The 288,358-nt window shown below is 40.9% G+C and overlaps 2 protein-coding genes across 4 annotated transcripts; one reads left to right on the top strand and one right to left on the bottom strand.

The window, feature by feature from the left end:
- Positions 1–123,856: 123,856 nt before the first annotated feature.
- Positions 123,857–276,575, bottom strand: ZNF462 (zinc finger protein 462). 3 transcript variants are annotated; one of them, XM_007968497.3, is made up of 13 exons: positions 275,714–276,575; positions 215,276–215,525; positions 209,105–214,737; positions 208,174–208,338; positions 206,310–206,413; positions 203,214–203,332; positions 199,534–199,725; positions 166,323–166,590; positions 164,002–164,138; positions 153,606–153,829; positions 134,050–134,182; positions 127,823–127,946; positions 123,857–126,666 (listed from the first exon to the last, which is right to left on the bottom strand). In XM_007968497.3, the coding sequence occupies exons 2-13, from the start codon at positions 215,493–215,495 to the stop codon at positions 126,459–126,461; spliced, it is 7,527 nt and encodes a 2,508-aa protein (XP_007966688.1). In that variant the 5' UTR covers positions 215,496–215,525; positions 275,714–276,575; the 3' UTR covers positions 123,857–126,458. The 3 variants fall into 3 exon arrangements, with proteins under 3 accessions (XP_007966688.1, XP_037839218.1, XP_072877923.1); XM_037983290.2 differs by having other exon boundaries at positions 211,700–214,737; XM_073021822.1 differs by lacking the exon at positions 275,714–276,575 and adding an exon at positions 272,911–274,874.
- A 743-nt stretch (positions 276,576–277,318) lies between these two features.
- On the top strand, positions 277,319–285,896 carry LOC119618794 (uncharacterized). Its single transcript, XM_037983294.2, is given in 4 exon segments — positions 277,319–278,572; positions 278,574–278,939; positions 278,941–279,045; positions 279,047–285,896. Coding segments are annotated over 4 exon segments (576 nt in total). The 5' UTR covers positions 277,319–278,527; the 3' UTR covers positions 279,107–285,896.
- The last annotated feature ends 2,462 nt before the right edge of the window (positions 285,897–288,358 follow it).

Here is a 288,358-nt window from a genome sequence, read left to right as displayed (position 1 = left end):
TCTTTATCCAGTGGGCACTGGAAGACAACCTAGGCAATACCATCCAGGACATAGGCACGGGCAAACTCCATGATGAAGATGCCAAAAGCAATTGCAACAAAAGCAAAAATGTGACAAATGGGATCTAATTAACCTGAAGAGCTTCTACACAGCAAAAGAAACTATCAACAGGGTAAACACACAACCTACAGAGTGAGAGAAACTATGGATCCTTTGATACCTTTAATTCCAGTCCACAGCCACCTGAGAAACAGAGGGGAGGCTGATGTAGCAGGCACACTGGATGCTATGGCCTTTGCTTCCCCTTCTCTGTTTCTCGGTTAAGTGGACAGTGGTTCTGGAGAACTCAGGCACGGGAAATACATGTGACAGAAGGTCATTTACAGAAACAAATGAAACCCTCACATTTCAAAGGTTCAGGAGTAAACTGGACAAGCAGACAAATCCGGCATGGTGGAGACGGGCCTTGCAGCCTCTGGGAGCTGTGCTTTGGCCACCGTGCAATAATGCACATCTCTTGTCTCGTCGTTGCCCAGTTGAGGTGGACTTTGACTTATGACATGGTTCTGCCACCCCATCCCACTTCGTGGGCAAGCTAGGGAATGTCCCTGATACCTTAGCCTCGTCAGATAGGAAAACTTTCCAGAATAGACTAAAGGTGGAGGGGGTAGTGTATCAGTTCCTTATTGCTGCTGTACCAAATTACCACAAGCTTTGTGGCTTAAAACAGCACAGATTTATTATCTCAGAGTTCTATAGGTCAGAAGTTCAACCCAGGTCTCACTGGGCTCAAAGTAGGGTGTCAGTAGGGCTGTGCTTCTTGGTGGAGGCTTTAGAGGAACATCCATCTCCCTGCCTTTTCCAGCTTCCACAGACCACCCATATTCTTCAACTCATGTGCCGCTTCTTCCGCCTTCTAGAAACATTGCATCTCCCTGACTCTGCCTCCACAGTGGCAGCTCCCTCTCTGACTCAGCTGGGAGAGGTTCTCTACTTTTAAGGACTCCATGTGATCAGATCCGGCACGCCCAGATAATCCAGGATAATCTCCCAATTTCAAGGTTTGTACCCTTAATCACATCTGCAAAGTCTCTTTTGCCCTGTAAGGATTTGGGGATTAGGGCATGGACATCTCTGGGGGCCCAATTTCCTTCATACCATAGAGGTTAAAGCAAACAACAGAACAACAGCTGAGAGAGCACTGGATGTTCAAACCAGGGAAGCTAACACTCACCCTCAAGGGACTAGGAGTGGGAGACAGACTTAAGAAATGTGTACATTGGGAAGACACAGGAGTAGATCAAAGAGCAAGGATGGAGCCAAGACCAGACAGAGAAGTTCTACGATAATTGGAGGACAAGCAGGGAATGGTGGGGTCTAATATGTATGTGTGTTGAGTACTGACTGGGGCCAGCCTTGACTCCATGGGTAATTGGAGAGAATATCTTACCATTTTTTTTAACCTAACAGTTTTAAATAGGGGTAAGACCTGACCTTTAAATAGGGGTAAGACCTGACCAAATCTGGATTGCAGAAAGAAAAGTCTGACAGCAAGGCTAGGGGGTAGATTGGAGGCACCAACCCTGAAAGCAGAGAGACCAGTTACAAGAAGAGAGGTGATGAGAGATTTACCCAGGACTGTAGCAAGAGAATGAAGACAGGAGACACTTCCTGGGAAGTCAGGTGATGGTGCAGAGAATGCAAAGCAGTTGGCCAAACTGGGGGCCTGTCTCTCTTGGGTCCTTCCTCTCTTCCCCTCTTGTCATCCCTTGTCGCTTGACCGTGTTTTTTACAGACTCCTTTTATTTTGACCTCCCAAAGAGATGGGCAGAGTGAGGATTAGATGTTCATTCCATACACGTTCACCCTTACCAGCATCCACCTCAAACACCTGACTCCAGCCTCTGCCGACTTAGCTCCATTGAGCCGGTATCTCTTTGCATTTCCAGACACTGTCTAGGGGAGGGAGGTAGGTTGAATCTTCAGTGAGGCTTCGCTGCACTCTCTGATCCTGGGTCTAGTGACTGGGCCCTCCCTGTTGGGACCCTTTAATGCTTCTCAATGATCTTTTGCTGCTCATGGGGGATGCCCTTGGAGCACCTTCCCAGGCATACATAATCTCTTTTCCTAACTATAGGACTGGTCTTCTGTCTTGGTTCCCACTTTCTGTGCATTTCCTGCCTTCAGCGGGTTGGGGTTCAGCAGCCCACACCTGGATTTCCCAATGGTCATCACATGTTCCTCACTCCAGGGCAGTAGTTCTTGAAGGGTTGTCTGTGCACCTCTGCAGGGTCACTGAGATCTTTTCAGGGAACCCCCAGAGTCAAAACTATTTTCACCAATAGTACTTAAATATCATTTGCCTTTTTCCATTCTCATTGTCTCATATAGTAAAGCCTTCCAGAGGCTATTATAATAAAATGTGTCAACACTTGGAGGATCTCTGTAAATCCTGGAGTCAGGACTTTCCAAATGACCAATGTGTGATATTACAAAACACACATGTGTAAGGCCAGGTGCGGCGGCTCACGCCTGTAATCCCAGCACTTTCAGAGGCCAAGGCGGGCAGATCGCTTGACTCCAGTTCAACACCAGCCTGGGCAACATGGACAAAAACCTGTCTCTACACAAAATACAAAAATTAGCCAGGCATGGTGGCACATGCCTGTAGTCCCAGCTACTAGGGAGGCTGAGGCAGGAGGATCACCTGAGCTCGGGAGGCAGAGGTTGCAGTGAGTCGAGATGGCACCACTGCATTCCAGCCTGGGTGACACAGTGAGACCCTGTCTCAAACAAAAACAAAAACAAAAACAAAACCAACCAGCCAAACCCAAAACATGCATTTGTAAAAGAAACATTCAAAACACAAGATAGACCAGAAAATTTTAATGTTACCGAGTATGAAAAGTTTATTGATAGGTATTCAGATGTCACATTGCAACTAATTTTTAGGAAGCTACCACACATTGAGTTTTGGTGTGAAGAATAACCACAATTATCTGCAAAAAGCTATTAAAAGATTTCTCCCTTTCCCAACTAGCTGTCTAAGCTGGATTTTCTTTACATACTTCAAATGAAACAATGCATTGCAATAGATTGACAGAAGACGCAGGAGATTGACAGAAGACGCAGGTGAGGAAATCCAACTCTGGATTTGCACAAATGTAAAACAATGCCTTTCTTCTAATTTTTTTTTTGCTTCAGAAAATATAGTTTGTTAAAATAAAAATACGTTATTTATATTAACAGATATTATTTTAAAATGCATTCACAAATATTTAAAACATTTTCATTTTTAATTCCTTACGCAGTGTTGATAGGGCAGTTGGGGTTCAGCTGCCTACACCTGGGCATTCACTACACAAAACTCTGAGGGTCTCAATAATTTTTGTTAGTTGTTAAAGGGGTCCTGAGACCAAAAAATTTGCCATCCACCACTCCAGAGTCTCAGCTGCTGACTGGATTCCCTGCTGTGGAAGTTGGCTGAACAGATCAGATTCTTCCATTTTGGGATTATAACTGGGTCATCTGTGTCTTCTGAGATACTGACAATCCCTAGTTCTATTGACTTTCAAAGCTGGCCTGGCTGCACAGACCTGACTGATTCCTAGCTCAAGGTGACTTTGGGCAAATGACTTTTTATTCTGAGCCTCAATTTCCCTGTTTAGAAAATGGGGGCTTAATACTTAGGAAGCTGCTCTCCTGCCCCAACTAGGAGGGGTGGGCCTGGTTCCATTTTCTAACCAGTAAGCTCATGCTGTCCAAGAAACCCATTATGTCTTGCAATCGGTTGCTGTTTTGCAATCATGGAAATGACATATTTGATACCCTACAGCAGTGGCCTGCTACATTTTTGGCACCAGGGACTGGTTTCACGGAAGACAATTTTTCAGTGGGGTTTGGGGGGTGATCTTGGGATGACACCCTTCCACCTCACATAATCGGGCATTAGTGAGATTTTCATAAGGAGCACACAACCCAGATCCCTCGCACGCGCAGTTCGCACTCCTACGAGAATCTACTGCTGCTGCTCATCTGACAGGAGGCGGAGCTCAGGCAATACTTGCTTGCTCGCCACTCACCTCCTGCTGTATAACCCAGTTCCTAACAGGCTATGGATGGGTACCGGTCTGCTGTCTGGGGCTCAGGGATCCCTGTCCTACAGAGCATCCAGAGTAACTTTCTATCCTTGTGGAAACTGAGAGCAAGAAGGAAGTCCAGCACTTTTATTGCTGCTGTGTTGGCCATCGGCACAGAGACACTGAGCACGCAGATGTTGAGTAGATGTCATATGAGCCTTGGTGCCCTTTAAACTATGCTTGGAGCCCTCTGGCACTTTATATGGAGGGCAGTTCTGCGGGAGAAAGCCTGGGAGCCAGGCAGTTGACCAGGGCCACTGAAATACACAGGAAGGCGCCCCTAGAATGTCGATCCCCTGAGGACAGGGACCTGCTGTTCTGGTTCACCTTTGAATCCCTAGTATCCAGAATGGTGCTTCGTACAAAACAGGCGCTCAATAAATGCATATTGAAGGAGTGCGTGTAAATATAAGTGCCTAGACAAAAAGCCAGGAGGTGAATAAAACATGCTTGTTTTGGCAGTGGCGCCTTTATTTTCTTTTTTTCTCTCTCTTTGGATTTTCCCAGTTTCTATAATAAGCAGGTATTACAGTCACAATGTGGACAAGTGAAATACGCTTCTAAAAAAGCTTCAGTTCAAATGTGACCTGGCCACTTGCTGGCTGTGTGACCTTGGGTAAGTCACTTCTGTCTGCTTCTGTTTCCCATCTGTAATAATACCTACCTGATTTGGTTGTTTTGAGGATTAAGGTGACACCAGTGCTAGGCACATAAAAAGGACTCAGTGTCGACTATTCTTTTGTTGTTTGCTGTCGACTCAGTGTCGACTATTCATTTTGTTAATCATGTTTTGATATTTTAGTGGATACCTCAAGACTCTACCTGAAGGTTTCAAGGAAAGTGACGCTTATGGGGTGGAGAAAAACTGGGGTTGGAACTAGTTGACCTGCCACTTACTGGCCAAATGACCTCACGCAGGGTCACAGTCTTTTCGGTGCCGCTGTCCTTTTTGCCCCACAGAGACTTTTCTGTGAATCTAAATGAGGGGATGATGCAAGGTGCCCTCCAGGTGTGGGTCATTATTTTTATTACCTAGAAGGTTAAAAAAAAAAAAAAGAATAGGACTCTTCAGGCCTTTCTCCTGTCCCTAATGGGGTTACTGCCCTCCTTTGGTTTGAACAGAGAGTTCCTTGTCCCCGAAAGTCCCCAGGGCCTGGTCATGGGGCAGTGGTCACAGCCAAGGGTGGCTTTTCTGCCAGGGCCTGTGAGGCTCCTGCCTGCCGATAACTCTGGGCCTCCCCGTCTCCTGCCCCAGTGCTTCCCACACAGCTGCGGCCTCATTATCCAGGGTGACAGTGAGCAGCTGAAAGGAGCTTAGCCAGGGGTAAGCTTTCAAGTGTTCATAATAAAGCTTCAAAGTTCACACCTTCATTAAGATGTGAAGAGGCAGGTCCTCCCCCACTTCTCCCGGGGCTATTGTTGCCTCCCCATCTGGCTGCAGATTCAAAAGACAAGTGGGATTGGTTTTCTTTGTCCAGACAGCTCTCCTAACCAGAAAGGCTAGACCTGTTGGTTAAGAAAGCTTCTATTCTGCAGCCCCTTCAGACCTGCTGTGAAGGTGTCACAGACGCTGGGGAATTGGGGCATTTCTCAGGGCTGGAAGGGCTGTCTCTGAGAGGCAAGACCGGGCTTGTTCAGTGGGGTCTCAAGGGAATAGACCTGGAGCGAAGGGAGTGGAAGGAAAGGCAGGTGAATTTTGGACTACCAGAAGGAAGAGCTCCCGAACAGGTGGGGATGTGCAAAGGCAGACCTTAGTGCTTGGGACTGTAATGTGCCCCCTGTCAGTGGGGCCTGTACGCTGCAGAAGACACCCAAGCTGTGGACGTGATGTTGGGCAGGCAGATATTTCGGGCCCCTTCCAGCCCTGTCACACTGGGGTCTCTTGATCCATGACCCCTGCTTCTGCATAATCATCTACAATTTAGTTTTCCTTTGAATTGCTTTTGACCCCCAGACAGTCTTCATGGGTGCACATTTGGCCCCCCTTGCCTTTTCTGTTTTTTTTTTTTTTTTTTTGAGACAAAGTGCAGCGGTGCAATCTCGGCTCACTGCAACTTCCACCTCTCAGGCTCAAGCGATTCTCCCAGCTTCATCCTTCCAAGTAGCTGGGACTACAGGCTTGCACCACCATGCCTGGCTAATTTTTGTATTTTTAGTAGAGACAGGGTTTCGCCATGTTGTTCAGGCCAGTCTCGACTCTTGGCCTCAAGTAATCAGTCTGCCTCTGCCTCCCAAAGTGCTGGGATTACAGGTGTGAGCCACCAAGCCCAGCCACCTTTTCTGTTTTCTTTATTTGAGAGTAAAGCTATCCAGGCATCTTGAAGCATCCTTTGATACTGAGAAATTGTTTGCTTGCATTGGCTAAATGTGCAGGTTCTAAGGGACCCCTTTCCTCTACACTCCCTGCTCCAGGACACGGCAGAACTCTCAGAAGTCCCAGTCACCAGCCGAAGCTGTGACAGTATCAATGTGTTCTCATAGGTAGGAGACAGCCTTGAAAAGAGACCTCTCTTCTGTCTCCTAAGAAAGGATACAGAGGGAATTTTCTGCGAGGGCACACACCCTTCCGATGGTCCTCTTGTTTTAATGATGCGCAGTGAAGCAGGAGGGTAGTTTTTAGGTGAGACAACAGGTGAATTGGAATGAGTAATTGCAGATGAGCAAGTTTCATGGGCAAAAAAAATTTTTTTTTTCTATTGAGCAGAAAGAGGAGGCTGAAAAGGAAAATCCATGGTGTACTGCAAAAATAGTGGGCTTTGCAAACAAGCCTGGGTTTGGGTCATGGCTCTGCTGCTTAATCGTTGGGGGCTTTGGGTGTGGCACCTTCATTCTCTGAGCCTCAGTTTCTTCCAGTTTCATAGGGCAACAACACCCACCCTGCTAAGTGCTTGTAAGGTTGGATGTGAAATAACCATGGAAAGCGTCAGAGGCCCTTATTAACTGTTAATTCCCTCTCCTCTATCATTATATTCAATAGTCGGTCTTGGGAAAATGGAGTTATTGATTGGTCTCTTGATAAAACATTATTGTATAGTGTAATTATTTCTATTTTTAACTATTCATGAATATGATTGAGACTGTTTGTCTTTTAGGTATCTTTCCTGCAGACATATTGATGTGTACTGCATTGTGTGAACAAGGAAGTTGGTCGTAGCAGTGTTTGTAGCAGCCAAAAATAAGATCTGGCCTATCTATTCCTTCCACACTGCGTTAAAGAAAGTTTGATTGCATCTCTACCAAGGAGTACCACGCAACCACTAAAAAGAATGTAGTTCTAGATGAACTAAGGCTCAAAGATCCATAAAATGTATTGCTAAGAGTAAGTTGCAGCACAAGACACAGTGCGACACCATTCTTTCAAAGGGAGATTTGTACATATCTGTCTACAAAGTACGTGTCAGTGCAGAGAAAATGTCTTCAAGGAAACATTAGATAGTAGTGTCTGGTGGGGATGTGGAGTGGGGTTGGCATGTGTGTAAAGCGGAAGGAATTTTGTTACTCTGTATACAACTGGGTTGGAATGTTTTACAATGAGAATGTATCCACATCTTACTAGAGTCATATTTTAAAAGATAAAGATTGCACCTTTTGCTGCCACTCAAAAGGTCCCACCCATACTGGTGAAAAGCAGTTCTTTTGATCAAATTAAGCAAACAGCTCTTTTCCTTCCCTTTTAAGGAGTCAAGATTGCCAGGATGAGGGGCTCAGAGGGAAGTCATCTACTGGTACAGGGAGCTGGGCTGTGTGGAGTGAGCTGGATGGAATTTAGGACACTGCCACGCTAGACAAATGTGGGAAGAACACTGGTTCATGCATTCTTTCGTGCAATAGATACTTATTCAGGGCCTGTGACCTATTAGGCACTCTTCTAGGTGCTGAGGATAACAAGACAGAAGCAAGTCCTTGTCGTAACAAAAGTTGCATTTGATTGGGGGAGTTAGATATGAAACTAACACACGCAAACATGACGTCAATGCTCTGCAAAGACAAATACTAAAGGATAACGGGATGAAGGGGGAAAGAGTTGAGGTGCGGATGGGGCTGGCATGCTGGGAAGCGGGGCTTTGAAATAACATAGTTGGGGAGACCTTTCTGAAGAGGCCGAGTGAAGACCTGCGTGATACAAAATAAAGAAGTGGCTCCCACATCAAAGCAGAAGCCTCGGAGTGAGACAAGCGTGGCGTCAGTGCAGAGAAAGGGTCATGGAACTGCAAGAAGCTTCTGAACAGTGGAAGGCAAGTCACGGGGCAGGGGCCTTTTAGGGCATGGCAGGGACTTGAGATTATTTTGCACACACAGTGAGAAGCCATTGGGGGGTTTTGAGGAAAGGATGCTGTGATGGCTACATTTTGGAAAAGGTCATTCTGGCTGCTTTGAGGGAAAAGAGGCTGTGGGAATACAGCATCTTAAGTCCCCAAACTAGCTGCATAGCTATTGCAATTTTCCAAGACAGCCATGATGATGGCTTGGGCTGCAGTGATTATGGGGGAGGTGGAGAGAAATGGTTGGAAGCCTGGTGTATGTAGAAGGTAGAGCTAACAGGATTTTTGATGCAGGCTTTGTGAGAAAGAGAGGGGTTGAAGATGCCATGTCTGGGAAGCTCTAGGCAAATGTGCACTTTCACAATCAGAAGAACATTGTTCATAACAAACCCTCCAGGGAAGCTTTACAATTTTCTATGACGTTTAACATCCATTTTCTGACTTTATCTATCCTCTAAGGTTAAAAAAACCCCTGTTGTCCCTATTTGACAGAAGAAGAAACTGAGGCTCCGACAGGAGATGTGACTTGCCAAAGGTCCAAACCTGCAGCCAAGAGGAACCATGTTTTTGATCCTCTGAAGTCCTGTGCTCAGGATGAGGAGTCCTGTCCATGGTTTTCACCAGGGATGGCTTCTATGTTAGCAAGTTGTGTGAAGTGGCCTCCAGGAGCTCTCTATGGAAGATATTTGTGAGCCAGGTGAGTGAAGGAGGAGGTGGCAGTGAAGGAGGAAGGCGCTTTGCAGCAAATGAGATTTCAGCACCCGTTGTTAGGTTCCTTTCAAACGATGGTGAGAAACAGCTCAGGCTACAGCAGCCTGGCAGGGCCATCAGAAACAGGTAGTGGCTGCTGAAATCTCCACAGGGTAAGGCAGAGAGTGACTCCCTGCGACCCCCAGCAACACAGTGCCAGCCACAGTGGGCTGCTCTTTAGAGAGCTGGCCCAAGTAACCTTAAGCCAGTCTTCCTGAAAGGTGAGCTCCTTCCACTGCTTCCTTTTCCTTATCTCCTCTTCATTCCTGAACCCACTGCCTCCTGGCTCCTGCCTCAGTTATTCCAATAAAAACAATTCTGACTCTCTCCTAGCCCAAACCACTGAGCTTTCTTCTTTCTCCTTGCCCACCTACCTCCCTGCAGTATTTGATGCTAGTCATCCTCCCTCCTTCTTGTCACCATCTCCTTCCTTGGGCTCTGTGCTGCTTCCTGCTTCCATTTCTCCTCCCACACCAACGTCTTTGTGTTCTTTCTCTGCCTTGGAGTCTCATCCTTCCACTCACAGTGCCTCCTCAAACACTAGTCTACCCAAGATTTCCCTCCCTCCCCCTTCCCTGACTTCCTCGAGGCTCCTCTTACCTTCTCTTCCCCACCTGCACTGACCACTGAGCTCACCAGCTCTACGCTTTCAGCTCTTCCTTTTATAGAGATATTCCCAATCTATGTCTCCAGCTCTGAGCTCCTGAGCTTCCTTATCTCCATTTGCTGCCTGGACCTCCGAACTCCCAGGCAGAGACAGAGTCTTGAAAGCAGCTGGGGTACCCAGGGAATGAATGAAGAAGAGGTCTGTTTGACCTGGACTGGGGGTAATAAGACTAGAAAAGGTAGGTTGAGACCCGATTGTTAGGGGTCCTGAAAGCTGTGGTAAAATAATTCCATGCATCTTGAATTCAGGATAACAGAAGTTTCTAGGCCCAGAGAAATGGCATGATTGTGTTTTGGGAGGATCGCTAAGCAGCCTTGTGGCAGGTGGACTAGACTGGATTTTACTGGTTCAAGAGAATAGGGGAAGAAGCCTGAGTAGTGACTAGTTTAGGAAGACGTAAACAAAGAAGCCAACTTCTGAGTATAGAGGATAGGATTTGAGTGAGAATGGAACAAAATGGTGAGAAGGGAGGAAGGTTTCAACCTTGTCTTATAGCAGACTTGGTCACAGCTGTGCTGTCTTTCTCCCCAAGGCAGGATGTATTTATATATCTTGCTTAGGTTTTTCTTCCTAAAGCCTAGCCCAGTGCTAATTTTTATGGTTCTGTGAACTAGACAAAACATTTTTCTGTGTGAGACCAAATAGACTCATTAATGCTTTGCTCTAACCAACTGGGCGAATCCGTGTGCTTTTCATGGCTTCTGACAGCGTCAGGTGATTGGTTTGTTTACAGGCCAGCCCAGGGCTTTATAGAGTCTACATCACACTCAAACTCACATAATTGTATTTGATTCTTACAGTCAGGCAGTCAAACAGATATTGCAATTGCCATTTTGCAGATGAAGAAAATGAAGGTCAGAGAGAAGTGACATGCCTGGTGTCACACAGTCATCAGTAGCAGAGCCTTTTGAACCCTGTCTTTTGACTCTTTGACCAAGGCTTCCATTAGGCCATGGTAACTGTCTGATTAAACCCATCAGGATGTCTGAAATCTTCAGCACTAAAGGCATAGAAGCTTTGTAGTAGACATGAGTTGTTTTGCCTATTCAGTTTACAGATGTCTTTTTTTTAATTGTTCCTTACTAGTGAAGATAATGTTAGCTGCTATAACAACTTCTCAATATGTGTAATGTTTTCAACATGATAGAATATCCACAATGGATGTTTGGTGGGCAGTTTTCCTCCATGTGGTAAAGATTTAGGGACCTAGACTTCTTTTTGATTTTGTGTTTCTGCTATCTTTTATTCACTGCTTCCAGTTTGATGGGCCTAGAGGCAATACATATTACTTTTCCTCACCTTCCACTGGTTGGACCCCAGTCACATGGTCACACCTGTCAAGAGGCTGGGAACTATCATTAGAATGTGTAGTTAGGAAGAAGAGAAACAGATGGAAACAGTGAGTCATTCATCACCATAGGTGAGCTGTTGCTCCTTGTAGCTCAGTCCATCAGCCCAGGTGGAGTTGCCTGACTCCTACCCTCCACCCCTCATCTAAGATGTGGGATGGCACAACCCTGGCCCATCAGCTTATTTCATGCCCTGCATGTGGTGATTGGTTCAGGTTCTGACACATGACCCAGGCTGGTTCAACGACACTCAATCCGAGGACTTCATTGAAACTTGTGGCAAAGAGACGCTCTCTTTCCACCAAGGTTCTGAGCTGTAGAGATATGAACCATTGAGCTGCCATTTTGTCAGTATGATAGGAGAGGCGGCTTGAGAATGAAGCTGACAAGTAAGAAAGCAGAGTTGAGAGACAGAAAGAGATACATTTCAATGATATCCTCTGAGTATCTACATTCAGGCATGTCTGATCAGTCCTACCTTTGAATTTTTCAGCTAAGATAATCAGTGGATCCTTTAAAAAGGATTGTTTTTCTTGAGCCTAGTTTGAATTGAGATTCTGTTACTTACAAAGAAGAAGCATAATACAGGCTCATAGAGGCCCATTTGTAAAACTTTTGGACAACCTTTCATCTCTTCCTTCCATCCTCAAACCCAAGGGCTCTCTCCTCACCCTGCTCTCCTCCATTATGACACTCTCTTTGCTGGTGAGTGAATGGGCTCCCTGAGATGGACCTGCCTTTGAATTATCCCATCTCCATATGGCTGGACTGCTCATTTTCTTACTTGTCTTTAAAACACCATGGGAAATGCCTTGAATCAAATACACCATTTGTTGCTTCTAAAGAGGTCAGAATTATTTAGAATCACATTGATTTTTTTTTTAATACCCTACAGAAATTATAGCAGAAAAACGCTTATAAAAGGATGCAAACTCAGTAGAGGGTGTTGGTTTTACATCGGTTGCCCATATGAATGTACCAGTTTTGAATCCTGTAAGGAAAAACTCATCTAAAAATCAATCACACAAGGGTGTTTTAAAGGTCAGTATATGGCAACCATTCATGAAGTTTTCATTGGTACAAAAACATGACAAAAAGCTGGTAGAGTTTAGTGGACATGTAGCATCACATTCATGCACACACACACTTTAAGATACTGAGAGAGACAGTAACATTACCATTATGGAAGTTAAAAAAAAAATGTATTGAAGCCCTAGGGCCATTGGAAGTTCTGTTGAAGAGGTGGCAGGAGCTAGGAGACTGCTCAGTTTTGGTTTTCACTGCTGGGGAGGGCTGTAGGAACCCAAAGAGACTTTGGAAACCAGTGCTTCACCCTCTTTCACAGTAGGCTGCAGCCACACTGCAGGTGGAACAGATCCTCACACATCTCACACTCTCAAGCTTCCTGAACCCTGCATATATAAGGTACTTCTCACACTTCTTCACTTAGAAAATGTTATTTGAGTTGTCTCAAACATGACCACTTCAGCGATACTTTCTAGAGAAGAGTTGATTGCCCTCTTCTCTGTGTTCCCTAGTGTTTGCACACACTTGCATGTTGGAATTGATAACATTGTATATTTTTGTTAATGGTTTCCTCATTTGTCTCCCTGGCTTAACTGTGAGTTTTTTGAAAGCAGAGACTATGGCTCAGCCATCTTTGTAGTTCCAGTAAATTTAGGCTAGAGCTTGGCATATACGCAATGTGTAAAAATGTAAAATAAATAAAAAAGATGCAACAAATCTCATAAAATTACACATGAAGATTTATGGCGAGAGAAAGAAGTTTGCTTAGTTCCTAGAAGAACACTAATAACAGAATGGTCATTCAAAGAGATGGTGCCAAAGGTTGTTCTAGACAGGTCAAATAAACTTTGTGCATACTGCAGTCTGTGTCTGACTTAATTATTTTTTCTCAATCACATGGGAATAACTGCGACAGCTCTAATGAGTACTTTGAAATGAAGTGACCTGATTTCCCCACTTGCTTTATGTAGACTGGTCCTTACTTGGTTCACACTAGGGTGGCCACTCTGCCTGGAGGAGGTCAAGTTCACACCTGTTGGGCCTGGTAACTATTTATAGTGCCCCAGTTACATCTCAAAAGTGTCTCAATGTGGATGTAAATTCTTTGGCCATCCTATTAATGGAGAACTCTGTTGGTCTGAGATATCAAAGATAGAATTGGACTAAGAGACAGCTGCTTCTTAGTTGGAGACCTTGACTCTAGCCATTCTCCATGTCTTAACCATCAAGGAGGAAAATTTCACTCCTGGTGCCCTTCTGTGGCTTTCTGCATGGAAAAATGGGAGTTTGTTTTCTTTCTCTATTAATGTATGGTAAAAATTTAGTTGATATTCTTTATTATTATTTTAATCTTTAGAACCACTCTGCAGTAGATATTAGTAAGTATTTTATAAAGAAGCTGGGGCCCAGAGAACTTGAGTAAATTGCTCAAGAGCACACAGCAAATAAGGATTAGGGTCAAACAATCTCATTTGTCTGACTCCAAGCTCATACTCCTGCTTTGCAGCATGGCTAATAATTTAGCAAACTGCTTTTATACCCAAATTCCCTTATTTTGGAGCTAATTTTCTCCTGTCTAAATTATTAAGTAATCATGTAATTCTCTCCTTATCAAAGAAGACCCTGCTTGACATCTGTTTGTTATAAAAGATCACTCTGGGCTGTGAAGTTCAGTCTGTAGATTTATGCGTAGTTTCTGATAGGAAATGAGGATTAGGTTTGTGCGAACAAGAGTCTCTGTTGTAATTAATCCCAGCAATGATCTTTTGACTTAGGAACCATTAATAAATAATTAGATAGGTATGACTGGAAAACATTTTAATTATTTATAACAGGGACAAACAGGAGAGTTAGAAGTGGGGACAGGAATTAGATAGCAGAGCTAATAAAACTTTGCCTTTTGATTATTTCAGCTTTGAAGATCACAGTATTGATTGCAATAGCAAAAATTTGGAAATCACCTACAGTCTAGGCTATGTCCACACAATGAAATACTACGCAGCTGTGTAATAAGTGATTATAGGTACTTATCTATACGGAATGACAGATCTAAAACATTGCTAAGGGGAAGAAGCAGGTTATAACGCCAAATACATAATGATACATTATGATACACACCTAGAAACATGTCTCGAAAGATATTCAAGTATCTCTGCTGTCAAAATTATGAGGTTTCTTCCCCCCCCCACTTATGATTTATATGTATTTTCTAAGTTTTTTAAATCACTAACATAAATTATATGCATAATTTTTAAGCTAAAAATGAAGTATTTAAAAGAATAGAAAACACAAATTTCTCTTTCATCACTATCAGAAGGCTGTATGTTATTCAGTATCAACAAAGAAGGAAATCATGTCACATGCTACAACATGGCTGAATCTTGAGAGCATTATGCTAAGTGAAATGGACCAGTCACAGAAGGACAAATACTGCCTAATTGCACTTATATGAGGGATCTAAAATAGTTAAACACATAGAAGCAGAGAGTCGAGTGATGGTCGCCAAAGACTGGAGCAGGGGAAGATGAGTTTTTGTTTAATGGGTATAAAATTTCAGTTATGCAACATGATTAAGTTCTAGAGATCTGCGGTATAGCACTGTGCCTATAGTTAACGTTGCTGTATTTAAAATTTGTTAAGAAGGTAGATCTTAAGTGCTCTTATTACATACAAAAAAAACTTCAAAGGCTGTAGGTGTCCTGCAAAGCAATTTCCTGGGACTGAGTCCTTCACCATTAACTGCAGGGAGTTTCCTGAGTTTCCCTTCTGAGGACGTGGCAACATACGGTTCAGTTACCGAATGCCTGTTGTGTGCTGGAAACTGTGCTACAGGTTTTCCCCTGCGAGATTTTTTTTTAATCCTTCTATCAACCCTGTAAAATAGAAATTATTATTCCCATTTTGCAGATGAGAAGCTGATTTTGAGGGTCCTGAAATTTGTGATGGGGAACTTGGAACGTGTGGCCTCCAAGTCACCACGGTAGGAAAGAGAAAACTGAGGAAGGCACTGCGGCCCCAAGCTGCCTCAGCTCAGACTGGGACATGTCACTTCTGTTCACAGTCCATTGGCCAGAACCAAATGCGCCTACCCAAGCCGTCACGAAAAAGGCTGAGAGATCAAGGGGAACCCACGGACAATCAGTGCCAAGGCGTGTTCCATGGATGAGTGTTTCCTTCTGTCCTACTTCTGAAGGTATTTTTGGGGAATTGAATTCATGCTCTTTGGTTCTAGGCAAGTAGAATCAGTACTTCACAGCTTTTATTTTACACTGCATACGAGGAGAAAATATAAGTGACTTATTCTGATCATTTTACACACTTACATTGCCAGTGGAAAAAATTCAGAATTAAATCAATACCAATATCACATTTTGGGAAACCAATTAAGTGGACTGAATGTCTCCTGAAAAAAAGAAGTATCTTAATCTGATGTGCAACATATATTTCATGTTTGTATCGTGTCATAGATAATTAGAACTGAAATTACCCTAGCAATTGTTTGCTTTTGTATTCTCATCTCAGCTTCTTCTATGAGGATTTCAAGTAGCACCTTAGAAAAAATTACAGAATGCTGCAACAATCAGTTCTTCCTGCTTCCTGTCTCCCACCTGCCAATCCATTCTCTACCCTGACACCAAAGAGATCTTTTAAATGCAAATCTGATCAAGCACCTTGTACTTAAAAATAAAACAGAAACTTTCTAAGACTTTAGTCTGTCCCCTCAAAATCCCTGTTTTGGCCGCACAGCCTAATCTACCATTCCAGCCTGTGATAGCTGTGTTTTGTGTCAACCCAGCCAAGCTGGATGTAGGCTTTCCAAACTTTCCTTCCCTGTATAAAACTGGGTCAAGGTTGACTGCAGATAAGTGTGCTGCAAGGGAAGACTAAGGTGGGACTCATAATATTAAAAGATTTCTAATGAAAAACTATAGGATGAGAGGACATGAGCATGTCAGACGTCCGCTGTTAACATGAACAGAGCATGAGCGATGTGCCAGGTGTCAGTCCAAAAACCCTTACATGTACTGCAGTGAGCCACTGAGTGAGGCCTTATTGTTATTCCCATTTTACAGATGCGGAAACTGAGATTTTGTCCCTTATCTGAAATCACCCACTGTATGAGAGAGTCAGCATTTGAACCCAGACTGTGGAACTCCACAGCCACGCTTTTTGTCTTAATTATGATTATATGCTACAGAAGGCCCAACAGTTTCTGTGAAATTTTAATTCTCTCTGAAAGAGACACAAAGAACCATCTCTTTTTATATGAATATGATAACTGGAATTTTCAGTCCTCTCTTTACTAGCCTGGGATAAAGACAAACTCCAAAGAGGACAGAGATGATAGAAACTCAAACAAATGAATTACAGTCTGATTGTGCTTGCACACGTGGGTGACCAAGTTTTCTATGTCACTCTCCAGTTAGCAAGAGCTGTCCTTGAGGTCAAAGGATCCCATTAGCTGTGCCACGGTACAGTCGGGATGGGAGAGGTTTTACTGTGGGAACAATGACCCCCTAACTCTTAAAACAAAAGAAGTTCACTCCTTGCTTATCTGCTAGGCCCCTTGTGAGCTGGCTGTGGCTCTGCTGCAAATTGTCTCTACTCCAAGATGATCTGGAGCTTTGCTGGTTCCTGCAGCAGAAGTAATGAGCAAGGCGGAATGTGTTCTGGCTCCTGAAGATCCTGCCTGGCAGTGACATGTCACTTCTACTTGCATCTCATTGGCCAAAGCAAGACTCATGGCTATATATGAATCCACAGCATGAGGAAGTGTAATCGTCTCTCTGGAAGGGCCACTAATATGGGTGTGTGGTCAACCAGTTTGCCGTGGAGATATTGATTCTTTAGCCACGGGGTCAATGAGCAGCGGCTGGGTGGTCAGAACTCTCTAGAGGTCATTTTTTGGCCACAAATAATCTTTTATGTTTACTCCCAATATTATCTTTTTCTGCACCATGAAAGAAAATCAACTGAGAATTGTGACTCTGATTGCCTCACTTACTTCTCATAAGAATTAGAGAACCATGACACCATTGGTTTGAGGCCAAATTTAGTCAGAAACACAAAGACAGAAGCAGAATTTGGGATTTTAGTCTTCATACCCAAGGTTCTGTGGCTTTAATAAGGGATGTCTGGAGTAGTTGGTGGAATCTGTGGCCTGGACAACTGAAGCTTCTGGCCCTTTAGCTCACCCATGCCCCCACACCTCTTCTTCTGGCTCAGGAAGAGCTAACTAGCTATTGACAGGTTAGTAGTGGCCACAGAGGCTCAGTGATAACCAGGGAGAGTGTTGAGCACATATACACTCCAGACTGTACTTTTTCTTCTTATTAAGGCTCTGAAGACAAGAACATGACAACATTTTGGCAGCTGGGACTGTAGCCATGTGTGAGGAGAAAGTGATTTGCATGAGCAATGCAAAACCACCTGGTTTATTGCAACTGATTCTGAACAAGTTAAATGAATCAAATTCCCAGTTGGATACCGGAGGAGCTAACTTACATACACACACAGCCCCTGCAAAAAGAAAAAGGAAAAAAAAAAAATCTCTAAGAAACAGCACTCCAATGTTATACAAATGCACTACTAAGGAACCTTTGGCCTCTTGCTCTTACCACCCCACATTCCACCCCTACCCACCTCCACCCACGCTCCCCTTGTCTCCTTCCTAGCGAGCTTGTGTGAATCCTCTTACCTTGACAGGTTTATGGTTGGGATTCGTCTCTCCAACTTCACCCCTCCACGGATACCCTCCAGAAGGATGACCTCAGTGGTACAAAAGAACTGGAGGAGTGGGATTGCTTGTTCACCCACCAGCAATCAGAACTCCCCACAAGCCTGCCTAACTGAGGATTCTTGGGTTCCAACCTGGACACATTACCAAACTCCCTGCTGAGCCTCCCACATGCTGTTTTCAAAACCACTGCCTTAGACTCTCAAATGCTGCTTATGGCATCTGTCAGGCCCTCACATCCCCTCTCAGGGTCCTGCTGTCTCCTCCAGGTACTAAAGCAAAGACATATTTCAGTAATGTGTGACGTACATACGTATGTATGTATGTATGTATGTATGTATGTATGTATTTTGCCAGATGGGCTATTATCAGGTTGTGTACAGGCTGGTACAGGCTGGGAAAGATAGGGTGGTGTGTCCGAGTATTGGAAAAGGGGGCACATGGTAGGAGAAGTCATAAAAAAGACCATGTGGTATAGGGAGAGAGCGCTAAGTAAGAGACTGAAGACCTGATTTCAAGGCTGACTCCAGCTACTAATCTGGTAATATCGAGTTGACTTGAGCGGTCTCCCTTCACTCCTTCATTGAGCCAACGTATATTAAGTGCCTACCATTTGCCAGCATGACACTGCCTGCTAAGGGAAAGAGTAGTTGTGGTAGCCAGTGTTCCAGATGGTCCACAATGATCCCTGTTTCCTGATATTCACATCCATGTGTGATCCCCTCCCACAATGAATAGGGCTGACCTGCGTAACCAATAGGATAGTGCAGAAATCACAGTTGTGACTTCCGTGGCTGGGTCATAAATGACACTGTAGATTCTGCCTCGCTTTCTCTCGGAATGCTTACTCTGGGAGAAGCCAGGCTCCATGTTGTGCAGATGCTCAAGCAGTGCTTGGAGAGGCCCCTTGTGGAAAGGAGCAGAGGCCTCTGCTCATAATCAGCACCAGGTGAGTGAGCCTTTTGGATCCTTCCACCCCAGCTGTGCCTTCGGATAACTGCATCCCAGCTGACATCTTCATTGCGATGTTGAGAGACTCCAATCCAGAGCCATCCAGAAAAGCTACATCTAAATTCCTGACTCACAGAAACTGTGAGATAATAAATGTTTATTATTTTAAGCTATTCTGTATTGGGGTAATTCGTTAAGCAGTGGTAGATAAGTAATACAGTAATGAATGAGGCATATAATATCCCTGCTCTACCCTTATGGAGACTATCAGTCTAGCAGTGTAGGAAGGGGAGGAAGGATAGATAAAAATAATTAAATCTAATAAATAAGAATAAATTGTGGTAAGCGCTGTGAAAGAAACAAGCAGGATGCTGAGCTAAGACAAAATTATATGCTGGGTGAGCTCATTTAGGTAGGGTAGGCAAAGGGTGCCCCAAGTAACCCCTTAAGCAGACTCTGAAAAGTGAGAGAGCTTGGAGGATCCACCTGCGCCCAGATACAGAGGCTCCACTCTGAGAATGACAGACCCTGCCTGCCTTCCCTTCACCACTCATCTGTGACTAATTTTCATTATTCACATTTTTTTATTTACAATAAAATTTAACAGACCAGATGGGGAGGCTCACTCCTGTAATTCCAGCACTTTGGGAGGCCAAGATGGGAGGATCACTTGAGGTGGGGAGTTCAAGACCAGCCTGGGCCACATGGTGAGACACCCCACCCCTCTCACCGTCTCCACAAAAAATAAAAAAATTGGCCAGGTGTGATGGCATGCACCTGTTGTCCTAGCTATTCAGGAGGCTGAAGTGGGAGGATCTCTTGAGACCAGGAGTCCAAGGTTATAGTGATCTATGTAAGGGGAAAAAAAAAGTCTTTATGGACTTAAATGTAGCAGATATCACCTGTGCATTCTGCTTCTTTCCTTTAAGATGTGCTTCATCGTCACTTGGGTTGAAGTGACAGTGTTTGTTAACTGTGCCTTATTGAGGCCTGGCCTGGTCTACAAATGGTGGTACCTTGTGTAACAAGGTAGAGAAATAAACTTCTACCTGATATTTGGGAGTCTGTTGATTGCATAGCTTAGCTAATCTTCTACCCAACACAGAGGGACCAGTGCCTCCATGTGGGGTCTTGGAGGCCACGGCTTGGGGCTGGCTCTTTATTCTAACATCAGTGGGGAAGTCATTGGATGGTTTTAGGCAGCAAAGCAAAGTGATTCATTTATTCTTTAAAATGTTCACTCTGGTTATTCCCTGGGTTTGTGCTAAGTCTCAGGTTTCTAATTTATAAAACAGGAGTCTGAGACAGAATTTTCCACCCAGCTTATCCCCACAAAAGTCTCTCCTTTCCAGGCTAAGCATTCCAGTTCTTTTAACCATCCTTTACACTGTTTGGCCTCTTCATGATCTTGGTTAATCTCTGCAAAATTGACATGTGGTCACGTCCTCTGGATTTGGGGGACTTCAAACTCCAGCCCAACGCTCTATTCATGGTGTGTCCAACATTGGGCAGAGCAGGGCTGCCAGCCCTCTTGTGAGATCATTTTTGACATGTGTTCACAGTTCTGATTTCATTGCAAAATCGCTTTGTTGCTAACCCTGAAGGTGAATTGTATGAAATCATTCTTTGCTACTGCAGAACTGTTTCCCTCTATCAGGCATTCTGTCTACAGTTGGCAACATCAGGACAGAAACACCAGGGGTCCATGCAGGGCATTGCTTCTGAGACGAGCTTGGGCCGGAGACGGCCTAATTGGGATTTAGGTATCACCCCTGTGAGAGTGTCAAGCTCTTTTGAAAAGTGGCTACAGTGACAATCTTTACATTTAGAAACACTGAAGACTGAAATCTTAGTTCCAAAGTAAGTCATCTGAGAATGACGCTGCAGATGGGTCTGAAACCTGATGGGTAGTTCTCATACAAAGGATCAGCTTTGCCTGGAGTTCAGATAAAAGATCACACCAGCTAATTTAGATACAAATGATAACTTTCCAACTGGGGTAACAGATAAGTGCTTCCAGAAACAGCTTCTTTAGACAACGAAGCCACAAATGGCTGCCTTCAGAGAGAATGGAGAAATGGTAGAAGACAGAGAAGAATTTAGGTCAGCCAGAATGGGGCCCCAAAAAAGTCAAGTTCAGAAATAATTTAGCAGATAGGGATCCAAAGAATATGTGGTTTGCCTGACAAATGACATTCACTTTGAAAGTAAAAATGAAATTGGAGAAAGCAAAATTGCTGCATAATAGGTCCCAGAGATTGAAAAGATTCTAGAGGAGAAAGAAGCTGTAAAGCCTTCCTAGTTAAGCACAGAATTGGAATGTATGAATTTTGGTCCATCAAGGGTCAGGTGAAGATCACACAGATAATGGCTTAATCCCAACCAGCTCCAAAATGACATTCGTTAGCAGAGCATCTCAAGCTCTTGACAAGCATGCCTGACCAGGCTCACGCTGCCTTCTCTCAGCGTCGCTCGTTCTGGGTAGAACTCTCTAACACAATAAGACCACTTAAATTAACAGTTAAGCCTAGGAAGATGGAAAAAGACTTTTACCTTGGCTGTCAAGGGGCCCAGAAAGAGCTAAGGTGGAGTGGGATGGGGGAAAGATGGTGTGCATCGAAACTGAAGAAGCACTCTGGGGCTGGCAGAGTCTCACCTGCACAAAATAATGATCCTTGGCCACCTCACAAAAGGCACATGGACTTCTGCCTGGGGATATCTGGGCTTCATTCCTGCTCTAATGAACGACTCTCTGTGAGATTGTTAGACTACTCACTTCATCTCTGTGAGACTCATTTTATTCACTCCCAGGAGAAGTATAATCATATGTATTGACTTCCTTCTACCTCAGAGAGAAAAAGGTTTACACAGTGCTTTCATCAGCATTAGCTTCTCATTTAACCCTCACAATAATTCTGTAATGTGGCATGATTGGCTCCATTTGATGGATGAGGAAACTGAGGCCCAGAGGTGTTAAAGGACATGCTCAAGGTATAGACCCAAGTGGAAGAACCAAGACTGGAACACAAATAACCTGATCCCAAATATAGGTCTCTTTCTTGGACCCCGTGACCATTTATTGAAGGAGAAAGAAAATGCTTTCTTCTTCTGGGATATAGTATGCTGTGGTAAACAGCACTGGTTTTGGAATAAGCCAACTTGGGTTCAGATCCCAGCTTTGTCATTTTCTAGTGGCATCTCTTGGTCACACAAACCTTAGTGTCCTTGTTTGTAAAATGGGGATCAAAATGGTCTGGTTCTTCAGTCATGAGGTTATTGTGGATTGAACGTTTACAGCGTGTTTGGTGAATCACAGAGCAAGTGCTCAATGAGTGGAAACTTACTAACTCAGCTGGCCATAGGAATGTGCTGCTTGATGGGAGAGTGATTAGGAGGGATGACTCTGAAGTCAGATAACATGGGTTTGAATTCTAGTTCTGCCATTTATTAAATGAGTGACATTAAGAAAAGTATTTGACTTCTCTAAGCTTCCATTTCTTTATCTGTAAAATCAGATAAATAACAGTCTATATCTCATCTTATTGTTGTGAGAACTGAGGTACTTGAGAGAATGCCTGGCACATTGTGGGTATACCAGAATTATTACCTATGATAGTGCTATTGTCCTGTAACTGTTTATTAACGAACAGGAGGAAGGGCTAGGGCCTCATGAAAGTGAGCTCCAGAAACCAGTGTACCACTTCCCCATAAAGTAAGTCCAGAGTGAAGCATGAGGTTACTGGGACCTAAAGATTGGTTTTCAGTTCCCTAGACCTGCAGCCATACTTGGTTTTGGAATCGTCTTAATCTCATTGTGTTTCTTCTCTCCAGCGTGCTTTGCAGTGAATCCTTTCTCATCACTGTCTATAATGGCATCCTCTATAGGTTTTCACTTTCATTTCATTAGTTTGTTCATTCATTTATTCCCTTTTCCATACATATATTCATTTACTCATCTATCTGTTCATTCTTTCATTCCATGGACAGTTCTTGTGTATCTCCTAGGTATCAGACCACGTTTCTTGGGAGTGTAGCAATAAATTAGACATGGTCATACCACCGCAGAGCCTCTAGTGTATTGGGGGACATGAGACTTGTGTATAAATCCCAAAGTACGAGGAAGGTGAGGTAAGCGTCACTAGAGAGGGATGGTTAGTTTGGAGAAGAACAGGGAGACATAGCTCACAGCCCTCTGGATGGCGAGTCGTGAGGGAGGCAACTTGAGCTGGATTTGGGTGGGAAAAGGAGGCTCCACATAAAATAGCAGCACAGCCAAAGACTCATGGGCTGAGGAAAGAGGTGAAAGGATGCCCACTTGGCTGCCTGGGCTCCAAGCCTTGCTGTGGGCAGCCCTGTTGGGTGTGTGGGGAGATGGAAGGGAGCCAGTGTGCAGGGAATTGCAAGGAGCACAGAGACCAGGAGCCGGATAGACACAGGTTCACATCCCAGCTCCACCTCACCCTAAGATGGTTTCGCTTCTTAGAGCCTTGGTCTTGGCTGATTTGGGGATCATATAGCCTTCCTCATGAGAGGGTTAAAGGAACTCAGATTAAATAATATATGTGGAAAATTCCTCTTATAAGACACAGATCTTACATTGGAATAGAAGGCAGGATCTACTTTTGTTGCCAAATGACAGTTTCATCAGGAGTAGTGGTAACAGCAGGCTATGACACCATCTGAGAGCTGTCCCCCAAACAATCTCATCTTACTTTTCCTGTAGGTAACCGATCTGTCACTCACTCAAGTACACACCCATGGAAACTCTAAATGGCAGAGTAGGTTTTAGAGATACAAACTGCTAGCTTTCCTCTATGTCCTCTTCTTTCCCATCACTATTTAGGCAGGGAGGAGGCTCTGTGCCTTCTTACCTCAAAGGAGCTTCTTGATAGAATAAAAAGCAGGAGTTTCTTGCAAAATACTTCCCTTTCTGGCTTTTGTTTTCCCAAATCTAAGCTCACTGACAAGAGGAAGTCTAGTGACCTCAAGGGAGACTGCTACCAAGGGAAACCCTAAAAAGGAGACGAAAGAAAGGATCTATAGAAATCAAGTAGGAGCAGAAAGGTCAGCAGCAGGACCCTAATCCTGGTAGGCATCAGAGGAGAAGGGCTGCCTGGTTTCCAGGCTTCATAAATAGCACTTTGCCTCAGAAATAGCCAGAAGCAATGAACCCCGAAGGACCATATGCAGTTGGGCTATCTTAGGCTGATCTGTATAGACGAATGAATTTGCCCCACCCCGGGAGAAACCCCCAAGAAGACTGAGGTTAAATTCTCCACAGCTAGCAGGAGGGGTGGCTTTAAAATGTGATATTGCTTCCACCTTTGCACATATGAAATGACATTCATACCACCTCAGCTATAATATACAGGTTCACACTTTCTCAGTCCATTTTACTTGGAGATGTGTTTGGGGATATATTATTTGCATAATCTGTTGAACTAGATATTTAATCAAAAGCAAAGTGCTTCCTTCCATCTACAATTTTCTTGCCATGACATCACAGCAGGAATAATCACTGCAATACACACTTTTGTAAATGTCATCACTGCCTAAAGTTTGGATCAATCAGGTCATGAAGCAATTCTGCCAATCGGACCTCAGCTGGGCTGGCCAGCCACACACACAGGCTGCTTTCAGAGCGCTCAGACTGGCCTGCCTTGAGGGGTGCTGTGGCCCCTCGTCTGCAACTTCAGCCACTTGACTTACCTGTGGCTAGTATGGAGTACAAAAATAATAGTTATCATCATTATAGAAATGTCTACAATAGGACAAAGGCAGAACATTTAAATCACGATATTCAAAAAGACAGAAGTAGAGACCAAAAGGTTGATCTTGCTAGTCTATGACTTTTCTGTAGGTCTGCTTGGCTTTAGCTACTTTTGATCTCTATTTACAAACATAAAGTTCTCTTTGCTTTTCACAAGTCACATCTGGTAGGTGGTAAGGATTGAGGTGGTAGCGGCGGAAAACTTGACTGTAATCTGCTCTTTCTTAACCCCATCCCAGAGTTCAATATACAGGCACTCAAAGTATATTTTCTAAACCGTACAGAACTTAAAAGAATGCGTTTCATTGGTGTAATTCAATGACATGGGCCGCCTGCTGCTAAATGCCAGATATTGCTTCCCAATTTCTATTTCCTTCTCTTTGCAAGACCCTAGAGATCCCTACCTCCCAATCAATTTCATAATAACAACATAACTTCTATCCTAGCTGGAAATACCTCCTTTTCAGGTTAAAGCTCCTTTACTCTTTATGGTCACTTACTTTACAGCTAACTGTTGCAGTCGATCCCACAGCAAACCCAGCCCTTGCTCAACCCATCTCAGTGACAGAAGGAAAAACACTGTGTATGTCAGATCGTGGTCTATTGCCTCACATGCCTAAGCCTCAGCTAGATGGATCATGGGGCCACAAGTGAGATGGAAAATTCAGGTGCCAAGTGGATGTGCCGGGGAAGAGACTGCACAGGGTCTTGAGCAGGTCAAGGCCCCCCATCAAGATGGAGGTTTCCATGTGTAGTTGGATATATGGGTTTGAAACTCCAGGGAGAGGACTTGGCTGGAGATATTGATGGGGGAGTGATGATATGGACACAGATACAGTAGAAGCCATGTGGGTAGGTACCATGACCCAAGAAGTAGGTAAAGAGCAAGAAAGAAAAAACGGGGGGGGGGGGGGGATTCAGGATGAATTCCCCAAGAACACCTATATTTAAAGAATCAACAGGCTGGGCATGGTGGCTCACGCTTGTCATCCCAGCACTTTGGGAGGCTGAGGTGGGCCGATCACGAGGTCAGGAGTTTGAGACCAGCCTGACTGACATAGTGAAACCCCGTCTCTACTAAAAATACAAAAATTAGCTGGGCCTGGTGGCGTGCACCTGTAATCCCAGCTACTCAGGAGGCTGAGGCAGGAGAATTGCTTGAACCTGGGAGGTGGAGGTTGCAGTGAGCCGAAATCATGCCATTGCACTCCAGCCTGGGCAACAGAGCAAGACTCTGTCTCAAAACAGAAAAAGAAAAAAGAATGAACAAAGGTGAAAGATCCAGGGAAAACTTCCTGAAAGGCTGAATGTAGAGGGAAGAGTTAAATTCAAGGTGGGTGCAGTTTAGAAGACAGAGAAGAGGGTCCTAAGTGAAAAGATATGGCCAAACTTGTCAAATGCTTTAGATATATCAATACAGAGTTTTGTAACTACAAGTTCACTGGGTTTAGCAAATAGAAGGTAACTTTAGTGGTGGAGTGATAGAAGAAAGAGACAGGTTGCTGAAATATGTACTATTTCAAGAAGATGATCATAGGTTTCAAGAGTGGAAGGACCAGCTTTGAAAAGAAGCTTTTCTTCCTAAGGGACCACAAGAGAAGAAAGAATAATAGGTGGAAATATAGTTCACTGTGGAAGTGAATGGCCAGGTCAGAAGCTGGAGGGAATCTGAGAATAATTTATATGTGGTAACATTTACTATGTGAGGTGAGACCAGTGGCATAGTGACAGAACAGATGTGGAACAGGACTTGAGAAAAGTGGTGGTGGTTTGGATCAAGCCTGTGAGGAATGGGAGAGGAGAAAGAATACAAGGTTGTGGTCAGAGGGACAATGTTTCGAGGTCAAGGTTTCAGAGGTAAATGTTGGCAGGGGCAGACTGTGGCCGTAAATGTGAGTTCCTGGAATGGAAGAGAAGGCTATGAAAATAGGTAAAGCGAGATTCTGGAAGATGAGATGCTGGAAGGATCTCTCAACAGATCTCAAGGGCATCTGAGATGGCAGCAGGGGTTGGGGGTGGAGAGGAAGACGGTGAACTGATGCCAACACTGAGCAAATGTTGAATGAATATCTACTTTATGCCAAGCACTAGATGCCACGGTCTCCAGTAAACACAGAGGATGAATTTAAATATAGTTCATGTGTAAGAAGAGAGCTGGTGGTAGGAGATGATGGTACAGCCTAGTATCGTGAGTCATGGAGTCAGAAGGGTCTTGGAATCCCACGGGAATGGACATTCCTGCTAATCATCATGGGACCCAGGAGAACGCAAACCCCCTGGGTTGCAGGCTGTGTGTTTTAACAACATGGTGGTGAGGACTGTGGGCAGAAGAGCAGCCTCCCCTGGAGAAGGCTGCAGAGAAGCAGAATCATTAGGGACACACCACGTGCCTAGCCATGTGTTAACCACTTGAATAACGACAGCGTTTGGCCCTGCTCTGAGGGTCCCTGGAACCTTTTTGAGCACCCATCTGTGCTGCCAGACCTTGAAGGGTTTACTGTTTCTCTCTGCTCTGTTGGCTAAGCTCTGCTCACACAGGGATAATGAAGGTCTCATTTGCCTCCGACAATATGGTGCCTTTCTGCATAATTTACATGTTTTCTTCAAGGCTCAGACACTAAGTAATGAGGTAACAAATTCTGGTGCAGGGTCTTGCAACTGAGACATGGAAACCCAGACTCCGTGCCTTTATTCTTCTGTGATCTCTTCCAGGGCAAGTTTGGAGCCTGGAAAGGTGTCTCCCTGTCTTGATCTTGGCAGGCACCTGTTAAAGAGAGGACTTGGACATCTCAGGGTGACTGGAGGCATCTAAGTGCTAGCGCTATGTCACTGTCAGCTTCTGAAATTCAGCTGCAGTCAGTAGATTTATAAATACTTCTCAAAGATTGGATTTTGTTTCCAATTTGTAAGAACATTAACAACCACTTATTGAGTACTATAAGTGTCAGCCGTTCTGCTAAGGATTTACATGAACTATTTTTTTTTAAACCTGCACAACAATCAATGAATTAGATTTCCTTCCTTCCTTCCTTCCTTCCTTCCTTCCTTCCTTCCTTCCTTCCTTCCTTCCTTCCTTCCTTCCTTCCCCTCTCCCTCCCTCCCCCCACTTCTTCATCCCTTCCTTCCTCTATTCCTCCCTCCCTCCATTCTTCCCTTCTTCCCTCCCCACCTTCCTCCCTCCTTTGTTTCTGAAGGAGGTAATTGAAGCTTAGGGAAAATCAGATGTGGTAGACACCGCTCCTGATGAAGATTCACACCAAGGCAGTTTGACTCCAGAGCCTGCCCACTTAGTTACTACCAGATCACTTCTTTAGGTCTCCTATCTCAGTCATAATTTGGACTCATTCTATCAGTGTAGTATCAGTGTTTCCAGACTGACACATCAAATCATTCAACAGTATTTTACTGAATATCAACTCTATGCTGGACCCCATGGGAGAGGGCCTGAAGGAGTTTAACATTGGTGGAGTGTATAATAAGGCAAAGCCCGAAGGTCTCTAAGGCCAGACTGGATACAGGAGCCAGCTCAGCTCACAGGGGGTGGTGCTGGCCCCATTCAGTACTTTGGGCTTTCTTCTGCAGGTGACGGGGAGACAGAGGATTTCAAGTAGTGGGGAGAATAGCATGTGAACCAAAATTCACCACCCATCTCCTGTGTGTCAGATACTCAGGAAGGTGATGAGGCAGGAAACAGGCAAGCCAGGGCTCTGGCACACACATTTCAGGACTCTCAGAGTAAGTGCTTTCTGTAATTTTGTGCCTTAAGCACCTTGCTTGCCTGACCCTCATCCAGGCCCTGGAGGATGCTATTTGGGAGTAACAGACGAATACTACTTTGGTCTCCACCCTTAAAGCATGATGGACTTTGGGGAGAGGAGGAAAGAAGTGGATAGAGTTACATTTAACCACTTTCACAAGGAGTGACTTTAGGAGTATTAGATACTATTGATGTTCCTATTAAAGATGAAAACCTAACTACATCCATCACCTTCCACCATCCTTTCCATTGAGCCCAATATAAATTATTTTTAAGAGCATTGTGTAAATCTTCTCAAGTGGGTAATGGGATTTTACTAATTTCGTTTGCTTTCTGCTGTTGACTATATACCAGCCTCTGGTACACCAGGCCCAGAAGCTGGTTCTGTGATCTCCTACAATAAAGGTTCATCTCTGGTCACCAAGACACACTAGGATTCAAAGTCAAGCTGGATAAGAGCTCAACTGCTTGGGATGAAAGTAGGATGACAGAGCAGCCTCTGTATTTTTCTAAGTTCTAGGATCCAAGATCAGGGAGCCTTCAGATCTTCCCAATCTTTTGACTCTTACTCTGTCAGTCCAAAAACTAGTTCATTGCTCTTTATGAATTATGATCACCTTTGCCCTAAATAAAGAGCAGTTGTCATTCCAGGCCACTTCTGCCTGCACCTTTTCAACCTCAATAATTCCTAATGGTTTAGACTTGTGTTATTAATATGTAGCCGGGATTAAGTGGCTAAAGAACAAAACTGCAACGAGGTATCACATTGCTAGAGGCGAGGGAACACTGCTGGCACAACACAGAAGGTAACTGTGGAGTCAAATGTGAAACACAGCCATGCAGACCCTGCCCTGTAACGGACCAGGCAGACACAAAAAATGCTCAGTTCGGAGAAGAGTCAATGGCAAATTCAGTGTGGATTCTGGGAGAATGCCGGCCCATCCTGGACATCAACTGCAGTGGGCTTGAGATTCTCTTAGGAAGAGAGAAAAGACATCTGCTTTCAGTTCTTGTTGTCAACTAGATGATGAAAAGCAGCTCAGTTCAGTGGAAAGGGCATTAGCCTGAGAGATGAGACACTTGGTTCAAGGCCAGCCCTGCTACTGTCCCAGGACAATTAACTTGGCTTCTCTGGCTCCTGATTTTTCTTCACCTCCAAATGACTAGATGATCACTCAGGTTGCTTCCGGCTCACAGATTTCCCATTCTATGAATGCCCAGGAAAAAAGAACACATCACCCCATCTGGCTCCTACCATATACACGATGAACTGTGGAGCTGTAGTTCTTTGGAGACAGATGGTAGGCAGGTATCTGTTTCCATATTTGGTATAAAGTACGAGGAGAAGGGAAAGAAAATAATGATGCCTGAGCCAACTTACACAGGCAGACTGGCTCCCCAGCCAGGCTCCTTCATCCTCTGCTCAAGGTGTGTGACTTGTCACATGACCCACAGCAGACACCAGAGTTTCCTGCCCCAACCTCTTCAGTCCAGTGTGTTGTTTTCAGATTCTGCCCCAGGGAAACCTCTTAGCCTACCTCTTTGAGGATTCTCTGTTTTTGATGCTGCTTTCAACTGTTGTTCTCACAGTCCTCAGCCCTAGAGGTCTTCATGGAAGCCAACCAAGCATGTAACACTTCAAAAAAAAGTTGCCACATGTAAGACATTCACCACCAAAACTCTCCTCTCTGGGCACAGCTTCTGTCTTTCCACTTTTCTTCCAGAACCTGCAGTGTAGAGTAATAAACAGAGCAGAGGCTTTGGAGCGTGGCCGAGATGTGGGACTCTGGGCAGGGGCCCATTGCCCAAGCCTCTATGTTCTTATTTGTAAAGAGAGAGTAATGGCGTGTGCCTGCAGAGTGGATGGAAGAATTTAAACAGGGGAGCAGGAGAAACACCCAAGGGCTTAGAAAGAACACCTGGGCTCCCTCCTTTTTTCCTTGCAGGGGTCATTCAGCTGAGTCCCCAGCATCTATTCTACCCCAGATGATACACCAATCATGGGAACCCCTTCCTTCTGCTGTGCTTGGTATAGACATGGACAAATGACCTATTTCAGGCTAATAAGACATGAGAAGGAGTCTGCTGGGGCGCTTTTGGAAATTGTTTCCTTCTTCCTAATAAAAGGCACAAGAAAGATACAGTCCCAGATTCCCCCTAGATAATGTAGTTTCTGAGGTGACCTCTATAATTCTTATAGCTATTTTGCTACTGACCTGAGGATGAAGCCAATATATAGAAAAGGGCACAGAACCTGTAGGTTGTAAGAGAAGCAGAGCCCTCACAGTCCTTGTCTGGTAGTGCCTTACTTATGGACTTCTTGTTACATGTGTTAACACAATGACTTCCTTATAATTTAAACTAATTTGATTCAGAGTTTTCTGTTCCTTGCAGCAGAAGGGATTCAAATTGTTAAATCCCTTATAACAGGCTCCTATTCTTCATTATCCATCCTTCATGTTCTCATGGTCCATCTCAACTTCCTTCTGCAATTCTCCATAGCTCAGCTGAAGCTCCAAAGCCAGCCATGCCCACCGTAGGACACTTCCTGCCAACACTTACATCATTGACATTTGGCCATTTCTGCCTAAACAAGTTGTGGTATTGTGGCCACAATTTCCAGGGTCGCAGAGTATTGATGGAGAAAAGTAAAATTATGTCCAGTGGCCATATTATAAGGCCATGCTTCCTTCTCCTGCCTGGGCCTTAGCTGCTGCTACAGTCAATCTGGATTACTTGATATTTCCTCCCTTATGGGATTATTGGTGGAGGAGTTCCTGCTAGTGTGTAAGCCCTCTCACTCTTTCTCCCCTAGAGCAATCTTTCCAGGCCAATCCTAAATGCCACTTCCTGTGAACTCCCATAACATCATTTCTCTTTTCAAATCCAGGTCAACCTCCTAATATAGATATTTGTCCATTTCTTTTCTATTCCCTAGTAGACCCTGATTTACTTAGACACACTCTGTTAACTATGAAGAGCCACACAAACATTCATTAAGAAGGAAGCCAAGGATAAAGACCAAGGGTGCAGTTTTTAATTCAGCCAGAATTCAGTCTGAAGATGGGCTATGCCACTGAGTAGCTAAGGGAAGTAGGGAAAATGATTAAACCCTGTGCTACAATTTTTATCTGAAGGTAGAACTAATAATACCTACCTAAGATACTTGAGAAGATTATAGGAGATAATTGAATAAAAATATATGGAACTGTTAGCCACATAGTTGGCCCTCAATATTATTTTTTTTTCTTCCTTTTCACCATAAGTCTGAGAGAGCACGTCCTTTCTTTATGCTGGCCAAATGTGTATGTATGTATACATAAAACCTTTCTCCATGGATATCAAGTAATCTGTAATATTATAAAACTAAATTCATTTTGGCAACATTCAAATAAAAATCAAATGCTTCTCCCTGCTTTGCCCATCAGATGGAGGTTGACATATAGACATAAACTCAACATTCAGTGCACACCATCTGCCGGCCAGCCCTGTGCTACATGAAATGATATACAGATGAACTGAATATGGAACTCGTCTTTTGCCCTAAGATTTCTCATTACAATTTCTTGAACACGTGGGCCCTTCACAGATAGCAAATGCTTCTGTATGGTGGATTGCCTCTCTCAGATATTTACACACTCCTCTCCATGGGTAAAAGCAGAGGGAGGACTATGCAATTTTAAGAGTCTTTCTGTTACTTTCCTGGAGTGCTTCTCAACTTTTCATTGGCACAATAATGAGTTGGGGGGTTTCCTACACAGGCAGATTCCTAGCCTTACTCTGAGAGATTCTGCTTGGGTAGAATCATTTTCCCTACTTCTCTTTGCTACTCGGTGGCATGGGCACAGCCCAGGACTCTGCATCTTTAACAAGCATCCAGCGTGATCCTGTTTTAGATGAGAAACAATGGGTGCTGGGTTGTGGATGGTAGCAAGGAAGTTGGTTCTTGCAGAAGTGAGTGCATTGTGACATTTCAAGCAGGCATGGCTAATAACCAAGGTCATTCATTGGATCTCAACAGATGGACCTCACAGTCTTGCAACTAACATGGGAATCAGTAATCTCATGCCAGAGGAAGCACTCCTGAGGCAGAGGAGATTTCGAGAGAGAGCAGGTTGAACATTAATAAGGAGGTGCTTTGGCATTGGTCCAAGAAGCAGGATAAGCTAAATCTCTGGATCTATTCTGGACACCAGAATGGTGTGGGGACCATTTAGAGGTGAGATGGACAGGTAAGCTTGATGAAGAACCACCACCAAGGTATGGAACCATCAGGAACTTGGACTACGGAAATGACAAAATTTTCTCAGCCAAATAAATTTATTCATTTATTTCCTCTTGGCCTCACTTATTAATTTATTTAGTTTCTGTGAAAAATATGAACCCAGTTTGAAGGAACAGCTCTGGGTGAGGTCAGCTACTGGAAGGGTGGAAACTAAATAATAATCATCTCATTTTATGGAATGCTTTTCTGGGCCAGGCACTTTACATATATTATGTTTAATTTTCACAAGCACACAATAAGGTAGGTGTTAATTGTCTGTGTTTTTCAGATGAGGAGCTGAAGTTTCAGAGAGGTTAAGCAATTTGCCTAGGTTCACACAGCAAAGATGATGAAAGTTACAACCACAAGGTGAGCGCTTCTTACTAGAAGTTCTCTTCATGTCTCCTGGTGTTCACATATTGGAAGACTTAATCCTTCAGTGACTGGGAAAAGACCTCCTAGGACCTACCAATTCAGCCTTATCAGATACCTGGCAGAGAAAGTGATTTCTGAAGCAGGAGAAAACCCAGGAAGATTGCTCAGTTCCTGTGCAAGCTGCTTCCCAGCTGGAGATGACAGTTAATCTTGAAAATCAATTCAGTGCCTGCTCTCACTGCCGACAGTCCCCAGGGCAGGCCACGGTTCCTCTCACCACCGTTAAACAGAATAAAAAGCGGGGAATTGAGCAGCATAAGACATGCAGTGGCTGCCAGCGGGAAGAGGTCAGGAGCAACTGTGTGCTGGGCCTGGGGTCGCCCTAGAACACTTGCTATTGGGCTCACAGGTGGCACCTTTGGCCTCATGCACAGACAAGGTATGGGCGGACAAGACGTGGCTCTGGGCGATTTTGCCTGAGAATGTGCAGAATCAGCTCATGTGGGCAACCTCAGCAGTGGGCTGCTTTGGCTTTGTGGCAAGGCTGTTCTTTTCTGGATACTTTCTGGACTGCAACCCTGTGTCTTCTGAGACTCTCCAAAAGTGGACGAGGCTTACCCATGGGTGATGACTCAGCAGGGAGCCCAGGGCCCTCTGTGTGTGGCTGCAAGGCTTCAGATATCTCACATTTATGTTTTCTCAAGGTTGCAGTTATGTCACATGGCTCCAAAACTCGTAGACTAGGCCAGATTATTCTAGAATCTTCTCTCAGATTCTGGAAGGTAGGCAGAAAACACCACTTTCAGAGAGGATCATTTCTGCTTGAGAAAAAAAGTGAGATGAGAAAGCATGGTATCCTCCGGTGGGACATGTGACGGTATCACCTCACAGCACTGTGGCATTCATCTTCATGTCTTTCACTTACAAGATCAGGGCTGTGGGAGGCAGGCAGGGCAGAAACTATTGTTCCCATTTTAAAGAGGAGGAAACTGATGTTCAGAGACTTTAACAAGGATTGGAATGGTAGAAAGCAAATTCAAAGACAGACCTTACTATAAATATCTGAGGTTTTCTTTTTTCTTTTTTCTTTTTTAACAATTAATCCTCGCTACATGCCTTTGTATATCTGAAACCAAGTATCTTCTTTCCTGAGGATATTGTATGCTTGAGGTGAGGGTAATTATGATAATAGCAATGTGTATATAGGAGGGTTGTGAGGAGTCCCGGAGACAATAGATGTGAAAGTGCATTGTAAAGCAATAGTGCCATGCAAGGGAATGGAATATTAATATTATTCAAAGTGCTGCCACCTCATGTTCTCTTCAAATGTCTCTTCAGCAGTGACTTGCCTTTCTGTCCTTTGCCTACCCAGCTTCATCATCTGAGTATAATGAGAACGAACATATGGGGGCTATGCACTGGTGCTTACTATCACTGTTTTACAGATGAGTAAGCTGAGGCTCTGGGAAATGACTTTCCTCAGCTAATAAACCCAGTGTATGGCAGGATGGTGATGCTCTGCCCCTCCTGCTGCAGCTCACCTCCCAGGTGTGTTCCCGCTCATGCTCTGCATTGCCTCTCTGTATGGTGACCTCGAAGCTCTCAGACCCTGCATGCTGTAGAGAGAGCCCGGGCACTCATTGAAGTATGGTCACGTTTCATTTATGCACATCACCCTGTCCCCAGTGGCTTAGGCAGAAGCAAATCTTTATTCCATCTGAGGCCCAGGAACAGGGTTGTGTGAGGGCTGCTCCCCATAATGTTACAGTGGGGGCTGCCAAAATGTCTTCACATACAGGGTGAGCCACAGGAGCAGCCAATGGAACCCTGGTACCCTGCCTCCTACGGTCCATGGGGAGGAGAGGACACTTTCTTAAACCCAGTTGTCTGAGGATCTCAGCCATCAGGGAGGAAAAAGCTGCCCAGTCCTCAGTCCTCCCCTTCTAGGAATCAGGAATGGTGGAGAGAACTGGACACTGGACTCAAAGACAGGGAACCTGGACTTTTAGGAATGAGAAAGGCTGCATGTGGTCAAATTCCAGTTCTGCCATTTCTTAAGTGTGGGATCGTGGACAACTCACTTGATTCCTCTGAGCCTCAGTTATATCATCTGAAAAATGGGTGTTTATTTGTTAATTAAAAACATTTATAATGAGGGAGCAAGTGATGCTGTAGGTATGAAGGGTACAATGAGACAGATGAGGTCTTGGGGGCTGAAAATAACTCAAGGAGCCAATCGCTAGTGAAGGAAGTAGAGGAGCTAATAAATGCACAAGAAAAATTTACCTAGTGTGAGTACTATAAAAAAAAAAAAAAGCAGCATAAGGTGATGACTAAGGGGGCTCTTTTGGATTGAGGTGGGTTAGGGGCGATGTTTCTGAAGAAGTGACATTTGAATGAGATAAGAGTGACAAGAATGAGTCAGCTATGCCAAGACCTGAGGTTGGGCGGTGAGGAAGTAGAAAGAGGGTTTCAGGTAGACAGGGCAGCCTGGGCACAGGCCCTGAAGGAGGAGCAAGAGTGATGAGCTCAGAGTGCTGTACAGTTGAAAGGCAGTCAGTGTGGCCGCAGAGAAGCAAGAAATGTGGCGAGCAGTGGAGGAGGTCAGAGAATGAGGCGGGGCTGATCCTGCTGGTCTCAGGGCATGGTAAGAAGTATGCAAGTCATTGCAGTGTGGTAGAAAGCCATTGGAGGGTTTTAAGCAGAAGAGCAACATGACCTGATTTGTATTTGTAAAATATCTCTCAGGCTGCTAGTAGGGAAAATAACTGGGGCGGGGGGTAAGAGTGAAGCAGGGAGACCATCTGTGGCATTGCAGTAGTCCAGACAATCAATGGCAGTGGCTTAGACTGTAGTGGAGTAAAAGAGGTCGGATATGGGATGTATTCTTTGGGAAAAGCTGGCAGAACATGATAGGGGATTAGACGAAGGGATGTGGGAGAGAATTCAAGATGGTACCTGGCTTTAGGAATGACTCGATAGTCTTCTGATAACAACTGACCTAGATAATGGATGAGTAGTATGTAGCAGAGTGCCAGAAACTTAGTAAAGGATCAGTACATTTTTATCACATTCATTATTCGTATAGGCTGGTTCTGCAACTGACATTCAGTTGAACTTTCAGTGATTGCCTCTCTGATCCTCAGTTTCCTCATGTATACAATACGGCAGGCCATATATTTATACATCCATTTGACAAATATGTATTGGACATTTATCATACACCAGGCTCTATGCTGAGTACCAGAGAGACGGGGTAAAGAAGACCAAACGATATCGGCACTTATGGGAGAGTGCAGAAGACACTATTGAACAGGAAGTTACTAGTCCTAGAGAGGGTCAGGAAGGAGCTGCTGGGAGAAAGACCTTGTTCAAGTGTGTGTCCTTGGGGAGGCTTCCTGCATGGAATGACATTTAAGTGGGGTCACAGGATAAGTAGGGGTTGCAAGGTGAGGGCTGAGGATGGGTAGGCTGGGGTGAACAGGGAAAGAGGGTATCAGACAGAGGTAGTAGCATGAGTTAACTGCTGGAGGCATGAAAGAACATGGCCTTTCCAATGCCAAAATGTCCAAGTGTTGAACTGCCCAGACACCCTATCTCCTGCCAGAGATACCATGGAAAGAAAGGGTGCCAAGACTCATCAAATGCGGGCAAGTGCCTTTTTCAAATTATCTGGATAAGCCACAGATTTGTTCAAATTTTTTCAAAGGTTAGCAAACCACATTAAATGCTTGTGATCTTTTGGAAGGATCTGGTCTCTAGTTGTGTGTTACTTAACTCCTTTGCTAAGATAATTTATCAGCTGTTCTTAAATAAGGATGTGCATCAGTATCTCCAGGGGAAACAGAGAAAGTAGCCTCACTCTCAAAACTCTGATTCACAGGTCTCTCTATAGCTATTCCTGACATGCAATCAGGATTAGACACTGCTTAATGATGGGAATATGCTTCACTGATTCTGCAACGTGTTCTGGGTTCTGTCCTTGAGTGCAGCTGGATCACTAAAAAGCTACTGGACTGTATTATACCAGCTTCCTAATGGACGAAAGTCTTGGAATTATGCACAGCTGTGTGGGGAAAAAAGTCATCTTAAACACTTCTGCATTCCCTGTAGAACTATTTTTGAAGCTATTACAATGTTCATTATGATTAGTTTGCTTTAGAATTTATTTCAATTAAAGAATTGGCATGCTTTCCTTTTACAGATGGTGAGCATTAAATAATCCAATATAATTACCTTTTTGCCTTGGCTGCTAGGAAGCTCAGAGTCAAATCTGAATCCCACCTATAGTAACTATTTTCAACTGCACAGACAGCATATTGGCATACTACTTTTCTCGTGGTTTAAATTTCAAATTTTAAGTTTAATACTATGCCAAGCATATATGAAGAACTTTAATACTATGCCAAGCATATATGTCTGAATGAAGGTTCTTCACCAGCACCAATCTGCACTGTTGCTGGAGTCCATGGAAGAATGACAAAGACTATAGACATCACTGCTATGTGAGTGGCAGACACTGTGAAACCAAACCACTAGGCACTTGGAAATAGAAGCATTTGTTGAAATCACATGCAATTACATCAGACAAAAGTATCCTTTCTCACAATTTCATCCAGAAAGAATACTGAGGGCCAGGCCTGGTGGCTCACGCCTGTAATCCCAGCACTTTGGGAGGCCAAAGTAGGTGGATCACTTGAGGTCAGGAGTTTGAGACCAGGCTGGCCAACATGGTGAAACCCTATCTCTACTAAAAATACAAAAATTAGTTGGGTGTGGTGGCACACGTCTGTAAGCCCAGCTACTTGGGAGACTGGGGTAAGAGAATCACTTGAGCCTGGGAGGTGGAGGTTGCAATGAGCAGAGATCGCACCTCTGCACTCCAGCCTGGGCGACAGAGCAAGACTCCATCTCAAAAAAAATTAATAAATAAAGAAGAAGACTGGGTATTCCTGATGTGAGTCAGAGTTCGTCTTATGAATATTTTCTCAAAAAAACAGCAAGAAGCAGGTTACACTATGTGCCTATGTGCAGTCAGTTTCCCTCTCCTTTGATTATCACAGCAACCCCTAGAGGCAGCCCTTTCACAGAGGGGAAGCTGAGGCTTAGAGAGTGTCAATGGATGATCCAGTGCTGCAGACCCAGAAGGTAGCAGACCCAGGATGTCGGTCTTTTGTGACAAGTCCCACCTTCCTTCTGGATGTATCTTTCTATCTCCTGTAAATGAGCCCGACTGCAGGTACTAGCCTTATAAATGTGATTTTCTTTGTCTACTTGGGTATTCCACCAGGTCCCCCACTGTTGGCACTCTGCTTCTTCTCAGCCAACCAGGCCTTTTGACGATGTGCTGTGCTTCCCTGTCTCTGATAACCCAATTTAGGTCTTGGTATTCCAATTTTGACCTTTATCTCCAACATTACAGAGGAATCTCCGTATTCTTCTCAGTACCTTTCTCTCTCCTATCTCCCCACCTTCCCGTCACACCTCAACCCCATTCTAAGCTTCACATCTAATATCTGTAGAGTAGAGGTGCTGACCCCCAGAAACTGTGGGATCCATCCTTAGTGGGGGAAGCTGTGTGAGCTGCTTTGCTGCTGCTCTTGGTTGGATCCTGGGATGATTCCTGGAAGCCCTAATCCACTGGGCCCTCAACTTCTAGAAGGAATTTTCTTTTTCTTTCCTATTATTATTATTTTGTAGTCTTTCATGTTCCACAATAATTTAAGGGGATTCAAATGTAGAAACATTTCCTACTGAAGCTAAAGCTGATATTTTGCCCCAGGACAAAATATTTTTGCATTGATCCAGGGGGAACTGAGACCCAGTGTGATGGGAAAGACTCAGGCTCAGAGGGCCCCTTCTGCCAGTGTGCACCATCCCCTCTGTTCCAATTATGCTGTCAGCAAATGTATCCATTTCTGAAATTACACCACTATTATGGGTTATTTATATAGGGTAGACTGAAGTGTCCATAATGCTTATACATAAGGTGAGCACTTTCTTATTTCTGACTGCTCTCTACTCCACCTGTTTCCTGGATTCGAGCCAATTTGCCACCCATTTTTAATAGATGGTCCTACTTCTGTGCTTTTAGACTATTATCCACTTTCTTGAGTGCCACTGGTCTCTATTAGTTTACTGAGTTTAGAAGGGTCACAGTCTCTATCTACCAGGTTACCAAGACAGGTGAGTCTGTTCTGTTTTACACACACACACACACACACAGTTCTCCCAAAGCTTTGTAGTCCCTGATTTGGATGAATCCTTTGGATGGATTTGGGTGGGTTCCCATGAGCTCTTATTGCCTAAATGCATAAAGAAGTTGAAATGTTTTCCTTGCTTTGGAAACATCGGTGTCTGTTTAAGTAGTTTGTGGTTTCCTCGGTCTAGTCTACCAGAACTTCTTTCTTGCACGAAAAAAACTGAAATGGAACTTGAATGATCCTCCTCCCACTATTTAAGTACTGCTTTCTGAACCTTTCAGCTATATAGCAATTGCCTCCAAAGAATTCCTGTTATTTTCCTCTATTTTTTTCCTTTGTATTTAGATTTACCTCTTTAGAGCCATGCTTCATCCATCTTCTGTGCTGAGCACCTTATGACTCTGTTCATTAGAGAGTTTTTTTCAGAACATACCTCATAGTGCCTCAGGATTCTTTAACCATCCTCTTCTTTGGAAGCCTAAGTGCAAAGGAAAGCCATTGTGAAGATACAGTGACAGGCACTTGGTGCGTTCAGGTCGTTTCATCCCAGCAATTAGCTGACCAAGCCAAAGCACTAGAAAGAGTCCACCACTTCTGCATAATGTAATCCAGTATATAAACAGAACCAAAGACAAAAACCACATGATTATCTCAACAGATGCAGAAAAGGTCTTTGACAAAATTCAACAGCCCTTCATGCTAAAAAGTCTCAATAAATTCGGTATTGATGGAACGTATCTCAAAATAATAAGAACTATTTATGACAAACCCACAGCCAATATCATACTGAATGGGCAAAAACTGGAAGCATTCCCTTTGAAAACTGGCACAAGACAGGGATGCCCTCTCTCACCACTCCTATTCAACATAGTATTGGAAGTTCTGGCCAGGGCAATCAGGCAAGAGAAAGAAATCAAGGGGATTCAGTTAGGAAAAGAAGTCAAATTGTCCCTATTTGCAGATGACATGATTGTATATTTAGAAAACCACATCATCTCAGCCCAAAATCTCCTTAAGCTGATAAGCAACTTTAGCAAAGTCTCAGGATATAAAATCAATGTGCAAAAATCACAAGCATTCTTATACACCAGTAACAGACAAACAGAGAGCCAAGTCATGAATGAACTCCCATTCACAATAGCTTCAAAGAGAATAAAATACCTAGGAATCCAACTTACAAGGGATGTAAAGGACCTCTTCAAGGACTACAAGCCACTGCTCAGTGAAATGAAAGAGGACACAAACAAATGGAAGAACATACCATGCTCATGGATAGGAAGAATCAATATTGTGAAAATGGCCATACTGCCCAAGGTAATTTATAGATTCAATGCCATCCTCATTAAGCTACCAATGACTTTCTTCACAGAATTGGAAAAAACTGCTTTAAAGTTCATACGGAATGAAAAAAGAGCCCACATTGCCAAGACAATCCTAAGCCAAAAGAACAAAGCTGGAGGCATCACGCTACCTGACTTCAAACTATACTACAAGGCTACAGTAACCAAAACAGCATGGTACTGGTACCAAAACAGAGATATAGACCAATGGAACAGAACAGAGCCCTCAGAAATAATACCACACATCTACAGCCATCTGATCTTTGACAAACCTGACAAAAACAAGAAATGGGGAAAGGATTCCCTATTTAAAAGATGGTGCTGGGAAAACTGGCTAGCCATAAGTAGAAAGCTGAAACTGGATCCTTATATGAAAATTAATTCAAGATGGATTAGAGACTTACATGTTCGACCTAAAACCATAAAAACCCTAGAAGAAAACCTAGGTAATACCATTCAGGACATAGGCATGGGCAAGGACTTCATATCTAAAACAACAAAAGCAATGGCAACAAAGCCAAAATTGACAAATGGGATCTAATTAAACTAAAGAGCTTCTGCACAGCAAAAGAAACTACCATCAGAGTGAACAGGCAACCTACAGAATGGGATAAAATTTTTGCAATCTACTCATCTGACAAAGGGCTAATATCCAGAACCTATAAAGAACTCAATCAAATTTACAAGAAAAAAACAAACAACCCCACCAAAAAGTGGGCAAAGGATATGAACAGACACTTCTCAAAATAAGACATGCATACAGCCAACAGACACATGAAAAAATGCTCATCATCACTGGCCATCAGAGAAATGCAAATCAAAACTACAATGAGCTACCATCTCATACCAGTTAATGGCAATCATTACAAAATCAGGAAACAACAGGTGCTGGAGAGGATGTGGAGAAATAGGAACACTTTTACACTGTTGGTGGGGCCATAAACTAGTTCAACCATTGTGGAAAACAGTGTGGCGATTCCTCAAGGATCTAGAACTAGAAATATCATTTGACCCAGTCATCCCATTACTGAGGATAGACCCAAAGAATTATAAGTCATGCTGCTATAAAGATACATGCACACGTATGTTTATTGAGGCACTATTCACAATAGCAAAGACTTGGAACCAACTCAAATGTCCATCAGTGACAGACTGGATTAAGAAAATGTGGCAAATATACACCATGAATACTATGCAGCCATAAAAAAGGATGAGTTCTTGTCCTTTGTAGGGACATGGATGCAGCTGGAAACCATCATTCTCAGCAAACTATGTCGAGAACAGAAAACCAAATACCGCATGTTCTCACTCATAGGTGGGAATTGAACAATGAGATCACTTGGACACAGGAAGGGGAACATCACACACTGGATCCTATTGTGGGGAGGGGATGGGGGGAGGGATAGCATTAGGAGATATATCTAATGTAAATGATGAGTTAATGGGTACAGCACACCAACATGGCACATGTATACATATGTAACAAACCTGCACGTTGTGCACGTGTACCCTAGAACTTGAAGTATAATAATAATAATAAAAATACTTGGTCAATGGGTGGTCAAAGAACTGATTTCAGTCCTGACCCCTTCAGAGCCTTGGTTTCTTCAACTGTGAAATTATTGGGTTGAGTTGGAGGAATTCTTCAGCTTCATTTCTAAAATTAAACTTCTGATTTTGATAAAATTGAGGTCATCTGCAATTGCAAGAAATAATGCAGAAAGATTCCATGTACCTTTTATTTCATTTCCTCCAATGGTAACTTCTTGCAAAACTCTAGTACAATATCACAACCAGGATATTGACATTGTCACATTTAAGATATGGAACATTTCCACCACCACAAAGACCCCTCATATTGCCCCTTGTAGACACACACACCTTCCTCCCTTGTCCCTGACTCTTAGCAACCACTATTCTCCATTAGCAATCTGTTCTCCATTTCTATAATTTTGTCATTTCAAGAATGTTCATACAACATGTAACTTTTCAAGTTGACTTTTTTCACTCAGTATAATTCTCTGGATATTCATCCAGGTTGTAGCATGTATCAATAGTTCATTCCTTTAATTTCTGAGTAGTTTTCCATGATATGAATATACCACAGATTATTTAACCATTTACCCATTGAAGGACAGGATAGTTATTTCTAGTTTTGGGTTATTATGAATATAAAGCTGCTATAAACATACAAGGACAGATGTTTGTGTCAACATAAGTCTTCATTTCTCTGGGAGAAATGTCAAGGAGTACAATTGCTAAGTCATATGGTAGTTACAGGTTTCATTTTTAAAGAAACTGCCAATGTTGTCCAGAGAGGCTGTGTCATTTTACATTTCCATCAGAAATATATATTTTTCTACATCCTTGCTAGCATTTGGTGTTGACACCATTTTTTATTTCAGCCATTCCGTTAGGTGTATAGTGGTATCTCACTGTGGTTTTAATTTGTATTTCCCTAATGACTAAAGATGTTGAGCACCTTTTCATGTGCTTATTTTCCATCTGTCCGTCTTCTTCAGTGAAATGTCTTTTCATCTAGCTTGCCAATTTTTTAATTAAATTTTTTTTCTTTACTGTCAAGTTTTGAATATTCTAGATACTAGTCTTTTGTCAGATTTCACGCAAATATTTTCTCCCACTTCATAACTTGTCTGTTCCTCATCTTAGGATCTTTCATAGAACAGAAGTTTTTAATTTTAATAAAGCTCAACTTATCAATTTCATCTTTTATGGATTATGCATTTGGTGTCATATTTAAATACATTTTGCCTAGTCTTAGGCCCTGAAGATTCTCCTGTTTTTCTAAAAGTTTTGTAGTTTTATGCTTTACATTTAAATCTGTGATTCATTCTTAATTGTTGTATAATGTATGAGACTCAAGATTTATATTTTTTTGTATGTCTTTGTGTCCAGTTGCTCCAGCACCATTTATTGAAAAGGACCTTTCCTCCGTATGCAGGCACACCTCATTTTATTGCTCTTTGCAGATATTGAGTTTTTTTTTTTTTTTTTAAAACAAGCCGAAGGTTTGTGGCAACTCTACACTGAGCAAGTGTTGGTACCATTTTTCCAAACACATGTGCTCACTTAGTGTTTCTGTGTCACATTTTGGTAATTCTTGCAATATTGGAAAGTTTCTCATTATTATATGTGGCATAGTGATCTGTGATTAGTGATCTTTCAGGTTACAACTGTAATTGCTTTGGGGCACCATAAACCACACCCATGTAAGACATCAAACTTAGTCGATAAATGTTGTGTGTATTCTCACTGCTCCACTGACTGGTCATTCCCCATCTCTCTCCCTCTCCTTAGGCATCCCTATTCCTTTAGCGATAACAATATTGAAATTAGGCAAAAATTCAGTAGCCCCACAATGGCCTGTAAGTGTTCAAGGCAAAAGAAGAGTTGCACATCTCTTACTTTAAATCAAAAGCTACAAATGATTAAGCTCAGTCAAGTTGTAAATTCAAAGGAAAAGCCCTTTAAGGAAATGGAAGTGCAACTCCAGTGAACATATGAATGATTAAAAAAGGAAAACAGGTTGGGTGAGGTGGCTTACACCTGTAATCCCAGCACATTCTGGAATTGATTCTCTTTGTGTATTTTACATCCTGCGACTTTATTAACTCATTTGTTAGTTCTAGAAAGATTTTGAGGGGATAGACTCCTTGGAACCTCCTACACAATCATGTCATCTGAAAATAGAAATGGTTTTATTTTTTCCTTTCACTCTATGTAACTTCTATTTCCTTTTCTTGCCATATTGTACTGGTTAGAACTTCTAGCACTATGTTGAGTAAGAGTGGTGAGACTGAATATCCCTGACTTTTTCCTGAGTTTTGGAATAAAATGTCAGTCTTTTGACATCAAACAATGTTAATTTTAAGTTTTTGTAGATGCTCTTTTTCAATTCAAGAATGTTCCCCTTTATTGCTAGTTTGCTGAAACTTTTTTTTAAAATCATGAATAGGTGTGGAATTTTGTCAAATTCTTAAAATTCTTATCTGATTTGATTGATGTGATCGTGGTTTTTTGTTTGTTGTTGTTGTTGTTTTTTTTTTTTTAGCCTGTTAATACAGTAGATTACATTGACTAGTTTTTGAGTATTGAGACAACCTTACATTCTCTGGAATAATCTCACCTGCTCTTAGTGTATTTATAAATATATGATATATACACACACACACACATATATATTTGTATCTATACATATTAGGGATATTAGCCCTTTTTTTGGTACTTATGTTTGTCTGATTTTGGTATTGGGGCAATACTAGTTTTGTAAAATGAATGTGGATGTATTCCCTTTTCTATATTCTAAAAGAGATTGCATAAAATTAGTGTTAATACTTCTTTAAACATTTGTTAGAATTCTCCAGTGAAATCACCTGGGCCTGGGGATTTCTTTTTTGGTAGTTTTTTGTTGTTTTTTATTTTGAGATGCACTCTTACTCTGTTTCCAGGCTGGAGTGCAGTGCTATCTCGGCTCACTGCAACCTCTGACTCCCTGGTTCAAGTGATTCTCCTGCCTCAGCCTCCCGAGCAGCTGACATTACAGACACACGCCACCACACCCAGCTAATTTTTGTATTTTTACTAGAGACGGGGTTTCATCATATTGATCAGAATGGTCTCAGTCTCCCGACTTCGTGATCCACCCTCCTCAGCCTCCCAAAGTACTAGGATTACAGGCGTGAGCCACCGTGCCCGGTCTGGTAGTTTTTAAAATTATAAATTCAATTTCCCTTAATTATAAGATTATCTAAATTATTTCATATTAGGTGAGTTATGATAGTTTGTGTTTTTCACAAAAGTAGATCCATTTATCTAAGTTGTCAAATTTATGTGTGTACAGCTATTTCTAGCATTCTCTTGTTATTACTTTGATGCCTTCGGGCCTGTAATGACTTGCTGATATTGGTAATTTTTGTCTTTTTTTTTTCCACTGTTAATCTTGTGAAAGGTTTATTAATATTATTGCTCTTTTCAAAGAACCAACTCTTTCATTAATTGTCTCTGTTGTTTTTCTGTTTTGAATCATATAATTTCTGTTTGGACTTTTAAAATTGCCTTCTTTCTGCTTCCTTTGAGTTTATTTTGCTCTTTTTTCCACCTTATGTTCTTGAGACGGGAGCTTTCACCACTGATTTGAATCTTCCTCTTTGCAAATGAAAGCATCTTCAGTGATAAAAATTTCATTATCAGCACTGCTTTAGATGTGTCCCACAGATTTTGATATGCTGCATTCTTATTTTCATTCAGTAAAATGTATTTTTAAATTTCTCTTGAGACTTCTTACTGGTCCATTTCTCATTTAGAATTATATTGTTTAGTTCCGAGTATTAATATTTAAAGATCATCTTATCTTTCTGTTATTAATTTCTACTTTGGTTCCATTATGGTCAGAGAACACAATCTGATTTCAATAATTTTAAATTTGTTGAGGTTTATTTTATGGCCCAGGATGTGGTCTGTTTTAGTATATGTGCCGTAGGCACTTGAGAATAGTGTATGTTTTCTAGTTTGAAGGTGATAGGTTCTATAAATGTCAATTAGATACTGTTGGTTGATGATGTAACTGAATTCTTTGTTAGCCTTGCTGATTTTCTGTCTAGTTGTTCTAACAATTGTTAAGAGAGAGGTTTTGAAAGTTTCAACTATAATTGCCCATGTACTTCTCTTTTTGTTTCTATCAGTGTTTGCTTCACATATTTTGAAGCTATCTTTTTCTGGTGTATTTAGTAGTGCTATGTCTTCTTGGTGGATTGACCTTTTTATCATAAGTAACGTCCCTGTCTCATAATTTTCTTTGTTCTGAAGTTCAATTTATATAATACAGCAACTCTTGTTTTCTTTTTATTGATGTTTGAATCCTTTTACCTTCAACTTGCCTACATTATACTAGGTAAGTTTTTATAGGCAGCATATAATCGGGTCTTGCTATTCAACCAAGTTGGCCAATCTCTGTCCTTTAATAGGTATATTTAGTCCATTTACATTCAATGTGATTATTGATATGTTTGGGATATGTATGCCATTTTATTTTTTGGGTTTTTCTTTTTGCTCTTTTGTTTCCTTTTTCTTGCCTTTCAGTGGTTTCTTGAACATTAAAAAAATTATTTTATTTATAATGCCTTTTTGGCTATTATTTTTGACACATAATTGTACATTTTTATGGGGTACGGTGCGATATTTTGATACATGTGTGCAATGTGTAATGATCAAATCAAGGTCATTAGCATACCCATCACCTCAAACACTTACTATTTCTTTGTGTTGGAAACATTCAAAAGTCTGCTCTTTCTGTAATGTTTTTGAGTATACCGCTTTATATAGCATTTTTCATGGTTATTTAGGTATTATATTGTATATATACAACTTATCACAATCCACTGATGGTATCATTTTACCAGTTCAAGTGGAGTGCCAGAAACCTTACCTCCTTTTATATCCATTATGCTCCTCCGTTTACAATATAATTGCCTTAAATATTTCCTCTCCATATGTTTGGAACCACATCAGACAGTGTTATAATTTGGGTTTCAGCTGTCAAACATAATTTAGAAAATTCAAGTGCAAAAGGAAAGTCTATTATATACACACATACTTTTGTTTACCATGTATTTTATTTCTTCCCAAAATTCAGAAATACTTTTGTTTCCTTTCTGTTTGGAAAACTTTTGTTTGTCATTCTTTGAGGGTAAGTCTGCAGATGACAAGTTGTTTCAGTTTTTCTTAATCACAGAACATCCTATTTTTCCTCAATTTTTGAAAGATAATTTGCTGGATGTAGGATTCTGGGTTGACAAAATTCTTTATTTTTTAGCACTGGAAAACATTGTGCCACTGTCTTCCGACCTACATGGTTTCTGAGGAGAAATCCACTGTAATTTGAATTGTTTTCCCCTGTAAGCAAGGAATTTTACTGTGGCTGCTTTCAAGAATTTTTTCCTTGTCTCTAGTTTTCAGAGATTTGACTCTGTCTTGGTGTTGATTACTTTGGATTTATCCTGTCTGAGGCTTGCTCAACATTTTGAATCTGTAGATTTTATGTCTTTTGCCAAATTTGGGAAGTTTTCAATTATTTTGTTAAATGCTTTTTCAGCCTCACCCTCTTTCTCTTCTTTCGTGACCCTGATGACACTAATGTTAAATATTTTCTTATAGTCCTACAAGTGCGTGAGCTTTTTAAAAAATATTTTTTCTCTGTTGTCTCTGTATTTTCTGCTATCCAATCTTTCAACTTACTGATTTTTTTCCCTGTATTTTCTTCATTCAGCTGTTAAGCATATTCATTTTTTTAACATTTCAGTTCTATTTTTAGTTCCAAAATTTTCATTTCAGTTATTGTATCTTCTGTTTTTCTGCTAAGACTTTCCCATTTTTGATTTATTTGTCTAAAGTATGTTTGTATTGCTGACTGCTTCAAAACCTTTGACAGATAATTCTAATATCTCTATCATCTTAGTGATGAAATCTATGATTTTTTCATTTGTTTTGAAATTGTATTCAGTTCTTCCTGATTCTTAACATGTTGAGTCATTCTCTATTGAAATCTGGGCATTTCTGCTACTGTATTATGAGACTATGGGTCTCATTTAAGCTGTCCATTTTAGCTGGCTTCCTCTGACACTACTTCAACAAAGGAGGGAGAAGCTGTGCTGTTTTGTTACTGGCTGGTAGGGGTAGAACTCTGGTTTCCCTACTAAATCTCTGTTAACACTTGAGATGGGGGCTCATCATTACTGCTTGGGGATGGTGGGAGTCATGGTTCTCTCTAGGCCTCTACTAATAACTCCCTAAGAGGGGTTGGAATACCTCTTTCTCATTTCACATGTGGACTCTCTGACAACACAGAGGTGGAAGGGTGGCCTTATTATTCCTGGGCAGAGGTGATAGTCTTGACTCTCCACTAGGCTCCACTGATGCTCTCTAGGGAGGGAAAGGGAAACCTCTTTACTAACAGGTGGGAGGTGGAAACTCAGGCTCACCAGCCTGACATTATGAGGAAGGATATGAGCTCATTACCACCCAGTGAGGATGGACATCCCAGCTACGTTCTTGGCCTTCCTGGACACCAACCCAGCAGGAGAGGAGGTATGGTGGGGCACTTCATTACAGCCTGGAGAGAGTGGAAGTCTAAGCTTCACACTCTATGCCTTTGTGTGTGTGGTGGGGTGGGTGAGGCTAGCATTTATCTGTGTTGTTTGGCTACGATACAGTGGTTATTATCTAAGTTTCTATTTTGCTAGGCTGCCCCTTTCTTGGTCTTTTAGCAGGATAGAACCGGCTTCTGTTGTTTGTGCTTATTGACATTTCTGGGTTGCCAGCTTCTTCAGTCCCAAGGCTAGGATACATGAGGTAAAATGAAAACCCAGGGAACTCACCATGTCCAGAAGTTCCTAGCTGGTCTGTCTTCTTACCTTTATCTTTCACAATATTCTTGTGTTTGTTTTACGTATAATGTCCAGGGTTTTCAGTGGTAGTTAAGAGATAGAATAGGGAATGACCCATCTATCCTACCTTTCTGGAGGCAGAAAGGAGAAGTCCCTACTTCACTGTTTTTGTTTTGATTTTTGTTTGTTTTTTAAACAGTGGAAATATTTGATGGATATTCTACATCAAAGTCCAGGACATAAAAGACAGATATAGAGCCTTCCCTCCAGTGGAATCTAGAAAAATTAACCTGGAGTCCCATTTTCTTGTATACTTCTTAATTACTGTGACCCCTAAAAGGCTTTCAAAGCACTGCCAGCCTCCTCAATGCAGTTTGCATTAGGACCTCTCTGAACACCTTCAGTGTGACAGAGGCAGTCCGGAGAGAAAGGCATTGTTGTTGTTGTGGATTCCCCTCTCTCTATTAGATCATAAGTTTCTTAAGGACCAGGGTTTAATTGTATCTGAATCCACAGTACTCAATCCTATGCCCAACATGGAAGGAATCATTATGTGTGGTGAGTGGATATACAAACTTGAAGGTGCTCCCAGGCTCTGAGAGTTCCCATCTATGTCTAAAATACATTTGTGTATGTCATCTTTACAAACGTTAATAAAATCTGTATAGTCGACCATTCTGCTTAATGGACAAATGTTTGAACTATTTCATCCAAAAGGGTTTGGTTTCTAGTTCTGGGTCTACCTAGGATGTCTTCGAACAATTCCTACAGGGTTTGGGTTTGGGATAGATCCTTTCTAACATTTTATCTGTGCCCTGGATGAAGATATAGAAAGCATTCTTTCTCATCTGCAAGGTTCTCAAATCTAGAAGTAAGTTTTAAACTATATACTAAGTAGTCCTGGACAATTAGCCACGCCTGCTGGAGACTCTGAGAGGATCATGTGAAGTAGCCAGTGGTTTATGAAGCTGTTCTTAGAGTTCTGCGGTGACATACTTTTGCTTTCCAGAGTTCTGTCATCCCTCATAAAGCTGGTTCACCTCTTGTTTCACATATTTCTGGCAGAGACAGTCAGGAATGGATGGGAGTGGAAAACCTTGCAGCAGTTATTTGCTAGCCTTTAATAAGAACAGGAGCACAACCAGGAAAATGAAACAATGTCCCATTGCAAAGGACGCCAACCCCCTGAGGACAACTGTGGCTGACAGAGGTTTATCCTTATTTTGAGATTGATGTTTTACTAAAATGGTATTAGCTCTGCCTCTCTGTCATCCTGGGAAGTGCCAACAAGGGCCCTGGTGTTGAAATGCAAACTGTGGAAGAGGCTTTAGTATAGGAATTGTTAATAAGGAAGTTGTTGATATTGCAGCTGCGTTCTTCTAGCAAATCTATTTTCTTCTTGGTAACTGCTCTGTGGATGGGATGGAGTCTGAACTCCCTAGCCTGGTGGGTAAGGCTCCTGATGATCTTGTTGCAGAACTGCCAATGGCTCATAATAGAAGATCCATAGCTAGCGCACAGGCTTTTTAGGTCACCTGATGCCCTAGGGTTCTAGTATCACAGCATTTAGCAGAAAAAAAATTCACATCTCCAGAAAGGCCAATGTAAGGAATGGAACTGAAGATAACTGAAGACCCATTCCTTAGTCTTTCAGACAGCCAGTCAACTAGTAGTTTTTGATGTCTTCTTTGTTACTTTGACTCCTGGGGTTGCCAAGTATTGCAACTCACTTATGCTTCATCCAGAAATATAAGCTCAGTAAAAAGATACATAGGACAAGACTTGAAACGCATGGAAAACCGAGAACCAACACCACTGTGAAAACTATCTGAAAGTTCATGGAGAATCCAGGTTGCAAGAACCATTGCAACAATTCTCCACCTGGCTCAGGTACTCTTCGGGTGACTATTTCTACCTATTAATTTTGTCACATACCCCCTCCAATCTGCTCTGCATGTCTCCTTCTACCATACTTATTTGTTCTATTAGGTTGGTGCAAAAGTAATTGCACCATTACTTTTAATGAGAAAAACTGCAATAAAGTTTGCACCAAACTAATATCATACCTTTTAAATTCACTCCTAGCACTTAGTACTTATCTTCTTTGGAACTTGTGAACTGTGGTTACTGTTGCCAATTTGGTGAATCTGTCTGCATTTTACGGTTTGAATTTTTGAGACAATCAGCTAATTTTGTCCCTATTTTGGCAGTACTTTTGACAACTAGATTAACTAAGTTGTTAGCATGCAGTGGCTGCTCTTAGATCAGGTGCTAAGAAAGAGGGCACCACACCATAATGCATTATTGCCTAAGGCTGAGCCCTCAGCAGGGGCTCAGGAAGGGGCAGGCACCAGTGGAGGGGCTCAAGGACGCGACCTTTACCATAATTTACTTCTCTGGTTTTCTTGCACCATGATAAACTCTGTGGCTAGAGGTAATTAAGAGAGCTCTTGATGGTGGGAGACACAGAGTCTAGTGGATATGGGACACTAGATCAGGATTAAGGTAAGACATCTTCTGTGTGACTATTGCAAATCAGCTGTTTTTAAACAAAGTATAACATAAAAGGGCTTAGCAAAGAATTGTTAAAGGTAATTAGAAGTAAGCTATTTATGACCAGGCACAGTGGCTCTCGCATGTAATCCTAGTACTTTGTGAGGACGAGGTAGGAGGATCACCTGAGGTCAGGAGTTGGAGACCAGCCTGACCAACATGGTGAAACCCCATCTCTACTAAAAATACAAAAATTAGGCATGGTGGCACACACCTGTAATGCCAGCTACCCAGGAGGCTGAGGCAGGGAATCGCTTGAACCCAGGAGGTGGAGTACGCAGTGAGCCGAGATCTTGCCACTGCACTCCAGCCTGGGTGACAGAGCGAGAATCCATCTCAAAAAAAAAAAAAAAAAGAGACAATTTGAAGGAATTGGGAGAAGTATGCATTCCAATGAAAGAGGGTAGTGAAAATGCACTGCAGTGTAGTATTAAGACCAACGACTTTAGAGTCACAGATTTAGGTTCTAGTTCTGGTGTATCTCAAGCTAACTGAATGACTTTAAACAAGTTATGTAGGTTTCTGGAGTTTGGTTTCTTCATCTGAAAGTGAACTAATATTTACCTTGGAGTTTTTATAAAGATTAAATGCAATAATGCATATAACATAGAGCCTAGAACATAGATGTTCAATAAATATTAGTTGTTAAGTTGGTACAAAAGTAATTGCAATTTTTGCCATTAAAAGTGGCAAAATTACTTTTTGCCCATGCAGTAATTACTTTTAATGGCAAAAATCGCTGTTACTTTTGCACCAACCTAATAATTAGCAACGATAAAGATGTGTTCATGGCGTCAAAAAGATTCTTGGTTTACAGTGCCTGGGAAGTCAACAAAAGATCAGCCTTGTAGCTAGGAGAGGAGGTCAACCTGAGCTGGGGTACACTGAGGGGGCCTGTTTGGGTCCAGGGAGCTGGATGATTAGCCAAAGAAGTTTCAGAAACTTTAGGCTTTGAAGTCCATTAGAATTTTTCCCCAGACACAGGACACTCCAGATCACAGATGTGCATATCACCAGGAGTTCAATTAATGATTATTAAATCAGAAAGTCAAAGAGATCTGGAACTTTCATGAGAAAGGGGAGTACTAGAGTGTTACGGTTCCTCGTTGGACCTTGGTTACTCCAGCTGTCAAATGAGGTGATTCCTTTGAGTTATGACATCTTAGGATTGTGTTTTTATTTAGTATTTTAAAATTGACAATAAAATGGCCTGTATTTATTATGTACGCCATGATGTTTTGGAATATGTATACACTGTGGAACCACTAAATCAAGTGAATTAACATGTACATTACCCTCACATGCTTATTTTTTGTGGAACACTTAAAATACACTTTCTTAGCAATTTTCAAGTATACAATATTATTAACGATAGTCATCATGATGTACAATAGATCTCTTGAACTTATTCCCGTGTCTAACTGAAATTTTGTATCCTTCAGCCATGATCTCCCCACCTACCCTCGTACCCCCAGCCAGTGGTAACCACCATTCTGCTCTCTACTTCTATGAAGTCATCTTTTTTAGAGTCACGTATGAGTGAGGTGACGTGATATTTGTCTTTCTGTGCCTGGCTTATTTCACTTACATGATGTCTTCCAAGTTCATCCATGTTGTCACAAATAACAAGGTTTCCTGCTGTTTAAAGGTTGAATAGTATCCCATTATATATACATACCACGTTTTTCAGGAAAGACTCTTCTAGTAGATCAGAGTGGGTGAAGAGTAAAGAAAGGAGACAGCATCAGCACACAACACAGCTTTTTCCTTTCAAGTCTCTTATAGAAAAAGTTACTGAATTTGGAATCTCCTAAGATTACTGTTGATTAAATTTTGGAGAAGTCATTGTCTGCATTTATTTCTGGGGACCGTTCTGTATTTTTTTGTTGTTGTTGTTGGTCATTTTTCCATAGACTCTAACATTTCCTTTTTTTTTTTTTTTTTTTTTTTTTTTTGAAGCAGAGTCTCACTCTATCACCCAGGCTGGAGTGCAGTGGCACAATCTCAGCTCACTGCAATCTCCACCTTCCAGGTTCAAGTGATTCTCCCACCTCAACCTCCCAAGTCGATGGTATTACAGGTGCCCACCACCACACCCAGCTCATTTTTGTAGTTTTAGTAGAGACGGGGGTTTCACCGCATTGGCCAGGCTGGTCCCAAACTCCTAACCTCAGGTGATCCATCCGCCATGGTGAGCCACCGTGCCTGGCCACGTTTCCTTTCCTGTCAGAAGTAATTTATGTTTCAGTGAAAACCACAGAACAATGTCCCATTTCACAGACATTATCAGTAAATTCCTCAGCTAGCATGGGGACTGGCAGGGGGTAGGCACTAAAAAAATGTTGGTCATATGGATAAATAAATGAAGTGTCTTAGAAATAGTGCAATCTGCCTATTTTACAGATTGGGAAACTGCAGCCTGAAGAGGAAAAATGAGTTACACGAAGTCATCAGTGATAGGGCAGGCACACAAACCCAAGATTCTTCCAAGCTTAAACATTATTATAAAGTCCAGGTTTATAATGACTAGGTAGATGTAATTGTGAATAAAAGAGGTTCAGTTTTAACTAGAAAATTGTCTCTGGCAGGCATTGGCAAAATTTTTATATAAAAAAAACAGAGAGTAAATATTTCAGGCACTACAGGCCACACAGTATTTGTCACATCTACTCAGCTCTATTATTGGAGCACCAAAATAGCCATAGTTAATATGTAAATGACTGAACACAGTTGTGTTCCAATAAAACTTTATTATTCATGGACACTAAAATCTGAATTTTATACAATTTACGTGTCATAAAATATTATTATTCTATTTTTCAACCATTTAAACATGTAAAAAAACATTCTTAGCTCTCAGGTTGCACAAAACCAGGTAGTGGGCTGGATTTGGCCACACTTTGGTCTGTGACATTAAAAAAGAGAAAAAGTCTAACCATCAAAATTCGCTTTTTTTCAAAATTTTTGGCAGCTTCAGAAATTCCCTTAGCCCTTCTCTCACACTGCAATTGGGAAGAGTGTCATAAGCTTAGAAGAATGGAATTCCAAAACTTATTTTAATTGTAATCTGTTTCTGTCCACATTTTTTCAAAGACGGTCTTTTCAGGATTGGACTATTTTCTTTCAGAATACTTCTGTGGGTTTGTTCAGTGCTGAAAAAATTAAAATGATCTATAATGAGGGTTGGTTAAATATTTGTACACCCACATGGCATAATAAGCAGCCAAAACATTTATGAGATCTATTGATACGGAAAAATTGCTCATAATTAAGTGTGGAAAGGCAAGTTATTAAACATTATGTCTATCAGTCTCATTGAAGTAAATTTAGTGCTGTGTAAATCCACAGGAAAGTTATAAGTAAACATAACATATTAAACAAAGCTAACATGTTTTATTCGTATATTTTTCTTCTATTTTTATTTTTCTATAATTCATAATGAATTGTGTAATAATTTTGAAATTACATGCAACAGAACCTTTAAAAGGACAAAAGACTTCCGATTCTTTTTTTGAAATTAGGAATTTATTATTCAGTTTTAAGAGTTTCCTTCTTTATATAAATCTGAATATGTCCTTCATGAAATACATGATTTGCAAATATTTTCTCCTAGTCTATGGGTTTTCTTTTCATTCTTTTAAGTATGTCTTCAATAAAGCAAGTTTTTAATAATAAAGTCTCTAACTGGTGATCTTGAAGCAAACTGTACCAAAGACCAGATTCTACCCAAATGATGGCATTGACTTAGATCCTTCCTGCTCTGCATATTTTTCCACACCTCAATCCTGTTCAAAGGGCACAGATGCAGCCACGCATGACCATTCCTCCACCTGTTTTCTTTCTTTTTTGTTTTTTAAGCTACAAATCTTTCCATTTTACAGATATGCACCTCTTGGATGGAGGAAGCACTGATGAATTTGTTAATAGATAAATCAATTTCAGCATCCAAGAAAAGAACATTGTTTGTCAGTAGAGCAAACTTCCAGCCTTATTTGGGGGGAATTTCTGTAACGTTTTATCTCATGCAAATATAATCCAAATGTTAGATGTAATTAATGACTCAAAAATATTTCAAAGACATTATCTCTTTTGTTTATGTATAAATTATTAAATTAGATGTGGAGGAAAGAAGGAAAGCAGAAGTAAATATTTGTGGACTGACTACTGAGTGCTGGGCATTGCACCTGTCTTTCTTCATTTACTTCTCATACAACTGTGTAAAGAAGTTAATAGTCCCTCTTCATAAGTGAGGGCTGCAAAGCTCAGAGAGGTGAAGTAATCTGGTCAATGTTACACAGCTAGTATGGAGAGGAGCAGTATTAAGAGTACAACTCCACCTGGCTTCAAAGACCGTGTGCCTTTCATTACGTCAAGGTTATTAATTCAGTTTTACCCATGTAAATGGGGCTCACTCATTTTGCTTTTAGGAAAAATTTAAGAAACAAAAATTTTGTCAACGGCCTTAAGTCTCAAAATGAAACAATACTGACTAAATATTTAATAAGCATATCTATTACACAAGTTTACATAAAATTAGAGCACACATCTCAGGAACTGTAATGAAGCAATCTGAAAACTGTTCTAGAATCCAAGATTTTTAGAGACATGCGAGAAAGAGATTCTGTAGTCCAACCAGCTCATTTTACAGATGAGAAGACTGAGGGTCTAAGAAAGGAAATGGTTTGTTGGAATTCCTAGCAATCAGTGAGACAGCTGAGGCTAGATTCAAGTTTTTCATCTCCTCTTTCCTTCTGCTTAGTCAGAGGGTTTTATGATTTTCTGTTCAGCAAATTAGACTCTGAAATGTTTGAGAGGTTTTGAGAGCTCAAACTGAGGAAGGAAACAAAGATGAGTAAGAAAAATGCCCTGCCCTCAAAAAGCCTACAGTCTATTGCAGGAACATCCCTGGGAAATGAATTCAGCATGTTCAGTGTTAGAATAGAAGGAGACATACGTTGATGGTGTAAACAGCTGCAGGAGGTAAATTGATTTTAATTTTTCGTGTGTGTGTGTGTGTGTGTGTGTGTCTTTTCCATAGGTGACCTCTTAAATTCTCAATTAAATTCTGTTTCGAGTCACAAAAAAACATATTTTAAGGGTGTCCCTAAATTTTGCTTCTTGAGATATGAGTTGGATTCATAACTGGTCCATTGCTTAGCCTCTCAAGTAGTAAAATTTAGGGATACCCTTAAAACCTGGTTTTTGTAATTCAAAGCAGAATTTAATTGAGAATTTAAGAGGTCATCTATGGAAAAGCCACACTTCTTGAGATATAAAAGTTGGATTTATAACCGGTCAGTTCCTTAGCCTTTTGTTCAGGTCCATGTGGCTTGAAGAAACAACTCTAGTTCAGAGGGAAAAAATGCTGACAGTTCACAGCAGAGCATTCCCCAAGCAAAATAAAAGTATTGAAAATCTTTTCGGGTAGCCAAACTCTTGGCAAACAAGGAGTTTGTCAACCTGCTTGGGTCCTTGCCAGAAGGCTTTGTTGCACAGCCACACAGCTCCTAATAAATCCTTTTGAGGCACAAACTTGTTGTATGCCTCTTGGTGCTTCTCTTTTGACAGCATCTGAAGGTCTTTATGAAGAAAAATAGCCTTTAACCAAGGAACTGGCCTGTGCTTCAGACTTGTTGTGTAATCTTGATCCAGTTTTTTTCTCTCTAGACTTCAGGTTCTCTTTCCGTAAAAGGAAAATGTAGGACTATCTCCGGGGCAGCAAATGTGTGCCATTTATACCAGTGGTGTGCTAGAATTTCCTTGTACCAGTTCATGAGAACTAATTGTTAAAGTTTTAGAAATTTTGTGAGCCAGTTCACAACTTAGTGCTTGCTTGAAATCAGCCATGTGAGAATGTTTACACCACATAAATTGATAAATGCTACAAATCAGGATGTCACCTCCCCACTGCCATCAACCCTGAGAACTAGTTACTAGTACTAGTTAAACATTTGCCAGTATACTACCATCCTTATCCCATATCTGTGCTGTTCTACACTCATGGCAGATAATGCTAATCAGTCACAGACTTCTCACCTACTCCAGCCTGCATATGACTTAGCAATCTTCCCTCTATCCCTTCCTCTCTCACCTCTATTCCCTCTCTCCCTTGCCCTCCCTTCCCCTACCCTCCCTTTTCTTTCCTTTCCTTCCTTTCCCCTCCCCTCGTGCCTCCCTTTCCCCTCCCCTCCCTTCCCTTCCCCTCCCTCCCCTCCCTCCTTTCCCCTCCCTCCTCCCTTTCCCCTCCCCTCCGTTCCCCTCCCCTTCCCATCCCCTTTCCTCTCCCCTTCCTTCTCCCTTTCCTTTCCCCTCCCCTTCTGTCTCCCCTTTCCCATCCCCTTCCCCTCCCCTCTCTTTCCTTCCCTGCCTTCCTTCCTTTCCCTTTTCATTCTTTCAAGCAAAATAATCTTTAAGTGCCTTCATGTACCAGGCAGTGGGGATGGAGTAATAAACAAAATCTGTAAGATTCTTCTCATAAAATTTATTTTTTAGTGGCAAGGAACAGATATTAAACCTGTAAAAATGAAAAGAAAACATAACTTCATACAGTGTAAGTGCTGTAAAGAAAAAAAGACTCAGGTGATATGATAGTGCCTACGGAGATACAGTCATCAGGGAAGACGTCCCTGAGGAAGTGGCTTTGAGCTGAGACCTGGATAAGAAAATAATTGCCTTGCACACCGAAGGAAAGGGCATTCAGGGGAGAGGGAACAGCAAGTGCTAAGGCCCTGGAGTGAGAACAAACTTGTGTTGAAGAAAGCAAAAGTTGCATGCCTAGCCTGCAGAGTAATAAGAGAGGTGAGAGAAGTAGGTAGGTTCAAATTTGTAGAGTCTTATAATACGTAGTAATGAATGTGGAATTAACTGCAAAAGAAATAGGAAGTTGATGGGGCAGTGGGAAGGGTTCAGCTACTATTCAGCTACTATAAACTGATGGGATTTCTAAAAATTAATGGAGGTGAAATTCATATAACATAAAATTAACCATCTGAAAGTGAGTAATTTGGTGGCATTTAGTACACCCACAATGTTGTGCAGCCAGCACCTCTATCTAGTTCCAAAGTATTTTTATCATTCCAAAAGAAAACTCCAGAGCCATTAAACTCAACTGACAAGATTTGAAGTGCTAGATTGAGCTTTCGTGGTAGTGGATCATCCCTCACTTTTGCTCTACTTCATATGAACCTATGATTCCATGAGCCTTAATTACATACAGCAGAGCTTTTTGGCATACTGAGGCCTCAGCTTTTCAGGTGAAGAGGAAAATGTCTCAGATTAAACCTAATGTCTTAGAACGTGGCCTGATTACCAGTGGGGTTATGTCTTTTATAATATAAAACATTGTGCTAAAATTTTAAGAATTGAATTCTTAGAGCAACCTTATTTACTTTCACAGTTGTTGTAGGTAGTACTTCTTGTAGTAGGTAATTCTAGTTACTAAAATACTCAACATGGTTTTTCATTACATAGTACCAGTTTACTCTATTTGTGAACCAAAATCTCAATGCCTTTGGCAAGGACTCTAGAGGTCTTCATTTTCCTCTTTGATCAACTTCTTTAGCTCAGTGGGGCCCATCCTGCCTCTCTGCACCAGCCTCTTCGCCACCTGAGATAGTGCTCATGTGCCTAGCACTGTACATTAGACTGATAACATGGGTGTGACTCCTGGAATTGTCCTAAACCATCAGAAATGGCTCCTTCATGACCAGGTTTTATCACACAACATCAAGGTCACAGGAATTGAAGATTATGCTGTTAATATATATATTTTTTCCTTTGGAGTCTCATTCTGCTGCCCAGGCTGGAGTGCAGTGGTGCCATGATGTCTCACTGCAGCCTCAAACCCCTGGGCTCAAGTGATCATACCACCTCAGCCTCCTGAGTAGCTGGGACTACAGGTGTGAGCCACTGCACCCGGTCTTATGCTATTAATCTTTAACGTGTTCTTATATATCCTAAAATTTCAGACAATCCAATTCCAAAAGCATTACGAATCTCACAGCTTTATTAATGTTGCTCCCTCTGCTATGCCTCAGTCATGGAGAGAGGAAAACATGGGTGGATGTTAGTGCAATTCATCTCTCTCTCTCTCTCACACACACACACACACACACACACACACACACACACGAAAGAGAGAGGGAGAGGGAGGGAGGGAAGGGGAGGGGGAGAGAGAGAGAGAGATAGAAGAGAGAGAGAGGAGAGGATAGGCAGGGAGAGGGGGAAAGGGGGGAGAGAGAACGAACAAACATGAGATAAGAAGATTTGGAAGTGGGATATAGGTAATTTTTGGACATGTTTGAGAAATATACCAGTACAACATCTAAGTGAAAATGTGGCAATTGTGTATGTGATTCTAAGGTTGAGGAATGAAGTCTGTGTTGGGAGTTAAAAATTTTAGTCGTCAGATTGTATATGGCAGTTGAAGCCATGGGATTCCATGAGATGGTCCAGGGAAACAATATAAATTGACCATAAAAGAAGACCTAGGGCAGAATACAGTACCAACATTTAAAAAAGACAAAGAGAAGATTCAGGATGCCTAAGAGCTTTCTAGAAAAGGACGTACTACAGTCTTCTGGGCAATATACTTTCACAAAGGGGCACAATTACTTCTCCGGGCCGGGAAAAGCTTCGAGGTGGTACAGAAGTACCCCATGTGATACTCTTGAGGAACAGTATTTACCAGATGTCCTCTGGTCACTTCTACTTTCCAACACAGAACGCTCCTGAACTTTAGACCTATATTTTCTAGTGTTTCCTCAATGCCTACCAGCATCTAATCATTCTTCGCAAAGTCAATCCCCATTGAAATGTGTTTAGAAGGTGAAATATCAGGGATCAGAGACTAACAGCAGGAGTGAAGACAAGGAAGGTGTTGACCAATTGAAGGCTGTACCGTCCTTTTAAAAAGAAGACATGTAAGGAGAGAAAAGCTGTATGTTTTTAAAGATGTACTTTCAGAAATATTTCCTTTATTAAATTTCTACATCTACAGTAGACTTGAGCTCTTGAGAGCTAATGCTGTATTATTTATTTCCATGTCCGAGTACTTAAGGCAGTGTCTGGCACAGATAAGAGCTATGAACAAATGTTTATATCATTGATTTGAATGCACTTTCAAATGGGGCCAGCAACACCTTCCCATGAGAATTTATCACAAACATTCCCTAGTCACTTTTGCTTAGGCAATAATTTCATCAGTTAAATGAGGGAATTGGGTCACATTCTGGGACAAGCAGCATAAAACTTTTCTCAATTGCACCAGACCAGTTATTACACCTATCTACAATGGATACTTTATCACTAATACCATTGTTTTCACTGCTAACACACACACACACACACACACACATATATATATATCTGGAGAGAGACAGCGAGAGAGAGCTCCATTATATATATATATACACACACACACACAACCATTATATATATAAAACCATTACAGATACATATATGTGTATGTATACACATTATTGTGTATTATGTATACACATACATTACATATGTATGGACATAATATATATACACACATTACATACATATGTATATTACATAGGTACATCATGTGTAAGTATATTATGTATATACATAAATATATAGTTTTATATATGCATACGTAACAGTTATAAATATTATGACTATATATTATATACAATGAAATTAAAACCTTGGTTTAAAGCAACTGAATCATTAATTATCCACGATAAATTCTATATTTAGAAGAACCACCAAGGGAATGAAGAATGGGTGTTATTGTTTATGGGGACAGAATTTCAGTTTTACCGACTAGTGGTGGTTGCACGACAATGTGGATGTACTTAATGTCATTGAACGGTACCTCTAAAAATGGTTAAAGTGGGGTATTTTGTGTTATATAAATATTGGCACCTGTATTAGGAACCACAATTAAAAATAATAATTAGGCCAGGTACACTCACACCTATAATCCCAGCACTTTGGGAGGCTGAGGAGGGCGGATCACCTGAGGTCAAGAGTTTGCAGCCAGCCTGCCCAACATGGTGAAACACTATCTCTACTAAAAATACAAAACTTAGCTGGGTGTCTTGGGGGGCACCTGTGATCCCAGCTACTCGGGAGGCTGAGGCAGGAGAATCACTTGAACCCAGGAGGTGGAGGTTGCAGTGAGCCAAGATTGCACCATTGCACTCCAGCCTGGGCAACAGAGTGAGACTCCATCTCAAAAAGTAATAATAATAATAATAAGTTACAGCTCAATTTGAAAAAAGGAACTGTAACTTTTTTTTTTTTTTTTTTTTGAGACAGTCTTGCTCTGTCACCCAGGCTGGAGTGCAGTGGTACAATCCTGGCTCACTGCAACCTCCACCTCCCAGGCTCAAGTGATTCTCATGCCTCAGCCTCCCAAGTAGCTGGGATTACAGGCACGTGCCACCATGCCCAGCTAATTTTTGTATTTTTAGTAGAGACAGGGTTTTACCATGTTGGTCAGGTTGGTCTCAAACTCTTGACCTCAAGTGATCTGCCTGCCTTTGCCTCCCAAAGTGGTGAGATTACAGGCATGGGTCATCGCCCCTGGCCATTATCATTTCTTTTGAAGAGTTTTGGGGTTACTGTTGTCTCTGAGTGGGAAGGTGGAGAGGAGGTGGAAGCTGGGGTACTCATCTGCAGTGCATGAAGGATGATGTTATGTGACTCTCTGTGAGTAAGCTGTACCGGGAGGGTTGTGAGTTGAATTGTGTGCTACCGCAAAAAATGTTTAAGTCCCAACCCCCAGTACCTGTGTATCTGACCTTTTTTGGAACAGGGTCTTTGCAGATGTAATCCAGTTAAGATGAGGTCATACTGGGTTAGGGTGTATCTTAATCCAACATACCTGGTGTCCTTATGGAAGAAAAGGGACATGGGGAAAGGAGACACTCAGGGAGCTCACCATGTGAAGAGGGAGGATTGGAGTGAGGCACCTACAGCCAGGGAACACTGCGGGTTGCCCACAGTAACCAGAAGCAAGGAAGAGGCAAAGAAGGGCTCTGCTGCAACCTTCAGAAAGAGGGCATGCCAACACTCTGATTACACTCTTCTGGCCTCCTGAAATGTGAGAGGATAAATTTCTGCTGTTTTAAGTCACTCAATTTGTGGTAATTTGTTACAGCAGCCTCAAGAAACTAATACAGGTGCCAAGGAGAAGGGGATCCCCACTAACCTTTTCTGGGTTGCAAATACATTTGATTGGCTAAGAGAGATTGGCTGATATCAATCATCTTTACAGAGCTTTCTGACTGTACACCAACCTCATTAAGGGGTATGTGTGTGTGTGTGTATGTGTGTGTGTGTGTGTGTGTGTGTGTAGGAGGGAGTCCTGCCATTACAGGCAAGGACTCATAAAAGAATGACTGACAATCTTTCTTTGATGGGTGACAGGAGGCAGAATTTAAAGGCTACCTATGTGTTAAGAAGGTATGACAACACTAATCAAATGTTTCCATTTCAAGGAGACACTACCAATATAGTTAGTTTAACCACTTCTCTAAAGGAAAGATGCAGTTTGGAGTATTGGAAAGAATGTGAGTTTTAGCATGAGATGAATGAGAATGAGTTACATGCTTTAGGAAGAAGCTTATAGTCTTGAAAGGGTAATAAGATGCAAATAATTAATCTATTAAAAGGAAGAACGATTCAACTTCATCTATGAGATACAAAATGCCCCAAGAGTACCTATGATTCTAACTCTCCAGAAAAATGTCCAGAAAAGAAGGGCACCCCAGTGGACTTCTGGGAACATGGGGGCACAGAGGGCTGGCCATCTAGTTAGGAGGAAGAGAGTGAATAAAATGCAGAGAAGGGGCAATCAAGGCCTAGGGAAGTTTAATGAGAGCCTTCATTCCATAATGGCAGGTGGCATCAAAGGCCAGGCTAAAAATTACAGGTTTGCTTTTCCAAATGCTGAGGAGACTCTGAAGGTTTCTGAGCAGGAGAGTAATGTGATCAGAGCTGGGCTTTGAGTAGAGTATTATGGTGGCTGGGTTTAATATGCATTAGAGGCACAAAAATACGGAAGCAGGGAGAACAATTGGAAACTTATTGTTAAACCAGTTGTATTTTCTTGAGTGGCAACTAGCTTCTTGATTTTCTATTCTGTAGAGATTTAATTACAAATGAGGTTTGGAATCCACAAGGAAAGTTCACAGAACAAGAGAGTCTTCAACAATAAAGTTAGAACATATGAGCAAGTCAGCGGCCTCCATTTCCCCTCTTCCTGTCACCCTAAATAATAATAAATATCAGGGAAGCAGCTGATTCATTTGTTTTTATCATTTCTTTACAGTTAACAGAACGTAAAAAGAACAATTTTTCTGAGCAATTTAGTTGTGAGCGCCTGATTTCTAGTTATAATACAGAATTACTGTAGGCTAATTGAGATTTACTAGTCACCTACAAAGTCCACTTTGAGAAACCTTAGCCATTATTTCCAAAAGAGTTAGAAATACTCTACTCAGTGACAGTAAACTTTTTATTTTGCACTATCTCTCCCCTCAAAAAAGTATATATGACCCATTTTCTATCAGACAAAATGAAAAAAAAAATAGCTTTATTGATTCCTGTGGAAAAATGTATATTTTAACAATTTAATACCTGTTATATTTTAGTTTAGAAAACCATGTAGAGAAATGCCAGTTAAAGAATTTGGCACTGCCTTTTAGTCACTAAAATGTTAATTTCTGGGAATATAGTGGAAATTGCAATAAAGAAGCAACTTTCTAATTTCTAACTTCATGCTTAAATTATATCAAAGATAATATTTGCTGTCGTAAATTCACAAATTAGATTCTATGTGTAACTAGGTGGGCCAATGCATTCTTCAGGTCAAGAGTTTGCTTATTGCTGATTCAGGCAAAGCTTTTTATTGCACACCTGGGAAAATGAATTCCAAAGATGTGAAGTGATTTGCTTGTGGTCACATGTCTAATAAATTATTTAATTCTAACATAGGTCATTCATTTGGGAGCCTGTATATTTAGTGTCTTCTTATTTTCTTACTATTTACACTCTCAAGTAGATCCTTCTCTTAGGTTACACAGAAAGCAATCTGGGTCAATACTCTGTCATTCATTTCTAAAAGCAAAACACCATTCGCAACTTTTCAACTCATTTTCAGAACTGTAGATTTTTGGGGTTGTTACCACTACTTGTATTGGTTCTGTGAGAATGTAACCAGGACATCAGTTCTTTCCTGTTCTCTTCTCTGAACGATCCTATAGAATTAAATTGTACAACAGCATTTGTGAACAATGTGGATTTCACTGGAGACTGTATAAGGAACGCAGAGAAGGTTTGCACCATCCATTGAACAGCATTCAGCTTGGAATCCCAAGTTCAGACATCTCTCTTTATCTCAGTCCTTTTTCTATTGCCCAACCACAAGGGGTCCTTCTTTTCTATCCTTTGCACCAGTGGCAAGGTGACCATTTTCCTTTCCCACAGGGCAGCTCCACCCCAGTTGCTACCTCGAAAATACCTCCAGGGTCTCAGTGAAAGAAAAGGTTGGTCAGTTCATAGACCCACCACCGTAGCAAGCAACGGAGGAGTCCCCTTCTGTACTTGATCATGACTTTTGAACTCTTACTCTTACATGTATAGCTTTCACAGCATTTTCCCACAAATTATAGAAATGCTCTACAGAGGAGAAATTCTATTTTCTACTCATTATTGGGGTGATATATGAGCAAAGCAGGTGATATCCCTCAGATGTTGTAGATGAAAACTTAATGTTAATTTGCCCAAGGAGGGAGAAGAATCTTTAAAGTCACTGATTGAGATTTTGTGTACTCTTCTGTGCTCAAGGTTGGTTGTTTAATTAATACCATCTGGCTCATTCACCACTAGCTAACACAAGGAAATACTTAGAGGACTGGCTTTCTGATATTAAATATTACTTTTGAAACCCAAATAGTTCTTCTTATTAAGCTGAGATCAAAGTTGAATTTAATTAGCTTTAAGAATAGAACTGTAAATAGAAAAGGCATTCATCAACAAGATTATTATCCTTCCTTGCAGATCAGCTTACACATCATGTATCTCTTCATGATGAAAAATAATATGTTTTGGGAAAAGTATTAGCATAACACTATCAAAGGAATTTGCCTGATATAAATGTAATATACATATATGTATACATTTTTATATAAAAAGACTTCTTTTATCACAGTAGCATCATATTTCTCCATGGCTTCAATAATTTTTTCTAAGATTTTCCTCACCATCAGACATTCAGAAACATTTCCTGAAGGATCCTTTAGTAAATTAATACTGCTATATTAAGATTCTTAAATCCTTTAATAATTCTTTGGATAATTCCTAAATTACTCTAAGAACTGTATCCTTGGAAATAAATCCTAAGAACAAAACGAACATGGTTTTGTTGGAAGGACCAGCTAGAGAAAATAGGCATCTTAAAATGCAGTTGAAAAGTGGCAAAAGCTTTTAGACAACCATTAGCTATCCTCATGGAGGAATAGATTAAAATGTCTAAAAGAAATAGAAATGTTAAATGTCCTAATTTTGCATCGAGTATGTAATTTCTTTTTTTTTGTTTTGTTTCATATCCAACCAGTTGGAACCTACAAAATAATACAGCACAGATTTCTTTTTGTTGGTCCTATAATACTTCCCCTGGAACAATTATGCATGCGATTCGGGGACTGTCACAGCCAAACTGATGTCCTCCCTTGGGACCATGAGGAACAATTGCCCTTCCCCATGGGGTGGCTCTAAAAGCTAAGTCTAAAAGCTGAGCCCGTTTGATGAATGGCAGCAGCCCTCTGGACTGTGCCACTCTTTGTGGATGGGACAGAGAGACTACACAATTAGGCCAAAATACTTTCTCCCAAATGGTCAACTGCAAATTGTGTGTGACTGCAGCAGAGCTCTATAATAACCAAGGAAGAGAAACCGTGACAATTTTTAAAAGTACTGAAAAACATGTTTGTTTGTTTTTCTAAATCCCTAAGGGTCTTTTTGTTTATTTTTTTACTTGTCCCAGTTTGTTTCCATCCTTCTCTAGGCCTTCACGTCATTAAATGAACAAGGCATGGACATTTTATTTGCAAACCAAGTAACACGTAATATATTTCTGTGTTCCAAACCCCACATGATGTAACTTCAAATCCACAATGTGTGAAAAATACATATTCATTTAATTACTCTCTAAATATCTTTTTTAAAATCCTCTCTGAATGGCTCTCCCACCTCATAGTGTTTTAAAACTTCCAGAAAATGCAATGATGAGTTCTAATAGACCCTGTTTTTGCCTCTGGATAGTGGAATTCTAGCAGTTATCTCAGGCTAATTTGCTAAAGCTGGGCACACATTAATAAAATAGATTATTTTAGGGGAGATGAAGGTGTCGAATTATTGCTTATGTCATTTCTTAAGAAGTTGTGCTCTTAATGCTTAAAAGAAGGCTAGCATTGTTAGAACCAAAAGTTGGTGATTCCCTCCCCCAAATAGTAATGAAATTACTTCTGTTGAGTAAACTTTTAAAGTCATTTGAAAAGATGACAAGTTAAAAAAAAAATTCTGGAAAACCAACCTACGGAGTGTATCATATGGGGTCAAAATGTGGGCCTTGGAGGCAGGGATTGAAATCCCTGCTTGGCTAACACTTCGATTTTTGGAAAAAAATTTTAGCCTCTCTGAAACTCAACTTCTCGTCCATAAAATGGGCCAGTAAAGCTTTCAGCGTACGTGGAAGGATTAAATTATAGAATGTGAAACACAGTCCTCAGAGAAGAATAAAAGTTAGCCTGGGGTTCAGGAGCCAGCAGCCTGGGTTTGATTCCCCATTCAGCCACTTACTATGTGCATCAAGCCCCTTCACTTCTCTGTGCTTCATTTTTCTCATACGTAGAATGAAAACAGACCCAGCACAGCAGTTCATGCCTGTAATCCCAGCACTTTGGGAGGCCGAGGCAAGTGGATCACTTGAGGTCAGGCGTTCAAGATCAGCCTGGCCAACATGGTGAAACTCATCTCTACTATTAATAAATATACAAGGATGGACATTGTGGCTCATGCCTGTAATCCCAGCACTTTGAGAGGCCAAGGCGGGTGGATCATGAGGTCAGGAGATCGAGACCGTCCTGTCCAATATGATGAAACCCCGTCTCTACTAAAAATGCAAAAAGTAGCTGGGTGTGATGGTGTGTGCCTATAATTCTAGCTACTTGGGAGGCTAAGGCAGAGAGAATTGCTTTAACCAGGGAGGCAGAGGTTGCAGTGGGCCGAGATCGCGCCACTGCACTCCAGCCTGGAGACAGAGGGAGACTCCCTCTCAAAATAAAATAAAAGAAAATAAATATACAAAAATTATCTGGATATGGTGGCACTGGCCTGTAGTCCCAGCTACCTGGGAGGCTGAGGCAGGAGAATCACTTGAACCTGGGAAACGAAGGTTGCAGTAAGCCGAGATCACACCACTGCAATCCAGCCTGGGTGACAGAGTGAGATTCCATCTCAAAAAAAAAAAAAAAAAAAAAAAAGGAAAGAAAGAAATGAAACCATTATGTACCTTGGCTAATTATTGGAAAGCTTAAATGATTTCATATATGCAAAGCACTTAAACAATGCCTGCCCCGTAGTCAATACGCAATGAATGCTTGCCACTATTGTTGAACAGCATAACTCCCCCTGCTCTCAATCTACCTTCTCATGTTAATGGGATGTCAGAGGCACGTCTCCTCTCTCCACTCCAAGCTCAAGGATACTTGAGTGAGCCTGACCAGGTCCAAAGTTCAGCTTCTTTCCCATACAGGGAGATAACGCAGTGTCCCTTTATGAGTTTATGAGTGTGTGGTGGTTTCGCTGGGAGGTGCCCACAGACAATGGCTAGATTTGTCTTGCAAGGTCCAGAAATGCAGGTAGTGTGTTGATGGCATTCATTCCAGGGAAGAAAAAGTTGCAAAGCTAAGTGATGACCCCACTCACCAAATGGTCCCATCTGCCCGGGCCAGTCTGTGGGGCTGGGGTTAGTACCTTAGTCTAGCAAGGGCTCCTGGTTATGATCCTCATTCACGTTACACCTGAGACACCTGAAGAAGACTCAGTGCTTCTGCAGAGCTTCGGATTATACAGTAGGCGCCAAAGAGCTGACCCCCAAGAAGTACTCGCCTAGTCATGCCAGGCAGAGCTGGACCCTTGCTTATGTACAAGGTGCAGGGAATGATTGGCCCCAGGGAAGTCATAGTGATCCAGTGAAATAATTGATTTTCAGAGATCTGGTCATGAGAACTGCCTCAGGAGAATAGACCAACAAAGTTGAGTCAGCCCAGCAGAAGCCCAGACCTACTCTGCAAGAGAAACTTCAGACATTTGATACTTGCCTCAGTCAGGGAAGCCATAGCATCCAAGCACAAGCTTTGCAAGTGGAGTTTTATTAGACTTGCACACTTCCATTAGACTGGGGCCTTCTCACAGTAAATTACTATTAAATTAAGTTTGGCCTAAAGCTGCATCCATACATATTTTAATATTAGCTTAAAGGTTTCTTCATACATATTAAACTGTAACCTAACTTGCTGTGTACACAGAGTGTAACGTACTCTCATAACAAGTAGCTGAGTCTCAGCCAATCACTGCAGCCGAGTGTCAGTCCATTACAGGCAGCCAAATGTTTAAACAGCGTTCAGATAAGGCAAACGCCAACCTGTACCTAACCCTGCTGTTTCTGTACCTTGCCTCTGTGTTCTGTATGTCACTTTCCTTTTTTGGTCTGTAAATGTTACCCAACCAAGTCGTATCCCTGGAGTTGCTCTGAACCTATTCTGGTCCTTAAGACTGCCCAGTTGGTGAGTTGATCTTCATTCAGTTAAACTCTTACATCTGATTATTCTAAAGTTTTTCTTTTAATACTATTTTCAGAATTTTCACATCATCTGGGTGAATTCTACATACTAAAAACACCCTCTCTCCTATAATCTGGGTGACTTTGGATAGTGGAATAAGCCTGCTATAGTGGGTGAAGCAATTAGTCCCCACCTGTGTATTTCCTGGGTGTGGGCTCCTTGCTCCTCCAGGCAATGGATGTGTAAGCAGGTGGTTGTCCTGCTTTGAGCGGGCACACCCAGTGACGCTCTACACGTATACCCCAAGCTTGCAAATGATTGCTTAAGGCCAGCGGTTCTGATTTGTGACTTGGATGCCTGGTCTGTCATATACACAAGCCTTTGGTAGTGAGATTTGTAGGGTCCCTTTCCTCTTCATTTTTGCCCTAATATAATTTAATCCCAGGCCCTCAAAGCCGAGTTTTTGCATAAGATAAGGACTTAATGGAATCTTGTGAAGGCAGAACTCTAGATACTTGATCAAAGCCTTCCTTTACCAATTCTCCAAAGGTGAAAGACAGTGGTGGTGGAGATGTTGGGGTTATTATTACTCCTAGAGCTTCCTCTTCCTCTTAAATAGTACCCCAATCTTAACTGGATAACCTCAAAATAGGTCACTAAGTAGTTTAGCAATCCAGAAATAATCCTTCACAAATATCCTATAATACCTCTACCTGCCCCAAAGCCATCCTATTCTGAGAAGCACCAAATGAACCCTGTCAGCCAAGGTCTTCTTTTTAAAGATGGACAGACAAATTCTTGCTACAGCAGAAAATAAATGTGTCATCTGCAGGCCATCAAAATAGCCAGGTATTTGGTGGGATAATTTGCTATATTCACAGTTTTTTAAAAAAATAAACATGAAGTCTGGACTATAAGATCCTTAGGGACCCAGCAACTTGTTGGGATATTTTATCTGAAATATTTGGCCATCAGAATATTGGAAAGGTTATTCTGGACAACTGTAGGCACTTCTCATGACTTTCCTAAGATAATTTAAAAACATTGAAAGCCTGCCAATCTCAAGTTATCTGATCCATTTGAACCATGTTTCTAAAGCTCAATCCTAAATAGAACTCATGAAACCAAAAGCTTTGTCCTTCCTTGGTGACATCATCCCTAGAGGATTATTGTAGAATGCTGAGGATGTCACTTTACCCAAATAAAGGTTGTGGCGTGGGAGAGGTGGTGCTGATGCATTGAAGACTCAGTATTTGAATGACTAATTTGGCCTTCTTCTAGCCTGGAGCTAACAGAGTAGATCGCACACCAGCACTACAGCATGAAGATAGACACAGCATGATAATGGCAAAGTAGAATTACCACGACCTCAGCAAGTCAGTACAGTCAGAATCAAGGTTGTTTGCTTGAAGGGAAGTGTATAGAGGAGAGTTAATACTGGCAGTAAAGTGGGTGTGGCCTCCCTAAAGGCCAGTATTAAGCTGACATTCTTAAGGTGGTCTCACTGGCATCCAAAAGCAGATACTCATTTAACTCATGTACACATTTGTAATATCTAGCAATTGTCATCACCTGATTTAGCTACTAAGGCCTCCCCTGGAAAGACTGCTGAGTCCCTTGCCTGTTTTATGCACAGACATTTCCATCTTATTTTGGGACAATCCCTGAAGATGCTAACGCCTTGCTTTGATTTTTTGCAGGTGATTTCTTCGGACTTTACTCTGTCTTTGTTTTGATGTCTATAGAGAGTGCTGGAACACTGGCCTGGCCATGGTTACTTCCTTTTTCAGCCTGGCTTGGCTTGGCCCCTGAGTGATTTAAGACCTGTTTTGGAACTAAGTGTGGGAGTTGGAATGATGTGGAAGAGAAGGTCAGATAAATAACCATTGTGATGAGGAGACCCAGGCAGAAATGGGTCTGCAGAGGCACAGAGAATGTTCTTCATGGGCCCTGTTCCATTGGTTACAAATGGCCCTTTTATTTTCCTTGGAAGGGATAAAGAAAGTTGTCTCCTAGGAATGTTCTCACAAATCCAAGGCCCCTTGCTCTTGCAGAAAGATATAAGAGCTTATAGTTCTGAGGGTTACCTCTTTCCAGGAATTCCTCACTTGGAAAAAGAGATGGTGTTGGAATTCACCTGAGATGCTCACATGTTGGGGTCAGAAGATGGTGATGGGATGGATGTAGCTTTATTTTTCTAGTTCAGATGAATAAAGACTTCCTTTGCTACTGCACTAACTGAACCTTTTATAAAACACAAATCAGACAATGTCCCTTCCCTGCTTAAAGCTCTTTGATAGTTCACCATTGATTCCACAGTCAAGTCCTAGATTTTCTGCCTGCCATTTTAGCCCTCCATGATCAGCCACTGCTTATCTCCATGGCCTTTCCCCTCAGTGTGGACCCTCCCTACTCATCCTTTATGGCAAGGGGTTAGCATACTGCAACTCATAGGCAAATTTGGCTCTCAAGGACTAAACTACAAGCTAAGAATGGTTTTTACATCTTTGAACAGCTACACATTAAATGATTATGCAAGGGGCCTACAAGGCAAAAGGGATTCAGTTAAGAGTTTTCCAGGCAGATAAACAGCACGTGAAGCCATACACGTGTCAAGACATCATATCAAGAGAAAGTTGTTGTGGGGTCATAGAAGGATGTTTAACAGAAAATGGCAAAGTCATATATGCCCTGTATGGTAGGAACAGAAAGGAGAGGGCAGGGCAAAACTGGGGGCAGGGAGACCCGACAGGTGATTGTACTTGTTCAGTTAAGCAGATATATAAACTAAGGTAAATGTGAGGGTGAGGGGAAGAGGATGAGCACTCAGATCTGAGAATGCTTAATGAATTATCTGTTAAAGATGGGCTGTCATTGGGGAGTGGGGGAAAGCTTTGCTCTGGTTCCCTCTTATAGGTGACTGGTTCTGGTCACTGCGAGGATGATGGAGAGACACCTGAGCTAGAGGATGCCTTAGAAGTCAAGGTGCTGGCATGCAGGGAAGATGAGGCATTGTTCAATGTGAATGAATCATCATTCAAATGTGAATGAATACCTTCAGGCATCACCTCTTCTAGGAAGCCTTCAGGCTGAGTTAGGGTCCTCCTCTGTTGGAGCATTTGTTAGTCATTCAGAACCTTTACCAAGTAGCTCTTAACTGATTTATACTTTTATTTTTTACCTCACTTAGATGGGATGAACTCATTGAAAGTTGATGTAGTGATTCATCTTTATTTTATTGGGGCCTACAGTGTTCAGTTGCTCAGTAAATGATCATTCAGCTTCACCGAATAGAGGTGAGGCCTCTTGGGGAAGGTCCCCCTGGGTGATGCGGTGGGCAGAGCAACAGCTTTGTCCTCTAACAGACCTGTAGAATCTTTCCACTTTCTACCTTTGTGAGTGTTGACGAAAAGAGTGAAACTCTATAAAATATTTGAAGAGATTTATTCTGAGCCAAATGTGAGTGACCATGGCCTGTGACCCAGCCCTCAGGAGATCCTAAGAACACGTGCCCAAGGTGGTCAGGGTGCATTGGTTTAATACATTTTAGGGATACATGAGACTTTAATCAAATACATTTAAGAAATACATTGGTTCAGTCCAGAAAGGTAGGACAACTCACAGTGGGATGGAGGGGTGGTGGGGGTAGGGCTTCCAGGTTAGGTTATAGGTAGATTCAAAGTGTTTCTAACTGGTAATTAGTTGAAAGAATTATCAATAGAAAGGAACGTCTGGGTTGAGATAAGATGTTGTGGAGACCAAAGTTTTATCAAACAGGTAAAGCCTCCAGGTAGCAGGCTTCAGAGACAATAAATTTTAAATGGTTCTTATCAGACTTAAGGTCAGTGTTGACGTTAATACCGGAGAGGCATAATGGGGTATGTCCTACCCCTACTTCCCTTCATGGTCTGAACCAGTCTTTCAGGTTAAATTTTAAAGTGTCCTGCCCTAGAAGGAAGTCCATTCAGATGGTTGGGGGGGATCTTAGAATTTCATTTTTGGTTTATATGAGCTTTGCCACATCACTTCATTTTCATATAAATAGTGGCATATCTCATTTTATTGTGCTTTCAGATTTTGAGTTTTTGACAAGTTGAAGGTTTGTGACAACCTTGGATTGAGCAAGTCTATTGGTGCCTTTTTTCCTACAGCATGTGTTCACTTACGTGTCTCTGTGTCACATTTCAGTAATTCTCGCAGTATTTCAAACTTTTACATTACTATTACATTATTATGCTATTATATTAAACTATTACATTATTATTATTGTATCTGTGATCTGTGACCAGTGACCCTTGATGTTACTATTGTAATTGGTTTGAGGCACCACAAGTTCTGCCCATGTAAGATGGCAAACTTTTCTTTTTTTCATTATACTTTAAGTTCTAGGGTACATGTGCACAATGTGCAGGTTTGTTACATATGTATACATGTGCCATGTTGTTGTGCTGCACCCATTAACTCATCATTTACATTAGATATATCTCCTAATGCTATCCCTCCCCACTCCTCTCACCCCACAACAGGCCCCAGTGTGTGATGTTCCCCTTCCTGTGTCCAAGTGTTCTCATTGTTCAGTTCCCACCTATGAGTGAGAATATGTGGTGTTTGGTTTTCTGTTCTTGCAATAGTTTGCTGAGAATGATGGTTTCCAGCTGTATCCATGTCCCTACAAAGGACATGAACTCATCCTTTTTTATGGCTGCATAGTATTCCATGGTGTATATGTGCCACATTTTCTTAATCCAGTCTGTCATTGATGGACATTTGGGTTGGTTCCAAGTCTTTGCTATTGTGAATAGTGCCGCAATAAACATACATGTGCATGTGTCTTTATAGCAGCATGATTTATAATCCTTTGGGTATATACCCAGTAATGGGATGGCTGGGTCAAATGGTATTTCTAGTTCTAGATCATTGAGGAATCACCACACTGTCTTCCACAATGGTTGAACTAGTTTACAGTCCCACCAACAGTATAAAAGTGTTCCTATTTCTCCAAATCCCCTCCAGCACCTGTTGTTTCCTGTCACCCACTTTTTGATGGGGTTGTTTTTTTCTTGTAAATTTGTTTGAGTTCTTTGTAGGTTCTGGATATTAGCCCTTTGTCAGATGAGTAGATCGCAAAAATTTTCTCCCATTCTGTAGGTTGCCTGTTCATTCTGATGGTAGTTTCTTTTGCTGTGCAGAAACTCTTTAGTTTAATTAGATCCCATTTGTCAATTTTGGTTTTTGTTGCCATTGCTTTTGGTGTTTTAGACATGAAGTCCTTGCCCATGCCTATGTCCTGAATGGTATTGCCTAGGCTTTCTTCTAGGGTTTTTATGGTTTTAGGTCTAACGTTTAAGTCTCTAATCCATCTTGAATTAATTTGTGTATAAAGTGTAAGGAAGGGATCCAGTTTCAGCTTTCTACTTACGGCTAGCCAGTTTTTTCAGCACCATTTATTAATTAGGAAGTCCTTTCCCTATTTCTTGTTTTTGTCAGGTTTGTCAAAGATCAGATGGTTGTAGATGTGTGGTATTATTACTGAGGCCTCTATTGTGTTTCCTTGGTCTATATCTCCTGTTTTGGTACCAGTACCATGCTGTTTTGGTTACTGTAGCCTTGCAGTATAGTCTGAAGTCAGGTAGCATGATGCCTCCAGCTTGGTTCTTTTGGCTTAGGACTGTCTTGGCAATGCGGGCCCTTTTTTGGTTCCATATGAACTTTAAAGTAGTTTTTTCCAATTCTGTGAAGAAAGTCATTGGTAGCTTAATGGGGATGGCATTGAATCTATAAATTACCTTGAGCAGTATGGCCATTTTCACAATATTGATTCTTCCTATCCATGAGCATGGAATGTTCTTCCATTTGTTTGTGTCCTCTGTTATTTCATTGAGCGGTGGTTTGTATTTCTCCTTGAAGAGGTCCTTCACAACCCTTGTAAGTTGGATTCCTAGGCATTTTATTCTCTTTGAAGCAATTGTGAATGCGAGTTCACTCATGATTTGACTCTGTTTGTCTGTTATTGGTTTATAAGAATACTAGTGACTTTTGCACATTGATTTTGTATCCTGAGACTTTGCTGAAGTTGCTTATCAGCTTAAGGAGATTTTGGGCTGAGATGATGGGGTTTTCTAAATATACAATCATGTCATCTGCAAACAGGGACAATTTGACTTCCGTAAGAGGGCAAACTTAACCAATAAATGTTGTGTGTGTTCTGACTGTTCTACCACTGGCTATTTTTCCACCTCTCTCTCTCTCCCCCATCCTACCTCCCTATTCCCTTAGACACAACAATATTGAAATTAGGCCAATTAATATTTCTACAGTGGCATCTAAGTGTTCAAGTGAAAGGAAAATTTGCACATCCTTCACTTTAAATCAAAAGCTAGGAATCAATTATGCTTAGTGAGGAAGGCACATTGAAAGCCGAGATAGATTGCAAGCTTGGCCTTTTATAACAAAAAGTTAGCCAAGTTGTGAATGCCATGAAAAGGTTATTGAAGGAATTAAAAGTGCTACACTAGTTACCACACAAATAAGAAAGCATAACAGCCTTATTGCTGATACTGAGAAAGCTTTAATGGTCGGGATATAAAATCAAACCAGCTACAACATTCTCTTGAGCCAAAGCCTAATTCAGAGCAAGGGCCAAACTCTCTTCAATTCTAGGAAAGCTAAGAAAGGTGAGGAGCTGCAGAAGAAAAGTATGAAACTAGCAGAATTTGACTCAAGAGGTTTAAGAAAAGACACTGTCTTTGTAACATAAAAGATGAAGCAGCAAGTGCTGATGCAGAAGCTGCAGCAAGTTGCCCAGAAGATCCAGCTAAGACAAATTGATGAAGGTGGCTCCATTAAACAACACATTTTTAATGTGTCTAAAACAGCCTTCTATTGGAAGAAGGTGCCATCTAGAACTTTCCATACCTAGAAAGAAGTCAATGCCTGACTTCAAAACTTCAAAGGACAGGCTTACTCTCTTGTTAGGGACTAATGCAGCTAGGAACTTTAAGTCAAAGCTGATTTTCGTTTCCCATCCTGAAAAGCCAAGGCCCTTAACAATTATGCTAAATCTACTCTGCTTGTGCTGTATAAATGGAATGGCAAAGCCTGGATGATAGCATTCTATTTATAGCATGGTTTATTGAATATTTGAAGCCCACTGTTAAGACCTACTGCTCAGAAAAAGATTTCTTTCAAAATATTACAGCTCAGTATGAATGCACCTGGTCAACCAAGAGCTCTGATGGAGATGTACAGGAGATCAATATTTGTTTTCATGCCTGTTACCACAATATCCATTCTTTAGCCCATGGATCAAGGAGTAATTTTAAGTCTTATTGTTTAATAAATATATCATAATGTTATAGTGCCATAGATGGTGATTTCTCTGATGGAAAAGTTAATCCCAATCTTCATGAATCACTTTGAGGGGTTCAAGATTTTACTGGAGGAAGTAACTGCAGATGTGGTGAAAATAGCAAGAGAACTACAGTTAGAAGTGCAACCTGAAGATGTGACTGAATCTCATGATAAAATTTCATTATAAAACTTGAACAGATGATGAGTTGCTTTTTATGGAGGTGTGAAGGAAACAGTTTCTTGAGATGGAATCTACTCCTAGTGAAGGTGCTATGAATATTACTGAAATGACAACAAAATATTTAGGATATTAAATAAACTTAGTTGATAAAACAGTGGCAGGGGTTAAGAGAATTGACTCCAATTTTGAAGGAAGTTGTCAAGTTCTACTGTGGGTAAAACTCTATCAAACAGCATTGCATGCTACAGGGAAATCTTTCCTGAAAGGAAGAGTCAATTGATGCAACAAACTTCATTATTGCCTTATTTTAATAAATTGCCATAGTCACCCCAATTTCCATCAACCAGCACACTAATCAGTCAGCAACCATCTATATTGAGGCAAGATACTCCATCAGCAAAATGATTATGACTCCCTGAAGGCTTAGATGATAATATAGTTGGCATTCTTTAGCAATAAAGTATTTTTTAAATTAAGGCATGTACTTTTTTTAGACATAATGCTATTGCACATTTAAGAGACAAATAGTATAGTATAAACAAAACTTTTATATGCATTGGGAAACTAAAAAAATTATATAATTCATTTTATTGTGATCTTTGCTTTATTTCAGTGATCTGGAATCAAACCCACAGTATCTCCCAGGTATAAAGAAAATATACTTTTCCTTCATACTTTTCAGGGCCACTATACGAATGAAACGGAGGCAGCATATATTGGTAATGGAAAGAGCATTAGCGTTTGAAAGTCAAAAGACTTGGATTCCAATTGTGAGTCTGACACCAAAAGTAACTTATTCCTGCTCTCATAGCCTCAGTTTCTCCATTTGTAGCATGAGGGTGTTGGATTAGATCATGTTCCCTTCCCATCTATAATTCTATTAGGATTTATGAAACTAGATGACAGATGTAGAATTGTCATGCAAGTATAAATCCAGAAGCAAATTGCAATGGTTTGAATGTATTCTCCTAAAAGCATGTGTTGGGAACTTAATCCCCAATGAACAGTGTTGAAGGGTGGAGCCTAATGGGAGGTGTTTAGGTCATGAGGGCTCCACCCTCATGAATAGATTAATGTCAATTATTAAAGGACTTTATGCTAGGAGTTCAATCTCTGCTTTCCTGCCCTCCCTTCCACCTTCCACCATGGATGCTGTTAATAAGAAGGCCTGCACCAGATGCTGGCAGCTTGATCTTGGACTTCTCAGCCTTCAGCACTGTGAGAATTTCTTTTCTTTATAAATTACCCAATCTGTGGTATTGTTACAGCAACGCAAAACAGACTGAGACATAAGTGACAGAGAAGAGTCATATTTTAGAGTCCAAAAAAGGCTTCAGCTGTAAATACATAGATAAAGAGTGGCCCCATGGTGAGTGTGACGTACCACTCACATTCCCCCCTTCAGAGCTGAGGCATTCACGCACCAGTTGCTGGCAGTGTTGCCTGCTGACTATCGACAGAAATCATCCTTAGCTGAAGGGAGCTGCCTTTCCCAAGGTAGCCCCTCCATGGGGGGACGGCCTCTATTCAACCACTAGTCATAGTGGGGATCCAAAGTCCCAGCCCTCTCATCTCAGTTTTGGAGATCTCTGAGAGTCATTTCAGCCTCAGAGCTCTCCTGGGATCTGTTGGAACTGCATCTCATCTCAACTTCCCCTTCAACTCCACCCAATTCTGCTTTCTTCACTTCCTCACAGGTATTCCTTAAGGCATTCCCAAGAAAACATCTGCACACAAATTCAGGCATTTCCCCTTAGACTTGATCTCTGACTTCTCCCCTGGCTTCTGGACCTCTATGGACTTGGCTCAGGCTCCCCATCAATAAGCCAAGGTGGAAGGCCAGCAAAACCTTGGCTCCTTTATGCTTCTTACTCAAGAGTTACAGAAATGCAAGTTGGGACCTTTTACTCTAGATTTTCTGTATATCCCACTGTACTTCAAAATAGCAAAGAAGATTTCTTCTCCCAGGAAAACTATTCTAAAGTCTAAAGTCAGAGAGAGCAGTAAGTCAGAAGGATTGGTCAGTAAAGCCCCCTCCAAATGGTGCCATGGCAAAAATAAAAACAAAACACACTAGGAAAATATACTTAAAGAAGCTTAACTCTATAAATCAACACCTGGAAGGTAGGGGCATAAGCTTTCTTTTTCATGGGGCTTGCACCAATTGTCTGAGCCTCACAATTTGGTCAAATTTCAGTCCCAAGATTTCTTCTGATATCATAAGTGTTGGAATGAAGAAGCTAGAACTTCATTCTGTTCCCCCAAGTTCAGTGTACTACAAAGGGGGAAAGAAATACATTTAAGGAAAAGGAAAAAAGATCAATGATTGGTTGTAATTATTTGAATAGCTAGATAAATATTGACTAAGAGGGCCTATGAAAAAGAAGCATTCAGATCTGCCGAAAAATGAGCTTCCCTCCCTCCCTCCCTCCCCTACTGCTCAGCATCTTTGCTGCAAGAATCTGGCTCCGTTATTTCTCTCAGTGGGAGCTGCCATTTTAATGCCTCAGCACAGCACTTTTTCAGCAGGAGATCCTGCCTCAGGTGGCAGATCAGGCCTGGGAGAATTGAGGTCTCATTTAAACTAAGTCAGAAATTTCCCAACTTGTTTTAAAGTGAAATAGATTTGTAAAAATAACAATAATAATTATTTGACAGTGCTGTTATAGCTCCCAGATCAAAATTTAATCTTTAAAGTGGAATCCATTATTTTTCTTTCCCAAGGAAACTAACTTTCCACTTCTCTGTCAGGCATCACCAACCTGAGTTGAAACATTCACCAGCTCAGAGAAATTTCATGTGCTTGAGGAAGACAGCAGCAGAATAATTCGTTTCTTTGAGGTCTTTCTTAAATATTCATTATTGTTCACATATTAGCCTTTATATTTAGATTTTAAAAAGTTATTTGGTCTTCTTCATACTTTAAACCTCTTAAAAATGTGTATAAAACCCAAACTTCTTCATTTGGGGGAAATGGTTGATATATTTCTATGTAGTTTACATCATTTTTTATAAAGTTGCCGTCATGAGTTTTATTTCATTTTTTTAATTAGGGTATAATTTACACACCCCAATTAAAACGCACTAGTCATAAATGGGGCTTGTTGTCTTCCTTAGTCCGAGGTCCATCTGGTCAGCTCTTCCCTCCCGTTTTCTCAAAGTCCCACCCAGGTCAGCCCTGTCCCATTCCCAAGCCATTCTCCTCTTGGGATCTCCTCTGCATTGGGCCTCTATAAGATCCCTGTCTATCCTCAAAGGCCTCCTGGTATGCTCTTTGCACCACTTCACCTGGACTGAGACCTGGTTGCATCTGAGCCCACTGTATCTTTTATGGCTGCAATGGACTGAATGTTTGTGTCCCTCACATTTATAAGTTGAAACCCTAAATTCCAATGTAATAGTATTTGCAGGTGGGTCCTCTGGGAAGTGATTAGGTCGTGAGGGTGGCGCTCTCATGAATAGGATTAGTGTCCTTTTAAGAAGAGCCCCAAGAGTGAGTTAGCTCTCTTTCCTCCATGTGAGGATACAACAGGAAGTTGACAGTGTACAACCCAGAAGAGGGCTCTCAGAAGAACCTGACCATACTGGCACCCTGATGGTATACTTCTCCACAGTTCTGGATACTGGGAAGTCAATTTCTGTTGTTTATAAACCAGTTTATGGCGCTGTGTCCCAGCAGCTGGAGCCAACTAAGCCCTCTCAAGCAAACGCGACTCCTGCTCTCATACCTTCCACCTCAAGACCACACCATGGAGCTAGGAATCCTCCTACCTTTCTGCTCACCTGTCCGGAATACTGTATGACTCTTTCCTTATGCATCTCCTTTAAGGCAATCCCACTGCTCTTTTCCTAACTGCAGTGATGTTATTTATCCACCTCTGTGCCATTTTCAGTCATGAAGGATTTTTGTACCCTATTCACAGACTTCTTCTCCTCCCACATGCCCGTCATCTTTCCTAAAGACAAAATCTGCAAAGATGAGGTTTTCAACCAACCCCTTTATATATCCTTAAGCTTGTCCCACTGTCTGGTTTTCTTGATGGCCACTTCTAACCAGAACTAGGAATATGTGGTATCTCCCTATTGACCTGGGCCTCTGAGGCCCCAGCCCTCTGTCCAACTCACCAGCTCATGAGGCTCCTGCAAACAGTATTTCTCGAACTGGAGCAAATATCTAATCCTCCCCATCATGTCTTCAATGGCTTTCCATTGATTTGACTGGAATCTGCAAGTGCTGCCATACTCTTTTCAACACCCCAATCTTACACCCTTAAAGCCAAATTCTCATGTATTATTTTATAATTTGGACCTTGCAGATCCATATCACGGTAAGCTGGCTAGCTGTTAATCAAACCCATTCACTCCTGCTCTGATCATGCAGTAAGACTACATTTCCTGCTTTCCTCACTGATAGGTGGGGTCATATAATGGTAATCTAGCTGATGGAATATGAGTGGTGGTGAGGTGTGTCCCTCTGTGGCCTGGCCCACTAATATCTCCCATAGCTAATCCTTCATGCTCTTCTCCTTTTGCAAACTGGATGCTAACACCAGGGTGACCTTGACAGCCACTTGATGCAGATGGAAAACTCCATCACCTTGAATCCCTAAATGGAACATAAGCCTGTCTCTCCCAGCCCCTGCGGACTGGCTCCCCTAGACTGAAGAAAAACATACACAATGACCACAAATAAAAAGCAACCTTTTAACGGAGTTAAGCCACTGAAATTTTAGAATTTTTTACAGCAGTTAGTTTCACCTAACAAATACAATGTGTAAGGAGAAGGAATTCTAAAATGGATCATATTCAAATAGAGTCATCAGGGATGAACTGGGCCACAGGGAAGGCAGCAAGATTTGGGAGAGGCAACAAAGAGATCTGAAGTTCTCTCTTCTTTATGGATTTTTAAAAAAATGTTTCATTCTTTCCAGAAAGGTCCATTCATGGTACTTGGCCCACCCCTGTCTCTGTGTGTAATACCAGGTAGGAATGAGGGAATGATCCAGAGAAAAGGAGGGACTCAGCAGGGTGAGAGGAGCTAATAATGATCTCCCCTCCCACAATCTAGCCGTCCCCCATCCTAGCGGTAGACAAAGTGTTTATGTTCTTTTTGTGCTATGCACCCATGAGGGACCCGTGACATCAGTAAGCAGCTAGTCAGGAATTTGGAATCCTGGATCCTAGCTGTCTTTTCTTCGGTCGTAACTGACCACTGGAATTAGAATGGGAAGTGGAACACAAGATAGGTAAGAGAGAAAGGTTCAGGACCAAGGCTGTGAGCAAGGCTCTGGAGCCCCTTGTAGTCTGTTTAATGTGTGAGTGGCGTGTGGCCCAGGGTAGAAACTAGTGGGTGTTTCTCCAGTGAAGGAAGCCACATAGGCCTGAGCATCTGGACCCAAGCCCCTAACTGGCAAACTGGCATGTCTCTGTGCTTGCTGTAATGGATTGTTCTACCTGTGATGCTGATGAAAGAAATTACTTAAGGACCAAGTCTTCCCCCTCCACCCGCCTCTGTTCTGTCTAGCATTCCTGCAGTCTGGCATCTTCGCTTAGAAACATTATCTCCCCAGATCTTGCAGATTCCCTAAGTGGTAGCTGTAGCATATCGCCTTGGGGAGTTCAAAGCACCTTATGAATATTATCTCATTAAATCCCCCAGCCTTTTCCCCAGGAGTAAAGCCACACCCCTCCCCCACCCCAACTCACAATCCCTGCTTCATTCAAACCAGACTCTGAATAATAAATATTGTGATTTATTGCAAGTCATTTAGAAGGAATTGTAAATGGACCCTCAACTTCTCCATCCATCTGAAAGGCACCATCTTAATGTGTGTATACAAGAAATAATGGCTGTTCTGACACCCACTTACCTGGAACACCAATGATTTATGGTTCTTGGGCAGAGATTGCCAGGTGCCCTTTACTCCCACTGGACAAAGAAATCCCAGAATCCTTATTCTTTCCCTGAATACTGGCATTTCATGCCTTCCGCTCCCCTCACTATCCCAGTAACACACCAGGCATCTGGAAGTATTTGCTGCTCTATAAATGTACCAATTTTCTTCAGGCTTTCAAAGCTTTGAATAAACTGTTTCCTCTGTCAGAATGCTCCTCTCCACCCTAGTCATCCTCTACTTTGTCATCGTCTGTTCATCCTTAAGAACCAGCTCAAATCTCATATCTTTCACCAAATCTTCTTCGACTTCTACAGGATGAGTTAGTTGATCTTTCCTCTAATCTTCCACAGCTTCAAATAGAAGAGCTACCACTTCTACCAGGCTCTAGTTACATGCTGTACATATATATTATCATTTAATTTACATGATACCCTCTGAAGTTGGTGATACAATTATAACTAATTTTACTGATAAGAAAAAAGAGGTTTGAAGAGGTTAATAACTCCCAATGTTTCATTGATAATTAGGAGGTAAAGCCAAATTTCAAACTAAGGTCAAACAGCAAAGCCCAGATCTTTTTTTTTTTTTTTTTTTTTTTTTTTTTTTTTTTTTTTTTGAGACACAGTCTTGCTCTGTTGCTCAAGTTAGAATGCAGTGGTGTTATCTTGGCTCACTGCAAACTTCACCTCCCAGGTTCAAGCGAGTCCCCTGCCTCAGCCTCCCGAGAAGCTGGGATTACAGGCATGAGCCACCACAGCTGACTAATTTTTGTATTTTTTATAGAGACAGGGTTTCACCATATTGGCCAGGCTGGTCTTGAACTCCTGACCTTAGGTGATCCACCCGCCTTGGTCTCCCAAAGTGCTGGGATTACAGGCATGAGCCCCCACACCTGGCCAGCAAAGCCCATAATCTTTTACTTCATAAGCTGCCTCCACTTTGTTTTTTTGTGTGTGTGGGGGGGTTTATTATTATTATTATTATTATTATTATTATTATCATCACTTGTTGGCCTATCAGGCTTGAGCTTCTTAAGGTAAGGGATTATGACCTTCATGCTCATATCTTTGTACCTAGCACAATGCTTAGTATAAAATAAGTGCTCAGTAAATGTTGGTGGAATGAATGAATTAAAGAAAGAATGAATATATAATTTTGTTGCTTCAGATAAATTTGTTGTATTTTTAAATTTGGGGGAACACGTAAGTTGCCAGATTTCCCTTCTGATGAAGTGTTGGGAAGAGGGGTCCCTATGGAGAGAAGAGGATTATTTCACCAATGAGGCAAATCCAGGAGTCATTAAAATTGGGTTATACACTTGAACTCATGGAAGACCTTGAAGAGCTCAGCCTCCACTAGGCTTCCCCATAGAGTAACTGGAATACAAACATAATCTCTGAACTCATCCATTCAACAAATATTAATAGAGTTCTATGTGACAAGCATTGGGCTGGGCTTTGGGGAAACAAGAGTCAGCACAAATAGTCATGGTCCTTAAAGTGGACTCCTGTTGTTTGCCTGTCCAGCATCTCTTCTGCTAACAGAACCACTCTTTTCTCTTGGGAAAATATTCTTCCTATTTTCAGACTGTGTGTTTTAGGTTGGGCTAATTTCCAGTTCTTGGCTTTGAGTCTGGGCACTTGGCCAGGCATGACCAATCACTGTGTTGTGTCCTCTCTATCCACAGTGATTAGTTTAGGAATGGTCATGTGGCTCTAGTTGGGCAAATGATCACCAGCAACGAGTTTCTGACTGGAACTATAGTCATGTATCACTTCTCAATGGGACTCATTGAGAATACATTCTGAGAAATATGTCCTTAGGCGATTTCATCACTGTGTGAACATCATAGAGTGTACTTACAAAAACCTAGATGGGATAGCCTACTACACACCTAGGCTGTATAGTATAGCCTATTTATCCTAGGCTACAAACGTGTATAGCCTGCCACTGTACAAAATACTGTAAGCAATTGTAACACAATGGTAAGTATTTGTGTATCTAAACATAGAAAAAGTACAGTAAATATATAGTAAAATCTTACGGGACCACATGGTCCATTGTTGTTTGTAATGTTGTTATGTAATGCATAACTGTATTAAAAAAGTGATGCTTTGTTTCTTCTGGTTAAATATAAACCTGGAACTACTGACAAAGAATAAAATCAATACAAAGGAAATCAGAACTGAGATTTTGAGGGAGCAAGAGTAGACTGATGGCATAATTTCAGGCTTTAGAAACGGCCACATCTAAAGCCAGCAGAAGCCCTGGATTTCCCACTCACATGAGCCAATACATTCCCTTTTCTTCTTAAGTCATTTTAAGATGGATTTCTTTCACTTACAATGAAATGAGACCTAAATAACAATAACATTGGCTCTTGGAAGTGAGGTTTTGTAAGTGACATCCTAAAATGTAGAATTGGCTGAGTCATAGTAGGTTGCAGAGCACCAAGAATTTCTCTGTTCTTGGCTGGGAAGTCAGCTGGATTGAACTGTTTTATGTAATATCTTAAGGCTCAAACCATGTTCTAGAGATAGAAAATATAATTACATTGGAAAGAATTGTTATTTCTTATGGCCTTCAGTAATGTCCTATAAGGAAGAAGGAAGCTTAATGGGAAGAAGAGAGAACTTCTCTCAGAGAAGCCCACCCTGTATCAGTCAGCAGTCCAGAATGGCTGAGAGGAGCACTGTGAGTTGGAAAAGCTAAATTCTCTATCCCAGGATAAATTTAACATAAATGAAGTGAAGGGAGGCTAAATACAAAGAGAAGAGACTGGAACTTGGAGGTAGCATGATATCCAACCCCTCCAAACATCATCTTTCTTCCATAGCATAAAAAGCCATTCTCTGGGATGCAACAAGAAGCAAAATAAATTTCAGTTTTGCCTCCCTGCCTTAGTGCATCATTAGCCGGGTGGATACAACAGGAAGGCCTGCTGCCAAGGAACAGAAACTTCCAGACGGTGATTGAGATTCAAGGACCCATCTTTCTGACTTTGGATTTGACTGAATGCAAATTGATCAAGTGTTTATTAAGATTTAAGAAAGTTGTAATGCCTGAAAAGCACAAAACCTGACAAATGATAATCTGCAACAAAGTGGTCAACAACTGGGGCAGTCCTAGGCTCATGGACTCACTAAGAGAAAGCAAGTAGCCACAGGAAGGGAAACCTCTTGTTGTCCCACTTAGTTATGGCCACAGGATTAATAAACAAGGGATTTCCTGCCAGAGCAGAATGAGGGGAAGCCAGACGGGTTGACCAAGGAATACCTTTCATCACAGGGCAGAGATGCCCTGGTTATTCCTACCCACCATGCACTTATCCCCATGATAGATGCTATACAGTTGATGATTACAATACATTTTTTCTCCTCTCTTTATCCAACAGAGAGCTTTTAACGGTAGTTATCTTTTTCTTTCTCATTGTGTATCATATATTTTGGGGAGGAGTGAGTGAATTGGTCATTTACCATGAGTTTCTAGACACATGAAACTTCACCCACACCAGAATAGAATTTTCATTGCAGAAATCCTCTCTTTGAAGAGAGATGCAGTCAACTTTTTAAGATTGTGTAGAAATTATAAGCACTGGCTCTGGAATCAGATTGCTTGTGTTAGTATCCCAAATCCACTATTTACTTGCATAACTTTGGGCAACTAATAACACTCCATTGTGCCTCTGTGTCTTCATATGCAAACCTGGGCTAAAACAGTAATATCTTTTTTTTTTTTCCAGAGACAGAGTCTTGCTCTGTCATCCAGGCTGGATTGCAGTGGTGCAATCTCGGCTCACTGCAAGTTCCGCCTCCCGGGTTCACACCATTCTCCTGCCTCAGCCTCCTGAGTACCTGGGACTACAGGTGCCCGTCACCACGCCTGGCTAATTTTTTGTATTTTTAGTAGAGACGGGGTTTCACCATCTTAGCCAGGATGTTCTTAATCTCCTGACCTCGTCATCTGGCTGCCTTGGCCTCCCAAAGTGCTGAAATTACAGGCATGAGCCACCGCACCTGGCCAATATTTTTTTAAATAATTTTGTGAGGCTTAAATAAGTCAATACATATAAAGCAATTGTAGTGACTGGCATAAATTAAGAGCTTAATAAATGTTAGTTTATTTATTATTTATATGGACTTCTCTTTAGAATATGTATGAGTGTGTTTTCAGTTTTAGATGGAATATTTATACCATGTTAGGTGTGGGCATTTTGGAAATTGTACATACATATGTTGGGCAATGGAGTTGATTGAATGTGTATTGTATTTTTCTTCTGGTAACAGAATACTTCTTTTCCTTAGAGAATCATTTTTGTGATACATGTGGGTTGGATAAGACTTATTACCTTGGCTCCTCTAATATGGGGTTAATAGTACATGCCATACAGAGTTGGTAATATTAAATTTAACAATCTAAGGCACTAGAACAATGCTGAACACATAATAGTGAGTCCAAAGTCTCAGAACTCTTCATTGATGATGCTTTTACTATTGGACCCTGGAACTCAACAATGGCAAAAGAAATAAAAGATTCAGGGACCCCTCTCCCCAACACACTTACCTGCTGCTTGGCCCCTGATCTTTTACTTCCTGAAACGGGCTGTTCTGATAAATGTCTATTAATTTGGTGCAGGGAAGGGGTAAGGGGAGAGTTAAGTGGGTCACTTTGAGGCTAATACAGTCAAATTACCCACATTCTGGTCTTACCATTGTGGGTAGAAGGCTCTCAATCTCCCCTCTGTGCACCTGCTCACAATGTCCTCCCTCCTCCTCTTCCTCTAATCAGAGCTTAAATCGCTTTTTAACCCCAAACCCAACTCATTTCTTCCCTCCTCTCCAGCCACCTGCACCTCACTTTGTCTTGGCCAATGCAATATGTTTTACTCTTTCAAGTCTCTAGAAGAAGACTCAGCAAACTATGATCCATGAGAAAAATCCTGTCTTTCCCACCTGTTTTTGTAAATAAAGTTTTGAAATGCCCATTCACTTTTGTATTGTTTGTGATTGCTTTCAGGTTATAATGCAGAGTTGAGTAATTGCCACAGAGACTCTGTGGCCAATAAAGCCGACGATATTTAGTATCTTACCCTTTACAGAAAAAGTTTGCCAGCTCCTGCTCTAGAATGTAGGCATTACTTAGGAGCCTGTTACAAGTGCAGAATCTCAGGCCAACCTCAGACCTACTGAATTAGGTTCAGTAGTTTAACAGATTCCAGGTGATTTTTATACACATTGAAATTTGGGAAGCTGCTTTGAAGCCTTTTTAGGGCAAGCAGGGAACCCTGACTCCAATTCACAGCACTTAGCCCACTTCAGGATATGCACTAGGGTCTCAGCTGGTTTAAGATGACTGAAATGGATAAGTAGTAGGAAAGTCCTGGGCCTAGATAGTGGTTCTCAAAGTGTGGTCCTCAGATCCCCCCATCATCCACATCACCTCAGAACTTGTTAGAAATGCAAATTCTGGGGCCCACTTCAGACCAACTGAATTACAAACTCTGGGGGTGGAGCCCAGCCATGTGTGTTTAATGAGCCCTCCAGGTGATTCATTTGCAAGTTACATAGCGCTCCAGAGATTCTGATTAATTTGGTTTAGGGTAGGAACCTGTTATTGAGATATATTATATATAATCTCCCAGGTAAATCTAATTTTTAGCCAGGATTAAGGACCTCAGGCTTAGATCCTCTCATCCAAAAAGGATTTATTGTGCACATACGATGTGCCTGGCACTGAGCTAGGTCCAAAGTGTGGACATATATCTGTATCTATATTAATATCCACCTCTATCTCTATATGAATAAACAAAGTCACTGCTCCTGAAACAATCATCACCTAATAGAGGCACCATGCAAATCAAATTTCATTCACGGTAATGTTTGCTATTGCACAAGTAGCCTGGCACCCAAAGGAGGGGAGTAATAAACTCACTTAAAAGGTCACATAGGCCTCCAGAAGGAGGAAATATTTGAGCTGTCTTAAAGAATGAACAGGACTTCCCAGGGGAATTTCAGACAAAGGGAACAGCATGTGCAAAGGGCACAGAAAAGGAATGCATGAAATTGCACAATCAGAAAATTGCAAGAAGCTTGATGTGGCAATGCCAAATCTGAAACTGGAAAGGTGGCTGAAGAAGTTCCCAACCTATGGGGAAAAGTCTAATGAGGTGGACCTAAATAGTCTTTAGTCCACTGAGCGTTTGTGCCAAGGTTGGTTAGAATCTATCTGCATCTCGCTGGAAACCATCATTCTCAGCAAACTATCGCAAGAACAGCAAACCAAACACCACATGTTCTCACTCATAGGTGGGAACTGAACAATGAGATCACTTGGACACAGGAAAGGGAACATCACACACCGGGGCCTGTTGTGGGGTTGGGGGGAGGGGGGAGGGATAGCATTAGGAGATATACCTAATGTAACTGACGAGTTAATGGGTGCAGCACACCAACATGGCACATGTATACATATGTAACAAACCTGTACGTTGTGCACATGTACCCTAGAACATAAAGTATAATAAAAAATTAAATAAAATAAAAAAATAATAATCTAGCTGCATCTCAATGCCTAGTGGAGAGTGGTCACATGTGGAGAAAATCAGGTACAAACAGAATGCTCTGGAGGAAGAACAACCACCAGTGGCTGAAGTTTCCAGGCATGCTACTTAAGCATTCAGGTCTTTGTCTTTGAAGGGAAAGCAGATTTCAATGAGTGGGAACTGCAGCAACTCTACATCCAGGTATACACACCCACAGGCACACCTGGGCCAAGAGGAGCTGGCCCGACTTTCCCTAGGAATAAACACCGGCTATCTGCCGCTACCCAAGCTAAGAGGCGCCCTCCTCAGCTTGTGGGTCCAACAGACAGATGAGGCTGGCAGGGCCGCCCTAGTCGTGCAGCCAGGGAGCGGACGTGGCAATACACAGCTGCTTTCTCCCCCCTCACGTTAAGCTGGAACATTTTGCACTTTTCTTCTTCAACTCTTTCAAAGCAAGTCATTTTCCTCCTCTGGAAGGACGCCCATTGTTCCTTTGACATTAAAGATAGGTCTTCACTGTTTTCTCTTAAGGCAGCAATTGGTGAAGTTAAGATGTATTATGGGGACTTGTCAGAAGGATACAACATTATACAAAGGAATGATGTGAAACAAAAATTGCTCTCTTCAACCTTCCCAACCTCTCCCGCATACAGATTTCAAGCCATTTTTCTGTCCTCGTGTGTTCCCGGCGCAGCTGGGAATTGGGGGTAATTGAAGAGATGGAGTGTGTGGTTCTCTGCAGATGGCCCCTCTGGCTGCTGGGGAAGCAAGGTGGAACTGCGAATTATTCAGTGGACAGTGCAGGAGCAGGGAGAGGGAGGAGTCAAGGGAAGGAGACTCAGGAGGAAAACCTCACACATGTTTTTCTTAGGAATTTCTTAGGAATGCTTACTTCAGGTTCTCAGGGTTGCAGGATGGCTGGTTAGTTTTAAAAAGCTAAAGGTCTTCTCTTTCCCACAGTGAAGTCGGAGTTGATTCCCCAGTGCCTTTTACTCAGGATGACATGGTTAAATATTACTACTGAAATGTGGTCCTATCTCAGTTTTGAGCGGAGGGTCGAGCCAGAGTCACCATTTCCTCGTTTGTTCATTAATTTGACGGGGCTCCGGTCCCCACTCTATCACTTACTAAATGTGTCACCTTGGGTAAATTAACTAACATCCCCCACCTCAGTTTCCTCATCTATAAAATGGGAATGAGAATTAGAGTTTCCTTATAGGGTTGTTGTATGGGTTAAGTGATACAATGCCCATAATTAACGTGGTGCCTGGCAGTCTAAGTCCTCCATAAATGTTTGGCATATGTTATTATTTTCATCATTATTAGGCCACAGACATGTGTTAAGTGCCACTTGTACTGACCTGTGTTCTGGACAGATAGAGATGAACAAAATGGGAAGTCGCTGGTGTTCCACTGGGAGAGGCAGTGATGGTTCACGGTTGGTGGTAAACTCTGGGAAAGAGGGGTCACAGGTTGCCGTGGGCAGGCAAGGGAGGGGTACCTGCCCAAACCCAGCGGTCAGGGAGGGCTTCTGGAGGTGGTGGCTCCTGAGGGAGACTTGAAGGATGAACAGTGGAAAAGGAGATAGTGTTAAGCGCAGAAGTCAGCAAAGTCTCTTCCTGCCAGAGAGAACAGCATGTGCAAATATATCAAAAGACCCTGAAGCTTTCCCAGAACTGTGTGCAGGTCTAAGTGCCTGGAGCACAGATAGAACTGTTTGATGGGGAGTTGCAGGGGATGTGGCTGGAAAGGAAAGTCTGGTCCCCTCAGGAAGTGCTTTGGGCAGGAGATAAAAGACTGGGATTTTACCCCGAAGCAATAGGGAAATACTTTATGGTTTTCAGTAGGCATGTGGCCTGGCTGCTGGGAGGAGAGTGCGTTGGGTGGGTAAGAACCTGGTCAGAAAGACACTAAAGGGATTCATCAGGGCCCTGAAGAGAAGGAACTGGGACAGAGGCCATGTAGATGGGGACCCGTGGGTGCTCCTTGGGAAGTTAGGAGCTAGAATATCTGGCATTCGGTAATAACTTGATGCAGGAGGGGTTTGGGAAACACCCCCCAACATAAACCACCAGGTCTCTGCCTTCAGTGACCTATGAGTGATCCTTCACAGAGATGAGACAGCAGTAGTAGCCAGAGAAGACTCTGTGATCCGTTACAGACATGCTGCATTTGAGGTGCTTTGTGAGATAGCCGGGTGGACACTATCAAAAGGCTTGGGGATCTCAGGGAGCTCTGGGTAGGTGATATGCATTATCCACACAGAGGGAGCAATTGAAGCCATGGGGTGGATAAGGTCACCCAGGGCAAGGAAAATGCCAAAAGAATGTGGTTGAACGCAAAGTCCTGGGGAGAGACAGAATGAGGCCAGAAGTCAGTTAGGAGACTTAATTAAAAGAAGAGGCTAGAGTGGTATGGGAGGAAAACCAGGAGAAAAGGGATGTTATGGAGAATCATGAATGAGGAGTGGTCACAGGTGCTGGTGGCCACTGAGAAGCCAATTGAGGTAAGCATCTGAAAGCGGCCCCTGGACTTACAGTGAAGGCAGGTTGTCAGTGATGGAGGCAAGGACAGAGCCAGTTGTGGTGATGCTGTAAGTTGAGGATGGAAGATGGAAACCGATGAGGCAGGGTTTGCATTAGAAACCTTGGCAGTTAGGGAAGCAGCAACAGAACCTTGTGCTTTTCAAGCACTGCAGGTACCTGTGGTGTGTGTTATAAACACAGCCACATAGGCCCTTACAGATCTGCTGAAACAGTCTTCAGAGGTGGAATCTGAGAACCTACCCTTGGAAAAGGCTGCCTTGGTGATTCTCTGGTGATTCTGCAGCGAGAATTCCAAATGCCTGGGACTGGGGCATGAACACTGGGGTTAGCATCAGAAACATTGGGTCTAAATCCAGCACCAGCCCATGTGAGTTGGAAACCACATAAGTGGGGCATGGATTTGATTACAGATCAATGGTAATTTGCTATCTGCGTGAGTGGGCAAGTCATTAGCTTCTTCCATACCCAGCCTTCTCATCTACAAGACAGGGAGCGTTCTAACACTCTCCAGGTTATTGCAGGGGCTGGTGAGAAAATCCACAATCGAAGCACTCATTATTGTTTTATTAATGTTGTTAGCTACATGACCTTGGGCAAATTTTACAACCTTTCTGGACTCTCATTTCCTTTGTGTAATAGGAGCAGTTGTTTCTTACTTAGGTATTAGAAGACCAAGTCAATAGTGCATGGGGAAGTCCCTAACATATAGCAGGTACTCAGTGAATGCTAATATTGTGCATTAGTTAGTACAGGAGGTTACACTCAGAGATGGTCACTAGTTAGGCTATCTGCAGTGGCAACTCAAGTCTGTCCTCTGCCTCCCTAGGTACTAGCAGGGTTTATGACTGTGTAGGGTCCTGCAGGTGAGCTGCAGAAATCTGGGCTGCTGGTTCTGGTCATAGGCTTTGCAGAAGGAATGATCAGAGGCCAGGGCCAGCTGCCAACTATTAGCCATCCCAGTCTGTGGTCCTTAAAATTTGCTGTTACCACTTCCAGACTATGGGGTAGCCTCTGGTTCCATGGGAGATGGGTGGCCCAAGGATAGGGTCCTCTACATACCCAAAGGCCGTGGGAAACAAGGCAGAGGCTGAGAATTGAGATGTTCACACCAGCAGGAAAGAACTAGCCAAATGCCCTGGATTTTCCTCATGGCTATGGCATAGCCAGGGACTCAGAGCTACTGTGCAAGATGGACAGATTTGCAGCTCCCTCTTCTCAGGCCCAGTGGGAGAGAGGAAGTGGACAGAGGGAAGGATGGACAGTGGGGTGGTGCTGAGGCCTGCTTCCTGACTTCTAGGTGCTCTAGGGACACTGTTCTGCTGTTCTGTTTAGGGCTCCTGTTGGAAAGTTGGGCTCCTTTGGGATCTCAGTTACAAATGGCAATATGACAATGAGCGATATTCATTCAGCGCCTTACAACTGACAAAGCACTTTTACCCAAGCTGGATCATTTGATCTTTTTAACCACACAATACAGGAGGTCCACCAGGAAATGACTGTCTCTGTTTTACAGATGAGGAAACGGTAGCTTTGAGAGATTTACTTAGGCCTCAGAATTGGTGTGTGCCAGGGCCTGGATTCAAATTCAAATTCATCTGGCTCCAAAGCTGCTGCTCTTTCTACTAGCCAGGAGTTGCTTTGAAAATGGTAGCCCTGGACTGAGAGACAGGAGAACTGGTTTCTTTTCAAGACTTGTCCCCAGCCTTGCTCTACGGCCTGTGACAAGTCACTTAACTGCTCTTGGGTTTGAGTTAGCAATGCTAACAACACAGATCTTGGAACAGAAAAATCAGAAAGATTCCTTCCAACTGGACTATCTCACTGTATTAATGCTGGCAGTGCTCCTGGTCACCAGTTGTTCCGGAATCAACCTCTGAAGTGCTAACTTCTGAAGGGATGCTCTAGACTCCACCCAGCTCCCCAGGGAAATATCCCTTGCCAGAGAGCTCTTTATTCCTACCTGAAAGCCACAATGAAGTATCTGAGAAGAACAGAGCTTGATTTAGAGAGGGGGAAATCCATAGACATCAAAAATCACCAGCACAGCAGCACCATCCTCCTTGCCAGTTCCTGGCATCTGTGCCCAGCTGCTCCCCCAAGCATGATGCCAACCCTGGCTCTCTCTGCCCCTCTAGGGCCCTTCTGTAGCATCTGCAGAGGTTTTAGGCTGAATAGGTCTCCCTTACTTTTCTGATTGGCTTGTGTCCCCAGGGTCTGTACAAAAGCAGCAGCTCAGCAGGACCTCAGCACCGCTTGTGAAACGAATCGGTAACAGAATTATCCATCACTCTGCGGCTTTATGTCCACTCAGGCTCTGCCAAGTGGCATCTTCACTTCCCGGAAGGACCTGCTGTTTTCCTCCTGAGCATCCGTTTTTCCTTGGGAGCCAAACTTTGGTTTCCGTAGTTCACAAACACAGAAAATGCAAAAGAAAATTTTAAAAATTAATGAAGCCCTTCTCTCCTAGAGCTCACCTTGTAAGGCTCTTCACTGGGTGGAAGGACGGAAGTTAAATTTCTTTGCACTCGGGGAGAGCACGTCTGGGGCCTGGTGGGTCTGCCCAGTTCTGCCAAGCAGAAGGAAGGCTGGACTTCCCTGGGGTCTATACCTTGGCCTAAAGGCCACTTCCTTTATTTTGCTTTGGTTTCTTTGACCTTTAGGCTCAATACACAGATTAAGGAGAGGGGCCTAAGGAACAAATCCTCTCCAGTGCCACATGGATTATTCTGGAATTAGGCCGCTGCTGTCAATTTTATTTGGTGATCCCAGTTGGATCTCCAAATTATACCTGTAATTTGGTGCACTCTGTGTATTGCAGTCTGTCAGAGAAATCCTATAATTATTTTTTAAGTGACAAAGTTTTAAGGAACAGCTAAATAAATGTAGCTAAATTTAGTGCACTGTCTGTACAATGAAATGTGGCAGGAGGCAGAGATATGATCAGTGGCTGGTGGAAAAAGAATTTTGTTACTATCCAAAAGGTGGCAGCAAAAATTACCTCAATTAACTTAACAAGAAGCCAGTCCTACTCTGCCAGCCTGCCCGGGAACCCTGGCACGCACCTTTTGTCTTTCCTGCCAGGATTCCAGGCCTTCCTCACCAAGCTGTCCCCGGCTCCATCTGCTGCTCCCGTCTGAGGCTGATCCCCTTGCCCTAGTCACGTTCTGCCTCCTCCCTGAGATACTCCAGCCCAGCATTCCAGAAGGAGCAGGGTCAGGAGTTCACACCTCCAAGAAACCTCAGTGCAGATCACCACCTAACAGGGAGACCAGAGAGACAAAGCAAGGGCCCGTTTCTGCCCTCTACATACTCCATAGAAAATGAGAGATTTTCTACAAACCCAAAAGCATAAGATCTTGGGAGGAAACATGATCCATATCTCATCTAGCTGTTCATTTAAGCTTTTAATTGTTTTTGTTTTTTGAGACGGAGTCTTGCTTTGTCACCCAGGCTGGAGTGCAGAGGTGCGATCTTGGCTCACTGCAAACTTCGCCTCCTGGGTTCAAGAGATTCTCCTACCTCAGCCTCCCGAGTAGCTGGGATTACATGTGCCCGCCACCATGCCTGGCTAATTTTTGTATCTTTAGTAGAGATGGGGTTTCACCATGTTGGCCAGGCTGGTCCGGAACTCCTGACCTCAGGTGATCCACCCACTTTGTCCTCTCAAAATGCTGGGATTACTGACATTGAGCCATCGTGCCCAGCCTAAGCTTTTAATTTTGAGAATCTACTCTGTGCTGGATTTTTAGAATGACTTAGGTGAGTGAATGATTCCTTAAGAAAATATTTATTTTGCTTTTACTATGCGCTGCATACACTTCTAGGTTCTGGGTATATAGCACTGTACAAAAGGGAAGTGCTTGCCTGCAAATAACTAACATTCTACTGGGGACACCAAACAAGATAAATGGAAAAACTACGTCCTTGATTATAAAATTACGTGCTTGAGAAGTACAAAGGAGAAAGATAAAACAGGATAAAGGGCATGAATTATAGAGGAGGCTGCTACAGTTTTCGATAGTGTGGCCGGGCCAGCCTCGCGGAGAAGGACAAGGACGTGAAGGTGGTAAGGAAGCAGCCCTATACTGTATGAAGAGACCCTGAAGAAGAAAATGTAAAGTGGGCTGTTGGAGAAACAGAATGAGTACTGCAGGCTCCTGCTTGAGGAGGTCAGGGGGAATTGGAGAAGAGAGATATGTTTAAAAACTAATTACTATTCTAAGTTCAATGTAGTTGTTTAGGCCAGGGATCAGCATGCTATGTGTTTTTGTACAGCCTGTGAGCTAAGATTGGTTTTTACATTTTTAAATGGTTGGGAAAAAAATCAAAAGAAGACTATTTTGTGACACATGAAAACTATATGAAATTCAAATTTCAGAGTCCATAAATAAAGTTTTATTGGAACAAGGCCATGCTCATTCATTTATATATTTTTTATGGCTGCTTTTGTGCTATAATGGCAGAGCTGAGTAGTTATGATAGAGAACATATGCCCTGCAAAGCCTAAAATATTTACTATTTGGCCCTTTGCAGAAAACATTCACCAACTCCTGCTCTAGGCAATACGAGAGAGTGGTTAGACTTTGGTTTTGGGGTCAGGAGCCCCTGATTCCAGGTTTGGATAGGGCCACCACTTGGTGGTTGTAAGACTTAGGGCACATGGTCTATCTACTCTGTGACCTTTTCCTCATTTCTGAGAAAAGGGACAAAAGTACTGTATTATTAGTCCATTTAATGTTGATATAAAGGAATACCCAAGGCTGGACTATTTATAAAGAGGTTTATTTGGCTTATGGCTCTGCAGGCCATTCAAGAAATATAGTGCCAGTATCTGCTTCTGGTGAGGGCCTCAGGAAGCTTTCAATCACAGCAGAAGGTGAAGGTGGGGGAGGGCCTGTCATGTGGCAAGAGAAGGAGCAAGAGAGAGGGGAGGATGTGCCAGCCTCTTTTTAACAACCAGATTTTGCATAAACTAATAGAGCAAGAACTCACTCATTATCATGTTACCACCAGGAGGGCACCAAGCCATTCATGAGTGATCTGCCCTGGTGACCCAAACACCTCCCACTCAGTCCCACCTCCAACACCGAGGATCACATTTTAACCTGAGATTTGGAGGGAACAAATATTCAAGCCATATCAATGACCTACCCTCTTAGGACTGAGAATTGAATGAAATTTAAAAAATGAAGCACATAGTAAGCGCTTGGTATTTGTAGTCATTATAATGATCACACATAGTAAAGCAGGAAGTCAGGATAAAGAGATTTATGGAGTGAGAATGTTTGTATCCCCCTGAAAATTCATATATTGAAACCCTAACCCCTAATATGATGTTATTTGCAGGTGAGGACTTTGGAGATTAATCAGATTTAAATGAGGTCATGAGGGTACAGTCCTCATAGATGAGCGCCCTTAAAAGAAGAGACCAGAGCGCTTTCTCTCTTTCCCACCACTATGTGAGGACACAGAGAGAAGGTAGCCACCTGCAGCCCAGGAAGAGAGCCCTCGCCAGAGCCTGACCATGCTGGCACCCTGATCTTGGACTTCAGCCTCCAGAAGTCTGTTGTTTAAGCCACCCAGTCTATGGTGTTTTTTTTATGGCAGCCTGAACTGACTAACGCAAGGTAGGAGCAACTGTCTTTACCTGGGGCAGTCAAAGAAGTGGCCACTGAAGATGAACAGAATTTACCCGGGTGGAGAAGGAAGGAAAAGGCAGAGGAACCTATGTGCAAAAGCAACGGTGATATGAATGAGCGTATGAATGGGCATGGGGTGTTTGGGGACTGGAGAGGACAGTTCTGGCCACTTGCAGCACAGACAGCAGTAATGGAGGTGAGAGAAAAGGGTGGGATTTGGCAGAGCTAAGGCTGGAGAGGCACATTCGTGAAAGGCTTGCATCTCATGCTCCAGGTAGGCTTATTCAAGTTCTGCCTATTTGATATTTGAGGTGCTCCATTCTCCATCCCTGAAGACATTTTAGACCATTGGGAGAAATGTCAGCTAACAAGACGTACTCCTACTTGTTCTTTCATGGCTGTGGATGGTTCCTGAGCTCCTTCTCTGCGGCTAACAGCTGCTTATCATGAGGATAAACTGTGGTGAATAAGAAAGACACAGCCCTTGATGTCAGGGAAAAATAATGTTATGAGAAATAAGGATTTTTTTTTTTTTAAAAAAGAAAAGGGATGGGCACAGTAGCTTATGCCTATAATCCCAGCACTTTGAGAAGCCAGGGCAAGAGGATTACTTGAGCCCAGGAGTTTGAGACCTGCCTGGGCAACGTGGTGAGACCCCTAACTACAAAAACTTAAAAAAATGAGCTGGGTGTGGTGGGATGCACCTGTGGCCCCAGCTATTCTGGAGGCTGAGGTGGAAGGATCACTTAAGCTTGGAGGTTGAGGCTGCAGTGAGCTGTGATTGTGCCACTGCACACCAGCACAGAGAGACGTCCTCTCTTTATATTAAAAAAAAAAAAGGAAAAAAAGAAGGAACACAAGATGCTGAGGAAAAAAGTGTATTGAGTGTATTGCAGCATAAGGTTTTTAAAGGGTTTTAAATATGCAAGTGATGTTATCAGTTTGAGGTTTTTTTTGTTGTTTTGAGAGATGGGGTCTTGCTACATTGCCCAGGTTGGCCTTGAACTCCTGGGCTCAAGTGATCCTTCTGCCTCAGTCTCCTGAGTAGCTGGGATTACAGATATGCACCACCATGCCCAGCACTGGCCATCTTTTTGAGCCTGGAGGGAGCACAAATGAAAGAGGCTGTTTCTATAGCCCATGGAATAAATAGTGGTAGCTTAAGCTAAGGAATCGACGGTGGGAATGAGGGAGTGGACCTGCAGAAAAAGGCGTGGAAGAAAGAATTCATAGGGCTTGCTGATTGGGTATGGAGTGTGAGGGAGAACAGACAATGGGCAGAAATCCGCCTATGTAACTGTTGGATGGTGATGCCATTCGCTGAGATGGGGAATGAGAGAGATCACTGGTTTTAGGGGAGGGAGGCTGCAGTGGGGATCATGAGCTCAGGATTAGGGATGTTGAGTTGGAGATGCTTGTGGGATCATCCCTTGAGGTATTTTGCTGTCTCATTCTGAAGATCAGGGAAGAGACCTTGGGCTGGAGCTAGAAATTGGAGAGCTGTTAATAAACGATGGTAACCGATGCCCTGGAGTGGCTGAGTTCACTCAGATGCAGGTCCTATGTGCCCACATGCTGCCCCCCAGCCATGGAATAAACCCTGCATAATAGTCTGCATTTTGAAAACAGACAGACAGATACGCACACACACACACAAATATTCAATCCCTGATGACTCAGTGGCATGTATCTGGCCCTGATTGTGCAGACAGTTTTACAGGAAGTTGCCAATACAATGAACCATCTGAAGCTTCTAATGAAGCAATTATAGTATGTGGAAGGAACAATCAATCAACTGTAAACTCAGTGGTGAGAATATTACGGAGACAGAGGGTCGATGACAGGCTTGCTGCGGTTAAGTCAAAGAGAGTAACTTGATCCCTTATTGGAGATGAAGTACACATGATATGGGAAATCCCCCACCCCTCCACCAACAGACACAAAGAAAATAATTCCTGTAACAAGACTACTGCCCCTCGCACCAATCCGTGCTGCCCTCAAAAGTGTTGTCATGAAATCCTGAAAAAAACACCATTGCCCACATTTTGGGATGCTCTGCTTCATAAAGCCCTTTTTACCCCAGTGAGATCTCTCTATAGGTCATACCAGTCAGTGCTCCACCCTTCTCATTTGATTCTTGAATCTCAAAGAGCTGTGCTAAGGGAGATGTCCCATCGAAGGCAATGATTATGGTATTCTTATTTCCACTGCTCTGTAGTAGTCCTCTACATGTATTACTTCTAATTTTCATAATGAGCCTACAGAATAGGTATTACTTGGCTCAATTTATGATGAGAGACTCAATGTTTACATAACCTGTCCTATGTCACAGAGCTCAGATGTGGCAGAGCTGGATCAACCCAGGTCTGTCTGACTCCAGAGTGCATCTCCTTCCCCATGGCCTGCCGCCTTCCAATCTGTGTCTGAACACCTTGAGTGACCTTCCCTCTGTCCAGCCCATTCTCTTGACTGCTGGGCTATTAGAAGATTCTTACTGAAATCTCCACCCATTGCTCTGGGCTTACCTTCTAGAGACACTCACATAAAAGATTTAGGATGTCTGAAGACAGCAATCATACCCTTTCATTATTCTCCCCTGCAGTAAACACTTCCAGTTTCTTCAGCCCTGTCCCATGTGCTATGGGGAGGCAGTCACTGCTGGCTGCCTTCCTAACAGCCATTCTCTCTTCCCACGCAATTTCCTTGCCAGAAGCTCACCTCCTACTGTAGAAGCTGAAAGGACCAGAAACTCACTCCTAAGAAGTGAATACTGAGAAGTTGATTTTGGAGCTAGGGAATGAGGACATTGGAGAGGCAGAGAGATGAATGTGGCATAAAAGCAGCATCTAGATCCTGATCCTGACCCCCACCAGCTGTGGGCAACTTGTTTAAACTCTCTGGGGCCTCAGTCTATTCGTCTCTAAAATGGGGATGACCGTACTCACTCACTGCAGGGTTGTGCTGAAGACAGAACTGCATTAAGCATATTAAGCTCCCAGCATAGTGCTGGACACGGAATTACATAGTAGATGTATGCAGTTAATTTTATAACCATTACTGAAGATGGGAACTGCAATTCTTCACGGACTTTTGTTTATTTTATGCAGCGTATGGCATGAGATTCACACATAGATTAGGCAAAGGGGCATTCATATCCTAATGTTTATTCAGGTATGTTTTCCCTCCCTGCAAAATATAACACGCAAGCAGTAATATTTGTGCAGGTAGATTCATTATTCATTGACTCTGTCTTATTGGGTAAAATGTTATCCCAACCACAGGTGCCAGTATTTGTCTCAGGAAAGGAATTCTCATATTTTAGGAAACAGATACATTGTTTAGCCTTCCTTTCTTTTTTTTTTCTTTCTTTTTTTTTTTTTTTTTTTAGACGGAGTCTCGCTCTGTCACCCAGGCTGGAGTGCAGCGGCGCGATCTCGGCTCACTGCAAGCTCCGCCTCCCGGGTTCACGCCATTCTCCCACCTCAGCCTCCCGAGTAGCTGGGACTACAGGCGCCCGCCACCACGCCCAGCTAGTTTTTTGTAATTTTTTTTAGTAGAGACAGGGTTTCACCATGTTAGTCAGGATGGTCTCGATCTCCTGACCTCGTGATCCACCCGCCTCGGCCTCCCAAAGTGCTGGGATTACAGGCTTGAGCCACTGCGCCCAGCCAGCCTTCCTTTCAAGAAGCTTACAGTCGCTGAAAGCCAAGGATATAAGTGTAAATTATAATTACCTACAGAATTCAGTACAGTAATAGGCTGTACAGAATTTGCCGCCTAAAAATAGGCTATATGCCATACAGCCTAGGTTTGTCGTAGGCTATACCATCTAGGTTTGTGTAAGTACACTCTGATGTTTGTATGATGACAAAAATCGCCTGATGACACATTTCTCAGAACATATTTCCATTGCTAAGTGATGCATGACTGTGTATACATACATTAATGTAAAAATACATATATATCTATATATGCTTATATACATTTATACATACACACATACATTCCTGTGTTCTCCAAATAGCTCTGATTATTCTCCCTTCTGGAAACACAGAAGGACTTAATGTCTCCCAATCCCCTTATGATGGTGTGGGGTCCTATGACTAGTTCTGGCCAGTGAGTTGTAAGCAGAAGTGACATGTGACTTCCGACACGTGTCACTTCCGGATTAGAACATTTAATTGGCAGGACACACCCCTTCAATCTTTTTTACCTCCGCCATAGTGGCTAGCAACATTTAGATCTGTGGTTACTTGATCAGCTTTGGTCCCAAGTAAGGGAATTCAGAACAGAGCTCTGAACTGCCCCTCAGTGTACTGATAGTGTGAACAAGGCAGAGACCTTTGTCACCAGTCACTGAGACTTGGAGACGGTGACAACATAGCATGGCCAGTCCCAAGACTGAGGGCCTCCAGCAGCCCAGTGTTCACAGGTGTAGTTCATGGCTTCAGCAGAGGAAGAAACGCTCCCTTTTCAGCACCTTAATAGGCTGTCTCATGGAGAGACCCTCTTTGGCTTTCTTTTGTTTTGTCCTATCTTTGTATCCATCACCGAGGACAGGAAGATGTTGTAACAGAGTTGGCCTGGTCTGGATCATGTGGCTTTCCTCTAGACAACGGAGAAACACTATGATAAGGGGTCCTCCTGGAAGCATTTCTCAAAAAGAATGAGGGAGGCGGCACAGAAAATAGGACAGGGACTGTGACCCATGGACATGGCTAAGGGTCTTTTCTTTCCCTTTTGCTTTCTTAGCTTTGTTTCTTCCTTCCCTCTATGGGTCTTACCTCATCCCCTACCTCTTATCCATGACAGTACATTTTCAGCTTTCAGAAACAATGTTATAGCTTCCTTGGTGTCCCCAGTACCCAACATAGGGACTCAGTAATTGTGGAGGGAATAAGCAAATCAAAGAGGTTGTGTAAGATAAGACAGAGCCAGAATGAAGAAGCACATTTGATTTTTTCTGTGACTGGGAGATCAAACATCAAACAATGGACTATATTGACATAAAACCTTCCAGGATAGGCCAAAAATGTTTAATTCTCCCTCTCTCTAGAATTCCCTTTAACAAATGCAACCAAACACCTGGGAATGAGAGACCTGCCACTGTATTATCCATTTGATTTCAAACTGGAAACCCTAGACAGATTCCCTCGCCTGCAATTAGCCAGGTGGAGCACAGACAAGTTAATATCAACAGCTCATCTTGATGCCTACGCTGTCTCCAGAACCCAGGGAAAGGTGTTCTTCCCCTTAATCCTCTGTGGCAGGACAGATGGCACTTACAACCCAACCCAGCACTTGGGAAGTGTTTTTTATGCCACCAATTAAGATGCGTTTTCTCCACTGTGTCTATCATTTGCACCTGCAGGACAACCAGTAGCCTCACCATGAGCCTACTCCATCTGATCGCTCCCTTGTCCACTGGGGCGTGTTGCTACAGATCCAAAAAGTGTTGCCAAGGAAGAAAGTGAGAGTTGCATCTGTACTGGAAACTTTCTTGTATGCTCCTAGAGCACTCAGCAAATTCTTTTATGTTTCCATCCAATTGACAATTACCATGAACCTGCTATGTGCCAATTGATACTAAAGGGAAAGGAAAAGGTGAACAAGACTCTGCCCTTGAACTCAGTCTTGTAGAAGAGACAGATTATTATATAACTAAAATTCATTGTGAAAATGCTCTAAGTAGAGATAAAATTCAAGTACTGATGAGTCCAGAAAAGGGAAGTCTCACTAATTTGGGGGAAAGGCCCAAATCAAGCCTCAGTTATAGGGAGGCCATGTAAGTCTATATTTGTATTAAAATAGTAACCCACATTTTTACAGTGCAATATGGTTTTAAAAGCATTTCCACATATTTATCTCATTATTTCCAACAACCTTTGTGTAGAAATTACTCTTCTCTATTTACAATTTAAGGAGTTAGGGCTCAGATAGGCTAAGATATTTGCTCAAAATTACAAACAAAAATAGAAAAGCAGCACTCAAAACTAGGTTTTTTGATTTCTGAGTTTATTTTGAACTTATTTTGAATTGATCAGGGTTCTCAGCTGCAAGCAAAAGTTAACCACAAAATTAAAACACACAAACTAAAAATCTCTCTGGCACTAAGCTTGGAGGCTCTGTAGCCAAGACCCAACCAGGATTGAGAACTGTCAACTGAGCTGGTGAAGTCACCAGTGTAACCTCCCCTGAGCATTAGATACCATAGCACGCATACTTGAAACCACCAACATGCCTTGTGCCGCCTCTTGAACTTCTGCTTCACGTGCTTCTAGAAACTCAGAAGAGTTGACCCACCTCTTGAGAGGTAGATTCTCAGTAATCCCTGCTTCTTGGGTTTGTAACTTCAGGTAGAATCTGGAGTTACTGCACTGAGGGGCAGAGTCTCCATCAGGTCCCCTAAATGCGGGGAAAATAAGTGCCTGGTATTTTCAGTTTATTTTGTGGGCATTGGACTCAACTTCACACATTTGGTAATTCCCAAGCATGAGAAGGAGGCTTAGAAGGCAGGTGGTAACATTTTATATTCCCTTCAGCATTACCTCTCAGTAGTGCTTATTTCCCTGCTTAAAAATTATATTTACTCTATTTGGCTGTTTCTCACTCCCTGAAGTCCTTTTTAACCCAGCACGAACAAGGAAGACTGCTCCTAACCACCTCCTGCATTGTGCAGCATGACCACGCCTTCATCATCACAATCATGCCAGAAATAGTTCATTTCATTATCAGTCAAACCAATTCATTTAGGTGTGTGGTAACAGCCTCGTCCCTCAATGACTGACCAACCAAGCTTTAGAGTTTAATCATGAAAAGCCAGTGACTTTCACTTCAGAGCACTGATTGGGAGAGAAGGAACAAGAGTCCCCACTCATCTGTGAAACGAAAAATGTCTTCCTCTATTGATAGGGAATAGTGCCGGTGGCTGTGCTTTGAAAAGGGGTCACATGGGGAGTGACTCGCTGTCTCAGATCTGTGAGTCTCTTAGACCCTTAATTCCTTTTTTTTCTTTAAACAGAGTGCAAGTGAACTTAAATTTACAAACCAAACAAACAACCCCATAAAAAAGTAGGCAAAAGACATGAACAGATGCTTCTCAAAAGGAGACATACATGTGACCAACAAGCATATGAAAAAAAGCTCATCATCACTAATTATTAGAGAAATGCAAATCAAAACCACAATGAGATACCATCTTATACCAGTCAGAGTGGATATTTAAAAAGTCAAAAAATAACAGATGCTGGCTAGGTTGTGGAGAAAACAGAACACTTACACACTGTTGATGGGAGTGTAAATTAGTTCAATCACTGTGGAAGACAATGTGGCAATTCCTCAAAGACTTAAAGACAGAAATACCATTCGACCCAGCAATCCCATTGCTGGGTATATACCCAAAGGAATATAAATCATCTATTATAAATAAAGACACATGCACGCATATGTTCATTGCAGCACTATTCACAATAGCAAAGACCCATGATTCTTCAAGTGTGGTCTCCTGGATGGTGGCAGCAGCAGCAACTAGGAACATTTCAAAAGTGAAAATTCTTGGGTCCTATCCCGGACCTACTGAATCAAAAATTCTGGAGGTGGAACGCAACCACCTGTGTGTTAACAAAACCTTCCGTGTGATTCTGGGGCATGCTGAAGCCTGAGAATCACTACTTTAGACCAAGAAACTACTTCTGATGTGGGCACCAAGCTTAAGATCTTTCATGTACTCAAGTATCTTTCAGTTTCCCTTAGTGAATCTGGATGGGAACTGAAGAAACTTTATTTAATGCAGTAAATGTATCCCAGATCATCCTCTTAAGTAAGTCTAATCATTAAAAAGTCAGACTCAAAGAAACCTACTACAGTGGGCACTCCGACAAAATAATGACTAGCCCTTGCATTATTTCATATCCATTTTCTCATTCTGCCCACATTACAGCCCCAGAAGGTAAGTCACTTTCAAGATGAAGAAACGGACTAAGGAAGGTTAATTTCCTTGCCCAAGGTTACATATCAAGGAGTGGTGGAGCTCATGGAGTCTATACTGTGTCAGGGCTATGGGCATGATGGGGGACCATAGAGGGGAGTTCTCTCACCACCCTTCTGTAATTATATCACAAACACCTCAAATAATCATCTCTTTCTGCCAAAGAAGTGTGTCTCTTTGACTTGGTGAAATTCTCAATAATTTTTCTTTCTTGAGGAGTCCCTCTTTGTAAAAGCAATTTTAATCAAATCTCCCATTAACTCTATGGCTTTGTAACAAAAATGATTCAACAGATGAGGGTGCAAACCAGGCAGTCCATCCTAGGAGAGAAAAGCAGAGGGTATGAAAGGGGGATCAAGTAGCCACCACACCGAACTTGTCAGGTTTAGACACAAATGGTCTCTTCGCGAGTTCTTGTGAAATGAGATATATATTTTTAAGATGCTCCTAAGCCCTCTCTTTACTTTTATTGCAATATTTCTAATCACATATAAATATTTGCCCCCATTAAATCCCATCTGTATTAGTCTATTCTCATGTTGCTAATAAGGACATACCCGAGACTGAGTAATTTATGAAGGAAAGAGGTTTAATTGATTCACAGTTCAGCACAGCTAAGGAGGCCTCAGGAAACACAATCATTGCAGAAGGGGAAGCAAACACATCCTTCTTCACCCGGCATTGGCAAGGAGAACTGCAGAGCTAAAGCAGGGACAGCCCCTTATAAAACCATCAGATCTCATGAGAACTCACTATCACAAGAACATCATGGAGGTCAAAGCCCAATGTGTCAATCACATCCCGCCAGGTCTCTCCTACGACTCGTGGGGATTGTGGGAACCACAATTCAAGATGAGATTTGGGTGGGGACACGGCCAATCATATCACCATCCAATTTTGCTTCCTTCCTAACCTATCCTGAATTCCATGGACAGTTATTTCAACTACATTCAACTTTCTCAATTCCCCCTCGTCCTAGCAAACACACACTCCCCTCCTGCCCTGGATAAATTCACTGTTCTCTTTGCTCCAGTTCCTAAACTATCATCCACTCCCAAATTAAAGTGCACAATCATGTTTTGGATCAGGTTTCCTTAAAATCTATACTTTCCTCGGCAAAGACTTCGTGACTAAAACACCAAATGCAATTGCAACAAAAGCCAAAATTGACAAATGGGATCCAACCAAACTAAACAGCTCCTGCTCAGCAAAAGAAAATATCATCAGAGTGAACAGGCAACCTATAGAATGGGAGAACATTTTTGTAAGAAGTATTAAGGAGTATTGACTCACGTGATCACGACGTGAAGTCCCACAATAGGCCGTCTGCAAGCTGAGGAGCAAGGAAGTCAGTCTGAGTCCCATAACTTCAAAAGTGGAGAAGCCGATAGTGCAGCCTTCAGTCTGTGGCGAAGGCTCAAGAGCCCCGGCATGCCACTGGTGTATATCCAAAAGTCCAAAAGCTAAAGAACTTGGAGTCCAATGTTTGATGGCATTAAGCGTCTAGCACAGGAGAAAGATGAAGACTGGAAGACTCAGCCAGTCTCTTTGCATAGCAAGAGTGACCTTTACTCTCATTCCCAACAAGTTCCTCATCTCCATCTGAGACCACCTGAGCCTGGACTTTATTGCCCATATCACTATCAGGATTTTGGTCAAAGCCATTCAATGAGCCTCTAGGAAGTTCCAAATTTTCCCACATCTTCCTGTCTTCTGAGTCCTCCAAGTCTCTAGGAAGTTCCAAACTTCTCATTTTTGTCTTCTTCTGAGTCCTCCAAACTGTTCTGACCTCTGCCTGTTACCCAGTTCCAAAGTCGCTTCCACATTTTCGGGTATCTTTACAGCAGTGTCCCACTACCTGGTACCAATTTACTATATTAGTCTCTTCTTATGCTGCTATGAGGACATACCCAAGACTGGGTAATTTATAAAGGAAAGAGGTCTAATGGGCTCACAGTTCAGCATGACTGGGGAGGCCTCAGGAAACTTACAATCATGGCGGAAGGGGAAGCAAATACATCCCTTTTCAAGTGGCAGCAGGAAGGAGAAGAATGAGTGCCCAGTGAAGTGGGAAGTTCCTTATAAAACCATCAGATCTCATGAGAACTGACTCACTATCACGAGAACAGGATGGGGGAAACCTCCCCCATGATTCAATTATCTCCACCTGGTTCCTCCCACAACACGTGGGGCTTATAGGAACTATAATTCAAGATGAGATTTAGGTGGGGACACAGCCAAACCGTATCAGCAATTAAGAGGAATGCCTACAAATTCACACAGCAATGGAAATGAAATTCACAGACATATAAAGAAAAGAAGCCAGACACAGAAGAACATATACTGTATAATTCCATTTATATGACGTTTAAGAATGGTCAAAACTAACCCATGGAAAATGTAACCCTGGCAGTGGTTGCTCTGGAGGTGGTAAGATTGATAGGAAAGGAACATAAGAGAACCTTCTGAGGTTACAAAAGTAGTTTATATTTTTATCAGGAGTGTGGGTTACAAGGGTGTATGTATTTTGTCAAAATTCATAGAACTGTAAGATATGCATAGTTTGCTGTATGTAAGTTATACCTCAATTTCGAAATTCCGAAAAGAAAAATTTATTGAAGTCTTTTACTAGCGCCTTCTCCCTCTTAAGTCAGAACTGCTTGGCAGAGCAGGAGGTGCGGGACTGGGGAAGGGTTAAAAGATTGTTGGGTGAGGCTGGAATTAGCACAGAGGAAGTAAGGTGAATTGAATGTTTAATAGCATTACACTAAGATGCCTGATGAATTTATCTCATAATGAGAAGGCCTGCCCTGAAGACTTGAAGTCTACAAGCTACAAGCTGCAATCTCCTTTGGGTCATCTAAAGCTGGAAAAAAAATCACAAAGTTCAGTGGTTTAAACAGAAAATATTATATTGTTGCTCACAGTTCTATAAAATGAGCCTGGCTTAGCTGGGCAGTAATTTACTGGTCTTACTGAAGTTTACTGGCTGTTTTCTGTTGGCTGGTCAGTGGGGGCTGAATTCAGTCAGAATCCTGGGTTGCCTGGGTCACCTCTCTTTCCATATAGTCTCAGGATCTCTTTCTCCACATGGATTTCTATAAGGTCTCTTCAACAGAGCTACCCTGTTTCTAATATGGAGGCTCAGGGTTCCTAACATCAGAAAAGTAGAAGCTGCTAGGTCCTGAGGTTTATGCCTATGACTGGCACAGCATCACTTCCTCTGCAGTCTATAGTTAAAGCATGTCACAGGACAAGTCCACATTCAAGAGAAGGGACTAAACAGAGTATGGTTCATTGAGGGCCATCACTGTAACAAAATCTTACCAATATTTTGCATATATTGATTTATAACCATAGGAAAGCACTTTCCAATAGGACTGCCCACATCTGTTTCTGAAACTCTTGACGTTGCCTAGTATTTCTAACTCCATCTTCTGAATAACATATCTGCTAAGATATAATAGGGCCCAGTTTTTTTGGGTACCACTCTCTTGCTCAGGTGACTTTGCATAAAGGAGAAAATTTACTTCCAAGTTCTTGACAGAACATCCTGGCAGAACATCTTTTAGCTTTCAGGTACTGACAATTATGATTTTAGGGAGCTTTTGCCCTTGCTATGCCTTGTCTTTGCCTTCCATGTCTGGGTTTCAGAACCAGCACAGATTTGAGCTCTGGCTATTTTCAGTGGTGTTTACAAGGCTGCAGGTATTTGGCAAATAAGCTAGGATAAGATTTTGAGTTAACCTGAGAATTTTCCATGCTTCACATACACATACCTCCACATTTCTTATGTATCATGGGAACCTTCTACTTATTTCAAGGCAGCAACTAGGGCAATTGGAGCTCACTGGCTTGAAGAAGGGAGGCCACAGCCAAACAAAAGACAACAAAGGCATCAATTCTCAATCTTGAGTTTCAAAAGAGCCTTTTCAAAGCCCTGGCAAAGAAAATAGGTTGATAGAAAAAGCTGTTGAGTTTCAAAAGCTTGGCTTTTTTTGTGCCAAAAGCCACATGCTATGAGAATTGGGGCTACTGAGTGATAAGATATAAAACTAATGGTCTACTTCTGTAGAGTCTGTAAAACTTCCAAGGGCTAAACTGAGGGAGGGGGATCTGAGGGGGAGCAAGAAACTTGCGGAGAGTATTCAGGAGAAGGGAACATGAACATGATTCAGCTTACCAAAAACAGAAGGGCGGGTTCTCTCAAGTAGACTCTGAGATGAGGTTTGGGGTACAAAATACTGATTTGTAATTAATGATTAGGAAAAGAAAAAGAGGAAAGCAGAATTGGGTTAAGGGAAAAGTTGCGCTGCAAGGCAACCTTGACCAAGACTTAAGCAGCAGGAACTCTGGAGCAAATAGTACTACCAAAGTGATTCTGTGTTGGGCAGAATGGCTGGACCTTTATACCCCCACCTTACTTAGTCACTGGGCACAAGCTGCTCTGGGAAGGGCATGACCTTGGGCAAGGTTCTTCATCTGCATCTGGGAGAAGCTGACAGCTGGAGTCCATCTGCTGACTGTCCTCACTCCCTGCACCTGAGTAACAACATCTAGCATAAAGAGGGATCTGGGCAGTCGTTTATCTCTGTGTCTGCCACATTAATTACCTCCTCCCTGAGCTTAATCTCAGGCCAGGAGATAATGGGACACTTGAATAGGTTTGAAAAGCCTGAAGAAAGAACCTATGTAGAACTTCCCAAGTGTAGCCCAAAAGCAGTCTAGTGAACTGGAAGCAGAGAGGAAATGTGAATAAGACACACAGAGGCTCCAAAATAGCTTTTTCAGTCTCATATGGTCCCAGACTGCCATGGGAGAGTGTCCAAAGTTTCTGAAGTGCCTGTGACCTCAAGAGGGTCTGGCAACGATTAATAAAGGGTCAACCACGGACTGCCTGGACCAATTAACACCTGGAGTTGATGGTGGAGCCCAGGACATGTCAGCTTATTAAAATGAGATTAACCAAAGACCATATAGAACAAAGTTCTTAGTAGATTCCAAGCAATGTCAGATGCCAGCCATAAACCAAGTCTCCCTCTCCTTTTTTCTGACAGAGGCTAGGATTCTATAAGACCCCTCTGAGCCCTGTGATTTCCATCAATTTGGATACATCTCAGGTCTTAAGCAGAAAAAAGGGGTAGGGAAAACCCAAATTGACTGAGTTTAAACTCGAAGTGACAGAGAAAATCCTAAGTGACTGAGTTCCTTAAATAGATTGAGTTTTCTGCCATTAGACAACATGGGAACTTCAGGTAGCTACTAAGGTCAATTATAAGAAAAAGTATTTAAAAGTTATATTTTAATTCACATGCATCATGGATTGAAAATTCATGCTGCTATATAAATATGAAATGATCAAAGAAGTAATTATTGCTTTACCCAGTAGAAGAGACAGAAATGTAAAACAACAGAAAGATTCAAGCTTACTCTTGGCCAAGTGTATGGCACAAGTGAGGATGGTATCTTAAAATCCAGACACTGCTGGTGCAGTTGATATTGGTAGATAATTTCTGTAAAACAACTTGGAAATATATACACACACACACACATATATCATATATGTGTATCATATATATGTGTATCATATCATATATATGTGTGTGTATATATTATATGTGTGTATATGTGTATATGTATCATACATGTGTGTATATATACATATATGTATATATGCACACATATATAATCAAGAACCTTAAGTTATTTATTTTTGCAATTTTACTTTTAAGTAGGAGGCTTAAGAAAATAACCAGATAGCATTCTGAATGCCATACAAAGAATAGAGGAAGCAAGGAAATGGGTTAGGAGACTGATCTTACAAGATTCTGGGCAACAAACATTAGCATTTTGCACTTGGGTGATGGCAGTAGAGATGGAAGACGTAGGAAATTGGATTTTTTTTGGAGGTAGAGGTAAGACTGATGTACTAAATGTTTGTGAGGGTTAAAGGTATGACTTTTAGTTTTTGGCTTAAGCAGTTGGGTGGATAATGGTGGCGTTTACAAATATTGGGAAGATTGGAGGAGGAAACATTTTTGCAGAGAGAGGGTAGGAAGCAAGAGATTTATTATGGCCATATTGAGGTTTTGATGCTATTAAATATCTGTAAGGCTCTGTCTCTTTGACATCTAGTCTGGAGCTTGGTGGAGAGGACAGAGCTGGAGATATTAATTTGAGACTCACGCACATGAAGACAGCATTTAAAGCCATCAGACTGGATGAGATCATTTACTGAGTGAGTTACTGAATGTAGATATAAAAGGAATCAAGTGGATGATAGGATCAAGTGTATGAGATTATTACAGATTTTTATTTGCTTCTTTATTGTTTTCTATATTTTCCAAGTTTTCACAATGAAAATACATTAGTTCTATAATCAGAAAACAAGTAAAATTATAATAGATCTGCCGCTGCCACTCAGAAACACATCTATGCAACTCCTTACTCTTTTTTCCCCAGAAAAAACATTTCGCTAGTTGGGCCTTAAAAATCTAAATGTGCCGATTTAGTTGGGAATCTCTGAGACAATGTTTGCATGAAAATCAACATCTCACCTCTTCTGCAGTGCAAATGAGCCACTCATCCCCTCATACACTCCCCTAACCTGCATCTCGCTGCTGATTGAACCTGTGCCTAATTATGTGTTGCTGCTTGAGTTCTGAAGTACGTAATAGCAATGTTTACTTGCCAAGATTGACAGTGATGACTAAGTAATTTTCCTCTTCATGGTTTTTTCTGTTTTTAAGTGAAATAGAGGGTAGCTCTGCCTGTCATGCTACTACCCCAAGAGAGTTGGTGGGGTTGTCCCTGGCTAGTGTGACTCGAGGCAAAAACCCAGATATCTCCGGAGCAGTGTGTCAGAAGCCCTAGTGACAGCGATTTTCCATAATTCATTTGGCATGACTTTCAGGCAATGGTAAAACGGTTTCTTGGCCTGAACATTTATTCATTCAACTGAAATTCACTATGTCCCCTCATTGTTCCTGGCCCTACATGCTGAACTGAGACACAAAGATAAATATGACCTTGTATATGCTCTCAAGGAATGCAAATTCTAGTGATTCAATTTGAATTCAGTTTATTATGGGTAATGATGAGGGAAGTGTGGGATAACACAGGAGCGCATAACCAGAGAGAGGGGTATGGTTCAGGGTCAAGGCTACTTGGAAAGGATAAAATAGCTAACATTTATTGAACTGCCAGGCACAGTTCTTCATGCTTTACATGGATTAACCCATTCATTCCTTCCAACAACCTGTGAGGTAGGTACTCACAGAATAATAGGCTATTATTCTCATTGTATGGGAGAAAAACTTGAGCCACAAAGTGGTTAAATCTTTGAAGAGTATTTAAAGTCAAGGAGAAATTAGTTAGGCTGGGGGTGGAGGGAAGTGTTCCCAGAAATTGGAGCAGCATGTGGAAAGGTGTGAGAATGAAGTCATTGAGGGATTTCAGGTATTCATTAAACTGGCATTCATGTTGGGAAGAAGTTCAGGGGAGGGGCCAGAGAAAAAGATGAGAACCCGAACCCTTGATGGCATCGTCGAGCTGGTGATCCTGCTGCATGGTGTATCTGAATTCTGATTTTTTGGGGGAGAGATGGAGCTGGAGGGTTTGAGATATTTTCAGAAAGGTAGTGACAGAGTCTGATGTGCCTTCTTTCAGGCTGCTTTATGTGGTCTGGTTGGACTGGAGGAAACCAGAGAGGAAGTGGTTATAGTGGTCTTGATAAACAATGAAAAGTAACCTACAGCCACCTGGAGTGAGTGTGGACAGAGGCTGATGGATTCAAGGGGTCTCATGCAGTAAACAATTGGACCTGGGGACCTATAGGAGGTGAGGGTCTAATGTGAGGAGTCAGAGCCAATGTCCAGGTTCCTCCTTGGGTAACTGGGTAAATGGCAGTGTTTCCTTGAGACCAGGAGACCCAGGGGAGGAGCAGGTCTTGTGTAGACAGATGGTCCATGGGGTTTGTTCTTTGAGGTGCCTTGAACTTGGGTCTCTGGGGAACAGGAGAAAACAATGCTCAAGCAAACTGTCAGAAATACATAAATGTATATAGATGGAAACCCAAATGCAGGAACAAACCAACCAACAAACAAACACCTCTCAACCTGCCTCTTATCTACAACCTGAAATTTCAGCATTTTCCTGAAAACTAAAGGGGAGGAAGATCTTAAAGATGTTCTTACAAGCAAAGGGTGGTAAATAGAAATTAATTGGATTGCACTTGTTATTAGTGTTTTATTACGTGTTAAATGTCACTGACATTTTGCACCTTTTTAAAAACTCTATTTTAGGAAAAATGTGAAACTTATATTCATGAGACCTTTCCTAGGTTTATTGTTGATGTTTCCTCCTCTTCCTCCCACCCTCTGTTCTCTGTAAGGTCTTAATTTCTCTAAACCCCAATTCTTTTAGTCTGACGTTCAGAAGCCCATTCTTTCTGGTAGGGAAGGCAGGTCTTTATTTATGAATGTCGTGTTTCACAGATAAGGAAAAGAAGACTCACAGAGAGTAAGTGATTTTCTCATGGTCTCAATCTGAGTCAACAGCGGAGCCGGCGTTTCAGGACAGACCTTTTGGGTCCCAAAGGCCCATGTTTCCATCTACCCTCACCAGCTCCCTGAGAAGTAGGTTGGGTAGATATAGGACACAGGCTTGGAAGAGGGGTTGCACTCCCTTCATTGTTTCCAAGCAGAGTTTTCTGGTTCTTTAAAAATAATGAGCACTGAACAGTGTGGGTTGTAAGTAAGATAAGAGCAGCAGGTCTGCTGAGCTCCTTTTTAGAGTCAAGGAAATGGTCTGAAATGAAGCGATGCGGTGTTGCTTGCAAAAGTCTAGAAATGTTTTCACTTGGCTAGAGAAGTTTACCACTATCCTCTCTGAGCAAGAGGATGGTTGAGAGAGAAGCATCAGATTGGACATGGTTCTACTGTTTCTTAAGTGGAGGACATTTCAATGCCCGGAGAGGTGCCATGAGAGCTTCAGCCTCTCCCACTTTGTTGATGGACTTCCCCATCGGAGTAGTTTCTAGGAGCACCAAGACACACTTATTCATTCACCAAATAGTTATTCAGCACCTATGTAAAGTGCACTCCCGGTTGTTTAGCCTACATCTGGCTCTACTTTCCTCCTCTCTAATTAAACCTAGATTTTTTTTTTAAATATCTCATTCCTATTCTCGATAGAAATCATAATTTGTCTGAGACAATCAGATGATGGTGATTACCTGCCAAGGACTGTATTGGTGGGCCAACCTAAATTGACCCAATCAGATTACAAGGAAGGTTTTATAGACTACGCTTGGGAAAGAGGTTTCCCTCTTTTCTCTTCTAGATGCGAATCATAAAGTATGTGGTGTTGAGGGTCATGCTGTGACCACAAAGGCAACCAGCTTTGGGGTGGAACTGAATTGATGATGGCCAGATAAAAAGATCAGAACCTGAATCCTTGATGAGATCATTGAGCTGCTGATCCTACTACGTGGTGTACTTGACTTCCGATTTGTTTGAAGTTACACATTTCCTCATTGTTTAAGCCAGTTTGAGTTTGAGTTGGGATCTGCTATTACTTGCAGCATAAAGCATCCTAACTAAATCAATGACTTCTTTGTTCCAGGCACAGCCGGGCCCTGGAAACGCTAGTCAATAAGACACAATCTTTGCTCATTGTGGAGTGAGAGAGGCACACAAGTGAGCAGAACACTTCAATTCTGACTTATCAGTTCAGTGCAGTGATCTCAGTGAGCCCTGAAGGCTACGGGAGCACCTGGGAGGGAAGCCTCATTCAATCCTGGGGACAAGGGAACCCTTCCTAGAGGAGGTGGCATTTAAGTTGAGACCTGAAGGATGAGTGAAGATTCACTGAAGAGAGAAGATTCACTGGAGAGATGTGCTTTAAGTCTGAGACAGTCAGGACCAGATTTAAATTCAGAAGAATCCCTCTAGCAGGCCATGGAGCAGAGAGTGTTTTACCCTCAACTGCTCATGCATATTGGCTCCCAGTGCTCCCTGAACACTTAGGGTCAGGTGGCTCAGGGTGTGCTTCATCAGAAAATCTTGGGGAGAGGGAAGCCTCTTTTCTAACCCTCATATACATGTTATGAGGATTAAATAAAATAATACATGCAAAGAATTTAGCTCCATGCCTCTTTCATAGTCTGTGTACAATTGATGGTAACCGCCACCATCACCATCATCATTGTTGGAGTTTTTAATTCTTTAGTAACGTAGGATCTTTGTTTCCAAGAACTCTCAAAGTGTGATTTGGAGGTCAGTTAGACTCTTCTAGCATCTTCACAAGGTTCATAAGCAAGAATCCTGCAGTGTTTACATTTAAACCAGGATGGTGACTATATTTCTAAATCTAACCATAATCAATAACCAATTTAGGATAATTAATAGAAACAAGACATCTCATGGCTGCTTAGTCAAAGCATGACCATCTATCACTTGGGAAGCCTCTTCACAGGCAGTGTCAGGCCTGGGGTGGTGGGATGCATGGTGACTGGCTGGAACTTTTTAAGTATGAGAAACCTCCACAGTGGCAGAAAAGTATTTGCAGAGCAATACTTCTGTTTCTAGAAGACTCAAACGGAGCTGCAGTACAGAAAAAAAAAAAAAAGACTAATAAGTGAGGGTGGCACTTGCTCAACGAACTATACAGAGTGAGATTATGAGACCCCCTTGGGTCACACCTCCTTTCAAAGATCAGCACTGAGCTTCTGCCTCACTTCTCCAATAGTCAGGCTGCAAATACTTACAGAGCAGCCCTGCAACAAGCCAGGTATGCTCATAGGTGTGGGGATACAACAGGAAGCCTGAGAGAGCCCCTGCCCTCAAGGAGTATGCATCTCACACTCTGCAGCCCTCCTCTGGCCCAGATACTGCTTTATCACATGGCATGTTCACAGCGGATACTTTTATTCCCCTTTCTATGGATTAAAAAAACTAAGGCATAAAAGAGGCTAAATAGCACCCCAGGTTTCGAAGCTCATAAGAGAACTCAAACCTGGCTCTATCTGACCCCAGAGCCCGTACTGTAAGCTCTACCCATCTTCTATCATCATACTTATGATGGAAGAAATCAAGCCATTTACATTTCTGCAAGGCCAGCAACAGAAAAATCAGTGGATGTAATAGAGCTGCACTAAAATCGGTGGCCACATATCAAGTGTCTACCACACACCAAACACATCATAGTCTCTCTAATCTGTTTTTATTTTAAGCCACCTTAAGGAAGGAGATCTTATTGTCCTTTCTTTGCAGATGGGGAAACAAAGGTTCCAAGTCATTAAAGAATTAACCACAATAACAATGAGACTGATGATGATCAATTATACCAACTGAGCACAACCTATGGGAAAGGCCTTACTTATTGTATTTAATCCCTATAACATGTATGTGACTAGGTACTTTTATGTCTATAACTTTTATGCCAAAAATAGATGGAGAAACTGAAGTGTGGGAAGGTTAAGTGCCCAAGGCCGCACTGTAAATGGAGCAGTCAAGATTTGAATAAGGCAAGTTGGCTTCAGAGACTCCACTCTTAACCAGGCTGATGCCCTGTCAGGGACAGGACACAGAGGCAGGGCTTCCCTGCTTGACAGGCTACCAGAAGCCAGAGTCTTGGGGAGATGTAGATGGGCCCAGCCCTGTATCTGCAATCTTCCAAACAGCCCCCTGGAGGAGGTTCTTCTAGCTCTAGGGAAAGGTCAGAATTTCAATCTCATGTTTTCACACATCTTAAATGGATTTCAGAAGTACTGGGGCTGCCCCGGCTCCTCTCTTTAAACAATGTGGTTAAGCTGCTGTAGCATTGCTAGCGACTGCATTCCTCCTGCATTGTGATGTGGTTTTTGGAAGTCATGCATGCAGTTAGCTAAACCAAACTAAGCTGTTTCATTAATGGGAGCAAACTCAAGAGAGAAATTGTGAATAGAAACAAGGCAAGTTTGCTATCCAGCCCTAATTCAAAAAGCCAGATAATTAGGTAGGCAGGGAAAGGTAGTGTCCCCTCGGATTCCTAGAGTGACTCTCTCTCTCTTTTTTCTTTATTAGGTGGTGGCGGTGTGTGCATGCTTATCTGCATTTGTGTGTGTGTGGAGGGATGTTGTGAAAGAAGTTCCAGCAAAAGATCTATTACTCTGGACCCTCTGGGTAAGCTTTCTCTGTCATATGAAGAGCATAATACTGACTAATCGGGTTCAGCTCTGTTCAGCTTCCTTTTCCTTCCACCAGTTCTCTTCTACACAGCCCTCAGCAGCAGCTCCAACCCTTCACCTCTCTGCCTACTCATCCCTCTCCTCTGACTTCGGATCCCACCTCAGCATGAACCCCGTCACTCCCTGAACCTTTCACCTACATGGAGAGGAGAGCACATTCCCTTTGCTCTTTCTTCCCTCTTCATCTCTAAAGCCAATTGTTCTCCTGTGCCCTGTATCCAGTAAGAGTTTGCTTGTCAGTTCCCCTACAACTGCCATGGCTCCTTCTTTCCAGTGTGATAAACGTGTCCAAGTCACATGTATTCTGAAAAACAGTCTTCCCTTAACCCTATCTCTCTCAAGCTACCTTCCCACTCTTACTCACTTGCCTTCACCACTAAGCATCTTGACACAGTCTGCCCTGTTAGTCACAGCCAAGGGTCTCCACTCCCATCACAGCCAATTTTGGCTTTTCTCCCTCCTCTAGTAGTGGTCAGTGCTGCTGTCTATTATAATTTTCAGACCCAGGGGATCTCTTCATCCATTTCCTGCCCACCTCTAGGCAAGGAAGGAGGAGGAGGGTCAAGGTGACCTCTGAAGGGGGAGTGTTGGTATTGAGTTCTCTGGCATTTTCTCAGAGAGAGCCTGGAGTTGCAGACAAAGACATTTTTCATCTACCAAGCTGCATATTTTTACTTAGATATTTTAAAAAGCAATATCGAGCTCTGAAAGAAAATGTAACATTGATGCCAAATCAGATGAGAACTAACACTTGGTATCAACAGGAATATATTTGAATTTAAAAAGGCTAGCTGCATCTGACAGCAATGTGTCTCAGCTACTTAGAGGCTGAGTGGGGTGGGGGTGGGGGAGAAAAGAACATTTCATCATCCATCCATCCATCCATCCATCCATCCATCCATCCATCCATTTCTTCCACAGACATTTATTGAGTCCTGATTCAGGGCCAGGTTCTGTGCATGGCACTAGGGAGGCAACAATGAATAAGACAAAGAGAAGGGTGTACAGCAGTGGTTAAGGGAATGCACGCTGGCTGCTTGAAGTGCTCCACCCCTCCTGAGCTGTGAATCTTGGGCAATTATCTAGCCTTTCACTAAGTGTTCTGATTTTTAAAATGGAGCTAATAATAGTAGTCACTTCATATGTTTTTTAGGAGGACTGTAGTGGGTTCCCCCACCCCCAAAGATACGTGTACTTAGAATCAGTGACTTTGATCTTATTTGGAAAAAGAATCTTTGCAGATGTTATTAAGGATCTTGAGAGGAGATCATTCTGGATTAGGGTGCATGCTAAGTCCAATAACAGGTATCCTTTTAGGGAAAGGGAAAAGACACAGAAGAGAAGGTGATGTGAGGGGAGACGGCAGAGACTGGAGTAACGCATCTGTAAGCCAAGGAACACCAAGGCTTTCCCACAGCCTCCAGAAACTAGGAAAGAGGCACAAATCAGGTTGTCCCACAGAGCCTCCAGGAGGAACCAACCCTAATGACACCTTAATTTTCCACTTCTGGCTTCCAGAACTGTGAGAGGATACATTTCTGTTTTTTTAAACCACCAAGTTTGTAGCCATTTGTTACAACAGTCTTAGGAAAATCAATACAAGGATTAAATGAGATGATGTGTATAAACTATTTAGAACCACTCCTGGGACATAATGAGCCTTCCATAAATGTTTATTAAGATGGTGGGTAGGTGATAGATAGGGTGATAGTCTATATCTTGTGACTCATAGGGAGGCCGGGAAGGCTTCCCATCAGAAGTGACATTTAGGCTGAGTCTTCAATGGGAGGTAATTCCAGAAGAGAAAAAAAGCGTAGCACTCAAGATGCGTGCAGTGCGAGTTGTTTAGAAAGGAACTGACATTTTCAGGAAATGATGAGCATGATATTTCAAGGCACTTTATAATTTCTATGATAGAATACTATTCCCTATCAACTCCCAGGTCCTGCCAGAGAAGCTTACTGGAAACATTTTTTCAATACTTCCTTTCCTATTTCCTTTCTGTTCTCTACCTGAGGCTAATAGAGAAGACAGTGAGATAGGAGAGGCTGATGTGATTCCTCATATTTCCCACCTACAATTTGGCCTTAAATAGCCCCCTCATAGCTCTGTGACACAATGTGACTGCTGGAGTCAAATTCTCCCTTCCAGAGGGCTTCAAGAAATCACTGGCTGAAGCTCAGTCAATATAGAACATGGAGGCTTCCATCTTACCATTGCTTTTAGAATTGTTTCACTCAGGAAGTTCAGTTAAAGAATGCAATTGCAGTGAACTTGTCTTGACTTCAGCTGGCTATCACTTTACAGTAGTAGAAACTGCTTCCCGTTATAAATAACAAAAAACCTAAGTAACAGTGGTTTAAACAAATGTCTTTCCCCCTCCCAATTCCATCTCAGAAGAAATTCAGGATGAGTCCAACTAGGCTTCTATAGCATAACCACAACGCATTTAGGAACCCAGCCTCCTTCAACTTTCTGGGGCACCAGTAGGTCATACTTTAGAAAGCATCACACTTTCACACTCCCATGGTCTCATGGTTGTAACATGGCTGCTCCATGTTCCAGAAAGAAAAAGGAGGAGAGGAGGTAGAAGGGGATGTAGAAGGGGAGAAGAATGCAATGTGGAGAAAAAGGTGATATCTATAATTGGAAAACAAAAGTTTCCCAGAAAGTTTCAGCTTACATTTCATTGGCCAGAAATGTGATATATGGTGTTCCTAGCTGCAAGGGAAGCTGAGAAATGTATTTTTTAAAGCTGGGTACATTACCATTCCAATTAAAATTAGGCTTCAACTAAGTAAGAAAAATGGGAGTGATAGCTATTGGGCGGGCAATTAACCAACCACCATTGCCTTTGTTAGTTGAATATAGACTTTGTTAAACTTAAATCTGATTGTGTCAATCCCTTGCTTAAAATTCTTTATTGAGTTCACAATTCTTACAGGCATCTCCACTTCTTTATGGAAACTCTTTGGCATGATATTGGACACCCTCATTAATTCTCTGATCAACCTTTCTAGCTTTGGTTTATCTTCCTCACTTGGCATTCCTCATTGGGTCATCCAATACCATTCCCAGAACACCAGGCTCAGCACTTTTCACCTCTATGATTGCATAAATGCCCCCTTTTCCACCTGGAATGTCCTCTCTCCATCACTTTTTCTTCCTGGCATACACTCCAGACTAGTCATTTAAGACTCTGTTCAATGGTCTAGCTTTTCCAGTGTTAACCACTCCCCATCCCTCAGGCAACCAGTTCCTCCCTCTTCCTTGTTTCTGAATGACCTTATATTGTTTTGTGAATTGTCTCTGCAAGCCCCAAATGAAGTCAATATAAACAATTTATCATTGGTTCTTGCCATCAGTGTTGGCATCATAGTTTTCAGTGGGTCTTGGGCCATACAAAATTGACTAAGAATTCTTCTCCTTCTAATTAAGCACATTTTGTTGAGTCTTAACATCGTTTTAGAGATAACCCAAATATGAAAATCCAGCCTCTCAATTGTGAATATCTGGGCTATGCTAAAATATCTGGAAATTTTTAAATTGCAATAAAAGCATGCAAGATGAATGGTTGAATATTGTTATCTTCATTTTACAAATAAGGAAACTAAGACAACGGGGTTTAAGTAGCTTGCCTGAAATCACACAATCAAGTGGGTCACCTGGGATTTGAATCCAGCTGGGCTGACTTTAGAACCTACATTCATGATCATGGTATCGCCCTCTCTTTTGTGTATTCAAGGGCATGATTAAGTTATTACTTCCATTCATGGCTGGTGTTGGTGCAAATTAATAATACCCTTTTGAATGCTAATTGTACCTTTGATATTTTAATGAAATTATCCAAAAGTGTGGCTGGGGATGCCATGGGCAAGATGTTGTCTACATTATTATTTATAATATTGCAAAATCTAAAAATCTAAATGTTCAATCACTCCTGAGTTATATATTATAGTTATGTGTTTCCATTCAATATGTTATGTAGTTCTGAACACTTTTAGTTGTGAAGACTCTATAGCAACATGGAAAACATACTATTAAGTGAAAAAAAAGATGTTTTAAAATTGATTAGAGCCATGCAAAAAGTGCTCACGAATGAAACTAGTAGAAAACATTCCTGGATATAGATGTGGGAAGTAGGAAAGTGACTTTATTTTGATGTCTCCTCTAATATTGTCACATTAATAATTGTAAACATAGTTTTAAATTCTGAAGGTAAAGACTTCTCCAATCCTTAAAGCTCCACCTGTTTGCATGAGTGGAGTGTACACACAAGTGTACAAATGAAAGGAAGTGAGAGATACTTTTGTTTTGCTAAGCTTATTCCTCTGAGAGCTATGCCATAATGGTGGCAAATAGTGAATCAATAAGTATAGTTGCAGGGAAAGAACATATAGTAAGTTTTGTTAAACTTAGGACTAAAAGACTTGACGAATGTATGTGAGTAACCAATTTCTTTTATGCCTCCCTAAGTCAAGTATGTTCTTTTGGATGGACAGAAAAAAACACATTTACTATCAAGACCATGTTTCCCAAGGGTTGCCACGATCAATGCAGAGGTGCAGTCAAAGCCTCACACCAGGAAGCTAACGGGTCCAGCAAGCCCCAAACATCTCCAGTGGAAGTCACATCTCCAAATGTTGCATATCTATGCTCACTATTCATGAGCTGTCAGAAGACACATCTCATGTCTGTCCTGTTTCTTGATATAGCTAGCACCAAATATTTGCTCAGAAATCTTGGTTAAGTGCATGGGCAATGCGGTGGGATCAGCATCCTGTACCTTCCAAAGAACAGTTTCTTTCTCTACCAGTTCCTGACTATGGTGGAGGCTGCTTGGTCATGTGGTCTTCCTGAGCACACGGGAAGCTCACACACTTCCCAGTCCCTTTGTGGACAGGTGGAACAATGTGACTAGATCTAGCCCATAAAAAGAGACTGAAAGTGATGTGTGCTACTTCCTGGATCAGGCATTTGAGTGGGTGAAATACTTCCAAGCTCTCAGCATTGACCTTGAGATTCATGTGTTGAGATGACAGCATCACCAGATGGAGCAACCCAGACCCCCGAGTCAACAGGTCTAGGACACCTCACAGACATTCACAGGGAATATGTGTAAGAATCAAATCTCTATGGTGCTAAGCCAGAGATCTCAGGATTTGCCTCGTTGCAGCACTTACCATGACTTATATAGCAATAAATTCCATTTATTTTACATAAACAAAGTGAGAATATGGATTAGACATGAACTCAGTAAAAGCACTGTTCATAAAATATTTCATGGAGACCATGTTTATCGCAGTGAAGTCCATTAAGTCACTTTCTCTCCTTTCTGAAAACATACAGGAGAAACTTCTCAACCTGCAGTCCTTAGAAAAGGTTGAGTATCTCTTGAGCATTTGAATATAAAACGTTACTCAGAATGCGATCTTATTGATAGGGATGGGGAGGAGGAGGGTGAGAACCAAGTTTTTGGAATGAACACTGAACAAATGATCCAGGAGCCATACTTCTAACACTGTTAGAGGCAGATAGCGTAACTCAGCTCTGAGTTAATAATGAATGTTGTTGATTTTAATTTACTTTTCTTCTAGGCTTCAGGACTATTAATTTTTCCATTGCTTTATAACAAGGTAGCTCAAAGAATAAGCTAATGGTGAGAATTATGACTGCAGGATGTGCAGTAAGGTAGTTTGTGGCACAGGCTTTCGTAAGCAAGTGGGGCAATACTGAAATGGATCCTGTGCAGTGGGTGTGACTTGCAGTTAGCTTAAAGTGACTGTGCTTGTGGATTCAGGGTCCCCAGATGCTGTTTAATCACTGGCACTTCCTCCTTCTGAAGTTCACACATCATTTTGATTCATATTTTTGATGGAAAATATTCCTTCCCTAAAACTCCCTCAGTTGGTGATGAATACCTGATGCAGAAATATTAACATTTGAAAATCCCAGCTCAACCTCAACCTCACCTCAGCTTTACCTTTGCTTTCCATACCTGTGTAGATTCAATGACTTAAAATATCTCGTGTATAGGCATTGAAAGATAGTGCTGTAATATTTCTAGATTTCCTATCTGTAGTCATATCTGTAAATGATTTACAACAGATGCACATAGACACATGTGAAAAAAATTCTTTATTAATTTCTCACATTTCATTACAAAATGTATGTTGCAAACAACTTGAATAACCTACTTGTGGTTTTTTTGTTTTGTTTTTTTTTTTGTTTGTTTGTTTTTGTTTTTAAACCCTTGGCTTCAAGGACTCAGGGTCTCCCTATCTTTTATGAAGTTTTGGGAAACACTGATTACGAGAGTCAATAGGTTATCATTTTGCTATTTATTTTCTTCTCTCAAGCTCTGAAAAAAATGTCCTCTGTATAAATTAAACAACAACAAAAAATGTTGTAAATTCTATGTCATTACAGTCAACAGAATTATAATAATGCATCCAAAATGTGCGGCCACAAAATATCAGGTATATGTTTGAAAAAGAAAAAAAAATGACATTCTAGCCTTGTTAAAAGGATAATGGTCCCATATTTTTATTAACAGGTTAGCAAAACAAAATCCAATGGATTACAATATTTACATGTTATTTGAAAAATAAAGTAGTGATAAAAGCATGTCACAATTATTTTCTTTTTTTTTTTTTTCCTTTTTCTTTCTTTTTTTGTTTGTTTTTTGGTAACCATTACAAACACCCAATCCAGGTATGGAACTGTTTAATACATTTGAAATGAGGCCAATTAAAAACAAATATAGACACAAAATGAATCTTTGTCTGGATAGTTCACACTTTCCCCATTTTCTGGTTTCCACATGATGGCCCCCATCCCTTAAAAAATTAAATTAAAACAAACATCCTACAAATAAAAATTCTTAACAGTAAGAAAATAAAAGAAGAACATGCTTTTCAAGTAAGCACTTATTCCACAAATGCAACATCTTTCCATGGATTTTATTTGAAGCTGTGTGGGACACTGTCATCTCAGCAATTCCCCTTCCCTTTCTTCCCTCCCACCCTCCCACAACCCTTCCAAGTAAAAAAAAAACAAAACATGAAAACCAAAGGACTCACACATGCACACACACACTCATACACACACACACACACACGCACATCCAAGCACACGCACACACGGGCTTCTAAAACCTAGGCTTCAAGAAAAGTTCTTTTCTATTTTTTGGAACGAAACCCTTTGTTCACAATCAGAACATATTATAAATGTAGGCTTAGATTTCGTCTAAGCTGCTCCCTCCTGAAAAAGCTGATATGGGGGACAGAGCAGCTGGCAGCTAGATTTAAAAAAAAAAAAAAAAAAAAAAAAAGAAAAGTAGTTCTCCAGGCTCCTTGTAGGATATACGTTATTTCTTGTCCACTCTCACCAAAGGGATGGGATTCTAGTACATCCCCTCGTCCCCTAAGTAAATGAAAACCCCCCGCAAAACACAATGCCAGCAGAAACAAAACACAGATTTTAAAATCACACACAAAAGCCAGCCAATCCTAACAGAAATTATTTGTGTGAGACGGATAATGCGTGAATTTGACAGGCAACAAAAGGGTGAGGAGGACCTCCTCGTCTGGCCCACAAGCTGCATAGCTGTGCCGAAAGTTTGGTTCTTTAGTTAAATTAAAAAAAAAAAAAAAAAGAAAGTTAACTTCTTTGTTATTTCCATGTTTAAAATAAAAACATTCCTATTCACAAAAAACTAAATCTCCCTTGCCCCGAAATTAAAACAACAATAACACGCACACGAAAAACAATTCATATGAAAAACTGAATTGTGCTGTGTTTGTAACACTCAAATTGATAGAAAATAAACATGTGGCAAACAAAACTCCACAATCACCTTAAAATTAGCTCACATGAATCTACCAAATTCTAAATTATAGTTGAACACTAATAAACAGCTTACCTGGAATAAAGGATGACAATTCACAAACAGTTATCTAATAATTAAAGTCTGTTTCTTTTTTTTGTTTTGTTTTTTACTAAAATAATTAAAAAAATCACAGTATTTTAAGAAATAAAACCCACATGGGGATTTTAAGCACAATTTGTGTTCCTTTCTTTAAAACTCTTTTTTTTTCTCCATTCACCATCTTGCCCAGCAGTTCTCTCTACATTTAACCACAACGACGACAGGTAGTACTGACAAATGCAGAGAGTTCCCTTGGTTAAGTTTGAGGTACTAGGAAACAGGTGACTGTTTTATGCAAAGCAGTTTTTTTTTTTTTTGTTTTCTGTTTTTTGTTTTTTTCCCAAAGCGGCTGCAGTTAGGTCTTGAAAAAGCTTAAGGTATTAAAACTAGAAAAACGCACCAAAAGTTGTGCGTCAAAAAGTTGCTCCCCAATGAGAAGTCTTCTACTGTCACGGAGCTTCTGTTTCCATATACTGTCCAAGACCACCACAGGGTGCACCGTACCCTTGGGAGGTGCTTCCATATTCCGCAACAAATGAAACTTCCATGATGAAGATCCGGAAGAAAAGATGTAGTGATGGAAAAGGAGCCACATATTCCAACCATTTAAATAACTTTAATTTACATACTCACTCACACAGGTACCAGTGCTTTGAAAATAGATTGTTCAGTCCTAAAAAGCAGCTTTGTTCTGTCTTCTCTTTTCTGTCCCTCCCTTCTCAGCCCAAGCCAGCCCTCCCACTTTTTCATCACTGTTCAAGTAAGGTTTGATTAAGGATTTCACCAAACGCTTATTCTTTTTTGGCCTCTGCATTCTCCAGGAGAGATTTGTCGGCAGTTACTACACAGATGGCTACTGTTTCATTCTTTAGGGAAAAGTCTATCCCAATGGCCTCGTCATCTTCCTTTTCCTCTATGGAGGGCATTTTAACACTGTTCTCCATGATCTCTTTTGGGTGGATTTCTTCTCTGCTCACCTGCTTGGTGTCATTCAATGCCCTGAAAAAACATTTATCGAAGAGACAGATGAGTATAGTATATATATTTTTCTTACTAAACAAATAAATAATAAAAACCCTCAAGTGTCCTTATTTTCCTGATCCTATAAAAGCCTTAGGGTTTCCTTTGAACAAATGCCATGGGTGTGTGACAAAATACCAAGTGATTCATCCCTGCTATGTTTTGCTTAAGTCATATATTTCTGTATCTTAAAGATTTGAACTTACAGAAGTATCCATTATTATACTATACATTGATTATACCATGTTTTGTTTCTAGGTAAGCATAATCATTTTATGTCACTTCCTCTACTGGATCATCAGTGGTAATAGCAGGAATTGTCTTATGCTCAAAGTCATCAGCCAAACCCAGAAGCTTGGAGATTTGGTTATATTTATTAAGTCTAAAAGAGTAACTCAGGTACTAAAGATTTGTTTGTCAGGTCCTGAAACAAATCATGAAAACAAACTAAAAGCAAAAACCTGAAGATGGAACCCATGTCTTGGGAAGCGTGGTTATATTCTCTGAGGTCTAGACCCTTGAGGCTTCAGGGATCAAGCTTCAGGCTTCATATCACCACACAAGCCACGTTTCCTCCTGAAAAGACCACATCCTCGGTTCTCTCTGTGTCTGGTGGACTAACGGTGCCTTGTTGAGGGGCTGATTCTATGTTCAGGGATCTCATAAGTATTTTACAAGTATGCTCTCACCTACCTGGGAGGCAGGCAGAAGCTGGCTCTGTCCCCGAGACAGTACATGGGAATGTTCAGGGCCACTCAGGGAATGGTCAGTCACAGAGGCAGGAACAGAAGCCATATCTTTTGACCTCGATTCACGTTCTATTATAGAATGTCATGCTACTGAAAACTAAAGGGACATTGGCTGGAGAAAACACTATACTTCCGCACATGGGCTTCAGTGGGACTGGTCGTTCATAAAGATGATTTTTTTCCTTATTTGACTTGTGGCTGGGTGACCATTTTAAAAAACCACAGAAAAGGAGAAACTTGGTTCCTCACCATTGCCTCTCCTCCCATGGCCCAGAAATGTGACACAGAGGGGTGTACATACTGTCAGGGGAACCAAAACAAGAGCCCCTCCCTCCCTCCCTACCTCTTGCTTTGGACAAAGGCATCCTTGAGATGGCCCGACTTACATGCCGTGTCTCAGCACGTGTCTTTCCCACTCAGAGCCCTGTGAAAACGCCCGTCCACAAAATTCACATGGAAAACGCTTCTCAGTGTTAATAGCAGCCCCGTGGTCAGAAAATCTCATCAGCTCTGCAAAGAGGAAGCAGAAGTGTTACCTGTGTGCTGTGGGAATCAGCAGAATAGCTAAGACAGCATTCATTAGGATACCCTCTCTCCTACCTTCACTGATAAAGCCATGCGGTGAAAGCAATTTCCAGATTCCTTACTTTTTCTTACGTTTCCCCCTTAGGGCATTTCTTGAATAGCATTCAAGAACTGTTTCTGGTTCTTAGGCCCCAACACCTCATTTCTCCTCACCTCCCCAATGCTTCTATCACATAATCTGGGTCTTTCTTGACTGAAGAGCCCCTTGCCCATTCCAAAGGAATCTGAGCATTATTTTTTCCAATTTATTCTCTCCTTTGTGTGATGATTTATATCAGTACCTCACAGGTTAGCATCTATTCATTTCCTTTTTGACACAGGTTTATCTTTGTCCACTGAAAAGAACATAGGCTACCGAAAGCCCTGGACCAGGTTATGTGTTGTGGACCTCAGGGTTTCTACTTGTTCCAGGTAAGGCTGAAGGCTCATGACTTGTAGTCATCCATCATAGGTATTATAATCACTACCTTACAGGGCGGTTATGTGCACTGAATGAGATCGGCAAGCGAAGACTCTACCATGAACATGAATCTGGTGAGTGGGAACCAGTATGTGAACACATGTGCCCAGCTATTGAGAGGTCCTGGCTAGCTGCCCAGCACCTACCCCTCAATTGGTGGTATTTATGAATACGGGGATACGCAGACAGTTCTGGACGGTCTGTTGTAAACATCAAATATTGACTTAGTTGTTTTGTTTCCTCCATGGTACTAGGCACATGGTAGAAGTCTGATAAATGTGGATTAGCTGTTTAACTGTTTTCAGGCCACGTCTCCCGGCAAACTCAAAGATAAGCGCTTATATGGCCATTGTGTTAGCCTAAGTTCCTAGCCCATATGTGTTTCATTATACCAGAGGGCCAAGTCTTCATGTAAGTAATAAACGGCAGGACCTTGCCAGTTCTGCAGCCGTGTTGCAAAGTGAGGGCATCGCATAGGGAAGTGTTGATCATCTTTACACTCTGATCACTCTGGTCCACACATACAAGACATTACAGGAAGATGCCTCCTGGTTGAAATGCCCCATCTAATAAGATCCTCAGGACGATGTTAACAGGATGGGGGGCTCTGTGATGCCTTAATCTTCAGCACAAACAGCTATGTGACTGGGGCCAGTTTTAACAAAAGATGAAACATTTTCTCACAAATTAAGAAGATCACCACACAAGCCATTAAAAATAATTGCACAGACTATCTTCCTTGATTCTTTTCATTGGAAATGAGACAGCACCATCTGCTCTGCGCATTAATTCCTTAGCAGGGATTATCTTGGGCAAGAAATCAACAGAATGCCTTCCTGACTCCTCCCCAACTGCATAATGAGAGGGGGGTGGGGAGGATTCTGCTGGGGTTAATTTTGATTTCTTCATGCCTGGATTCTTCTCTTTCAAATCTCCCCTGAGCTTCCTAGGCAGGACCTGCAGCGTGTCCATATTCAGTCCAGCGCTTGCGTTTAGAAAGGAGGTAGGGAGTGGGGTGGCTGCGAGGCTGTGAATCCCCTAAACTGAGGGTGTCTGATAAAAGTCTAAATTGCCAGTAAGAGGAATAATGTTCCTGGTACACTTGCTCCTTTACCCTTAATCTGTAAACAGGAAACCAGTCATCTGTCCTTTCCAATGGCACATAATAAGTTCCATCCTTAGAGGAGGAGGCCACTGGGCACTGGCCACTCTTCCAAGAGCTCTCCACCAGCCCAAGAGCTGCGCGCAAGCCACCTCCGGCCCTCTGCTCCTAGAAGCTGGGATGCCTGGCAGAAACACCCGAGGCTATTGTGTGCATTTCTTCTTCTTGCCAAGAATATACCTAGATGGTGGAAAGTTGATTCTCGGTCTATTCAAAGGAGTTGGGACAAAGGAGGCGCTCTTTCAAGGATCGGTGAGGGGGAAGGGAAGGTTTAGGCTTGTAATTCCCATTAACATGACTGGAAGTTACTCATGTAAATCCCCCACCCTCTGAGAGGAATACGTGCTTCTCCATCCTGAGGGCTTTTTTTCTTCCCCCATGTAGTAAAGCTCATGAATGTGGATACTATACTTTTTCCAGTGAGAAGCGGAGACCCTGAAGTTCTTTCCAGCCAACCCACTCCTGTGTAATGCCACAGTGCCAAGTAAAAGGGGGCTGCCAAGTCGGGTAAAATGAGGAGGTCTGCCTCGTGTCCCACACACATCCCAACCACCATCTTCTAAATTCGAGTTTTCTTTCTCTCCTTTTCTTTTTTTATAAGGAGTCCCAGGGGAGCAGAAGCCTAGAAGGTATTTTGCCTTCATAACGCTTATAACCTTTGAAATCACACATGCTCAGCTTTAGAGATTAAAAAGCCACAATAATATCCAATGAGAAATAATTTGTTTCCAGAGGAGAAAAGGCAAGGCCATAGAGCATTATGAAGAAAAAGGAGTCTTTCTGTCAAAAGTATCCTCTCCCAGAAAAGTCTGGTAATAGTGCAGGGATGTTAAGGAATCATTGTGAAGAACATACTCATGAAATGGTTTGAAAAAGAAGGAGAGAAAAAAAGCCATGCTTCTCTGATCACAACCATTTTCCTTGTAAGAAATGGACTAATACAGCCCCTACTGATAAAAGTAATAACTTTATGAGAACAATCAACCTATATGGTAAGGATGTTTTATTTGTCCATGTCTTTTTCAGGTTAACTGTAGGCACAGGGTTTTTGAAAGGGTAGTGTATATTGGCTGTCATTTCCTGCTGACTGTCTCGATCAGGGGTTCAAGAGCCAAACTGGAGCCCCCCTCTGCAAACCTATAGTCTTCAGCCCTGGCATCATGGTAGGAGGGTGACTGGAAGTCAGGAAAAGGAACAGGGAACACCTTGGAGCAAAGTAGCCCACCAATAGGCTTCCTTAATGTTTGCAGACAGAACAAGCAGAAAACACAAAGAAATTCTGCAAAACGGCTCCTTAGAGCAAGGTCCCAAAGGCCACTGAATCCACAGATTTCAGGGCCAGGTCCCCTTCAATGAAGATTACACTACTCGAGGCATTGGGAAAGTGATGTGTAGGGTAAGAAGAGGGCTTGCCTTTGGAGCCAGAAGATGTAAATTTGAATTGAATTTCATCTCCAGGGTTTATGTTTTTTTGTTGTTGTTTTTTTGTTTTTTTTTTTTACTTTGAACATGCACTTAAATTTCCTAGGTCCTAATTTTCCGATTTGTGAAATCAGAAAAATAACACCTACATTGCAGGCTTATTATTTATTAGGTAACTGCTATATTCTAGGAACTGGGCGAAGGTCTTGTGTGTTATCTCATTTGATCTTTACAACAACCCATAGAACCACACCCTGGATAGCCAAAGCAATCTTAAGCAAACAGAACAAAGTTGGAGGTACCACCTTACCTGACTTCAAAATTGACTACAAAACTATAGTAATCAAAACAGCATGGTACTGGCATAAAAACAGATACAGAATAGAGAGCCCAGAAATAAATCCACACATTCATGGTCCATCAGTTTTCAACAAAGGTGCCAAGAACATATAATAGGGAAAGGGCAGTCTCTTCAATAAATGGTATTGGAACAGGTGGATATCCACATGCAGAATAATGAAATTAGACCCTTATCTCACACCAGATACAAAAATCACCTCCAAATGAATTAAAAACTTGAATATAAGACCTAAAACTATAAAACTACTAGACAAAAACAAAGGGGAAAAGCTCCATGACATTGGTCTGGGCAATGATTTTTTGGATATGACCTCAAAAGCATGGGCAACAAAGGCAAAAACAGATAAACAGAATTACATCAAACTAAACAGCTTCTGCACAGCCAAGGAAACAATCAACATAGTAATAGACAACCTATGGAATGAGTGATAATATATGCAAACCATACATCTGATAAGAGATTAGTACCCATGCTATATTAGAAAATCAAGCAACTCAATACAAAATAACCTAATTAAAAAATGGCAAAGGATCTGAGTAGACATTTCGCAAAAGAAGACATACAAATGGCCACCAGGCATATGAAAAAATGTTCAACATCACTAATCATCAGGGAAATGCAAATTAAAACACAATGAGCTATCACTTCACACCTGTTAGGAGGCTATTATCAAAAAGAGTAAAGATAACATGCTAGAGAGAATATGGAGATAAGGGAACTCCTGCGCACCTCAGTGTTGTTGGGACTGCAAATTAGTGCAGCCATTACGGAAACAGCATGGAGGTTCCTCAACCAATTAAAAGTAGAACTACCACATTGATCTAGCAATCCCACTTCTAGGTATATCCAAAGGAAATGAAAGCAGGATATTGAAGACATATCTGCACTCTCATGTCCACTGCAGGGTTATTCATAATAACCAAGATAAGTAATCAAGCTAGGTGTCCATCAAAAAATGAATGGATAAAGAAAATGTGGTATATACACACATGAAATACTATTCACCATTAAAAAATATGAAATCCTGTCATCTGTGACAACAGAGATAAACTTGTAGAACATTACGTTAAGTGAAACGAGCCAGGCACAGAGAGGCAGACACAAATACTGCATGATCTCACTTACATGGGGAATCTAGAAAAGTCAAACTCATATAAGCAGATAGTAGAATGGTGGTTACCAGGGGCTTGGGGATTTGGGGAGATGTTGTTCAAAGGATACAAAATTTCAGTCAGATAGGAAGAATAAGTTCACGAGATCTACTGTACAACACAGTGACTACAGTTAATAACAACATATTGTATACCTGACAATTGCTAAGACAGTAGATTTTGTGTTCTCACCATAAAAATGACAAGTATGTGAGGTAATGCATATGTTAATTAGCTTGATATAATTTTCCACAATGTATATGTATTTTGAAACCTGTTATACATCATAAATTTATACAATTTTTATCAATTAAAAATAATTTAAAAATTAAAAAGTCTGAAATCTGAAGTTTTAAAGTTCAAAAAAAAATCTTTACAACAATCTTAGGAGGGAGATGATATTATTCTTATTATTATGACTGTTATTATTTTACAGATGACGAATGTACAAGGAGATAAAATAATTTACCCGAAGCCATCTAGATAGTAAGTAGCAGAACTGGAAACCAAATTCGGCAGGCTAAATGCACAGTTCTCCTCTTAGTCATGAGATTAAAGAAAAATGTTATAGCACTGAGGCTAGCACATAATGATGCTCAGTAACGGCAACTATTCTCATCTCTGGGTCGATATCTGCAATGTTGATTTCTGATGTTTATGTTATCCACGTGCTTTTGATAAATCTGCAATAACTAAAGTAACATATCTCAACCTATATTCTTGTATATATAGTCTGGGGTTTTCCACAATATTCTATGTTGAACAATATAGAAAACCAACGCTGAATCACATAAATGTATATCCACAACTAAATATACTTTTGAAAACTTTTTCATTCTGAAATAATTATAGACTCACAGGAAGTTAAAAAAAATAGTACCAAAGTCCCACAAAACCTTCCCCAGTGTATTCTGTAAATACATAGTTGAATGAGAGAGGTGGTCTCTCTTTCTCTCTCTTTACAAAGCAAGTCAGAGCACAAAGGGGGTTAAGAAAAGGGTCATGCAGATGGACATCAGGGGGTAGGGGCTCAAGTTCTTTGCACCCTCCCCTACAGTTCCAGCAGTGTGTGCCCCAGCAGCAGTAATTTTAAATAAGCATTCAACTGGAAGTTCATTCTCATTCCTCTAGAGCTCTACAGTGTCATCCATCTTGCTGTCTGCTTGTCCTTATTCTGAAGATTCCCTAGATACCAGTTTTCCTTATTAAAAACAAATCACTGCCATCTATTTTTTCAACAAACATATATCTATAATTAGGGAGAAAATGTCTGTTTTCCTTGGCGTTTCTATAGCTAGTAATAGTTTACAAAGACACAGCTCTTGATGTGTTTCCTAAGTCAGTCTGTTCTGCTACTTAACTAAGAAGGATCATTCCTTCTGTTACTCCTACAACAATCTCCTGCCTCCCTTCTGTCTCACTACGGACATGACAGATGCCATCTGGGATTGGGAGGGCAGGATGAGACTAACCTCTGTCTTCAGTCTTGCTGTTCATTTCGTCTTCCTTGTCCTCATCATCACTGCTGGAGCTCTCCATTTTCTCCTTCATCTGTTCCAGCTGATCCAAGTTAACCCGTCCAACCAGCTCAAAGTTACGGCTTACCTGAAAAAGGCCCAAACAAATGATGGAATAATAAGCCGCAGACCAAACAGGATTCTTCCTGATGGAGAGATCTTTCCGACATCATTTTACTGTGACTGTGGTTTCGCAACCAGGACCAAACAACTCCAGGGCCTAAGAGTTCTTTGACTTTGTTTTGACTCTTTTGGAGATGGAGCTGCCCTTTGCTCCCGCATTCCATCATTTTCACCGGAACTTTTGCACACTGGCCCTTCATTACCAAACTTGTGAAGAAACATGAGCTGTAGTATGCAGGAGACCAAAAGTAAAATGAAGCCTAGAGTATAGAGTAAATATCCAAAACACACTTTTTATTTTAGTTGAATTCAAAGGTGTAACTCTCATAACAACCCATGTTTCAAATACTTCTGCAGGTGAAGAAATTCTGCAAGCATGCTGACCACTAGCAATGAGACACAATACAAGCTTCTTTGCCATCATCCCATCAACCAGGGTGTTGCGGGGTGTCCCAGCCTAGGCCAGATGACAGCCATCTGATCCTGAACTCTAGTTTAAATGGAAGATAATTATTATTATGTCAAGCATTACTACTGTTTTTGAAGCTGACCACAGCCTATATATCAAGGCTGGGATTATCTGAGAAAAACCTAGATGACTAACCCCTAAAAGCCCTTTTAAAGTGTTAACTATGGCTGGTTTTTATTTATGTAAAATGTGGTCAGAATAATGTGGAAATCCAAGCTTTCTTCAAAATATCATTGGAGGGAAACAAAAATCTATACTAAGAAAAGTCTTTAATGATTTTCCATTTTGGGTTCTCAGATCAATGGCAGCACAAAATTTACCTTCATCATGAATTGATTTTCAGAACCTCTCCAGTAGCATGCATAGAATGATCAGGAATGACAAGCTGGTGCAGGGTTAAAGTCAAAAAACTGCCATGGGCTACGTGTCTATGTAAGGTGTTATGCTCCCCTTGTTGGAGGCATGGGGAGGGTACACACAAGATGAATGAGACCTGGTTCTGGCCTCCAGAGGCTCACAGTTGAGTTGAAGAGGGAAGACAGACATCATTAATTAGATTCCCAGGCAGACTTCCCTAGCTGCCACAGTAGAGACAGAGTGTGATGAAGGCACAGGAGAGGAAAGAGATAATTTACAAGACAATTCCAAAATAGTCTCTGGGACCAGACTGGAACAAAGATTTGCTGAACGCCACCGATTCCATGTGCCTGGCAGATGGGAACATCATCATCGACTGTGACAAATGTAAAGAGCCTCAGAGTACCAGGCCTTAGATACTGAGGCTGAATAGGGTCCCAACAACATCCTGTAAGAGGTAGGTAGCCGCCGGGCGCGGTGGCTCACGCCTGTAATGCCAGTGCTTTGGGAGGCCGAGGAGGGCGCATCACAAGGTCAGGAGATCGAGACCACGGTGAAACCCCGTCTCTGCTAAAAATACAAAAAATTAGCCAGGTGCGGTGGCGGGTGCCTGTAGTCCCAGCTACTCAGGAGGCTGAGGCAGGAGAATGGCGTGAACCCGGGAGGCGGAGCTTGCAGTGAGCTGAGATCGCGCCACTGCACTCCAGTCTGGGAGACAGAGCAAGACTCCGTCTCAATAAAAAAAAAAAAAAAAAAAAAAAAAGAGAGAGAAAGAGATAGGTAGCATTCAGAAGGGGCAGAACTCAGGGAAAAACCTCTTTTAAAACAGGAGAAACAATACACTGATCTATCTGTAACAATGAAATCCATGAAATTAGTTAACTTTGAAAACAACTCAACATGGGGGTGGACAAGACGCAGACAACAATCCCAAAGCTAAACAAGCAGGGAAGGCAACTTCTTGTTTTTCTCAATTAAACAAATTCTAAAAATTAAGGGACTAAGGCAAGAGGAAGAGAAAGAGGTCAATTCCGAATCCTGATTTCTCTTTCTTCCCCTCTAAGTCCACAGTAACGGTTTCCAAAGGAGTTTTGCTTGTAGCACCTTACTAACTAGGGCTTTAACATTTTCATTGATTTCCTTTTATGACATAAAAGTAAAAAGGGATAGCACAAGAACACGTGCTTTGAATTCAGACAGACCTGAGTTCAAGGTTAGGATTTGCCATTAACCACTAGATTCTGGATAAATCACTCAGTATATGTACTTGATATATTTATTTGTAAAAGGAGGTCAGCATAGTGCCTGAAACACAACAGACCTCCAAAATGTAATTTCCTTTCCCTTTTCTGGGAATGTGAGCCTTTTCTAGTTTTGGCTCTTGGGAATGCTCACAACAAGCATTGTAAATGCATATTTACGAAGTTATGTTTAGCCACAAAGTCTACATTTTAGCCAAACAGCATTTATGATAAATATTTGAATAAAAAGTTTTCTGGCTTGCTGGTTTTTCAGGAAAAGTGGGCAAGGTTCCAATTTGCCTAATTTTTAAATACATTTGAAGAAAAGTATTTTTAAGTGACTAGTACCTAAAAGGCAGCCTTTCCTGAGCCACTTTCTCCTGCACTTCTCACCATTAGTAATCAGGGAAACTATAAATACGTGTAAAGGACATAAGGGGTGGGCTGTCACCAGGAAACAAAAATAATGAAACCAAGGAGACCAAAGAAGAATCCTCAAACATCTGCTTTAATCCAGTTGTTTTCATTCATTCATTCATTCATTCATTCATTCATTCATTCATTCATTGATCAAGGATTCCTGGAGGGCTGGCTTGCTGTGTGCCAGCCTCTGGGGTCCACGCTGGAACCCCTGCTTCTTTTGGAGCTCTTGGTGACAGAAGGAGATCTGTCACCAAACCAAATGTTATTTTTTTCCCCCCTCATTTTGGGTTTTTTTGAAGACTGTATTTGTCCATTTTCCCAGCACCATCATCCCTTCACTGGAAAACTGTTAACATTTTAAATTCTGCATGATTTTAAAATAGTACATGACATTTTCACAGTATGATGTTCATCCCAGGCTAACCCAGGATTTATTTGGTCCTGAAGATTTCTAAAATCTTTGCTAGGCAATTAAAAGATTTAAAAATGAGAACCAAAATTTTTGCTATGTAATTAGAATATTTTAAAATAAAAACTCTTCATTGTTTTGGGTTATGATGGTATTTGAAACCCCCAAGCCATCCATCTAAATATTAATCCTAACACAAAAGGAAGACTCTTCTGCATTCCTGAGCCCATTATCATTGTTTACCTGGATTACTGCAAGCCCCTTCCCCTCCCGTGTTCGTCTCCCAGCACCTACTCTTGTCCCTTCTTGTACCTGATTCTTTAGTGTGGTCAAAGCAATTTTTTAAAAAATTTAAATCTCTTCATGTCAGTCTCTGCTTGCCCTGAGGATAAAATACAAATTTCTTACTGTTGTTTACATGGCGGGCTCTCATGTTATTCTGGCCCATCTTCTCCAGGCTCCCCCTTGCTCCCACCACCCTGAACTTATGGAGGTCCTGGAATATGTCATGCCCTTGAGGAGTCTGTGCCTCCACCATCTCACCTGTCTGAAACTTGCTCATGCCTGCCAGCTTCATGTGTTGAGTCCTTAATCTCCTAGCCCCGCTTCTGTCACTTCTTCTGGGAGACCTTCCCCAAACTCCTCCTGTGTTCAATATCCTTGCTCCATGTGTTCACAGCACTCTGCACCCCCACTTCAAGAGCATACCCCATTCAGTAATGAATTGTTTATGGCCTGCCCCTCCCCAGTCCAAATACAAACTATGAGAACAGACTTGCTGTGAGTCTTACTTACAGCTGAACCCCCACTGGCCAGTACAGTGTCTAGATTAAGAGAGGGTGTTATTCTCGCCTCCTGGCTACTGGATATCTTCATTTTCATTTCAAATAGTTTCTTTTATATAAATATTCACAAAAAAATTATGAAAATACAGAAAAACTCATTTAAAGTCCAACTCCCTATACATAACTGTTAATGAATTATTGTATTTCTGTATTCCTGTTCTCTATCCGTAGCTTATTTACATTACTGTTATCATTTAAAACAAACAAGTGTATATCCAACTTTTTCATGCCTGGCATAGTGTACACATCATTCTCTGAATAAATATAATTTTAATCACTACATAGCATTTCATCAAGTGGATATATGACAGTTTACTTGACTATGCATTCCCGCATGAATTTACAGTGGATCATTTCTGGCTTTTCATTATTAAAAATGTTTGTTACAAAAAATAATGAACCTTATTGTATTTAAGCCTTTCTTTCATGCTTACTTTTAATTTTATAGGCTAAATTTCCAGACGTGAAATTACAGGGTCAAAGTCAAAGGGTATAGACTTATAAAAGTTCTCATGTATTTTGAACTGATTATACCACTTTCTGGGCCCGGAGATTGGTGTGTATTTGAATAACTCCTTGATGATGCAGATGACATATTGAGAGAAACACACTTTTTCCCTCTAAAGATGAGAAGCAGTTTATTATCATTTCCCCAAAGGCCCACAGCAAAGGGAGAAAGAGCAAGCTTAAGAGTTTGAGATTTAGAACCCGGCTCCTTGCAGGCTCCTCCTGCAGGTGAAAGAAGCCGTATGTTCTTGAAGGGTGGATTGTTCAGACACATAATAATTCAGACTAGAAACCCATATGCAGATCTTTATTCCTGTGAAAGCTATTTGTGAATGCCCACTCACTCAAGGTGCCCTGTGAAGGCCACTAACCCAGAGTTTGGTGAAGTCACCCATCTAATGAGAATGTGAGATGAGGGCTGGGTGTGGTGGCTCACACCTGTAATCCCAGCACTTTAGGAGGCTGAGGTGAGTGGATCACTTGAGGTCAGGAGTTCGAGACCAGCCTGGCCAACATGGTGAAACCCCGTCTCTACTAAAAATACAAAAATTAGCCAGGCGTGGTGGCAGGTGCCTGTAATCCCAGCTACTTGGGAGGCTGAGGCAGGAGAATTGCTTGAACCTGGGAAGTGGAGGTTGCAGAGAGCGAAGATCATGCCACTGCTCTCCAGCCTGGGTGATAGAGGAAGACTCCGTCTCAAAAAAATAGTGATAATAAAATAAATAAATAAATAAAAATAAAAGTTAGATGAGGTGTCAAATGTTTTATCCTTTAACACTGAAGTGAGGACATTGCAAAACCACTTCCACACTCAAACTTAAAGTTCAAACTTTGCCTATTTGTTGGCTTTTAACTATTCAGCAAAATGGTTTAGATCTGGTCTTAGCATGTATTTCCATACTTCTGGCATATTCTAAGGCGATAATAATTATATGTGACTTACAAATATTATCAAGTTGACTATGCATTTTCATATTGTACTAGGGTAGCAAACCCAGTCTGATAGAAGACTGATATAAATGTGCTTGCTAATGACAGAATGGAACTGGAACCCTTGTCTTCAGATTACATTGCAGGCATCAAATAGGAGAGATTGTGATTGAGAAAGTCCACTTAATGTTTCCAGAGTTTTCAATTCTAAGGCTGCTCCTCTTACTTAACATTTGTACCTTCAAACAGAGGCACCCAACCGGGATGCTCATATTACCTAATACTGCATGTTGATGTTAAAAAGAATGCACCGTGCTGCGAAGATTTTGAATGACTTATACACAGGCTGGTACACTTTTTGTGTAAAGGGCCAGATAAGTAAATATTTTAGGCTTTCTGGACCCTATAGTCTTTGTTACAACTATTCAACTGCTGTTGTAGCTCAGAAGCAACCATAAACAGTAAGTCAATGGATGAGCATGACTATCTTCCAATAAAGCTTTGTTTAGGGAAAGTGAAATCTGAATTTCCTATTTCACATTACAGTTTTTTTGATACTTTTTCAATCATTAAAACACATCAAGACCATCCTTAGAGAGTGGACCATATGAAAAAGGAGATGGCCAGATTCGGTCCATGCACCATAGTTTCCCAACCCCTGACTTACCAAGTGGGCTACTCAACAGACAGGTCTTCTTTGCCTGTCCTTAAAAATCAGAATGGGAACGAGGGAAAGAAAACAGTGGGAGAAAGATTCAGCAAAGTATTGTCTCTACGATTTCTTACAGCAAGATGGTCAAAAGTGCAGGTAAAAAAATCTTGCATTCTCAGATAAGAATACCTCAATTAGAGTTCTTGTAAAAGCTTCAAGGATATTCCAAGTTTGTCCATACTGTCCCAAATGGTAGCGTGTCTTTGTTTCCCATGGCTGAATAATATGCTATCGTGTATTTATGTACCACTTTTTAAAGAATGCATCCATCAATGGATAGTTAGGCTGCCTCCATGTCTTGGCTAGTCTATTGTGAATGCTGTTGCAGGGAACACGGGAGTGCAGTAGCTATTTGAGACACTGATTTTGTTTCCTTTAGTTAAATATCCAGAAGTGGGATCACTGTATCATATGGTACTTCTATCTTTAATTTTCTGAGGAGCTTTCATGTTGTTTTCTCTAATGGCTCTCCCAATTTACATCCCTATCAACAGTGCACAAGGGTTCCCCTTTTCTTCACATATATCAAACCATCACATTGTACACCTTACATATATACAATTTCATTTATCAATTATACCTCAATAAAGCTGGGGGTGGGGGGGTGGAGAAAGAAAAGATATTCAGCCAAACAAACCAGTCAGGCAGTATTAAAGTTCTATGGAACCTGAGCCATGAAACTGTATTTGTTGTGCACTGTGCTCCTCTCCAATTTTAAAACTACCTCTTATCAAGCAAGTAACAAGCTGAATTGTGCTTCTCTGTTTAAACTTATCTCACCTAGTTGCTTATAAACTCTTCCAGGGTAGCAACCATTTGTTATTTAGCTTTATAGGCTCAGTGCAGAGTCATCCAGTTGACACAAAATAAATGCTATCTGAATTTACCAGTAACATGAAAACCCATGAAAGATCATAAAATATAAAGACTTCATAATATTGCCATAAGATCAACCTATAGAATGGGAGAAAATTTTTACAATCTACCCACCTGACAAAGGGCTAATATCCAGAATCTACAAAGAACTTAAACAAATTTACAAGAAAAAATCAAACAACTCCATCAAAAAGTGGGCAAAGGATATGAACAGACACTTCTCAAAAGAAGACAATTTATGCAGCCAACAGACACATGAAAAAATGCTCATCATCACTGGCCATCAGAGAAATGCAAATCAGAATCACAATGAGATACCATCTCATACCAGTTAGAATGGTGATCATTAAAAAGTCAGGAAACAACAGGTACTGGAGAGGATGTGGAGAAATAGGAACACTTTTACACCATTGGTGGGACTGTAAACTAGTTCAACCATTGTGGAAGACAGTGTGGTGATTCCTCAAGGATCTAGAACTAGAAATACCATTTGACCCAGCCATCCCATTACTGGGTATATACCCAAAGGAATATAAATCATGCTGCTATAAAGACACATGCACACATATGTTTATTGTGGCACTATTCACAGTAACAAAGACTTGGAACCAACCCAAATGTCCATCAATGATAGACTGGATTAAGAAAATGTGGCACATATATACCATGGAATGCTATGCAGTCATAAAAAAGGATGAGTCCACGTCCTTAGTAGGGACATGGATGAAGCTGGAAACCATCATTCTGAGCAAACTATCGCAAGGACAGATCACCAAACACTGCATGTTCTCACTCATAGGTGGGAAATGAACAATGAAAACATTTGGGCACAGGATGGGGAACATCACACACCAGGGTCTGTTGTGGGGTTGGGGGCAGGGGGGAGGGATAGCATTAGGAGATATACCTAATGTAAATGACGAGTTAATGGGTGCAGCACACCAGCTTTGCACATGTATACGTATGTAACAAACCTGCACGTTGTGCACATGTACCCTAGAACTTAAAGTATAGTAATAAAATAAAATATTGCCATCATCCCATGAAATAAAGTTGCTTGTTAATGAGAAAATAAGAGTGGACACTTTCTAAATGATTTTGTTTCAACACTTACCAAATATCGATTATATGCTAAAAATACCCCCCCCCCCCGTAGTTTTCACATGTATCACTTATCCCTTATGACCATTGTGTAGTAAATGTGTTGCCTTCTATATTCGTAGGTGAAGAGCACAAAACAGGAAAGTGATAAAGCCAGGATTAGTTAGGACTCAGATCTCCAGATGACACAGCTCAAGCTTTTCCCATTATAATGCAAATCATCTACCGAAATGCAAAATTACTCACAAAGTATGTCAAAACTACCATGGCTATACTGGCTGAACACAGGAAAGAGAAAGAAAAAGTATAAACAATAACGTGATAACTGCAAAATGTGATGGGATAGAACAGTAGCATCCTTTCAGAATTTCTTTCAAAATAAAAGCCAACGAATATTAAAAACAAAGGATGATAGAGTACCCAGAAGGAGCACAGAAGTCAAGGAAGATATCTACTTTCTTTTGCAATCACTGTGTCACAATCAGAAAACATATTTCCATCATACCTCACGTAGCAAAAGTCCAGACAAAATCACTTATTTGGAGAAACTCAGCAGAAATTCAGACACAAGTACTCCAGGAAGCTAGGTGAAAGACATCATTAAGAAAGGCTCAGAGCTTTGTGGCTGGCCAGTTGAGCAGTTGTCAATCTCCTGGACCCAAAATGCAGAGGGAAAAAAGATGCTAATGGATGCTGCCACATTTTGCTTATTTGAACAGGATACTTAACATTTATTTAACAAACAACTCCTGAGGCTTTACTGTATGCTGGGCACTAGGTTAGATTTTGAAAGAAAGGTGAGATAAAGAAATCTGCCTTAAGAAAGGAGAAGAAAAGTTCTATGGAAGCTTAGAAGTTGGGACGAAGACTTTTGACTGGGGAGTTTAGTGGATGGTTTCGAAGGTACAGGTAAAGAACATCTTCAAACGCCTATTTGAGAAATACTGTTTAAGGTTTTGCCGGACACACCCCTCTGAAAAATGGTCACACCTCTTGCTCATCTAATTCTGGTTTCTCTGTCTTCTAGAACACATGGAAGAGACAGAGCTACGGTTAACAAATAAAGAAGCAGAACTACATGAGGGAAAGCAGAAATGAAATGGCACAGTCTTCTAGAGAAGGCTTCAGCTTGCAGAAATCATTGTAGTTGATAAAGCTAAAGCTGCTAGCATTTAGTTCAGAAATAAAAAGCAATCCAAACAAAAAAAAAAAAGTGGTCAAAGGTGTGTTTTATAATTTGGGAAAAATTCTTCTTATGATTTATTTGGGAAGAATCTTTGGAGAAAGATTCTTCATTTATTTCTCATTTCCTTTTCTGGAAACAAATGTCCTATGTGACTTTCTTGGCCACTGTGGATTTCACTAGTCCAAAAAACTGAGCAATTTTATTAGAATAACTAAAATGTTGATGATTCCTTCTGAGCTTAATGTTTTGCTGTTTCCCTCAAACTGGCAAAAAGTAAGATACGAGTTTCTTAAAGAGTTCAACTGCCTGAGGCTCCATTTATATAAAAAATTAAAAACATTTCAAAGTAAATTCAATTAGTGAATGTGTATTGCCTGAATAGACTATCCTTCTAAATTTAATATACTGAACATGACAATTTTATGAGCAGAACAAGTTAGAGATAATATATTTTATGTTCCTTAAACTAGCAAAGAGACTTCAGAATCATAAAGAACACTAACAAGGTATTGCATATAAACTTTCTTTTTAAAAAAAGTGTGTGTATTTTTTAAATGTGAGAAGTGCAAGGTTTGTTTTTCTTCATGACTTTAAGGTTCCTAAAGATGTTGTCTTAGGCTGGGCACAGTGGCTCACACCTGCAATTCCTGCACTTTGGGAGGTCAAGGTGGGAGGATTGCTTGAGCCTGAGAATTTGAAGCTGCAGCGAGCTATGATTGCGCCATTGCACCTCAGCCTGGGCAACACAGCAAGACCCTGACTCAAAAAAGACAAAACGTTATCTTCATCTTTCAACAGTATTGCTAATAAAGGGCATTACGGATAAATAATTCACTATATGTGTTGGAGGGGAGAATGCTGTGGGACAGAGAATGCAGGGAGTGAAGGAAGGGAGAGGGAAGTAAAGGGGAGAGGGGTGGAGGGAGAGCCTACACTAGCCAACCTTCTAGAGGACCCACTGAGATTAAAAACAGACAGGGAGTCAAAGGATAAAAAAATAAAATTTCAAGTAACTTGCACTGTTTACTTTAGATCCTAAGAGATTACAAGTGATGCCTTGCTCACTAGTAACAAAGATAAAGATCTAGGAGGAAAGATTGTGTTTATCACCTATAAAATGAGAGTTCTGATGGTTATCCCTTTTGTATTCTGGCTTCTCAGGATAAACATGCAGCCTAAATCGAGTGCACTGGAGATTTTATTTCTTAGAAGGAATGGTATATTTGACTTTAAGGACCTTTCTTGCTGGTACCAGGATTCTGTCCAGTCCGTGAATGACATAGTCTGACATCTTTATAGATGTTCCTGAGGTTTACAACCTTTGCAGGCAGAATTCAGAAGTCCAGTTTTGAAGGTTCAGTTCTTTTTAATGAAATCCTTTAACTGAAAGTACATTCTATGTGTCTTACAGTTTATTCTGTAGATTCTCCCCACCACACAAATCACCTAATGCTATTTGTAGAAGAATATAATGAGCAATGCACTGTTTCACTGGGAAAAAAAGTGAATCTCTGTTTGGAACCAATTGCTAAGTCTATTCCACATTAATCCAGATCCTAAGTATCTTGTTGACATAGCTGTTCTCAGGATGAACATCATAAAAAGACGACAGGAAATTAACATTTATTGAGGACCTACTGTGTGTTGGGTTATGGGAAACTTGCATCTGTTTTAGATATTGAGGTATAATTTACCTACCATAAAATGTATCTATTATAAGTAAACAATGATTTTTCATAAATTTATATATTTGTGCAACCCTCACCACAATCCAGTTTAAGAACACTCTCATCACTCTGAGAAGCTCCTTCATATCCTTTGTAATCAATCCCTGCTCCCATCTTCCAGGCCCAAGTAACTTCTTAGCTGCTTCCTGTCTCTATCATGTTGCCTTTTCTAGAAATTTCATAAAAACAGAATTATAAAATACGTAGTCTTTTGTGTCTAGCTTCTATCCACATAACATTTTTTGGATTCCTCAATGCTGTTAAATGTATCAGTAGCTCATTCTTTTTCATTGCTGAGTAGTACTCCATTGCATGGATACGCCACATTTTATCTATTTATCCACTTTATGTGAAGGTAGGATTGATAGGTCAGACGGCAAGTGTACGTTTATAAACAAATGCCCAACTGCTCCAAAGTGGCTATGCTATTTTACATTCCAATCAGCAATGTATGAGATTCCATTTTGTCCACATCCTTGCCAACACTTTTGATACTATCAGCCTTCTTAATTTTAGCCATGCTAGCTAGTGGTTGGGGAGTAGAATCTCATTATTGTTTTAATTTATATTTCCCAAGTGGTGAATCAAGTTGAACATCTTTTCATGTGCTTATTTGCCATTTGTATATCTATCTTCTTTGGTAAGGTGTCTATTCAAATCTTGTGCTCATTTTTAACTGAGTGGCTTATCTTCTTATGGTTGAGTTGTAAGATTTCTTTAAATATTTTGGTTAGAGCCCTTCGTTAGATAATTACTTTGCAAATATTTGCTTCTAGTCTGTTGCCTGCCTTTTCATTTTCTTAATGGTGTCTTCTTTTTTTCTTTCAGTTGTCCGTAACTTTTGCATCATATATAAATTTTTTTTCCCTAACCCAAGATGATATAATCTACTATTCTTCTGAAAGTTTTATAGTTTTAGTCATACATTTAAGCTTATGGTTCATTTTGATTATTATTATTTTTTTTGAGTAGAGAGTGCTGTAAAGGTCGAGGGACATAATTTGCATACACAAATCCAATTGTTTCAGCACCATTAAAAAATAAATAATCCTTTCCCTTAACACCTTTACCTTAACACCTTTTATGAAAATCAACTGATCACATATATGAGGGTTTATTCCTTGACTTTTGCTTCTGCACTACTGATCTATGCATCTATCTTAAGTCAATTTTGAAATTGACTTAAGTTGAAGATGAGTGAATCCTCTGATTTTGTTGTTTCTCCACACTAGGCTATTCTAGGTCATTTGCATTTCCATATAAATTTTAGGGCCAGTTTGTCACTTTCACCCCCAAAAAGTCTACTGGGATTTTGGTAGAGATTATGTTGAATCTGTGTGTCAGTACGAAAAGAATTACCAATATTGAGTCTCTTAATTAATAAACATGGTATATATTTCATTAATTTAGTTTTATAAATTCCTCTCAGCAACACTATAGTTTTCAGTGTATAGTTCTCATGTTAAATGTATTCGTAAGACTTTTGTTCTTTTTGATGTTAGTGTACATGAAATTGATCTTCTTAAAATTTCATTTTTGGGTTGTCCATTACTAGTATACAGAAACATAATTGATTTTTGTATATTGATTTTATATCTTGCAACCTTGCTAAGCTCATTCATGTTCTAGTAGCTGTTTTTTTTTCTTGTAGATTCTGCAGATTTTCTACCTATAAAAATCACATTGTCGATAAATAAAAAGTTGTTTTTCTTCTTTTCCAATTCTCATGCCTTTAATTTCTTGTTTTAGCCTTATGGTCCTTGACTTTTATATTTGAATTGTCAGCATAATTCTGTTTAGTACATTGTACACTGACACCCCATTCCTCTCTCATGAACCCTGAAATCAGGTGTTTGTATATCTTTCCCCCTAACAAATGACCATTTTTAGCCACCATGTAATTCCACTGGCTGTCAGCCAAAAATTCAGTTTCAATAGCACTGCCATCTTTATATACAAAATAGTGCTTGGAGAATTATTTCAAAAATTCAAATTGCATTTTGTACTCATCATGTAGGGAAAAAAGATTAGAAAATGACAAAAAAAAGTATTGCTATCTCAGTAATGAGTCTCATAAACCTAACAATTGAGACAAACATGAGAATCATTAGGCATGCTGAAAGTCGCAATTCTTTAGCCTCAATTAGGTGCTCATTGGACTTAATAAGCTGGTCAACCATGAGGAAGAGAAAAAAATTAAAGAACATAATATGACATAGTGAAAATATTACATTAAAGACTGTGTCTAAGAAATGAGACAGACAGCAACACAATAATAGTGGGGGACTTCAAAACTCCACTGACAGCACTAGACAGGTCATCAAGACAGAAAGTCAACAAAAAAACAATGGATTTAAACTATACCTTGGAAAAAATGGACTTAACAGATATATACACAGAACATTCCATCCAACAACCACAGAATACACTTCTATTAAACAGTGCAGGGAACCTTCTCCAAGGTAGACTATGACGGGCCATAGAACGAGCCTCAATAAATTAAGAAAATTGAAATTGTATCAAGCAGTCTCTCAGACCAGAGTGGAATAAAACCAGAAATCAATCCCAAAAAGGAACCTTCAAAACTATGCAAATACACAGAAATTAAATAACCTGCTCCTGAATGAGCACTGGGTCAAAAATGAAATCAAAATGAAAATTAAAAAATTCTTCAAACTGAACGACAATAATGGTATAACCTATCAAAACCTCTAGGATACAGCACAGGCAGTGTTAAGAAGAAAGTTCATAGCCCTGTACACCTACATCTAAAAGACTGAAAGAGCACAAACTGACATTCTAAGGTCACACCTCAGGAACTAAAGAAATAAGAACAAACCAAACCCAAACCGAGCAGAAGAAAGGAAATTGCCAAGATCAGAGCAGAACTAAGTGAAATTGAAACAAGCAAACAAAAAACAATACAAAAGACAAATGAAACAAAAGCTGGTTCTTTGAAAAGGTAAATAAAATTGATAGACCATTAGCAAGATTAACCAAGAAGAGAGAAAATCCAAATAACCTCATTAAGAAATGAAATGGCAGATATTACAACTGACACCACAGAAATACAAAAGATCACTCAAGGCTACTATGAATACCTTTACACACATAAACTAGAAAACCTAGCAGAGATGGATAAATTCCTGGAAAAATACAACCCTTCTAGCCTAAATCAGTAAGAATTAGACACCATGAACAGACCAATAACAAGTAGAGAGATGGAAATGGTAATTAAAAAATTACCAACAAAAACAGTCCAGGACCAGATGGATTCACAGCAGAATTCTACCAGAATTGGTACTCAAAGAATTGGTACCATTCCTTTTGACACTATCCCACAAGACAGAGAAAGAGGGAACCCTCCCTAATTCATTCTGGGAAGCCGGCGTCACCTTAATACCAAAATCAGCAAAGGACATAACCAGAAAAGAAAACTACAGACTGATGCCCCTCATGAACACAGACACTAAAATCCTTAACAAAATACTAGCTAACCAAATTCAATGACATATCAAAAAGATAATCCACCATGATCAAGTGGGTTTCATACCAGGGATGCAGGGATGGTTTAACATACATGAGTCAATAAATGTGATATACCACATAAACAGAATTAAAAACAAAAAATCACATGATCATCTCAATAGATGCAGAAAAAGCATGCGATAATATCCAGCATTGCTTTATGATTAAAACTCTCAGCAATATCGGCATACAAGGGACATACTTTAATGTAATAAAAGCCATCTATGACAAACCCACAGCCAACATAATACTGAATGGGGAAAAGTTGAAAGTTCTCCCTCTGAGAACTGGAACAAGACAAGGATGCCCACTCTCACCAGTCCTCTTCAACATAGTACTGGAAGTCCTTGCCAAAACAATCAGACAAGAGAAAGAAATAAAGGTCATCCAAAATTGGTAAAGAGGGAGTCAAACTGTCATTGTTTGCTGATGATATGGTCATTTACTTCAAAAACCCTAAGGACTCCTCCAGAAATCTAGAACTGATAAAGGAATTCAGCAAAGTTTCCAGATACAAGATTAATGTACACAAATCAGTAGCTCTTCTATACATCAACACTGACCAGTGGAGAATCAGATCAAGAACTCAACGCCTTTTACAATAGCTACACATATACAGCTTAGGAATATACCTAACAAAGGAGGCAAAAGACTTCTACAAGGAAAACTACAAAACACTGCCGAAAGAAATCACAGACGACACAAATGGAAACATATCCCATACTCATGGAGAGGTAGAATCAACATTGTGAAAATGACCATACTGTCAAAAGCAATCTACAAATTCAATGCAATCTGCATCAAAATACCACCGTCATTCTTCACAGAATTAGAAAAAACAATTATAAAGTTCAAATGGAACCAAAAAAGAGCTCACACAGCCAAAGCAAGACTAAGCAAAAATAATAACTCTGGAGACATCACTGATATGGTTCTGCTCTGTGTCCCCACCCAAAGCTCATCTTGAATTGTACTCCCATAATTCCCATGTGTTGTGGGAGGGGCCTGGTGGGAGATAATTGAATCATGGGGGCAGTTTTCCCCATACTGTTCTCATGGTAGTGAATAAGTCTCATGAGATCTAATGGTTTACCAGGGGTTTCCGCTTTTGTGTCTTCCTCCTCTTTTTGCCTGTCGCCATCCATGTAAAACGGGACTTGCTCCTCCTTGCCTTCTGCCATGATTGTGAGGCTTCCCCAGCCACCTGGAACTATAAGTCCAATTAAACCTCTTTCTTTTGTAAATTGCCCAGTCTCGGGTACGTCTTTATCAGCAGTGTGAAAACAGACTACTACAACCACACTATCTGGTTTCAAACTGTACTATAAGGCCATAGTCACCAAAACAGCATAGTACTGGTATAAAAATAGGCACATATACCAATGGAACAGAACAGAGAACCCAGGAATGCACCCAAATACTTATAGCCAATTGATCTTCGGCAAAGCAAACAAAACATGAAGTGGGGAAAGGACACCCTTTTCAAATGGTGCCAGGATAACTGGCTAGCCACAGGTAGGAGACTGAAACTGGATCCTCATCTCTCACCTTATATAAAAATCAACTCAAGATGGATTAAGGACTTAAATCTAAGACCTGAAACTATAAAAATTCTAGAAAATAACACTGGAAAAACCCTTCTAGACACTGGCTTAGGCAAGGACTTCATGACCAAGAACCCAAAAGCAAATGCAATAAATACAAAGATAAATAGTTGGGGCTTAATTGAAGATCTTTTGCACGGCACAAAGAATAGTTAGCAGAGCAAACAGACAACCCACAGAGTGGGAGAAAATCTTCACAATCTATACAACTGACAAAAGACTAATATCAGAATCTACAATGAAATAAACCAAATCAGTAAGAAAAAAACAAACAATCTCGTGAAAAATTGGGCTAAGGACATGAATAGACAGTTCTCAAAAGAAAAGATACAAATGGCCAACAGACATGTGAAAATGCTCAACACCACTAATGATCAGGGAAATGCAAATCGAATCCACAATGCAATACCACCTTACTTCTGTAAAAATGGCCATAATAATTAAAAAAAAAAAAACAGTAGATATTGGCATGGATGCAATGAAGAGGGAACACTTCTACACTGCTGGTGGGGCATAAACTAGTACAGCCACTATGGAAAACAGTGTGGAGATTCCTTGAAGAACTAAAAGTAGAACTACCATTTGATCCAGCAATTCCACTACTGGGTATCTACCCAGAGGAGAAGTCATTATTCGAAAAAGACACTTGCACACGCATATTTATAGCAGTACAACTCACAACTGCAAAATCATGGAACCAAACCAAATGCCCATCAGTCAATGAGTGGATAAAGAAAGTGTGATATCTATCTATCTATCTATCTATCTATCTATCTATCTATCTATCTATCTACCTACCTACCTACCTACCTACCTACCTACCTACCTACCTTATCTACCTATCTATCTATCTGATGGAATACTACTCAGCCATAAAAAGGATTGTATTAACGGCATGTGCAGCAACCTGGATGAAACTGTAGACTATTATTCTAAGTGAAGTAATTCAGGGATGGAAAACCAAACATTGTATGTCCTCACTGATATATGGGAGCTAAACTATCAGGACAAAAATGCATAAGAATAATACAATGAACTTTGGGGACTTGGGAGGAAGGGTGGAAGGGGGGCAAGGGATAAAAGACTATAAATAGTGTGCAGTGTATACTGTGGGGGTGATGGGTGCACCAAAATCTCACCAATCACCACTAAAGACCATACTCATGTAACCAAATTCTACTTGTATGCCAATACTCCATAGAAAAATAATTTTTTAAAAAGACTGTGTCTAAGATGCAAAGTATAATTAGTGATTTTGTAAATATGTTTTAGGTCTTCAGGAACACAGCTGCCATTATGATAGGTACAACTATTATTATATTTGAACACAATTCAATTAACAAATATTCTAAGGAATGTATTGGGTCTCAAAGTGGGGGAAATACAGGACTTCATTTAATCTTACAAAACTTCTGAGAAAGGTGTAACAATTCCCATTTACAAAGTGGAAAACAAACCCAGAAATTTAAGTAACTTGCTGAAGCAAATAGTGGAGACAAGATTAAAATCCAGATCTTTTCGGTTCAAAAGCTCTTAATTGGGTCGTATGTTCCTGAGCAACTCATTTCCATGATCCGTACCTCACAGCCTCAGCCTTGCGCCCGCTGCTGAGGAACCCTCTGGTTCCAAGTCTGTTACGGTTTCTAACATTTTCTGGATTTCCCCAGTGATTTACAAGCTATTGTGCAACAACTAGAAAAGAATCTTCTTCCGGATTTGTTCTGTCTGAAAATATCAGCCTAGAGGCTTAAACACTGTAATAAAAAGGTCTGAGGTAGTTAGGTAAATAAGATACATGTGAATAACTATAGAAAGCTTGGTTTGAAAAAGATGAGTAATTTACCCTTGAGGTTGGGGAAGAAATGCCCAGGAAGTTTGAATAAGAAAGGATATGAAAAATTTTAAGTGAGGTAATTCAGGCTTTTCCTCTTTGTTTCATTTTTTCGGGCAGACATATTGGAAAATAAATGCATTCCAAAGCAGAGAAGTTACCATTAAACTGTTCCATTGTGGACAGGTGACAAAGCTCAGCCTTCTCTCTCAACACCCCACAGAACAATTCTAACCCGTGGGTGCAGATGATTCAGACTAAACTCTTTATAACGTGGGTTTATAAGGCCAGAAAAGAAGGGCTGTATTTCCACTCATGAGGATACGGAGCAAGGAAAAAGCAAACAATATCAAAAGTGCTTCTCCCTGTGCCTTCAGTAAACACTCAATAGATGTTTTGGACTTGTTGGCTAATTAAAAAGCATTTTGATAGGCTCTTGTCATTAAACAAATACTAATTATAGCTTCTCCTGTACTCTGGACAATACATAAAACCAGAAATGATCATCTCAGTTTATGAGATGCCAGATGAGCCCTGCACAGAGTGAGGAAGTTGTCCTGTGTGATTTCTATCCTCTGATCGGCAAACCTCTGGAAGAGGATTTTTTTTCACAAACCCTCCATTTTATGTCCTGTACTAACGTATTCATTCTCGAGTCTCCTTCCCCTCAAAACATACATTTTACAATCCTTATAAATGTTCAGACATACTGGGTAATGCCTTGACAAATCTTTGTAGTTAGCAAAATATTGGAAACCACCTACATGATTGAGAAACACAGAGGTAATTCTATCAGAATAGGGGTTGGCAACTGTGGGCCCACAGCCTGTTACCTATTTTTGTAAATAAACTTTTACTGGAACATAGCCTTATTGGCTCATTTATGTATTGTCTATGGCTGCTTTCTTTCTTTCTTTTTTTTGAGATGGGGTCTCACTCTGTCGCCCATGCTCAAGTGCAGTGGCACTATCTCAGCTCATTGCAACCTCCACCTCCCAGGCTCAAGTGATCCTCCCTCCTCAGCCTCCCAAGTAGCTGGGACCACAGGTGCACGCCACCATACCTGGCTAATTTTTTGTATTTTTTGTAGAGATGGGGTTTCGCCATGTTGCCCAGGCTGGTCTTGAACTCCTAGACTCAAGTGATATGCCTGCATGGCTGCTTTCTTAATTAACACTAAGACTAGATTTTAGGCCTGCAAAGCCTAAAATATTTACTATCTGGTCCTTTACAGAAACTGCCAAACCTTGTGATTTAAAATGCATTAACATTTCAAATAACATAGCAAAATACTTCTTTTAGAATAAGCTTTAAAAAATGCAAAGTATAATGTTTTATGTATACTATAATCACAGTGACGTAAAACAAATGAAAGTTGGTCTAGAAAAGAGATCAGAAATGCTCAGCATTTGGACTGGTGTGGTAGAATGACGGGTGATTTCCCTCCCACCCAACCTGTGTCTCACAATTTTTAAAAATGACCTTATGTTTCTAATAGAAGACACTAGACCTCACTTTGAAAGCTCTTTGAGTTCGCATCTCCATCTGGTACACAGTGGGCGTGACTAAATGCAGTGGCGTATCCCCCTTGGCCCCTCCCCACAAGTGTGCTGAGGCAGGAGCAGGAAGTCCTGGTAAGTACCTTATGCTCATCCCGAAGGTGGCTGTCCAGTTCCTCCGTGTGCTTGGTCTCATAGTAGCAGAGCTGGCATTTGTAAGGTTTCAGTTCATTGTGCTTTTCTATATGTTGCTGGAGGCTCTCATCACTGGAGCAGGTGAAGGTACACTTATCACAGCGGAAAACTACTCCCTGCAAGTATTTGGACAGTTTGGATCGGCAAACTTCAATGGGGACAACGCGCTCTTCTGTGGAAACAAATTGAATGGAAAGATGGGAATTTTTACTGATGGCAAAGCAGATGTTCTCTCTTTGGAATGTAAGAAGAAACTCACCCAATCTTGCTGCTCATGGATCTGGTTCCTTGAACTGACACACATGCACACTGCCCCTCCCCTAACCCCCAAACAACATACTCCTCGGGAATGAGAGGGTGTTCTTAAGACCAAAAGCTTCTTTGTGTACTCAGTACCCAGAATGACCTACAAATAGAGGTGGGGCGGGCTAGTAGGTGCTTGCTAATTCCTGAATGGAGGTGATTAAGGCAAGGGGGAGGAATGGAAGTAGCTGCAATTTTTTACCAACATTAATGATTACTGACAATAACCATTAGCATGCCTTCCTTCCTCAGCAAGCCTAACTGAGGCTGGACTTACAGATGTTTTTAAGGGAGAAAGAAACTGACATTCACCAGGCACCCATGTGCTGGTACCTTTCTATCAGCAACTTTAGGAGCCTGGAGTTACTCTCATTTTTACAAATAAGTACAAATGGGTAAGAGAGTCTTCAAGCAACTCTCCAAAGGTCACAGATATTTGGCAAAGCAGAGATGTGAAACCAGGTCTGCTTAACTGTAAATCTATTATTTCTCACTATTTCCAATTCCATTCTCATTTCCCCTTCTAAGGTATTCTCAAAGAGACGCTTCCCTCCTTTTGAAACTAAGGTGATTTCTCATCTAATATCAAGTCTGAAAGCAAACCTGTACGCTTTCATTCACTAAAACTCCAACTCCAACTATGAAGAGCTCACAAATGAAACGACTGCAGGCAACAATCGGGGGAGGTGGGGTTGCGCAGGAGACATGGAGGATTTGTGTCTTTTCAGACAGTCTGTAATCTGATTGTCAGAGGGAAAAAATAAAAGAGAGAGAGGATTTGGGTGCTTTTCCCGTTAACATACCAAATGCTGTAGGGCTGGAAATGCGTGTGCTTGTTTATTTTGCACTCTCTCACCCTTGTGTTTAACTGCTCAAATTAAATTTCACACCAGTCTGCCCAGAGTATCAGCGCACACGTCAGATATCCATAACTGGGATAAAATTAAAATCTGTGCTATTTATGCAAGAATCAAATATAGCGTGTGTTTTCATGCTGTGTCTGGATTTCAGAAGACTCAGAAAGTTTACAAATGGACGCACACAACATATACTTATATTATTTAGAAACAGCAATGTATTATTAAGTCAAGAAAGCATGATTTATTCCCAGAGTCACTGAATAGCAACATTTCCAGGGCATTGGTACGTTGTGCGCCGATGCGACTCACTCTTCAGAGTCCTCCCTTTGTTGTTGGCCCGTGTGCAGGCCCTAGGGAATTTTTTCCCCACCCAGTGTCATGCCTTAGTCTCAACCACAACACTCTGATTGTAGGGCAGTCACTGCCTTGCGAGTCCTTGAATGCAGCGATTAATCAGCCAGCGAAATGCTGGGCAGAGGAAGCGTGGAAGGTGGTATCTGCAACATACTCCCTGGAGCTCTAATGCATGTTATTTTCCCTATACAAAGAATCAGTTGCTTACTTAGAAATATAAATATTTTTAAACCCAAGTATAGCAGACAGCTAAGAAACACATGATTATAATGTAATCCACACATTTTTTTAGAATAGCAACTGTTTAAGTCCTCTAACCATTCAGTTGTATGGTTTGGTGTAAACGGAGAAAAAAAATGCTTTGGCATAAACTAGTAAATCTTAAGGAGCTCATGCTAGGATATTCTATTCCTGTAACCCAGGGTTTCTAAAAAGTAGCGTTATTGAAATTTTGGGACAGGATAATTCCTTGTTGTGGGGAACCAGCCTGTGCATTGTAGGATGTTTAGCAATAACTGTGGCCTCTACCCACTAGGTGTCAAAAGCACCCCTTTCTCTCCAGCTGTGACAACCAAAAATGCTGCAGACTAACACACTCTGGGGAGGCAAAACTGACCTCAGTTGAGAATCACTGCTCTAAGCAAAGTGCCAGGCATTACCTGCAACTACGCTGGGTAAGGCACTCATGGACAGAACCCATGAACAAGCTGGTGTCAACAGCAAGAGATGGGGCATGCAGGCTGAACTGGGGGAACTGCCCCCATGCTGGGGACATGCCTTTAGACCTTAGGAGTTCATGGGAAGTGCTGACACGAACTTCACTGGCATCTTCCTTGGGACTGCATCCCCTTTGCTCTCTCTACATTTTTGTTCCTGATTTATATGTTATCATCTCTACTGCCTCTGCTCTTATTCTTTGGCTTTGCCCTGTCCTGCCTGCCTTGGTTCTGTTGACCTTTGCAGTGATGAAGAACAGCCGGGTATCATTTTTCATATAATGATGTCCCGCACGCCTCAAAGATAGTCATTCAGTGACTCTCCAGTCTTCACTTCTCCACAATTAATAATCAGTTCTTTCAAACTTTTTTTATGAGTCTCCTTTTCAATTCCTCTACCACTTAGGTTGGTTTTCTTTGCAGTTTCCAATTTCACTATGTGTGTCCAAGTGAATTTTACACAAAGTCATGAACAGTCAGAATAATACTCTGAAGTTCAAGTAATTATTCATGTGAACACCACTGCCATCTATTCAGTGCTCACAATGGTTCAAGCACCGTTAGGTGTTCTGCTCTTGACATAACTTTTTATTCGCATAACACCCTGCAAAGTCAGTTCTGTTTTCTTCAGTTTGTTGATGTGGAAACTGAGAACTAATCAATTTAGCTACTTCCTCAAAGTTACACCTCTGGTTCAGCAGAAAGTTGTGACACAGGAACACAGGTCTTCTGATCCCTGCCAGGGCCCTCCTCCTGCACCCCTGATAAGAACTCTCCAGTCTGTATGTGTGTGCTTATAGGTTTTTCATTTATAATATTTTAAAAATGCAAAAGCTACAGCTTTCTAAGGTAACCCTTTATGTCTGAATGTCTTTCAAGCACCTTCTACAGTTGAGGAAAGGGTCAAATCCCTGCTTAACTTAATCTGAAATCTAGAACTTCCCATTTCCAAACTAAGACATTGCCAGTCTACCAAATCTCTTAATTATGTGAGTTTTTATTAAGATATTAATTTTAGAAAAAAGTTAGCTTTTTCCCCTTTCTAAAAACATGGTTAACATGACCAAGATAAAAATAAAAAAAGACAGACTTTAAAAGGTGGGCAAACGACTGACAGTGTTTTCTGAATGAGGTCATTCATTCTTGAGGCAAAAGAAAGACATAAAAGTTAAAAACTGGAATGGTTCCAGGTATAGACTGGGCTCTCCCTTGGTTACAGAAGCTCAGTGCTCAGGGTTTTTTCTATGGGGGCAGTGACAACTGTGGGTCTTTCTGACTTCACACCTCTCAAAATTACCTTGGGTGAAAACTCAAGGCCTGAATCACACTCATTGTGACTCAGCTTCTAGCACTGGCTGCAAAAATATTATGACTTCACCAGTTCGACTACAAGATGGATTGTGTCTCTCATCTCCTCCTACTCAAAAGATGCTTGGTGCTACAGCAGGACATAAAACCAAAGAGGCTGGGCCTGAGAGTAATGTCACATTGAAGCACATGTGTACTAAGGTGCAACAAGAGCTGAGAATAGCATGCTTTCAAGCCTCCATGGAGGTCAGTGGAAAATTCTGCACAGTTGCAATACAGAGGGTTCACTTCTGCTCACATTGGCGAGAAACCACACCACTGCAGAGCCCAGATTCATCTAGTAAAAATCCTTCCTGAAAGGCCCACCACAACACAGGTGGGTTTCCTTCCCAGAACATGCCAAGTCTACACGAAGCAATGAGATTTGAAGTTCTTTACTCCACCAAAGCTTTGCATGCAAATTGCACCAAAGCAAAGAAGTGACAAAGTCTGAGTATTAGAGAAAACTATGAAGAAAATAACATTATTTTAAAATTATCAATCATCCCAAAATGTAGCCATAAACAGATACACATAAACACAAGCAAAACAGTTCCTGGTAGGAAGTATGAGGTTTCGATGTTAGCCAGGCTGCCATCCTCAAGCTAGAAGGAACTGGAAATCGTACCTCTAATTCTCTCAGGCAAAGGTATTTGGGGAAGTTGAAAGGAAACATGTAATTTCACTGAATAAAATTAAAGATTGGCAATTTCACTGTAAACTTTATTCTCAAGAAAAGTGACACTGATCAGACAAGTTAGGGGAGACTACCTCCGTTCCCAAGGCTCCCACTTGCAAGGTTCAAATTCAGCATTTGTCTACATATTAGGAAACAGAAATTTTAAGTTAATATGCCAATTAAAGACCCATAGCAGTGATTTCATGGTTCCAAAATTACAATGTAAGTATTTAGCAAAACTGTGTTTCATGCCTAAAATCTGTGGCCAGTTTTTAAGGCTCACTATGGATGTACAAGATACATACATATGGGCAAAGCTATGCATGAAACATTGTGCTTTCAAAGATGATCAACTCAATAGGAATACCCTCATAAAACTATTTATTCACCTGTTTTTTTGTCTCTCTTCTCATTCAAGTTCAAATTCCTTCGGTGCAGAAACCTTGCCTGACTCTTCATGGCTGTATCCCTACAGCTTGAAACAATGCTAGAGCGGTCTCCTCCAGCTGCCCAAGATGCCAAGAGAAAAAAAGGCCAAGGGGAAGAAGATGGCCTTGGCTCCTGCTGTCATGAAAAAGCAGGAGGCCAAGAGGGTGGTGAATCCCCTGTTTGAGAAAAAGCTTAAGAATGTTGGCATAAGACAGGACCCCCCGCCCCAAAGGGACCTTAGTCCCTTTGTCAAATGTTCCCACTACTTCTGGCTATAGTAGTAAAGGGCTACCCTAGAAGCAGCTCCAAATGACTCCCGTGATTAACCAGTTCACCCATGACTTGGACCCCTAACAGCTCTCAACTGCTTAAGCTGGCTAGAGACAAAACAAGAGAAGAAGACTGTTGGCCTGGGTTGAGAAGAAAGCTGCCAGCAAAAGGAATGTCCCCACAAAGAGGCCACCTGTCCTTCCAGCAGGAGTTAATACTCTTACCAGCTCGGTAGAGAACAAGAAAGCTCAACCAATGGTGACTGCACGTGATGTGGATCCCAGGGAGCTGGCTGTCTTCCTGCTTGCCCTGAGTCCTAAGAAGGGAGTCCCCTACTGTACTGTCAAGGGGATGGACAAATTGGGGTGTCTAGTCTACAGGGAGATCTGCGCTGCTGTTGCCTTCACACATGTTAACTTGGAAGACAAAGGCGCTTTGGTTAAGCTGGTGGAAGCCATCAGGACCAATTACAATGACAGATATGATGAGATCCCACATCACTGTGGAGGCAAGGTCCTTGGTCCAAAATCTGTGGCTTGTACTGCCAAGCTGTAAAAGGCAGAGGCTAAAAAACTTGCCACTAAACTGGGTTAAAATGTATACTGTTCAGTTTTCTGTACATAAAAATAATTTAAAAATCTCCTTCAAAAAGCCAAAAACAAAATATGCTGGCATATAGTGGGTGTTCAATAAATATCTGTTGCACAAATGAAAACCTACCAAAAGTCCTACCACTGACTTCATCCTTGAAACAGAAGTTCAGGGCTTAATTTTTCCCTAGTTAAACTCATCAAATCATGGTCAATCTCACCAAATGTTGATCTGACCTAAGTTCGTATTTCCTGAATGAGATGGGTCTACCAATCCTTTGCTTCAACCTTTGCCAAATTAGTATTCAATAAGCGTCTCATCAGTAACCTGATCAGAATTTGTCCTGGCTTCCCATCTGTCTCCTGACTAAAGTTCCAACTTCTATATTAGTATCCAAGCACTTCGTACTTTGGCCAGAACGTACTTCTCTGGTACGCTTCCTATTCTCTTCAGGACCCCGGAAATGTCTAATATCATTCTGCAAATATATCTTGCTTCCACTGATCTGAGTAGTTTATTAAATTGTCTCTTCCCTCGTGTAGTGGGTTGAAGAGTATCCCCCATAAACTTAAGTCTACTTGGAACCTCAAAATGAGACTATTGGTACACAGGTTCTTTGCAAATGCAATCAGTTAAGGCCACACTAGATTAGGGTGGGCCCTAAATCCAATGACTGGTGTTCTTATAAGAAGAAAAGAGGGCACAAAGAGATACATATAGGGAAGAAGGCTCTATGAACATGGAAACAAAGATGGGAGTGATGTAGCTATAAGCCAAATAGTGTCAAGGAACCCTGGGAGCCATCAGAAGCTAGGAAAAGGCAAAGAAGGATCCTTCTCTTGTGCCTTCAGAGGAAACAGCTCTGCCAACACCTTGATTTCAGATTTCTAGCTTCCAGAACTGTGAGAGAATATATTTCTGTTGTTTTAATCCACACAGTTGGTGGTCACTTGTTACAATAGCCCTTTTAAACTAATATACCCTGCCTTAAGTCTTCTCTGCCTGTTGTGCCTGTTGAAATGTTATCATAGATCAGTTTGAAAGCCACTCCTCTCTACCACAAACAGAAATAAACCTCCTAGGTACCCATCACTCGCTGTCTTGTGTATACTACACATATGCTCATCTCTGAGAAGAGTGGGTACTGGATCTTATGTTCCCCATTTTGCCCAAAGAACCAAGCATAGTGTGTTATGTAACAAGCAAATAATGAATGCTTGCTGAACACATGAGTAAACATCATACTCTCTTTTGCTGTGGCCAACATAAATCCCTGATTAGTTCACATTCAGATTTCCCATGAGCAAAGTAGATTCTCTCCCTACTTAAATATATTGATTTATACAGACAAAAAGCAATGGAAACTATTTTTGCCAGCAGTAGCTCTGTCTCTGGGCCAGTTCAGAAGTTGGTTTTCTTGCTTTTCATCCCACATACTTTAATTAACTAAGACCTCAGAAAGATCTTGTACTGTGGACCTGAGAGACCAAGGATGTCATGGATAGAGCAGGAAGAGGAAAGTTGCAGATGGAGCCACATCTTGTTACTTTGAGATCAGCCCCAATGCAAAATTGCAAGGCAGACACCCAACCCTGTCTCTCGACTTGTTAAGGTCAGCTTCCTACTGAGCTGCCATTTTGAGTAGAGATGGACACCAAAGCCAGGCTGGGACACAGATGGTAGACACGGCTGTGTCCTGCCTGTGGATCCGTGGACTTCCCCTGTGACCTCCAGCCCGTCTGATAATTCTGTCCTTGAACCAGCTGCCACAGCTACTAGAACACTCAATAGGGTGACACTACCTCTCTCAGCGTGAGAGAGTGATGCCTGGTGGATAAAGGCAAGAGCTGTGGGTCAGACAAGCCTGAGTTTAAATCCCAGCTGGATTATTTATTAGAGATTTCATGTTCGTCAACTTGTTAGCCTTTCTGAATCTATTTATTTCCTCATCATGGGGGATAACAGTCATCCACCACACAGGGTTTTGTGAGAATTCTATAAAATGACATACTGTAAAGCACTTAGTACAGTACCTGCTAGGCAAGCAACCGGCAACAGTAACCAGTGTTGTTATTATTGTTAATATTGTTATTATTACTGTTCATCCTCAAATGCTCATGTTCATTTCAGATGGATGTTTTCTGACCTTGATAAGCACTCTCAAAATGATCTTTACAAGTAAACAGAAGAGACCACAAATAACCAGTGACAGGTAATGTGATGAGACATGGGATCAAAGGACTGCGATTGACTGCTTACCAGTTGGATGACTGTGGGTGAGTGATTCCAGCTCTCACGGGCCCTGCAAAACTTACTATTGTATTTATGGCGGGCACAATAAACACTACATTATACACTGTCCCCTTCAGGAAAACCTGCCAGACAAATTCCTGAAAATTTCCTGAACAACATTTCAAAAAAGTCTAACAAGCACTTGAAATCTGGTTGCTTCTGTGGTTTTCTTTTCTTCCATGGCAGGCAAGGAATCTCAGGGCCAAATCTGCAGCCCACTGTGAACAAGTGCTTGGCACCTCATGGTATCCACTGGGTATCCAAACTCTCAGCTAGCTTTTTCATACTTAGAGGTGAACTTTCCATTAGTTTCTTCTTATTTTTGCATTTACCCCAATTTCCTCATTTGTTTTTAATCCTATAGTTCCGCAGACAAAGGTTCTTAAAACCTTTGTGAAATGAAGTAGATGGGAAATAAGTACGTCAAATTATAAAAGAAATAGTTTGTCTCAATCTCAAGTTTCACACGCGTACAAGGGGAATAGAGCAATCGTATCCTTCACAATGTTGCTGCAAGATGAAGTGAATGTGGGTGTAAGCGGCACTTTGTTGAGGGTAGAACATTATGGGAGTATTTGTGGTCGTAGTGTTTAATCTCTCTTTGCTTCCCCCCTTCTTGTGTTCTCAGCTCAGGGAGGGAAAGTCATTGAGCTCGTTAGGCATCAAAGCTCTGTTCCTGCCAGGCAGCAATATGGGAAAAGAAAGGAACCAACCACAGAAAGTGAAGATTCACCGTGTCTGTTTGCTCGGCAGCAGCCCTGCTGATGGCCCCTTACCAAGCTGTGATAGGGCACAGAGCCACCACAACACATGGGCTGGGGGACCGGAAGCCAGGTGACTGAGGCGGAACACCAGGCGGGACCACTCGGGCCAAGAATTCCTGCCTAAATGTTCCTATGCTGCTTCTCCCAGCTTGCAGGTGGACATCCTAGCCAGCAACGATCTCATGTCTCGTTAGAGTGCAAGGGGGAGGAGGGAAATCTGTGTGTGTTAAATGTCCAGCCTTCCATTGAGTTTGCACAGACATAGGTGAGTATGTCACAAATGTACTGGCCAAAGGCAATGGCTCAGGGAAAATGTGAAGTGTGTTGCAAATGGCTCCCAAATGCCCAGCATTTCAGAGTGAGTGACATCTCAGCAAGACAACAGATGACACTCATTGCTTTTGAGGTCTATGAGACAAACATTGAAAGGCTTTCTAAGGTCAGAAGCAAAGGAATAGGAGGGAAGAGGATGAAAAGAAGGGATGGAGAGAAAGAATGAAGTAGATGGAAAGATCAGTAGAAACACCAATCAAGACTGGCAATGAGCACCCCACTAATCTTTGTCTATCCACCTGTGGCTTGAATCTTTTCAGGACAAAACAGGTTCTACATAACCCATTTTCCCTTCCAATGCAGAGGAAGCCTATTGTTTAACAATGTTTTAATTGACCAAGGGTAAATGCAACTCTAAGAAAGACCGAAGTGGACTTAAAAGAAGTATCACTGTTTATCAGCAGGAACCAACATTTATGGAACAGTCATTATGCATCCATTATGAAAAACCACTGGACACTTTACCCATTATCTCATAGGTACAATCATCTCTTTTAATGGATGGAGAGGTTAAACACAGTAGGCTCTAAAACCAGAATTTAAATCCAAAGCCCATGGATTTTCTGATTATTATTAGAATATATTATAATAGAGACTATTATTAGAATGCATAATATACATTATCTTAAAGAATTCTCTCTCCCTCCAACCATTTCAAGGGAAGTTCCACGTTCTGCTTTGGAAATCATTTTTTTTTTTTTTTTTTTTTGAGACGGAGTCTGGCTCTGTCGCCCAGGCTGGAGTGCAGTGGCCGGATCTCAGCTCACTGCAAGCTCCGCCTCCCGGGTTTACGCCATTCTCCTGCCTCAGCCTCCGGAGTAGCTGGGACTACAGGCGCCCGCCACCTCGCCCGGCTAGTTTTTTTTTGTATTTTTAGTAGAGACGGGGTTTCACCGTGTTCGCCAGGATGGTCTCGATCTCCTGACCTCGTGATCCGCCCGTCTCGGCCTCCCAAAGTGCTGGGATTACAGGCTTGAGCCACCGCGCCCGGCAATCATTTTGGTCTTCTTGAAAGAATCTCTCACAGTCATAGAGCTCTTCACGTTTCACATTTGCTGTCACCCACCCATTTTGTTTCTTGTTCATTCCTTCTACGCAGTCTACACAAGGCTGTGGGTGGCAGAATTTTCAGAATGTACAAATTCACCATGCTGGGAAGCCCTACAGAAATGTTCACTGCAGAATCCATCACCTTTGCCTCCCTCCAGGTAGAGGAAATACACCCAGCAGGAAGGTGTTTTCACCCTGTTGGCTGTCACTGTGGTTATCACTATGGTTTCTTGCCTGAAGATAAGGTGAGGAACAAGGCACAGGTGCTACTGCCACTCTGAGACAGCATCCCTAGAAGGCCGTCTCTGCTGCCTGCCCACCCCCTGCATCCAAGAAAACCAAGTGAGAAAGGTTACCTCGGTGCAGCACGATGTGGTCAATCATGTTGCGCTTGTATTTGGTGTGATAGAGGCAGAGAGGACAGCGAAGATCTTTGGGGCCCTCCTCGGGAACCGCTGAGTGCCCAGCTTCCACATGCATAGTAAAAGCAGATCTAGGAGAGAGGTTGGGGAGAGAGGTAATGTCTGTAACCAGGGATCACTGCATTTTCACATTTCCTGCAGGCAAACCCGTTATCTATGTCCAAGTGTGGCTCTCCTGCTTGTGGGGCTAAAAAAAAATCTGTTAATCATGTTTGTTGACCACCCAGAAACTTGGTCATTCAACTGGTATCTGAACACTGTCAAATGGTGGTAACTTCTTTCCGGAAACTGTGCCCTGGGCTGGGTTCAGAGCCTAGTTTGAAAAGAAACAAATCCCCCAAACACCTTATTCCTTTTTTTTTTTGAGACGGAGTCTCGCTCTGTCGCCCAGGCTGGAGTGCAGTGGCACAATCTCAGCTCACTTTAAGCTCCGCCTCCTGGGTTCACACCATTTTCCTGCCTCAGACTCCCAAGTAGCTGGGTCTACAGGCGCTCACCACCATGCCCAGCTAATTTTTTTGTATTTTTAGTAGAGACAGGGTTTCACTGTGTTAGCCAGGATGGTCTCAATCTCCTGACCTCGTGATCCACCCGCCTTCGTCTCCCAAAGTGCTGGGATTACAGGCGTGAGCCACCATGCCTGGCACACTTTATTCTTAAAAATTAAAAATTGTCTATTAAGAGTATGAAAACAAAATCCCGAAAAAGGAGTTATTTTTCATCATGCTTGGGAGGAGAGAGACTATTTTTTTAAAGCTAGGTTGGCTTAGAAACTGCCTGTATAATTCTTCACAGCTTGTAAGGGGGAGCAGAGGGCAAGTTGTCCAGGAAGTCAATCATCATGATTGACGATTAGGTAAACTAAGTGTTGTTGTACCAGCTTAAAGGTGGAATGGTACTGCTGCCTCTTCCTCCATCCTTTTCAAATCTTCAAAATTTACAAAGCCTTAAATGTCTCATTAAAATCGATAAAGCCAAGACTTTAATGAGCAGGGACCCTTTCTTATGAACCCGAGCACTGCTCTCTGGAGAAAGTCTCTGCCTGTCTGTTGGCTCTTGCCCTCTGGGGTCCTCTAGCCTTCTCTCAGTACCAAATCACACACGTATTTATCTGAAAAGTAACTAGAGCAAATTAATAGAGATAGAATACACGTTCCACCAAATCCCAGCTACTACGATGCTGGTAGGAAAGAGACTTCTTCTTCCAATTCTTCTTTTTCTTTGGACGTGAAGCCTAATTTCCACAGCCTTTTTGTGTGAAGCATGTATTGAAGTAGTCTAAGGGTTAGATCCTGATTACAATAGGAACAGAAAAAAATAGCTTTATATCTATGATACCTAATGCTATATTATTATAATAGCTTTCTATCTATGATAGTATGATACTTACTAGTGTTTGCTTTGTGCCAGGCACTATTCTAAGTACTTCAAGATACACTGGTTCATTTATTACTCACAGGAGCCCTATGATGTAGGTACTATTATTACCTTTATTTTATAGATAAGAAAATAGGGACACAGCCAGTATCTTAGCAACTTTTCCAGAATTACCCAGGTAGTCAGGCTTCACACTCTATACCTGTAACCACTAACCTAAACACTATCTCACAGGATGAGATTCAACTGCAGAAGTTTAGATTATATCATAGGAAGCATTCCATTCTTTAACTGAGTCCATCAATTCTGTCATCCACAGGAGCAAGGGTGACTATGGATTCTCTTTTTCTAGACTGGAACAATCTCTCTAAGATTGCTCAAGCATAGTCTTGGAAGTGCCGGGGTATTGATTCTCTATGTGTCTTTCAATACTATGATCTTAAGAATTAAAGAATTTTCTACCAGGGGAGCAGGGAAGACACTACTGCCAGATGTTTTCTCTTGACTTTGATTTTACTTCCAAGAATATACTTTTTTTTTCCCCAAAGCTAAAAAAAAGGAGAGGAGACAGTTCTCTGAGGGGAAACACCACTCCAAGCCTGGGAGGAAATCATTTGCTTCAATCTCACACTACTTGGAGCCCACTTGCTCCAATTTTAAAACTCATTTGTTCTGATACAGCTCTTCGTCCCTTTCCAAATCCCAAAGCAGTCTTCTGAAACTAGCCCCCTTCCATGAAGCCTGGACCCAACCCCTACATCATCACATGGGCAGGGCTTCCCATAAGCTCCAAGTAGGAAAGTATAAGGGAGGCCTGCAGTGAGGGGTGGAGCAGGGGCAGCACCTTGTTCTCCACGGCTGTTCATGACATCACTTACTTAAAGCCTGTGTAAAAGGAGCAGTCTTTGCACTTGAAAAGCTTCTTCCCACCATGCTTGTCCCGGTAGTGGCGCCTGATACTCTGGATGTAGCCGGAGGAGAATTCACAGAATTCGCAGTGAAGCACGGCTTCGGTTTTCTGCTCAGTGCCAGCAGCAGCCCCAGAAAGAGGCACAGGGCTAACACGGCTGTTGTTCCTTGCCAGGGCAGCTGACTGATAGTGGTTCAACTGCTGCTGAACATCTGGGGGCTCTGAATATGATGAATCTGTGAAGAGATGGGAAAAATGACACGGGGCACAGAGAACACAGTAGAGGTTCGACACTTGAAAACCCCTGACATCAGGTTTCTTTTTACCCTCCAGCTTTACTAAGGTATAACTGACAAACAGAAATTGTTTACACTTACGGTGTACAAAATGATGATTTGATATGTGTACCCATAGTGAAATGATGACCACATCAATTTAATGAGCGTATCCATCATCTCACAGTTACCATTTGTAAAGTGCAGGGAACACACCCAAGACCTACTCCCCCAGCACATTTCAAGTAAACCACACAGTATTATAAATTACAGTCACTATGCTGCACATTGGATCCCCAGAACTTATTAATTTTATAACTGAACATTTGCATCTTTTGACCAACGTTAGTTTTGAGGGTTTTTTTTTTTTTTTTTTTAAGAGGGATGATTATGATTCCGTCTTTTATCTTCATTTACACTCTACAACACAGATTAGGGGAATGCATGTCGGGAGGAACTATCACCTCTTTAATCTGACTTTGAGGGCTCATGGCATTTAAAAATAAAATTTTGAGGTTAAAGGTTTCAAAGCGTAGGAAGAAAGTAAACTGGTTTTTTTTTTTTTTTAAAGGAAATTGCAGCATGGCAACAGGTTGCCACAGAATACCCGTCCCGGTAGGTGAGAAAAGAAACCGGCATAATGTACACAGGCGTCTACACGAGAAAGGAAAGGACATGATGCAACATCTCCTCCTTTGCAGCCTAGATTTATTCAAGCCAACCAAATAAAAAAAAAAAATCAGTCTTTAACAGAAATGCTCAAGCACAAGGCACTCACACAAATATAAAAATGTTTTATGCCTTCACACTCAAGTGATTTAAATTTTAAAATATAAAAATCCAATAGCGTTCTCCTGGAATGGATGTTTAAAGCTTAGTCAGCATTAAGATGGAGATTTATTCATAAATCCCATTAAAATGAAATTCCAAACAAGTTTCCCTGAAAGGTATTTTAAAGTTCGGGATTCTGAGGAAAATGTCGGAAATGACAGGCACAAATCTTAACCCTGAGAAGCTTCAATGGCATGTGGTGGAGAAATCTGATCTAGGAGGGAGGAGGGGAAATCTCAGCGTTTCTTCTTTGAATTAAAAAGAGAGAGAGAGAGAAAAGTAAAAATAAATAAATAAAGGGGTTGGGGGAGAGGAAAAGTAAAAGGTCTTGAACCTTTTCCCAACATGCTGCTTTCAATGTGGAGGTTAGAAACGCAGAAACATTGTCCTATATAACCTACAGCTGCCTATGAATGACACAAATGAAGTCCATGAATACCACACAGATGAATTTCAGTGTAACTTTCCTTGAAAAGAAAACAAAGGGCTCTTTTCTTAAGCCTTTCAAAAAGCATGGGGGAAAGGAGATAGAAACTGTACACGCCTCCTCCTGATTTGATGGACACTTAATTTTCCAAAGCATAATTCCCTAAGGCAGGACATGGAGGAATTCTCTAAAACCCATATTTGATGAAACCAGCACCATCCATCCCGTCAGCCTCTTCGAACAGGAAAACAAAAGCAGAGCAGCCTCCCGGATTGCTGGGCCACCGCCTGTCTGCAAAACACTCAAATATCTTCCCCTTCTTGTTCTCCTCCCCGCCTCCTCAATTCATATTCCTCAAGATTGAGAAAAACCCCTTTGGAAATTGTAAACAAACCTGCCACACACAAAAAATAAAACAAAAGGAAACTTGAACAATCTCTCCAAGTCTCCATAGGTTCATTACCAGGTGTAAACGGAAGACAAAGGAAGAAAGGAATGACAACTGAATTCATTTTACCCAGTTCTTTTATCTCCTTTTTCTTTATTCCTCTACCCTAGCTGATGAACCCACTCTGGATCACAATAATGCAATTGTCAACTTCTCATTCTTTCTTTCAATAGCAGGTTTGTTTACCATTTCATGGATTGTTTGAGATGTTTTCTATTTAAGCCCTCAAGTCTAGTTTCTGCTTGAAACACATGTACAGTGAAGCACAAAACACACTCCACCTCTCTTGTTATCACAGGCTTGAGCTCTAAGTTGAGCACTGCCAGCCAGGATCCCTAGATAGCTTCTGTCCTCTTGGTAATGTTGGTCCTAGTTTGCACTCTTAGCTCTAAAGAATAGAAATTCTTCTATAACCAACAAGGCCAAAGCCAGGGCCTGCTGGCCTGTAATCTGTCCACTATCCACAAATCCACCCAGTGACCAAAACAAATCTCCCAAGTGATGGTCTAGGTCTTAAAGGAGTCACAGTCCCCTCCATAACAAGGCACATCCCTGGATCTCCCAGATTAGTATGGATGCTGGCAGTGGTCTCAGACATCAGGTACCTGACATCTTCAGTCCCTTTCTAGCAAAACTATAAAGAAATGAATGGCTCCTCATCAGATGATAAGCCAGATGAATGCACTCCCAGACCTTCCATCCACTCCCAACTCAACACGTGCACTGATGTGTCAGGCAGACCCCCTCCAAGGACCCCAGTCTCTTTTAGTTCACACATTTTTATCTTGTCTCTAGAGCCTATTGCATATTATTTCATTCATCTCAAAACACAAATTCAAAATTTTAACTCTGGTATTTATATAGTATGGAAAACCTGAAGAAATAAAAATGCAAGAAGTCACGGGAAAAGCATTCCAAGAAACAGAGGCTCATCGCCCTTCTCAAATGGCAGTGCGAAAGGAACAGCTGATGTGTCCCTGTCATAAATTCCTTTTTTCCCCCTCCTGGTTAAAATCAGATGGACAGGTTTATTGACAAAAATAAGAAAATCCCATCATTTATGATACATTTGTAACAATGCCCAGGTTACAACTTTTTGTATTTTCTTAGGGCTTTACTTTCCTCTTTGCTGCCAACATTCTCAATTTCGCTCTCGCTCACGTGGAATTTGTGAATAATGTAGGATTTTAGCACTTTGGGCACTAAAGTGATAAAGACATGAGTGTGTATCATTCCACCGATCCTTAAAAAGCCCACTTGCTAAGCTACATAAAATTCCTGTTTGCTCATGAAACATGGCCTGAAGAGCAGGAAGGAGGTCGTTTTGTGCCCAGGTTAGAAAGGCAAACAGATTGTTAGCTGCGAAGGGCATGTCACATAAGTTAAAAATCATCATTAAGACTATTTTCTTTCATTTTGAGCTTAAGGAAGGAAAGGTTAAAAATATCCCTGTGTTGAGAGAGTCAGAATTCTGGTCATGGGGAAATACAGCAGCTGAATCACACGGATGTGAATTCAGTGGGAAGTTCTGCACCCAGCTGCGGCTCACACAAGTTACATCTTCATCACCTGTATGGCCAGTGGTATCCACAATGGAACCAACAGCAAAGACTTGAAAAGCAGGTCATGGCTTAGCATCACCATACATTCCCAACCAACCAACCCACCCTGACACATACAGTCTGAGAAAAGAGTTTTATTCTCTGACTTGTGACTTTAATTACATGCGAAGTTTTAGAAATGAAATTATAATGTATAATTGTAGTCATAAAATAAATTTAATTAAGTTATATGCAGTTCTGTAGTTTGTAAGCTATCATAAGAAATGAATTAAAATCAGGATCAAACTAGAATTTTAGCAATGATGGTCACAGTGCCTACAGGATTTAGAATTTATTCAGAGGCCAGCAATGAATTCTCACAACTATGGTGTGCGGTCTAATTGAGTTTACATCTCAATTTTACCAGTGACGTAGCTGAAGCTGAGGATGACTGGTCACACAGATACAAAGAAGCAGAGGGAGGATTTGAACAAAGACCTGTCTGATTATAAAGTCTGAGTCTTGTGTCTTAGGCATCTGTTCTCAATGGTGACCTCTAGGGTTCTGTGATACGAATCAGAGGAGCCAAAAAGAACATGAGCGTTCTCTCAGCAATAAACACATAGCAGAGAGGAAAGAGAGAAAGTGATAGAAAGGTTAAAATAGTTAAGAAAATAACATTAGAACAGATGCAAATGATAACAGGATAGAAAATAACATTAAAGTGAATACGGAAGAAAACACTTAACATTTTGAAGCATTATAAAAAAAAAATAAAGCAAGACTCAAGGAAAAGAGACAGAATATCCGAAATTTCAAAATGCTTATATAAACAAAATAAGGGACCACGCAGGAGACATTTCTAGAAGTAAGTTGTGAAGATAAACCCTGCAAATACCCAGAAGTGGAAACCTATCTGTCTAAATGTCATGCTTTAGTTAGATGCTTGATAAATTGTCCTCAAATAATAACACTCTAACATTCCTCAAGTGGGGTTTGCCTGGGAAAAGAAAGACACACAAATGCAAGTGAGGGATGGGTGCTTTTTCGTTGCTCTTGAACATCTCAGGATTTCTATTCTAGCAATTTCTATTGCTGAATTCTAAATGGAACACCCTAACCCTCTCATTTTTCATGTTCCTGGAGAAATTGGAATTTTTTATTTTTTTGGCTAATTACAGCTCTCCAGAATAACAGTTTGAGTTGTTTTTATTTTTTTTTCCTTTTTTTCTCCAAAACTTAGTCAGCATAGAGACAAACACAAGAAATTTGACTTTATAAAGGCAAACGACAAATAAATGACTCTAAGCCCGAGAGAATGAGACTTTCTTGAGTATTCACAGTTCTGATTCCACAACATTTAGTTAACACCGTCCTAGTGCCAGGTCATGTGCTGGCTCTGGGGATTCGAAGTCAAAGAAGACATGAGAGATGCCTTCTAGAAACTCATATTTATTAGGGGAGAGAGCTGAGCAGTTGCTTATGAAAATATAGGCCTCTCCGTGTCTAGCAAACTTACCCCACTGATTGAAGGAATAAAAGAGGCAAAGAGAACAAACGAACAGTAACAGGAGAGTTCAGCTATTGTAAGATTAAGGAAGACACAGGGAAGAATAAGAGTCAATTGGGCAGCAAATTGTAGGAGCCACAGAGGACACCCCCTTCCATATTCTAAGTGATACAAAGAGGAAGCCATACTGGAGGATCAATTCTCAATTTTCTGCAGCCCTGCATAGAGAATGTGAGTGAAGGTGAAAGGGAGCAGCAGTACCTTGGTGCCAGCAACTACATTTAATTATATTTGAGCTAGATTTTTGTGCAGACTTGGGAGACAGGCTTGTTGGTCACTGTGAATCAAGTACCAAGAAAAAATATAAGACAAGGAATTTTAGGCAAGCAAATTTTAGAGGTGGCCAAGGGGCAAGTGATTCAATTACACCCATTCATTCAGCAAATATTTACTGAGCATTTAAGTAAATAGGAGACCCTGTTCTGGGACAGTAAGACTTGAGCCCTGACCTCAAGCAACTCACTTTCTCAGACAAAGATGTAAATAATTGATTGTGATACAATGCAAACAAAATGTTTTAATAGAGGTATTTATAAAGAGGCAGGAGAAGGAAGGAAAAAGCAGCACTTTGTGCCTCATAGAATGTGGGAGTGAGAGAGATGGAGAGGGGATGTCAAGAGAACTATGAGTGTCCATTAATAAATATAACTAGTATTAATTAGTGTACTAATTAATGAAATCAACACTAGACGTGCAGTTACCTAAACGTTCAACTCACTACACCTCCACCTTAAGTCATACATTTTGGAGAAACTAAACAGAAATTCAACAACTGCATTATTATCACAATGAAAAAAAATGACCTAATTTCCCTAGGGTAAAGAAATGATGAGTCTGAACAGAAAAACATGTACATCAGAGGGTGGGGTAGGTTGTGTAAGGGACAATTTAAAATCGCCAAGTTCTAAAATAGCATAGGAAGTTCAAAATAATACATGGATTGTAATTTTCTTTCGAAAAGCAGACTATTTAGCAACTAATGGTTGGTAGCATGGGCCATTAGAAACAGAATATTATCTGTGGATAACTTAAGATACTGTAAAATGCCCAAAGTGAGGAGGTTGAGGGAGAACCCAAATAAGCTAGACGTATAGAGCATTATTTCTAGTCAAGAAATAATATTTCTAGTCAAGAAAATTTGAGAAAGGCACACGAACAAAGGTAAGAGGGCAGCTAAAAAATGTACTTTATTTAACAGTCAGGAAACTTTTGGGATGGCATGCAACTTCTATTATACAACTGCTAATAAACTTAGGGAAAGGACAAAAATAGTTTCAGTATTTTAATGTATGCGACAGTGATCAAGGAATCTGTAGTGACCAGATACAGAATTCTGCAATGGGAAACCTACTGAGCTTTGTGATCATCTGAGTCTTCATCTAAAGCTGAAAATCTGTTCAAGCTTTGTGTCTGATGGACTCCTGAAACTCACCACATTGAGAACTGACACCATCTTTCCCTAAACATCTCCTTCCGCATTCTGAATGTTGGTAAATGGCCCACCACTTTGTTCGAGGTCAAATTGTGAGATTCTTCCTTCAGGGTTTCAGATTTCTCCCTTTCCTGTGGCAGCACATTTAAACAGGTATCATGTCTCAGAGACACGCCTCATGACCCACCTCCATTCATTTTCCTCCCCAGTCCTGCCTTCCCTACCCCCTGTTCATTCAGGTCCTCCTATCACATGTGGGCAACTCTTAAAACCTCCTACCTGGTCTTTCTTCTTCTGAGATCAATTCTAGTTCAGCCAGTATACATATCATTACTCATATATGATTATGATATGACTGTGCCCTATTGCTCAAGAGTAAAGCTATTCAGTCTGGTCTCAGCCCATGTCTCCAGCCTCACTTCCAGCTAGCTTCCAATTCCTCGCACATGCTACGTATTGCAACCTTGGGGGTTGATCAAGGCCACCAGTGCGCTTTCTCTTCTTTTTGCCTGACAAATTCTTACCTATCCTTCAAAACTCAACTGAAATGTCACGCCCTCTGTGAAGATTTTTCCCAACAATCCAAACAGAACTCTTTGCTTTCCTCTATGCTTTGCCAACACATACACATTGTGATTCTTGCCCTGATCTCATTATACCTCGTATTACATTTACAAGTCCTCCTTAAGCAAACTTGGCTAGATCAATGTCTGTGACCTTAAAACATTCTAACCAAAGAAGAACCATGGCAACAGTGGTGTCTAGGCTGATGTTGTGCACCATCCTCCAGCAGGTCCATCCATTTCTGCTTTTAGCATTGGACCTAACGCTAACAAGAATCATCAGTTTCATTTGCTCCTAAAACTTTTTTGTACCAGTTATATTTGCTACTGAGCTCATTCAATTTAATTAATATTCTATAAGATAAAATATAGGTATAAAAGTGTTATTTCTATGAAAGCTATGTTGAATGCTTTGAAAAGACTTGATAAAGTCAAGTTGCTAAAAAAAATTACTGTTAAGTTACATTTTGGCAAGACCAACTATAAAAGATTGAGATCATAAAAATCTTGAAGGACTCTGCTCTAAGACTGTTTTACAAATGTCTAAGTTCTCATTCCACTTCAAAGAAATGGAAACTGGAAGTAGCACACAACACAGTGTAGGTGAGTGTGGTTTATGCAAGGGAGGAAACAGGGAACTTCAATCAAAGGAACCAGATTCAAATACATAGGCTTTACCCTGTATCACAATACTGGTGAATACATGTATTTACATTTTAAATGAAATTAAAATGCTTAAGGCATTTTGAAAAGGATTCCCTAGTTAGGATGGTGATTATCAAAAAAAAGAAAAGAAGTGCTGGCAAGGCTGTGGAGAAACTGGAACCCTTGCGTGCTGTTGTCTGGAATGCAAAATGGTACAGTCTCACGGAAAATAGCATGGAATTTCCTCAAAAAAAATTAAAAACAGAACTATCATATGATCAAGCAATCCCACTACTGGGTATTTATCCAAAAGAATTGAAATTAGGATCTTGAAGAGATATGTACTCACTATAGCATTAGTTACAATAGCCAGGAGGTAGAAGTAACCTAAGCGTTCATCAACATGTGAATGAGAGAAAATGTGGTGTATAACACACACACACACACACACACACACACACACACACACGAATATTATTTAGCCTTAAAAAAGAAAGAAATCTTGTTATATGCTATAAGGCAGTCACGGACAAATACTGCATGATGCCACTTCCATGAGGCAGCTAGAGCAGTCAAACCCATACAGACAGTAGAATGGTGGTTGCCAGGGGCTGTGGGTAGAAGCAGGTGGAGAGTTGTTGTTCTATGGATATAGAGTTTCAGTCATGTAAGACGAAAGAGTTCTAGAGATCTGCTGTATAACAATGTGTATACAGTTAACAATACTATCCTATATACTTAGAAATTTGTTAAGAGGATAAATTCCCATGTTATGTGTTTTTTGCTGCAGTAATTTTTTTAGGTGCCTTTAGACAAGATAATCTGTTAGGTTCTTTACAAACTTCATAAACTTTAATTATCACCATAAATACTTAATGATGGTACTTAAGAAAATATCCATTAGATTGAATTTGTGGACAACCGTGCTATACAGGCACACAAGGCATTGTTCCTGTCAATCTGAAGTGACAACCAAGCAGGTAATGTCAGCTCCACAGGAGCAAGGGTTCGTGCTGTCTTTTTCACTGATGTATCCCAATTGCTTAGAAGTGCCTGGAAAGGTACTTAAGAAAATGTTTCCTCGATTGAATTTGTGGACAACTTTCTTAACTCCAGGTACACATATATTGTTTTAAGTTACTACAACAGTGTGTAACACAGAGCTATCAAGATGATTCACAGACTCAAGAAGTCTGCTCATTTAAAAGATTTTTCTTGGTTCTATCCGAATTCCTTTGTACTTTGATTTAATTCCTGTTCTCAAAATACCTGTTTCTTAAGTGCTGTTAACACTGAGCAGAATTTGGCATCCAGAGAAACAACAAAAACCATAAATCACCAATGCAACTTTCCAAGTATTTCTTCTGAAGAACCTCAAAAATGTTCTTTATCTATGGACTATTCCAAAAGAAAATTATATTAGAAACTAAGCTTTAGAACACAAACCATTTTCATTCCTTCTGGATAGTGTCTAAGGGGGAACATACATCTCTAAAGGCAGTCATATTATTTTATTTCCTTCTTTTGATTATGCCTTGAAACTCTCCAGGCCAAGGACTCTGGCACCTCCTTGTCTACTGTCATCGGTGGAGCTCTCCGGCCTGGACGCACAAGATTATGATACAATGGCCAGGGGGACAATGGACGCTGGATGACTATATATAGGAATTCTGGACTTCGTTGTCATGGAGGCAAATGGAAAAACAAACGCCTAATCCTGAAAATAAGGTTGAGGCCAAACTTGAAGGAAACACACACTGAAAACTTCCTGTCATTCTGATGAGTAAAAACAAAACCTTGAAATATGATCAGGGAATAGATTAAGAAAACAAAACAAAACAAAATATTAGCCTGCAAAATGACACAAACATGGCAAAAAATGGGCAATCTTTCTCTTTTTTGAGATCTGGTTTCCCATCATACTTAAATTCATTGAAAAGGTTTCTCAAAGGCCTTATTTTGTGTGAAGCTTCATGTTTTTTCTTTATATTTTTGAGGAATCCAGGCCGGTCTGACCTGAGGCCAAGGAGGATTCCTGGACTTTTCAATTCACTAGGTCATATATTTGGGAACATATCCATTTGTCTTTCTACATTTTTTCTCAATGGCATCACCATTCATTCACCCAGTCAATGAAATCAGAATAAATCTTTGATTCATTTCTCTCTTTCGTTCCACACATTCACTGAGTCAAAAGCTCTGTTGGGTCAGCCTCCTGAGAAACTCTATCTCTGTGATCCACTCACTAGCCCACTGCATGGCTTTTATTCGGGCCCTCGTGGTTGCTGTGTGAATTTCTACTGCAAAATGTTCCTAACTGCCATTCTATTTTCCAGTTTCTTCTCCCTCTAAGATTCCTTTCTTTTCTAAAATGCAAATGTGATCATGATACCTTCTTACAGAAACAAGTCCAAACTCTGAACCAAGGGGCTCACACTCTCCTTCATCTTTCCAGGCTGATCCTCACTCCCATGCCCACACTGTTCCCATGCTGTGCTTAATGCCAGTCACATACAAGGCTTCTAATATTCACTTTTTATGCCTTTTTTCCCTGCATCATTGTACATTCTTGCAATATCCTTCTTATACTTTTCAGTCTGACAAACTCTTACTCATCTTTCACAATTGAACTCAGTCCAAATCTGCCATCACCATGAAGATTTTCCTTGACCTTTCTAGATACATGTATTAAATTTCCCCCCTGGACTCCCCTACTACTACATATCATGCTGTATTAAGGTTAATTTATTTTACCCCCACCAGACTATGATCTCTTTGAAATTAGGCCATTCATCCATTTACCCGTTCATGTATCCATGTGTGCATCCATCCATCTATCTATAATTGATCTATAATTGTTTTAACTTGATGTACCCCAGAACTTAGTCCAGCGGCTGGTCTAAAGCAAGTGCTCAACAAACATGTTAAAAACATCCAAAAAAAAAAAAAAAAAGAGTACAGACTGAAAATACTGTTCTGCGAAAACCCACATTTAAAAAGAAAATGGAATTGATCAAATGTTACTCTCTCTCTTTTGGGTACTGAGGTTTCAGAGTCTTCCTACTGAAACACTGAACCACGCTTGCTGAAATAAGCCTGGGTCTTTTTTAATTACATGGACAATGGCTTCTGAACATTTAAGAACTTGAATGCAATGTAAGTCAGAATCCATGGCTGTCTCAAGAAGCCAAAGGCATTAATTTCTAGTCTTGCCCCTAAATTAGCTATAAGCCAAAACTCAAAACAGATGCTGTCAGCACATCTGGAAGCCACTCGAGATGATTCAGTATGCAGCTCTCTATCCGTCATTTTTTCACCCATCAGTAGGCATTGATGTTTGTGAGATGCTCAGATGTAATGGGTACCATGTATTTAAATGCATCATGGCTTTTTGATAAATAATCAACACCTGAGACCATACAAATAGAGCCCTTTGCAATCTGTGAGAAGGTATTCATGGGTTACCTTCAGGTGTTTAGAACCATATTTTCACTGCATACACTGTTTTACCAATTTTCCTCCATCAGAAATGTACTCATCCCAGATATGTAGCATACAGACTACCCATTTTGCATAAGGACTTGTAGTGGCTCAGAAAAGCGGAGATGGGTTTATGTTGCCCAGGTAACCAGTGAAGAAACTGAAGGATAACCTGGGGGTCCTGCATGCCCAGTCCCAAAAATGTGTGTTTGTTTTTTCTGCCACTGCAGCTATTCCTTCTTCATTGAACGGTATTTGTAATTCAAAGTGTGTGTTCTTAAAAACCCTCCTTGAAACAGGCAGGAAACTTGTAGGGAAACGAATGTGTGGTGAAGGATCCTTTTTCTAACATTTTTTGGAGGAAACTCTGGGTGGTATCTGCCATTGTTAATTGAGAAGCTCTCACAATACCGAATGCATAATTCACCTGTGAGTCTTTTGAATTGTGTGATGAGGAAGTCAGGTTTCCTGCTGTTCGTTTAGATCATATAGATGTCTTTACCACACTGAAAAAATCCAACAAAAAGTGGTGAGCACAAAAGCCTCTTTATATAAATGACTTGGCCTCAACCGTAGAGAGCTTGTGAGCAACCTCAGATGGTATTTAGAGCTCACAGGCCGTGGGCAAGGCCACAGTGCTTCCTCCTCAAGACCTGACTTGAGGGAAGATGCCTACTGACTTCAAGGAGTTGGTCACAATTGATGGCTTGCTATGAACGGTGCTGTGAGAGCCCGGAGGGAACAACTGTGGAGATTTCTTAAAAGATTCGATAATCAAGAGGAAAGAACACATCTGGGTATAAGCATATATATATATTTAGATACACGTAGAGCTCTAAGTGATGCTATACGGAAATCAGGTGAGAAAGGCTATGGTTGATCAAGAACAAGAATGAGCAGCCACATTTCAAAGCACAAAGCTCTTCTAAAATTGTCCCCAAGCGGGAGTCTCTGAGCCAACAAACCCAGTGGGTTTCTTACCCTTTTTTTCTTTTATTTTCACCTATTTCCATGCAGTGTAAGAAAAACCTTGCTCTAGGTTAAGCTATATTTTTAATCACCGTTAAAGCAGTAGGTTGTTCCCTTAGGATCGTTCCTCCACCCACTCCAAATTCACCCACAGAAATGTTGCCCAGTGATGCTGGACTCTGGTGTAGGGCATTAAATTTCCAAGAAGCTGGAGAGATCAGATAGTGAGAACCAGGTTCACCTTTCACTGTCTTAGCCAGCTCTGTCTAGCATCTGTGTCAGGTGCTTTTTATAAAGTCTCTTGTTGCCTTTCACCATGACCTTATGAAATGAGAATTATTACTTCCCATTATATAGGTGGCAAAACCCAGGAACAACTGAAAACAGACAACTTTTCAGCTCTCCAGAGTGTGTTGAGGAACCTCCTCCTAGGTCTGCAGCAACTTTTAACCCAACAGACCTCTGTGTCCTCATTTGTCAAGTGGAGAAGATAACATTGGCAACTTCATAGGGTGCTCTGGAGATTATATAAGACCAGTGTGTGAAGTCCAGTGACTAGCACATAGCAAGTGCTTGCAAGGGCCTCAGTTCCACAGCAATGAAATCTGCATCATATCAATTCTCCACCAAATAAGTGTTTATGGAGTATGTTCTATGGATGGAAGCATTTGGACTCCTTTACTGGACTGCAGAACCAAGTGGAACAGGGATCTCTGACACAGCTGTAAAATACGTAGTTTTCATCCCAGCTCTAGGCACATAATAGCTGCTTGGAGGCTACTTTTTGACTGACCAGTTCTGGCAGAGCCAAATGCATTGCTACTTATGGCAGCAACTTGTCCACTGATTTTGTAGGTGGAGATGGCTGAGTGGGGAGGGGATTGATTGTGGGGCTTGGATTCAGCTCAAAGGCAGGGCTCAACCTGAATAATACCACAGACAGAATGATTCACTCCTATTTTGTTAGGTAACAATGCACACGGAATGGTCACAAATCAACTTGCTTCAAAAAGTCACCTCAGGGCAAATTCAATTCCCAAGCTGTACAGGCTTTCCTGGCAATGATTCTGGGGTCTATTTCCTTTTCAATATTCTTCAAGATTACCTGCAGCTTTGAGCAAGGTTCTTGGTATCCAATTGACAGGCTTGGCCTCCATCATTCCTGTCATCAATGATGCCCTCCCCAACCACCTTACCTGACACACCAACTCCCATCCTTTCTACCCTTCCCCTTGGTTTTCTTCTCTTGATAGTACTTCTTGCCACCTCATCTACAGTGGATATGTATTGGTTGACTGTCTGGTTCTCCCTGCTACCCACGAGGAATGTTACCACGAATTTCTCAGTGTGCATGGATCTTTGGATTTTATTTCATGATTGATGAGGGCATCTCAGCTTCCTTGGGAACTTCTGGCTCAGCTAAGTATGGGTTACTCTTCAGGGGTGTTTGCCTACTACTCATTTTGAGAAATCTTAGACTCTGTGCTGAGAGGTGCCTTCTTCCCACCATAGATCTACAAAATAATTTGAAGAGAAAATAAGTGGAGAAGGGCATTCCAGGAAGAAGGAATAGCAAGGGCTAAAGTGTGAGACAACAGGTATTTAAAATATAAAAATTAAACAGGTATTTAAAAATACCCTTTTAAAGACAGGGTATTCAGTGCAGCTGTAGCACAAGGGAAGAAGTGGTGAGGACTGATCCCAGTGAGAAAGGCAGGGTCCAATGAACTGCTTTTCATGCTGAGCTCAGAATTTATTCTGAAGGCAATGTAGACAGCTACTGAAGGGTTTTAAGCAGCAAGCAGGTGAAATAGTGGCCTCCCAGTTTTACCTTTGTCTGTAAATTGTACCCACAGTCCTGACCTCTCAGATGGGAAAGGCAGCTTGGTAGAAATGCATTCCCATTGTGAGAAAAACCAACTGGTAGCACATTCCCTAGTGATGATGGAATATCATCAGCACCCCATGATTCCATACTTTGTTTTGTTAAGTAGAAAACACCATCTTTTCTTCTTGGGATTTTACTAGCAGGTTAGAATTGTTCGACTGAACTGTTCATCTATCTGTTTCTACTGAACTCAATACACTCACATCTCAAATGGACTATGGCCCTACCTATGGGAAGGAAAGAAAGGAACTTAGCAGGCTACCTTCTCTGCTCCCTACCAACCCTTCATGTGCAAATAATAACAATAATGTAGAACAGGTGACCAAGTGCTTTATCCATGTGCTGCAAACCACAGTGTGTAATCATCAGCCACCCTTTGCTTCATTTCCCAAATACAAACTCTCAGCAACATCCAAAGTATTTCTAGGTCTGCATTTTACTCTTAGTCTTAACATCCATATGTCAACTCAGATGCTTAATACATATTTCCTAGATTCATTTAGACTTAAAGCAGTGATCAAAATATTATTTTGCAAAGTGATGCAATATTCTTCTGGATGTCTTAGCTTTTTATAAATGGTTTGATTACTCATGATATATATTATATGTACTATACAGGCATACCTCATTTTATTAGGCTTTGCTTTATCGCACTACATAGATATTACATTTTTTCCAAGTTGAAGGTTTAACTCGAATAAGTCTATTGACACCATTTTTCCAGCAACAGGTACTCATTTCCTGTGTCCATGTCATGCAATATTCTGTAATATTTCAAATGTTATTATTATTATTTCTGTTACGGTGATGTGTGATCTTTGATGTTACCATTTTAGTTGTTTTGTGGTGTCATGAACTGTGCCTATGTAAGATGCAAACTTAATCAATAAATGTGCGTGTTCTGACTGTTCTACTGACCAGCCATGTCCCCCATCTGTTTCCCTCTCCTTAGACCTCCCTATTCCCTGAGCCACAACAATATTGAAATTAGGCCAATGACTAACCCTAGTAGAATGGCCTCTAAGTGTTCAAGCGAAAGAAAAAGTCCCACATCTCTCTCTTTAAATCAAAAGCTAGGAATGATTAAGCTTAGTGAGGAAGGCATGCTGAAAGCTGAGACAGGATGAAAACCAGGCCTCTTGTGCCAAACAGTTAGTCAAGTTGTGAATGCAAAGGAAAAGTTCTTGAGGAAAATTAAAAACGCTACTCCAGTGAACACAGGAATGATAAGAAAGCAAAACATCCTTATTGCTGATTATGGAGAAAGTTGTAGTAGCCTGGATAGAAGATCAAATCAGCCACGACATTCCCTTAAGCCAAAGCCTAATCCAAAGCAAGGCTCTAATTCTCTTCAATTCTTTGAAGGCTAAGAGAGGTGAGAGAGCTGGAGAAGAAATGTCTGAAGCTAGCAGAGGTTGGTTTATGAGGTTTCAGAAAAGAAGCTGTCTTCAAAGCAGAAAAGTGCAAGGTGAAGCAGCAAGTGCTGACGTAGAAGCAGAAGCTGCAGCGGATTATCCAGAAGATATAGCTAAGATAATGGTTGAAGCTGGCTCCACTAAACAACAGATTTTCAATGTAGGCATCACAGATTTTTATTGGAAGAAGATGCCATCCAGGACTTTCACAGCTAAGGGGAAGTTAATAACTGGCTTCAAAGCTCCAAAGGACAGGCTGACACTCTTAGTACAGACTAATGCAGCTGGTGACTTTATGTTGAAACCAGTGCTTTTCCCATTCAAAAAATCCTGGGGTCCTTAAAAATTATGCTAATTGTACTCTGTGCTCTATAAATGGAAAAACAAAGCCTGGATGATAGCACATCTGTTTACAGCATGGTTTACTAAATATTTGAAGCCCACTGTTGGGACTTACTACTCAGATAAAAAGGATTCCTTTCAAAATGTTACTTCTCATTGGCAATGAACTTCATCACCCTAGAGCTCTGATGAAGCTATACAAGATTAATGTTGTTTTCATGCCTGCTAACACAACATCCACTCTGTCGCCCATCGATCAAGGAGTAATTTCCATTTCAAGTGTTATTATTTAAGAAGTACATGTCATAAGGATTCAGTTGCCATAGATAGTGATTCTTCTGATGAATTCTTCTGACTTAGGCAAAGTAAAATAAAACACTTTTGGAAAGGAATCACCATTCTAGATGACATTAAGAACATCTGTGATTCATGGGGGGATGTCAAAATATCAACATTAGCAGGAGTGTCGAAGAAGTTCACTCCAACTCTCACGGATGACTTTGAGGGTTTTAAGACTGTGGTGAAGGAAGTAACTGCAGATGTGGTACAAACACCAAGAGAACTAGAATTAGAAGTAGAGCCTAGAGAGGAATTAGAAGTAGAGCCTGGAGAGGTGACTGATTCTCATGATAAAATCTCATGATAAAACTTGCAAAGATAAGGAGTTGCTTCTTATAGAAGAACAAAGAAAGTGGTTTCTTGAGGTGAAGTCTACCTTTGACAAAGATGCTATGAACACTGTCGAAATGACAAAAGATTTAGGATATTTCATAAACTTAGTTGATAAAGTAGTGGCAGGGTTTGAGCATATTGACTCTAATTTTGAAGGAAATTCTACTGTGGGTAAAATGCTATCAAACAGCACTGCAACAGCACTGCATGCTGCAGATAAATCTTTTGTGAAAGGAAGAGTCAATCAATGTGGCAAACTTCATTGTTGTTTTACTTTAAGAAACTGACACAGCGACTCCCAATCCTCAGCAACCACCACCCTGATCAGTCAGCAGCCACCAACATCTAAGCAACAATCCTTCATTAGCAGAGATTATGACTCACTGAAAGCTCAGATAATCATTAGCATTTTTTAGCAATAAAGCATTTTTAATTAAGGTATGTATATATTTTAGACATAATGCTATTGTATACTTAATAAACTACAGTATAGTATAAACATGACTATTATGTGCATTGGGAAACCAAAAGATTTGTATGACCTGTATATTGCAATATTTGCTTTACTGAGGTGATCTGGAGCCAAACCCACAATATCTCCAAGGTATTCCTTTATGTTAGATATCTGATAGATACAAAGATAATCAGATCTCATATTTCAAGAGCTCTCAGGTTGTTAGGGGAGATTACAGCAACACACACTAAGATGAGTGAGTGCTCAAACAATCAAACAAATGCCCACGAGTCCATTATCTGTTGTTCGCAGCATGGCCAGAAGACAGTGGGGTTTTGGAGTCAAAAAACCATTCAAATCTTGATTTACTACTTTACTACCATAACTATTTACAGGACACAACAAATTTTCATTTTACATTTACAGGACATCTACTCTAGGAAGGAAGCAGTCTTATATTTATTGTTTAGAATAAAAACATGACAAAAACTCTGCTCCTAAAGAGCTCCCTCCTGGTAATATTATGGAGTCAGCAGACTGAACTACATGTTCTCAAGAGAGGTAGGGCACAGCATTGAGGGATTTCAGAGGAAGAGTTGACTCACATCTCGGGAGATCACTGTTGCATCACAGAAAGGAAGGAATTTGCACGTGGCTTTGAAAGACAAGTAGCGCCTGGGCATGTGGAGATGAAGGAAAGAGGACACAACATGAACAGAGGCAAAAGGACGAGGAGAGAGATGCTCATTCCAATTAGGCTAGAATATCAGGAGAATGAGGCAGCTGATGGAAAGAGAACAGGCTGGGTATAAACATGGAGAATACTGACTGAGTTTTTTTTTTTCCTCTTTTAAACAGGCTGATATGGTTTGCTTCTGTGTCCCCACCCAAATCTCATCTCTAATTGTAATCCCCACATGTCAAGGAAGGGACCTCGTGGGAGGTGACTGGATCATGGGGGCAGCCTCCTCCATGCTATTCTTGTGACAGTGAGTTCTCACAAGATCTGATGGTTTAAAAGTATGGTACCTCCCCCACCCTCACTCTCTCTGTCCTGTCACCATATAAGACGTGTCTTGCTCCCTCTTTGTCTTCCATCTTGATTGTAAGTTTCCTGAGGCCTCCCTAGCCATGCAGAACTGTGAGTCAATTAAACCTCTTTTCTTTATAAATTATGCAGTCTCAGGTAGTTCTTTATAGCAGTGTGAAAACGGACTAATACACAGGCCATGCAGAGCTGTTAAAGACTTCTGAATAGGAGGATGATATGAACTCTTAACCTTGCTTAGAATAGAATGAATGGAGGACTTTGCAGGTGGGATAAACATGGTAATGGCTTAGGTAAGAGATGAGGATAGGAAGGAGGGAGATGGATGTGAGAAGAATTAAGGTGATATAAACATCAGGACTTAGCAAACAACAAATGACTGGCTGATGGAAAGTGGGTCCAACAAGACTTGTAGCAGAGGATACTAGCTAGGTCCCAAGAGCTCTGGCAAAAGGAGAAGTTTAGTGGGAAATTAATGAGTTCCATTTTAGAACCTTTGAAACGGAACTTGAATGAGACCCACAGGTGGAGAAGGTAGGGAGCAGATAGAACAGAGGGTCTCAGACTTAACATGAGTGGTTAGCACTGGAAGTCCTGGTGGCATCAGAAGAGGGCAAGTAGACTTCATGTGTTTGTAAAGAGAGACAGAGTGCAGAGAAGAGAACTGAGGACCAGATCCAAGTACATGTAAAGGGAGCAGGAGAAAGGTAGTAAAAACAAGGTACAGGGAAGGCATGATCAGAGAGGCTGCAGGAGAGCCTGAAACACATAGCAGGACCAAAACCAAGGGAAGAGAATTTCCCCAGGAGGAAGGTCAGCAGTTTTAAATGCCACAGACAGAAAAAGAAGGATGAAGAAAGAGCAGCAGCCATGACCTTGTTTGACTGAAATCACTGATGATCCTTGTGCAAGCCATTTCATTATAGTCATAGGGATCAAGGTCATGCTGCAAGGAATTCCAGAGAGAGGGAGGGGGAGCCAAGGAGGCAGCAGGTGTAAACAGCAAGAAGGAATGCCTCCTTCCCCGAGAAAATGCCACTGCAGTTAGCCAGTATTAGATCACTTCACAAAAGTGGTTTCAATAAAATGCTGAAGGCAGAACATTGAGTCTAGCAGTTTACGAAAAGCAAAGAGTGACTGGTGAGAAAGTAGAAGTTGGGATTATTGGTTTTTTCCTTCCAAGAGATTTGGAAGATAAGATTGCAGAAGGTCACATCCAAGAATGGTTTTAATATTTCAAACACAGAGCACTTTCCTGAGGCTCATATGTATAACCTTTTTAAGATTTGCCAGGGGAAAAACAGTACATCTAAGAACTGAGGCTTAGGGAAGCAGTGACACGGTAAACAAAGTTTGGAGTCAGACTGATGTGCCCCCTAACCCCAACTCTGCTGGATTTAACTATGACCAGAGGCACACCACTTAACTTGCTTAAGTCGATTTTCCTCCTTCCTAAACAGCAAGGAGCTGGTCATGGAAGTTCCTGTCTCATGGGATTGCTGTATGGCTTAAATAAAATGAAACAATGTTTATAAAGTACTCAGTCAGTAGACATGCAATAAGTGATAGTTATCATTAATTAAAAATGATCATCGATTAATGTCAGTAATAAACACAGTAATGATGTCTCACACTGGGACTCATCAATGCATTCCACTAGCCCATTAGAGTATCAAGTGCTAAGGATTTTCTTGTGTGGGTGGTTTCAACTAAGTCCTGAAGTTCAGGTAAGTTTATATCATCAAGGCTCCAGATTAAGCACCACCTTCCAAACACCGAATTGTTTTAGGCTCCCAATAAAGCTCATGATGTAAGGAAACTTCATTCAGCTTGAGGCTAGATGTGAAATTTTTTCCTTTTTTACTTAAACCCATTCTATGGTTGATTAAAAATGATCATAAATTGACAACAAATTTGCTTCTACTGTAGTATTTTCATAATAGCTACTGTTTCTACAGTAATTTAGAATATGAAAGTACTTCCATTGCGTTATCTCATTTGATCCTTGAAATAACCCCATAAAGTAGGCATCGTTATTTTGCATATTAGAAACTGCAAGGCTCAGAGAGGGTAAATGCTTTAACTAAGGACATGCATGTGTGATACGGAGCTAGACAGGACCTCTGCCTAAGGCTGCACATTTCATTAACAACAATGTGAATGATACTTCCTGGACTTGAGCCTGCAGCAGCTTTCAAGCCAAATCTCAAACTCAGGGTTCCAACATCTCCAGTGTTATCTGTACACCATTAAGTAAGGATGATCTATATGGAGAATTGGGTTCAAAAAAATCATTTGCCTCTAATTTTCACTAGCTCCAGTTGGGTGAAAATGATCCCTCCTGGTATTTGCTCAATCAAAATGAACCCAGCAATACACCGCAAGAGTCACACTTGATGCCAGTACAGCACTACAACTCCAAAATTCCACTGGAAAAAAAAAAAAAAACTGTTATGACTTGGGGAAGAGGTTCTTGGATGCTTCCCCTGGGTGAGAGTGCCGGATTGGGGCCGAGGCAAGCAAGAAGGCCTGGGGTGGAACTTGGACAGGCTTATGGCGTCCTGAAATGTTGCAGATTCGTTGCTGTCAACAACCCTCCTTCCCCTTTTGGATACAGGAAGCCCAGCGGCACAGTGAGAGCTGCTCCACCTGGGCTGGGGCTGTGGGGCTGGGGCTGTGAGGCTGGGCTGCTCTCAGTACTTTGTTAACAGTGGCTTTATATGGCCAGTCCCAGTAGAGTCACCTCTTTTCATTGGGATTATGATAATTAATATAAAAACAACCACCAATGTGTGCAGCATAGTATAGTTTTCAAAGTTTCTTTCTTACCCTTGTTTTCGCTTTATCTCAATTTAGAAAAGGATAATAAATAAATGAATAAATAAATCTTAAACCTACACTTGCACGGAACTACTTCTCTAACCTCAGGTTCTCTAACTCTTATTCTGCTCTTGGCAACACATAGTGGGTGATATCTGTTTACTCAACGTTCTCTCCCAGGCATGCCGTGATTTAGAAAATACCCAAAAAAATTAGGAGAGAAAGAAGTATGGTGAAAAGTACTATATATCTTTTAGTTAAGTTATAGGGGTAGAGGCACATAATAATGAAGCTATTCAAAAAGTAACTAAAAAGCTTTCATTTTAAAAGAGAAAAAGCAAATCTTTTGAATATTTTATTTAAACTTGAACTCAGATTTTTTTTTTTTTTTTTGAGATGGAGACGCACTCTGTCGCCCAGGCTGGAGTGCAGTGGCACGATCTCGGCTCACTGCAACCTCTATCTCCTGGGTTCAAGCAATTCTCCCACCCCGGCCTCCCGAGTAGCTGGAATTACAGGCGCCTGCCACCACGTCCGGCTAATTTTTGTATTTTTAGTAGAGAAGGGGTTTCACCATGTTGGCCAGGCTGGTCTTGAACTCCTGACTTCAGGCAATCCTCCTGCCTCGCCCTCCCAAAGTGCTGGGATTATAGGTGTGAGCCACCATGCTGGCCTGAACTTAATTTTTTAAAGAGTTATTGTTTTCCAGACTTCTGTTATGGAGATAAAATAGCTAAGATGCAACAGGATACTGTAACCATATTAGTAAAAATCATCTTATTTTATTGTTCATATAACACCAAACAGAATTTATCAATTTTAAAGTGCTAATAGGGAACTGCACTTATACTTCACGGTCTGCCTGTGGTTTAGTTATCATAATTATTATGTCTCTTCTAACAGACATATTGATGACACTATTCTTGCTTACATGCAAGGTAGATGTGAATTTCCTCATCTTTCCTTCTCTCTATTCCTAATTAAAAACTTACCCATGGGCAAAATTTTAAAATACTATAAAATCAGAGTAACAATAAAATCACAACTCACAAGTACAATAATTTGTGATTGCCACAGCTACTAACCATACAGCTGCTCACTCCCTTTAGTTTGAGATAAGTAAGATAGACTACAGCTATTTGCAACTTCTAGCACATTGGTTGTGGCTCCATTCCTGTCTCTTTCACTTAAGAAAATACCTTGAAATACTTAGGTATAAACTGACATTACATAAGGATAAGTCTGACTCAGCTCAAATTTATTTTGAAAAGTAAATTGGATTTGTGATGAACAAAGATACCCTGGAAAACAGATCGGAAAAGATGGAGGTTAGAGTCAGAAAGACTGGCTAACATCAGAGGAAGGGCAGGAGTAAAGGTTATTCAGGGTTGGAGTCTGGCAAGCTGGAAACCAGAGGACAAGGGGGCGAGAGAAACCAGGATGCCGGAGAAAGCCCCTTTGAAATGGCTAACTCTCTGGTCAGGTCTAGGTTGGATGGAGAAGGAGACTACCCGCAGTGGTCAGAGTAAAGGCAGATTTGAGGTGCTGGAGACGGAGCTGTTATGGTGAATCTGGCCACAGGTGGGCAGCTGGAGGACAGTCAGGGAGGAGATAAATCTCCCCGGCTGAGGCGACTGAAGTGTCTGTTGAGTTATTACCATTGAGTGTAGTCTATTGTAATTCCAGAGCATGAAGGTTACATTTGGATTAGAAAGGAAGGCTGTGAGCCAGTCACTGAGTTCATAGAGGAAGACAAAAGAATATTCCAAAAGAGAGGAAGAAAATAAGCAGAAAGCAGGCATTTGAAAAAGGATCATTAAACAAAGGAAGTAGAAGTACTCTCAAGAGGTGGCAGAAAGTAAGGAAGGCACGCACTTGTCTCCCTGGCTGCTTGGAAAAAAAGGAATTGGTTGCTTCATTTGCAGAAAGTTTAAAGGGCTATGGTGTTGCCATTGGGGTGGGAGGAAGGGAGAAGTTAGTTAACTCAAGGACGGGGGAATGATCAATGAAACGTGCAATAATGTGGGATGGCACATCTTGCTATACACACAGCCAGATTCCACTGGCTTTTTCCAGATTCCCAGGCTTGTTCACACATAAATTGTTCTCTTGGCTTTCCTTGTGTGTGGTTGCTTTTGCTGTCCCCATTCAAAACAATTTAAGAAATATCTATTGAACGGCCTACCCAGGGCTGGGGCTCTAGAAATGAATAGGAAATGGTCCCTGACCTTGGAGAGCACACAGTTTAGCTGGAGAGACAGGTAAGGTAGCTAATAATTACAAGAATATTTGGCAAGTCCAGGAATGGAAATAAATGCAGGGGTCATCAGCTACCCAACTTACTTTGTATTTATCCTTTCACAAAATCTTATTTCTAGTCCATTACTCTGAACGGTCTAGACAGTCTGTAATCTTGATTTTTGTCTTTTAAGATCCGTTTACCAATATTGTAAATGTATTAAGTCTCAAGTAAGTAGTGAGGAAAGAGACTCTACTTGAGTAATTTTTGAAGAGGTGAGTGAGTCTCAAAATAAAATTAATGAATTTTTGATTGGCAAAGTCTCAAAGGCCTTCTATAATTCTGAGAATCCCACCTTAAATATATGTATATATATAATTTATTATACATAAAAATATATTTGAAACTTTTAAGTACTCAGTATTTATTATTTGAAAAGGAATTATTTTTGTTTTGAGATATGAACCCTTATATTTCAAAACTATAGTAAGTCATGTGGATAGAACCCATCAAGTGACAGCAAAAACACATGAAAGAAAAATAGTTTGTGTAGTTCGGTTCCAGTTTTGTAAAAAAAAAAAAAAAAAACCTAAACTAAACGACGACCCATATTTGTATATCCATAGAACAAATACCTAGATGACTTTGACAATCTGTGAATAGAGATTATTCTGGGTAGGGAGAGGCTGGGATGATGGGTGACCCTTACATTTTGTTATGTATTGCCATAAAGCTGTTCTTTAGTCATGAGTTGGTATTACTTTTGTCATCAGAAGGTAAAAATTCTATGCAGCTATCTTAAAAGAGGATGACTACTACCCATGACTAATTTCATTGCACATTCCTTCTTGAAGACCTATTGATGCTAGCTGAATGCACCTATAGCTCGAATGTACCCTGGCACTTCTGGAGAGGAAGGAATCTTGCTGCTTGTCTTCCTCATTGAGTGTTTCTTAACAAATCCAAAGTCCTCTTCCCAGTGTTAAGTACTCCTGTTGTCTCGCTCTCCCTCTCCTTACCTCACCAATTGCCCTCCCACTAACCTTACCACACATCCTTTGTTCCAGCCACACTGGTTCTTTACAGTCCCAGGATCCTTTCTCCTGTATATCTGCTCATGCTGATACTCTTCTCTCCTTGCCTCTTTCCATCCACCTGCACACATCCACTCACCCTTCAAGGTCCAGCTTGTGTACTGCCTCTTCCATGAAGCCCTACATGACTCAATTCCTTCTCATATCCACAGCTACAGCCATTCAAATCCAGACACACAATTTCTCACTTTATTCTATTCTGGTCTTTTAACTTAAGACTATCTGTACATCTGTTAACTTAAGCTCCAAATATCAGTAAGTAATAAATATCTGTCTTTCATTTCCTTTAGAAGATTCCAGAGCCCACAGACATATAAGCAGCCAAGGCTTCACCACTCTGGATCATTTGTTGGGTATGTGTTTTTGCTATTAGACTCCACTGAGGCACCAAGTTCAAGGGCACAGGCTTCGGAATCAGACAAACCTGTGAATGAAACAGCTCCACCATGTACACGCTTTGTGATGTCTGACTCACCATGTCACTCCTCGTGCCCTTCTCTTTCAAATGAGATTAATCATTTATACCTCCAATTCATTAGACATATTAAAGCAGATGACATATTTAAGACAATTGGTAGAAAAAAAAAATTATTTTTCATCACTTGGGAACTGAACGAAGAGACATGTAGAACCCTTATGTAAACCAGAATGAATGACTTTCAAACTGGCCAAGGGGGAAAAAAATAACTAGCAGTGCTAAAAATGAACACATAGGTGAAGAGTTTAGAAGGTCCTGCATCTCTCAATGTGGCTTTCATAGCAGCTCTGGTGGAGGACTCACAGTGCATCAAAATAAAATATGATGTAAGAGAGTGACTTGTGCGAGTCATCTAAGAATGTTTTGTGTCCCCATGGAAGCTGAAGAACCTAGCCTTGGAATGACTTCTCCACAAGCAGTGTGCTAGGAAATGAAACCTTAGCTGGGCCCTACACTCTCAGCCAAATACTTCCTTTGGGTTGAACTTGATGACTCGGAAACTGTTTGCAAAGTGGAAGAGCCCCAGTGGCAGGAATATATCATTTCCTGGGCCTAAACAGAAAGGGACTGAATCCAGCAGAGGGCAAGCAGATTCTCCCACCTGTATACTTTCCCCTCATGTCACTTTTGGCCATTTGTTATTTCATCATTTTTGTTTAATCACCACCACTGGGATTTTTCTGTTGGCTGTTATTTACGGTTAATAAAACATGTTAACAAAAATATGTGTACATCATTTGGACATGCTTTCCTGTGACATACAATCAAAATGTATGTAATTTATTTTTTTCAAAAAAATAATTGTAGCTAAAAAGGTATTTCTGGCATCTTATTCTCAACTCCATACTAATTTACTTTCATTTTATTTTTATGTTTTTATAGAGGTGGGATCTTGCTATGTTGCCCAGGCTGGTCTTGAACTCCTGGCCTCAAGAGATCCTCTTGCCTCAGCCTCCCAAAGTGTTGGGATTACAGGCATGAGCCACAACAGTGTGGCTCTTCCCACTTCTAAAAAAATTATTTGTTTACATACCCTTCTTTCCAAGGACATTCCCTCGACTCTAGCAAGGCTGTTGCAGGATTTCTACCTCTAAATCATGGCTCACTCTTGTGACTTCTCCCAACTCAAATGCCCTTCCTTCTGCCTGTGTAAAATGCTCTCAGAGCAGAAAGAGTGGAGAGACCTATGAGTCATAAGAAGTCTCAAGACAGTTTGAGGGATTTTTATCTCAAGTAAAATTGGGCTAAAATACTAGCTTCAGCTCCAGGGACAGAAAATTTGAAGTGGGCAATGAGAAGACAAGCAAAGATTCTTTCTTTTAAAAAATAACTGAGATTCGTTGTTTTAGATGATTCAGCTAATGACTGACTATATTTTTCTGCTAAAGAATAAAGTAGATTTCTTCCCTTCTAGATACTTTCCACAAATGAGGTCTGGAAGACTTGAGGTAATCTCCAAGCAGTTCACCCAGAGATGTGAAAGTCAGATGTGGAATTATGAAGCAAACTCCAGTGTTTCTGGGAACTAGTTCTGAGTAAGTTTAGTGGTATATGGTTATATTTCTGATGAACAATGTTTTTGTTGGCATGGGAAGAGGGAGATGAGTTAGTTGACTAAGTTCCCAGGACACGGAAAGCCTACACTTGAAATGTTTTCATCTCCGGCACAAAGGATGATATTAGCCACAAAACTACGACTAATTCAACAAGTCACAGAAATTCCAGGCAGGTTGATATCTTGGGAAGTGTCTATCACATGACCTTTGAGTTCTGCGTGGTGACAATTTTGGAGGGTTGTTCTTTGCCACTGAGGTAGAGTCTTAACAGTTTAATCCCTGTAGATTTCCAGGTAATAACAGAAGATTCAGGGTCTTCAACGCCACTTTGCTCCACTGAAGTTGCAGACCTCTTAAGTCTTTACAGTAGAAATATAGAAAATAAGTGTTAAAATGAACTTTAGGCCACATTTTGATGTAGAAATTCTGATATCAAAAAGAGAAGGTTAGGTAGTAGCTGGTCAGATAATTTTGAGACCGGCAGAACCTATGAAAAATTATAGTCAAGCCATTAAAATTATGTCTTACATCACATGTGCTATAAACGATGTAAAGTTTTGTACTTTACCATTAGTTATTCACTTGGGAGTCTCCATTTCATGACTGTCATTTTTAAAGAAACCACCTCATTTTTTCTTTCAATCTGATTGCAATTGGAACCTGTGTGGAAGGGCTGATGCCCTAGCAACTAACTGGATCCTCTTAAAGGTTGAATTTTATGTCTGACCTATTTAGAGATCTGAAAAGCTTCTCTTCAAAAATAAAGCATCCCAGATCTTAATTTTTAGTTGTCAAGCATTGCTGCAGCCAAGGCAAAATGAGTTGATAGCTTGGAGCTAGACTCAACATAATTCTTAGAGAAGATTTTCCTTTTAAGCTTAAATGTAATTCACGCACTAATATTTTTTAAACTTTAATACCTTACATTTCATATATGAATCTAATAATATATTTAGGTCAAGTTACATTTTTAAGTGACATCTAGGAGTATTCCATATGTTAAATATAAAGGCTCAGAATGACATTTATTAAAGACTGGATTAATCTCATGGATATTGCTGTAATTATTCCCCCCAATCATCTCATCTATGGCATAGGTTAGTGAAGTATCATTCATGGGCCTTCCCTTTGTTTTTGTACATACAGTTTTATTGCTGCATAGCCATGTTGTTTTTTTACATATTGTCTATGGTCACTTTTATGTTATAATGACAGTTAAGTAGTTGTGACAGAGACTGCAGGACCTACAGTGCTGAAAATATTCTCTGGCCCTTTTTATAGAAAAAAATTGCCAATAAGCTGGCACAGAAAGACAAATACTGCACATTCTTATGTCCTATGTAGACGCTAGAAAAGTTGATCTCATAGAAGCAGCAAGTAGAATAGTGGTTACTAAAGACTGGGAAGGGCATTAGAGTGGTAAATAGATATAAAATTATAGCTGGATAGGAGAAACAAGATCTAGAATTTTACAGCATCTTAAGATAACTAGAATAAACAACAACTGATTGTATATTTACTAACAGCTTAAAGAGCAGATTTTGAGTGTTTCCAATACAAAGAAATAATAAATGTTTGAGGTGATGGAAATGCTAATGGCCCTAATTTAATCATTACACATCATATGCATGTATCAAATTATCACACGGTATGCCACAAATATGTGTAATTATTATGAGTCAATTTAAATTTTTTTTTAAAGGAAAAAGTTTGCCAATCTCTAATGTTTAGAAAAACTGAGTCTCACCAAATGAGTCTCTTCTAACCAATATATTGTTTTAAAAGTCGATAAGAAAAGTTTTCAGGTAGAATAGAAAGCTCTACTCATTGACAAGTTTTGTTGGTCAGTTTATCACTATATCGTCTTTGAATCTGAATTTAACTGCGGCCAAACACTGTATATTGACAGGGACACAGAGAACAAATTAGCCCACTCTAAGATCAATAATTGTGTGCACTTGCTCCAAGAAGCAACTCTGCTAATAGCTGGCCATGCTAGAAATGTTCATCTCTCCAGCTCCATCATACTTTCTATATCCTTCCTTTATACCCTGTCTTAACCTTCAGCTTCTCCCCTACACAGAAGGTCTCATCATGCAGGGAACAATGACAACATTTAAAATGCTCTTTGTCAAGGAAGATCTTTTTATCTTGGCAGAGTAATTGCATCCGATAATTAATGTTAGAGCATTCCCTAAAGTTTCATCTTCAGATTGTCTTTTGACCTGCCTCTTAAACGGAAGTGAAATAAACTCATCCTGTGTAATTTGGTTAGTGGAGTTAAAATGTATTTGAGGACCCAGTACAATTAACAGAACTGAAAACTGTGATGCTTCCAAGATATCACGGGTCCATGAAAAGAATAAGTATTTAGTAAGTACTTACCTAACTGTCCATATTGGAAAATTAGGGGACAGAAAAAATAGCATATCTGCAAGTACTAATAGAGCACCAGGAAGATGAGGGATAGAAGAGTATAATAAGAGTACGTTTGGGGCCAGTGAAAATCAATCCTTAAAGGAAGTGAAAGTCATGGACTAGTAGAGAAAAGCGGACAGGAAAGAAATCCATCTAACCTCCCAGCAGAGCTTACTGAAAGTGAGTAGAAGTACAAAGCAAGACATTAAATGTTTAGGATAGTAAGTAGAGAGATGGCAGGAATGTCAGTATTTGCTAGTGAAGCCACTGTGCAATGATGAAAGCATGACTAAATGGTGAACTTTGGATGCAACGCTGAAGACTTTGATATGAGAGATAATAAGTACGTGTGGTTCCTTGATGAGAAATGTCTTGATAAAAATAGTGTTTGTCAAGTATTATTCTAGAGCTTAGAGGAGAAAAACCAATTGAGATTTATTAAAAAATCTGTACAAAAGGAAATTGCAAAGCTCCTTGCAACATTTTTCTATTAATTCATAATGTCACAGACTTCTCTTTTGGGTGGACTATATCAAGTTCTATATTATAAATGGAGGGGTATCACAACCAAGTGTTCTCTGTGTTTTCTCTGGGTTGCTAACTAAGGCACCGGCAAAACAAAAACAAACAAACAAACAAACAATGTTACCATCATTCACCTTACTCACTTTGTACCTGGTCTGATTTTTGTTTTTGTCCTAAATGCATCACAGTAGCTATTTTCTAAAGCAGGCAATTCCATAGCATAACTGCATAGATAGAAGAAACAAATTAACTTATTAGTCCCCGGGAGAAACCAGAGGGAGGAAAAAGATGGAATGTCATCACCGGCTTGACTTAACCCATAGTTGAATTTTAAGTTAGATATCCATTGGCCATGTCCTGTATAGCTTCTCAGACCTAAAACAAATCTCATGGCTAAACTACGCTGTCCTAGTTTCTTGGTTATTTTACAGCTGTGCGTATATATGTATTTTTCTGTACTGAAAGCAGACTTGGAAACAGCCAGATAAAAGCCAGTCCTGTGATGTACATGGCAGGAGAAGGAACACAGTAAACACAAACACAGCAGAGCATTTCCCTTTGTTGACAACCTTATTGTTTCCCCTTAATGCATTGTTTAGAATAGCAATTATGTGTCATTGCCCATTATCTTATAGACAAAACCAATACCATAGAGCCGTCGCTTTTCTTTCCAACAACTGATCATCATGAATATATAGAGGATTCGTGTGCTGGTGAAACATGTCAAGACTGACAGCTCAGAGCCCAAGAGCATGGTTGAAGCACAGAAGAGGTGTGTGGCCAGGCAGCTGGAGTGAAATCTCCCCTCTACCTTCTCATTTTTGCTTTCTTCGCTCTTCTCCCTCCTCTGGGTTGGGAGGGAGAGCAGCTTAGAAAGAACATCCCTTTTCAGGCTGTTTCCCTCTGCCAGAGAAGACTGGCTCCCTCTCAAGACAGCAAGCATTTGACCACTGCAAATAGCAGGAACATGTCAACTTGTTTTATTCACATCCCTCACTAGGGAATCAGAAAGCCAAAGACACACTGGTGATTTCCTGGTTTTATGGATCTTGACTCCCCCCAGGCCTGCAACACATTTTTGGTTGGTGTGTTCACATTGTCCTGGCATCTGCAGTGTGGGAAACCTGAACTGAGAGCCAATAGCCCCACAGCTTCTCTCTATTAAAATGTGCAATTGGATTTCACATGTGTGTTTCAAACACCATTCAAGGCATAATTTACAGGCTACTATCTAGCCCCACAGCTGTTTTTCCATCCTGTAGACTTAGCTGTTTCTAGGAATCCACCATCCGGCTCCTTAGCAAAGTCTTCCTACTTTGGGCCTGCTTAGCCATTCTTGGCTATGCAAAACTATATAAAATCTATAATAAGGATTCAAGAAAATACTTAATGAACAACTATTAACTACTCTTTCCACATAATTATTCATTCATGTAAATAGCCTTCTTTTTGTTTACCTCATCTAATCAGCTTTTATGTCATCAAATTAAACTAATCACTGCTGATCCATTGATATAGGTCATTTATATACATTAAAAACAGTACAGGACTTCTGTGTAGGGCTCACTAAATAGTTATCACACAGAGCTTTCAGTTACTATGTTCTTTCATAAGAAAACTGAGAATCACTTTTATATATTGCAAATTATTTCCCTGTGCCTAAACAAAAACAGACTATCCATGTTATAGAGAGAGCTAGTCAATATCACTTTGTCGTATTTCTGTGACAACCACCCCTCCCCACAGTCTATCCTCTAAGAATCTGAAATCACTCCCCAAACAGGTTAGGCCTGAGGCTTAGGGTTATGGTTAGCTCAAATGTAAGTGCTAATAATATCATCTAAACAATTGATTCTAAGTTGTCAGAGGGCCAGAAAAATCCTATACTCATTTCTGATTCTTCCGTGCATAGCAAAGTCCTCGGGAGAGAGTACAGGCTCAAGAATTTAACTGAACTCAACTCTTCTTAGTCTATGCAGAGGCTAACAATACACGCAGTGGGGTGGGTTTAAAGGATTCCCTTGACCTCTGACTGAGACCCACCTTTCAAGGAAGAAAGACAAAGGAAAAAGAAGGTATGACATTGAGAAAAACAACCCAGCGAAAGCCTTTGCTAGCAATGGCACTGAGATGAATCTGTTCCATTCAAACGGCTCCACAAATGTAGCTTCCATGTCAGATGAAAACAATTGCTTAAAAATCACATTAATAAAGATCTTACAACGTGGGTCAAGTTAGATTTTGCCCTTCTGGTTGCAATATACCAACCCTTCCTGGTGAATAGAGTATTTCAGGTGAAAAGGGGACATTTTCTTTACCCTTCCACAGGTACTGTCACCCAGTCCTAGATGTGCAACTCTAAATTTTCCCAGAAGAAAAAAAAAAAAAAAAAACACCACAGGCCTCCTTCCACATTTTAAACTACTACACAGTAGCTAAGGAGATTGTGTGGTCATGTCATTACAAGTCGTAGCCATCATAACAGGCCTTCTTTGTTAAACAGAAGTTCTTTAAGGCAGGGATACCAGTAAGGAGCTATAGTGTTGAATACTACAGACGATTTGCAAAGGAAAGACCACCAAGCTTCAAAAATGTTTTAAAAAGCAGCTTTTCATCTTAGGACTTACCATTTCATTTCCTCCCACAGGTGTCTGCTCACAGGCCTCATGAATAAACATTACTCATTTACTGTTTCGATAATCTGAGAATTAGACCATGTTGACAAGTTGGGCTGTCAGATCGTCAGGTTATCTGAAGAGTCTCTTGGTTTAAACACATACATTAAAAATAACCAAAATTCGTACTTGTTATAAATGGTCCCAAAGGCCAGAATTGCAACCAAAGGTTGAAAAGTACAGAAATAAAACAGCCGTTTATTAAATACCTACTATGTGTCAGAGGCTGTATTAGGTATTTTACAGGTGTGTACCTTTTCTCACTAATCTCTGAAGATAATCGGTTGAGGTAGATAACACTATCCCCGATTTTACATATGGGAACAAGAAGCTAAGATTGCCCAGGGAAACGTGACCACCATTGAGAGAAGTGAGATTTCAAATCCAGGCTTTTGTTCGGTTTTCTTTCCAGTCCACTAAGCTCCTCCCAAGAATGTAACAGTAGACCTTGGCAGATAGTCGTTCCTTGACCTGGGAAGTACTCAAGCTGATGGTAGCTAACTGGCTCCCGCAGAAGGGACTCAAGAACTAGAAGGGGTTGGAAGAGAGCAGGTCTACCTCGAAGAATCTGCAGACTTCCTCTACTTCTTTTCCAAGTAGCTGATTCTGCAATCATTTGAGGTGAGATGAGAAATCAAAACAGGTCTGCTTCCTGGTCTTATAAAAACAATAAATAAACTATCACTTTGCTTACTATGCCACATCTGCAGGCCCCCAGGTCTGGACTCTCTTTCTCTGCCCTACAGCTTTGGTCACACTGCTATCAAGGAGACCCTCGCCCTGGCTTCCTGTATTTCTTCTGAAACTCCAAAACTAAACAGTAACACACTCCTCCCAACTCATGCCTCCTTAGCATCCTTTAGCTGTAAGAAATCCCTATGTCACCCCTAAGGTATCACATGGCTCAATGAGACATACTGCCCCACTCATTCACCCTTTGCATTCCTACTTTGAATTTTGTGCCATTAATGTACATACCTGTCACCCCAAACACTTCACAGCACATCTTTTATAGAACAAGACAGGATATAAAGAAAAACAAACAAATTGGCCTGGTACTCCATTTGCTTTCTTGCTTAAAACCACAGTGGAACGATTCAAAACTAATCCATCCCACTTGACTGTCTCTTTCCACCAGCAACACTCCCATGAGCGCTGACTTCCATTTTCATCGTGGCGTCACACAGATGCCCAACAAGTTCATTTCCCCTTCCCACTCCAACTTCTACACCATTTCAACCTTTTCACATTTCTTCCTTCACTTGAACCATCATGTTTTCACATAAGACTTTCTTCTAAAAAGAATGACTGGCAATGAATCCCAGCCCACCTCAACCCTGGGTGGTTAATTCCAGCTTGGAAGCCCATTTTTACCGTTGGAGTCTTCCACTTCTTCGGCTGGGGTAGCTTTCTGGGAGGAGTGGTGGGAGTGTGAGGAGAGGAGACTGACGATCCGTGGCCTGGGAAGGGTCAGGGCTTTTCCGTGGACCTTGAGGGAGTGTTCCTTCAGCTGGCTGATTGTCATGGTGGAGAACGAGCACCAAGAACACTTGTAGGCATGCTCACCTGGAAGAGGATGGTGACAAGAAATAGAACAGGAAAAAGAGGGGAGAAGGGTATAAGGCCGGGGTGGAAACAAGATAACTCAGTTAACTCACGCTAGAGAAGCGCTTCTCAAGCTTCATGTTCTATGAACGAACCTCACAGACCAACACCCTGCCACAACCACAGTGCTCCTTTGGAGTTGAAACTCTTCCATGAGCTCCAGAATCTAGTGAACTGGTCCTTTTTCATTTGGGGCTCTACTTACAGGAGTGAAGCTATGAATTGATTCCCCAACAGGAAGTGAAACCCAACTGCCTATGATACCTCCTTTAGAAAAATTTCCAATCCCTTTTCCCCCCTCTCTACACTAGAAATGACCATGTCAAGTTTCATTCAAGGTTGCCTTTTTGTCAGTCACAGAAAATAATATGCTTAATTATTATTCCAAAGATCTATTAGTGGCTTTTTAATCACAAAGTCATTCAGTGCAAGCTCTGCTGTGCTATTCTATTCTGTATTTCCTTGCTAACTATACACGTTCTCATCCTACATATATACATTTTTGGACCAGTTCACAAACCTCAGCACAGAACTCCATTTCCCTATCTAGTCAATAACACAGAAATGGGCAAAAATAAGTCATTTCTCTAAGGAAGGGAGCTGTATATGTAAACATGGGGGTTGAGGGGGTACAGTGTGTGTGTGTGTGTGTGTGTGTGTGTATCTCCAATATTCTTCAATAAAGAGTGCCTCTCAGTAAAAATAAGCACTATTTTTAAAATTAATTTTATGCCACTGAAATATAACACAGATCACCATGACCAAATTAAGTTAGAATGGGATTTACCTTTGCCATATGTTACCTTTTAAATTAATTACATTTTAAGAACTAAGAGTGTGAAGTGGGCATGCTTAAATTGTTGGATATATACACACTGATAAGATCAATTCAGAAAGCCATTTTGCTTTTAAGAATAATAGACACAGAAATGCTCATGTTTCCAACCCAGGAATTCCATTTCAAAGAGTAATAAGAAGATATCCTTTGATAAATATAAAGCTTTACTTAGAAATATGCATCATTTATGCTTGAAAAAAGTATGAAATAACCTAAATTTACAACCACAAGGAAACAATTAAGTAAATCTTGGCATATCCTATTGATGATTTATTTTATTCAATTAAAATAACTTCTTGGAATTTATAATAACATAAAAAATAAAAGTAAATACAAAGGCTAAATAGATATATTCAATGGCATTAGTATTACAACTGTTAAAAATAATTATAGAGAAAATGACTGAAAGGAAATATATGAAATGTTAACAACAATGGTATTTAGATAACAAGATTATGAATGACTGTATTTCTTCTTTCATTTCCAAATTTTCTCTAATGAACATGTATTTTTAAAATTAATTTTTAAGGTGGCATTTAAAAGTCAGAGAAGAAAGAAGAGAAAACAGAATCATAAAGTTTTGTGTACCAGTGAAAATGAACAGAGCTGTGATCTAAGGATTAAAAGCAAGAAAACCAGGTATTGGAAGATCATTCTTTGCCCCTGCTGTTCCGAGATTATTACTTTCCTGCCACCATGAAAATTACTAAATGGGTTCACATGTGAAGTGAGTATAGCATCCAAGTTCTATAATTAAGCCTTCCTCTTACCACTGATGACCCTCAGAGCTTGCATTTCCAAAAAAGTCTTGAAGAAAACCACAGAAAAACTTGAATTGCTCAACATCACAAAGCACAAGGAAGGACAGAAGTTCAAAAAAGTCAGAGGACCCAACCAGGAATACCAGTCAGTTGTATCTCTTTAGGAGTAGATCACAATGCTGAGTATGATGTTTACTTATATATATATGACAATATATAGAATACTACTGCCCTCTTTATTCTATTTTTTCATTTTTTTTTTAAATGCAAGCTTGGTTGTGTGAACCTTACTGGTGGCTGTGAGTTGCACGACCTGAGAGAGAATTCAAATCCAGATGTTTGGGTTAGCACACATAACCTTTTCTTCTTTAAAATAAAATAATCTACCTAGAACAGACAAGATGAGTCAAGAGTCTTTTAGAAAATGTACTGGCGTTTTCGAAGCCAAGCCCTACTCAGTTGCTCAAAGCAATGTCATGGAGGCCAAGGTTCCAAGGTATGTCAAGAACTGAATTACATTGCTCCCAATCTCTCTTACTGGATGCACTCTTCTTGCCAGCCAGTGAGCACAGGGAGCCAGTTTGCTGGGTCAGCTCCAAGAGCAGACACTTCAGCTTAATATGCTGGCATCAGTGTGCAGGCTCTGATGCTCTCTTCATGTCTTTCCCACAGGCCGAATCATCTCTTCCCAGCTCTCGCTGGTAAAAGTGCTTTTGACAAGGCTAAGGCCTATGGGCAAAACTCACCAGGATAGTGTCCCAGCTGCATAATTTACAATATACACAAGTTAGAAAAGAGTGATTCGAACCCTGAAGCCACTCACTTCATGGACTTTAGTAGAAATTTCCCAGAGACAGAAAAATACAAAAAGATAGAGAAAAGCCCCTATAGCTAACTTCCCTGTCCCATTCCTGACTCCTAGTGGAGTTTGGGGCAGCTGGGAGCCCTGGGCAATTTTACTGCATTAAGTCAGTTCAACAAAATCCAACACTCAGAAGATAGTGAAGAGACATGGTCCTGTATACACAGAGTATGAGGAGCTGGCAAAAGTGAAAGACTTAGGTTCTGAGCGGTTCTTACAACACTGTTCAGAGTGTGACCAAGGGTTATACAAGGCACAAGGGATGTGGCACAATGCCTCCCCTTTAGGACTACTGTAGGACTAAAGAAGATGATGCATATAACATGCCTAGTGCAGAGCCCGGTGGGTAAGGGATGTTCATGACACATCAGACGTCAACAACAGTGGTCTTCAGATAAGATTATAGACGACTGACTGTGTTTCTTCTTTCATTTCCAAATTTTTTCTAATGAATAATGAGATGGAACAACAATATGATAGAGACCAGTACAGCTCCTGGACACTCAGCACCCAGTCATTTTCTATCTTATGTACGGAAACGTATCTAAGGGTATCTCTTGAAAAATCTCACACACCTTGAGTTCCCTTTGCCCTTTCTAACTTCCTTAAGTTGTTAACTTTATTTTAGCTGGAAAGTCTTTTTAGTACATATAACAATTCTTGGCAATAGCATTAGAAAGTACAGGCAATTTAGAAATTTCTGTAAAAATCACCAACAGTCTAATTCTAACTTGTTAGTAGCACGAACAAACTAACTATAACATGGGTGACATAGGCTTTGTATTATTTTGGATTTAGGTGATTTTGTTTAACTTTTACTTTTTTCTTTATTTTTTCTTTACTAGGTGAAAATAAAACTGAATATACATCCATCCCAAGAATAACATTCTCAAGTGTAAGGCAGGACAGTATTTCACTCAATAAAGACTATCAGGTTTCAAACTCAGAGAGTGCTAAAGAACTTGTGCATCATCAGTGCACAACTCACCAGCATGAGCTTTGAGTATATGTGTTTTCAGCCGGCTGTTATAGGAGGACTTGAAGGAGCAGAGTTTGCATCGGAATGGTTTATGGTGTCCGTGGTGCGTTTGCATATGGCGATCCAAACTTGATGTAGAAGGGAAATGAAAAGAAAAATGACAAAATTAAAAATTTCATAGAGGATTTGCTCATTGCCTTTTTTCCAGGAATCCTACTTCTAGGTCGTTCAAAGCCTTTTTGTTTACTTTTCAATAATGGCATTTATCAATTTAATTAATTAATTTTCAAGAGTTGTACCTACTCTAAGAGGACAGGAAGCTAAAGGAAGAGATCGAGAGTTTTTTTTTTTGGATTTAGAGATATGGCAGTGGTAACAGGTCATGGTAAGAATCTTTATTGTCCCTTCCTATAGCTCTGATAATTGGAAGAGTGTATCTAAAAAGAGAAGGTACAATATGGGTGAATTCAAGCTTCCTGCCAAGCCAGTGAGAGTGCCTATCAATTAGTCCTCTAACTTATTCAAATAACAGAATGGGAATTAGAGAAATTTAGCATTTGAAAAGAGCTGACTTTCTTTTTGAATTCTAATTCTACTTTCATTGTGAACACTAGAGTGAGGAAGGGAGGTTTCGAAGTGGCTGACCTTCTTGCAATGGGCTGTCTTGTTTCCAGGGTCTATATTAATTTGGAGGCAAAGTGCATGCATGTTTAAAGGAGTCACATGGTCAAAAGGCTGCACATCCCTTCTGATACACACAGCCATGTTTGCTGTAAGTCTTCCAGAAGCAACTTACAAGGGAGTTATTTAATTACAACGAACCCCTAGTACTTCATAATAATTATTAGCCTAAAAAAATAATAAATCTACCAAACAAGGTGTGGGAAGAAGTTCTAATTTGTATCAGTACTCCAGAGAACTAAAATCCATTCTAAATGCCTCATGTGGGAATGGTACTGCTACTATTTCAACATATAATGCTCTCCTGAGCTCCAAAGCAACATTTTCAATTGCCCCTGGACAGCTCCCTCTGGGTGTCCTTTAGTTATCTTTAACTCAACCTGTTCTAAACAAACCCATCAGAGAGTTGTCTACAAAACAAATTCTCTTCTTCATTTCCTTGTTTCTATAAATGGCACTAACCTTTCTCCCAGTTGAGTAAACTGAAAACCTAGGTGCCATCTGTATTTCACTTTGTCCCTCATCTCATGTATTAAGTCAATTTTTCCAAGTCAGGGAAATCCATTCCTTCAATCATTCCCTAACTTCTTGAACTAGCTACTTAGCTACTACTATTGCTTCTTAATTCCTTGTCCCCAGCCCCCATGTTTTTTCTTTCTTTTTTTTTTTTTCATCTCAAGAGCACACACTACGGAGTCAGACTACCTGGGATAAAATCTCAGCCATTACTTATAGGGTGAGTGACCTTGGGCAAATTACTTAATTTTTCTAGGCTTTACTTTTCTTATTCATACGATGATAATAATGGGGCCATACCTTAATGGAGTGTTTGAGAATGAAATTAAGTAATACTTAAAGGCACTTAGTACAGTGCCTGGTATATAGTGAGATGCAATAAATGTTACCAATTATAATTATTTTACTAATTTGACTCTTCCTTTTACCAGTAATTTAAATTATGCAATACTATTTCCTGGCATTTAAAACTCCAAATATGTCTCCTTTAAAGTATTTAGACCTTATCTTTCACTATTCCTTTACATGTAACTTAAGGATTAGTCAAACTGAACCCCCAGCTAGGGCCCCAGTCAGCTTCATGGTCTCCTCCCTCAGCTTTTCCTCTACATCTTATGTCCTTTCCAAACTACTCAAGTCCTATTTTTCTACTTTAAGACTTGACCCAAATGCTCCTTACTCCATAAAACCTTCCTGACTCTTCCAAAGTTGACGTAACATTTCCCTTCTTTGACACATTATAGTATTTTACTGGTATTTTCAAAGATGTGCTTTATTTTACTGAGTCAGTGGGGTTTTTATTTTTTTTTTAATTTTCATAAACCAACCCTTGACCCTAAATTCCCTTGGGCCACAGACCATGGCCTGTGTCTTTATATTTCCCCCAAGTATACTACCTAGGACAGGATACATTCATTTATTCACAATTATTTACTGAAGTTCCACTGTGTGTCAGACAAAGTGATAGATGCTGTTCAATAAATACTTCATGAATTGAAGAGAATCCTACAAGTTTTATGCCAATGTATGGATCTGATGACAAAGATTAGATATTAGGCTCCATATAATAACAAAGTGTTTACAACCCATCCTAACCTCTGTGAAACCACCACCTCCTTCTTCTGTTCAACAACCACTAACTGGCCCTTTATCTTTTGTAAGAAGCAAACGGTCCATCATTTATTTCATTAAAAAATTTGTTTTAAAAAGCATGTCAGTCTTAGTCACCTTTATCCAAGACTGTCCAAATGCATTATTGAATATTTATCTCTCTTTTATATGGCTGAAAGAGAAAGGCAACAAAAGGTTGTTCTTAAAACCACCCCTCTTTCCAATGGCCCCAAAAAGCCTTACACACTTGTTCCAAATTTACACTTTCAAAGCTGTGATGAGTAATGGGAAGCTCCCTCCCCTTAATCTCCCTGTATGTCAAGCAACTCCTTGGCATCCATGAACTTCTTTACCTTTCAAGGTCTCTTGAAAAATTGCAAGCAACGTTTCTTTGGTCACACGGGTTAACAGTCCTAATTTTACCTCTTTAGCAAATCAGTTTTCCAAATGGACTTTACTTCCTCAAACAATGACTAGATTTTGACTGAATGTTTGACAGATGAATCAGGAGACTCATCTACTCTCCACAGCTGCATTTTTCCTTTGGGTAAATCATAGCGATTCCTCCAATTCTCATTTTTAAAATGCCTGCATTTGCCAAATCTAATGCCATCTGATCGATCTCCTGTTCTCAGCCCCATTTTACAGAAAAGGTGACTGAGGCTCCAGGTAACAGAGCAGGAGGTGTGAACCATGAGTGGGGCCTTCTTACTCATCCAAGCTTCTGCTTTAGCTTAGTGCCTTCCACTATGACATCTTCCCCCAGTAACCACTAGTGACCCCCCCAATAGCACTTACTTGTGCCTGAAAGCAGAAACAAAGGAGCAATACTGGCAGCTGTACTTGTCCTCGCGGGTAAACATGGCCAGGGCCAGGTGGCTCCTCTCATGAGAACGCAGCCCCTGCATGGACATCAGGACTCTGTCACATTGACTGCAATGGTATCCCCCCGGCCGGGTTTCATCCTCCAACATTCCATCAAGCAAGCAGTGTTCACCATCCACCCGGCCCACCAGGGCGCCACTGGCGTCTTTGGCTGCTTCCAATCCATCCAGGAACAAGTGGGCAGGGTCATCCGCCTCCTGCTAAGAGAACCACACACACACACATGCCCCACCAACAAAATAAATATCCATCATCATTGCCCCCAGCTTTCTTTTTCTCCCTTCATTCTCCCAAACTCAACAGCACTTCTTGTCAAAGCTTCCTCCCCTGCCTCTCCAGCTACCTTTAGAGGGAGAGCAAGCCCAACTGCCATTCCTCATGCAGTGGAGGTGATTTTAGAACAACATACCCGGACACAGGTTGCTACTGTTTGCGAAATGTGAACAAGGGCTTCTCCCGTTCTGAAGACACTTCACTCACTTCTTCCCCTTCTTAAAAGAAAATTCCAACTGCAATCCCATCTAAGCTGACATAAAGTTGGGCTAGGGTTGTGGCTCACAGAAAAGAGAGGAAGAAAGGAAGAGAACAAAAAGCAAAGTAGTATGGTCATTGAGGAGCCTTGGACCATTATCTGGAAAGGAAGCAAAGCAAAAGATCCTGCTGTCTGCCCCCTACCCTGTAGATGGTGACTTCACTCTATGACTGGAGACTGCTGCATAATCAATTTGAAAAATTAAGGAGCAGTCTAGTTTTAAGTCACCTGTTTTTCAAGATAGTTCCTTGGGTTACTGATTACACAGGAAAAGCCCTTCTGTCTCTCTCACGTGATCCCAGGAAACGAGCCTGGGACACACCGCAGTGGTGTATGAAAGAAGCTGACTGCTGATATCCCTGGGTTGCCACTGTTCTGCCAAAAGACAGAAAGCTTCAGTCTTCAATGAAGAAAAGTAGAGACTTTATCTTCATGTTAAATTGGCAAAATAGGACGTAAGCTCAAGAAGGGCAGATGACAAAAATATATTTGCATGTACCCACAGAGAAAGGGCAGAACCCTGAAATGACTTCCGTTTTAATAAATAATAGGGCTGAGCAATATTCTGGAAGATGGGGATGGTGGCTTAGTTACTGACGTGGTGGCTGCTATTAGGATTATGATGTTCAAAACAGGTGGCCTAATAAAAGTTAAGAGGGAAAAGGGAAGACGTTTGTCAGCATCATATGGGAGAGGGGATGGAGGAGACAAACCAAGGCTTTCAGGGTCAGTTGTGACTTGAATGCTTTTAGTTTTAATGTCTTTTGCAGTCCCCAGAGGATCCAGGATAAGAAGACAAAGAGATTCTCCTAGGCTTTCTGCATCCTCAGCCAGATGAGAACAGTAAGAAGTCAGGAAGAAAGAGGAGCAGAAGACGATGGGAACAGAACCCACTTGATTCCTCTCAAGAGCTCGGGCAACTTGGAAGAACGAAGAGATAATGGCACTAAACGCAGAAGAGAAGGACGACCTGAAGCCTCCTAGACCGAGAATCCTGGACCTTCTGTTGCCACCAAACTATCCACGTGGAAGGAAACCAGATCGAAACTCGACCTTTCCCTGAACAGAAAGATGAGGAAGGTCCAACCTGCAAAGAAATCAAAACAAGCCAAACCAATCCAAGTATAATTCAGGAATGCCCACATTCTGAGATGCTCTTTCCTGAGCTGCTTTAGGCAATGGGGTTAGTAAGTAACTCGAATCGCTCACACACAAGAATGCTCATCCAGACCTTCCAGTTCTCACCTTCACGGCAGCTGACACAGCTGGGACATTGCCATACTGGACGTGCTTTCGGAGGTGATTGCAGATGGCTCGGAGCGTTGGGTGCACTTCCACACAGAATTTACATTTGTAGCCCACCACTTTCCTCTCCTTGATCTTTGGCACCTCTTCTAAGTGACCAAAAGGCTGGTAAAATACAGTGGTAGCCATCAGTACTCCGAGCCCTCCCTCAATTGTCGGAATTTATTCTTGCAGTTTAACAACATATTTTATTTTAAAGCCGATTATCAGGTTAAAAACCAAGGGAGATATAGGCGAGTATTTTTATATAACAAATTTGTCAGCATCATGGCACGCTGCCTACTATGCAAAGTCTTTGGAACCCAAATACGTTACGGCTTGTGAGTAGAGAAGATTTCTGTGCAGAAGCTCATTGTCACTGCCACTAAGTTATCTGGTTTTCAAACCAGTTTCAACTAGGCAGGTGAAACGTTGCATAGTTGCGCCATTAATGAACTTCTTGATAAAATAAAATCTACTCCTGGAGACGTTAGGTTCGTGTAGCAAACACTGAAGACCAAGACATGGCTGAGAAGTGCTAATGGTACCAAGAGACAGCCCACACTGCCTTAGGAAAGAGCGAGCGTTGTTGTAAAACTAGGCTTCAAATAAAGCTACTTGGCAGAAAGACATACATAGAAACCACCCCAAACCTCCCCTGGGGAGCCATGGGAGGAGTCAAAGGGAAGGAGGGAGGGGAACGGGACCAAGGAGAGGGATGAGCACAGAATGGGAGATAATCAAGCTCGAAATGTTTAATTGACTTATTGAGCTCTCTGGCAAGCTAAGTCACTAGGAAGCCTGCAGCAGTTTGGCTGGCAACGAAGAAGTGCATGTGGGCACCAGTGATGAGAGGCCTCCTGGGGGAAGGGAAATCAAAACATATCCTTACCCTCTCTTGTTTGAAATCTGCAAAAGCACCATCTGCATATTTCTGCTTGCTCAAAAGCTGTTTCCTCCTCTCCTGACGTTTGGCACGCTTCTGGAATTCCTCATTGTGAATGTTCAAGTGTGAGGTCAGCTCGGCTGTGCTTTGCAGTTTGCTATCACAGTGCTTACACTGGTAGGTGGAGTTCTGTAAGCGGGGGCCGTTGCCCAGAATGATGAAGTCCCTCTTTAGGTCCCGACTGTGGTGGTCAGTGTAATGCATGCACAGCAGCTCTGCAGTGCTAAAGGACAGCTTGAAGCATTTGATGCAGCGGAACGGGAGCCACTCGATTTCCTGAGCTTCACCCTCCACCTCGGCTTTCTCAAAGCTGCTTCTCTCCTCTTCTTCCATCAGCGTGGGCTTCTCATGCTCATCTGCATAGACGGCCGTGAAGTAGCCCCCCAACTTGCTGGCGTGCTGCTTCTTTGGGAACACCCCTGGGTGGCGTTTCATGTAATGCGACACAATGCCCTTCTTGCTGAACGACTGGAAAGAGCACAAGGAGCACTTTTTCTTCTCCACTGCCCGCCGGAGTTCCTCGCTCAGCTGAGGGGAGTCGTCCTTGGGCGGGGATGGGATGATCACTTTGTTGGGCTTGTCACTGATGGTCCTAGAGGCTGCCAGGCAGTGAGTGTAATACGCATCAATGTCGTGGCGCTTCTGGTAGTGGGCTGCCAGACCTTTGCGGATGGGGTTGGTGTAGGCACACAGGGCACACTTGAAGAGGTTGTTCTTGCCTTCCGGCTGGGCTCGGACGTTATTGTGCTTGATGCGGTAGTGCCTGGCGATCCCCTTCCTCGTGGAGCAGAAGTACTTGCAGAGCTGGCACCGGAACACAGTGTGGGAGACCAGGTGGGAGGTAGAGAAGTGAGAAGTGGACACGGGCTCCTCTCCCACCTCCTCCTCAGTGATAGAGACTTGGGAGGGGCTCACTTCAGTGGTCATCTCAGGCTCAAGGGGGACTGGCAGCTTCGGGGGCGACTGGGAAAAGACATCAAATTCAGGCTGATTGTGATACTTCTCGTAGTGGATTTTCAGTTTCTCCAAAGTGCCGTGCGTGTACGGACACAGTTTGCACCGGTAGGCGCCATACCCTTGCTTGAAGATCCTGCTTGTCTCCTCCACGTCGTTCTGGGATATGTCCGCAGACTGCTCTACGTCGTGCACAAAGTCCTCAGCGGTCACCTTGATGGACGGATGTCGCTTCTGGTAGTGGGTCAGGACGCCGTGGATGCGGGTGTTGATGTATGGGCAATGCCTACATTTGTAGACGGCACCTGGGTTGATGTCAATGTCCTGGGCAAAGTCAGCAGCCTTCACTTTCATGCCAGGGTGCTTCTTCCCATAATGGGTGAGAAGACCGTGCAAGTTGTTATACTCAGATTGGCATACCGTGCACTGGTATGGGGTGGAGGATATGGCGGGGTTGGCTGAAGCTAGCTGCAGGCTTTTCTCAGGGGACAGTCTTGCATCCTCTGGACATTCAGCTTCCTGCTCCGGGAGAGGGGTGGGTATACTGTTTTCACAATTCACAGGGCCTGCCAACTCTTCGGATGAAAGAATGGGCTTCTCCACAGCATCTTTCTCCTTGATGATGTCCAGCAGCACTGACTCATCACCATTCATGGCCCAGGGGTGGAACGCTTGGTAGTGATTAGTGATGTCCCAGATGGAGACAGCTTCAAAAACACAGTCCCTGCATCTGTAGGTTTTGGCTTCGGCTGGCATTGTGAGAGAGGGAGGGGATGGGTCTGGCCCAGCCCACAGTTTAGTAGCCATGTAGGTGTAATCAACATAGTGTTCTGGATGCCTCCGTTGGTAATGCAGGAGCAAACCATTGGGCTCCGTATGGGAGTAAATGCACCACTCGCAGTGGTAGCCAGCTTCTATCAAGCCATCTAGAAATGCCCATCGCATGATGGACGTGACTGTGGCTTTCAGGGCGGGGTGGTCTTTCTTGATATGCTTCCTCAGTGCATAGAAGTAGGGGGAGGTATATGAGCACTGCCTACATTTGAGTGCTCGGAGTTTCGTTTTGTCCCGCTCTAGGTTAGAGGCAGAGACAAGCACGCAGCTGGCAGGCTTCTTCTGATTTCGGTCGCAGAGGCTTCGAATGGTGGCTGTATGCTGCCGGATCACATCTGCGTTGGCCTTGAAGTCCCGGTGCTTCTTCTGATAATGAATAAGTACCCCTTTGACCGTCCGGTTCCCATAATCACAGTGCTGGCAAAAGAACATCTCATTCTCCACAGGAGGGCCATCTCTCTCAGAACTGCTTCGGTTCAGCTGTTGCATGGGGGCGGGTGGCCGGGGGGAGCCTTGGGGCCCTTCGACCCCTCTCATCATTGCAGCTGTGGGAGGAGCCTGTCTGATATATTTGGCAGTAACCTTTATTTCTGGGTGTCTTTTCTGGTAGTGGACAAGCACTCCCACAACTGACCGATTGCTGTAGGAACAGTGTTTGCAGTAGTAAAGCTCAGTACTGAGGTCTGGTGGCGGGGGTTGTGGGGGGGGTGGGGAACCCATGTTGGACATTTTGGGAGACATTGGAGCACCCACCTCAAATGATAATTGAGAAAGGGCAGAGCCCCTGTCCACAGACACCATTCGCATAGTTTTCTGGATCCTAAAGTAGGAAGCCTTTTCTTCGGGGTGTTTCTTCTGATAATGAACCAAGACAGAATGCATGTTGGGGCTTGCAAACGAACAAACATCACAATCGTAAACAACAACAGTGTTGACCAAAGGGTCCTTCTGATTTTCACATTCAGGAGTAAAGGTCTTGGAAGGAGTGTTTTTGTTAAACGTAGCTGGCAAACCACCACCACGAGCCACAGGCGTGGAAGTCGCCATGTTCTTGGGAGCTGAATTCAGAATCTCCCTCAGGGTCTGGGATTCTGTATTCAGCCCTTCCTGCTGCTCCACGACATAGCTTGAAAATATCATCGCGTTGTTGATCTTCACCGTGGGATGCATTCTTTGGTAATGTGGCATCAGGCTTCTAACATTCGGGCTCGTGTATGAACAAAACCGACACCGGTAGATCAGGTCCGAGTGATCGAAGTTGAGTACATTCATGGCTTCTGGGTGGTGTTCACCATAATGCTGCTGGAGATCTTCGAAGTTGGTGTAATCAATGTAGCATTCCAGGCACCTGTACACTGCACTGTGATCATTGGGGTCCAAGATGTACCTAAAGCTGAATTTAATGTACGGGTGCATTCGTTGGTAGTGGGTGCTAACACTCCGGGCAGATTTGTTGTTAAAGTCACAGTGTTTACAATAGTAAAGCCTTCCAGAGTCACCAAAGTCTGTGTTTTCATTATTGTGCTCGGTCCCATAGATGGGAGTTTGGGTATTCAGCAGAGCAGTATTGGAAACTTGGTGATCTTTCAAGTTTGTTGAGGAGCCGTAATAATCCTCTTCATCTTCAGAAAGGGTGAGCTCAATCTCAGCCCCATTGGTGGCATTGTAATCGTGGGTGATGTTTCTGAAGTTGGGCTCCTTCTGGGGCTCACTGGTATCTCTTGCCCATATCTGTTGGGCAGAAAAGGAAGTGGGAACCTCTATGATGGGTTCTGTCGGCTCTTCCTCCCTGTCCAACTCAACCTCTATCTCGACTTCGTTGTCTTCCTCTTCCTCTTCATCATCCTCAACATTGATCACTGCATCTTCCTGCTGTTTAGTTTGGTTAATTTTGCTCTGAAGGTTGCTTGCTATCTCATCAATCCTGGTTCTCTTCTTCACGGGTGACAAATCTAGAGGAAAGTCATTGGCGAGCTTCCTAGAGGCCTTAGCTACAAAATTGTTCTTGGAGGACAACCCAAGAATTGAGGTCTGACTTTTCTTCACAGTGTTGCTGGAAGAGGGGTGGCTGTCTGTCTCATTTTCCAATGGTAGGCTTGAGGGCTGCCCCTCGAATTTTGGCAAGTTGTCACAGAATGAATGTTTATGCTGCTGATGGACTCTTAGCCCTTTCAGAGTTGTGGTGGAGTAATTACACATGGTGCATTTGTATGGGTGCAGAGGTGCGGCTTGTGTGGGTGGCTGTGGCTGCTGCGTTGGTGGTGGCTGTGTTTGTGGCTGGGATGGCACCTGATGTGGTGGCTGCAGCTGTGGTGGCTGTGGCTGCTGCAGTGGCTGTGGTTGTGATGGTGGTGGTGGTGGTGGCGGTGGTGGTGGTTGCGGTGGCTGTTGCTGCTGCAAGGGATCCAACATGACTCCTGACTTTCTACCATTGATGCTTGAGCTCTCATAAGACACCACGCCTTCATTCAGTGAGGATGAAATGCTTTCACTCTGGGAATTCACAGCATCCCAATCTGACGTTGTACCCGTGTGACACTGTTTGTGAGCCCCAAGTTTCAACGAGCTCTTGCAAGTAAACGGACATTCGTCACATTTGTAGACAGCTGTCTTTCCAGATAAGTGGATATTTTCTATGTGACGAGAGATGCTACGTCGATGCATGGTGAGGAAAGGACAAAAGGGGCACTGGAACCTATTCATGAATCTTCTAAATGGAATCCCCTTGGTCTCCAATAATTTGTTGCCATCTGAGCCCATCAGCTGCTCTGCAGACAGGCCTGATGTCTGGTGATCCATAACACTTAAACCATTCTCACTGTCTATTTCATTTAACTCTTCATCAGAACTAGAGTCATTTAGCATGCTATTAGTTTCCAGGTCAGCAGAAGAATTGGTCATGTCAGTCATTCCATAACGGGATCTCTCTGCCAAGTTAACTAGACCAGAATTGTGAGGTGACTTCGGCTTCATCTGAGGGTAAGACATGGGCGAAAACTTGGAAGCTGAAGAAGAATTGGGTCTCATGATGGAGTTGCCCATGGAGCCCCTGAAGTTGGAGACGGTAGTATTGGGTATCTCCCGGCTTGCAGCATTCATGGTCAGATAGGTGGAGTTGGAAGTGGGGCTGGGGGCACTCTTGTTCGGCACATCAGGTAGATTAGTTCCTTCTTGTTGCTGTCTGAGACTGGAAAGGATCTTGACCATACTGCGGTGTTTCTTCATCATGTGGTCACACCAGCGTTCTCGACGGGGGGTCTGGTAGCTGCACCACTCACAACAAAAGTTGCCTCGAGATTTGGTCAAAGGCTTGACCATAGACTCTAAGATGCTGCGCTCCACAACCTCTGCTGGCAGTTCCTTGCAGGGGTCCTGCAGGGATACGGGCGGAACCACAGGGTCTGGCATTGGAGCAGGAGCAGGCGGGGGAGCGGTGGTCTCCTTCAGATTGTTTTTGTGATACATCTTCTGATGCTTAATTATTCTTGCCCTTCTTGGTGACTTATATGTGCAAAACTGGCAAGAGAAGACCTTTCCAAATCCCTCATGCATCATGATATTATAATTTAAGGATCCCGGGACAGGGGGTCCTGACGAACTCCCTTCAGCTTGAGCTCCATGGACCTTTCTAGTGTGTTCTATGAGGAGGTTTTTTGACCTGAAGTAGCGTACGCAGAACTTGCATTGAAAAAACTTGTTTGTTGGTTTGGGATTAGCGGCAATATGATGACCATAATATCCTGGACTGTGGCCATAGTAACCTCCGGTCCCCAATGCAGTTGCATTTTGACCTAAAGAAAAAGCATAAGGAAAGTGACAAAGCAAAAGACAATTAAGATATCTAATCATGCAAATCAGTATCATTCCAATTATTCTTCATTACTAAACATCACATGCAAAAGGCCTGAAGTCTCAAGATGAGGTCTTGAAGAGTATTCACAAAGCATCAGTGAAGATACCCGTACTGCACCTTCTCATGGATAAAGATGCAGGGTACAGCTTTAGGTATTCTCCTCATCTCCATAAATGAGCCACACAGCTATAAAAATACAAGTTTCATAAATTGTACTACTTTTTCTAGAACTTTCCAAGCTACTACCTTGTTCTCCAAATTAAAAGGTAGGATATATGAGGAAGCTTTTGAAAGGATAACTACCTAAGATACTCAAGAAGAGATACATAGATACATAATGCCCAAACCACAAAAATGGCTAGCAAAGCACAAGAAATTCTGCAAAAGCCACATATATTAAGAACCATGGCTATAGGCTAAAAGGAAACAAGAGCAATTAAAATACATCGGCTGTGCCAAGTTTAGTGTAGATTTACCTGATAAATCTTCTGCAATGGCAAATTCATCCTTTATAGAAGAAAACTCCACCTCTGTCTGATTACTGGCATTCATGGACCCGCATCGTGGCTCATTCACATTGTCCTCAGCAACATCAGTTGGCTGCAGAAATGCCGTGTGGACATCCTGAATGTGTGCCTTGAGATCTTCATAAGACGGGGCTCTGAAATCACAGCCATCACACTGAAGCACCTCCATGATCTGGGTCTACCCTCTCACATTAGGAACCTGTAGCAGAAGTCAGAACAAAACATCTTAAGGAATGCACTAATCGCATACCTTGAGCTGATGGGGCTATATATCCATTAATGGGAAAAAATTCCAGTATCAGTAGATTTCTTATTGGACTTTGCCATTTGGAACATTGGCTAAAGAGAGGCAATCAGACATAATGGAGATGATGTCCTTGACCTCATAATTTCAAAGAAGGAAAAACACCAGATAAATATTTTCTAGCATGATATGTCTTCCAATGCCATTTGTCAAGGAAATGTTTAGTACTTCAAAAGTTTTAGAAGTTTCTGAGCTTTTCCACTGAATCCAAATTTCTTGGTAACTTAATGTTGGCTTTGGTTCTGCCTTGGACTCATTTTCTTTTTAAATTGGAGCCATCTCAAAAGAAGAGGATGTCCACACAGAAGAAAGGGAAAATTTCAACCTTCATTAGCTGTTTATTTAGTTATTATTACCTTGGTGTTTTATCACCAAATAGTGAAATAGTATTTAAATCTTCAGAGTTGAGGTAGGGCATTTTTATTGTAGCTTTTCTTATTTTAATAACTTTGCTGATATTGGGGTGCACCTCTCTTTCCTCCCTTCTCCAAATAGCTTAGTTGTGGGTTTTTTTTTTCCACGAGCTAAATGACTATTTGCTCTTTTACTACCTACCAATTATAACCTAACAGCTTCTTCAATCTAATTAGGTCATAAAATATTTCTCATGAGGTTTTCAAACAACCAACTTTGGATGACAATCCAGTTTCTGTTTAAAGTTGCACCTTGGCACCTCAATTTGCATGAAGACAACAGAAACTTGCATTTTTGAAGAAGGGCTTCTAAGTCATGACTTTATCTTTTTCCACTTCTTTCCTTTACAAACATGAAGTGCATACCTGGATGCAAAAAGCTGTGAACCTGCCATGGAATAAATCAAAACTTGCCCAGCTACTTTCATTCTGCTATTTACTGTGTGACTGAAATATACAGAAAGCTACACACTAACTCAATGGAGAGTCCCACCATCAAGAAGTCAAAAATATATTACAAAGGTGAAGTCCTTCCTATCTTAATGTATATTCTAAGTTGAGATACCCTGTTATTGTCTTAATGAGTAAGTTACTTCATTAAGATCATCACAAACTCTACTGAGTCACTGTAATCTAGAACCAGATGTCCAAGAACTAACGCTGTAGCCAATGTATTTTATGATGTAATATTCTATACTTTTACTGTAAAAGATAAATTATTTCTGCAGGAAGAAAAAGGTCCAGTAATAATATATTAATGTAGTGAAAGGAGCCATCACACAAGGATTTTCTATCAAAGAATGCTCCTCCTGATCGCATGCTAAAATAACTTCTGGCGAGTCCAGTTCTGGACAGACTGAGCTTGCAGAGTTAGCCACAGATATTTACCTCCTCTTCTTTCACCCAGCAATTTATCCTTTTTCAATAAACATTGAACTGTGCACCAGACTCTTTTCAGCTAAGTCTCAATATTCCAGATACACAAGCTTTTATGTCTAAGCAACAACCCAAATTGTGTGGAAGAGGTTGCTATCAGCTCTGGATCAAATTACAGCAGTCACTGAGGCCCCACCCCACTTCTCCTTTCGCACAGTCCATTAGACCTGAAAACAAATTTTTCCATGGTGCAGACAACTCCTGCATTTAGAACACTTCACAGAAAAAAGCAGATCATCCAGTGTGCACTCCCCATCCCCCAAGCTTAGTCCTTTCATCTCAGCCAAACAAGCCACAGCTCTGCTGAATGTGTTTATCACACTTTCAAGAGATATGAGCTCCTGCGTCACTGAAGCTCTAAGACTCACTAAGCTGCCCTAGTCCTCTGAGCTTTAGGGGCAGCCATTTTAGCTCAGAGCTTCTCCTCCGTGCACAACATGGCTTCTCCTAGATTCTGCTAGGCTAACAATCAGAAATGAATGCTAGAAGAGCAGGCTGGGCTCCCCCTATGCTCTTCTCTTCCCAACAAAGAATTAACTGTTTTCATTTCTCTTCGAAAAACAGCACCTTTCTCCTCCTCAAATGTCATTCACCAAGATCTCCAAAGGTTCTTTTATTCCATGATTGATATGCTGGTTTGTTAGTCCCAGCAGAGCCCTGGTCAGAGGAGGATGACCCTGGGCCAGATCCTGTTCTACACCAGGATTTAGGGGTGCAGCAGGGGGACCTCCAGAATGCCTTGACTTCTTGGAAGTCGTCCTTCTACACACAGAAGACATACCATCCGACTCTGCTTGCCAGATTCCAAAGTCTAATGACCTTTGTTAATCACCAGCCAGTCTGTCTGCATCAGCAGACCCTGCCAACAGACACACCCTTCAACACAAAGGCTGTAGCTATTCCTTTTAAAGGAGGTTCTCTGAAAGCTCCATTGTGTAGCAGAGAGGAAAACAAAATCTCTTCCCTTCAAAACTTCAAGCCTTTAGAAATAATGCAACAAAAGGCTTTCTGCTGTGTGTCTTTTGGAAAGTTTGAGTCTGATTTGCACAACATCAACAAAAGTTACGGCTCTGCAGAAGGAAAGCAGGGCACCTTCGGTATTAAGTCATTCACCTAGAGATGAAATTCATCTCTCTATGTAGTTCTCTAATATCTTGGTGTCTTCTGAAGCTATTATCAAGGATGCTAACTGCACTGAACACAAACATAAACTAAGTCTCCTTGTTCTGCTACAAAGGAGATTAAAGGGTTATGAGATCAGAAAAAGAGCCACTGATTTGGAAAAAGAAGAGATGATGAAAGTGATTTCCTAATGGGTTCTAGCTTTCATGTTGTTGCAGCCTCTGCCTCAAAAATAGCTCAGAGCCTTAGAAGAGGTTAATCTCCAGGCCACTGAGAGAACCAGCATCAGGTAGAGCTGAATGGCCTTCAATTTCATGTCTGCACCAAGTACTGAAAGGAGGATGTAGCCTACTTTGAAAGCCATCTTGCCTTTGTGTACACATTTCTCCTGAAGACGCTGACAGAAGAAGAAAACAGAAGTTGCTGGCATGGCCCAATCAAAGAGAGAGAAACTTGATATGTTTATGAGATGGTACATGGGCACATGTGCAAAAAGTGACAGCAAGTGGAGGAGAAGGGAGTAGGGAAGGACAGAGACAAAAACACAATGGACATGAGGATGACCCATTCACGTTTTTGCAGCAGATGGTAATCCTCTAAGAAACCAGAACCAAGAAAAAAAAAAAGGCGAGAAATAAGCTCTGCATATCTATTTCATCAATCCCGAAGAGCAACAACCCTAAGAGGCTAATCTAGTCACTGATCTGCTATAAAATTATGATTTTAAGTTAAAAGCTTTGATCTCTTATCTACTTACTTCATTTAATAATACTATGATGATGAAATTAGCAATATTTTTTCTCACCAAAATCAGCAAAATCAAAAGTAAAAGAGGAAGTTTCTGAACTAACTAAAAAGAGTCTATTTCAAAAGGTCTTGAGATGAATCTGCAAATCGAACAAGCACCCTGTCTTCTACCCCAGATATATGTCCAGGTCCTTCAAGGTCAAATAGGCCTCAGATGCCTAGACTTTAAACACCACCCATCATGATCCCTGCAAGGTGAACACAGATTCATTCTACAGTAACTGGCACCTAATGTGACTGGTGCTCCTAACATGAAACCCCTAGACTATCCTAATTTAGTCACTGCCTTTAGTACTACTTACTCGTTGCTGATTTGTTCAGTTTGCATTTATAGTTTGAGGATTTCAAAATGTGGGGTTTTGACGGGGAAACCCAAAATCCAATTGTTTATGTTCGACAAATTCTTGAAGATATAAAGAACATCCAGAGATGATGTCAAAGATTTGAAACATATATACAGAAATGAGGAAAAGTAAATTATGGACAAAGCCTGCTCATTTTCAATCTTAAGAACACCAATTCTAATTTATACCACCTGCCCACCTACTTTCTGTGCTCAGAATTCCAGGGATCCATTACGCCTCAGTTTTCCCTCTTGTGAAGGAGGAAGGAGACAAACCACAGCTTCATCGTCCATCCTTCCAACTCACTGCTCAGACGTAACTGGAGCGGGCAGGTGTTGACATTGTGTAGCATTCTTCAGGCCCGCCACCATCACTTGGTCCAGGTCAGCTTGGCAAACATTGCTCTTTAGTTTGAGGGCCCAGGAGCATAAATGTGGTCCTCAAGTCAAAATCTCAGCTGTCTTCAGGAAGTGATCAAATTAAAAGGCATAGGCCTTGCCTGGATCTAACCTGTTCTCTGACTGAAGGGCTGCAGCCCAGAAATAAAGCTGTGAAGCACCACAGCCATGTGATTCAGTAGCAACTAATTATAACCTTCAAAGCCTTTGAGAAATAGAACCAGAAACACCATAAGGTGCTTTTCCTCTGTCCACTCCAGAAACCTAGTTTCATTTATAAGACACTAAACTTCCCAGTTCTCCTCAGTCATAATTCTAATAAAAGGCTCTCATTAGCACCTGTTGTTTGAACTTTTCTTAGTTTTCTTTCTTATGAATGGAAAAGCCAATTATCCAAAGACAGGTCATAGAATACATAAATTCTGGAATAGTTCAGCTAGAAAAACAGAAAAATCAAGAAACTAAAGATCATTCTAAAAACTCTATTTGCAGATCAGAAACTGTTGATATGCTGAGGTCAAAGAGTTGTGATGTGTACTGGGAAGTTAATATTTTTAATTGCAAGCCCTAGGACCTTAAGATGAAAAATGATTTCTTTTTATAAAAAGGTCCTAGTAAACTTGTAAATGTTGGGTTGCTATTCTTAGCAACAAAGGGAGTTCTATATCACTACTAATCATTTACACTTGTTAAGGCTGAAGTGGAAGTTCTAATAATTTAATAATCATTTAAAGCATCTTTCCAAAGAGTAATGAACTGAAAAGTTGAGGTGAAATCTCTTTCAGGAACAGTAGTTATGGAATCAAAACTACAAATGCAAATACAGAATGTCCAAATATATATATACACACACACACATAATTATATATATAATTAATTACATACATATATATGTAATTAATTTTCTTGATTTAATTTTAACTCATATATGGGCATATGCCCTTCAAATTTAACAAGAGTGGGGCAGAATCAGTTCTTTTCTGAATAAATACAAATGACATAGGTACTATCTCCATGTTAGAGTGTAAAAAAATAAATCAGCAGGCCAGGCCCAGTGGCTCACACCTGTAATCCCAGCACTTTGGGAGGCCGAGGCGGGTAGATCACAAGATCAGGAGTTCAAGACCAGTCTGGCCAAGATGGTGAAACCCTGTCTCTACTAAAAATAAAAAAAAAATTAGCTGAGTGTGGTGGCGGGCGTCTGTAATCCCAGCTACTTGGGAGGCTGAGGCAGAGAACTGCTTGAACCCGGGAGACGAAGGTTGCAGTGAGCCAAGATCGTGCCACTGCACTCCAGCCTAGGTGGCACAGTGAGACTTCGTCTCAAAAAAATAAAATAAAATAAAATAAAAAATAAACCAGCAAAATAAACCAACAAGCAACTTCCAACAACAAGCTACCTCCAACAATCCCATAGCATTTGGTACTATTATAGATTCTGGCTCACCATGTGGTCTTCAAATGTCCTATCAAATGTTTATACTGTTTGCTACATGATCTAAGCAGTTCTGTGTACTCTTGGCAATTCACCACACTAATGAAAGGTTTAACATATCAGGGAGGATAAATAATTAAGGAATTCAGAAGGGAGACACAGCTGTTCTTCAAAACCAAATTTTCAGAAGAGAAAGGATTAATTTGCAATCACATATGTAACCCCCAATATGAGACTGAATTTAAATAGTAGCAGGGAAATACCATGAGACCAAGTCCTGCCAATGCATGTGGCCTCTGTTGTATACAGTTGGCCTGGTCCATCTGTGGGACCTTGTACATAAGCACAAAGTCTGAAGCAGGCAATTTGCAGATTAATAACCCAGTCACCTACTGGCCAAGGATGCTAGCCTTCAGGTTACTTTTTATTTTAGGTTCGCTCTCCTGCACAAAGTTTTCAAGTACTACAGAGTATGCTAGAGTACTATTTCTTAATAGATACCTTTGGGATCATCATTAAAACGAAATGAGCATCTAGGGATGTAATCCAAGTGGCTAAAAATGTTGGATATGTAAATAAGAAGTGATTCTGACTGAGTGACTTGTTATGAAAGCAGGTAGTGAGTGTCTCATACAGAAAGAGATACTACATACCTTCTGGAGAATTCATGCATTCCTTTGCAATGATATAAGGCTAATTGAGGCCAACAGGCCAATAGGCAGTCTGCCAGCTCTCCTGTCCGTAGAAAAGGAAGCGTGTGATTTGAATAAGGAGATAAAAGGAGAGAAGGGACAAGAAAAGAAAGGGAGGAAGCAGGCTGATATCTCAGTAGCTTTAGACTTCATTGTCTGTAAAGGGGAACTTGCAGTTCACTGGATAATTCTAATTCTGAGAAGCGTCTTGACAATTTTCTTGAGATGTGGTTTAGAAACAAAACAAAACAAAATGAAGATGCCTCCCCCTCACTGAAATTCTCAAAATGCAACCATGATAAATGAGATTCCAGCTCATCATGTCCTTTCAAATGATGGGAACCCATTCTTGGTGTCCTAAGAATGAGTAAGTGAGAAATAATAAGTATTGAGGAATTCTCTGAAATGTCATGGGTTCACCAGGAAGTTCCTTGGAAACTGCAGCTGTTCTTGCCCTTGTACTTAAAACAAGAGATAACTGATTTCTTCCCTCCAGAGCTAAACCTCGCCCAAACAGCAGAGACAGAAAATCATGGTGTTGCTTTATCGACTCTTCAGAATGCTGGCTGGGTTTCCACCAACACTTTCCACACAAGAACTCTCATTATAAAAATTGTAAAATTAAAGGGAAGTTGCAGATATGCTGCTGGGTCTTCATTACAGAACTGATTAAGACGCAGAGTAAGCAGAAGCTGCAGTAAAAGTCATCTTCCACATCATGAAAGACCAAGATGTGAATTGAGAACTTTCCCTGGGGGCTGGTCAGCCTGACTGACCTTGGGCCTTGGGTGTGTCTTCATGGCCCCAAGTGTTCCTGGCTCACAAGATTCAGCTAAATATACCAAGTCTCAATTCTACAGATTCAGTGAATGAATCCAGGAACCATTTTTAACAACTTACCTTGTTTTCTATTACTATGCAAAGAAAAACAATGATATATGGCCATTGACTTGTGGAGGGTGTGAGGAAGTTTTGCTGAAATAACATCTCTTATCTGGGGAAAATCTCAATCTAATCTCCCCGAGACTTGCTCACTTTTCTGTGCTCATCATTTGCTCAAAAAATTCAGACAATTCACTTCCTTTAGATGAGAATGATTCTGAGCCTGCCTCCATCAGTGGCAGCCCCTGATGTAATAACCCTTCCAGTCTATTTTCTTATAGCAGACAAAACTGATTACCTAAGCCTGGCACTTGAATCTGTCTGTCTGTGTATCTTTCTCCAAACCATGGTTTCTAATATAGCTACCCTGTGAGGATAAAGTCCTAAACTGCCTACTTTCTGAAAAGGCAAACAGTGCCTGAGGCCTATGTAGACCATACATGCTTTCAAGTCCTCCTACTCAAGGGGACTGTGATTTTTTTTTTTTTTTACCTCCTCTTGACTTCTACCTGTAGCAGAAGCCAATAGAAGGCTGTCCTTCTCCCTTATCAAAATAACCAACTGGCTCATTCAGATCCATTAGTTTTCCTACCCTTGCTTCAACAAATTAATGCAACCTTATAGCAGGAAAAACATCATATGTGTTTCTATATGGGACTGGAATATACCCCCAAATTAGAAATTTTCTAAAAATGAAAGCTAAGAAATTTCTTTTCTCTTGCAATCCGCAATATACTTTTAGTAAGTAAGTTTATTCCTAAAAATTCCTACATCCCAAGAACCAAGCAGAAAGCTTAGACATTTGTCCACCAACACAACAGTATACTTTATTACCAGGTAAAAACACTACAGTGCTCAGTTAAGGAGCCAAGCCTCACATTCCATAAATCCTTAATGATAAATCCCACTTTTGCCCAACAAAGTTAGGTTTTTCAGCATATCCACTGTTGAGCTATTTAAAAAACAAAAGACAAACAAACAAAAAAAGGCATACAGAAATGCCTATCCAGTCAATTAAGGAATTTGTTCTCAGGTCACTAAAACCAAAAAGTGACAGTAGGTATGATGTCTCTGCCTGCCATCTTCACCTTGAGAACAAGTCTTTTGAGGCCCTTACTTTGATCATTTTGCTAAATGAAGAGATTAGATCATGATGTTCAACCTTTTTGTACAAAGGACCTGTTTTACAAGATTTTCCTCTCATATTTTGTAAGATTTTTTTTCCTGATTAAATTCATTCCCTTACATTTTATTATTCAGAGACATATAAATGCCAACCTTCATGTGACTGCCTTCTTATAAATTAAATTAAATTAAATCCAGGGGCTTTCCTTGACAACTCTATCTAAAGTTAGCCACCACTCCCAACCCCTACAAAATCTATAAAATTGAAACCCCTACTCATAACACCAACCCACACACACAGTTTCTCTCTACTGCAATACACTACTTTATTTCCTTCACTATTGGCATGACCCTTGTTGGTCTGTGGTCTTTTCTTCCTACCAGAACACAAGTACTCTAAGAAGGAGTCTAGATCTGTCTGGCTCACATTGGGATCTTCAGCCCCGGGAACACTCAGTGTACTCAACAGGTACTCAGAAATATGTGTTGAATGAAGGAAGGAACAAACGAATGAACTAGAGCTTCTGAGTGATAGGATTCCAACCAATCGAAAAAGATTGATCATGAGTGTTAGATTACTCTACAACCCTGTGTTGTCATAAAGCAGTAGTCCCAACCAGGGGTAATTTTATTCCCCACTCGCCCCAACTTGGGGCCGCTTGGCAGTATCTGCAGGCAGTTTTAGTTATCGTACCCAGCATCTGTGGGTAAAGGCTGGGGATGCAGCTAAGCATTCTACAATGCACAGGACAGCCCCCACAACAAATAATTATCTGGCCCCAAATGTCAATAGTGCTGAGACTGAAAACTAAATGATCTCCAGGTATTTTCATTCTCTGCATATAACCCACCTGTCTTTAGAGGCCCTTCATGGGGTCTTGGCTGGGGAGTCTCTGGATCCTTAGAGGGTCAACAAGTTCTCTCCCAAGTCCAAGATTTTATAATTCTATGGTTTTAAATGATCTTAGCAGCCCTCATACTATATGATATCATGAGTTTTCAGTTTTATTTTTCTAATTTGGGTATCTTACCAAAAATTTTTTCAGAAAAAAAAAAAAACCAAGGTGAAGGTATGTGATTGGTCTGTCTTTCCTACTGATACGGCCCTTGCACCCAACTAGGACAGTTGATAATCCTGTGGGTTTGTGAGTAAGGGGCAAATGTCATTAAAAATGATCAAGTCAGCTGGGCACAGTGGCCTTTGCCTATAATCCTAGCACTTTGGAAAGCTGAGGCGGGCAGATCACTCGAGGTAGGCAGTTCAAGACCAGCCTAGCCAACATGGTGAAACCACTTCTCTACTAAAAACACACACACAAAAAATTAGCTGGGCTTGATGGCAGGCGCCTGTAATCCCAGCTATTCGGGAGGCTGAGGCAGGAAAATTGTTTGAGCCTGGGAGACAGAGGTTGCAGTGAGACAAGATCATGCCACTGCACTCCAGCCTGGGTCACAGAGTGAGATTCTGTCTCAAAAAACAAAACAAACAAACAAACAAAAGGTTAGGTCTTTAGCATGTGGCCTCTGACTAAAATTTCTGTGAAAAACAATGCATATGTTCTCCTCTCCAATGTGTAAAATCATCTTCTTTCAAAGTGACAGGGCCCCAGGCTACTATAAGTCACTCTTCAGAGGGTAAATAATGCTTTTTTTTTATTATTCTTATATCCCCAGGGCCCGGCATAGGTCTGGCTTTGATGAGATTTGTGCTATGAGTACTAACTGTATGCATGCCTGCTTTCCAGGAGAAAATTAACTAGTGGTACCAAATCGAACTAAATGTTCAAGAACCTAAGGAATTCCAGAGAGCATTCATGAACAGCAAAACAAAACAAAACCTAGTGCTTATGAAGCTAATGAAGCTACATCGCAGTGGTTAGCCGACTACTGGGAAACCAGCAATTCTAAGTCTCCACTAGCAATTCTAAGTCTCCACTTATCCATAAGTTTTAAATAAATGACCATCCTCCTTTTCCTCATCATCCATGGAGAAGCTGCCTCTGGCTGCATTGTTCTACCTATGTGTTTATAACACTGCTAAGCTACCCTGAACTGATGTGACACCTGGAGTCATCACCTGACTACACTTGAGACCATTTGGTTGCCTTCCCTCCACAAAGCCTTTTTTATTCTTGTTTGCAAAGAATCCTGGAAAGCCTGAGAAACAATTCTGTCCTATAGCTCAAAACTGTATAAACATTTTCAGTGGAGGGAGTATAACAAAATTAGGTAGAAACAGAATTTTTTCTTCTTAGCCTCCCTGAAAGATACTGAAACAATATTATTTGTGCCTTCCTTAAGTCAAAGAGAAGACTCTACTCTAAAAGTTAACCATCAATAGGTTCATCGTGTCCAGTGGAGAGATCTTAAAGACCAGATTTCAGAATAAACACAAGTATCTCCTCTACCCTGAATTCACACCCAGGAGAGTAACTGAAAAGGTACAAAATCCATTTTTTGCAGTTTCACTACTCAAAGAACTTCTTAGGCATGCAAGCAGTGTGTTTATACTTTGGAAACACATTTGGAAGACTGAAAGTTGCTGACAAAGGTATACACAGAAGAACAAGAGCTATAACACTGAATTATCTTTAGAATCCAACCTCATGGAGTCAGAACAAGGTTATGTAGTAGCTTTATGCCTGCCAAATCTACCCCACGAGAAACACTGTCTTGTTTCTTATGGAAAATGTGCACTGCCAACAAAGTCACTGAAGAGGCTAGCTGAACGAGCCTTAGGAGGACCTGGACATAGCAGGGTCGGTTCATGTAAAATGGAAAGGAGAAGAGTAGTCAGCCTTACAAATGTCTGTCAAAAAAAGCCAGCCTCTTTGGTGGCACACCTAGTGAGTGACTCAGACTAATGATACCAGAATATTGTTGATACTGGATTTCGCTTCAAATTATATACTGCATTCTGAAACCAACTGCAACTTGGAATATTTTTCTCTCTTTACTAATATGTTAATTTATCTTTATCTTTTATTTATTTATTTATCTAACTTTATTCCTACAGGGTATCTATATCCATTTGTTGGATATTTAAAAAATCTAAATGTATCAGAAAGTCTAGGAATCATCTTTAACTTTTAAGATATCTTCCCTAAGGGTCTCTTAGAAGAGTCTGTTACCATTCTGAAGAGAATAGCTTAGAAATCAGGAAGATGTTGAGATCTCTATGTTTGTTCATGGTTTTCCTCCATGTAGAACACTTTTACCTGCTTTTGGAAGGTCTAAGTAATCCCCACCCTCTAAGACAGTGGTTCTCAAAGTCTAATCCCTGGACCAGCAGCACCAGCATCACCAAAGAACTTGTTAGAAATGCAAATTATTGAGTTCCACCCAAGACCTGAAACAGAAACTCTGATGTTGAGGTCCAGTGATCTTTTTTATATATTCTCAGGGTGAATCTGAGGTCCAAGCAAGTTTTAAGACCAAGCTCAAGTTTTCCTTCCTGTATGAAACAGTCCCTGAGACCACCAGCGAGAACAGTGGGCATTCCCTGCTCCACTGCATTGGAGCCCTACTTTAAAATGCTGCCAACTGGCTGAATGCAATAATAACTATGCAGTCCTTGAAGAGCACAGGAGACAACTACTGTTTGCAAATATTTAACTTCTTGTTTGGGAATTAATGAGAAAATACTAAGTTGCAGACCCAGCATCAGAAACTAACATGAGTACACTCATAAAAGACAATTATTCGTCTTGAAAGAATGAAGACTGTGGCTACTGCAAGTGCTGATACTGATACCCATATCTCCCTTAAAAGCTTCAGAAAGGTTCATGACATGGTGTCCTTGGTATTTCTAAAGCAGGACATGGATCCACAAAGGAAAGAATCAGGGTATTTTACCTGGAAAATACTAAGAGTTTGGGTAAATCCTCAGGATCCTAGACTCTTCCATGACAGGAAGCTTTCATGATAAATAAAATCTTATCAGAAAATACCTCCAAGCTTAGAGTGGTCATTTGATTGTTGCCCTAAAGTTATACTGCAGGGCTAACCTCTCCGTTAAGAACCAACATCTGAAGACACCGATGTGTCTGGAAATCCCTCAAAAGAAGGATATATGCTTTAGGCTAACCAAAGAAATTTCCAGAAAAAAATGATGGCTAATTGTCTCACACTGCTAACAAAGGCTTGGCTAGGGAAAATAAAAGACAAAACATACAGTCTGGCCACACCAAACCAATAAACTTACAGGACCCTTGAATCAAAAGCAAGACTTAAAACTTAGAATCATGAAGTTCAGAGAGAAAAATTCAACGGTGTCCTTCCCAGGAACCTAGCCAGAACCCTTCTAAACTGCTGCAGGACTACAGAAGCAAGTCAAGCCATCAAGACACAAACTCAGGTTCTAAAAGCAGAATTAAGCAGGGCTTCAGGAGGGGATTTAAAGAGATGTTTCTCTCGTTTTTTGAGGGCCAAGAAAAAGTTCTGCTAGTTGTGCCCTGAAGACAAATGAGTTATTAAAAAAACAAACAAACAAACAAACACTAAGACAAAGGGTGGAGGATGACAGAAAAATATGGCATGGAAAACACCCATGGAAAAAATCTATTTTGAAGGAACAGGACACAGAAGAAAATTATATACAACAATTAACAGAGATTCTATGAAAGAAGAGATCAAAGACAAGATGACAAGACATCAGCACAAGATGAAAGAGAGGCTGGCAGTTGAAGAAAGAAAATGATGACAAAAATAATATCATTGCAGAAGTAATAAATATATTAAAGTTATAAGAGGTAAAATCCACAAATCAAAAACAAAGTTGATGATGTGGAAAACAGTCTTCAAAAAACTGCACAAAATGCAGAGGAAAAAGACAAGTAGATGAAAGCAAGTGGAGATGATGACAGATAAGAAGGTTTGAAAACAGATCGAACATACAGATAAAAGGTTTTGTAGAAGTAGACAGCAAAACAAAACAAAACTAAACTAAATATGCTTCAATCTGTGGTAGAAAATACTTAGTTGAAATAAGAGTATCTGATATTCCAAGAAAGAAAAAGTAAGACTGAATTAGTAAAATTGAAGCATCTTGGTGAGGTTACAGAATTTCAAGGCTAAACACTGAATTCTATATATATCAAGACCTTTAACAATTACTCAATTATAACAGAAAAAGTCAGGTGTCCTCCGACTTTTTCACGGTAACATTTGATGACAGAAAAAAAAGTGAAGCTGTGTCTGCAGAGGCTCAAGAAAGAGAGAACAATACCCAAGTATTCAATTTCCAATTAAGTTCGCAACCAGTTTTTTTAATATATAAAAATAATAAAAAATGATTTTCTAATCAGCATAGTCAGAGAATGCAGCACGTAAGTAACTTTTCTTCAAAATACAACCGATAGAAGGTTCAAAATCAAGATCTCAAGAACAGGAAATTTAGAGGTAAGCAGAGGCTGTGAGCACTGAATCCACTCACATTTAAAACTACAATTGAATAACTGATAATACTTACAAAATAAAATTATAATTCCTTAAATGTAGTAGTTATAATAACAATAAATCACCCCATAATAACTATAAAAGTACGCAGAATTGGAAAAAAAAAAAACTTAACCATAATAAAATACATAGATGGAAGTGTAAAAGTTTTAGAGGATAAATATAAACGGGCAGAGGTGGCTCATGCCTGTAATCCCAGCACTTTGGGAGGCAGAGGCAAGTGGATCATTTGAGGTCAGGAGTTCAAGACCAGTCTGGCCAACATGGTGAAACCTGTCTCTACTAAAAATACAAAAATTAGCCGGGTGGTAGGGGCACGTGCCTGTAATCCCAGCTGCTTGGGAGGCTGAGACAGGAGAATTGCTTGAGCCTGGGAGGCAGAGGTTGCAGTGAGCCGAGATCATGTCACTGCACTCTTGTCTGGGTGATAGAGTGAGACCCTGTCTCAAAAAAAATATAAAAATAAATAAAAATAAAAATAAATATGTAGATATGGGCAAATATTCTCAACTTTCACAGTAGGACAAAAATAAATACACATACTGTTTCATTTGTGAAGTTAACAAATTTCCCAAAAAAAGTGTAAGAACATTAATTTAGTAATAAAAATAAAAACAGACTATATAGCTTTGAATTACTAGAGGAAAGAACTCAAAGGAAAATGCAGATTATATAATAAAATGAAGAGGACAAAGGAAATTGCACAGCAATATAAAAGAGAATGCATAAAATTAATTAGAATTAGGTATATGTGATATACCAATAAATGTGAACTGGATAATTCTTCCTCTGGAAAACATCCCCAGAGTAAATTAAAAAACAATCTCTAACTGGATTTTGTCTATAAGAGACACATATATAGTAAAATGATACAAAAATCTAGTATCATTAAACATACACCAAGCAAAAGAAAGAAGAAATCATGATTAATATTATTCATGGTTAAATTCAAGATACAAAAGCTTTTAACATGATAAAGATGAATACTTAATAATGTAAAAGTACAATCCACAATGAAGATTTATTATGAATATTTATGTTCTCTAGCAGCACCAAATAGATAAAGAAATAAAGATGGCAACAGATACAAGAAATAGGCACAAGCACTTAACAGATTAACTGGAGAAAGACCACCGAGGATATAATTCATACAATTCATAAAATTGAGTTAAGAGGTACATTTCATATTCTATATCTTGAAATAGAAAACATATTTTCATTTCAAGTATCTGTGAGACATCTACAAAAGTTTTCAAGTGCCCATGGAGGTTTATAGAAGTATTTCATGCCAGAATTAAGAGATAATAAATTACAAATTTAAAAAACAGTACATAATTTCTACTTACAGTGAAATAAAGGTATGTTAAAAAAAAAAAAAAAGAAGAAGAAAAAAGAGAAGAAAAATCCCAAACATTTGAGAAAATTTTTTAACATTCTCCTAAGCAATTTCTGGGGTAACCAGAAATAAAAACTCACAAGTAGAATATGCCTTTTAAAATGCTACATATTTAAATGTGGAATCTGGTAAAAGCAATACTTAGAGGAAACGTCACAGCTTTATGAACATTATAAATCAAGAAATAACAATACTAAATGAATCAAACATCTAACTCAAGTCCAGGGGAAATGGAAAGACAGAAGAAGAAAAGTGGAAGAACAGATTTGATTACAATAAAAATAAACTCAGGAATCCATATATTAAATAATAAGGTAATTTACTCAGTAACTTTCATTTTTTAAAAGTATGCTATATAAAATTAAATTAAAACAATTAGCTAGCCTAATTAACAAAAAGGGAGGAGGGCAAAACATAAATATAGAAAATAAGTATAAGTAGAAGACAATATCCAAAAATGTAAAGGAAAATGTATTATAATTTTTAAATTACCATGTAAAACTCATGGCAATATGTGTAAAACTAATGTAATGTGTCTAGAAACACATATATTACCAAAGTTAATCCAAGAAGAAACAGTATCAATGAAAGACTAGCAAACAGTCAAATAGTCAACCTAATCGCCAAAGCATCTTAAGTGACATTAAGGAATCAGTAAATCAGATGCTTTTTAAACTGGTCTAAAGTATAAAGCACAAGATTGTTACCAATCTATTTCCAAAGCCAGTGTGACATAGATTACAGAGCTTAGTCCACAATAAATACTAATAAAAAGCAGAGCAATGTCATTTAGAAATATTGAGGCAGAAATTCAAAATAAAATCCAGGAGCTCATTAAAGAAATATCCCTCCAAGATCAAGTGGGGTTGACTGAGAAAAGTCAGATTCAATACAAGAAAATCTATCAACACTCCACTATATTAAAAGGTCAAAAAAGAAAATAATTTTATCAGTATCAAAGAGGCTGAACAGCACTTAAAGCAATTCGAGATAAACTCAGTGTTGTACTTAATGATGAAACATTAGAAAAATTATAAGTCAAAAACCAGACAAGGATTATCACTGGTACTTAGCATTGTTGTGGAAATGCTAGCTAATGCATTTGTACAAGAAAACAAAGAGAAACAATGACTAGAAAAGAGGACATAAAGTTTTCAAAATTGACAAATAAGGTAAATTATCCAGGTGTGGGCCCAAGTGAATAACACTTTCATTTTTTACTTAATGATGTGAAAAATTTTCAACAAATTTCAACACTTCAAACAGTTTAAAATAATCATCAAATATAAAACAACTGGGGTGACTGGTAAAGTACTAGTTATCAATAAACTCAACTTTCTTACTCCAGATTACTAAGAATGTTAACTCTTCTGCTGACAATGACTTTTTTTTCCCACCCTGTCTGGGATTCTTGAATGACTACTTCTAAGTCAGTAACCTCAGACAATCCATATTCAGTGATTTTAGAAACTCCAGCCTTAAGGTTATAAAGATAATTTTTTATTAACTGTGTCTGTATATCATCAATTCTCAATCAACACGTTGCTCTACCTATACATTTAAAGGAAAAGCAGGGATTTCTGGTATCATGGCAGAAGGGAGGCAGGACTAGATTGCAGCTCCAGGCAGAGCAGCATGCGTAGGCTTGCATTGTGAATTTTAGCTCCAGGTCGACTGCAAGAACAAACCAGCAATCCCAAGAGGACCCAGAGGCCCTCTGAAAAAAGCAAACTGCTCCTGCAGGACCCGGGAGACACTGCAAATACTGTGAGTGCCCCAACTGCAGAAATGGGGAAGGGAGACCCTCCTCTCCCAAACACACACCCCCACTGGAGAAGCTGAAGGTCTGTTTGCCAGAGAAGTTTCTGACTTTACCTGGAGCTGAGTCAAGTTAGAGAGCCAAGCAAAACACAGCGGTCGAGGAAGCAGCAGAAAGGCCCTGGGATCTCATTGGGTCCCCAAGCAGCCCATTCCTGCTTGGCATCACAGGGATCCATTGGGACGGTGGCCAGAGGAGAAGGGGGTAAAACTCCACAGGGAGAACGAACTCTCTAGCTGAACTCTGTAACAATTTGAACGGGGTGAGAAGCCTCCTGGCCAGCTCGGGGGAGGGCACAAATCCGACATGCAGACTACACAGGTGTGGAAGAACTAAAACCCTTTTTTCTTGCAGCTGGGAGGTGCATGGCCTCAGAGAAATTTTCAAGCTCATCTCGCCCTCCACCTGGAAACAGACTTGGGGCTATTGCGGGGGTCACAGCGGGAGTCATACCGGTCCTTCATGACTGCTGGCTCTCCCCCACTTCCCTGAAAACCTGCATGACTCAGCAGAGGCAGCCATAATCTTCATAGGCACACAACTCCAGTGACCTGGGAATCTCACCGTCATCCCCCACAGCAGCCACAGCAAGACCTGCCCAAGGAGAGACTAAGCTCAGACACATCCCGCCCCACCCCACCTGATGGTTCTTCCCTACCCACCCTGGTAGTGGAAGACAAAGGGCATATAATATTGGGAATTCTAGGGCCCCGCCCACCGCTGGTCCCTCTCCACACTACTACCGCTGATGGTTTTTAGAAAGTGCCACCTCCTGGCAGGAGGCCAACCAGCACAAAAATAGACCATTAAATCACCAAGGTAAGCACCCTCAGAGAGTCCACTGCACCTTCTGCCACCTCCATCCGAACAGGCACGGTATCTATGGCTGAGAGACCCCTTAGACAATTCACATCACAGGACTCTGTGCAGAAACTCCCAACGAGCCTGGTGCTGGGTAGACTCGCTGGGTAGCTAGACCCAGAAGAGAGACGACAATCACTGCAGTTTGGCTCATAGGAAGCAACATCCATAGGAAAAGGGGGAGAATATTACACACCAAGGGAACACCCCGTGGGACAAAAGAATCTGAACAACAGTCTTCAGCCATAGACCTTCCCTCTGACAGAGCCTATCCAAATGAGAAGGAACCAGAAAACTAACCCTGGTAATATGACAAAACAAGGCTCTTCAACCCCCCTGCAAAAAAAAAAAAAAAAAAAAAATCACACTAGTTCACCAGGAATGGATCCAAACCAAGAAGAAATCCCTGATTTATCTGAAAAAGAATTCAGGAGGTTAGTTATTAAGCTAATCAGGGCTAGACCAGAGAAAGGTGAAGCCCAATGCAAGGAAATCCAAAAAATGATACAAGAAGAGAAGGGAGAAATATTCATGGAAATAGATAGCTTAAAGAATAAAACAATCAAAAATTCATAAAACTTTGGACACAATTTTAGAAAAGCAAAATGCTCTGGAAAGTCTCAGCATTAGAATTGAACAAGTAGAAGAAAGAAATTTGAGCTTGAAGATAAGGTCTTCAAATTAACCCAATCCAACAAAGACAAAGAAACAAGAATAAGAAAATATGAACAAAACATCCAAGAAGTCTGGAATTATGTTAAATGACCACATCTAAGAAGAATCGGTGTACCTGAGGAAGAAGAGAATTCTAAAAGTCTGGGAAATATATTTGGGGGAATAATTGAGGAAAACTTCCCCAGCCTTGCGAGAGACCTAGACAGCCAAATATAGAAAGCACAAAGAACACCTGGGAAATTCATTGCAAAAAGATCTTCACCTAGGCACACTGTCATCAAGTTATCCAAAGTTAAGACAAAGGAAAGAATCTTAAGAGCTGTGAGACAGAAGCACCAGGTAACCTATAAAGGAAAACCTATCAGATTAACAGCAGATTTCTCAGCAGAAACCCTACAAACTAGAAGGGACTGGAGACCTATCTTCAGTCTCCTCAAACAAAACAATTACCAACAAAGAATTTTGTATCCCCCCAAAACTAAGCATAATATATGAAGGAAAGATACACTTGTTTTCAGACAAACAAATGCCGAGAGAATTCGCCATTACCAAACCACCACTACAAGAACTGCTAAAAGGAGCTCTAAATCTTAAAACAAACCCTGGAAACACATCAAAACAGCATCTCTTTAAAACATAAATCACACTCACACAGGACCTATAAAACAAAAATACAAGTTAAAAAGCAAAAACAAAAAACCAAAGTACATAGGCAACAAAGAGCATGATGAAAGCAATGGTACCTCACATTTCAATACTAACATTGAATGTAAATGGCCTAAATGCTCCACTTAAAAGATACAGAACCAGAAGCACAGAATACATAAGAAGTCACCAACCAACTATCTGCTGACTTCAGGAGACTCACCTAACACACATAAGGACTCATATAAACTTAAAGGGGTGGGAAAAGGCATTTCATGCAAATGGACACCAAAAGTGAGCAGGGGTAGCTATTCTTATATTAGACAAAACAAACTTTAAAGCAACAGTGGTTAAAAGAGACAAAGAGGGACAGTATACAATGGTAAAAGGCCTTGCCTAACAGGAAAATATCACAATTGTAAACATATATGCATCTAACACTGGAGCTCCCAAATTTATAAAATAATTACTCATAGACCTAAGAAATGAGATAGCAGCACAATAATAGTGGGGGCTTCAATATTACACTGACAGCACTAGACAGGTCATCAAGACAGAAAGTCAACAAAGAAACAATGGATTTAAACTATACCTTGGAACAAATGGACTTAACAGATACATACAGAACATTTCATCCAACAACTGCAGAATACACACTCCATTCAACAGCACATGGAATGTTCTCCAAGATAGACCATATGATAGGCCACAAAACGAGCCTCAATAAATTTAAGAAAACTAAAATTATTTCAAGCACTCTCTCAGACTACAGTGGAATAAAACTGGAAAGCAACTCCAAAAGGAACCTTCAAAATCATGAAAATACATGGAAATTAAATAATCTGGTCCTGAATGAGCAATGGGTCAAAGATGAAATCAAGATGGAAATTTAAAAATTCTTCAAACTTAATGACAATAATGACACAACCTATCAAAACCTCTCGGATACAGCAAAGGTGGTGTTAAGAGGAAAATTCATAGCCCTAACTGCCTATATCTACATCAAAAAGTCTGAAAGAGCAGAAAAAGACAATCTAAGGTCACACCTCAGGGAAACAAACAAACAAGAATAAACCAAACCCAAACCCGGCAGAAGAGAGGAAATAACCAAGATCAGAGCAGAACTAAATGAAATTGAAACTAACAAACAAACAAAAATACAAAAGATAAATGAAACAAAAGCTGGTTATTTGAAAAGATAAATAAAATTGATAGACCATTAGCAAAATTAACCAAGAAATGAAGAGAGAAAATCCAAATAACCTCACTAAGAAACAAAACAGGTGATATTACAACTGGCACCACAGAAATACAAAAGATCATTCAAGGCTACTACGAACACCTTTATGCACATAAACTTTATGCACATAAATGCAGAAAACCTAGGAGAGATGGATAAATTCCTGGAAAAATACAACTCTCTTACCTTAAATCAGGAAGAATTAGGTATCCTGAACAGACCAATAACAAACAGTGAGATTTAAATGGTAATTAAAAAATTACCAACAAAAAAAGCCCAGGACCAGATGGATTCACAGCAGAATTCTATGAGACATTCAAAAAAGAATTTGTATCAGTCCTTTTGACACTATTCCACAAGATAGAGGGAACCCTTCCTAATTCATTCTATGAAGCCAGCAGCACTCTAATACCAAAACCAGGAAAGGACATAACCACAGAAGAAAACTACAGACCAATATCCTTGATGAATATAGATGCTAAAATCCTTTACAAAATACCAGCTAACCAAATTCAACAGCATATCAAAAACATAATCTACCATGATCAAGTGGGTTTCACACCAGGGATGGAGGGATGGTTTGATGTATGTGAGTCAATAAATGTGATACACCACATAAACAGAATTAAAAATAAAAATCACATGATCATCTCAACAGATGCAGAAAAAGCATTCGACAAAATCCAGCATCGCTTTATGATTAAAATGCTCAGCAAAATCGGCATAGAAGAGACATACTTTAACGTAATAAAAGCCATCTATGACAAACCCACAGCCAGCATAATACTGAATGGGGAAAGTTGAAAGCTCTCCCTCTGAGAACTGGAACACGACAAGGATGCCCACTCTCACCACTCCTCTTCAACACAGTACTGAAAGTTTTAGCCAGAGCAATCAGACGAGGAAGAAATAAGGGGCATCCAAATTGGTAAAGAGGAAGCCAAACTGTCACTGTTCGTTTGCTGACGATATGATTATTTACCTTGAAAACCCTAAGAACTCCTCTAGAAATATCCTAGAATTGATAAAAGAATTCAGCAAAGTTTCCAGATACAAGATTAATGTACACAAATCAGCTCTTCTGTACACCAACAGTGGCCAATAAGAGAATCATATCAAGAACTCAACCCCTTTTACAATAGCTGAAAAAAAGAAAATAAAGTACTTAGGAATATACCTAACCAAGGAGGTGTAGAGGTGAAACACCCCTACAAGGAAAACTACAAAACACTGCTGAAAGAAATTACAGATGACACAAACAAAAGGAAACACATTCCATGCTCACAGATGGGTAGAATCAATATCATGAAAATGACTATACGGTCAGAAGCAATGTACAAAGTCAGTGCAATCTCCATCAGAATACCACCATCATTCTTCACAGAATTAGAAAAAACAATTCTAAAATTCATATGGAACCAAAAAAGAGCCCACATGGCCAAAGGAAGACTAAGCAAAAAGAACAAATCTAGAGGCATCATACTACCTGATATCAAACTACACTGTAAGGGCCTAGTCACCAAAACAGGATAGTACTGGTATAAAAATCGGCACGTATACCAGTGGAAGACAATAGAGAACCCAAAAATAATCCCAAATACTTACAGCTAACTGATCTTCAACAAAGCAAACAAAAACATAAAATGGGGAAAGAACATCCTTTTCAACAAATGGTGCTGGGATAATTGGCTAGCCACATGTGGGAGAATGAAACTGGATCCTCATCTCTTACCTTACACAAAAAGCAACTCAAGATGGATTAAGGACTTAAATCGAAGACCTGAAATTATAAAAATTTTAGAAGATAACATTGGAAAAACCCTTCTAGACATTGGCTTACACAAGGATTTCATGACCAAGAAGTCAAAAGGAAGTGCAATAAAAACAAAGATAAATTGCTGGGACCTAATTAAACTAAAGAGCTTTTGCACAGCAAAAGAACAGTCAGCAGAGTAAACAGATGTGGGAGAAAATCATCCACAATCTATACATCTGGCAAAAGACTAATATCCAGAATCTACAACGAATTCAAACAAATCAGTAAGAAAACAATCCCATCAAAAAGTAGGCTAAGGACATGAATAGCCAATTCTCAAAATAAGATATACAAATGGCCAACAAACACGAAAAAATGCTCAACATAACTAGTGATCAGGGAAATACAAATTAAAACCACAACGTGATATCATCTTACTCCTGCAATATGGCCATAATGAAAAAATCAAAAACCAGTAGATGTTGGCATGGATGCAGTGAACAGAGAACACTTCTGCACTGCTGGTGGGAACTAAACTAGTACAACCACTGTGGAAAACAGTGTGAGATCCTTAAAGAACTAAAAGTAGAACTACCATTTGATCCAGCAATCCCACTACTGGGGATCTACCCAGAGGAAATGAAGTCATTATTTGAAAAAGATACTTGCACACACGTTTATAGCAACACAATTCACAATTGCAAAATCGTGGAACCAACCCAAATGCCCATCAATCAATGAGTGGATAAAAAAGTTGTGAGAGAGAGAGAGAGAGATGTATATATATGTGATGGAATACTATGCAGCCATAAAAAGGAATGAATTAACAGCATTTGCAGTGACCTGGATGAGACTGGAGACTATTATTCTAAGTGATGTAACTCAGGAATGGAAAAACCAAACATCGTATGTTCTCACTGATATTTGGGAGCTAAGCTATGAAGACGCAAAGGCATAAGAACAATACAATGGACTTCGAGGACTTGGGGGGAAGAGTGGGAGTGGGGCAAGAAATAAAAGACTACAAATATTGTGCAGTGTATATGTGGGTGATGGGTGCACCAAAATGTCACACGTCACCACTAAAGAACTTACTCATGTAACCAAATGCCACCTGTACTCCAATAACTTATGGAACAGTAAAACAATTAAATAAAATTAAAATTAAAAAAAAAAAAAGAGAAAAGCCACACTATCTCTTCCTAAAGGAATTTAAGCAGGTGGAGGGAAAGCTGAGAATGAGCTCTTGTTATGCAACCCACCCCTTTGTCTTCCCCACATAACCATCTGAAAAAAATGTCAACTCTGGAACAATCTTAAATGGAAAAATCTTAAATCTCCCAAATTCTTTTTGCATATCCTCAGATTGGTGTCCCTGCAAATTCATGATCTCAACTCCACCCAGTAATCTGATGTTCACATAATTAAGTCTGTCTCCCATTGCTCACTGTGTCTGAGAAGAGGAAGAGGATTCCATTTTCTCTCAGGGTTTCCCTTCCTCATCTGCACAGACACCTATCTTTTCTCTCTTATCCTCGTGCCACAATGGAAGTGGTGCTCCCATGTCCTATCATCTAAGGCTGATTCCTTAACTTGAGCTCTTGAGTCAGTCCTCACCTGCCTCATCTGGGAGATGATCTGATAGTTATCCTTTTTGCATTTTCAGTTTATCTTTGACTACTAGTTAAGTCGTCCCCACCGTAAACTCTCACCCATCTAGGGAAAACACACACGCACACATGCACACATACCAACACTCACTCATTCTCTCTCTCTCTCTCTCTGTGCCTCTGGCCTATCTTCTTCTCTAGGGAAATTATAGAGTCAAAGAGGCCTGAGGTTGAATCCCAACTCTATGATTTATGAGCTATATGACTCCTTGACAAACTATTTAAATTATCCAAACCTCTATTTCCTCATCCATACCGAGTAATGCATATATCACAAGGTGGTGTAGAATAATCTGGATAAGGAACATAAAGCATTTGGCATAGTTTCTGGCATATACAAAAACTTAATTACAATGCCATTGTTATCATTAATTCCTCCTTTTCACAAACTGCATTCGTGTTCCTTACTTTTCCTTCAGTCTTCTACATCTGGCTTTTGTAACTCTCATTCTGTTAAACCAAATTCATCATGGTCAGCAACAACCTTCTCAGGACCAATAATAGGATACTTTTGCTTCCAAACCTTACAAAACCATTGTTTCTGTGCCATTCCCCACCATGGGCAACTTTTCCTCCAAATAACTCCCTTTCCTGGGCACCTATGACTCTCTCCACCCTGACCCCCTCCCCCAGTACCACCAATGTGTATTCATCCCTCAATCTCAACTTACAGGAGGGTTTCTGAAACTCGAGGTGCTATTCACATTTGAAGCCTGATAATTATTGTGAGAGGCTGTCCTGGGCATTGTAGGATATTTAGCAGCATCCCTGACATCCCCACTAGATGCTGGTAGCATCTTCCCTAATCCCCAGTAGTGACAACCAACAGTGCTTCAACTGTCTCTCTGGAAACACTGCCAAATGACCCCCTTCCACCTCCAGAAGGGTTAGTGCAAAATCACACCCAACTGAGTACCACTTTCTCCAGAAGGCCTTTCCTGGCAACCCAAGGCTGTGCTGGACCCTTCCTAGGTATCCTTGAATCTCCCAAACATTTTCACACAGCACCATCCACTTAGTTGCCTCTTTCCCCACAGTGTATTGTGAGTTTCTTGAAACCAGGGACTGTGTTCTGTTCTGTTCAAACCTATCTCCAGGCAGAGTCCAGAACCCATACATTGTTCTTCCTCTATTTGGAGTTCTTCCTCCAACTTTATTATAAGACTTAGTTTAATAACAAATTTTCAAGGGAGGACTCCATGCACACTAAATATAAACTGATGATAACATGCATCCCTTTTGAGAAATGTATAAATGTGGGGAAAAGTGCATCTTAGCACTGACGAAATAAGGAATTACACATTTGCTAATGCTCAGGAACTGCAAGGCTGTATGTGTTTGTCGGGGGAGGGAGAGGGCTGGTGGAGAAGCTTGAGGATCAGAATTAGAGCACAGCTTTAGCCTCAGTCCCATATGGCCATGAGCTAGGGACTGACTGGCTTGTGGCTGGAGGCGAATCCATGGATCAGCAGGGCCCTGCTGCTGGCCTCTTTCCCTCTCTATTCTCCTTCCCTAATCTCAATGCCATCTTTGTCTTAAGACTGTCTAGCAGATCTGGCATTTTTGAACTTAAGGATACTTCTACCTTTGTCTTCCTTTTCTCATATTCTTGTGCATATTACTGTGCTCCTTATCCTGTTCCTGCCTCTGGCAATGAATTTCAGACAAAGAGGAGTGTCCTTACAAAACATAATTTTTACTCATAAAACATTACTACATTCCAGAAGACTGGTGTATTTAGGGGATGAGAAGCATCACGACTGAAAAGAACTGGTCTCCAAACAGTTTATTTCCATGGAATTACTAAAAAAAGTAAGTCTTCAAAGATTGACATATTAAAGTAGAATGAGGTCACTGATGGCAAAAGTTCAACAGTGTAGGCAAAGTTCTCTTGTCACCAAAGCTAAGAACCCCAGGCATCTAGTTCTTTTTCCTACATACCAAAACCTGTACTTCTTAGGGAATTCTTAGGGGAAGTGTTCTTTCATGTTTATAGTTAAGTGAAAAAATAAGTTGCAAAACAGAACACATAATCTGTTTCTACTCAAATACTGATAATAATATGATGCAAATATGTAAATATAGAAAAATGACCAGAAGCCACATACCTTAAACTTTTGCCGGTGAAGTTTTGTCTGAAGGGGAGGTTGAAAAGAAGTTTTACCCTTTCTGAATTCCAACTTCTATAGTGTTTGTGTGATTTTTATTAGTATGTGGGCTTTACAAGTTGGAACTTTTGTTTGTTTGTTTAAATGTTTTCAGAGAAATCAGAAAACAAACTAAATAGTCTCTCTCAAAAAACCCCCAGGTTCATGAATGGTTGGCCAACAAGTCAGCCCACATTTTAGGGAATGTGTGGGTGTGTGATCACTCTGGTGTTTAAATACTTAACATGAATCCACAAAATAATGTTGGCACGTGAAGAAAAGAGGCACAGCCAAGACTGACCACAGAACATTAACTGCCTATTAGCAAGTGGACCAAACGTCAATGCTTTGCGAGCTGTCTTCATAAACTTCAGACAGGAGCAGGTGTATCCCATACAAGAGACAGCAGGTTTAGCAGAAACACATATTTGAACAAAATACTTCATCAATCAGTTGATCTCATTGATCTAATGTTCAATTTTGTTCTAGCAGGCCCTAAGGAGGACAGGTTCTGTCCTCAGGGGATATATACTTTACTTTCTACCCCCCAAACACAAATAAACATCTTAAATGTCACTCCAGGAAATATTAGAAGCAATATAACCCATTACCTTCTGGAGCTATATGGGATACCAGCCATGACCACCTCATCCCGCAACTGAGATCAGGTGGCAAATCTGAGATGCCATGAGGTCGAGTCTGGCTTAGAAGTGTCTTGTCATTGCCAAGGTCCACTCCACCTCACATCTAGACTGGTGAAGAGGGAATCATTGATGTGGAGCTCTCTGTCCTCATTTATAAAAAAATCATTTTCCATTGAGCCAAAAACAAATATTTATTGACCAGCTGCCACATGCCAGCACCATCCACTAACTAAACATTTGAGTGCCTACTACATAGCTAGTACGGTTCTAGACACGGGAGAAAAACAAAAACAATGAGGGAGACAGAAGGCTGGTATAAGGCATGTTCCTTCTCATGGAAGTTAAAAATATAGTTGGGATAAGACTAACATAAAAAAAATCAGAGAATGAAGAATTCCAAACACTCTTAATAAGGCATAGATTGTTATAGTACAGTTTCCAAGTACAGAGATGGAGAGGGCAGTTATGATTAGACCATTGGGAAAGAAAAGGACATGATTTAAGGTTAGAAAGGGTGGGTTCGATAATGAATGTTCTTGTTTTTTTTTGCATTGCATTTCTTTTCATAAGTAAATAAAACCGGGATGTAGAGGGGAGGTGAACATCATAACCAGACTGAATGGTTTGTCTATGAAGAACTCCATGAATATATATAAGAAAGAGGTACCCAATACATATTCCCAACCCCAAAAAGATGGTATTACAGGAGTTCCAAGTTTTTGTTTCCATGAATGTTCTTGAAAGCTAGCAATCAGCACAGGTCACTAGAACTAGCATAGGTTTTAGCAAAGAAAGACAATAGGACCTCTAACTTCCTGACCTGTATAATGGGACTAAAATATATCCATTTCATAGGGATTAAAAAACATAAGATCTATCCAGTTTCAAATGTCAGAGCCTTCCCTCCCTCCCTTCATTCGGACAGAAACAGGTTTCTCTTATCATCCTTGATCAGGGCAATGTGATATAACGAAAGGTGTGTACTATCAAGATTATTTTGGCAGCATTAAGAGGGACTCCTAGAGGTGAAGAGGATTGTGGGAAACAGGCTGCTAAGCAGCTGCTAAGATGGCCCAGGGACGAGATAAAGGAAGCCTGGGCCAGGCGATGCACTGGGGATGAAGAGGAGGGGTCAAGCCTACATGATATTTAGAAGGGAACACGGACAGAAGCTAATGGTTGGTGCACTCTGTCTAATAACCAGGTCACCACTTTCTGACCCATCCAGAGCAACTAATGAGATGTGGTCTAAGCTCAATTTTTTCTAACATATGTCAAGAACAGTCTGCTCTTTGATAATAAATGAAAAATGATGCTTCCAACCGAATTTTAAAAGAACAGTGCCAATGAAGGTATGGAATATTATCCAAGAAGCAACAGACCTTAGGTAGGAAACAGTTTAAACAAAGGGTACTCAGAGACAGTGCATCAACCTATGATAATGGTATTCCCATAAATTTCCTATTTAACTAGAGAGCAAGGAAGTTACCTAGACCAGCAATGTCAGATTAAAAAATCATGCCTGCCATGTATGTGATTTTAAATTTTCTAGTAGCTAGAAACAAGTGTAATTAACTTCAATAACATAGTCTATTAGCCTAATATATCCAAAAATATTATCTCAATAACATTTTTATATTTGTCAGTATAAAATTTATAATATTTATCAATATAAAACTTACTGAGATATTTCATCCTTTTTTTAATAAGCTTCAACATTCAGTGTATTTTAGACTTATACAGTAGCATATCCATTTGGACCAGGCACTGTTTCAAAGGCTGTTTCACTGTTTCTAGTGCTCAACAGCCACCTGTGGCTCGGGGCTACCATACTGGACAGCACAGACCTAGAAAACCTTGAAGGATTCCTTTGAACAAAGTACTTATTTAAGAGTTTTCACTGGCACTCACCTTGAGGTAGTAACCTAACGCAGCTGAACATCTGGAGTTGGAGATTTAAAATGCTAATCTAATCACATCTGTTGCCATGCTTACAGCCCTGTAATACCTTTACATTTTCCTTCAGATAAAGACCAAAGAGTTAGGGATCCCTCCCACTTAAAAAAGGAAAGACTGTTGTATTATTTTATGGATGACTAAACTAATATCTTCGTATCTTCTCTCTGTAATAGAGATACAAAGTTCTTTCTTAAAGCAGCATGTCTCTACTACCTACACTGTCAAACTGATCATTTACAGAATGCACCAACCCCAGAGCTGAGCCAGCTGAAAAACACCTTCAGCCAACAGGGGCTGTTTTGAACCTCGGCCTAGCAGCACCCAGTATGGCAGTGAGGAGCATGGGTTTGCAGCCCACCTACCGGTTTAAATCCACTTTTTATCAATTCACAATGGTCAGATCTTGGCAAGTTGTATAACCTCTCTCAGCTTCCATTCCCTCATTGTAAAAAGTAGTAAAGATGGTACTATTTCACAGGATTAGAACAAGGATTAAATGAGGAAGTACTAACAATCAGTTTGCACATAGTCTGTTGCCAATAATTCCTAGCCATATATTTTCACAGACTTCTCTAGTCCTCCAGAAATGTCAGGATCACACTTCTCAATAATCTCAAAGAGGTTTGTAGGCAGCACTTCACAACGGATAGAGAGCAGCTGACCTGCGTTCACATCCCAGTTTTGACACCTACCATCTAGTACAAGTGTGTAAGTTACTTAACCTGTCTAAAGCCTCTGTTTTCTCCTATGCTAAATAGAAATAACAATAAAATTACATCCACTGCACAACAATATAGTGAGAATTAAATGAGACAACAGAAATAGCAGGGATTTTGACTCTTAGAAATATAGTTCCTGCCATCTCCTGAGTACTATTAGCATTACCCCTTTCCCTCTCCATCAGAGCCTGGTGCTTTCAACATATTAGTCTGGGGATGAGTTGGGCGACACCTCTTCGTCTGCACTCTTCGAGTGCAGTTAAGGAAAATGAAAACAATTATGATAGTACTGTTTACTATTTCCATGGGCATTTGTTATATTACCAAATATTTACCATGTCCTTTTATCATCACTAAAATCCATCCTACAAAAGCCATAAAAAGCCATCTCAGCAACTGACTCCAAGGACTACTCTATGAAAAGGATGGTGATTTCCTTCCATGATGATACATTCTCACAAGGTTAGAGGATGTCCCCTGAATATCCCCAACTTCCTTTAAAAGACTACAAAGTATTTGTCATTTGCGGGTGAGTCATCCATGTTGTACTGGAAAGGGCTGGTCAGAAGACAAGGTTTGGGTCTCTCTCCTGGCAATCAACCAGCTATGATTTTGGGGAAGTCGCTTGACCTCTGTGGGTCTCAAGGAGAGCACATGTGCTTCATGGCATTGTGTTATGAAGAACACATTTGTATGTATACTGAAAGCCTTGGTCTGCTTTCTAAAGAGCTTTGCAAATCAATGTAAGGCAGGGATTTGTTTAAAGCTGACTTCCACACTTTTATGTTCTGGTAGTATATTTCAGGAATTTGCTCTGATACAGAAGGGGGCTCTTGTGTTACATCACCTGTGTCATCTTCCCCCTAGTTCCAAAGTCAGTAACTGGAGATCCAGACCTCTGACTTTGAGAGCACGAATGGGATGAGGCAAAGGCAAGAAGCCTGGGGCCAGGGTGACTCACAGCTGTGGAATCCATTAACGGTGAAAGGCTCTTTGCATTCCTCCTCCATGTCAAGTCTCTGGGTTAGCAAGGTACAGATGACAGATGGAGGAAACAGGCCTATTTCTTTGCAGACCAAATATTATTCATCTATGCACAACATGCGTGTGTGCGTGTGTGTGAGAGAGAGAGAGCATATGACTCCAAATAAATATGAAGGCAAAGATCTAAGCAAATTATTCTTCTGCTAAACTATATAAAACCAGAAACTGACTTGATGCTGTTGTCTTCTTTTCCACTGCCCTGGAGTTTGGCAAATTGAACCCCACAAATCCTTAGATACGGTAAAAATTTTCAATAAAAAATGTAAGTGAGAAGAACTCTTAGATGAGTCATTGAAATTCTCCAACATTGTGAGACTCTGAGACTGTGGTGTTACTGACTGGGGCATAGGGATGTACAGGTTGTGTGACAAGTTTGATGATGTCCAAAAATGTTTTTAATGGTAAAAACCTAAAGCAAATAAAGCCTGCATGATATGCGTATGTATATAGCTACCTAATCTTCTGAGTTGCACTTTTGTTAAACGGATGCCAGGATTATTATAGAACAAAAGGAAAGGACCTCAAAACGAACATTCCAAATACCTTGTGCTTGGATTTTCTCACAGCTGTAGTTATTAAAACACTATTAAACCAGCTGCTAATAATTTTCAAATGGTCCATTAGTTCTACCAATGACCTTGGGCCACCACCAATTTCAGACCTTGTCTTCATGTCTTAATCAACACATGCCGCAAATGGAATCCCCTGCTCTTTCAATAGAGAAATACATTTAAAAGAAAGATTGTTGATTGCATAGGTTCTTTGTCATTAGGGAATTTGTATAATATGGAATTTAACCTAAGAACCCCAAATCCTCCTGAAAGGAAAATGGTTCCTCTGAGATTTCTCTCTCTAAAGCACGGTGAAAGCTAAACTTTATTATTATTATTATTTTCCTTGTTTAACAGAATAGAATGCATGGATGGGTCTCTCAGGACTCTTTGGAAAAAACTCTCTTGAATATGCTTGATCAACAATGGGAACCTCTCCAGAGGGGGAAAAATAAGCCAGGAAAACATACTCTAAGCTACTTCAGATAAATATCAAGAAACGTCACCTTTTCTATAATCAAGGGTGTGGAGAGGGGAAGAACTTGCAAAAGTGATTTCATGTTCAGATGTGATTTATTAATGGCACTAATGATAATTCAAAGAGAAATCAACACCATGAAAACAAGAACGCCAAGACTAAAAGGAATGTCCTTTTCTTAGGCTTGGAACCGAAAATATTTTTCTCTCTCGTGACCATCTTAACTTCAAAAGCAGAAGCAAGGAATGTCAATCCGTATGGAGCTCCTCTGGCCGCTTACTATGTTTCCATTCTTTCCACAGAGAAGGGGAGAGGCAGCCTATTGTGTGTCTCCGCCAACAAGATGAGAAAAAAAAATCACTTGTTTTTAAACTTTCGGAGGACACAGATAACTCGGGGAAAACAAAGAAAACACGGAGATGAATAAAAATTATTTTGGAATATTAGATTTTAAAAATCAAGGAAGTCTAAGAATTCAAGACATGTTCAGAACTCCTAATGGCAAAAAGCATGAGCTTCAAGGTTTGTGCACCAGGGAAATGCATTTTTCTTTTTTGCCTCTTGTTGTTATTTATTCAGTACTTTTGTTCCAGGAAGAACTCTTCTTCATTACTGTAAATATACCAAACAATCTCCCATTTCCTAGAAATCAATCATCTCCTTTTTTCAGCTGGTGTATTTTCTGTTCCACCTCTGACTTTTTTACTAAATTAGCTAAAAATCTCCTTGATTTCCTGTACTAGCCATATGATTTGTCCAAAAAAGAAAAAGACTATCTTATTCTTTACTCAACCAGAAGGGTACAAAGAAAACCATCAGATTTTAAGGATGCCATTTAGTCTTCAAGAATAAAAGTGAGAAAGTTGCTTGGGTCATCTCTTTGTTCACTATTGCTGGCAAGATTCCAGGCAAGAGTATGTGGTAATCTCATGATAATTGAACAACATAGTCTATTATGCACTCCCTATGATCCAATATTGTTTCATGTCACAGCAGGATGCAAGTGACATAAGCCTTAGTGCAGAGGACAAAGGCCGGGAATGACCTCCAGAATTCCATATCAAAGCATATGCCCTCTGACCCTGGACACATTTGGCTAACCTGAGACATTTACCCATATTACGAAGGTAAACCTAAGTGCATCATCATTGTGAGTGGGGACAAGCTTCAAATGTTTCTCGCTACAAATGGAGTTGAGCCTAACTACATCATACAAGTGTAAAACCATGTCTGTGGACATACAGAAAGAACTGCAGGTGTGTGGATATGATATTTGATTAAGTGGTTTCAAGTGCTAGATTTTTGTATGCCCAAAAAGGACTCCTGAAGGAAATGAAGGAATTCTCCCGACAACGTTTAAGTAACTCCAAACAAGAGACCAGAAGATCACTTCCTGGAAGGGGTACTGCATGCGTTGTTGGGTTGATGACTGAAATTCTTGAGGTGCACACACACAAATGATTGTGGAACAAAGGCTGACAACAGAATTACATAGCTCAGTCAAGGCCATGAAATTCTCATAGTTTTTATTGCCAAAAGAGCTAAATGCCACCACTAGATTTTACAAACTTTTAGGCAGAATATATACAATGATGTATGCCTGGTCTAAGAATCCTGTGGGTATGTTAACTGGATGGCAGCTGGAAAGTAAGGTGGAGTCAAGCTCCATACTAGAGCATAAAACACTCAAAGAAATGGTCACACCTATTAGTTGGCCTGGATATGCGTAAGTATCAATGCCACTGTAGCTTCTTAAGGCAGTTACCCTGCACTCTGATCACCAGGGTAAGCCAACACGTCTGAAAGAATGGATAACAAGAAAGATACCCAAACAGCTTTACTTGGGGGATTTGATCATCAGCAAATAAAGACAGTACATAAGCCAAATAAAATGCATTAAAACGCATCACTTCTAGTGGTGGTGGTAATGTATTAGACCTGCTGATAACTGGAGATGTAAATACTAGATTATGAGCCTCTAAAAGGCAGGGTCTAGGTCTTTCATTTCAGTAAAGCCAACATTTAGCACAAAGCCTGGGAAGCAGTCAAATGCTCAGTAAGTATTTAAATGAATGAACAAATGAATGAAAAAGTGTAAAAAACAAGTGAGCCCAGGGTACAGCATTCAGTAACAGGGAAACAGGCAGTCTCTTTTCAACTAACCAAGGAAAGTGTGAGCGGGGAAAGGCCGTGTAAACACCAATGGCAGCCACAAATCAAAGAGCAGAGCAGGGGGAGTCACAGTCTGACAGAGAGAGTTCTCCAGCCCTGTTCCCTTTTAACCAGACTCCCCCGTACCTATACCACATCCCATCACTGGCATTACTTTCAAATCCACAAGACAGCAGCAGCGACAGTAACACCCTGAGCTCGTTAACGATCACAACCCTCTGAGCTACCCCAGCACAGCGAAGCAGAGACAGGAAAGTTTTACAAGATAAATGGGGAGGCAGCATTTCTGAGGCCTCCCTTTTAAAAGGGGTGGGGAGGAAGGGTGTGTACATAGGGAGTGGACGTACTGACTGACTTCCACCTAGGTGCCCCATTAGGCCAATATTTTGCAAAACCAGGTGTGTGCAATTTGCTTATTAAAGTTCTCACCCTGGGGCAACTGACAAGACTCATCAGTCCTGGGAGATGTGTGCTATGACCCCAAGGCAAGTTAAAGCATATCCGGAATATTTTAAGCTAGAAAGAGAATCTTTCTGTTAAAGTGAAAGGGGATCATGCTGCTGAAACAACTAAGAGGAAAAGGAATTAAAAGTAGTTTGTTCCCAGTTTTATGTAGAAATTATACCATTATCTTCCAAAAACAAAGGCTCAAGGTTAGATTGAGGTTCCAGAAAGAACATGGGAAAGGTTTTTAATCAATTATTCTGTAAGTGGTGGCACTTCAGAAGGAAATATTCCAGCAGAGGGTAAAAGCTCCAAGGTGGCCTACCTTGCCTACTTCCTAAGAGGTCCAAGAGTCAACACTTTTGAACACCAGGATCTTAGAAATCCGGGTTAACGCTCTCTCATTATTAGCTAATACGATGGGAAGACTGACAGATGTGGAGTAGCCAATGGTAACAGACCGCAGTGGCATTTCATATAAGGAGCTAACTTATGCTGAAGACGCCAAAAAAGAGCCCCAATTATGTTTTCCAAACTGGCCAAGATGGGCAAATGGATGCAACTGAATGGGAAATGGCAGTAGCTTTTCCTATGCTGTTATCAATACCATTCATCTCAAATTAGACGTTAGCAGACTGCTCTACCAGTGAAACACAGCTTCCTCCCTGCCAAACACTAACCCTATTCAGGGCAAAGTATTGTCAGTTCATACATAAAAAGATAACCATGACAGAACTCTGGTGGTAGATCTAAATCCACAGTTACAGAACAGCTATCATGTACCTAGCACTGGGCTAGACAACCATGAATTCATGGCATGCTTTAGATTGCCAGGCACATTTATCTCCCACATTCATCTTCACAACAGTTCGTCTTTGGAAGTAGAAAGGGTTCCAAAATTACACTTGAGAGGGTCGTGTTACGAGAAAATTTATTATCACTCTTTCCTTCTAAATGTACTACATAAACTATTTAACGATAACTCAAAAAGTCCTACTTAATCACAGTTTCATCATTCTATTTGAAATCTACAGATTCTAGTATGTTGCAAGGCAATCATGACCCCTGTGAATTCAATGATAAAGAGTTCATTTGTCTCATTAAAATAAGAGAGAAAGGAAAGAAAAAGAAAACCACATATATATATGCAATGTGGGTTTAGCTTTCAAGATCCAGAGGGTGTTTGCACTACTAAACAACTTCGTTACCTTGAGCAAGTCCCTTAAATGTTCTTGGATTCAAGTTCTCTGGCTATAAGATAACATTAAATAAATAACTTCGAAGGTTCCTTCTAGTTTAATTGCAACAAGTAAGAAACCTGTCAGCAAGTATCTTGCAATACTGATAGTCAGGGAACCAAGGTTCTAGTTGGGCTCTGCATTATGACCTTTGTGAAACTGTTTTTTCACTTCCATTTATGGAGGGAGAGGATTTAGTAGATGGCCTAGGAGGATGTAGGCAAGGAAAAGCCAGCTGTGGATAACATGTAAGAACAACATGTAAGAAGATGGTGGTGAAAGAGATGAATGACTCCCCAGCCTTATCAGGGTTAGACAATACCAACAATGCAGAAAGACAGCTCTTCATGACAGGTTATAAAACTCATGGGGAAAACCTTATCATTCGGTCAAACTGCTACTCAACAACTTAGTTACCCTGGATAAATCACCTGGACAAGCTTTTCTGAATGAGATTCTCTGCCCTTGACTAAATATTCTCTTCTTTGTTTGAAAACATTTAGAAATAGGATGTCTTCATGAACACCAAGGGAGAAAGTGTTTTGGTAAAGAGTAAGCCTGTAATTTTAAGTCACATAATTGTAAGGGACAGCAAGTATAGGGAAGTGCCACCGCCTGTCATTTACCCTCTCCCGCCTATTGCAGACTTCTCTGCTTGATCTCCACACTCTTTTCCAACAAGCCTAGACAAGGCACAGGATCCTCAAAGTGGAGCTCCAGGCATTCTCCACCAATCAATCAAAATTGGCACGAGAAATAGAAGCTATCTGCCAACACTGTTGTAGTGGAATAAACATGGATCACCAGGGCAGAAAACGGAGATTCCATTTCAGGCTTCCTTAACTAACTTCCTACATTGTGGACTTTGCACAAATCATTTCAGCCTTTCCAGAGCTGTAAAATGAAGGGGTTAAGTGGGATGATTTCCTAGGTCCATATAACCAGTGACTTCACATAGACTGCGGATGACAGGCACACTCCTTCCTTTTCAGACCCTCTCTCTTCTTTCTGTTTTTTTTTTTTTTTTTTTTGTAGCTGACACTGTTGTGTATTTGAGGATGAAGATTTCGAATGTGCTCACAGTCTATGTCTGGATCCTCAGGGTGGCATCCTGGCATTTTATTTTTAAAACCAGGATCTAGTATCATTGCCAACATGCAGTGGCTTGAATCCTGAGAGTTGGATACCCTTGAGTCATTATCAACTTTCGAAATAGGCAGCACATTCACACAGCTAACAGAAAGACACTTCAAACTTTAAAATAATTTTGGATCTACATAAAAATACCTGAGTCATGAAAAGACAGAGAAAGCTTAAAGAGTGGTCCAGTGAGACAACAATCTCAGCCACCTTCTTAACCACTCCACCGCTACTTTTCTTTTTTACTAAGTCAGTAGTGCTCAATGAGTCATTATGTGGCTACCTCCTATCAGGCTAAGGCTAACAAACCCACTGCTTGGGTATGAGTTACCTCTTGATTATTATTTAATAAAATACAAACTGTTCTAGTTTGTTATTTTATTTAAAATAGGCATCACACATTTTTTTTAAGGCTACCTTGAGCATACGTTACCTTTTCCTGGGGAAAACAAAAGGTCCCGTCTATCTAGATGAGGAAACATCCAAAGAGCAAATAATTATGAGAACATGACTCTCTCTGGCATCCTCCCCTTCTCTCCAACTGGTTTTTATGAGGACAGGGAATAGGGATAGAGGAACTGGAAACTCTTAAGAATCAGGTGGGCTCCAAAATATCAAGCAGTCCTCAACATCAGTCCCATATGCAAGATAGCCACTTCAAGTTGTCCTTGTTCTAAAGTCTTGATGGTAGCATGAGCTCTGCACCATACGCCTAAAGGGTGACCTAATGCTGAGTTCTGCTGGGGCAGCTGGAACTGGACAGGATTGTTTGCCACGGTGATCTGAGTCACTTCTCAGCAACATCTCAGGGTTAACAAGATCACATGTTCAGCTGCTACTTAAAGCCTTGGAGGCACTTCAACCTCTTAACTTGGGTAAGCATTAGGAACCTAGTAGGTAGTGTCCAACTCCTCAAAATAACTTTAAAGAGACTATACTCCCTTTCTTGAAGCTTCTAAGCATGGCAAGGACACAACCAAGAACCACAGGTTCTTGGGCCATGACTGCTGCTTTCTGTTACTAAAAAATTACTGTCAACCAGACAAATTTTCTCAAATTATTTTCTTTTCCTACTCAATTGTTTCTTCTCTTCTACTTCTAAATCAACATTCTTTTCATTCCCATGAGCTCTTAAAGTTAGAAGGAAAGTGAAGAAAGATTAAATTCTCTTAACAACATTTATTCTAGAGGCACTTCCTTCAATGTGTACAGAGAGTTTAATGGTAATAGTGATAGTTGTTTTAGGGGTAGACAACATGTAAAGAAAATAAATAAATTCCTTGCATTTTCTCGGGAAGCTGAAGTGTCTGACCTGCCAAATTTTGCAACAGGGCCATTTTCCTTTTTATTGAGATTAAAGCAGAAATCACTCTAGAAAGGTTATGTTGACCACATACATTGCTTTGAAGCAGAATCTTTACCTCTCCACGTTACTTCTTATCTTTTGAAGAAACAGCTACTGAGCTGGTTCAGTCATTCACTAATAAGCATTGACGATCAACTACACATCAGGCATACTGTTAGACCCTAGACCGTGTTGATCCTCTAGCCAAGGTTACTCTAATTTACAACTAGGTCAGTTAGCAGTGGCCCAATATCAGAGGCAACAGCTTCAAACCAGGCCAGGCAGAAAGCCATATGGAACAAGTCCTTGGTCAACAAGATTGCATCCCTTATTGTTAACAGAAAAAACAAACAAACAAAAAACACCCAAAAATTTACTTGGTGAATTCATAGCAATTTCTCTGTGTATAGAAATCAACAATGTGTTTCCTTTGTTTCTGCCAAATTAATTAATATGAAAAAACTGCATCCAATTTAACTGATGAATGACAGATACTCTGTGTACACTGCCTCCCTGGTGGGAGGAAGGGGACAGGGCAGAGGTGGATGATGGTGGTGGCAGACCACAGTATGTAACCTGTCACTGAGATGACATTTCCCAAACCTAAATCACTCAGTATCCAGTAACCACAGTAGTGGGTAAATCACTCAGTATATAGTACCCGTAAGGTGCTCCGAAGTTAGTAAATTCCTAGAGAAGAAAAGACGAAAGCCTATTCCAAAGCTCAAATTATTAGTAGCCACAAATATCAAGTTCTGACAGCAATTCTTTTCCTTTTCCTGCTTCCTGCATGTCAGTCCTTCAAGCACAGTGGCTGCTTCTTCCTCCCTTCCTTAATGATACTGCATTCCCAAGACCAGTGGCTCCTAAACCTGGCTTCTAAGAATAAACATTCTAGGCTCCTACCCTAGACCTAATGAATTCCTCTCCTGTGGTAGAACCTGAAAGTCTATTTTTAATAAATCCCTTTTTGTTTCTAAGTTCTCAGAATAATTCTGAAGATCAGCCTGGTTTAGGAATCACTGCCGCATACCACAATTTTACGGTGATATTTTAAAAAACTTTTAAAAGGGAGCTGTCCACCCTTCCCCCACCAGATATACACACTTGTGGTTGCTTAAACATTTTTTTATGAGCAATGAAGACAGCATAACAGCTTCCTCTATTGCCACCCAAATATCCAGCAATTAGCAGACTAGACCTACAGATTCTTCACATTCTGAAGCTGTTAAAACAAACACTTGTGTGCCTGGTGTAGAGTTTGCTCACCAGCCCCCATGATTTGTGTAGGCTCCCCTGTCCATCTAAATGAACAAGCCAGGGCTGCTGGTTCCAGGTAAAAGGATAAATAAGTCAAAGGAGCCTCAATCTTAGCTCTGAACTCCATCCAAACTTCAGAGGAAAAGATTTACTAATCCCCTGTTTACAATACAAAAATAATAACACAAAAACAAAATCACCTGCTATTAGCCAACTCTAATCTAATCTTTCCTTGCAGTAATAATTTTACTTAGGGTACTTCAACACTAAACTTGGCCTAGCATGCACTGAAAAATGAACTAATGACGGAGGCCTTATACATAAGGTATTCTGGGGAAAATGCAACTCCTTAGAATGAACTGGGGTAAAATGTGAGGATTAAAATCAGAATTAGCAAACAGGATCATGAAGGGAAAAGTCTTTTCATTTTCCATCCACATACTATTCTGCCTTCAGTGGGCCAGCATTAATATGGTCTCTGCTTCAGAAAGGCTTTGACTTTCCTGCCATTATCCTAGTCTTGCTTTAACACATACTTTATATTAGAATGCGTTCCAGGAAGCATATGGCATTAGAACTAGGTCAACCATTAACCAAATAACAGGAAACTGCTCTGCAGCGCACACCCTTCAAAAGCTTGCTTAATGAGCTGGCTCTTCAGAATATGTCCTTCAGTGAGGTTGGGACTAACAGGATCCATGGGTTTCTTTAATGCTGCAAGGTCACCTAATACCTAGAAGGCTTCTGCACATAGTAAACTTTCAATGATCTAAATCATTCCATTGAAATGTTCAATAACTAAAGTCAAAGGTGAAGAAGGATGTTTTCTGAATCTGCTTGACCATCTTCAAAGAACATGACTATCATCCTGGTTCCGTTGCTTCATTCTTCCAATTTTGTTAAATTGATAGGAAACACTATATACTCATCTTTTTTTTTCATGACATTTTTCTCTATATTCCTTGAGGCTTCCATACCACCAATTTACCCTACAAAATACATGCCACCATCCATTTAGACTTAATAGGTCAAAGAAAGTCCTGGAAAAAGACCTATCTTCCTCTTTCATATAAAACTGCAAATGAGTTTCCTCCAGAACCAATGGCCTTGAATCACTGAATATTCTTGAGTTTGAATTTTTCTTCTCCAATGTTTCAGACTCAATTCTATGAAATTTAACTCTATAATGCACTGAAGAATCATTCAGGATCATACTAGTAAAATGTCATCCTCACATTAGTATCTTTCAAAAGCTACCAACAAACAAATTCTCCTTGGCTGCTTTAACCTAGACTGTTAAGACATTTTTTTTTTTTCATGTTTAACAATCTTTAATTCAACTGTAAAAGTTCAATACAAGCCATTTATTGGGCTTGAGATTTGTTGGTCTTTTAAAAACAAGAAATGGGGAAATGCAACAAAATGATCTTTCCACTTTTCAAAAGCTTTCAAGTAAAGGACAGATCACAGGGCCATAAAAGATCCATTTAATCAAACCCACTGTCACCCGCTTCCAATTGTCCTACACCCATTCCACAATCTTAATACATATTCCTGAATGAAGATTTACAGTTCAGCTTTGCTTACATAACCATTTAAAAAATACTCAGCACCAGTGTGCTTCCTATATGCCAAACAAATCATGTAACTACTTCAATATGCATTTCTTCTTTTTAAAACAAAGGGGGCAGTTATTTGTAGAAAGCAATACTTAACCTCCAGATACATTTCCCAGAAATGGTATATGCCATTCAAAGGCCTAGACACTCTCATGCTTTCAATGTGGAATACCTAACCTAATGTCCATAGAAGCATGAATGGCAAAGTTGAAGATCAATATTATAACTATTTTTCTATTTATTTGAAGCACAGTAACAAAAAAAAAAAAAAATGGTACACTTTGGAAATTCAGTGGCACAAGGTACACTGCCATAACTTGAGGGACATTATACAGTAAAAAGGAAAAAAAAAAAGGAAATAAAAAGGAAAAAAAAAATTCTCCTGTTCCAAACACTGCATGACATCATTTTACCTGCCCAAACAGACCATTTACAAATATTAGGTCAATAAACGGCTAGACTGTTAAGACATTCTTACTTCAAAATGTATATAATAAGGGTTATAGAGGTGGGTAGTTTCCTTTGATTGAGAACTTACATTAACTTTCATTTTTTAATTGAACACTATAGGTCTAGTGATGTTTCAGGCAGCAACTAACAGACTATTTTGTTTCAGATATGTAGGCATTTTTAAAGAACTGATATTTAGGAGCAATATGGCAGTTTTTAAAATGCTAGGTTTGGTTTACAGAGACTCCATACATTTTGATTGTGTACATCTGTTTTAGGCACTGCTCAAGGCACTAGTGAACGAGGGAGACTCAGCCTGCCCTTCTGTAGCTTCTAGTCTAGATCTGCTCAGGAACTCATTATGAAACAAATCAGTGGTTGGCCTTCAAAGTTGATCAGCTAAATTTTAACTGAATAAGATCTTTTTCCTGAAACCAGTCAATAAGGCTTTCTGCGCACCAACACAAAGAGTTGCACACTGGACTAGAGGTAGCAGAAAAAAGGCTTGTAACACATTAAAACTGTTAAGGCATTTGGATTCTAGATAATCAAATAGCTTACATCTGTGCCATTCTTGGAAAATTTCAGATTTACTATAGAGGAGCTAGTCATGTAGCAATAGTCAAAACAAAAAACCAGAACTTCATCTAAGGAATTTAATATATAATCTATTACAGAATGTTCAAGATAGCACGAACAGAGGGTAAGGTACTTTTCTTCCCTTTTACCAGATTTTGGAGTCATGTTTCATAGGGGAGCACACTGGCTTTGAAAAGTCACCATATAATAAAAAATACTGCTCAGCCTCTTTAGCCAAGAAGGTATATGTTTACCAATCTCACCAGTACAAGCTTCAAGGAGCGCTCAATTGGGATTTCATGTAAAACTCAGGTATAGTCTGACTTCTAATCAGATAGTCACTGTTTAACAGTGCTCTACCTATAATAAGTGTTTAATAAAAACTCAAAGATGGGAAGAAAGAAAATTAGGATTTTTTTATGTGTCAACTATATGTCAAGCTCTGCACCAGAGATTTATTTTCCTGATTTCCTTTATTCCTCATAAGAACTTTACAAAGTGGATTTTTTTTCCAGATAGGGAAATTGGGGATCAAAGATTAAATCATTCCCTCAAGGTCACCCAGTTACTCACTGGCTCTGAGGTCTATGATCTTTCCACTATACACCATGGCCCTCACCACCAAGGTCCTCACAGGCCTACCAATACTGACAGAAAAGGGTCCCCCTTCAATGTGTCCTCTGCGCTAGAATCAAGTGCTCCTCCTTCAGATGAGTGCATGCTGCTGCTCTCAACATAATCTCCAGGTCTAGTGTTTGAAAAGATGGTCTAGAGTTTCTCAGAGGGCCCAAACACTGATGATGGAACAGGGTCAAGCCAGTTCCTAAGATATGAAGCAAGATGAACTCAGCAGGTCCCCCTGCCAACTGTCCTCGTCCTTACTCATCTGGCGAAGCATGCCAAGGCCTGCCTGGAATGACGCAGGAAAGGGTCACCATGGGTGATCCTATACCCCTCCAAATTGTTACAAAATAAAACCTCAGCACTGAGACAGGCTGGCTCCTTGAAAACCTGACAATATTGTTTTGTAGGAATCAGAATTCTTAAAGAAACTATTTGTATCTATCAACCTCGGAGTTAAACCCAGGAGGAATAGAGTAACGTACAGGTCTAAAGGTGAAAGGTCTAAGAATCTGTGCACCCAATCCATCTTGGGAGTCCAGGTCCCCACACTGCCTACTAGACATTCCTTTTTAATTCACAAAGGAACCAAAATGTTTTACTTTTCCCTTAGACTGAAGTTCTGACGACAAACACATTTAAATAGAGAAATACAGATGAGTATCAGTTATAAAAGGCCCAACTTAAACCATTAATAAAATTATATCCCAACAACCACTCTTTCTATCCTAGCAGCTCCACAAAACTGACACCAGAAAGGCAGGATCACTGAAATTTACAGCTACTTAACATAAACAAACACAAAGTCCACAGTTGGGTTAGGAGATGTGGCTAATTTTAGATGAGTGTTTTACACGGGATGAAATGGAGCCTTGGACTTCTCACTGGGTTCATGCAGCCCTCGTACCTACATTTAGCCAACACCACCTCAAAGTTTTCTCAACTATGGAAAACAAGTGGTGAGGTAGCTGAAAGAAGGAATTCATTTCTGCACTGTGAAGTTCTCACAGGCAAACCGTCCAGTCTGTCCCAGCTCCTGGACTGCACAGACTCAGACAGCATCATGAGCTGACGCCGAGAAGATTTCAGCATTTAGGAATATCTGAAGAGTCAGGCTTTGCAGTGCTTCCACTGATCAGCATCTGAGGCAAGTATTCATTCAAGAGAGGCTGTGAAAATCCTCCTGAGCGGGTGGCAGAAATTGAGAGGGCTCTTGGTGATTACGAGCAACTCTGTGTCCCATTCCTAGGAAAGCTCTGGAATACTCCATGCCTTGAATGCATATAGAACACAGTCTCAGATATTAGAAACAAGTTAAATATCATATTAAACTGCTACAAGGATCCACGATTCCAAGAGTCAGTGAGTTGCTCTCTCTCCCTTTAACACAGCTGTGAAGTCCACTGAATGTCCAGCCAAGTGTACTTGTGAATTTCTTCCCCTTTCATGCCAGTGAGAGGACCTGGTTTCAGCCTAGTGGTGTGATGTACTTGCTCATCAGCTTTCAGGTTTAACAAGGGAAAACAATCTACCCCTCAAATTGTAGAAGCTTTCTTTCCAGGGGAACTAGACAATCCTGATGGCTCTCTCCAGTTACATAGCAATTATGTAATTGCTAAGCTTCTGCAGAATCACTGGAACCATTCTGCAGCCTTCTACCGACTACAGCTGCAGCACAATGTTCCGAGATGATTGCAGGCTTTGAATGGATGGCCGGTCTCAAATCTGAGCACAAAGGGACATACAATGGGATTCCATCTCAAGCACAAAGATGCTCCTGCCTAATGAAGCCCTTTCTCCTCCTCCCAGTCTGGGCAGTAAACTCTTTCCTTTGCCCGCCCTACATGTGTGTGGAATGTGGTTTACTCTGTTTATGCTGACAGGTTCCAAAAGAGGCAGAAAAATCAGCTGAAGTTTTGCCATGGACCATGCACAAGGTAATCATTTAACACATAATGTGAAAGCTCCAGAAGAGGACAAGAGACAGGGTTGGGGGGGTGGGTGGAAAGCATCTCTCTAGGCTTCCTGCACTGGCATGAAATGACTGCTTCCCTTCCTTCTGCCAGCTCTAATCCTTCATGTTGACATTACACATCCTGTACTGTAGATCCACCCCCATGCTGCTGCTTGCCCAGCTGAATTATCTCCTGCGTCACAGCGGTGGTAACAGAACTGCTGGCTCGGCAGACCTGAGAGCACCATTTCAATGCTTAATGCATTCAGCAACTGGACACATTACCAGTGTGTCAGGGCTGCTTTGTGGCCCTCTCAGCAGCCATGCAATACTTGACCTAACCTTCTGCTAACCAGATGGTCTGTTTGCCTCTTGGGACCAAACCATTAAACTTTACTTTATTAAATTCTATCCAAATGTGGGGACAGTTTACAGCAGCGTGTCTGGTTCATCTCCAACAGGGTTGCTAAGATGAAAATGACCTAAAAATAACTGGAAACTCTACTTCACACCAACAGAGAACAAGATATTTTGGAGTAAATATTTAAATGATCTGCCAGATTACAAACCACAGCAGCACTGACTATATGGTTAGCAGATTATATTGTAAATACATACACACAAAGATGTAGAAATGAATGCATCTAAACAGGAATCCACTACCCACAGCCTAAGCCACTCTTCACCATCCCCTGGCTCCAGGCTATTTGAATGTGGCTGAGGACACCTATCTCCATCATAATCACTCAATTACCAAAACAAAGAGCCTAACACAACTGTGATAGAGAGATCTCATATCCCCTGGGTTTGACCACCTACGCATACTGCAGTCATGCTTAGTACTCAAAAGGAGGAACTCAGTAAGTGTTCGATGAATGAATAGAGGTATGGGCACATGTTCCTTAAATCAACAGCTTCTATAAAACACATGAAGATGGAGACACTAAATTCTTTCCAACTCTATCATCATCCCACAACTGCTAACTAAGTATGTAAAACCAGGCATTGGATGAATGGCAAGAGCGTGCCATCTGTACCACAGTCATTGGGTGGCCCCTAATTGATCATTGCAAATGAACTGTAGAGGTGGTCATTTACTGGGCCCCTGGTAGGGTGCTGAACACTTTACATATATTATGCCTCTCAGGCTTCACTAGAGAGAGAATTCCACTTTAAAGATAAGAAACTGGAGCAGAGGAGCAATTAGGAGCTTGACCCAGGTTCACAAAGCTAGGAGGTGGCAGGCAGGGGTGTGAATTCAGGTCATACCCCGAAGTCAATCACTTTCCCACTACTCTGTAGTCACAAATAAACAAGGATCCTTCAACATGTCAAGAACGGAGCACATATGACAGTGGCATTCCCAAATAAAATACATCTCTTAAAGAAGTAACCAACTGGACAATCTTCCCATTCCCAGTCTTTAAGGGGTCCTAGGGAGTCCAGGATTCCATTCCCACTCTTTCATCCCGTATTTCTTACTGTATTGAGGGCATTCTGTACTAATAACCACTGCCACAGCCACAGCTACATCTCTACTCCTTTAGTTTTGAGTTCTACCCTTTGAAGACCAAAAATCTCTCATTTAGGAGAATCCTAGAGATTTGAACACCAGTAAATAAACACAAGGTTTTTCTTTCCTCCTCAAATAGCTCTGGACACAAAGTTAATGTGGCAACTCTAAAGTTTATTTATAATTAAAAAATAATAACATTCTGGCTGGGCACAGTGGCTCACACCTGTAATCCCAACACTTTGGGAGGCCGAGGTGGGCGGATCACTTGAGGCCAGGAGTTCAAGACCAGCCTGGCCAACATGCTGAAACCCCATCTCTACTAAATATACAAAAAAGTAGCCAGGCATGGTGGCGCATGCCTGTAGTCCCAGCTACTCGGGAGGCTGAGGTGGAAGAATCACTTGAACCCAGGAGGCAAGGCTTGCAGTGCACTGAGATCATGCCACTGTACTCCAGTCTGGGCAACAGAGCAAGATCTTGTCTCAAAAATAATAATAATAATGATAACAACAACAACATTCCAAGGACACCTTTATTTCTCTGGAAATTTCCCAAATGTAAAATAAATAAATAAATAAATCATGAGTACTTTGCTTGTACAGGTGGAAAATCACTAGATGGTTTTACCAAAGAACCACTTACATGTTCTTCATCTTTCCCACTAACATTCACAACACCACCACCACACCACCACCACACCACCACCACACCACCACCACCATACCACCACCACCAATAAAGCTACCAATGAATGTCCTTTTGGCCAGACCCAATAAAGTAAGTCTGGTTAGGCCCTACCAACGCCATTCCACATTTTCCACATTTTAAAATATAACCTATTCTTAAAACACTCTAAAATTAGTCTCCTTACCCATAAGGTCTGAAAGCATCTGATATTATAGTACATTAGTAAAACCAAGTAGATGTGGACTATTAAAATAAACATTTGCACAGAGAAAACCAAAGCATTTCTAAGCCAGGCTACTGGGCAGTTCTCAAACTGGCTAAGAGATACCTATGTGAGTAGAGCAACAGTGAGGCAGACAACATTTATATAAACAGCACAGCCAATATTTTCTCTGCAATAAGGACAATTTTCTTAGACATATCATTTTTGCCAGAATGATACCAAACAATAGGAACAGTAATAACATCTTTCTTCTGAAAAGCTTGAAAAACTTCATGTTTATTAAAAATTGTTCCCCTACAACACTCCAGGGAATAGCTCTGCAAGGTCAGGTTGAAGGCGTTGTTACCATATAAATGTACTTTTTCCAAGAGGAAATGGCATCATTCTCGGGTAGTTTACAAGCTCCTACTGAATGCACACACAGCAATACGGAGTGCTGCTTCATCCACAGACCATCAGTTCAAGACGTAGTAAAGTCTACCTGGGAATGGACAACTGCAGCAAAGACTGCTCATCAGGAAAGGGAGACACAGCACAAAATTAAACAAGCAGGATTCCAAAAACTGAGTTTAAGACCAAGAACAAAATACCTAATATGTGTGACCATAGATAAATGGGGCAAAGCCCTGGAGACGATCTCTGCCTCAGTTTCTCTATCAGTGAGGAAGGAAGAAACTATCACTTTCAGTGGCCATTATGAACCAGGACTCTTAGACACATATTATTTTTTAATCCTTATGTTAGTTCTACAGATTCAAATTATAATAATTCTTATTTTACTAGGAAATCATGGGGACAGAGAGGTTAAATGACTTACTCAAGGTCCCACAGCTAGTAATGGACAGAGACAAATTTCAGCCTCAGCTTGTGTGGCCCCAAAGAGTATACTCCACCCACTACACATCACTTTCTTAACAGAGACCCCTGCACAGAGAATTGCATTTTCACCCCAGAAATTCTAAGAGATGACTATTTGTACTTTTGATGCTTTAGAGAAAAATAAGTGCCTAGAGAGTATCTATCTCTATGTATAGAGATACATGTGTATACATATACATACATATACACATATATACATATAAAGCAATTTATACAGTAGCTGAGTTCCTAGTTGTTCTTTAGACAGATGTATTGCACTGAAGTTCAGCCATGGTATGCAAGTTTTAAGTGCATTATTTTCCCGTATAACTGCATGTCACAAAGGGAAGGCTGCCAAATGACAATCTGGCCTAGTGATTCACGGTGTCACGCTGACATACCCACACTGTATACTGTATCACTTCTGATACAGGTTGTTGTTTGTATTTCCTGGAAATCATTGACTTCATTTGGGAGATAAACAGTAAACAATGTCCCTAGTAATGACACGTTCTTTTTTATACCGGAACACACTGGCAGCAAATTTCATAATTTGGAGGAAAGGAAGGGGTGATATAAAGTTAAAAGTTCTCGATTTACAGTTCCCTCAAATCTTAGTGATCATGTTGCTAAGGCATTATCTTAAACACAGATGACTCTCTTTTTCATTTTAAGATTATGCCTTATAAAGTAAAAGATCTATTCAAATGAATCATATTCAATCGACTTAACAGGTTTCATGTGCTGAGGAAAATAACAATCCAGCCAATTTGGGATTTTTATGCTTCAAGATTCCTATTTGCTGATTTATGAAAGCTCTGCAGTTATACTTGACCCCTAAAAACTTAAGAATTTCTTTTTCTGTAGACACCAACACAAGCTATACAATATGTGCATGGTCACAGACAAAATAATATTGCCACGACCTTTCTACTAAGATGGGGTAAAGATCATGGAAAGGGGGCAAGAGGGGAAGAAAGAACAGGCAGAAGCACATTGGAAACATCAGATATTCACCATTGAGGAGCTGCTTCAAATAAGATTCCTAACACTTACCTATGCTGGGGTCAATTTTGATAATTGTAGTTGATGTCTAGAAATGGGGTTATGAATATAATTATCATGAAGCAGCAATTGGGCAATCACAACCTAATTAAGCCCACTGACTAGATTATCTTGTTTTCCCCTAATAATCACCTAACATTTAACACTTGCTAATTTCAGGACCTATGGGTGATGTTCATTCATTATTAACAAGCTACAGCCACTGGTCAGAAAAAGAATGGGTGAGGTATTCTGAAACACTGAGTCAACCATGGGGCAGGGATGAATTTCAGGAACAGCTGACATCTGTTCTTCAACACCACTTCAGTTCTCAGGCCCGCAAAATTGCTAATTGGAGGCAAAGCCACGGGAGAAGATGGAATGAATGACAAAAACTTCCACACAAGTGGAAGGATACAATTCCATCTCCTTAAATCCATGCTATTTTATGTGAACTATACGATGTACTTTTAAAATTATCATAGAATCCGTCTTTGAAAATGTGGCTTTCTTTTCAAGAGAATGAATGATTCCTTTGCCAGGCCTGCACACATGAACTTTCTACATTTACCTCCTTAGAACATATCCCAAGCTTCCTCTCCTATGGAGCCCCTCACATTGAATGTGTTCGCAAATTCCCAATTCTCACTGTATCCACAAAGATATGTTGACCCAGTTCACCTTGTTTCCTGCAAAGCAGTTCCTGAGGGTAGTCTGGGTAGGTTTCCTCAAAAAATTAAAAGGAAAACTGAAGAAGCCCATTGAGAATTGGTCTTTGAGACAGGCTGCTCTCTGAGGGATTATCCTAGAATGCTAAGCACTACTGCCTAGGGTCACAGTTTATGCCGTCCAGGGCTGAATGGAGTTCCTATTCCTCAAATTAGAAATTCCACCCTGAGAACAACACGCTTCAGTTCTATTTTACTCTCTTTAACTATACAGTTCCATTGTTCACTTTATATGTTTTTTCTGAGCTTTTTTTTTCTATTTTAATCCTTTATCTAAGAAAATAACGGTTTTTATAAATTGGGTAGATAATGATATGGATGAGAAGTAAAAATGGATGACTTTGTGGCCTTCTCTAGTACACTTTATAAACAGGACATGTGTTTATCCTTCTGCAAAGGTTTTGATTATGGGTCTGTCTGGGCACCAGAGATCAACCGAATAGATCCACAGCAAAGTTAAGATTTTATAAAACCACCACTAGTTTCTTCAGGGCTGAAGAGTCTACTCAGCAACTAATGTCCAACCACCGTTTGCAGAAAAGCTACTCTCCTGGATACCGTAGGGGTATCTGGATCTGCTCTATCTCCCTTAGCACAGTGTGTCACTCTATTAGGGACATTTGTGCTCATCCATAAACTTCCTTACTACGTTGTAATGTTTCAGAGAGAGACAAATAAAACCAAAGCACTCATCACATCTCCATGATCTAAACAGAGCACATGGTGATCACAAAAAGGGGTGGGGAGTACTAGCACCCACACTTTTAAGAGAATCTGCACCATGTCCCAAAAATGACCATTAAAGAGTAGAACTAATTTTCAAACATCTGCGTAGCTGTTGAGAACACTTCTCAGGCTGATAGTAACCAGAGCCAACACGGGGCACCGAGTTTTCAAAAGCGGCCCTATGAAGAAAAAAAGTACAACACCTTTTCTGCAAAAAAAAAAAAAAGTCACACAGCACATCAACAAGTAGATGGCTCATTTTTTTTTGAGTCTGATACAATTTTAAAATGTTTATTCCCTAAGTGTCTCCTACATGGTCTCTTGCTTTTTTTCCCTATCATCTCCTCTCTAATTCAGAAAAGGGCACTCTTCAGTTAAACACACTTCCCCAAGCTATTACAATAAGTCATATATCTCATATCAACCAATATATTATAATTAATTTTCCATTATTCTCAGATTTCCTTCCAGAACTCCAAGGATATACTCCTGGCATAAGCAACTGGAAGAGATAAACCATCAAGAACATAAGCTATTAGCAGATGAAGTAATAACCAAGGCTGGGTCCCACCAGTTGAGAGCCAGGCCTCTGGAGGCAGTCCCCCATTCATGTGAATCCTGGCTCCCCCACTTTGCAGCCTCATGACTTTGGCTAAATTACTTTACCTCCCTAAACCTCACTTTCCTGTACCCTATGAACAGTCCCTGGTTCATATTAAATGTTAGAAAAAAATAAAAACCATTGTCCAGTATTAACTGTGAGTCAGTCCAGGAGGGAAGACAACATTTTTTAAGGTCCTATGTGGTATTCCCACTCTGTAGAGTTGGCAGATTTTTTTGATGAAGCAATCATATTTATTTTCTATTGTTCTTACCCAATATTAGAACAGACAATATTCAATTGACAGCAAAAAGGGGAGAAGTTCTTGCAGCTGAACTCTGATATTCAAATTAAAATGGTCTCTTCTGAGGACGGCACGGTGGCTCACACCTGTAACCTAGCACTTTGGAAGGCTGAAGCAGGTGGATTGCGTGAGCTCAGGAGTTCGAGACCAGCCTGGGCAACACGATGAAACCCCATCTCTACTAAAATACAAAAAATTAGCTGGGCATGGTGGCTTGTGCCTGTAGTCCCAGCTACTTGGGAGGCTGAGTCAGAAGAATTGCTTGAACCTGGGAGGTGGCGGTTGCAGTAAGTCGAGATCGTGCCACTACACTCCAGTGACAGTGCAAGACTGGGTGACAGAGGAAGACTGTCTCCAAAAAAAAAAAAAAAAGAAAGAAAGAAAATGGTCTCTTCTACAAAGAATCCCTTCCCACTTATTGTTATTAAATACTAATTAGTCTTCAAAGAAGACTAAGATAGAAAACACTGAAGAGAAAAGATTCTGGGTGATAAGTACTTGTAGTTGGTATCTATCTTTGGTCATCTTCAGCTATAACCCAGCATTCAAATTGTACCCCAAACGAAGGACCCCTCCATCAGGCCCATGGCAATCTGGGTTGAATGGTGCTCAACTGCTGACTAATGAGTCATAATACAGAGGGATGATGTAATTAGGGATTAGAATGGCTAAACATTCTGGACCACAGTGGCCTTATTTTGGATTTTAAAATGCTGGGACCGGATGGACAGACCAGCCTGTGACGCTTGGCTCAAGCCAATGGCTGAATCCCAAACTGACGCCAGGTAGTAGTCCATTCCTTTCCCCTCTGAAAAGGCATGTCTTTGTTCTTCATTTCTTCTAACACCCAGGGCGTAGGTAGAGAAGCTCTATGGATCACTTTAGAGAGGACTATCACATTTTCTGCCCATTAATAATGCAGCTATTTTCTGCTCTGCTCTATTCTCTACTTCGTTCATTTTCCAGGAAAATCTCCACCTAGGCCTACTTAACCAGTTCCCTTGAGTTTCCATCTGTCCTTTATCAGAAAGGCTGTAATTGTAACCCCAAAGTCACATAAATTGTCCTCCAAACCCAATTCTATTTTTTACAATAGGAACTGGCCAAAGAATGTGGATCTGAGCACTGGTCTTCATATTTCACACGTGTTAGGTACCAAATTACAAGGTCTTTTTCTACTTGCTATATTGCTTTCTTAAAAGCAATGCCTTACTTCTTCCCGTAGGCTCTTCCCAGTGGACAGACTTCTTCAATTTGGCTAGTCCATTATTTTCCTGCTTCTCTTCTTCTTTTCCTTCTCCTATCCAACCAGTCACTCCTTCCCAGCAAATTTCCACCATATAATTACAGCAATGCTTTAGCCTACTTTCTTGTTAGCTTTAACAACCTTGTCTATTTTCTACTTGTGCTGATGCTACTGTTTGCTTTTCTGACGGGCTAATCCATGTATCCTTTCAAGGCCTAACTTCCCTACCATGATAGCAGCTGGAGCTCTAATTCACAGGTGCCTTCCAAAGCTTTTCATTAGCAATAGAAATGAGATGGTTTAGAAACTCATTTCTTAATCTGCAGGTGAGTATTGGAACCTTTGTGCAGCAAACATCTTTCAAGTATCCCACATTGTGCCACTGCACAATTATTTTTGGAGTAATAAGGGCGATGTTAAAGCACATTTGCAGTGTTAACAGGGAGAATTTTCCCTTAGAGGACATGGCTCCTATCCCCCGGTCTCTGGCATTTCCCAGTTCAAAAGAGAGGCACTCAGCTGACATGAGCAAAACCAAAGAATAATGGCATTACCTTCTTAAATCAGAACAGGAAAAAGAAGAATTCCAAAATTTGGAGGCCTTAGCGTGTGTTCTGGTTCAACTGCCCAGACGAGAACTTAGAGAGTGAGTTTGGCCTTCCCCAGCTGGGCTCTGTGGCGGCTAAGCCTCTCCACAAATCCTGGGCTTAATTACTTCTGAGACAGTTGTCTCACCTGGGTCTACAGCTCCTTTTGTGCTCCAACCAAGCTGAATCCAAAGGTAATACTTCGCTTCCTCATCTTGGGCAAATGTTTAATTTCCTACTAAGTGATCCTAAAACATTTTAATCAGGATCTATTGGTTCCTAGCAGAATTTTCTCCATCTTTCCTGGTGTGGTCTTTGTTAAAATTTGTCTATGTGAAGGTCTAGCAAATAACTTCCTGAATTATACAGTTCTCATCTTCAAGTATTTATTTTTTGAACAAATAAGTACCTATCAAACTTACTTTCACCCTAAAGAACAGGGTCTACTCTTTGAATAAGGTTGGGGGTAAGATGTGGACAGGCGTAGCACAAGTATTTTATTAATATCCAGAAGCAACATGCAGTAAACTGAACAAGCAAACACATGAAAGCGAGGAAATCAATACCAAAATACCCATGGCCTGGCACACAAAAAAAACTTTCTCTCCAAGAATAACTCAAGAAAAAATGTCTCCAGCTAGGAATTAGGCAAGAATGCTTTGAAGACACCAAGTAATCTGCTCACCAGAAGTAAAAGGCAATGCATTTGTAGGTGACAATACTAGCACCTCCTCACACCACACCACTCTATCCTTCTAAGCCACGAAAATAATTAACTTTGTGTTGGAATCACACACATATCCAAAGACTTTAAAAACCCTATATGTGCTTCCGCTGATGAGGATAGGAGGACTTAGAAAAAGGATAAATTTTATGATAGCATTTCCAAGCACAAAATGTACATCCAAATTCCTTCCAATGGATTTCCCTTTTATCAGTGTGTGCAGTTCTCCAAATACAAAGTTCAAGGGGGAAAAAAAATCCAAAAGAGCTTCCTAGCATAATGCAAATACAACCTAAATTCATAAAAACCCATTTTCCCACATTTGGAAACTTCTCCTGGGTCTTATAAATCCAAGAGACAGTTCAACTTACAATTATCTTCTCTCCAATGCCCCCCCCAACCCAAACTTTTTTCTTCTTCCTTTAGTACTGGCATGCAAACCATGCTGTTTTAACTTCTTTCCTGTTCTCCCAGTTCTTCTGGAACATTTTATTTTCGACAGTCAACTCATTTGGAGGAGTGCCACACTGAGGTTCAACTGTTTACAGCGTTAACTGTGTTTCTGCCAGAAGTCCACATCCAGCAGTACCTTCTCCAGACTGCCTCCTGGATTAAAAATTGATGCATTCGTTTGGAAGGAGCTTAGGAAATGTGGAAACTTCCAAACATCACTCTTCTTCTCTACAAAATCACTTTTGCTCATCCAAGAAGAGACAGAAGTGGAAACCCATTGCACCCTTCCTTACAGGACTGTCCCATTTCCCATGGTTAAATGTTGTTTGTGTTGTTAAAAGTCACTTTAAGGATGATTTCATGTATACTGGGAAAATGGGAAAAGGTTAGCCATTGGTCTGCAAGAGAGTTGGGCTCCAAGAAGATACACGGAGGGCACATTTTGAATGAGTAAGAACATTGGAAAAACACCAGTAATTGTTTCAGACTGGATTTCACCCTCTCAGCCATTCATCAGTATTACAAAATGGCATCTCTGAAAGGAGCCAATTTAAATCTGCACCACGTTGCAAAATAGATCCTCAGAGTCCAATTGTGGGCACTATTGTAAGTTGCAACAGACTCACACAAACTTCCAAAGAAGGGCATTTGAAAAGGGCTCCCAAGCCCTTGGATGATGGAATGAGAGATGAGAGCAGCAAAGATGAAAAGAAAAGTACAGCTGCAAACCCAGGAGCTAACACTTTACTGAATGTCACATGAACAAAATTGGTCTCTGGATCTATGAATGAAGCCACGCTCAACCCTGGGCTCCCCAACACGTTAAATCCAACTAAGAAAAGTTCATACTCCTGCCCACTAGTGTATGAGCACAGAGTTTCTCAGAAAGCCGTGGGCCCTGGAGAAGAGAGCGGCTATTTCACAACCCTCAACAATCAAATGCAGTGGGGTAGTGGAAAGGGCACTAGGCTGGAGTCGGCCGACCTGAGTTCTAGGCCTGGCTTGGTTACAACTGAACTTTCTGACCTTGTGCAAGTCACTTCATGTCTTTGTGCCAGTTTCCTCTTCAGTATAATGCAAGTGGAGGGAGGAGACTTAAACTAAATGATCTAGGGCCTGAAACAACTAGCTTCTAAATTGGAAGTTCTGCCTCGTGAATATTAAATACCCAATAGTCCTTACTTATAGTGTACATATTTGTCACTTTTAAAATAATTTTATGTTAATTTCTACATGAGAAATAACATTTTTGCTCCTCATCCCGAAACTTCAGTTTTCACTCCCTACTCCCTGGAGTTCTTCCACATAACAGTAAGTGCCTCTTTTCCTTTCTTTCTTATTTTTTTAAGCAACCTTCCCCAAACTAAGACTTGTGCTATTAAAAGAGCTTAGAACTTCCCATTTCCTTGCTAGGGCTAAAATTAAACTGTCCATTCCTTAGGGCCCAACATAACATCTGCCAGATGTCTTGGCATATCACACAAGGACAGGAATTTTCTTCTAGCATTATCTATTCTCCTCTCTGTTTTCTCATAATCAATTAATAGGTCACTAATATCCAGCTAATGTCTCTCTCAAAGCCATCATACTCTGTAAGTATGTGAAACTCACAAGATACTTGCTTTTACATACACTCACGCACACTGACTTTTTTTTTTTTTTTTTTTCAGTTCACTGGATTTTAGCTTTCAGTCATGGAAATATTCTCCCTTCACTTCTGTTGAATATACCAACCACCCCAGTCATACATTCATATCAGATCCTTAGCAGTAAGAGTCCATTATGTATCTCCTAATTGTGACTGCAGCATTATGAAACAGCATCTCTGTTCTCCAATGATCAGTTCAGAATGGCTGATACAGTTTTGTCAATTTCATGATGTAGTGAAGTGTAAGTCTGAAAAAGGCACATGCCATAAAGAAGATAAGTAAGGTTACCTTAACCAAGAAATCGCAACATCAAGGAATGATTTAAGACAGAGTAGACCCTATTAAACTCCATCACACAGAAAAAGGACTCTTTCCCATTGCAACTTTACCATTCCTTTCTTTCAGGAAAACCGACCACAAGTACTCTAAAGTCCATTAGTAGAGTTGGATTTTTTTTCTTCTGCTGTCTTCCGGAAGACTCATTAGGAAGAGTAGATAAGTTTTTGTTGTTTTTTTTTTTTCTCTAAAAGTTGTCTCCAACTCCAAAGAGTAAGGGGGAAAAACAATTCCTCGGGGAATGTGGTCAATGAATTAGACTGACATAAATCCAATATGAGACATATTATGGAATGTGAGGATACAAGAATTTTTCTTATGGCAGTGTGCATCATAGCTCGCAAATATTTCTCCATGATTTCTCCTTGTGATATATTAGAGCCATGGCAAAAATTTGCATAATAAGCCACATGAACTTGTTTCATAAACAAAAATGATCTTTGAGCTTTGACATTAAATGAAAATGTCTGATTTAATACTTTTTATTTCTCTCATGATGGTTTATTCAAAATACTTGTCTTAATTCAAATGGGTATGTCTAGAAAAACTCAAAAAACCATGTCCTTAAATATTATGGTGTTTGCCATGTTGGTGAAGGGCATCAGAGATGGATGTGTCTTAGATAACCAGTTAGAATGCACTCCCAAATTCCAAGATGCCTCTTAAATACCTATTTTTCCCTTCCAGAAAAGTTCAACTCTAAGACCCCAAAACATTTGCTTGCAAAGTAAAAAATGTGGAGAGTTAAACAGCTGGACTGACAACCAGATAGTCAGATTTTTCCCCCCTGCTGAAATAAGCAAATGAACCAATTGTCCTGCTATCAATAACAATAAAAAAAGTTATCATGAAAGTTTGTTTCAAGATCAATATATAATGTACTTATGTTTACATAAACATACATGGTTAATTAGATGTAAAATTATCTCGTAATTACTTTTCCAAATAACTCTTTATCCACTGCATCTGAACTTCCCAGTTTGGACACCCAGTTTGGTGAATCCATTTATGCATTAGCAAATTTAAATATAATATTGGTGAAATTTCACTTAAGAGCAAAAGTAATGGGATCAAGATTACATTCAAAAATGAATAATAAAAGTTATGATTCCAAGTAGGATTTTTTTAAAGTGCCCTTGGAGAGGCCTAGGTTTTTCATAAAGGAGCAGAGATCTAACAGAAGTATTTTTAAATAAGCATACACATCAACTGAAACCATACATTTTTGTCTGCACAAACATGGTTTTACTTCATTGACCATGGACAATTATCAGCTAAAGAACCATGTATTTCCCCTCTCCTTTCACACCCCTCAGAAGAACAATAACCCTCAATTAATGACACAACAGTTTGGTTTGAAAAATGTGATGTTGTCATATACAGCACTGTGCATTTACTGAGTGACAGTGCTACCAGCTACTCAACAGAATATAATTACATCTGGAATCTAAAACCACTTCAATATGCACAAAAATACTGTAGACATAAGGAACTTTACACACAAAAATCTGATACATAATGAGAAAGCAAAGCAAGAAAAATGCTGTTATAAGTTGCTCACCAATGTGTTCCTTATTTCTGTTGAAGCTGGTACCTTTCTATATTTCTTCTTAGTTGAAAGCAAGGTCCAATTAGCCTCCTTAGAATATATTAATTGGTTCTGAATCTCCTCCAAGTTTTCATTCCACCATGGAGCCCTCCTCACCTATCTTCAACAGTTCATCTAAAATTCTTCCAACATCTTCCCTCATCCTCAAGATGGCTACCTCACCTAATGGAAAAGCAACATCTTCATGGTTGGCTTTTATAAATTCCTGAAGCATTTCAGGATTTAGTTCTTCGCTTGGGTCAATTATGTACATTCTCTAGAACTAATATGTGAAGAGCTCCCATCACTGCGTGGACAAGGGTAGGACTGGGTCCTTTTTTCAAATTATCCTCACAAAATGTCTTCCTACATGTTTAATAAATTCCTCCCAATTAAAAAGGTGAAGATACCTGGACATAAGGTTTTCTCAACTGACATTGTGTTTTTCAAATTTGTTTCCATAGTGACATTGTTAAGAAGACATACTGATATTTCTGAAGACTTAGAGTACTTCAGAACACAGAAAAAAATAGCCGAAGGAAAGGGAAAGGGGGAAACAAAGAAACTAAAAGAAGGCCTAACATACAAATGGAACGACCTGAAGAGAAATGGAGAACCTGGAGAAACTGGTGTTAGTCAGTCTTAAGAGTTCCTCTGAGATCTTGCAGGATTATTCTTATTATTTTTAATATTTGCAGAAATCAACCCAAATCAGACAATAAAGTCTTGCAGTGCATCAAAACATGATGATAACCAAGCCCTAGAACTCAAAAAAATCTCAGCTTAGGGCCATCACCATCTTCACAAGGAGGAAATCACATTTCCTGGTGACTTTCAGGAGACCTGGAGCAGTTTAAAGTTGTGTGAAGACCTCAGTGGAAATGTTTTAAGGTTTTTGCCTTGCCTTTCCTGAAGGAGGTCAAAACCCTTCAGGTCCACTCAAAAGGAGAAAAAAAATTCCAAAAGTTTACTTTAAAATGGAAACAAACGCCTCAATAACTTGTGAAAGCACTCCTTTGGTGGAGAAAAATCTGAGGAACCCTTAAAAGCCCTCATTTCCTTGCATAATGAATAGATAGTGAGGAACCACCACAAGGTTTCCCTCTGGAAAGACAGAAGGAGTAGGCAAGCAAGCCTCCTCCTCCTCCAGCCATCACCAACAGAGCTTCAAAATGGAGACATCCATAATTTTATAAACACTTCTCATCTCAGCTTTGTCTCCTGGAAACCCGCTCTCCTCCATTTTCTGGTGGAGTTACAACATGACACGGCTTACCTGACTCAGTTCCCAGCTCTTAACCAAACTAGTCACTTCCTCCAAAAACCTGCAAGCAACCTCCAGAAACAAAACCAAAGCAAACCAAACAGCCAACACAGACACTCAGACACAGCCCCCGGGAGCCCTGGGAGAAAGCCCCAACTGGTTGGTCTTTCCCCATCCCAGACGCGTGCTTAAAAATGAAACTTTTTTTTTTTTCTTGGTTGGGGAGGAATATAAAAGGAACTCCAGGCAGCCTCCCTCCCTCCCTCTCTGTAGGTTAGAAGCTACAATGAAAAGAAAATGAGGGTTCCTTCAGGAATGGTGAACAGCCTGGAGAATGAACGTGAGAAGGAGCTTTGTGTTTTGGAGTCTGGACTGGAACCAAAGCAGACAGCTTGCAAATGGAGGACAGGGAGATAAAGAAAGGGAAAGAGGGGCTGCTCCAATGGGGGGCGGCTGCGGCTTCCCCTCGTGCCTGGAAGGAGGGCAGACCCCTGGGAACTGCACCAGGAGTGAGACGCCCCCCCCAGGCCCCTGCCTTCCTTTCTCCCTTCCTCAGGAGAGCCAAGCGTGTGTAATGGCTTCTCCTCTCCAGAAACCGTTGTCCTCCTCCACCAGACGCTTCTGAACCTCCAGCCTGGAGACAGCTCCTCAGCCGCTCCTGAACCTGCGCCCCCCACCCGGCCGGTGCCCCCCCGCTCCTCGCCTCTCTGTTCACCAGCAGCACCGGCACCAGCAGCTGCAGCAGCCACCCCCCGACACATCCCGACCCCGCATCCCAACTTCGGGGAGAGAGAGAGAGAGAGCAAGAGAGAGAGAGAGCGAGAGAGAGAGCCAAATACCTGAGGAAGAGGGGGGGTGCCAATCCGCACGGCTTTGCCATCGGGCGGGGGACAGGCAGACAGAGGGGGGAAAGGAAGGAGAGGGACAGAGAAAGAAAGAGGTCAACCCGCTCAGGTCGGGGCCGCTCGCTCGGAGCTCTCCCTCCTCTGACCCTCGCTTGCTCCCTCTGGCTCTCGGCTCAGGTCTCCGGCCTCCCGCCCTCCGCCCCCCTCTGTCCCTACTCCTGTCCCCACACTCGGAGCATCCGTCCTAAGCCTCCAGCTCTCTTCTCACTCATCTTTCATTTTCTCTTCTCTTCATAGAACTACACGAAATTAATTAAGCCACCGCGCTCACTCCCCCCAGCAGAAGGAGCAGCCAGCAGGAAAAGCACAGCCACCTCTACTGCCACCACTACCACCTTCTCCTCCTCTTCCTCCTCCTCTTCCTCCCTCGCTTCTCCTCCTCCTCTTCCTCCTCCCCCTCCTGCTCTCCCTCCTCCCCCTCCTCCTCTTCTCTCTCGCCTCTTCTCCTCTTCCAACAGCCAGTCCATGCAGGGTACTTCCTCTCCTCCCCGCTCCTCCAACCCTCCTTGGCCGAATGAATGAGCGCGTTTGTGCCTCCACCACCCCGCGCTCTCTTCCCCGGAGCACTCGGACCACCCCGAGGTGGTTGTTAATTGCAGTAACTTACAGAAGAAGCGTCCCGGCGCCGGGAAGTGCTTCGGGTTCTCCAGCCCCACCGCCTCCTTATCCTCTTTCTCTTTCTCCTCTTCCTGCTCGGGTTATTGTTGTGGAAGTTGTTTGGGAGTCTCATGTGCTTCTGCCGGGTCTCAGCAATGGAGGATCGCCATCTTCCCTGCCTTCCTCGGCTCCTCAGACTCGCTGCAGCTGCAGATGACCTGAGATATCCGTCTCTCTCCCTCTCCCTCTCTCTCCCTCCCTCCCTCTCCCTCTCACTCTCTCTCTCCCCTCTCTCCTCTTCTCTCTCCTCTCCTCCCTCTCCCTCGCGCGCTCTCTCTCTCTCCCTCCCTCTGTGTCTCTCTCTGAATAATGAGCAACCAGGGGGAGAGAGAAAGCAAGACAGAAAGAGAGAAGGAAGACAATCTTCTCCTGCCACACAAAACGCCGGAGCACCAGGGGGTGCGCGAAGCCTTTCTAATAACAACAACAACGTGCAGGAGAGAGGAAGAAAAAAAAGAAAGAAAGAAAGAAATGAGGAAAAAGGCTAGGGGAAAAAAGAGGAAGAATTATCCAAGAGCTCGAGAAGAGCAGAAGGAGAAGCTGGAGGAGATGCTGAGGCTGCTGCTGCTGTCCCCCATCCCCCCTGCTGAACCCCAGAAGGAGGCAAGGTGGTTGCAAAGTTAAGGCTGGGACATTGTCTTTGTCACTCAGAGCCAGGCCAGTGAGATGCAAGAGGAGGAGGTGGCGGCGGCAGAGGAGGAGGAGGTGGTGGTGGAGGAGGGGGAGGAAGAGGAGGAGAAGGAGGCAAAGGAGAAGGAGAAGGGGAAGAGGGAGATGAGATGAATAAAGACCTGCGGAGAAGGCGGTGCGAGGAGCGCGGCCGCCGGGCCGAGGCGTGCGCGCTCGCGTCCCGGTGGCGACCGGCAGCCCTGGCCCGCAGAGGAAGCCCCCGGTGAGGACCCTGCCCGGCAGCTCATAGCGCTCCCACCGTCAGCTCTGCCCGAGGCGCCGAGCCCGGGCCCCAGAGGGTCCCTTACTTGCATCCATCTAGAGGCCAACCTTTGCAAAGAACATACATGGGGAACTGGAGGTTGCAAGTCTAAACCCAGATCAACCACGTGGGGCTTTTTAATCCCTTTCCAGCTTGCGGTGTGAGTATTTCCAGTGAAAAGCTCAAATTGTCCATTACTGGCACGTATTTTGAAGTCTTCTCTCCTGAAATAAAGGCTCATTGTGCGTTTTATTTCTTTTCTGATATGGAAGGTGGGGGGTGGAGGAGGAAAAGAGCCCATCATTCCTAGCTTCGGAACCACCACTTTCTTTTCCTAACTTGTGAAATGTTTTGACTGCGCACCAGAAGAAAAAAAGAAAGCCTGCTTAAATAACTTTACACCCTCCAGCCCCGCGTTGTTTGCACTTTCTGGCTGATCATCTAAAGGCTCGGAAAGTAACAATCAGCGCTCCTAATGATAAGGTGTCATGGTGTTGAAGACACGCGAGCCAAGATGAAGCTTTCACACCTTGAATTTTTATTTAGTGTAATTTCCTCCGTATCATTCTGAACTATTTCTTTTGCAAAGGAGTGGTTCCCCCTCCACCACCAGGTCGAAAGTCTCCTAAGGCTTTAATTGGACTGGGAGCGGTGGGGGGTGGGGGTGGGGGTTCTACAGTATCAAAAAAAAAAAAAAATCAATGCAGCAAGTCAGGAGCAATTGAAGTTCAAGGGCATGGGCTGATTGTACCATTTCTATTTCTCGGATCTTGGAGTTGGACATCAACAGCCTCAGGAGAGAGAAACGCGCAGCGCGCGGGGCAGAGACCTTAATTAAAGTTTCTTTTGTCCGCGTCTGAATTGGGGGATGTTGCTGGATTCCTTTGCATTGAGGAGCGCGCATCCGGTGAAGGCGCGGTGTTAAGGATCCTGGGCAAGACTGTCCTCTTTAAATACTCGCCCTTTCTCCTCCTTCCCCCCAAGCAACAGTCCGAGAAGATATACACCTATAAATCCATACAATAAAGGAGGAGGAGACGCGCGCGGAGTTGGTTCCCATCCGATAGCGGGGCTTCATAAACAGGTCTAAATCCTCATTTTCCAGGATTTTCCCGACCCTATATTCCTGAGCAGAATCTCTCACCCCGAGGCACGATTTCACCCACTTCCAGTCAACACTTCCTGCCCTTTTCTCCTCCCACTCACATTGAAAAGCTCGGGATCCCTAAAAGGGTGTTGATGGCGGGGGTGATAAATAAATAAATAAATGACACTCTACGCGTGCGGTGGAGAAGAAAGGAGGGGGAGGGAGAGGAAAGGCGAGGAGAGGGAAGAGAAGTAAAGAGAGGAGAACAAGGCGCAGAAAGGACAGAGGCGAAAGGGGAACGGGAGTCACCGAGAAGAGAAAGAAGAAAGGAGAGAGGAGGAGGACGCTGAAGCTGTTCCGGACTGAAATGATCCCGGCTTTGTGCGGCTTTCGGAGGACTCCCCCTTCCGAGTGCCCGGAGGGACCTAGGGAAGTCCTCCTGCCCCGAGCTCCTCCCCACCGAGACCCGGGGGGTGTCTGAGCACTGGCCGCCGCCACCCCATAAATTCCTCGTGGCAACCGGAGGAAGCGCGCCAGGTCTCCGCCGTCCCTCCACTGTCCCGGCTGATAATTTACCTCTTTGTCTTTAATAAAAAGCTGACTTTTTCTGTCAAGCTCTGCACCGGGAAAATAACAATCGTATTTCAGGTTGAAAGCTCCTATTACTGCTGGGTTTTGGAGGCTGCGATAAAATCTTCATCGACGTGAAGGTACCTTCTGGGTTGGCTTGGGTCGTAAGTCCTAAGATGGGGGCCGTCCTTCCCTGGGGGCAGGGACGTAGGGAACTAGGCGGGTGGGGAGGGAGGAAGGAGCGACGAGGTCAGAGGAAACCTTGGGTTTCCAAGGCTCCTAGGGCACCAAAGGGCTTCCCGCAGTCGGGGAATTGAGCCCTGGGGAGGAGCCTTTTGCGAGAACGTGAGCGCGCCCCAACACGCCTCAGACCTCGTAAACCCACTTGGCAAAGACCGGGGAAGCGGCTGGCGCACCGACTGCGGTGAACTCAAGAAATTAACCTGTGCTGCAATTAAACGGGCTGCCGCCCTTTCACACTCACCTCGAGCGACCGAGATAGAGAGAGCTCCCGAACCGGCCGCGGGGGGACCTGGCTCCACCCTCCCGTCCCAGGAGAAGAGGACAAAAAGGGGAGATGGACTTGGAGGTGGCCCCGCCCTTCACAACGCTCCAATCCTTGGAAACCAAACCTCCTCTCCAAGCCTCCACGTCTAGAAGGGACAAAGACAGCGAGGAGATCCAGAGACCAACGGGGGAGATGGTGGCTTTCAGGCTTCTGGTGTGGGTGCGTGGGGGAAAGGTACAATGGTTAAGTTTCCATCCCAAATACGGCACCACACGATGGTCTTTAGAAGACACACTCGGTCTTTGGTTTAGAAGCAAATTGACTTCCTGAAGCTGTGAAGCGAACTATCGCAAAACTCTCTTGCTTTTTGAATGTGGGGGCGATACGAATTCAATTAATGATGCCATACACATCATCTTTTCGACTTTTTAGAAGTCACAAACGCTTTAACTCCCCAATGAAAATAATTGAAAGAGGTTAAACATAAAGGGAATGGGCTTTTCTTTTTTCTTGTTTTTATTTGGGGCAATTTTTCAAATGATTTTTAAAAACTGTATAAAAGCTGGGTCAGTCAAGGAAAACGCTGTGGCCGAAGGTTTTCGTGAAAACCTTAGTAAACTTGGCATTTAAGTAACTGTAATTACGCGTTGCCATTAGCAGACCATTAAGATAAACAGGAGAAAGTTCACACCTCCTGCTATTTCGTTCCCTAAGAATATTCACAAAGATAATACCAGGCTAGTTGGTGGGTTATCGTCTCCATTAGGAGGGTTAATGTTTAAATTTGTTAATTAAAATACAAAAAATTTGGTTTCCTACAGAGCCAACAATGTGAGGGAAGTCTCATGGGGACATCCTGACTCCTTGAAATTTACCTTTTGTTACTTTATCCTGTGGCATTATCCCCTGGAGTCATATGGGGTTTCAAGACTATTAATGTTGCAGGGAATGTGAATATGTTAGAAGTCTGGACTTTCTTCTCCCTTATCATGGGTGACTGGCATACACACTCCTCATAAAGAGAAATTATGGCTCATCAAAAGAGTGACTTTATGAGCATTAATAGAATAATAAATCTTGCACTTTTAGTTCAAGAAACAGTGAAGTCTTATAATCAGAATGACCAATGCAAATATGATCCATTCACTTGCCCAACTCTCAACAGGATAGGGATAGTCTATAGATCATTTTAGTTTTTAAAACCTCAAAAAAGGAAGGCACCCAAATCTCTCAAAGGAAAGTGTTTATGGGGGGAAAGGGACTTCTAGCAAACCTGCAGGAAGAGATCTTGGAAAAACGAACAGTCGGTCCAGAAGCTGAACCTAAGCAAGAATGGATAGATGTTCTAATGTCGTTGTTTCAATATTTATGTTCTATCATTTAAAAAGAGAAAAGTCTTCCTGTTTCCCGAAAGCTATAAAAAAAAGAAAAATCCAGTTGATAGCCCCATTTTCTAAATTCCAGCTGGAAAACTGTTCGAGTTGATGATTTTAGCAAAAGGAAGAGTAGGTGAATACAATGTGGCTTTTTAACCACATTTTACACATCTCTTAACTTGGTGGTATTTCCCTATGTAAAACTTCCTTTCTATGCAATGCAATGTAATCTTTTTACTAATTGAGTTTGTGATTTTTTAATGAGTTATCTATTTTGAGATCTTTACTCTTGTTGGAAATTGCTCAGTCTTCAAAAGAGTTTTCTCAAAACTTCAGACTGGATAATTGTGGACGCTCCATCAAAAAAGTGAAGTCACTAGCACACCTTCTTTCTAATCTCTTCCAGAAAAATCAATATATTGTCATAAACCCATATTTAAACATATATAACTAGGTAACTAGTGTCCATGCCTAGGGAAAAGTGACTAACAGAAGACAAAGGGGGATGATTCATGATTCTGAACAGCTCTCAAAGGAAGAGACATTGCAATAACTTATATTAAACTTACTCCATATGAATCTTTGTATATATGCCTTTGGATATCAAAGATATTTCGATAGTGATATTCTAAAATTCAAAAGAAAGTCTTTCTTCCATAGGTAGTAGTTAAATTTACAGTTCTATCAAACTAGTTATTGTAATATGTAATGTGTAATTTCATTCGATCATTGAGTGTTTAGCATCTGTATTATGCCATTCTCAGAACTGAGTACTAGGGATACAAAGATGAATAACTGAAATGAGTCAAATTTTTGATGCATGATCTACTTCATGAACCACTAGCTTCAAGATCACATTACTTGGAAATAAAACTTCAGATTTTTTACTCAAAAGCAATACCAGGATTTGGCCTATGATGAAAGTATAATTAATTTGAATATTTCTGTTCTCACAATGAAGTTATTAAGGAGTAATATTTTGTGAAAATTTTTGGAGTTCATTGTAAAGCCAATGTGTTGGCTTAATTCACAATTTAACATGAAATTCTTCCTCAAAGAGATGTTTTATTTTATTTTATTTGATGGAGTCTCACTCTGTCGCCCAAGCTGGAGTTCAGTGGTGCTATCTCGGCTCAATGTAACCTCCACCTCCCAGGTTAAAGGATTCTTCTGCCTCAGCCTCCCACGTAGCTGGGACTATAGGCGTGCACCACCACACCCAGCTAATGTTTCCATTTTTAGTAGAGACGGGGTTTCACTATGTTGGCCAAGCTAGTCCCAAACTCCCAACCTCAAGTGATCTGTCCATATCAGCCTCCCAAAGTGCTAGGATTACAGATGTGAGCCACTCAGCCTAGTCAACTTCTTAAAAAGGCAAAATAACAACCTTAGATCAACTAGGGTTAGATTAACCAAATTCTGAAGACAAGACTCAAGAGAAAGATTGCCCATTTGTTGAAGCATCGCTTCCAGCAGAAAGACTAGCATTTCCAGGTTCTTACTATTTGTTCTCTATCTGAAGCTTAGAGAAAGGAAGTGACTTATTCAGGAACACAGAGCTGGTAAGGAGCAGTCAGCCCTAGAATCAACACTTCAATGGTAGTTTCTCCAAAGTTATCGTTCTCATATCACATTCAAGATTTCTTCTTATTCTTTTCCTTTTTTGTGGGGGGGGAGGGGATATATTTTCATGTAACTTGGTCCTGTTATTTAATTAATATACGTTTTTAAATGTCAACTTAATTTTTTTAACTTCATCATAAGCAATAATATTCACAAATCACAGGTCTGATGGGCCATTTATACATTTTCAATGCATATCAAAATACATATACTATTATCAAAATTGAAAGATTTTTGGATTAAAAAATGTCTGATAGTATACTTGCTAAACGGTATGCTAATGGTAAGGAGTGAGAGAGATGGGGAGGAAAGTGTTACAATTTGTGTGTGTGTGTGTGTGTGTGTAAAAACATGAATCACTTTTGTAATTTAAAACATTTTTAAGAAAAAAATTATGTGGCATAGTAGTGGCTAGCATATCTCCAAATTAAGTCATCTCTTTGTATATTCTTACTAGGAAGTAAAAATTAGCACAAATCTTTTTTAGAGCAATTTAACAATATACGTTTAAAGTCTTAAAATGTTCACACTTTTGTGCCCTTAATTTCTATGCTTAGAATCTACCCTAAACAGAAATGAAAAAAATACATACATATAAAAGAAATGCTAAAGTAATCAAATATAAGTGATTAAGATAAGAGGAATAGTTAGGTAGATAATAATCTATTCCCATTATGACATATTAAGTAGCTTTATTGTTTGAGAATTTGTGCTTAAATAGAAAAATGGTCCAATATTAGGTAAAAGACCTGGATACAAAATTATGATCATGAATTACTTTTTTTCAAATTGTATACCCCAAAAATCACCTTGAATGGAAATATACCAGCATGTCAACAGTAAATTGACTTCTCATTATAAAAAATTTAGAAAATTTAGAATGTATACATAAGCTATATAAGTTATATAATGATGCATATGTATATATATATAAGCTATGGAGTCAGCTGCTTTGTTTGGACTGAATTATCAATTATCTTTTTAAGTATTTAAAAACATTTTAAAGTTAAGTGATAGAACCTACTTTTTATATGTCTGGTAATTGTAAATGTGTCTCAAGGAACATATTAATACTGCTAATGAAATAGTGGTACAGTAACCTTTTCACAGATATTTTTCCCTTCACAGATAATGTAGGAAGAAAGTTTGAGTGGGCATTAAGTATATTTTATATAGAAAAGAAAATTTAGGACCAAAGAGATTGAATGATTTAACCTAAGGTCATCCAATGCTGATGGTGTAAAGACTAAAATCCAGGTCTCCTAATTCTTACTGTTACATTTTGAAATCTGTCATTCCACTACAGTTCAAAAATATTACCAAATATTAGCAAAAGAAAATTACTAATGGCCAATATGAAAAAAGTTCAACGTAGCATTTACATTGTATTAATTATTGTAAGTAATCTAGATTTAAAGTATATCAGAAAAGGTATATAGATTATATGCAAATATTATGCCATATTGTATAAGAGACTTGAGCATCCATAGGGGTCCTGGAACTGATATCCTTTGGATACCAAGGGATGACTGCATACTGAATGTTTGTGAGAGTGTGTGTGTGTGTGCATTTCCCAGTTGTTAAGAGCGTATATAATTCCCAGTTGTTGAGAATATGAAAAAATAGACCCTATAATTCTCTATTGGTGAGAATGGAACTATGAAAAGTTTTATTCTTTCCGGATATACTAAAAGTCTTTTATCCAGGAATTTAACTTTTGGAAATTGATTTAAAGAAATGTTCATGACTGTCATCAAAATTTTATGTATAAGGAGATTCACTGTAGCATCAATACCTAACAGCAAGTGATCAAAGAAATTATATTCATTTATGTGGTAGAAAGTTGTATAGCTATCAAATTCTGTAGGAAATGTCAAATGACACTGAAATATTTACATGATTTTTTGATAACCAAAAAAACAGATTTCAAAACAATGTACATAGTATTATCCCATATTTGTGTGTGTGTGGGGGGGGGGTGTGTAGCTCGGCATTGAAAAATAATCAGACAAGTATAATCAAAATGTTAATAGTAGTTTTTCCCAGGTAATGTCATTTTTTTCTAGCAATGTAATTATGTGTACATTATATATTTTTTTCACTCTGGCTTTTCAGATTTTTAAGCTTTTTTACAATGAATATATCGCCTTTGCAATTAGGAAAAGTGTAGAGCTTGCAAATAAATTTTGCCAGCCCAAAATTTCTTCCATATCATGAGACTGGCCAAATCAAATGTTTTTCTAATTTATAATATTAATTCTGAGGTTTTTTAAATCATTATTTAAACACACACACACACCCCTTGAAATTCTTGGTGACATATCCATTTGATTTCCCAAACAGCCTTGACTCAGGGTTCAGGGCATCCAGTATGCAGTATGCTAGCACAAAGTTGACTTTGCATCTGCAAACTACTAGCCCGTGACTGATCCCTTGTAGATTTCATGTTATTTGCCCTTTCACCATAACATGAAATCTACACATAACTCTCTTGTCCACTAGGGTGTGGTTTGAAATCTCAGCACATTACTAATAACAGTGTTTCACAAAAGTTACTCATTGGTTATGTTTTTTTAAGTATCTAGAAGGCAGAACAGGTTTATTTTTAGTATCTTTCTGATGTTTATTCTGAAAATTTGCTCATTCCAAACAACAGGTTTTATGTGAACATTTATTGACTTAATGTTTAGAACAAAGATGAAACCAAATCTAGCACTGAACACCTCCTCACTGGTTTCCACCTCCTGCTTTTGCTAGTGATGACCTTGGACAAGTGTCTTAATGACTGCATGCATCAGTTTCCACATCTGTAAAAGAGAAATAAATACTGATAGGATGCGATGAAGATTGAATAACATGTATATAAAGTATATGGGAGTCTGTATCTGTAAGCTGATATGCTCTAAATCCTTAAACCTTTACTGTGAGGCAGCATAGATGAAGCAAGAGCTCTAATTTTGGAATCAAGAGAGGTGTCTAGTCTAGAAAATCAAAACTATAATATGTGCCCATGATTTTAGAAAAACAAGCCATTACTATTTAAATAAATAAGGCAACAACAATAATTTAAAAATTTAAAAACCTAAACATAATGAATGGTATCTAAATTCTGCTATTGCTGTTGATTTGCTGCTTATTAATTCATTTTGTCTTTTGCAAGAACTAATCAACCAGTTATGTGAGAGTAGAGCAAAAGCTATTATTTTTAAGTGTAAGAAAAATCTAAAATCAAGGAAGCTTTGTTAGCTGATATCTCAAATACAAGAAACAGGTAAGTATGCTTAGAAAAATCAGTATTTTGTAGGAATTGTTATAATAAATATAAATAAACTACAGCAAATAGGAAACATTTTATTTCACTTCATTTTTTTCTGTTAATTGCACAGACCACCACTGTTCCTTGGTCTAGCTTCTAGTCAGCAGCATTCTACTGGAGTACAATTGGAAAACCACTGATCTATTCCAGATGAGAAAATCGTCTCAAGGAAAAGTGATTTGCCCAGGGTTACATACCAAGTTATTGAAGAAACTAAGATCCAGACTTACTCAATCCCTCTTCATGACTATTTCCATTACATCCAATTTGCCTATCTTAGCAAAAGAGATTTCCTTGAGCTGGTATTGAAGCAAAAGCTCAGTTATCTTCTTTCCTTCCTTTCTCACTCCTTCTTTAACTTTCTCCCTCTGTCCCTCTCTGGCTTTTTCCTCCTTCCTTTCTTAACTTCCTTCCTAAGGTTTCTCAAAAATGAAAACCTGTACTTTATGCGACCAATGATAATTAACTGCTTAGTCAGTCAATAAATAATTTTTATGTTTTCTCTAAATTATTTTGATGACTTTCAGTTCATTTCATTTTCTTTTCTAACATCAGAAGATTAGTGGAATAGCTAATTGTGTTCTCTATATATCAATATCTTCTGTTCTTTGGAAGTATTTGGAGTTATCCTCTACCTTTTTTTTCATTTTTCATTCTAAAATGATTTTCATAGGCTTAGGATCAGGAAATAAAAAAGACAAAAGAAGCATATGATTTTTCACCTGGAAAAATATAATTCTTTTATTTCACATGTAAATATAAATGGAAAATTTGGCACTATTCTGCATTATCAGGGATCATATTAAATAAAAAATGTTTCTTCTGGTCCTTTTGCATTTACTTTCTAACATGGAACACTCACAAAGGAATTATTTCTATTATTCAAAAAGAAGGACAGTTAATGTTTTCATTTACCATATGATGGAACACAGAATTTGAAAATAGTTGGGACTTTCTGAATGTTATAGACAAGAGATTATAGGATCATGTGGTAATCAAATTAACTTTGCGCATACTAGAATTGAATGGTGAAGCAACTGACATGGAGAAAGAACAGCAATAGTGATCTTTATTACAGTTTCCCTTGACTATAGCCTGTAGCTAGCATCTGTCCCATTCACTTAGGAGATGGCAAAATGCAAGACAGCCCCAGCTAACTGTCACCTGAACAACTCAGGAATATAACCCCTCATCAGGCAGAGGGATGTAGTGTTTGTAAGAGATGGTGCACAGATTGTGTCTGGAGGCTGGGAAAAGCCCTCACATACTACATCAGTAACAGGAATCTCAGACATCTGTAAATGATCCTCACAAAGCATTTCCACATACATTTCAAAAACTATTCTCACAACAACTTGCAACATGAAGATTATTTCCTCTGTTTTATATTTGGAGAAACCAAGGCTCAAAGTGGTTCACTGACTTTCCCAAGATCATTCAACTAGCACTGGGATTTGAACTCAGAACTTCTGATTCCAGGTAGCACCCACCACCTTTCCTCATTGTCAAGTATTAAACTCCTGATATAGCATGGTAATATGTCTTTTGCATTTATGCATGTATATGCATATATGTATATATACATGTTTTTTGATTATGTAAGTAATATATATTATAGAAAATTTAGTAAACACAGAAAAGTCTGAAAGAAAGAAAAATATTTAGCCCTCAAACACACAGAGAACTGTTACTCTTTCCTCTGTACTTCTCCGTTTGTGATTTGACAGTTTATGTCCTTTGCTTGTTATTATTATAAATTTTTTTTTGGAAACAGAATTTCACTCTTGCCGCCCATGCTGAAGTGCAAAGGCACGATCTTGGCTCACTGCATCCTCCGCCTCCCAGGTTCAAGCGCTTCTCCTGTCTCAGATTCCTGAGTAGCTGGGGTTACAGGCGCCCACTACCAGGCCAGACTAATTTTTTTGTATTTTTAGTAGAGACAGGGTTTCACCACATTGGCCAGGCTGGTCTTGAACTCCTGACCTCAGGTGATCCTCCCTCCTTGGCTTCCCAAAGTGCTGGGATTACAGGCGTGAGCCACCGCGCCCGGCCCCCTTTGCTTTTTTTTTTATTGGTATGATGTGTGAGTGTCACAGTGACTTATGATGTTAATTTGTAGATTAAGAATTTTAGCCGCTTATGTAATAAAATATTTTTCTTAGTTTTAAATTTTGCTTTCAACTTAATAATGTTTTTTGATATATGGAAGTTAATTTTTGATATATGGAAGTTAAAGTTAAGTTTAAGTTTACCAGTCATTTTCCTTACGCTTTCTACCGTGAGTATAATATTAGAAAAGCCTCCAGAAACTCCAGTAAAAACAACTATTCATTAACTTGATTTTTAATCAGTTTCAGGAATTTTATCTTCATATTTAACTTTACAATCTGTGTAGAATTTATTTCAACATATGATATGAGGTAGAGATCAAACATAGTTGCTTTCCAAATTATTAACTGATTGTCACAGCATCATTTAAAACCTTTTACACACTTAATTGAAATGTTATTTTATTGCACACTAAAATTTTATATATCGTAAGATATGTTTCTAGACTATCCATTTGTTTCCATTTATCTGTTTGTCCACATTAGCAAGTGCGTGTCAGTTTTATTTTTATTTACTTTAAACTGAAAAAGATCACAATATTAAATATTGCTTAGATTTTATTAAATATTTGAGCAAAACTTCCATATATATGCATATATATGTATGTGTGTATATATATATAAATTAACTTCTCAGTCTGAATTCTGTCAGCATGTACACAAGTTTAGCTCATGACCCAAAACAGTGGTGTTTACAAAATTGCAGATACATTAGTGGGTTACAAATCCATTTAAAGCTTTACGTGAGCTTTTTTCTTAATATATAGTTGGCCCTTGAAAAACTCAGGGGTTAGGAGCACCAACACCCCACCACCCTGTCTCCTGCCACAGTTAAAAATTGGTAGATAACTTTTGACTCCCTGGAAGTTTAAGTACTAATAGCCTACTGTTGACTGGAAACCTTACGGATAACAAACAGTTAACACATGTTTTGTATGTTATATGTATAATATACTGTATTCTTACAATAAAGTAAGCTAGAGAAAATAAAATGTTATTAAGAAAACACCATAAGGAAGAGAGACTGTATTTACGATTTATTAAGTGGAAGTGAATCTTCGTAAAGCTTTTCATCC

Source organism: Chlorocebus sabaeus, chromosome 12 (genome assembly GCF_047675955.1).
Source record: "Chlorocebus sabaeus isolate Y175 chromosome 12, mChlSab1.0.hap1, whole genome shotgun sequence".
NCBI lineage: Eukaryota > Metazoa > Chordata > Mammalia > Primates > Cercopithecidae > Chlorocebus > Chlorocebus sabaeus.
Note: the sequence above shows the minus strand (reverse complement) of the source record. Positions and strands in the feature narration are given on the sequence as shown.

What these genes read in the sequence shown, in the direction of transcription:
- ZNF462 (XM_007968497.3), bottom strand. Translation starts at nt 215,495, where the DNA reads ATGGAGGTGCTTCAGTGTGATGGCTGTGATTTCAGAGCCCCGTCTTAT. An exon ending in CTGTGTCAGCTGCCGTGAAG is followed by an intron (nt 206,414 to 208,173) that starts GTGAGAACTGGA and finishes ATGTCCATGCAG; the next exon opens with GGGCTGCGTTCTCATGAGAG. An exon ending in ACCTTCGGGATGAGCATAAG is followed by an intron (nt 134,183 to 153,605) that starts GTACTTACCAGG and finishes GGCCTTTTTCAG; the next exon opens with GTAAGCCGTAACTTTGAGCT.